General features: G+C 44.8%; 11 protein-coding genes and 1 non-coding gene across 27 annotated transcripts; 8 read left to right on the forward strand and 4 right to left on the reverse strand.

Moving 5' to 3' along the window:
- The first annotated feature begins 7,667 nt into the window (after positions 1 to 7,667).
- tanc2b (tetratricopeptide repeat, ankyrin repeat and coiled-coil containing 2b) lies at positions 7,668 to 125,431 on the forward strand. Of its 14 annotated transcripts, XM_070990882.1 has the most exons (31): positions 7,668 to 7,779; positions 27,913 to 28,017; positions 56,745 to 56,816; positions 59,073 to 59,252; positions 78,900 to 79,016; positions 84,975 to 85,123; positions 89,372 to 89,555; positions 91,081 to 91,329; positions 96,641 to 96,772; positions 102,678 to 102,716; positions 103,741 to 104,022; positions 104,200 to 104,324; positions 106,200 to 106,431; positions 108,052 to 108,221; positions 108,596 to 108,874; positions 109,780 to 109,947; positions 110,765 to 110,925; positions 111,533 to 111,641; positions 111,753 to 111,875; positions 112,077 to 112,313; positions 112,397 to 112,603; positions 113,544 to 113,637; positions 115,422 to 115,555; positions 115,645 to 115,768; positions 116,454 to 116,629; positions 117,210 to 117,342; positions 118,220 to 118,249; positions 119,636 to 119,727; positions 119,956 to 120,102; positions 120,288 to 120,388; positions 120,508 to 125,431. In XM_070990882.1, exons 2-31 carry the CDS (start codon positions 27,951 to 27,953, stop codon positions 122,576 to 122,578), a joined length of 6,384 nt encoding a protein of 2,127 aa, XP_070846983.1. In that variant the 5' UTR covers positions 7,668 to 7,779; positions 27,913 to 27,950; the 3' UTR covers positions 122,579 to 125,431. The 14 variants fall into 14 exon arrangements, with proteins under 14 accessions (XP_070846983.1, XP_070846984.1, XP_070846985.1 ...); XM_070990883.1 differs by lacking the exon at positions 118,220 to 118,249; XM_070990884.1 differs by lacking the exon at positions 102,678 to 102,716.
- Positions 125,432 to 125,437: 6 nt separating this feature from the next.
- g6pc3 (glucose-6-phosphatase catalytic subunit 3) lies at positions 125,438 to 128,896 on the reverse strand. Its single transcript, XM_070990897.1, has 6 exons — positions 128,569 to 128,896; positions 127,731 to 127,837; positions 127,541 to 127,631; positions 127,308 to 127,426; positions 127,037 to 127,178; positions 125,438 to 126,948 (listed from the first exon to the last, which is right to left on the reverse strand). Exons 1-6 carry the CDS (start codon positions 128,784 to 128,786, stop codon positions 126,606 to 126,608), a joined length of 1,020 nt encoding a protein of 339 aa, XP_070846998.1. The 5' UTR covers positions 128,787 to 128,896; the 3' UTR covers positions 125,438 to 126,605.
- A 251-nt stretch (positions 128,897 to 129,147) lies between these two features.
- On the forward strand, positions 129,148 to 134,954 carry lsm12b (LSM12 homolog b). Its single transcript, XM_070990448.1, has 5 exons — positions 129,148 to 129,315; positions 131,150 to 131,283; positions 131,757 to 131,866; positions 133,185 to 133,311; positions 134,343 to 134,954. The coding sequence occupies exons 1-5, from the start codon at positions 129,189 to 129,191 to the stop codon at positions 134,433 to 134,435; spliced, it is 591 nt and encodes a 196-aa protein (XP_070846549.1). The 5' UTR covers positions 129,148 to 129,188; the 3' UTR covers positions 134,436 to 134,954.
- Positions 134,955 to 137,708: 2,754 nt separating this feature from the next.
- Positions 137,709 to 141,707, reverse strand: tmem101 (transmembrane protein 101). The gene is made up of 4 exons (XM_070990529.1): positions 141,516 to 141,707; positions 140,378 to 140,558; positions 139,636 to 139,782; positions 137,709 to 139,193 (listed from the first exon to the last, which is right to left on the reverse strand). The coding sequence occupies exons 1-4, from the start codon at positions 141,644 to 141,646 to the stop codon at positions 138,885 to 138,887; spliced, it is 768 nt and encodes a 255-aa protein (XP_070846630.1). The 5' UTR covers positions 141,647 to 141,707; the 3' UTR covers positions 137,709 to 138,884.
- Positions 141,708 to 144,113: 2,406 nt separating this feature from the next.
- gngt2b (guanine nucleotide binding protein (G protein), gamma transducing activity polypeptide 2b) lies at positions 144,114 to 145,061 on the forward strand. The gene is made up of 3 exons (XM_070990825.1): positions 144,114 to 144,247; positions 144,459 to 144,547; positions 144,692 to 145,061. The coding sequence occupies exons 2-3, from the start codon at positions 144,464 to 144,466 to the stop codon at positions 144,818 to 144,820; spliced, it is 213 nt and encodes a 70-aa protein (XP_070846926.1). The 5' UTR covers positions 144,114 to 144,247; positions 144,459 to 144,463; the 3' UTR covers positions 144,821 to 145,061.
- A 2,297-nt stretch (positions 145,062 to 147,358) lies between these two features.
- Positions 147,359 to 152,192, forward strand: LOC139349942 (inactive all-trans-retinol 13,14-reductase). The gene is made up of 11 exons (XM_070991013.1): positions 147,359 to 147,515; positions 148,759 to 148,941; positions 149,244 to 149,485; positions 149,581 to 149,776; positions 149,945 to 150,142; positions 150,229 to 150,348; positions 150,460 to 150,598; positions 150,997 to 151,106; positions 151,218 to 151,384; positions 151,473 to 151,632; positions 152,023 to 152,192. The coding sequence occupies exons 1-11, from the start codon at positions 147,359 to 147,361 to the stop codon at positions 152,190 to 152,192; spliced, it is 1,842 nt and encodes a 613-aa protein (XP_070847114.1).
- Positions 152,193 to 181,804: 29,612 nt separating this feature from the next.
- Positions 181,805 to 198,934, forward strand: col1a1b (collagen, type I, alpha 1b). Of its 2 annotated transcripts, none has more exons than XM_070990130.1 (51): positions 181,805 to 182,017; positions 183,378 to 183,572; positions 184,127 to 184,152; positions 184,318 to 184,353; positions 185,206 to 185,298; positions 185,705 to 185,773; positions 185,863 to 185,907; positions 186,015 to 186,068; positions 186,441 to 186,494; positions 186,736 to 186,789; positions 186,907 to 186,960; positions 187,066 to 187,119; positions 187,230 to 187,274; positions 187,393 to 187,446; positions 187,545 to 187,589; positions 187,780 to 187,833; positions 188,530 to 188,628; positions 188,752 to 188,796; positions 188,880 to 188,978; positions 189,101 to 189,154; positions 189,262 to 189,369; positions 189,625 to 189,678; positions 189,958 to 190,056; positions 190,199 to 190,252; positions 190,377 to 190,475; positions 190,673 to 190,726; positions 190,842 to 190,895; positions 191,004 to 191,057; positions 191,169 to 191,222; positions 191,442 to 191,486; positions 191,605 to 191,703; positions 192,455 to 192,562; positions 193,032 to 193,139; positions 193,407 to 193,460; positions 193,610 to 193,663; positions 193,788 to 193,895; positions 194,024 to 194,077; positions 194,194 to 194,247; positions 194,370 to 194,531; positions 194,641 to 194,748; positions 195,021 to 195,128; positions 195,287 to 195,340; positions 195,524 to 195,631; positions 195,739 to 195,792; positions 195,905 to 196,012; positions 196,123 to 196,176; positions 196,422 to 196,529; positions 196,624 to 196,906; positions 197,001 to 197,191; positions 197,321 to 197,563; positions 197,702 to 198,934. In XM_070990130.1, the coding sequence occupies exons 1-51, from the start codon at positions 181,936 to 181,938 to the stop codon at positions 197,846 to 197,848; spliced, it is 4,353 nt and encodes a 1,450-aa protein (XP_070846231.1). In that variant the 5' UTR covers positions 181,805 to 181,935; the 3' UTR covers positions 197,849 to 198,934. The 2 variants fall into 2 exon arrangements, with proteins under 2 accessions (XP_070846231.1, XP_070846232.1); XM_070990131.1 differs by having other exon boundaries at positions 181,833 to 182,017; positions 195,524 to 195,629; positions 195,746 to 195,792.
- A 1,222-nt stretch (positions 198,935 to 200,156) lies between these two features.
- Positions 200,157 to 204,579, reverse strand: sgca (sarcoglycan, alpha). Its single transcript, XM_070990797.1, has 10 exons — positions 204,203 to 204,579; positions 203,936 to 204,087; positions 202,577 to 202,643; positions 202,281 to 202,479; positions 202,028 to 202,196; positions 201,405 to 201,613; positions 201,212 to 201,238; positions 200,681 to 200,860; positions 200,530 to 200,556; positions 200,157 to 200,296 (listed from the first exon to the last, which is right to left on the reverse strand). Exons 1-10 carry the CDS (start codon positions 204,249 to 204,251, stop codon positions 200,290 to 200,292), a joined length of 1,086 nt encoding a protein of 361 aa, XP_070846898.1. The 5' UTR covers positions 204,252 to 204,579; the 3' UTR covers positions 200,157 to 200,289.
- A 2,674-nt stretch (positions 204,580 to 207,253) lies between these two features.
- On the forward strand, positions 207,254 to 225,941 carry LOC139349316 (neurabin-2-like). The gene is made up of 11 exons (XM_070989972.1): positions 207,254 to 207,344; positions 207,593 to 209,085; positions 216,994 to 217,126; positions 218,790 to 218,910; positions 219,153 to 219,257; positions 220,848 to 220,980; positions 222,561 to 222,713; positions 222,818 to 222,871; positions 222,960 to 223,189; positions 223,275 to 223,371; positions 224,501 to 225,941. The coding sequence occupies exons 2-11, from the start codon at positions 207,706 to 207,708 to the stop codon at positions 224,549 to 224,551; spliced, it is 2,457 nt and encodes an 818-aa protein (XP_070846073.1). The 5' UTR covers positions 207,254 to 207,344; positions 207,593 to 207,705; the 3' UTR covers positions 224,552 to 225,941.
- prdm9 (PR domain containing 9) lies at positions 225,940 to 230,669 on the reverse strand. 2 transcript variants are annotated; one of them, XM_070989969.1, is made up of 7 exons: positions 230,530 to 230,669; positions 230,022 to 230,127; positions 229,837 to 229,929; positions 229,325 to 229,602; positions 229,116 to 229,183; positions 228,469 to 228,659; positions 225,940 to 228,370 (listed from the first exon to the last, which is right to left on the reverse strand). In XM_070989969.1, the coding sequence occupies exons 2-7, from the start codon at positions 230,116 to 230,118 to the stop codon at positions 226,260 to 226,262; spliced, it is 2,838 nt and encodes a 945-aa protein (XP_070846070.1). In that variant the 5' UTR covers positions 230,119 to 230,127; positions 230,530 to 230,669; the 3' UTR covers positions 225,940 to 226,259. The 2 variants fall into 2 exon arrangements, with proteins under 2 accessions (XP_070846070.1, XP_070846071.1); XM_070989970.1 differs by lacking the exon at positions 230,530 to 230,669 and having other exon boundaries at positions 230,022 to 230,259.
- Positions 230,670 to 230,914: 245 nt separating this feature from the next.
- On the forward strand, positions 230,915 to 230,985 carry trnag-ccc (transfer RNA glycine (anticodon CCC)). Its single transcript has one exon. It is a non-coding gene; the product is annotated as a tRNA-Gly (tRNA).
- A 459-nt stretch (positions 230,986 to 231,444) lies between these two features.
- On the forward strand, positions 231,445 to 236,521 carry fbxw10 (F-box and WD repeat domain containing 10). The gene is given in 12 exon segments (XM_070991098.1): positions 231,445 to 231,958; positions 232,233 to 232,388; positions 233,232 to 233,362; positions 233,476 to 233,583; positions 233,690 to 233,796; positions 233,885 to 234,088; positions 234,173 to 234,294; positions 234,550 to 234,704; positions 234,829 to 234,971; positions 235,057 to 235,215; positions 235,310 to 235,569; positions 235,854 to 236,521. Coding segments are annotated over 12 exon segments (2,727 nt in total).
- Positions 236,522 to 285,718: the final 49,197 nt, after the last annotated feature.

Genomic DNA, 285,718 nt, shown 5'->3' on the forward strand with positions numbered 1-285,718 from the left:
GGGCCTCTGTGATGTGGAGTGCCATTAATGGGTTAACTTCATTATAATTTGCCCAGGCATTTCTGTGTCCGTGGAACATAGTGGAGACGTTGTTGTTGTTAACGCTGCTGCTTCCATTGGCTTTGTGTGCAGAAACAGGGTGTGACGATGAGTGTAGGAGTGAAGGAGAAAAGGATTTTATGAAAAGTAGCAGTGTTTCGACGCTGGGCCAGCACTGTTTTCAATGATGCTCTTTGTATGAAAAAACTACGATAAATACACGGCTGTAAATCATCATTTTCAGGGAAAATAATTCCATTCCCAAAGCTGAAGAGGACACAGATCCAAACGTAACCCTCGTACTAAACTGACTGTTTAGGCAGAAAAGAACTTTTAGTATCAAAATGTTTGATATGACTCAAATCACAGGTTAGTCAACTATTAGAGGAGTTTTAAACCAATATGTCTGACTAAATAAAGGCTTTTGGTTTAACGTTCCTCAGTTTTTTCATCCTCAAGAGTGCGTTAAGTTTCCCTGGACTAACTGCATGTGAAACTGAGTCTTTTCAGATTTTAATTTGTGTATTTTCTGGGACATTTTATAGTAAAATCAATAAGTAACAATCAATTAAAACGTAATTCACAGATTTGTTTAATTCATTTAATTTGTGTCCCCAGTTTCATTTGAATAGAAGATGAAATACAACAGTATGCAGAGTTTAAAAGGTTACCATTAGCAGATTTTAATGATAAAATGAGATTTTTCAGGCAGCAGGTCCACAGAAGCATCCATTCAGGATTGTGCTTTTCACGCATTTAGTTACAGATTTTAGTTGGACCACAAGCAATGAATCTGGATGAAATGAATCAAAGCGAAGTGAAACTTGCTCCACATACTGTCTGCAGGCCTCTAATGCTACGTGGCAGTTTGCAGGCTGTTTTTTAAGGCTCCTTGTAGCCTAACTATTGTATTTTACTCAGGCCAAGATGGTTTTACTCAGGCCACGCACACTTATAAATTTCAAAAAGGAAAGTGCATGCAGATCAAAAACATGCACTCCGCTTTCTCGGTTCAACCAAATGTCAGATTACAGACCACAATGCTCGCAGCTGCGCGGGTTTGTCCTTCGCAAATGAAAAGTCTCCTCTTTAGCTTCACTGTGGGATCTACAGTACTGTACCCCATGGTGGCACTTAGCGAAATGTGACTTTAATGCACTTTGTCCAACACAGTATTATAAAGATCCCGTACTTGCGTGTAAGCGCACAATGTTCTGTACGAGATGCTCTTCAAAAAGCATTAAAACCTTTTTCAGGATTTTCCATTTTCCTTCCAGATATGAAAAGATAAATGGCCTTGTTGATAGAGTAAATACACTGCGGCGGGACCAGTTTCAGAGAGTGACTTCCCTCAACAGTGGCTTGTTTTTAAGGTAGGGTAGTGGTCTAGTGCTCAGCCTCCAGTCACCAAAGTATGTCCTTGTTCAGGCGTGAGAGTCCATTGTGTTAGCAGTCAGAGCAGAGAGTCCCCTCTGAGTTGGTCTAAAAATACTCCAAACCACCTCTGCCCCGAACTGCACACCGAGGGGCAAGAGGAGCTGCATGAGGCTCGATGAGTAAACCTGCAAACATGCAGCACTTAGCAATGCATTTCCCCACAATGTGCTCTGCAACAGAACAACTAACCAAGCTAGTAATTCAGGCAACTGTTGGAGCTTTTGCTGACTGTGGTATAAAATGTGTTCTAATGCAGGGGTTAGAATTATTTGTGCAGGATCCCCCCTCTCTCATTGACTCATTCATCTGTACAAAACCATGTTGTGATGTAGGCTACTGCTAAGTAAAACAAACTAGGCTTACCAATTAGCGTGATCCCCGTCCCTGCCCTTCACAGCTCAGTCGCATTATCTCTGCTTGTCAGTATTTCAGTAATACGTCTCTCAGCAGCTCTTGCAGACGGAGGTGAGTCTTTAATCCTGGGTGTGATGCGTCTTTATTCGGCAGTTTTTCAAACAAAACCTCTGCACTGTTCAGGAAAGCCTCCTTTACGCATTCTCCGTCTGTGAGTCGAGTAATACGTTCTGAAATGTTCTGGCCAGCCTCTGTAGCCTGAGGTGTACCTGAGGTTTAAAACACAGAGTGATTTTCGTACGCTTAGTTTCACTGCACTCAGACTTTGTCGTCCAGCTGGCTGAAGAGGCCTGCTCGCTGTGCCACGCGCACATTGGTGCATTGTGGTCTCCTCCCTGCCTTGTGGTTACTCGTCACAGCACCTGCACTCTCGTACAGGAGTACAAGGACACGAGTCGCGTGCTGTTTTTTTTGCAAATGCAAATTTGCCCTATCATGTCAGCATGAATTCATCATGCTGGTTTAATCTGTTTTATCACTAACCGAATTCATCAGCTGATGCATTTACCAAAGCAGTGACATATGTCAGTATTGTAGTATAGTACTGCTCTCTCTGAAGATGACCAGGTGCCCAGAGCAAAAACTACATGCTGTTAGGAGTGGACAATAGATTGGCCCTAAAATATTATCATGATATTTCAGGGAATCCTGCGATATCGAGACTCTTATATGACAAAATATGGAGCACAATTCGCTGAAGTTTTGAAATGCTATGCCGAGTCAAGGCAGTTTGTCCGCTTGCCTTAGAACTCACAATACCTGTTGATACCTCTCCTCACATCTTGCTCCACTTGAACTCAACCGGGTGCTTCTGCTTGAGGTGGTGAAATCATTTTGCTGTATTCCGCCTTTTGCTGTTACATTTGTCTTGCACATCTCACATATCACCGCGGTTTGTTGTGCGTCTGATCTTTTGTAACCAGACCTCCACCATGGAGCCGGCAGCAGTGGTACTTTCAAATTTGGGCATTATCATGATGTAATTATTTTATCATGTTAAAAGTTAGATTGATGGCACACCCCTAGTTCCTATGATGATCCGTGAACATTAAGTCCCATGGCTTTGTGGTTTTAACTCTCTGAACCCAAAACAGTTTGGGAGCTTTTTTTCGCTTCTGTCACATTTTTACTTTCTGTGGCTCATTGTTCACTGTATCGCAACCATGGCTACAAGTAAATATGCCTTTTGTGCAGTCCTTATAATGCCATAGATCATCCAAAAAAAGGTCAAAAAATTTTGGTGGAAATTTTTAGATGAGACATGTTTTTAAGATTTTTAAGAAAACATGCCTTTCAAACCCACAATGCGGGGTGTGTCAGGTTCAGAGAGTTAGCCAGTGTGTTTTCTGCAATCCAGGATCTGAAGGAAGGCTGTCTGATACAGTTGCTTGATAGCTGATCTCCCTCCCAGGGCTGAAAAGACACTGAGAGCTCCAGCCTTACCTCAAGGTCAGGGTCAGCCTGTTACACAGTGGGCGACAGGAAGCCAGAGGGACTGCCATCTCTAAATGCCTAATGAGCCTCTAATTGATATCCAGCTGAAAACCCCACAGAGTGTTAATGCCAGTTCCAAGGAAACTATATTAGGTTCCTTCTTCATTTAGCCAACAAGACATAGGAGGCCCTGAAGCATGCATTTTTAACATGGAGTCACAGAGGTAATGAGAGCTAACGACACAGTGGTTGGTCAGAGAAATCGTCAGTGTTTTCACTGTGAGAGCACTGATAACACCAACATTTATACATATCTCTCCTTTTGTGTTTGTTTTTCTGTGAGACCTGCCTTTGAAAGCAGGAGACCGTTAACTCTTTCATTAATGTGTTCCTCTTTTGGTCAGTCATGGTTTTTGTGCCTCCTCCAGCTGTAGTCTGGGATCTCGCCATAAAGAGAAAGACGGAAATGCATTTCACGACCATGTTAGCTGCAGTATTAAGGACTGAGTAATGTTCCCATCAGCTCCCACTCTTTTATGAGATGTAACTGCTGTAATGAGATGGATTTTAAGAAAGGGGCTAATCTTAGGCAATGCTTTAAACCAGCTCTCTAACTGTATCCCATTCTCCACGCTTTTTGAAGGCTCCAGCCCCTCTGCCAGGACAGCTTTCAGACTGCGTTTGCCTGAACGTTTCATTCATTTCGATCAACACCGACTATGACCAATCTAGCACCGGAAATAGCAGTGGCTATAAAGCAACTGCAGACTTTCCGTGCGATGTGGAGTGCAGACAGGCAGATGGCATGTGTTTGTTAAGAAGGTTAGTATTGTTTAAAGTCGATCCCTGTTAATTCGCTGTGCTCGGATGATGGCTCGTCGCGCTGTCATTCAAACACATACCTGCCACTTAAAGCACGGATACCTGCCAGGCTGCCACTCAGATGTTCTATTTTCGTTTCTTCTGATAAAATGTTGAGCACATTTGAGGCTGGTTTCTTAAAGTAGGTGTTGGAGGTGGTTGTATTGTTCAGCCGCTTACACTGAGTTCTTCACCTTGGCTGTCCAAAGCCTTTGTGTTCGGTGGGTACGGAGTGCTTTTCAGCCTCTTTCTGCTGGCTCCCCACATGGCAATGTTAGTGACATGTTTTAACGAGCCGAGGTCTCAGCACAAGAGGCAGCGTTTCTCATTTTGGGGCTAGACTTAAAGGGCACCTGAACTTAAAGGATGCAGCAGCAGGTGTTGCATTGGTTTATGGGTACAGGCTAGCCTTTAGAAATTGTAATCACATTAGAAATTGCATTTTGCTTATGGAAGAGACAAGCAGCTGAGCAGCACTTCCACGTCCATTTCAGGGGTCTTGTGTGTGCTCATGAGTAGATCTGTGTAGTCTAATGTGCTCAGCAACGCAGGTGCTGCAGTACGCTGTACCTGGACCGTGCAATGCAAGCCAATCACCTCTTAAAACAGTCAGCGGCATGCGTAAAGCTGGGGGTGGAAGCTGAAATTCTAGCTTGATGCAAATGAGATTGAAATTCACCTGGAAGCTCCTTAAAACTGACAAGAGGAAAGCGATGCAGTGGTGTGTCAGGAAGACCCTTGCCTTCATTACAGATACAAACAGTTGAGTTATTGAAGACTTAAAGGCCCAGTGTGAAGAATTTAGAGGCATCTAGTGGTGAGATTGTACATTGCAACCAACTGAACACCCCTCGCCTCACCTGAATCCACCTGAATCCATCTCCTGGTTGGCTGTTGATCTTACTTGTTCATGACAGAAAAGCATCTTCATGAAGGATATTTGTTAATTTCTAAAACTCAACTGACTGCCTTTTGTACCACCTCAGACTGAGACATGGAGCAAATATAACATTATTTTTACTTTCAATACACAATTAAAGGGGCCACCTTGTTATTCTCAAACATGTCTTTGCTTGTTATTTTGATATCCCGTCTCGGCAAATGTAACTTAAATTAATTGGTGATAACAGTGGTTGGTGATTTTTCCTTTTTCAGTGTAAGTAATTGGTCCTCAGTGACCTGTGTTTTATTTCTCAGACCTTTGGCAAAGAGAAAATATGGTCAGGGGAGATCTGAGACACCTTGTTCCGAGCGTGGAGTCTGGTCTAAGCAGGCCAATTTGTCTGAGTGCTTATTTCTCAAACTGGCAGAAAGAGTCTGAGACACAGCCGAGGTTTCTTCATGATGTGAAGCAGTCCACTTTAGCCAGCGTAAAACAGGCCAACACGAGTGGCTGGACTTTACACAGAGGCATTTGTATTACATGAAAGCTTAAACACTCACGGCCTCTGAGAAGGAGATGAGAGGGAAAGCTTAAATGCCATATTTATCAGTGCAATGAGGACTTACAGTGTTGGTCGCATAATTTGTTTTGATCGTTTTTCTGGCCTTTTCAGTTAATAATACAGAATCCCAGTGGACAAAGGAGAATTACGCGTTCTGCCTCATGATTGAGATTTGAAACGGCTTTCTTTGGGACTGAGATTCGAGCGGATGTTTTTTGTCTAATTGAGTGCCCTTTTTCTGCTTCAGCAATCCATATCGTCGTAAGCCAGACGAATAGCACAGGGAGGTGTTTTGCCCTTGCTTCTCTTCTAATCATCATCTTCTGGGGGGGGGGGGGGGGGCAGCAGCTGCCTGGCCTTTCTGACCCTTCGAGCTTCAAGTGACAAAGGCAGTCGACCTTGGGAAATGTTCCGTGTCTGTCAGTGGCCACATTTCTTTAACCCCAAACCATTAGCTGTGTTCTCCAGTAAAGACGTTTTCACACATGCACATGAAACCTCGCATAACCAGACCTCTTCAGACAGGTTTCATTTGAGCAAATCAAGAAAGACATCCAAGAGATAAGAGCTAGACAAAATGAGCGTCTGTTTGAAGCGATGGCATTTCATTAAACGATGACTGTGTGGGATTTCACAAGTGTTTTATTCACGATAGATTAAAAAAGCCAAATATTACCCCAAGCATGCCCTCACAGACACTGTTTAAATCCCTCCAAGCTTCCAAAGCCCTGAACGAAAACATTTCAATAAATAATCAATATATGCTGTAATATAATCAAACTGCGAGTTCTGGAGATATGACTTTCTCTCTGCTTCTCATTATTATTGCTGTAACTTATTTAGGCTCCCATTGGTTGGATCGGCTTAATTAATGTGTTGGCAATTCAGTGTGAAATTCAGATTAAGTCTTATAAAGTGTTCCCCACAGAGAGCATTGTGCAAACTATAATTAGAAAATGAAAAAAGTACGAAGTCCATGTGACACCCTTGAGGAAACTTGATTATTGTGTTGCTGTGTTGTCTGAAGACTTCTTTTGTGCACAAATGACATTCTGCGAGCTTCTGAAAGTCTACGTCTTAGTTGTCCTTAATGAGTACGAGGAAATCAGCTGCCTTGACGCTGCAGGATATCACAGAGGGAGATTTGAGGGTTGGTGCAAGGACTCCGTGACGCTCCGGTGAATTCATTGAATTACACTGGGGGGCGTTTTTTTAGCGTGGACACATAAGGAGCCGTTTGTTTGACAAATACTGGATCATCACTCTCATAACTTAATTTTACTACCAAACAGTGTCCTCTTTCCAAAAGTGCGGGCTAATTAATTCTCTATAGAGCAACTTAACTGCCAATTGTATTTATGGAAACTGCTTGATAACTTGAACATATGTTTCTGGGGCCAATGCGGCTTTAACCAATTAATCTTTGTAAAGATTCGATAATGTTATTGCACAAACAGAATGAAAAAGACTGGATTCAGACACTGGATGGCCACATGAGTTTTGGGAGTTGCCAAATTAGATGTCTAAAATCTTTTGATGGACTTTGTTTATGAGGAAACAACCAAACAAAATCAGTTTCGGCATGCCTCCTTTTAGTGTTTATCACCACTGCTAAAATCTCCCACACACAAAAATTTCAACCCCCCCACTCCCCCGTCCTTAACTGGCCACCTAATGACATAATGACACATTTGGTCGGAGTGCTTAGGAACTCAGTGGGTCCGCATCACAACTCTGAAAGAAGCACTTTATGTCAGATCTTCCCCCTGAAGAGGGTGACAACTGTCTGCTGTCCCAGCCTGCCCTTTGACAACCAGCCCTGTAGACACCTCACCAGCCACTGTTTGTGCTCCCTGTTGGAAAAAGATCATCAACAGAGCGCACACATGCAGTCCACTGCACAGACTCGCCACGCCACTGAGCCGGGATTGTCAAATTGCATCTGCCGCTTCTGCCGGATGTCAATACGAGGCTCTTTCAGTCAGTTGCTGCCTCGAGTTAAAGGTTTTATTTCACTGTGGTTGCCTTTGTAGAGAACTGTTGGGTGTCCCCTCTGGAGGGGGATCTGGACTGTGGCTCAGGCGAGAGAAATGTAGCGCCTCGCTGCCCTCAAAGCCGGATTTGGAGACCTGCCTGCTGTCTGCTCATGGTGAGTCATCTCTCAAGTTTCACGGCACTTGAACTCGTGTATATAGCCGGGACCTTTATACCTATTGCAACATTACACCAAGGTCATCACGTGAAGTAACGTTCACAGAACAATAGATGCATTGTTAACCTCATGTTTGCAAGCAGACAACAATACATGCATGTTGTTTATCTGTGCTTTGAGTCTGACTCGTATTGTGAGCACAGTTGTTCTTTGCGTGGTGATTCGGATGGATGCATGGGTAAACTTGCATGTTTGACCATGTTTATTATTCTTTTCTTTCATAAACCCTGGAATTCATACAGAAGCCAATCTGCCTCTGGTCATACCGCTTTTGAAATGATAGTTTAATCTTTTAGATTACAGTAAAACTCGTTGTGTGGTTGTCTTATCAGTCACTTCCATCCAATTTGTGTAAACATGTCATGTAAAACAAGTTCTGGGTAAACAAGCAGGACTTGTAAATATACCATATTAATGTTCACTGCTGTACTTCATCAACAAGGGAAGCTGTTAGTATGATAATAATGGATCAGAAACTTTTCCTTTTGCTATTTTTCTGAATTAATTTGAGCTTGTTCATTATTCAAGATCAATAAGAAAAGTATTTATTTATTTTTTTAGCAGCGCTCCCAAATTTAAAAATGGACTGTTTTTGAAACAGACTAGTCAACGGATGTTCTGTCAGCCCACTAACTAGTCAGCCTTGGAGGAATTACCTCATCATGATGCGTCTTTTGGGGGAGGGAAGCTGCCTCTGCAGAATAATAAGAAAACTCTTATCATTAAGAAATACGTTCATGTCGCTTGCTTCTGTTTACGTCGTGAACTTTTACAGTCCGTGCTGTAGAGGTGCTGTCATCTCCTCTGAAGACGTTGCCTGTCAGAAAAAAAGTCTTATTTTTAAAAAGCGTCCCGAGTACTGATCGATGTGTCGGCTTGGGGCCATATGTAATTACTCTGTGACTGGCCAGCCATGAAATTGTTGTTTGGCTCTGAAATAGATCCAAAGTCATTTCATGAGAAGTTTTTTAGAGTGAGGTCTTCTGGTTCTGCCGGAATCAGAATGAATACAACATTAGCAGCACCAGGAGTTGGTTTGGCTTGTCCAACAAATAAGGTAAGGAGTTCACAAAGGCATCTGCCAGTGACCTCTGCAGTCTCATTACCAGGGTTTAGCACCGTGTCATCCAAACGCATTATGTCTGTAGTCTATTTGGTATTTCAAGTGTGTGAGGACGAACGACTTCTGTCAGCTGTTTAAGGGAGTGTGGTGCTCGCAGGCTGCACAGAGGTATGCAGAGTGACAGCCGCTGGCTCGCATGCATGCAGCTGTGGCCGGTAAGATGCGGGCCGGCAAATGGAGTGGAAGAGTAGTCCCATTAAACTCTGGCTCTCCTCTGAGAAAGAGGCTAACAGCTCTGAACGCTGGCCTCTTGCTCCCCGGCATAAAGTGCTGACACAAATTTTTGTCTGACTGAAATGCCTTCTGACCGCATGACACTGGCTCTTTTCTTCCTCTGAGATTCCACCGGCATAAAGCTGGGGCTGCACAAAGGAGACAGTCTGCGAGCGCTGCTTATGGAGGTGGCATAAATTATGATCAGACCATAAACTGGTGCAAAGGTCTGCATTACTCACGTTTTAGAGGGTGAGGAAGGAATTTCTTTGTTAGAGCTGTTAATTGGGTTTATATGCGTAAAACCTTTCATTTTTTATAAAGGGTGTAGCACAGAATTCTGGACCCTGTACATACACGTTCTCCCCAAATCCACGGCTATTCATTCTTGTATCTTTGTGGCCCCTGTTTTTCATCTGCTGCACACATCCTGGTGAGCAACTTAATTTTGCCTCTCTGTCAAGCTAAACAGCTTCACATACACAGTACGTTCCTCGACATCTACTCAAAGATGCGCGAATCCTGTAATTCGCTAGTGTCCTGGACCGGAGAAAGGCCGCCTTGTCCCTTTTGGCGTGCAGCCTTGATCCGTCAGTTCCTGATTGACGCGGCATGCCTCCTGTGTTGGTCACTGGTGCGGACATGCACAAACATGACAGTGTCTCCAGGCACACACAGCACTGGATTTTAGTCCTCCAATTGTGCATGTCATCAAATGTGATGTGCCGTTAACCTCTGGAAACATTCGGTGTCGGCAGTTTGCAGTGTATTTTTTAAAGAGTAGAATCTGTGGTTACTAATTTCTGTTTTTCAGGTTCCCGCCACAATGAGGTCACCACATTTATAGGCTTTCCTCCAGTAACATTAGTCATGCTTTGACCAATCGGATGCTTCAGGCTGTAAATCTCTGCTGAGCGCCGGAGGGGACGATGATGAGAGTGATCAGTGTTGTCAAGTTGTTGCAGGGGATCTGAAGAAGATGGTCGCTCCCCAGTGGGGTGTGTGGGTGGTTAGCTACAGCCCACAGCTACTGAAGGGGAGCTGTGTCAAATCTGACACGCTGAAACCCACAAACGCCAACACTGACAGCCACTTGTGACGAAAACCAATTTACAGGCAAGACAAATTCTGTTTGAGTTGTGGGGGAGCTGTCCCGCCTGGCTTGATCTTGTTGCTTTAGTTTTTTAGTCATCCTTCTATGCTGGTAGGTAGGCTAGTTTCTTTTTGGGCTCTGTCAGGACTTGCAGTCACATATCTGCTGAAGATTTAGAGCCAGTGAAACAAGTGTTTATATTTCCAAATAGCTGGAATGTACAAGGAACATGATGCAGGTAGGATGCACATTGTTTCTTTGTTTTCAGTGTAATCCAGAAGCCACAGACCTGGATCACCAATTGGCCTGTTTGTTTTGAAGATAGGTGGATAAAGACTGAGGAATGCCATGCAAGTAGCTCTGTCTTGTCTAATGTAAAGGACTCTTGGCTTGGTAAATTTGTGACACATGGGAAAAACTCTCACACACAAAGACCTGGCCTCAGTTCCTGGTAGGACTGCCTTAGTCATGCATTCCAGCTTATAGTGTTTGGAGTGAAGCCAGTGAGGGATTGTGTTGTTGTGACTACGCTAGTTAGCCCACCACCCCAGAGCAAATAGCATGAACCTCGAGAATAACCTCGACCTCCTTGTGAAGCACCTTGTTAGCAGGTGAAAGAGAAGTAGCTGCTCACTTTATCACTAGGGGGCAACCGACCAACTCATGCTTCAACTCGCTGTGTTGTCCTTAGCATCTCGAACATGGCACTTCTGGCTCGTATGCTTGCAGCTACAAGCTATAGTCTAATTGTCATGCAGCTCATTAAGACATCTGTGGCTGGTGGATTACAGCTGGACACATCAGTTAGCTCTGGACGCAGTGGCCTGAGATGGGAGGCAGCTGTGTTGCCTGTGAGCAAAGAATCACTCTTTCAGGGGCAATTATTGGAAGTTGTACATGAAAGGGCTTCAAGAGGCTTCTTATGCCATTTGTCGCATGTAATAAGAGGAATTCTGTGTCTGTCTTGTCAGTAGAGTTATGCATACATTTTTTTTGCAGTCAGAGTGCAAATGGTAAAAGCTGTGATGGGCAGAAGGTTACCGTGTTAATGAATGAATAGCTTTTGCTACTGCTCCAATGACAGACTATTTTCAAAAGTAATTTTCAGAAGAATCCAGGCTAGAACAACTAAAAGCCTTCGGTTTAAGAACAGACTGCAATTGTCCATCTTGAAGCCTTGTCATTAAGCGTAATAACTTCCAGTGGTCTCCGTAATGGCTTGCAAAGTCCACAATGTACTAGCCAAGCTCCAGCACAGGAAATGAAGGGCACAGAAATCAGGCTGTGCTAATGTATGGTTTGAGAAATAACACTGCGTGAACTGCATGAAAAGCAAATCTGCATTGTAGTCTAGACTGAGCTGTACCGCAATTTCCTTCACATTTTTCTCTTCTTTCACTTCATGCATAATAATTGTCTGGGTAGAAGATACGACCCAGCAAAATTGTTGTGAATTAATTTTCCTTTTGTCAAAATTGGGACTTTTTCCCCCACCACTTCTCTCCAAAACCCTGTCAAATTAAGCTCCGGTCTGCAGTTTTAGCCTATAAATCATAATCTATTCAATCCCTGGCCTCACCCCACCTCAATTCATCCTGTGCAGTTTGTTGTATTGCATTTGATGTAATGCAACAAGACCACAACAGCTTGTGTATGAAGCTACACAAGCCCTAAATCTCATGAAAATGTTTTCTCGCCATTGACAGGCAATTGCAGACTATTAAGACATTTCATGTTGTGCCTCCTTCTGCCAAGTCAGCCATGGCTGCTTCTTCTCCATCGCAGCATTTAGCATAATTAATGTGTGCATGGGATTCCAAATGTGCAGCAGGCACAGAGGTAAACAGAGACATCCAGCTATCATCTGGGTTTTGAGGGAATTCTTTAAAGTGATGCTCCTTTGGGACCATGTATGCACAGGTTTGTTCAAATTCAGCTCCTCCCCTCACATCTCTGCCAGCCTTCATTGACAGCTGGGCCCAGCTAACAGCTGCCTCCCCTCCCCCCAAATCTAATACATTAAAAAACAAAAAGAGTTGTCAGCAAGCGCGCTTTGTAGGAGAGCAGATTGTTTTTTAAAGCCACAGTGAATTTGTGGGTGGTCTGCGTCAGCCAGGTTTAGCGCTGCCACTAAGTATTATTCCCATTATTGATTGATCTGTGAATTGTTTTCTCAATTAATTGTTTTGTTTGGAAAAAGTAAAAAATGCTAGTCCACAAGGTGTAGATTGACACCAATTTCTGAGGACATTTAAGATAAATGATAAAATGTAAGATCACCTGAACACGATAATGGTGGTGATAAAATGGACTGACTGGGTTTAGTGGACCACCGACATAAGAGACATCCACACTTCTGTGATATTCACGTAGCCAAAACGTATCACCTCGGTGACACTCATGACTTCTGAAGCCACCCACATACACAGCAGACATACATGTGGTGGCCACTGCCAATTATTTTGCGGATGAAGGGCCTGGCAGGGGTCCATTACGAAGGCGGTCTCTCCTGGGCAGCCTTCCTCTATAAAGTTCAGTCATGAAACCAAACCACGAGCAGACAGAAGAACCTTTTTTCACGTTTTAGTAGGTTGGGTTAGATTACACGGTCGCCCTGTGTTTTGATCTTCAGCAGACCATTTTCAAAGACCTCACTGGTAATCTGTGGAAAGGGAATGTCACTGTGATGTGGACTTTATCCATGATTATGGATTTTGGCTCTTGTTGATCACAGATGGTGATAATAATTTTATATCACCTGCAGTTGACCTACGGCATAAACTCCACTGGCGACTGCTTGGCTGAAAATCTTTATTTCATTAAATATGCATGCGTACCAGCATTTTGGTCCAGAGGAGTCACTGATGGACCTTTGGTTATTTCTCTTTTCTAATTCTGTCCTATCTCCACAATCCCTCCCCACAGTCTCACTGTTTTTGCACTATTTACACTCCGTGAAGATGGGATGTGTCAGCCTTACACACACTATCTCAAGAGGGCAGTAGCACTTAGCCTTTTTCTTTTGCTGATGTTGGCAAGGCCTGGCTCAGCCTGCTAATGTGCGTGGCATGAGGCCTGACGAAAGGCACACTCATCTGTCGGCTCGTGACCTTCAGCAAAGGCGAAGGACTGGAGGTGGTCCTGCATGTTTGCATCCACATAATTTCTCTTCACCCCTGGCTGATGGGTTCTCTTACTGAGCTAGGCAGAGAGCTAGCCTATATTCGCAGCTTAATCATCTTCTAGTTGATTGACAGATTCACATGTCTTCATCCAGAGTGTGTGGACACACACACAGACACACAGACATGTGCCCTCTTGGAGATGCATAGTGATTGCAGATATCACCCAGGAGAGGATGGAGTAGTCCTGTGAAGAGTATACTGTCTTGTTTAAATGAAATTAATAGGGACTAGACAGAATGAAGATGCCCTTTCTTTCATCTATAGCTCATTAATTTTCTCAACACAGCCTCATCAACCCAACACTGTGGATTACTCATAATAACAAACGACAATAATTGCAATGTGACATGAAAACAATCAAAGTCATTTAATGAAATGACTTATGATAAGTATCTTTCAATTAGAAGCCACTGAAAAGCATTGCTGCTGAAGTGAAAACAGCATGGATGATTGCCAGCATCTGTATGAGAGACTTAATGTCATCCTCAGGCTATCTCCATGCTTTCTCTCCAAATTTCCTTTAAGCCAGGCTCACGGTACTACGTGAGCGTGGGGGCAAGCTGCGGTTTCATCACTGTGTGTCTGAGCCACGTGATTGACACACGGTGCGATGGTGGCTGGGAATCTAAGAGACTTTTATTGGCGGTCATCAAATTGCCATCAGAGGTCAGCGGCCAGCTAACACGCTAATTGGGTCTCCATTTCCCGTGGTCTAGTCTGCGCTTTCAATCAAACGTCAGTCCAGCCTGACAGCAATCTGGTGGTGGGCTGAACTGGAAGAGCAAGTAATTTAAGATGTTTTCTCTCCCGCCCACGCTCCCTTCTATCCTTTATACTGTCTTCTCAGATCCAGATTCATAGCCACAAATAGCAACCCTGAAGGTATCAATGCCCTTGTGAGGCACACTAATGTGTTCTTTTCTGTGTGCTATTGTATCGCTGGCTGTGGAATTAATGGTGAGTCTGGATGAAAAAAGAAACGAGCATGTGAGGCTCGAGACGCACGTCAGAAACAAGAATTTAAGGTAGACATCGTGTTTGTAAGGACAAAGCTAAAGTCAGCTGTAGACCTGAATGCTCTTTTGCTTTCCACGAGTAAGACTGATTACTTGGAAAACAGTAATACAGTACATTCCTGGAACCTGTCAGTGCCTCTTTTTCACTGTTATCTTCAGGCATTTGCAGCCTCAAGGCATGAGCATCTCCCATGGAAACTGTCTGTGGATGAGATGAAAGGAAATTAGAGAGGTGCTGCTAATTCACAGTGGACAATGGAGTGAATGTGAACACGGTGGCGGTATACATGGTGACACAGGACTGGAACTACGCATAATTGGTTGAGAAACAGATTAATCTGTTATCTCAGTCAAACCGCGCTTATATGCATGCCGTGTAATTCACAGACTTATTTCCCCAGACGCGAACAAAACCGAGGCAGTCGTCCACATTCACTTTTGACAATTGGAACTGTTTTTCTGTCTTATTTATGAGTGGGCAGGCCGAGCTGAGCACAGAATCTCATTTGGTTGCCACCAAATGTCATTATGGCTACCCTTTTGACATCTCTTCTCCGCACCTGTTTGGATGCAGCTCCTTATTGATCTGTTCTGTTCTTGTCCTGTGGTTTTGAAACCATACCCACCTTCTGAATGTCTGATGACTCTCTGCCCACTGCCTTTGGGATGCGTTTGGTACATGGACTCCTTGTGGGTTTTCTTGACGTCACCGGCACTGTCTGTAGATGTCATAAATAGAGAGCATAACCTCTGTGAGAGGAAATGTGACCCTCATCGTCATGGTTCTTTCACCTTTACCTGACTGACAGACAGAGGCAGCTATTTCTGTTTTTGTTGTCTTTCACAGCAGTCAGTGGAAAATGTAATACGGAAATAAAGAGGCTACATGTAGATGTGACAGCACAGTATATGCTGGAATCCTGTCACAGAAGTGTTTCATCTGACTAACGCTAACTCTACCTTAACCATAGCTTGCTTTCCTTAACCATGATCTTTGCCAAAGCTTAACCTGCAGCGCGTACCTGAAATCTTTGCTAACCTTGTGTATTTGTCGTTGAAACCCACTGCAAACAGCAAATTGAAGCACACAGGTGTCACTGATTGGCTAGTTACATTGCTGCAGAGCAAAAGAATGCATCTGTATGCCCACAAGCAGCAATGCATGTTGAAGCAGCTGAGCTTTGCAATGGTGGCTGAAGCAGTGACTCTCAGTCTGCAGTGCATTTAATTTACAAATGTCTGTACGGAGGGTTAGATATTATCCCATACAGCTACAGTGTCTCTGCTCCGGGGCCTGTTTAAGTTGGTTTAAAGAGCTGCTACAATGAAAATCAAGTTTTTAACCTTGTTAAGATGTCCATATGATTTTTTTTATATGCTACAAGACATATCATGAGGGAAATGAGCGCCATGGCGGAGCATTTCCACCTTAAACTGCAGTCTAGCATTGAGTCTCAGAACCACAGATTGAGACATCCAGGGTGTCACACATCACACACCCGGAAACGATCCCGTGCAGGATGAGGCTAAGGTGAAATGACGGGTAGCAGAGGAGAAGCCAGGTGCTGCTATGTATCTGTATTTTGCAATATTCATTAAGATCATTTTCACAGAAAACTTCTAATGACTTTGGGGTCATTCACAAAAAAGGCACGTCAGAATAAAGGTCGTCCTCATAAGCTGCTAGTGCACTGTTAGCAAGATAAGGTTAGCTAGTTCAAGAGCATATGGCACGTGGGAGAAGGTTTCCCTCAGGGCTTTCTGCAGAAAGCAGCGTTTGCGTGCAGGCGAGCGGCAGAGGGGTGGGTGGAAATAGAGGCGGAGACTATTTGCATATTCATAGACTTGCGCATACATGAAGGAAAATGTGTAGACTTACATCTAAGCCATTTTAAGGCGTGAAGAGATTTTTTCATGGACAAAACTTCCAAACATGTAATTTTGATGAAGAGAGATGGAGTTAATCAATGCCAGGAGAAGAACTTCAAGCTCATTTTAGATGAAGACTTCTGTAACTCTGCCAGTTTATGAAGGAAGCCAACCCAGTGGTGGTTTTGCTCAACTTAGAAGCCATGCTAAGCCCATCAAGCACTCAGCTGCACTTGATGCACAATAGCCCAAGGCAAGGAAGTCCAGCTCTCTATCTGGCTCTGCTGCTCAGAGATACAAAGTTACTACAAGCCCTCAACAGGCCTCTGGCTAAGTGGCATGTGGTCAAGCATTTTAAGAAAACGAGTTTTACTGGGATACACACATCAACATGAAATTAGAGCAAGTGGAGGAGCTTGTGCTCGTTGGTTGTTTAGTGCTTCCCTTGAAGTGGCCAAATCAACCCATCTGGGTATCATCTGAGGGCTGCTTATGTCAGGCAGGCAGAACTGACAGCACAGACTGATAGAGATGCAGTTACTGTGTGTGAAACCAGCTTCAGGCTGGCGCTGGATCCACGTGACAGCTGTGCCAGGACGAGATGTGTGAGGATGTTATGAGATGTTATCACAGCCATTTTCCGCTTTCATTTCAAGGGGTTATTAGAAAAATGATTCACACCTCTTTGACTTTCTGTTTTTTATCTTTTACAACACTGAATCTCACTGGATTCAATTATTATTATTTGACTTAAAACTGGATTTTTAACACAAGGCCTCATTATTGGTGATGCAGCTCAAGTTCCTTATATTGTGTTTAAGTTCCCCAACATATTTTCAGCTTAATTAGCAGAGACCAGTTGGTACAGAAGGACTTGAGCTTTAGGCGCCCCTGAAGTTCTAAGCCGTGGGCCGAATGCTTGCTTTGCTCTGCTGGTAATCCAGACTTGGTGCTACATCAAATTAGTCGGCAGCCACCTCTTTTCACCTGTCTGTTTGGATCTGCAGCAGGAGGGCGTAACATGTGGGAGCGTCATACTTTCCCTCCCAGGTTTCAAACCCCACTGCGCAGCCACCCTGACCAACCTCCTGGAGTCACTTCTGCAGTGAAAAGGATCCGATCCCCTGCTGGCTTCCCACTGATGAATATGGCCAATTACATGTGTCTTCCAATAAAGCACAATCCAGAAGCACAGCCACCACAAATCAAGTCCAGGTTCTCTGCAGTCGTGGCTGAGAATTTTGCCGCTCACCTCGTAGATCGACCTTCACCGTTAATCAGCGTCAAATTAAGCGTCATTACATTAACTGTGATTTAGCGGTGTAAAACAATATAACGAGATGTCGGGGGTGAATGCTTTTTTTTGTTCTAGGCATAGTAGTTCAATTTTTAGATCCCCTTTTATATTATTTACTTTATAGAGATAATTAAATATTCACACTGTAACCTGGAGGGTGATTACAGTGAGAAAGGACTGCAGCTATCAAATGCCACTTGCAGAACACAAGATGATTCTGGTGAAGTGAAGGAGATGCTACAGGACCTCAGCTTGTTTCATCCTAAGAATTTAATTTCATCACCTGCTCAGACCGGAGACACAGGCTGGCTTTAAATGTCTCCATCTCAATTCAAATTTGCCAGCCTTGATTACCTGCCGTTAGTGGCCCTCTGCAGTGACCTTCCCTCCCCACGTCATGGCTCTGTTTACCCCTTTAAGCTGCCTGTCAAACATTGAACCTCTCCTCCTCCTGAGGCTCTGGTCTATTTGTCTGGGCAGGGTCAGGGCACCAGAGGCATACAAATAGCAGCCTGTGAGCGCATTTATGCAAAAACAAAATTTTCTGTGTGTTCTACAGGCTCGATGATGGGCATGTCGGTGTCACATGTCAGCAACGACGATAAGAGGCTATTATTTGGATTAGGTTTCGATTCATCATTCCATTAATATAACTCCTGGCACCTCTGCTCAGTGTGTCAATGCGGATGGTGCAGCAGCACTTCCAAATGGCCAGCAGGTGTAGCAGTGAGGTCTCTGAATGAAGAGGCAGGATGAGGAAGGGGAGTAGAGGGAGGACTGGAAGCAGCAGTCGGTGGGGTTAATCAAACTGTCTCATTTAACCATCCCTCTCTTTGTGTTTGACTTTTTGCATCATCGTCCGGCTTCATTTGTTGTTGAAATGGTAAACCTTTAAGAATCCTCCCTCATGTGTTTACCTGCTAATGCTATAAGAGTAGAATAGTCCCAAACATCACAATTAGGACTTCGCTCAGCAGCTCTCTCCTCCTCCAGCGTCTCCCTCTTTCAGCCTGCTCTGTGGCACAGCTCGGAGAGGTTTACGCCACGCGTTCACCGCTGCTCATCCACACAGTCTCGTGTTATTGTTCGCAGCAGCAACCAAGCAAGAGCGAGGGAGCATTAGAGTGGCACATTCACAACATATTAAAATCAGAGCTCGGCTGCCGTTCTCATTTTGATGTCTGCGGGGAAAAATGCTTTTTCATTAATCACTGACAAATGCCTACTTCCGCACTGTCTGCCATTGAAGAGATTAGGAAAGAAGACATGCAGCTGAACTTTAAAAAACTGTGGTCATGCAGCTCTGAGAGACTAAATGGGTTTTGTGCATTTAGATGATTTATTTCCCTCCTTGGCTCGGCGAGGGGAATTTTCTACACCTGCCTACATGGCTCACAGTATTTCATCCCATTATTTGGTCTTGCCCAGTCATCCACTAAAACAAACAGGGGAAAATAAAAGGCAATGAATTATGTCCTCCTTCATTTGGCTCTCTTTGGCTCTGATAAAGGTTGACATACAATTTCAGTTGCTTCCTTTGAACGAGAGGGTGAGAGAGGTCCAAGCTGGTTTAAACTGGGCATAGATTTGGTAATGAAACTGTGTGCCAGTTGGCCTGTGTAGGAGGACTTCTGTTGCCCCACAGGGAGATGACACAACCAGAGCACATAATAATTCACTTGCATATACAGTATGTGGGCCGTGTCAGTGTGTTGGAGAAGAAACACATTAAGCCCAACTTTATCGAAGCGCTTTGGACTTTAATAGAGGCCCACCAAGGAGGACATACCAGCTTAGACCCTCAACTTGTTGGCTCTAATTCTGTAATGTTACTTTGAAAGGTCAGGTGAGCAGTATTAGCCTAGCTTACAGCAAAGAGATGGACATCTTAAATGTGAACGTGTCACTTTGGGAACATGAAACCTGCGCCAAATGTCTCTGCTCTTTAGCACTGAACTCTCGAGGCTTGAGGTCCCAGATGGTGCGCCGGCGTTTGGTCTACATTACAGCTCATGTGTCGACAGAGAATAGATGAGTTACTGCTTTTCAGTTTGTGACGGTACATTCAGTCTGAGCGAATTCACCGCTATCAAGTTGCAAAGCAGGAGGAGTCCCTGCAGGACTCCATAAGTAAAGTCTGCATAGGCAATGGCAGGTGACTGGTGGATGGAGCACTCTGAAGCTTTGGACTGACATAAAGCTGAATGAAGTCAAACGCAACTACAATCCCCAAGGTGCAAATGATATCGACTCACTGACCTTAAGTCAGTTCATGTTCAGATTCTTGCTCGGCGTTTTGATCTCAGATTCAACCACTGACTATATAAAGATGGACGGGGGCAGGAAGTGGAACCGTGTCGATCATCTTTATGTACAGTCAAGCCTCTGACTGGTTTCTCCTCCTGCTGAGGCTCATGGGACTTGTAGTATTTAGAGCCACGATGGACATAACATAAAGCTACAGTATCATTTAAGTATCCAGGAGAATATTGAGGAAAACTTTAAAACAATTCTTTGGGAACGTGCTGTTAGAAACACCATGTTTTATTGGAGATCTCTTCCTGATACACTGCACATTTGTTTCATTTGACAGTTTGATCTCAGCTATTAGACTGTTTTAGATGAATTGTTCCCTTTCTTGGAAAAATGAAGCTCTCACACTTTAGTATGTGACACTGTCCTTAAATGTGGAGTGAACGTGCCGTATGTTTCATGTCAAAGTGTTGATAAAAAAGCTGAGGAGCTTTCAGGCGGTAATATCGGCCACCCTGGGATCCAGAACTGTCTCATCTGTGACGGATCATACCCTTATATGTTGCATCAGGATACAGATATCACCGCCTTCTCCTGCAAAGCAATGAGTGCAGGGGCATTAATCTAGATTAATAAATAATCTACCGTAGGCCAGGAGTGAAACTTTGTTACCAGCAACCTAAAGTGGTTTCTGCACCGCCCTGTGCAGCTCTCACCTTGTGAGCCGGGGCCTGACACTTCCCCTTATTGATATCAGAGTGATTTATGGAACTCTGCTCCCCCGACCATCCTCAGCCTGGAGATGGGCGTGTGATTTATCCCCGTCTGATGCTGCAGGGTGTCTACTGCTGGCAAAATGAGGGAGGAGGCTCTGACTGAACAAGCCCCCAGCTTGAGTCCTGTTTTTGCCTTTTGAGTGAGAGTGTTCTCTGCTGTGTTCAGATGCACCTCTGCAGCAGAATTTTGTTTTTAATGAACAGGTCCATCTGCCACTCTGCTCCCCTCACTCTTTCTCCCCAAACCCCAAAAGCAAGACGGTGTATAGAAATGAGTAGAGGAAATCGGTGGATTGTGGATGACTCAGCTTCAATTATACTGATGTTTCAATATAAGTATTCTGAAATAACGCTGTCTCTGCGACCGTTTTTATTCGATTAGAGCTAACACTCATGTTTCCCAGTCAGACCGCCCAATTCTACTGTAATTGTTCCAAGAAACGTGTGTCCCTGAAGGCAAAGTCCATTTTTCATTCTCAAACTGTTGATGCTTCGCTGTGCTGTGGGTGCGAAGGGATTTTCACTCCTGCAACAGCAATATTTAGCTGTATTTCTTTCACGGGTGACTTCTAATTGCCCACTTTAAGGTTTGGCGAAATTAGATTTTACCTTGAAACGTCCCCAGTTATTCACCTCTATGAAAAATTAAATTTTAGCGGTGGGCACTGAAGAATTGCCGTGTTTCAAGAAGCCCAATTTTCCTCCATCTTAATTTAAAACCTGTCTGCTCTTCAGCTGCGTTATGGGTAATCACAGTAAGAGCACTCCCATGGGAAACGTGTGTCCTCTCAAACTCTGTGATTGTGTCTGTGCGGTTTCCTCTCAGATGAGTTTTAATTTGGGGGCCAGGGGGAACATGAGAAAAATCCTATTGGATGCCCTGCAACACTGGACTTTGCCATGGTCGGCCCCATTAAAGGATACTTTATTGATTGTAAATAAGCTCTGTAATTAATGGAAGGTCACGGTGGTTCTCAGTCCAGGCTTAGACTCGGGGGGGGACGTCTGCACCTGCTGCCGGCTGGATTTCTTTTATGTTTAAAAATTTAGATGGAGCTTAGTGATTAAAAATTTAATTCATTTTACAGGAGGGTCGCAGTACGAGGAGACCTAAGATAATCCTCTAATATTCTCTACATTATGCCACGACGAAGCAATTCTTCAGGCAAGGTTTATAGCTAAACCTACATACTTTAATAACTAAAGCTGGCAATGCAATTTAAATGCAAGTTTAAAGCCTTTCACACAGGGGTCTGTCCAGTTCAAAAGGCACAGTTGAGACCTGTTTTGGAGACTGTTAATTCAGCCTTCTTGAGCCTCGCTTACAAATGAGCCGAGCCGTGTTTCATTTTTCATCAGAACAAACAAGCATGGCGCTCCGTGTGACCAGATGACAGTGGCTCATCATGCGGGCCTGGCGAATGTGCCTTTAAGTGGTTTTTAACACACTGGAGGAGCATTATGCCTGAGCTGTGGAAGAGCCTGAGATGGGCTGCATCCGCTTACGCACATTATCTGTGAGAGCATGCTGCTTCTTGGCTTCCCTTCACAAAGGCCGGTACACAGGGTCAGAGAGAGTGGGAATGAGCGATGTGTATGCTTACACCCTCAGATGAAACATTGCTTTAGCTTTGTATACGGGTACATTTCTGTGTGCGTGGCTGTCTCTCTATGGTGACCTGCGAGTCTCTATGTGTGTGTGCTCACTTGCCTACTCAGTATCCTGTCCTCTTAGATTTCATACATTGATTGCCTCTTCTAGAAATGGACAGCAGCATCTCTCCCTATTTTCTGCTCTGGCAGTTAGCAAACTGCTATAGCTTTGCCTGGTTAGCTCACTGCTGTACATATGGAAACAGATTTATCAGGCCAGACTGTGAAGTCCTCTGTATTTTATCCCCAGTCCTTTCGGCTGCAGTATGTAGAGCTGAAGCTACAATATGTGCTCACTGAGTCATGGCTTTTTAAGATTTTGATTTAGTATTATAACCACAGAATGCCGTCTGGCCTCCAGGCTAAGCAGACCAGACATAATAAGCTGCTCCCTGCTCATATTTTATGCTGAGGTGAAGTTGCAGTGAGTTGCATGGATACTTGCGTACTGTAGATGCCCCCGTACAGCCTTGCCTGTATCTCTGGAGATGAGCGTGCATGCCAATAGCCATGACCTGCTGCCACCTTACACTCTCTTACCTCTGTCTACGTCTTGTCATGGGAAGGCAGAGAATTCATACCAATGAATGGATTTCAGGCAGAGAGAAGGGCTTGCATGGCTCTACACGATAAGGCCTGTCCTTATAACTGGAGAACATTTTCCATACGCGTTCTGATACCTTGACTTCAATACTGGTTCCTGAATACTTTTTACGACTTCTTACAAAAAATGCATTACATATTACAGTAAAACTGGTTGTTTACATTAGTAGAAGCTGGTATGTTTGCTAAACGTGACCTCGCCATGGCGCTGTCCTCGGCGAGTGGAGATTTTGATTCCGAACATGGAGCTACTTTCTGCTCTTGAATTTATTTTGCGCACGTTAAAGTGTTTTCTTCAAATTCTTCATGTTTCTGGTCTTGGCAACAATGTGCTTTTGCATATATTGCATCACACGCTATTGGCCTTGAGCCTGATAAACTGGAGCCACACTTCTGATCTCTTCTTGGACATTTTTTTTTACACCTAAGTGATGCACACTGTAGACAAGCCTCTCAAAATACAACCGCACACACTTGAGCCCCCATCTCTGGGTGTTAGGTCGTGTTTTCCCTGCATACCTCTAAGATTGTTAGACAGCCAATCACCAGCTTTCTTAGATCTGTGTACAAGCATGCCGCATGCTTACTGGCCCACTGTAGCTGATGAAATGTTGTCTTGAGGTATGGAAATGTGGTACCAAATGAAGATAGTGTTGAAGCTATCTTCAGGGGCCATAAAAGTACTGAAGTTTGAGATACTGGGGAGTTAATTTAAGGTATGACATTTGTAGGCTTGATGACTGTTGCTGTAAGGTTAATATCCTTAGTTCTATGTTCATGGCAATTAACAGTGTAAAAATAGATTGTAAAAAATGTGGACTATTCCAGTCAGCCCACGTCACGATGCAGCCATTCATGTGTCACCGCTCCGCCACCTTGACCTGCTGCTTCTGATGTGACTAATGCTTTTCATCTATCCCTCTGGTAGGCGTAGGGATCACTTATGTGACTGTATCATGAAGCAGCTCTAATCATTGCTGGGGTTAAGCTGGCTTTTAACTGGTTCTTTCCCACAGCTGAGGGGTGCCAGTTAATCCAACTGAAGTTGACCGTAGAGCTAAGAGCTTTATCACACAGACACATATACAGGCAAGACAATCGCAGAGGTGATGCATAAAAGAAGAAAATGAGTAAAATATGGTGAGGATTGTTAGAGGAAGGGGTCAAGCAGTGAATAGAAGCTTCTACTAGGAAAAGCCTACATTTTAAGGTTTGCATCAGCCTTTGCAAACCAGTATTTCTGCATGTCTTAATGGTATTTATTCCAGTATCAATCACTGTCATACTTAACACCAGCAAATGAGGCGTGTTATGACCCAGCTCTCTAGTGGAAAGGGAAGCGACATAAAACTTGATGAATTTGGTAAAATCAACTTGTTTATTGCATGGATTGGTCATAAGTAACTGCTTTGAAAAGAATTGGTCACATGGTGCAGGGGCATCGGTGGGGAATACAACCTTTAGCATCTGCAGGATGATAATTGAACAGTAAGGCTTTGTCAAGACGGGACCAGCGGCCACGATTCTGCTTTGTTCCTGGATTATAAAGCACCACGTTACATGTTCTGCCCTTTGTGGCACATGCAATTTAACAAAAGGGGCCTCAATAAGAGAATTGTCATGTATTTTATTTGCCTGTAGCATCAGTTAACTCACTGCCTCGGCTCAGTTTCCAAGACAATCATATCAGGTGCTGATAACACGTTTATAATAGACAGCCCTGTAGGAGGCTCTTCATACAGTTTCAGATACCATTAAGGCTTTACTACACCAGAGAATAGCTGCATCAGGATCTGGGCCAAACGTTACAGAGAGGAATGTCAGCCTTTCCTCATGGACCCACTGATTCACATCAGGCCTCATTTTTTATTTATGGAGCCTGTCACAATGGCTGGGTGACACTGCACTGCGTGGCAAATGAGGTCAAAAATATTCATATTTATTGTCACTGATGCCTCTAAATCAGAGCAGCTCAAGTGTTTTTATTGAACTGGTTCTTACAATACAAAGATAGAAACGATGGTGTGATTTTTGCTTGGGTCTGTACCAAACATGCATGTTCCCTCACGTCTGGAGAATATGATTTGTAGGCCGGGGAATAGTCGTTTAATTGTGACATGTTTTAGCTCGGTGAAAAAAACGCACCTCCTGATGCACTTTGGTCATATTTTGATAATATTTTGATGAATTGTTCAGCTCTAACGCTTCATATCAGACCTCAGGATCTGCTGTCACCACCACTGATACCCAGCAATTACTCCTCTGGCAGGCCTGTCAGACACAAGAAGGATATTTATTGGAAAAAGGTGAAATTGGACTGAAAATGTACATATCTTATTAATAGCAGTAATAATACTGCATGTACTTTCTTCACTCCCTCTTGAGGTGTCCTAAAATAGCTAATTCATTATGTTTTGTACTTGAGACTTCACAGTATGACCCTGATGAAGGTTTGACAGGACTGATGTGAGGTGTGGTGCGTCACAGTGGAACACAGTCGATGCAGCATCTGGAATGCCTCTTTTTCCTTCTTCCACCCAGCTTGGGAACTGCTGTGAGGTTTTATTTCATCTCAGTGAACCTGTAGTTGTTGAAAGTGGCAGACGATGATTGGTCGGGCTTTAACGTGTGGTCTGCTATGACTCGACAAAGTCACAGCAAGAGTTCATGACTCCTCTAACACCTAATCTGACACAATGACTAGGGAGGAAAGTGGAAAGGTGTGCACACGACCTGCACAGAAGGTAATAAGTCAACGCCCGATTCTCTCCGTTTCCTTCCTTTGAATCCACATTCTGAAAAATAGAATTCTCACACGTGGGAAAGAAAAAATCTGATGGAAAAATGGTCAGTGAGTGTCACCACTCACCTTCTTTCAAAACAAACAACAAGCACAGCTGGAGGCGTCTCTAGAAAAGCAGCCGAAGTGATTTGAGGCTGGGTCTCATTTTGGCAGCTACAGTAGCTCCCCTCAGTTTCCCCCCCGGTGTATTTGTTGTTGTTCAGATCGACTTCTCTTTCAGCTCTCCCTCGTTTTCTCCACACTTGAGCTAAACTCCAAATTGGCAGCTGCCAGGACTGCACTCCATTTTCTGTCGTGTTGAGACCCTCTGCTGACGGCTTAATTCTACAAGAGGCCCACCAGACACAGCCTGATGAAATCCAGCATGTTTTTAAAAAAAAAGTCGTCTAAGGCTGGAGTTCAAAGGTTCAGCCTCAGTTTAGGATAGTCTGCACCTGCGTTACACTCAGCTGCTTAGACCGGCCCCTGCTCGTCTGGAGACGCCGTGAGTCTATTTGGGTTTGTATCATCAAGGGTGACTTAAGATTCTCGCGAAGACACCCTAAAAATAAAAGAACAACTCAGTAAAACCACAGAAAGATGTTTTAAGGCTCAGTTTCATCCCACCTGACTATAATATCATGTGTTGCCTCAATGCTATTGCCATTTCCCCTCGCTGTGTATGACGATAGTGCTATGATCCTCGAAGCCTTTTAGACCCCTCTCAAGGTCAGGAGGGGATTGTAAAAAACATTGGTTAAGCACGGTTTGGGGGGGGGCGCAGGGGGAGGAGGGCTTTTTGAGAGCTTTTCCATGTCCTCTTCTTTGAGGTGCTTTTTAATTGTTTGGGTCCAAAGCCGGCTCCTCAGCTGGAGCTCGTCTGTGGGGCTTTGCTGAGTCACTCCCACCTAATGGAGAACATCTGCTGCCACGCTTTTTACTCCTCACAGCAGAGATATATGCGCCTTTAAGGGGGGGGGGGTCGGAGGGTGGGGAGGCATTAGTAGGATAAAACAAGCTGCAGTCAAGAAATGGAGACGATCTAATGGTTTATGGTGTTATCTGTCGACTGTGTAACTCCACCGTCTTCAGTTTTCTGACACTGTACAGAACATGGTTTGTTTATAACACGGTTTATATCATCTGTTTATAACACGGTTTATATCATCTGTTTATAGCACGGTTTATATCATCTGTTTATAACACGGTTTATATCATCTGTTTATAACACGGTTTATATCATCTGTTTATAGCACGGCTTATATCATCTGTGTCAAACTTTGGTTGTAGACTCTTCAGTGTAGACTGGATTTGACCTTGAACTTATAAGGGTTAAGTGAACGTCTCACTTGATTTACACAATTTGGAGTGGATTCACCACAAGCAGCCAATGCAACGTTACTGACTGAAGAGACGTTAGCTGCGGCTGTCAGCCAGCTATTGTGTCTCTGTACGTTCATGGAGCATTGAGCTACAGCTGAGGGAAGAGGGAGAAGTGTTTTTTAGTAAATGCTTTTAACTTGGTCAGGTGCGTCTTTACCTGCAGTAAGTGTGTCTGTTGGTGCCCACTCACATTTATTCTCTCTTTGCCTTCACAGCTGGACATTTGGTTTAGGTGGATGTGCTAATAAAATAGATAATGGTAACCAATTAATAAGTATTGGTAACAAGGATATAGAGTTGCAACTGTACAGAATAACCATCTCAGAAAATTTCACACTTGTTATTATTTTGTTACCATTATTATTATTATTATTGTCCATAGACATAGACAGAACATAAAACAAGGAAGGGGTTCGCTGTGGCTCAGCAGGTAGAGCATGTTGACCATTAATCGCAGGGTTGATGGTTCATTCCCTGCCTCTTATGGTCCACGTTTCAAAGTGTCCTTGAGCAAGACACTAAACCCTGATCGCTCCCGATGGCCTTGCGTGGTGTCTTACTGCCATCAGTCAGTGTTAATTTGTGAGATTATAAACCAATTCTGCTTTATGTGACACCAAGTCCCATTAACTTCTTCTGAAGCTTCTTTATTTCTTCTTTTCTCTTGATACAGTTTTGTTGTGCTGCTCTGATACCTTAAATAATGCTTTTAACTCCTGAAATCTATTGTTAACAATGTCAGTCAGATCTCACAGCAGACAGTTGGTGGTACTGCAAGTGTGCTAGCAGAAATAATTATTTATTCTTTCGTCTTCCCCCCGCAGATTTTTCTGTAGTCTGGTCCAGGGCATCTGCTGCAGTCATGTTTAGGAACAGCTTGAAGATGTTGCTGACGGGAGGGAAGGCCAACCGCAAGAGTCGCAGCAGTGGTGAGTCCGTTTTCTGATGCCAGCCACAAACAATGACGCATCTGCCTGTCAGCGCACAGAAGGCGGCCGCTGATCGGCGGGTGTATTTTAGGAAGCTCAGAAGATGAAATGTATTTTGGTTCATGAAGAGTAATCTGTGACTGCTGAAGACCCCTTAAAACCTCTTTCCTACTTAAAATAGATCCAAACCAACTCGTCAGTCCTGCTGCTTGAAGAGCTTTACTTCCTGTTGTGAGAGCTTAGCACCTGTTTTCCACCGGCACTTAAAACACGCTTTGGTCACGCTGCACTGTGGAGATTTTTGTTTCCGAGGTACATTCGGAGCAGTTTACTTCTGAGCTGCACTTGATTGTTAAGCCCTCCTGGAGCTCGGCCATAACGCGATGGTTCCCTGCTCTCTTTACGTCAGCTGAGTAGTTTCATAGCACCTGCTTAATGTTGGTTTCACTGTTGTTTTGTTGCTGGAGGTTTGCATTTTGGCCCTCACTGTTAAATGATCGCTTTCTTTTGCTGTGCCATCAGAGCTGTAATAAAGGCACAGTGTTAACTACTTGGAAAGCAAACTCAACAGTTCCTGCAGCTGTTTCGCAGTAAAAGCTTCTCACCAGAGAAGCACTTTTTGCAAGTTGAGTGAATCTCAAACCAGAGAACAGATCAAGGTTTCGTGGTCACGAAGTATGTTTTTGTTGTATTTAAACGCCAGTTTATCATGCAGGTATTTGACCTAATGCACATGGTTTCTTTTGTTGTATTTGATTATGGGCTGTCAGGAGACATACATCTATTAAGTATCGATATGAAATCAGAGGGACAATCCCCTTTATTTGTCACACACTACATAGAACATGCTACACACACCATGCATTGGTGAAATTCTTCCTCTGCTTTTGACCCATCCTGGTCATCCTTCCTCCACGGCAGACCGGGAGCGGTGGGCTGCCATCCGACTGGTACCCGGGGACCCAGTTTTCTTTGTCGTCACCATTGGTCAGGTGGTGATCTTCGTGCATGTTTTTTATGGAGGATCCCCCAGGTGAACAAGGGGAGAACATGCAAACTCCACTCAGAAAGGCCCCTTTCCTCGAGATAAGGGGCAGCAGGCACTGAAGGCATGGTGGAGGACACACCCTCAGTGTCCACAACGCCCCAGGTGGGAATCGAATCCGGGACCTTCTAGCTGTGAGGCTAACCCTAACCCTATATAAAGTAGAAGTGTGAGTGTTGTGACACTCCTGAGTTACTGCATCAAATTCAGAATAAGGATAAGTTTAGAAAAATCTCTGAAGTTGATGAGCTAAAACATTAAATATATTGTCGTTATACTGTTGGCAGCCAAAAAGGATTAGCATATTGTCACCTGTTTTATTTGTTTTACACAACATCCAAGCTGTTTTGGAATCGGGGCCATAAATTTCATTTTACGTGGTATTAAAAAGGTCTTAAAAAGTCTTGAATTTAATATGGTGAACACTGCACACGGACTCGTCAGCCCTCACCGCTGCACAATGCAGACAGCTTAATCAAAACCTGCTTTTTCTGTGGATCTAGGACAAACCTGTAGGCAGCAGCCGCTTTTCCCGACAGTCAGGTGAAATAACTATTAAAACGCTTTAACCATGTTACTCCGAGGTCCTTGGTGAAGCCACATGAAACCTTTTGTTCGTGCACATGCATTACTGTCACTCAGTCCTTCTAAAGCTCTCACTCAGAGGAACAGGGCTTTGATGTGGTAGATAATCCCAGCCAAAAGCAACACTCGGGAGAGCTTGGAGTGTTCATTTTGTAACAGCACAGTCGCTCTTATTTCAATCTAATAAGTTTCAGGTTATTGCCAAGCCAATGTAACAGCCTCCTCTCTCTTAACTGTCTCCCCAGGATAGGGTCTTTATTATGGTGTGAAAATGTGCCTTCTAAGGGCTTTCGTCCAGCCAAGAACTTGATTTGCGCAGATGAATTAATTATGTAAAGCTTGAAATATCCCACAGTGTGTCACCAGCTCTTCCCTCGACTCCACGACAACTTCAAGTGTTTATGAAAAATCAGTCTTTGGAACTTTGATGCAGTAGTTTTGAGCTTTTGTCTGAGGTTTACAGTATTGATGCAGTCAGTTTAACCACCTACCTGCTACCTGAAGGTGTCGAGTTAAAGACATTCAGTCGCTGCACTTTTCCAAATATTCAGTTTTTCACTGTTATGTTATTCTTTTGCTCTAGACTTGAGGGCAAAAGAATCCCTCATTTGACATTTGGCTTCCTGGTTGTCATCAGTCTTACTTGATTTAAAACCCTTTCTCCTCCTCATGGTCTTCTGCAGTGCTCATGTCATCTGTCAGCCGCTGACTGTTACAAGAAGTCTCATGAACTGGTGGCAGAGCCTGCTGCTCTAAAGCTTCTGAAGGTGATTTTTACTGTAATTGCATTAACTACATGTTATAATTGTCAGTGAAATCACATTTTTCTCACGGCTGACTTGAAACACTCACAAAATATTTCAATCACATTGCAATTTTTCACACAAGCTGCTACAAATTTTGTGATTTTATTCAAAGTGAAGCTCTGTGAGATCATGGTGGGGCTGATTTTGAAGTAATTCATGTACATACAGTACATACTTTTTTTCAGTATATACATTTCTTTTGATTCATCCATGTGTATTGTGTCCTTCGCTGCAAGCTTCAAGGCTAAAGCTGCTAACAGAAGCTGCCTCCTCTCTGCCTTCAGTAGTGTATTTATGTGTGAAGTGGCCCAGCAGCAGAGCATGACTGGAGTACCCTCCACTCTTCTCATATCTGTTGCTGTCACTCCTCCCAGCAGACGAGCGCTGATCTTACGATCTGGCTCCTTCACTGAAACATCTGTATTCTGCAGTTTCCTGAAGTTTGTAGGACACGCGTACATGCTTTCACACACCAACACCGCTTTCAAACTTTATTTAATGGCTTAATTTACGTGAGGATGATGCTGTAAGTACGTAAATCTTATTTACATCTTCACATCTGTGGAAAACATAAATGAAGCAGAATGTGATAACTTGCTAATCCTTCTTGACAGATACTCAATTGAAAACGAGGACAATATATTTAATGTGCTTCAGAGCTGCTCTCTGAGGACGTCTGGAGCGTTGGTTGTAGTAACCCAGACTTATCAGTTTATGACATACAGGGAGTGCTAGAAAGCCACATCCCACTCCTGCTACTGTGGGAGAGAACTCTTACAAACTGTTCCTCTTTGTGCCGCTGAAATTGGTCTGTAGTTTAAATGTGAGATGGTGAGATAAGACGATCGTCGTCTGCGTTTGATAGTGTTTCAAGTGAGCGCCAGAGCTCTGAAGGGGAATATACCCGCTAATCTGAAGACAACAGATGAGCTAGCTGTCCCTTGATCTGCACTGGAGTCGCTGCGTGAGCCCCCAGTTACTAAGCTGGTGAATGGCATTTTTTTAATTGAATACCACAGATTAGCTGCTCTGATTGCGGATGCGACATTCAGGGAACACGGCGTTTTATCTGGGGAAGCTACATTGTGTAGCCTGTTGTGTCCTCAAACTGATATTTGTAAGGATATAACAGGCTGACATGATATGCTGCTCAGATGCTGCTTCACTGTTTTGTCTTATGAGACACATTTTCTCACCTTTGAGTTTGGTTCATTTGGTCTAGACCAAGGACAAAGATCAATTGTTGCCTTTTAGCTCTGTTCTGCTTCCTTTTCACACTGAATTCTTACAGTCAAATCAAGAGCTGTAATCATGCCATCGTTCAGGCTGATGGCTCATTTATTGGACAGTTTTTGGTGACGTCATTGCTGCGCGGACCCATGAGGAGAAATCAAATTTCAGACACAGACGGCAAGTCGTGTGCATTTTACTGAGCCTCATGTTTTATTTATCTTTGGAAACTGCATCGCGTTTTGTCCTCACACTATCATTAATAGTTGAGTCAGTCTGCAACTCGCTGCCGTTGTTCTCACTCCAGCCACTCTACGACTAATCAGATGCCTTTTAAGATCTGTAGTGAACGTTCACTCGAGAGCATGTGTAATCTCGCACCCTGAGACTCAGCCTGTTTAAACAAAAAGGACAAATGTCTCGCAGTTACGGCGGCAGCAGTGTTTAGATATCAGATTCGCTCGGAGTCTTTTCGTTAAGACACAGATCAGACTTCAACCAGTGTGTGTATGCAAGGCTTTCTTTGAGACAGAGCGGCGGCCCACTGTTACTGTTGCCTGCGGCAGTTTCATGCACGAGTACGCCCGTCTGGAAAGCCAAAATGTGAATGAGAAGGAAAATGTCCCCTCACAGTCGCAAATATTACACTGTGCCTTATACTTTCTAGCCTGTAAAGTGCGGAGGCGTGTGTCTCTATTTTGTGGCGTTATGGGTAAAATTCTGACTGCTGTCTCCTTCTTGCTCCCATCAGTGCATCTTGAAACAAAGTCAACTGCCTGACACTGCAATTACAGTTTATGGCACTGGCTAATTGGAAAATGAGAAATGGGGTTGAGAGGTTTGGGTGTCTGGACACAGAGCTGGTGCATGACTAATAAGCACTGAGGGAGACGGCAGTTGAGCAGACCAGATGTAGTTTACATGCTAACTCCAGGAGTTGATTTGGATTAACGAGCTTTAGCTTTACTCACCTGAAAATGGGATAAAGGACACTAACGCAGCATGTGGCATCAGGCTGGTTTTTCACTGCACCTTTATGTTTTGTTTATCTCCTCTGGTGCTCACAAAGAGGTCAGGAAAACATACTGATTAGGAGCATTATTAGCCCAGACTGCAGCTGAACCTGAACCTGGAAAACCTTTTGAAGTCTAACATATTTAAATCTCTGGTTATCACGTCTGCTGAAAATAATTCCTTCTAAGCACAAAAACAAAACAACATTTGCACATATCTGTCTATTTAATGCGTAGGATGAAGGTTTGATCAAGGAAACAGCTGTTACAGTCACATCATCGTAGCTTCGCTGCGATAAAGTTTTCTCAGATTGAATGCCGTAGCCTGTGTAGCCACCATAACTGCAAACAGCGACGAGCGAGAGAGATCAGACATGGCCCAACAAGCAAATATTTTCCAAAACAAAGCAGATGTAGTGACAACGATGACTACGAGAGCTGATGCCTTGGAGAAATCAAAATGCTGAGCGTTCAGCCCCGAATGGAGAAGTGAATCCCTCTGGCTGAGGTGCGACGTTAAACATGGAGAATGTTTTGTTCACACGGAGAACTCAAGGCGGAGGAACTACGGACATGAGACTTGATGATCTCAGTCTTGATATAACTGCATCAGTTGTTTTTACACAATAATATTTGAGTGGCGTTTCTCCCATTTGACATTGAAATCCTGCAGGACACGTGGACCAGCACCATGTTTTTGGTGGGAAGCCAGCTTGTTGTACTCTTTTTTTTTTTTTTTTTTTTTTTTTTTAATCAGAGAGCTGATAAAATACAGATGAGCATCCCAGCTCAGCACGCCACCGCTTTAACTCCTTTTCATTTTCGGATGGATCAGGGAAAATCCCTGCACTCGTGTGGTGAAGGGATCTCGTATAAATAAAGGCCGCACTCTGTCGGGAAGTCTCTTTCCTGACAGCTGACGATCAGCAGATGACTCATGCTAAAAACACATATCTACGCTCACACAGTGCTCTGATTGGTCTGCTTTGCTTTCACTGCACCGCAATTCTCTTGAATGTGGTCTTGGCCTAGAGTTTGATTGACAGCTGAATCAAACAGGTTAGATGTGTACAGTATAATCTGATTTATGCATGCTTACATTATCACAGTGCTGTTTTTCATTGTTATGACGCTGACGTGTTGAGATGGATGTTCTACAGCTGATCCACATTGGTCTCTGTAGATGGTAGAAGACACTCTTGTCAACCTGTTCTTGACTTTCTCTTTTTGCAGAAGAGATTGATGCTAGATGTCGGTTAAAAGCATTCAGGGATGGGTAAACCAACTTCACACACCTTCTTTAAAAGACAAATAAAAGGCCTGTTTCCAAAAATGACAGTACACCCCTGAACGCATGCACAGCGTCTCACAGCGGCGAAGCGGCCACGCTCCTCGCTTCAGTCAGACATGGAACGTTCCAGTAAGTCGACAAGTCTGAAGGCAGCAGGTGCTTGACAGGAATCAAATCGCTCCCCGTAATCACAGCACTCTAATTGATGGCTCATTTTCCACAGTGGTGGAGAAATCTAATTAGAGATCATCAGATCAGCAAACACGCTTCAAGCTCTAAAGCACGAGGAGTGACACAACAGCCCGGCTTAATGCAGCGGAAACGGATTTATTGTCAAAGTGCGAATCACTCCAGTCAAGTTTTCTCTCACAGCTGTCACTTCTTGGATTTAAAGTGTATTGGAATTACAATGGATCAGTATGCTTTTACGTGTTCGCTTCACGTGGTGAGCGGAAGCTTCGCCGCTGCGTTTTAGTGTCTTCAAAATCAGTTAATCAATGACGTGCTGAAATTACAGGTGTTTTTTTCCATTGTTGAGGCTGCACCATTTTGAGGGGAGGCAGTTTTATTAGTACCTGCTTTGGTTGGTGTGCCACCCACACCTTGTTTTGTACAAAGAAAATGGAAAATAAAGCGTGACATCCAGATTTTGTTGTGCAGAATGTGACACAGGAAGCCTAAATAGCTCACTTTAACTGCCATTATCATGCTGCAATTTCAAAAAAATTTCTTTGTCTTTTGTTCTCATATTTGTTGATTTTTTCCAGTATGCTTTATACTGTTTATAGTCTGTACTTTGTGAATAAGCTCGAAGGAATGCGCCGTTGAAATGAAATACGTGCTGTATTTCAGTTAGCCAAATGTACAATTGATTTGTTTTGGAAAATCCTTGAAAAACAATAAAACCAAAACCAGAACTTGTAGGTCAAAGGAAAATCTAATATTGTAAAAATCAACAGTCATATTCAGATGTCATCAGTGGGCCGCTCGTGAATCGCACACCGCACCCAGTATTTACTTTATTTTTCTGATTTTATCTGTTTGTTGTCAGTGCACTTTAAAATCTAACAAATGCAATAGAAAGAGATGTATATGCAGATGTTGCACATTTCCATATATATTGCTACTTACATTCAAAGCAAGCGGTGGAATACCCAGTGACATTAGTGACTGCGTTTACTGCGTCGAAATTAATCATGCCGTCCATCTGATAGATATAAGAGGCTACAGGAGGAGCAGCGGCAGCAGCTTAACACGAGCTGAGTCTGGCTGATCTCCACGGAGCGACAGATTGGCACCTCCTGCTCCACAGAGTGTCCGCTTCCGTCCTGTATTAATGAACCCAGGAGAAAAAATGAATGGAGGGATTCAGTGGTCCAGGTTTCGACATGCGGGCACGCTGTTGTCCTGCAGAGGGATGTCATATTTAGCTCTTCCTTCCTTTCACTGCACATTACAACATGTGTTTGTAGGCCCGAATGGCAGGTATTGATCATTTCCGTATTAAGTCTTAAATTATGACATTGTTGGAAATTATTGAAGCCTACAATTAACGGTTATTTTCATTATTCATCAGTCAGATGATTAATATTTCGATTAAATGATTGTTTGTCTAAAAACTGTCCGAAAATTGTGAAAAACACCCTTCAATTTCCAAAGACCCAGGGTGTGTGCCTTTTGTATGAGCAAGTCAAAGATATTTCATTTCCAAATGCTCACACTGGAGAATCTGGTGCCAGAGCATGTTTAAAAAAATAACTTCAACATTCAATCAACCGTCAGATTAGTTAGATACATTTTCTGCTGATCGACTGATCATTTTAGCTCTGCTTGATTTGCATTCAGCTCCGGTTTGTTCATTTAATTTCCGTGCTGTTACTGTAGACCGTAGATTCATCTGCAGACTCCTTTTTTGGTGCGTCTGTTCGTCTTAATCCCCTTCACATGTGAGCGTGAAGATGCTGTGCACACGCACACTGCAGAGCACACAATGAATCTGTGAATCAATGGTGGACAGCTGTCAAGAGGAGCTTTGACCTTTGCTTACTAAGGACAGCCCAATGTCTGCAGCCTCCTCCAGCTTCGCTGCAACTTGTCATTTAGTTTTTTTCCTCTCTGTTGTTGACCTTTATTTCTGAGTTGCCTTTATGCAGCAGCGATTGAGCTGAACTGTGCAGCTCCAGCTCGTGTCTGTTAGAGAAGAGCTGATCCTTTTCCAGCCGTGAGAAGGCTTCATATGTAGATACATGCAGGGGTATAATCTGTTTTCCCATCAGAGCTCCAGAGGTTCAGTGTCAAAGGAAGAGTCAGAAATCTTGTCTATTTTCCTCTTCTGTGTAGAAAGCTCATCATCTATAAAGTCTGTCGACAGACAACTTGAAGGTTTCACAAGCTGTGACATGAACGGCCTGCAAAAACTCTCCAAAACAAGGAACAAAAGCAATAAAATTGAGCAAATATTAGTTAAAATAAGCAGTAATGTCTGCCAGCAGCACAGGAAAATTTCACTTAAAACAAATATCTAATCTCAAAGAAACAAATTCTGACTTTGACAAAGCAGTTTCTTACTCGTCAGTGTCCGACTCGGAAATAAAATCTCAGGAGGACGTTAAAACATCTCATTTAAGATTATTGAGGACAAAAAAGCTTGAAACAGGTGAAACACTGGAACATAAAAACTGCCTGGTAACAACACAAGAAACAAACACATGTTGCTTTGATTTTAGATATTTTATCATACTCAGATTTGCCATCTCTTCCTTTCCTGTGACCTCATCAGCTTTCTCCCCAAACATCAAAGAATAGGAGAAGTTGCTTCTCGCGTGGGGTCAGAGACAATATAACCAGCGCCGATCCGGCGGGTGACACGGTCCCCGGAGCCGCCAACCTTATCAGCAGACACCTGTGGCCTCGTCTCCAGGCAACCACGGTAACAAAGCTGTAGCAAAACGAAAGCGCTGAAGGTCAAAGACAATTCAGACGGACTGTGGAGAGGGCCAAGGGCTGAGAGACGACGACCCAACGTGTCGGCAGAGGCACTCTCCTATCTGATGGAGTGTGGGAGGCACTTATGGGCCCATCATGACGGTTCAGTGGCACCACTTGGTGCACATGCCGCCCTTGTCATGGCCACCCGCATGCCTGCGCTGGATTACCTCCTTTAAGTCCTCCAGGCTCAAGAATGTGACAGCCTGAAACCTCTTCTACGATCCTTCAGAGAGTCGCAGTTATGGCGGGATGATGCGGTGGAAATCAGTATCGTGAAATTAAACTAACTTGACGCTAAATCCACTTTTTTTTGTTTCATATGTGTTCTAAGGGAATCACATGCAGTCACTTTATTAGGCTTAGTTATTCTTTGTAAAAGTGATTCTGCACATCTAAATATCACAAAATCTGTGACGAAACCTTGAACCCACTGTCCTCATAGCACAACGCATGTTTACCCTCAAGACATATGTTTTTGCAGTAGTAAAATCAAGAGATCAGCTGTGTGCATGCAGCAGTAGTTGTAGATGTGTGAGTGAAATATGAGCCTTTATGCTCCCATTATAGACGGCTGTGTTATTACTGAGACGCAGGACTGAAAAGCATCTGATTTGAGCGTATTTTCTAATTACGGCATCCTGTGATTGGCATTTTTCACAATTATTTTACATTTTATCGAGTAAAGTCAGCAGAGTAAAGTGTGCCGGGGCCACCGCGAGGCTCCAGAGCAGCTTCAGGTGTGACGCGTCGCTCCAGCATCTCCCACAGGTGATTGGTTTATTTGAGGTGTGTTGACCGTGAAGACCGTTGCACATTAATCATGAATTTCCAGCAGCACGTCCAGTTTGGAAACACCTGCGTTCGTTTCGCGTCTCGACTCTCGAGCCTTTTTTGAGACATTTTGACGCATCACAGTCGGAAAAGCACAGGTGTAAATAATGAATTAATGATGGCTGAGTTCCATTTAGCTGCCTGGTGGTGTGCCTGCTGACTCACTGTCATGCCTTACTGGGACTCCAGCCATCGTTACTGTAATTAGTAACACCTGTGCTTTTCCTACTACGATAAGTCAAAGTGTCTGCTCGGAGAAAGGCCTGTTTATTGAGGAGTTTCCTTCAATTCGCCAGCTGTCTGTATACAGTACATGCAGTACTTTGAAGACAGCTCGAAAGACCGTATGCAGTGATTTCAACTGCTGAACAAAAAAAGTCAATACTGTCAAGTGCATTCTTTTCTGTAATAGCTGGTACTCACTGCTGCCAGTGGCACTCAGCCGCACATTGTTTCTTTTGTATCACCATCGTCACAATAATCACAGTGAAGCACATCCTCTTATGCTTTTTCACCGCCGCGCACTCTGATGTGTGAAGATGGCGTGAATCATGTCTCATCCCTCCACGTTCAGCAGTCCTGCTTTGATTGCCGTCATAAATCCGCATCAAAGGCCAGATGCATGTCTAAAATCAGCAGAGGACACGGGGGGCTCGCTCCATCAGCCGTGAGACTGCCCACAGCGGGGTCTGCACTCTCCTGCTGACACCGGCGCTGCCGCCGGTATGACGGCTGCTCTCACAATGGTTTGAGTAATTTCACTTGCTGTGTGGAAGTAGTGACATTTAAATGGAGACCGGCGCCAGAGTCTGTGACTGTGTCTCTCCCATGCAGCTCCTTTGTAAAAGGGAACCATGCAGCTCTGGCGGCAGGGAGTGGGCAGCACGATGCGTGGGTAAAGAAGCGTCAATAGTGGGAAGTCTCACTCCTGTTCACTCTGTCTCGATGCGTCCATTTCCCTTCCCTTCCCTCTAACTGTACTCTGCTTCCTGCTGTCCCTCTATGGCCTTTTCCTCTTTCTCGCTTCCTTACAGCAAGGCTTTCACACTGGCTCCAGGCAGGAAGTTGTACAAAAAGTAGACTTGGATTGTTTCATCTGATACTCGATGCTGTCAGCTCTTTATGTCGACGTTAACAGCTCGATTTAAGGGTGTTCACGGCTGAAGTGTGGCTGATATTTAGCAGTTGGTGTCACGGTGACCTAGATAAGGTGTCCTTTCTTAGGTGGCAGCTGAGCAGGGACAGTGTTACGGTCACGGACAGTGAAAGGCCTTTAACACGTGAGCGCTGGTGAGACCGTTCGTGTATGCGTTTGCTGCGTTTTGACTGACAGCTCAGCTTGTTTCTGTAAATTGCTGTGAACACTAGTGTCTTATTGGATCTGGACACACAACTTTTGGATGGTTAGCCTGAAAAAAATCTGTATTTATCCATTTAAATTTGCTAACACAGGAGCATTGAATCTTATACGTGGCTATATTCAGAGTGTCTTTGACTGATTATCAAATAATCTGTGGATTCATTTTTGAATAGATAAAATGGCAGAAAATACTGAAAAAGTCAACCATCATTTTCACAGTGATGTCTTAAAATGTCTTATCCGAAAATCCAAAGCTTTTCAATTTAATCTTCTAGAATATTAAGAAAACAACTTAATTTTTGCTTACAAATGACTTAAAACAGTTAATTGATTGTCAGACTTGTTGCCAGTTTTCTGTTGATTGGCTAATCAGCTTTAGATCAGCTGGATGCGGTGCCTGATGCTCTTCTGTTCTTCATGCTTTCACCAAATGTTACCATGTGAGCTCATGACCAGGAAATTTATGCTGAACTTGCTCAATAAACTGCATGTAGGACCTTGTTTTGTTGGTGTGCTGGTGATGCTTCAGCAGTGTGGTGCAGCAGGCACAGTGTCATTGTCCCATTTATTCAGGTAAACCTTAATGTTGGCCAAGCCCCACTCCTAAGGGACATCCTGCCCTGTTTGATCCGCAGCACAGCAGATACACTTGATATGTAATTGACATTTTGGAGGTGTGTATGTGAGCCTCTCTGCAAACTTCCATGAGCTGCTGTTACCCAGAAGCCCCCTCTGTGCATCCCAATACACAAGACAATTTCATGAATCTTGGCTGAGGCGTGTTCCAGCTTCAATTCCCTGATGGGCATCGAGCGCTCTGGTGTATTGTTTCTCTGTGATATTGGAGCTCTAAAGATGTCGCCTCTATCAATCCATATAGAAGGGCACGTAGACTTTCAGCCGTTGCTCTTCTGTACAACTAAAATAGAATAAAGTGGCAATTTTAGACCTGATGTTGTGAATGTGGACTCAGGAGAATACACGTGCCAAGTTAGCGACATGCTAGAACTGAACAATTTGAGGAAGATTAGATATCTAATTGCAATTTCTGATCAATATTTCAATTTAGATTGAAGATATGTTGTATAAATTAAGCTCTCTGCTTGTGTCTGTGGTCAACATGGCATGAAACAAGAGATGTTTGGACAAAGCATAATCACAATGTGATGCTAGCTACCTGTCTGAAGTTTGTGTGAGGCGATCACCTCGATCAATAACCTCTGCAGAGAAACCAACAGACCGCTCTCTGTTCAGACAGATTGAGTCATTTCTGGTGTTTCTCTCTCAACGAACCATCTTTACCAGTGTGAACAGTGTAGACAGCAGGACAGAAGGTGGTTGTTTCACAGAAGACATTTGGACTTTACAAAGCAGGACCAGCACAGATGTAAATAGTAAATTTAACGATGGCTGAATTCCATTCAGCTGCTTCTCTGTGCACACACTGTCATGGCTTACTGGGACGTTTGCATAGAGCGGGGCCGTCGTTAATGTTATTGGTTAACACCTGTGCTTTTCTTACTGCGACAAGTCCAAACGTCTGCTCACACAAAGGCCCGCGGCATGCTGGGAGCACAGTCACAAGGCAGCAGCCGCTTTCTTTCTTTCTCTGGTCGACTCGCGCGCAGAATTCACTAAATTACCCAGGTGAGAAAATATACTTCAATACTACTTTTCAGTTACTCAAGTACTCCTTGAGTACCACTTGAGTAATACTTGAGTAACTGTAAATAGTTGCTAACTTAGCACAAATGTGTACAAACTTTAAGTGTACTGAAGTACAGCAGTGAAAATCAGGATTCATGAGCATTCAGAACACACTTATATATATATATCACTGATGTGTTGGAAATATACTTAAATATACTTACAAATGAGTTGAAATTAAAGTGCACTTTAATTAAGCATTTAAATACCACGTTACAAAGGACTTGAAAATAAGTATACTTTTCTTTAGTACGTACTTTAGTACTATTAAAAATTAATTTACTACTTTTTATAAATATGCTGAAGTACAAGTTCCAATACACATAATAAAATACACTTGTATTGCAGAATTAAAAATTGAAAATATTTGTCAAACAAACTTTCAGTTAAGCACAAAAAGTAAAAGTGTACTTGTGATGACTTTTCTATACTTCGATTATGTTTGGAATACACTAATAGTACTTTTTCACCTGGGGAGGTCCAGACAAGTAAAAGCCTGAAACTTTACTGTGATGGTTCAGCTGTCTCGTCTTCTAGTCACTTCTGGTAAAAAAGCTCTGGTAAACCTGCTGCACACTACCTGTCAGGCAGGTAGACAGTTAGCGACCAGCTGGTGAAGACCGAAGAGCGAGGAGCAGCTTAAGAGTCAGATGTCGTGTGAATTGCAGAGAATGTTAGCCTCGCTTTAAGCTGCATGTGCTAACTGCTAAGATGCTTACGATACACGCGTTGTGTTTACAGCTGGTTTCTGCTGAGAATGTGTTAATGGGGGTTCACGGTCGCCACTTTTGTGATTTGGATCGTGATTTCTAGATTAAAATTAACTAATCGTTCAGCCCGTGGAGCAGGTGGAGGTGGAAAGAGCAGTCGGTGCTGGAGATCAGCGGCTTTGAAAGAGTTAAGGAATTCTGCCCCGGCTGAGAGAGGAGAGAGAGAGAAGGAGGATGAGGGAGAGTTATTGCTGCCAGAGAGCCATAGGAGGAGGAGGAGGAGGAGGACGACGACGAAGAGGAGGGGAGAGAGTGAGAGCGAGAGAGAGTTGCCTGTCTGCCTGTGTGTGTGTGTGTGTGCATGCGCGGCTCAGTGAGTGTATGTGTACTGACACCTGGCGCTCGCCCTCCCTCGCTGCTCACATCGTGGAGAGCTCTCTGCCTGTCTGGGCTATTCTTTACCTCTCTCTCTCTCTCTCTCTCTCTCTCTCTCTCTCCCTCTTTTCCTTTCCATTCCTCCCTCTATCTTTTGTCCTCTTCTCTCTCTGCCTCCTTTTTTTTTTTTAACCGCGTTGTTTTTTTCCTCCTTGTGCCCCTACAATCTCCTCCTTTTGTTTAGGATCTTCCTTACTATGGTGCAGGATTTTTATTGCCTGGGCAGACGAGGTGCTCGACTGACAAAGGTGAGCTGGATGAATCAGGGCAGCAGGGTGGATGGATGGATGGATGGATGGATGGATGGATGGATGGACGGACGGATGGATGGACGGCTTGTGTGGATGTAGACTTCAGCTGTGGATGTGGGGAGTGGTGGAAGCCGGCTTTGGAAAGAGACACTATTCATCAAGGTTCAGCCGTTAATTGTTTCTCAGGATTTGGGTTGTTTGTCTGAGCAGCTCTTGCTCTCAGAAAGGCTCTGTGTAGGCGTCTCAGTGCGTGTTTTCAAAGGTGAAGGGTTCAATTATGGGATTTTAGTCTGTTTTTTCACTGGTCTCAGCAGCACGTGTCAGACCGTCTCTCTCCGCCTGGTTTGTTGTGGCTGCTGTGCTCGGTGTCACCTTGACCCAGGTAGTGGGCTCTCACAGCAGTCAGCGTCTTGGCGGCATCGTGCCACACCTTAAGCACGGGCGGTGTGTGTGTATATGTGTGTGAGTGTGTGAGCTACTGTAGCTAGAGATGACTAGAGAGGCCATGGTGCCTGACAGATGGCCATTAGCAGAGAAAATTGCGTGAGAGACAGAAATGAAAGATCAAGTGTCTCCTAATAGTGATTCACAGTGTTCTTCATGTCGCTCTTTATGTATTCAAGTTTATTGATGATGCCAAGTATCTCCTGTCAGCTCGCTGTTGCTGATTAGTTTCTCTGATTTCATGTCTCCATCCCTCCACGTCTCCACATGCCTCTCTAGAGCTGGGTATCACACCTTAATATTCTTTGATAAAACCAGATTTAAATCAGAATTTTGACAGTTTTAGACGGTTTGTTGTGTGTGGCTGCTTGTGTTCAGATTAAAATGTTTTTAAAGTTTTGGTGCTGAAACTCAGGTATGGTATTGAACATAAACGACACCCAGCTCTGTCCCCATAGTTGGTACCACAAGCTTTGTTACATTCTTAGTCTTACTTCCTTCAGATATTTCCTGATTTATATCATATTTAATATGATATGTGAGGTTTAGTAGAACTTTGAGCTTGATTTTGTAGGTTTTTCTGTTATGGTAACGTTGTACTCATTGAGTTAATTGCTGAGGAAACACAGCAACATCGCTAAAAAAAGGTTAGAAGCAGGCAGAAACACAAGCAGTCAGACAAGCAGACAGGTTGTAAACAAGCCAAAAGTTTAGCTCAGCAACTTCACGTAAGGTAAAGCTGAAAATGAGTACACCTTAAATGCTGATAATAGCTCCTCATGGCACAGCAAAACAGAAGGTTTGGCTGAAGTTGGACCCAGAAGTTAATGTGTGTGAGCTGTGACACTGCAGAGCTGCAGCTAATGACTAGTTTCAGTGTTCATTAATGTGCCAATTTCTTTCTTAATTACTCATATAATCACAATCTCAGAAAGTAGTGACTGCGCCTGTCTCAATTAACTAAACCCCAAAGTGAGTACCACAAAATCTTCACAATTGAAAAGCTCAAAATGGCATTTTTTAAAAGCGTGATTCAAGTATCAAAGCAGTTGGCATTTCATTTTGAACTCATCGTCTAGTCATTTCAGCTCTTCTGCGATGGATAGTTTTTACGTTTGCTTTAACTGCTGATGTTTTAAAGACTTGCCTCGCTGGTGAAATACGTGGCCTCCGCTGTGTGATTTAGCTCCTCTGCCCCTTTTTTCCCCGAAGCTTAACGAGCCTATTATCGTATTTCATAAAAATGTGACGATTCGCTCTGACGTTGGCGGAGACGCTCTTTATCGCCGGTGAGGTTCGGTGCCTTCGCTGTAAAAGACTGCGGGAAGCCCTGCAGAGATGAACGTCGTGCCGTGTGTGTGTAGTTACTGCCCTGCTGTTATGCTTTGGATAACATTAGACGTGTTTTGGTCATGAAAATCTGGCGTCCTCTCGCTGCCGTATGCAACTTTTGTGAAGGCCTGCTCTCGAGTCATCCACTTCCTCCGTCACTCTCTCCCCCTCACTCTGTCATCACTTCACTTACTGTAACTTTCTCCTTCTCTCTCGCTCTCTCTGCCACTCTCTCTCCCACCCACTCAGATATTTCTGGAGAACAAAAGGAGAGAGAAGAGAGGGAGATGAAACGGTAGAGCGGGGAAGGCTCAGTGTACCAGCCCTGCGTAGGCTAATGAGTCTCCACCACTCCATCCCCTTCTCTTCCTCCCCCTCCCCCCCAGGTCCTGCTGTGTCCACTTATCCACATCGTCTCATAACCGAATGTCCACCTTTCAGGTTGTCCCGCCTTGGAGTCAATTGCCCTCTTCATCATCGTCTTCTCCATTCATCACTGCTGCTTCTCTTCCTCCTCCTTCATCTCTTTCCATCAACCCATGCGTGATAACGTGTTCATCACAGCTTCATCGCTCTTCCTCCTTCTGGACTGGTTATTTTCTTACACCCCCTCACCTTCCCTTTTCATCCCTCACTCCACCCATTCATCAGTAATTTATTCTCATTAGAACAGGTGCTAGCCATTAGCCGTCCCCAGTCCTCATTCTTCATTTCTGAGCTGTTTGTTCCTCAATCCTTTCTACCACTATTTCTTTTCAGAATGTATTCATCTTTTCTCTTGCCAGCATACCACACACTGACACACATACAGACCCACAAGCCTCCACCAAACAGCCTGCTGGATTGTGCATTTGGCCGTGAGAAGTATGAAATAACATGGTGGTGGCCCATTTAAATTTTTGATGCCATGCAGGACTTATCAGCCCCCCTTCTGCAGCGGCATCCTGTTGTTTTTGCCAGTCGGGAAACTGGGCTTTCATTGTGCCTCTTGATGTGGATGGGCTCATTATTGCTGCTCGACGCTGTGTGCCTTTGAATAGCAGGAAGTGCCCTCGCTAGCTGAGCATACTGAGGGATATTGTGTCGCTTTGCGCCGCATGATGAACACCGCTAAACACAGCGTTGCATAAGCGAACGCCGGCGCTGGTTCACTTCACAAGGGCTGCAATTGCTAGGACCACAACAGCAAGGCGTGGACTAAACCCACGCCAGCTGTGTGTCCAAATGCGTCTCCACGGCTGTCTCTGTTTGATGGCAGTTATCGTGCCATCGCTGAATTAAAACCTACAGTCTGTCTATGTCTGTGCTTGTCTGTCTGACTGTCTGGTGTCCCCCTCCTCCTCTTCTCCAGTCTGTGGCAGCCATGTTTGCTGCTCTCAATAGCTGTAACTCCTGCTGACACTCGCTGGAAGGTTTGGCTTCATCAGGCCTCCAGATGAATTTATCCGTTTTGACAGGTCCGATGACGGTGTCACACATATGCAGACACGTACCGTAACAGCTGCATCCCTGCTTGTGCTGAAAGGACTTCTGGATTGATTAGTTGGTTGACAGAAATTAATAATATACAATTTTGATAATTGATCACTCATTCAAACACTCATTCACTGGTTCCAGCTTCTCAAATGTGAGGATTCGTCGCTTCGCTCTGTTATATATGATTATAAATTGAATGTTTTGGGTGTTTGTGGACTGACAAACAAAGACCAGAGTCCATGTGAAATTATAGTTTTTGTGATTTTGGTTTTATGTGTTTTTAAAAGACGGGGCTATGCGCTGCATCAGATCGCATTATTGAATAGATTTGAACAAAGCTCGTCATTCACACAGAGATGAAACATTCAGTCAGTTGTTCAGAAACTTTATCAGCAATTATTTTGATAAACTATCACTTTTCAAACAAAATTGCAACATTCAGACAAGAAATTTGAGAAAATTGACTGATATATTGATAAAAAATGCTCATTAGTTGCAGCCTTGTGATCACACTTTCAGTCAAAGCAGTATAATGAAAACATTTGCACAAAACAACACGAATCTTTATACAGCTGCAGAAATGTCTGCAGGAAAGAGCCAAACAAGGAGACCTTCACCCAAACACAAATAGGTGCCCAGCTGAAAGCTACACATGAAAAATTGATGTCAGAGCAGCACGCTGGATCTGTGAAACACAATACTCACACACACACACACATGCACACACGCGCCAGTGACCCATATCCTGGAGTTTGTGACATTGTTTTTTACGCCCATTGTTGTATTCTTTCTGCTCTGCAAACATGCTTTGATGTATTAAAAGTTCTTTCTCTGACAGCCTTTTGTGTGTGAAGTTGAGCCGCTCTGACAGTTATTCAAATTCAGCACCATATCCTGCTTTAGTCCATCCATCCTGACGAATACGTTATCTGAAATGTGAAATTCTGCTTGTTCGGTTTGATAAATGCGGTGCAGATGATGTCGCAGCATTGGTTCAGGTTGGGACATGTGTACATTTAATGCTAACTACAGTACGCATACTATTATGAGTGTAGTTGTCATGTAAGAGACATCCAGTCGCCTGCTCGCATGTGTCGGTGTCTGCTGTGGCACTGCAGGCGCCACAACCCCCCAGTCTATTTTATATTTAATGTGTATTTCATTATTCAGGCCTGCTTGTTTGCAATTGTAGGCCCGTCTCCATTGCAACTGAGACGGCGCGTGGGTCTGCTTGGTGTGTGGATGTAGGTTTTCCCCCCTCTCTGTCGTCACAGTGACACTGAGAACAGAATGAATTATTGCATTGCTGTGGGCAAGCATAGGATAAGAATAACAGAGCGCTGCGAAAGAGGGCGCAGAAGCAAGGACAGCCTCTGTCTTCTTTTTATTTCACCTCTCTCCGTCCTCCATGCCTCATCTGTTACTATGGGTGCAGTCAATGTCCACCGTGTCTGCCTGTGTCTCCCTCTCTTTCTCCCTCTCTCCCTAATTGTTAGCCCCCTTGCAGGTTGAAAGCTTTGCTCTCAGATTGGGATGAGGAGAAAAACAAAATGACACTTTGCTTGTCTGCCGCTGGCCTTTTTCTATCCAACATCAAACAGCCTTTTTTTACGCTTGTGTTTTTGTGCTCATGGCTATTTTGGAGACGCTGTATGCAGGGATTTTTTATCTGTTGTTTGTTTGGCATTTAGCTGGTTTTCCACACGGAGAGGTGCACTCTGTGGCTCCGGCCCAAATAAAAGGGTACCAAGCATTAAATCATTATATAAATAGATAAACTGGTGATTGCGTTCTGTTATTTGCCGTCTCTTTGGTGTATTTTTTACGCCTTTGTTATTCTTTTCAGGCTGTTTTTCTGCAGAAGTCTTTTTGTGGCACTGTACCCCTCAATTAGATGCAATTCTGTCAAAGCATAACTCATTTCAGAGTTATTGCTCTTGAAAACAAATATCACCAAATGGCCACTCAAGAAAATGATTTATATTAGTCATACAGCCTGCAGACAGTGCATGGAAAGTTAAATTGACTTCTGTGTGAGCCCGTGCCAGAGATTTAGACTTTAAATGTGCACTGGAGCTCAAATACTGGAGCTATGCATTTGGCACTGAATGCAGCGTTTATTGTCTGGATTTCATCACATAAGTTGAGCTTTGTGTATTTAACCCAGGTCAAGTCCTTTGCATTTAAAATGGTGTATAATTCTGAGACACCCGCTTTTCATTGGAGATATCTCTCTCGAGGTGTCAGGTTGTTAAAATCTAATTTTCTTCCTGTGAAAGACAGAGGTAAACAGGAAAGGTAATTGTTGCTGCTGGCATTGTTGTAGCGAGCGGTAACTTTGCAGTTGAAATGCTTTCAGACTTGCTAATAGAATAGCGGTGACAGTTTCTCCCGGTGTGGTATTGTATTCACGGGTTTCAGCATTTTGAGGAAATTCCTTGAATATCCTTGAATATCCCTTGAATGATCCTCTAAGAATTAGTTCATCCTCAGTGGTGCTGGCAAAGGCGAGATTAGGGTGTGGTACAAACTGCTCCTTCCATATTTCTGGTTTTGTTGTGAAGCTTACAAATCCCCACAGTACAGAGAAGCCCCTAAGCAGCATGAATAAGCATCAGATTCAGCAGTATTCCTCTTTAAGCTGCTGTATGGTAATAGCTCAGTCTGTCATTCACCGAGGCAGTAATTTGAAAGGCAAGGCAGTAAATATCTTCCTCCATAATGAACTAGCACTGACTGCAGCAGGGGCGCTTTCCCTCAGCCTCCCTGTGCGAATTTATCAGGATCCCAACATTTTCTCATTAAACACTCTTCGTCGGTGCAGAGAGAGGCATCTGCAACCTTAGCAGGAGTCGCAGGTGTCCCTCCTCTCACTGTCAACAGCCGGAGGTCAAAGGGAACTGAAGATGATGCTGCTCTCATGCTGCATGTGTGGAGTAGCTGAGCCGAAGCAACAGAATAACCACAAATCAGTATTCAGTCATTATTTTGCCAGCTGTAGCTAGTTAGCTATTTAAGATAGCTCCACAAGTTGGTTGAAAACAGTGTCTGACAGATTTTATTTTACTTTAATGTTTCCTGCTGGCTTGTTTTTTTAAGAGAGGGTTTTGTAAAGGGATCTGGGATTGCTATGTACATGATATTTTGCCAAATGTCTAACATTTCTTGTTCCAGCCTCTCAATCATGAGGATTAATGTAAATTGAATATCTTTGGGTTTTGTACTTCACAGATCTCTGAAATTATGATGGGCATGTCTTTATATTGTATTAATAATTGACAGATTGACATTAATGTTCAAAGGGAAGCTGAAATGAAAAAGAAAATGAGCGAGATTGTCATTGTTTCAGTGCCAGTGTTAGTGCTGGAGAGAGCACGTAAGAGGGGGAGACAAGGAGGGAGGCGGCGCAGGTGCGATGTATGCTTTTCAGATTTTTCGTGGTCCCTCTATGTGTGATTGTCAGGGATTAGAAATGGATAGAAACAAAAGCATCATCCTTCATTGGAACACCTGGAGGCAGACCAGGAGCCGTACCGGCTTTTTATTTCTCTGCTCATATTCTTTATTTCTCTCTGAGTCCCAAGGCAGCCGAAGCAGAATCCCTGTAACGCTTCCATTTCCGTTTGGCTATTTTTGCTGCGCGCTTTTCACTTCTCTGCTCTGTGATGTAACCCCAGTGGTGTGTCAGACTGAAGGTAGGAGATGCTTGATGCGGCCTCTCTTTATTTCAGACTCTTCTTCACTAGCTTTTATTTTTATTTTATTTTTAAACGAAGCCCACCCACTCAGTGCTGCGACACAGCTTTTCTCAGCATCGCATGGCGGTGTACTGTAGGAGTCAGGGCATATCACTCTTTCCTTTCTCTCATTCTTTCTCTCTCCGTTACGCGCACGCACATTCTCTGTTTCTCCCTGCTTCCTCCATCATAACACCTCCATCCTTCCAGGACACTGCTGAGTCGTGGTGCTGTCAGCCAGAGCCTGACGCACTCAGCCACTCACATATGCGTCACCTCTCTGGCCCAGCGCCGCCACCGTGCTGCTCGCTGTCCTCCACGTACACCTCAGCAGCCGGGGTCATAGGCTCTGGGCTTTTCTGGAGGGTGGGAGGGGATGAAGCGTTATTTTAAGCCGAGGAAACACTGGCTTTTTTCGATGGAGAGAATCACGGGTCATGCTTGGGGCAAGTATACCATCATAGAGGTATATGTTTTAGATTTATCAGTGAAAAACTGTCGGACAAGTCGACCATGATTTTTGAATTTCTCTCTTCTGTTTTGTACTGAAGGATGAAGACTGAACATTGTTGGCCCAGTGATGGGCTACCATCAAATGCCTCTCATTTGTATGGATTGGCTGATTGTTCATAAAGAAAAAAATAAAACCCTGATGCGTGCAAGTTCGCTGATATGTTTTAGGGATGAAGGCATTTTATGGCTTCATCTTGATGGACTTTTTTAGCACTGACCTGCTATCAAGTTGCTAAACGCTGCCTTGCAAAAGTATCTGTCTAGGAAAGGTAAGGCCATTGGGCCAGGATGTATCCAAAATAACTCAAATATATTATGTAATGCAGCACAGGTGAGGTAAAAAAAAAACAAAAACAGCCGCAGCAGTATGAGCTAAAAAAAAAAGAATTGCACTGGGATTCGTCGTAGCCACCAGATAATCAAAAGTTATGTAACAAGAGGACAAACAGAGATACCCCTGTAATGCTTTGGGCATGACTGGGATACAGGAATATTTCTTCTTTTATCACATCCGCAAATTGGAAGATGCCACTAATTTACAGTTTGCTCTCGGCGTGTAAACCAACATGCAGAAAGAACAAATGAGCCGCGGATACAACAGCAGCAATTCATCTAAATTATTTGCCCTGCTGTTATCCTAGAAATGAAATACCCTTTATTTGCTGTGTGACGTGGCCGTTTTGCCGCTTAAAGAAGGATTTTGCCAAAATTCCCGGTAAAGAATGGACGGACTTGGCACGTGAAAGTTAAAATGCATAAGCTCCACATGTAGCTGTGTGTATTGGCTGTTTCTGTGGCGCGTTTTCAATCCCGTATTCAGGTGTGACATGACATCTTGTTATTTCAGTGTGTGAGTGCTAGAGTGCTAATCATGGTGTGGCCCTCGGGACACAATACCCCCATGCCTTGATTTACTTACTACACTGAGCAAATGGACCAGGATGCGTGTTCAGTGCACACATTACATAATGACCAGACTCAAACATAAAGGCTTGAAATGTAAAATGAGTCCAAACACATGCAGTTTGTAGTGTTTTAAACTCAGTGTTTTCGGTCTGTTCAGTAGGCATTAGAAACATTCACAAGTGTCTGCAGCCCACACAGCACATCACTTTCTTTGCTCTCATGTCGGCTGGCTGCTTTTTTCAGCCTTCTTGCTTGTAAAAGAGTAGGACACACACATTAAATCAAAGCTGATATGGGCATTGTCCTACTCTAAGTCCGGTTAACGGCTTGTGAAACTGCTGGCTCGGCTGGTCCTCCCCCTCCGAGTCTCCTTCCTGCTCCTCTGCTCAGCACACCTGCATTACGCCGTCCCCACAGACCCACAAAGCCAAAGGTCCGTGGCAGAACCTTCCCGCTGCTGGGAACCCTCATAACTGGGGCAGTTTGTCCTCCCTCAAAGTAATATTGCTTAAGAGTTGACAGGCTTGTGTTTTGGCTTGCCACTGTGGGTAAAACAGCCAGTGACCAACAGTCGAGCAAGCGTCACTCTGACTCCTCTTACGAGGTTGAAGCATTGAGCAGCTTGGCCTTGATCGTGTTTACGTCCATCATGTGCTTTAAACAGGGATGATGCTAACATGAAGCGACAGGTTCGAGGATATATGGTTGTTTACAGGAGAACATGGTGCTGTTATTCTTCATGTATAGTCATGATTAGTCTTTTTGTCTCCCCAAAGCCACCAATTAGTGAAAAATGCATGACCATTTCCCAGAACCTTAAAAATGACATGTTCAAATGCCTTATTTTGTCTGACCAACAGTTCAAAACCCCAAAATATTTTGTGTCCAATGCCATAAAATGAAGAAAAGCAGCAAATCCTCACATTTGAGAAGATGGAAGCAGAGAAAGTTTGGCACTTTAGCTTGAAAATGACTGAAGTGATCAATTATCGAAACAGTTGCTGATTAATTTTCTGTCCGCTAATGGACTAGCTTGATTTTTTTGTATATTTAGTAATAAATATTTAGCTTTCAGGGGCTCTTCTAGTAACTGTATCTGGCTGCTTGTGTATTACTGGTGTATTTTTTTGTGTATCTATGATTTTGCTTCCTTCTTTCAAATGTGATTTCTCAAAACAAAAGTCTGAATATCTGATTCCAGACCAGAGGTGGGCTGCTAGCGCTGCTTATGTTAGGAGCCCAAAGTGGATCACATTACACCGCAGATTTACTTTTAATGGTATTTGTACTCAGAAATGGAGTCAAAGCATGATTTGTCTGTTTAATTGTTGTGGAGAATGAGACATGCGATCACATGATTTTTTATTTTTTTTGTTTGTTTTTCATTCTTTGACTGCATTCAGAAGTAAATGTGCAGCTAAAATGTTCTAGACCAAAGTAGAACCCTCTCATTGACTCTGTTGAAATCTGGGTTATTTTGACTCAAGTATCCCTTGCAAAGAATATTTTTGGTCTTATCTCAGTATACCGTCCTTGCTCCTGCTGTGCGTGGTTGTGTGTGTACGTATACGGTAAATGTGTGCGTTGGGGTTTGGATGGAAGCAGCTCCCTATTGTTTTACATTGGCAGGATGTCAGAGCCCTCCACTTCCTGTGGTAGACCAGGGCTGGCTCAGCGCAGCGGCGGAGAGAAAACACTCGACAAGCTCTCCTGTGCACTGAGGCTGATGCTAACGAAGATGTCTGCCAACTTTACAAATGAGCAGATGTCTGTGCTCTCATGTGGCTCAGTGCAGCTCACTGTGGCGTTCGTGGAGTGTTCGACTGAGACCAAAGTCAGACTGCATGCTTGCGTAGAAGCGTTTGACGTTGAATCGATTAGCTGATCGATAGCAGGAACAGCGTGCCGATATCGGTGCCGTCAGTATGTCTGCTGACAGAATCTTTACTTTGGCAATTTGAGACACAAATACTACTGAAAGGGTTGGTTGATTCATTGATTAGATGATTAATCAATTAGCAGGAACTTTAACACAATGGTTTGATCACGTATCTGTCGCTAATGTCCGCCTGCATTTTCAGCTTATCTCTGCTTGGCATCATTATAAATTGAATTGTTGGATGGACACAGTTAGTCTGAAGGCTTCACCTTGGTTTAAGGTAATTCTGATGAGCGTTTGTTCACTGTTTCCTGCCATTTCATAGAGCCAACAGTGGGGTAGTTAAATGTCTGCAATAAACTTGAGAGTTTTGAGTCCTTGAGGCGCACTTGAGTCTGTTTTTAAGCGCCCTGCTCAGAGGCGCCGGAGCAGGCAGCCTCTTCCTTGGTGACATCAGAAGTTACAGTTTGGCAGCGCCGATCGTCGCTCTCCACAGGACTCAGCACACGGCACACTGATTCACTCCTTGGCATTTATCTTTTCCAGTTTCAAACTTTTCTTTTTAACTCTCTTTAAATCAATCTCTATTTTGGTAAATCACCCGTGGTACATCTGCTCACACACAAGAGCTCCATGTGATATATGGCATGCACATTCGTTTTTATGTGTGTGTGTGGGCTACTGTGTGCTGGATAAATGTCAGCGTATTTTATTATCCCACCTCGCACATGATTCCTCTGTTTCCACATGAGATTTATGGGGTTTAGCTCTCGAGAAAAAAGTGTATGATAATGCAAGGATGGTGTGCACTTCATTAGAAATTCGTCACCACTTGTACTAAACTTACACAGTTATTTATTATCCTGTCTCCGTAGTTGTCATGCCTTCAAGGTATGCACAGTACAAAAAGGATTTCTGCGCCTGGTGTAATGCATCACAGAGAAACTGCGCTAAAATAGGATGAAGAATCTTTGGATCAGCTCATTGAAAGATTTCGTGGCCCCTCTAACCTAAAACGTTATTGTGATGGATGGTGAGAAAGATTAGCAGAGGCATGGAGAGTAACAGGGAGAATACGGGTGTTTAATTAGGGGTCCTAGTTTGCTTCCTGGTGAGAAACTGGGGATTGACAAGTTGGCAACACAACAGCATTAGGGCCCCACGGAGGCAATCAGCAAAGGTAAGAAATAAGGCAGAAAAGAAGTGAAGCGGACACTGAATCAGTGCGCTGTCACTGAGGGAAGTCATTGAGCTGAAGGATGTAATTCTCTGGGCTCCTAATATCCAGGATGTGTCTCTGTTACATGGCTCAGTTGCAGTCTTTTTCTCTGTCCATTGAGGGTCCTGCAAGTAAAAGACGGGCATCGATTGTACTTTTGGGGTGAGTCTATCAGCTCCTCTTTCCTGCGACGCGATCGATCGGTCGCAGGAAAAGAACCGAGTCCATTTCAAATTGTGATTCGTTCCACGAATTCTCCTCCAGATTAGTTATTCAGAGTTTTGGGGCGTCCAGCGTAAAGGTGGAAAAAAGAAGAAGAAACCCTAGTGATGACTTAGCTTTCTGCCCAACACTTAAGCTTTTCTTTTTGCCAAAGGTGATCACAGAAAAGACCACAATTTCTAGTAATCATCCTCAGACGGTAGCTGGAAAAGAAGCCTCATTTTGGAGCAGAGGTCACACTGAACGCCGTGAACACGGGCAGGTTCATCAAAGTCCGTCTGAGTGATAATGATAGTGGAGTTCTCCGCCGTGCTCCATGGGATCGCTTTCAGATGTCATGCCGACTTCTCCCATAATGACTCTTTGTCCACGTGTGAAATTGGCTTCCTCCTTTGACATCCTAACACAGCTCCAGCGACTAGCCAGCAGAGTAACTGCGCCATTATTTCTTCAATTTAGGAGATGGTCTTTTACCTTCTCAGAGAGCAAAGCTTTGATTTTACAGCTGAACAGGATGTGGTTACAGAGCGCAGACTGTCTGCTCTGACTCTGAATCGAGACCGAGCTGTCTTATATTCTCATGTTGTTGTTGACACGAGTGGTTGACAGATGTTCTGTGAGGAGCTTGAATGATGTCCACCGTTTGTCTCTGCGGTTGGAATGAAAAAACATGTCTCTGTCTTCTGTCAGCCAGTCCTCCCCTTCCATGTTCCCTGCTTAATACACCATTGATCTGTGTGGCAGGACATTGTCTGGTGATCACTGGCAACAAGAGAAGCAATAGAAGCGTTCCCTCTCGGATAAAAGAGGCGCACAGATTAACTTTCCCAGGCCCAAAAAGAAATGTAGTGGAGTAGAAAGGAGACTCCTGTAAAGAGTAAAGCCCCATTTGTCCCCTAACAGAGTCATTTAAGTTGAAGGTTAACCTACAGCTGTTGGGTAGTGGATGGACTGGAAGTGTACCTGAATGATTTCCAGCAAATCCTGCAGCTCCAAACCAAAGCTACTCGCGATGTGTAACACAGTATGATCCACAATCTGGAGTTCAGTTTTTAAACTGAACAATATCATCTGAAGAAGACGAGGCCCAAGAATTTTGTTGTGTATTCTAATTAGTAACTAACTTCCCCGTCCTCTTTTCGTTTCAATTATTAACACTTCAGGTATGAGTATAAATATATATGTTACTGATGACAAGCAAGCTGCTCAAGACGTCACCGAGGGTGCTAATCAGATTCGCCGCAGGAGCATAGCAAGTGTGCAGAATCTATTACTGTATATCACTGAGCTCACCGCTCACAACATCACACTCATTACATGTGCTCGCATGTGCATGTGTGTGTTTTCATGGCTCACTGTGCAAGCAGTGCTCGTAGCTAGAGCACATCGTCTTCAAAGCCCGTATTGATTTTCACGGCATTGATTTTACTAGACGATACGGCTCATCGGGTATGCGAGGTGAGACGCTATTTTTGGTGGGTTTGTTGGTGCAAGAAAGGTGTCAGCAGCGGGATCTATGGTTTTGTCTGTAAGCGCCTGGAATAAAGAGGTTGTGTTGCTGAAATCTCTCAAAATCGCTCCAAAATTATATGTTTTGATTGCATAACATTTCACGTTCACCTGACACGTCCTGACGTGGTGGTTCAGGTCAGGAAGGATGGACTGAAAATCCTCTGCAGAGGACTCCTTTCTGCAATCAGTGTCAATCTCAGGCTGGCCCAGTTCTCACACAATCATGCCCCACGGCTTAATCTATCTCTCCATCGACAAGCTTGATCTTTCCACCAGCGAGCCAATCTCGCCTGCTGTGTGGCGACTGGCACACAGTGTGTGAACCTGCGATGGGGGAGATAATACTTGAGTATTTGTTTGGGCTTTCTGGGCTGATGGCGAGCTCTGTGATTGAAACACAATGCGGGGCTCGACAAAATATACAATCCTTTTTCCTGTCTTTCTACTTAATGCAACAATCTTTCATCTCTCCACACAGGGAAAATCCGTTGGCTTCGACTAGTTTTCAAACATCGCCGTAGTTAGCTTTTATTAATAGCTCCTTTAATTCCAGTGGGATGCATTTATTCTGAGTATAACTCATTTGTTCCAAACCTCCTCTGCCGGCCTGTGGTGCTTTACAGTAGATCCATCTGCACTCGAGCAGGATTATGAAACAATCCCCCGGTGACACTGACTGTGCTGCCCAGTGATGCCACCCCCCCCACTCCCCTCTTCTCAGCTCCATCCACTGTGGCTAATTCAGCCTGCGTGCTCCCTTGGGCGTAATTGATCCTCATATCATTAACTGTATGTGGATCTATCCTGGGAAACGCCCACTGTTTTACTGCTAGTCCTCGCTCGCTGAACCGTAGAGCTCAGTGAGCTCTGTGATCGTGGCTGTGACACGGGACTGTGTGCATGCAACAATGGCTGCAATGTAAACTATTTTGTTATCGGCAGGGGCAGGCCCTCGAGATAGAGGCTCGCTTGACTGTTTAGTCTAAACATGGGGAGGCGCAAAAAGTGGAGCATGGTGGCGCGGTCCCCCTTCGCCACCATAAGGGGCCGCTTGGGCCCCAGGAGGAAGGGTGTGGAGGGTCTGTGTGTGAGCAGCTTGCTGGGGGTCCTGCGGTCCCACACCTGGCTGATAGGAGAGGAGGATGTGGCCATGCTGCTGGCCCGCACCTCCTTGCCACGCTACCAGCACCACCGAGCTCACTCCCTGTCTTTCTCTTTCTGCTCCTCGTCTGCAGATGGTGGGAGCGAGGACTTGGCAGACCCCCGCTCGCCCAGTCTAGACCATCACCTGAGCCACGTTGGCCAAGGTAAGCACACAAAAATATTACTATTTTTTTGTTTTAAATAGGAGTTGTAGGTAGTTCGCCGCAGTCTGGAGTCATGACCTCAGGTGTGCCTGTTAACACCATCTGAGCACTCCAGCACTAGCTTGTCTCCTCCTCTTCTTCTTCTGTTTCTTATTATGGAGCGCACTGAGCTGCTCCCAGGCGTGAATGTGCATTATGTGAGTGAATGAGAAGCCGAGTTGCTGAGGAACAGCGTGTGAACTGTTTCTCCCCACGTTTACCTTCTCATTTCCAGTAATGCTCCTCTCCTGGCGGCCTTTTTCCAGACTCCATTTCTTCTCCCTTAATGTTTTCGCAGTAGAAACTCGTGGAGGCCTCGTTTACCAGGTTGCATTTTACGGCGGAAACTTTATGACTACTGGAAATGAATTTATGTTTACTGGGAGAGGGCTGTATGAATTTTATATTCTAGTATTTTTTCCTATAAATCTGAGTTACTTCCTGGTGAAATAGGCTGTATACATCAGTAGATGTTTATCAACACGGGAGTGTCAGCTCTTGGCAGGAAATGTTTTGGGCAATTATAATTTCACGTTGCCTTCTTTTCCTCCCCCCTCCTGGTGCATGTTTTGAGCTGAACACCTCGACGAGTAGGTGTTTATGTTTATTTTCGAGGCATGGAGTGGCCCTTAAACATGTCTCTCATCGCAGCCTAAAATAAAACACCATCATTTCCCCCTCGACGCTTTTGTTGCGCGGATCTCAGCGCTGAAGTGCGGCTTTTCCTGCCTCTCCAGCCTCCATCTTTGCCCTAAATCACACCTCTTGATTTGTGCTTCAACATGTCACAGTTGTCTGTTTTCATGAGGAAGTGTTGACATGTACAAAAAAAGTGCGAAATTTAGCTATTTTTGCTAGATTAATTAGCTAATAGTAGTATAATTATATGTTTTCATCCCATTTTGGAATGCATGAAAATCTGCTTCTTGACTGCTGATAATTGCTACCAGAACACCCAGACCCCCCCGGTGTTCACACCATGAGGAGAATTTCCATGCTTTGGGATTTAACCGCTGGTCTGGCTGCTGTTTTTGCTTTTGCAGTGACATTCCCCGGTGAGTGGATGGACTGACTCCAGCAGTGCAGCCACACAGCGAGAGTGTGTGGGGATGTTTTTGGTGTTTCTCGCACGCACGCAAATGTTTCTATACCAGTCTATTTGCATTACAACAACCGATTTGACCCCATCCTAGCCGTCGTTCGGGCCGCCTCTGGGACTTGTCATGGACTGGTGTCTGATAATGGCTTCATGTCTCACTGTGGCGGCTGCTATCTGATGCGAGACTGTTGCTTGACCAGTTTGCTTTTACAGCTCCGTCTGCAGGGAAATGGGCAGTCTGAGGCAGAGCTGATTCACAAAATGGATGTTGTGTTTACAGACAGCTGGCTGGTTTTTGTTCACTGGGGAATGTGTGTGTGTGTGTATGTGTGTGTGTGTGTGTGTGTGTGTGAAGTTCCAAAAAAAAAGGCCTAAGTTGTCATAATTTGTGGTTTTTGAAGCAAGAGAGGGAAAGGGGTGGGTGAGTGATGGAGAGTGGTTGTTTGTGCTCTGTCTGTAATTACCTCTCATTGTGCGAGGCCCTTTTTTTTGTAAATAAAATGCTTTCTCATGGTTATGATGACTGTGCTCCTTTTTGGATTGTTTCAACACATTCAGACGGTTAGAAAATCCTCCTTTATGGCATTAAAATTGTGGGGTATTGTGTTACTGTAGGGCTTACTGAGGTCAGGCACACTGTAGCTTATAACAGTGAAAGTAAACGGCACATGTTGCCTGCAGGGCTGTTCTCTCTTCTGGGTCATGCCATTCTTGTTACGCTCAATACTGGTGTTGCACTGATACCAGAAACCGGAGACCAGGCTGAGGTACTATTGGAGTACTCCATCTGTGTGTCACACACAAAGAGAAACACCAGCAGAATCCAGTGCAGCCAAACACAGAAGCTCCTCAATAAACTCTGCTAGTGCTAAAAAGTTTAGTTGGGTTTTGAGAATCAGCCGTTTTGTCTTTTATCAAGAAGAAACTTGTTGTTTGTCTTGTTTTCTTCAGCAGAAAATCATTCTCATGTAACTTAAGCAGCGTCCTCAAGAGAGGATTATATCAGTAACATTAGACTTAAATGTTGTCATCATCTTCCCTCTCCTTGCAGTGTTAGAGTGTCAGGGAATGCAGGAAAAGCATCTCACGCTGTTCTGTCTCCCCCTCCCGTCCTGCAGGTGGCAGCATAGACAGCGACTGTGCCTTTGAGGGAGACTACGCTGTGCCTCCGCTCTCCATGACCGAGGGCATGCAGCACATTCGCATAATGGAGGGCGTGTCACGCTCGCTGCCCTCCTCCCCGCTGCTCACCCACCAGGCCATCAGTGTCAGGCTGCAGCCGGTGAAGAAGCTCACAGGTAAAGGCACAGCGGTGACGCTGGATTCAGAAAGAGTGCAAGCTCTGAATTAGTCAAGCAGTGTTGTCACATTGTTAAAAAACCTGTGTTTGGGAAGAAAACCACAGCCAACAGAGATGTGGGCTGAATCTAGTTCAGATTTGTCTTGTACGCACATCCCTGCCTGTAGCTGTCCTCCCCCATAGACTCATTGTACTAATACAGCCTCCCTTAACCCTTCACTGTACCACTGTAGGCAGGCTGCCTAATCAGAGAATCACGCACAGTGAATTAAAGCAGATTTTATGACACAAAGTGAGGAGGAGGGGAATGGCTCCTCGCCCTGATGGTTGCCGATAAGCAGTAATCACTTACCGTATTACTTACCCGCTAATTGTGAGCAGAAACATAAAGCTCTGGCCTGCGGCAAACACTGCAATTTCCAATTCTTGTAATCACCAAAGTCCTACCTAATTGACAGTGCCAAGAACAGCTGATGGACTGAGAGCTGCGGTCGGCTCTGCCCTCTTTTATCGCTCCGTATCTCCCACCACTAATCATTTCCTTCCACACTCATCTTCAGAGAACGTGGAAAATCGCCCCCCAACACCCCCCTCGCCTCCCCATTAACCGGATTATGAGGCCTGTGTCATGGTCCCTCTGCTGTTATTAAGGGGGAGGCTGTGGTTTCTTACACAGGACTGTGTGGACCTCCATGGCTTACTGCTGTGCTGGATTTCAGTTTGCGAAATGAAATATTGACATTGCAGCTTCACCCACTATCAGTGCAGCCTCCACATAGAAGCAGAGTGGGTGTGAAGGACTTTAAAGCTTGATTCAGTAGTCACCACTAGGGTGCACCAGCCTCTCAGCTACCTCAGATCATTAACCATTTCTGATAGGCCGGGGGGAGGACCGTGATTTTTTTAAATTTTACATCACACAGAATGATTTATACTCTCTCTCAGGTCATTCAAAGTATGGGTTTTAAAGAGGAAACGCACCAAAAGTGATTCTTCTTCCCTTTTAACTGGGTGTGCCACACCACTGCAGAGGGCTCTGTGTGGGTGACAGGACCCAGCAGAGGCCGTTTTCAGGGAGCAGGACTTGAGAATTAGGTTTCAGGCCGAGCCGGTTTTATCACTCTTTTTCTCCTTGGTTCCCCGTGCTGTGTGAGCGGCCATCTTTGCTCACTTTGTGTTTCTCTTTTCCTCCATGTTTCATGACAGATTCAGCCTTATTTGGTGTCCACGCTTTCATCTGCATGACTCAAAGTGAATTTCTTAGCTTGTGTATGGGAATGTGTACATTCATACGCGCGTGTGTGTGTGTTGTTGTCTTGATCTCTGTCACACAGGAGAACATTGTCCTTTAAGAAAAGCTTGATTATGCGCTGCTGTCTCATCCATACTGTTCTTACTCCGTGGCTGACGTACACGGAGGTGTCGTCGCAGTGTTGTCGCACGTGCTGTTGTCAGGCTCGTTATATTATTCCCGTCAGGTTGTGGAGCTTGAGAGGGCTGCTTTGAGATTTTAATTTAGGAATTATTCTCTCATTCTTAATATCCTGTACGTCTCAGCTGTGCACTCGCTGCATTGGATGTGTTTTACCTTTGCGTAATTTCTCCTGCTTACGCTTGTCACTTTAAGTATTCGTGTGTTTGCACGCATGACAGCGAGAGGTATCATTTTGGCAGGATTAGACCTTCACTGCGTTAATCCGTCCAGATTTATGTCTCTGTCAAGCCACCTATTGTGTCTTATTCCGTCGTCTGTTGTGATAATTAAAAACAACATAAAACTGTATGATTCTGTCGAGCTCGTGTGGCAGGTGTGGCCTCGCAGCGCTGGCATCAGTTTATCATAAAAAGCGATTTGGCTCTGTTACATGCTGCATGTGAGAAGCCTTCTCATCGAGCTTTATCTTCAGATCACATCTTTGTGTGACATTACATGACTCATATGAGCTCAAACACTGTTGCATCAGCGCATCTGACTCCACAACAACACGCACAACAATCCTGGAGTGCCCCGAGGTCCCCCCTGGCCTCCAACCCTCAAAGACCTGCGTCTGCTCTCCAACGCCAGATTGTACCAGGTCTCAACCACCCGGCTTTCTCACCCTTTAATTAATTCAACTCAGCGCCACTTCCTGCACAGCTTGACAGTACCGAGCTTGTGTGTGTGTGTGCTGGCGTCAAAGGCCAGAACCCCTCCCATGCCCGAGATGGCAGAGGTGGGAGAAAAAGTGGAGGCAGAGGAGCACATGAGAGAGCAAACAGCAGCAGGTCTAAAGGCTGCAGCACTTTGATCTCCCCACCAATTACAGCCCCTCTTTGCCCTCCTGCGTAGCACCTGATTGGCCTGAGGGAGCCGGAGTGGTGGTGTTGGTGAGGACTTGAGTTATTCAAGCTCAAGGCTCTGATAGAATGAAAACGCCATGAAAGCGCTGACCTTTTTAGAGAATCATTGGGTTTCTGATTTAATCCCCTCTGCCTGTATGAAGACTCTCAAGGGGGCCCTCAGACGCTCGAGGGGTCAACCTGTGAAACAGTGTGGTGAGGAGGGCTGGAGACCTGCTGCACCATGCCATCACAGTCTCAGATCACTTTGTTGGTGGGATCACAAGTCGTGATTGTGTAGGAAATTTAACTCTATCTGTTGAACATGCAAGAAGATGCTCTGCACATAACACAAGGAAACAGTTTTATGTCTATTTGAGCTTTCAGCTGTGAGGACAAGGAAATTATTTCCATGACAACCATAAACTTCCTGAACTTTTGTGCTGAAATCTATATTAATCTAAACAAGAGCACCACAAGGCTCATTCAGTGTGTCAGCTCCACCTCATCCACCTAAACATTAAGATCCATAATGATATTAGTAAAAAGACATAGCACACAGCAGCCATTCTACCACCCAATGAGTACTTTGTTGCTAATACTTTTGCACTTCTACTTGAATATAATTCTGAATATGTAACTCCATTGTTAGTAGTAGTACCAATAATATTCTTATACTTTATTAAACCTCCAAGAGAAAGTGGTTTTTAATCCCTCTGGCTTCCAGAAAGGTCAGAGTACACAGTCAGGAGAGTTTCAGTGCCTGAGTGCGCTTCATCCCAATGTTTGCCAACACCGGGCGTGACCCCGGCTTGTCTGCTTAAAGGACAGTGTCTCTGACTGTTGTGATTTGACATAATTACAAGCCGCTGCAAAGTCCCAAGGAAAATGTTCATTTTTAGATCAAGTCATGATACAAGTCCTCTCTCTCCTGCTGCGCGCTCATGAAAACACATGTTTCACCAGCCGGCTTTGTTCCAGCATTCCTTCATCGTCATGTGTGTTTCATTGTCTTCACGGCGTCTATTTTTAGCCCGCTGTTGTCCAAGACTATAAGTAGCAATGATTGCTCGTCCTCCCAGTGATATCTCAGTGGCTGATAGTTATGAGCCGTAATCACTGATTGCTTATTTGTTCCTTAATAAACACCTCACTCAAGTGTCAGGCTCGCCGGAGACGTTGCCCCAGTTGATTGATTGGCCCTGCTCCAATCTGAAACATTTAAAGGGAATTATTTCAACATCTCTCCCCAGATTACACTGCTTTTCCCTAATTAATGGCAGCAATCAATACAATTACTGCCTCCCCATGGATTGCCACATAAAGGTGGAAAATTGCATTTGGCCTTAAAACCTGAGAATAGGCTTGGTTTAATTATACCACCTCATTTTTTTTCTCCCACTCTTGCAGCAATTATCACAGTAATATGAGTATATCTAAAATCAATTGTCTTTGTGGTGCTTACAGTAATAGAGTGATATGTGAGTAAGTGGCAGTGTGCTACAGTTAGCTAACTTCTGAATGGTCACATGGTGTAGGCATGAAAATGCACGGCAGCAGCGTGGACGTCAGGATTAACAAGGCACATTGTGCAGAACTGCTTAGTCAGGTTTTACAGCTCATTGCGTGGGTGGTCTTAAAGGATCCACATTGAAACAGTTGAGCTCCGTTCAATTAGCTGCTCGTGATGAATGCTACAGTTCTGGGCCTGCGTCATCGTTGCCGTTTAAGCGTCTTAATGGTGATGACAGGATCACTGGTTGGGATATGTCTTGCGCAGATGCAACTGTAGTAAGATTTTGTCTTAACCACACAGAAACTCATGTCCGGGCGCATTAGTTTGGGGATTTTCAGAAGGTAAAAGGGTGTCATTACCTGAAGTTGTTGTAGAAAAGGCTGGTAAAACTAAATGGTTCCAGCTCATCAGAAAATACATCACAAGTTAACTTGATGGGACACCGGAAAGATGCCTTTTAGTTTCACTTTAAAACCATCTGCAGCCTCTGTTTTTAATTCCAGCTCAAACATACGAAAACAAACCATCTGGTCTCAATCGGTTCATTGCAAGTGACTTTGTGTCGAATCGTGAGTTAGTTGTGAGGAGTTGCTGCTTTTGTCTGTCGTGTGTGATCGTAAACTGAATGTCTGTAAACTCATGGTCGTCACCAGTAGACAGAGCTTCCCTGGTTGTCTCGTTTTTTTCTGAGGGCTTTAAGGACTTCTCGTCCAGGCTGGATGAAAAGATGATGAGTGAAAGATTTGGAATTACATTTTTTATTTGTGTCTTTCCTCGTTTGTGTGGATCCAAACGAGGTCGTTGTTTATCTGATATCAGTTGGATTATTTCATATGTTGATTCTACGATTCGTAAACTTTTCCAGACGTTAAAAAATGAGGTTTGTGCTGCAGTGGATGTAGAAGCACCACGTCATAATGTGTAATCCAGACTCTTCCTTAACTCATGATGTCATCTAACACAGACCTGCAGTGCACCACACTTGGACTTTTTATGATATCTTGTCCCCTCGGTGTATTTTAAAAATGAAGGCTGACATTTGGGACACCTCAGTCTCCTCCTTCCACGCCCTCTCAGCCAGCCTCGCGTTTTGTATGGCATCTGGTATCCGCTGTGAGTTTTGGAAATGAACACTGACATTTGGGACCCCTCAGTCTCCACGCCTCCTTACCCAACGTTGCACCTTGAGAAAATCATTCTTCAATTATTGTCATTATTTCTTTCTAAACTGTCCCTGCCGCCACTCACCCTCCAAATCATTTTTTTAGCTGAAAGGAAATGTGACATTTGCAGCTCCGCTGTCATCGGCGAAAAATAAAAGAGTGAAGGTTAAGTGTAGAAAGGAGTAATTGAAATGGAAGTGTGATGGCCTCGGGAGGAGCACTAAAGAACCGGCTGGATTAAAGTGCGCTGACAGATATTCTGGTCATATTTTAATCATCAGCCAAATAGTCTGGATGTTTTACTGATGAAATATCTTCACAAATCTGACTTTTCTTCCTTAAATGCAAACATCAGTTCTTTTACAGTTTGTTACAGCAAATCACTGGAAAGTTACTTGAGGGAATTAGCGCATATCTCTACCTGCCGTTTGTTGCAGTTTATGTCTGCGGACATGATGGTGTATGCTGGTGCCAGATAGTAAAAGAAAGGCCACATCCAGGCTGTTCCACTGATGGGGAGGTTGATAACATTCTCTCATATCTGTGCAGTAAAGATACAGTGACAGACAGCAGCCGCTAAGCTTAGCTTAGCTTAGCTTAGCGCACAGACTCAAAACAGGGGAAACGGCTAGCTCACCTTTGTCCAATGCTAACCCTCTAAAGCTCGTTATATTGTTTGAATCATTGCTTTTAAACTTGCTTTTTCATACAGATGAAACAAACAATATATATAACATGTTATTTATTGATCTTTGGAGGTGCTGAGATCTGGATTTTTTTTGTTGTTGACAGAGCTAGGCTAGCTGTTTCCCCTGGTTTCCTGTCTGTGTGCTAAGCTAAGCTAACTGCCTGCTGATTGTAACCTTATACTGTATTTAACAGACAGATATAAGAGAGAGACTTCTCATCTAACTCTGCGCCAGAATATCCAGAATAAGTGTATTTTTCTCAAAGTGTTACAGTAAAAACAATACACAGGGTTTACCTTGGAGTTTCAGTTCTACAAGAGCTCAGTGAGGTACTTTAGTGTCACCATAACATCTAGTCTGTTTTCCAGTTTAGGCAGGAGGAGACGGCAGAAGCTTAAACTCCTTTTGGTGAACAGATTTCAGGATCATTGTTTGTTTATTCATTGGGGTTATGCTGTAATTCCTCTACACAGTTCAGTTTACCCATGAAAAAAAGCAATTTCGAAAGCATGTTGGAGATGCTGAAGACATCTTCAAGGAATTTATTGATTAAAATTGCGAAGAGAAACGCAAGGTGTGATTAAAGAATGATGACGTGAACAGACATTACAACAAAAAAGAAGAAATCAATGGTTGAAGTTCAGAAATGGAACAGAAATTGAATTGGGGAGCTGTACAGCTCAGAAGAAGAATCTGCAGCCAAGTATACAGAAACAACAGAGGAAAGTTTCTGAAATTGAATAGTTTCTGACAAGAATGTTTTGAAAACCACTTAGAAATTGTTGATTTGTGATAAATAATGATTGATGTGCGTTGTTTACTATAAAAGGCACAAGTTAAGAAAGTCTCTGTCATGTGACCGCAGGAGAAAGGCACCGAGAAGGTAAACAAGGCACGTAAAGAAGGCATAATATCAACAGAGCTGTGTTTCATGGAGGTGGGAATAAAGATCATAGTTTATTTCTTCAGCTTTAAGCTGTTTTTAAGGAGCTGATGATGAAGGCACCACACATTTACACAAGATTTATTTTGCTTTCAAAGCACATTTTGTGATCAGTCAGAATTCACAACTCAAGATCGGATTGATGGCAGCCCAGATGATGACAGCAGTTTCTTAATTTACAAAAAAAAAAAAAAATCACTAGTCAGCAACAAAATCTAGGCTGTAATAGTTTCCTGATGCTTCTGCTTCTCATAGACTCATGCAGCCTCTGTCTCTGCTCATTTTCATGATAATGCTGTCTTAGAGTTAAAGCCAGGCATGTGATCAGCCACCCCCACTTGTCATCTCCCTGGATTTTGTTGCATGTTGTTGACAATATGCAACCAGCCTACAATACACATCGCTATCATGCCACAGATGTAAATGTTAAGTTATTTTCTCACACAAAAACTAAAAAAACGGCAGAAAATAAATCACTGTGTCTCTGGCTGGGATGAGCCCCAGGTTTCATGATGGAGACGGCCGGCGGTGCACATAACAGGGCGCTGAAAAACTTTGACCTGTAACTGAAGCACATCTTTAAGGCTTGTTGGTAGCACGCTGCAAATGGTGTTCGGAGATGTCACCCTGGGGAAATAAGTGTGACTGGAGGAGATTAATAAAAAACACTTAGAAAACAGCGGGCTTACAGGCTGACGGATATGAACCCGGACAAAAGCAAGGGCGCTACACAATAAACTCTCAGCCCCGTGGGTTTGAACCCCTAAATAGCCGTAAAACATGGCTGCAGCTGTACAAATACTGTTTCAAGGGTAAAACAAGGACAGACAGGGATGCCTGAGCCCAAGAGGAAAATGGAGTAGGTTTTATTGAAACCCTTGCTCCCATCAAATGATATGTCTCCTCTTTTTTCACCTCTTGTGATCTTATGTGTCCCCAAACCCCCGTCCACAGACGGCAAAACTGTGTCTCTTTAATAATACCCTCCCTCCCTCCCTCCTTCTTTTTTTATGCCATTTTCTTTCCTCCCTCAATACCCACCCTTCTCCTCCTCCTCCTTTTGCTCTGCGGTTGCCATGACAACAGCAGCACTGCACCATTCATCTGTTGGAGACCTGGGCTCCTGTTCCTGTAGAGAGAGTGCGCCTCTCACATCTATACATAACACGCTAAGCGCTAATGCAGTCACGGAGGCGAATGGGGAGCTCAGTCCTATCTGTGCTCACGGGCTCCTCGCAGGAAAGGCTCCCCCGTGCCGTTTGTTTCTTATTTTTCCTTTTCTTTCGTGGTGGCGAAGGTTTCGCTCACCTGTCACCCTCGGTACTCCTGCCATCGCAGAGGTGTCACCTCTGTGTCCCCCAGTGACACAGTGACTGCTGCGTTCTTCCTTCCTCCTTCCCTTTTCCTCCCTCTCTTTCCTCCTCCTCCTCCTCCTCCTCCTCCTCCTCTCGTTCTTCCCGTCACTGCCATATCTGCCTGGCTGTGTATCATTTACTGCGACTGAACTGAGCAGGCAGCATCAGCACTGAAACCTGTGGAGATTTCCTCCGAAGGGAAACAAGAGGAAAGAAAGGGAGAGAGAGCTCCTGTTCCTCCCCGCTTATCCTCCCCTGCTCGGCCGCAGGTGTTTTTCTCCTCCTGTTTTCTTTTTTCTTCTCTTTTTTTCTGATCTTTGATGAACTGGTCATCGCTCAGGGAGGAAGGAGTGCTCGTGTCGCTGGAGGGGGAAGGAGGGGAGCTGGTGTCATACTCCAGCCTTCAGGAATGCGAGATCTGGTTTGAGAATGGTGAGCCCTGCCACACCCTCTTTTGCTTGTTTCATTGCTCCATCTGTGCCTGCAAACTGTGTCTCCGCCTGTCACCTGCTGCTCCACCTTTGGCTCGGCCCGAGCCCGCTCCAGGTCTGTCTGCCCTCTGCTCCGGCAGCTGGAGCGGCCGATGGTTCGAGTGACGTTTGTGCAGACATGGGGCTAATGGGAGGAGCACAGGAAAGTAATTTCTCCCCGTGAAATGATGCATTTGTCAAAGGGCTGCACTCTAATGACAATGTAGGCTCGAGGACCTGTGAATCAACCAGAGTGCGATAATGTAAGTGTTTTTTCGTGGCTAGCTGCTCTGTTTCATGCGTCAGCGTGGGTGAGCATTCAATTGTCTTTGAGAGTGCGTGTGTATGTGTATGTCGGTTGGAGTGTGTGTGTCTAAGCACAAGCTGTGGGCGGCTAATGGTGCTTGTTCTTGTTGTTGTGTGTCTCACTTTTCCTACCAGAGCACAGCGTCATATGTAGCATAAGGTTGCATAAATGGGTTGAAGTTGTTGGGAGTTTTTCCCAACACCATGCAGTCGGCAGCTGCTGCAGCAGCAGCAGCGGCGGCGGCTTGTTGTTGTGTACCAGAATCACCCTGTCATGTGCTGGGATATGGTTCCTCCTTCCAGTTCCAGTGCTGCAGGCTGCCTGCCTCCCTACCTCATCCCAGGGGACTGCTAGCTAGTGTGTGAACATAACAAAATGTCTCAATAACACAGTCTGCCAGCAAAACACAAGCACCTCATCAGCAGCTGCTATTGCTAGTCTCAGGTGAATGGTTTTTGATGAGGCGCCCACAGCCGGTTTTCACACCACTTAGCATCGCCACCTGGAGAGTGCTTTGATGAGCTTACTTTGTCAGCTGTCATTCAGGATGCATCGAGCAATGACATTAAGTCCTTCGATTTCAGGGTGGCTGAACAGCCATGTTGATTGTGTCCAAGGTGGAAGAATTTAGCATCTCTCGTGGGGTTATTTGAATCTGGTGGAGCAGGGTGGAAGAGGTGATATAGAGCATCCCTCCATGGTTATGACACAAGGCTTTTTTGTGTTATTACTCTCCCTCCCTAGACATTTTAGCTGTGTGAGGAAAATATAGACTGCGCTATCCGAGAAAACCCAGTGAAAATATGTGATACAGTAGAGTCGGTGATGTGTCTGATGCTGTGTTTTTCCAAGGTTAGTGCTCGTCTCCGTTTCCTCCCTAGTTCTTCAAGTGTCTCGTAGTCTATGGCAGTGCCTATGATCTCATATTTTATTCACAAGACAAGTCAGTTAAGCCTGGCTTTGAATTGTGGGCAATTGATGTAGCCCACTTACCTGAAAATCAGCCAAATAAAACCTCGTATACCCTCTGCAGTGGTTCAGAGTGATATCGATTTATATAATTGCTCAATTTCCCTCCCTTGCAATCCCTTGAGTGTGTGTCAGACAAATGGCTTGTAAGCCTAAGATAAGTTGTGAAATAAATATGACAGACAGTCTAAAATCCAACCTCCTTGGGTCAGTTTTAAAGCATCACCCAACCTGACACACAGTGTATGAAAAGTCGCCCTAGCTGGACTTCAATGCCTCTGAAAATTAACGTGATGTCAATTTGCCAACCAGTGGATTATCGGCTATATGCATCACTTAGTGACTATGGCGTCTGGATTTCTGATGGGGCTGGAGGCCCATTTCACCACTCAATCCTGATTACAAAAGCAGCCTGCTGAGTGACTCTATTGACGAGTGGGCACAGTCTGTACTATGCATGACACCCTGGCTATAAATCAAGCACTGACGACACCACTGTCCTTTATAGTCCCTCGCTTTCTTTTACCTCTGCTAAAGGTTAGAAGAGGAGTCTAATTATGAGCTGCATACTAGAGTTGTTGAAAACTATTTGGAGGGTTTTCCCCCTATTGTCCATCATGTGACCCAGCTTTTTCCACAAATAACAGTCCTTTACAGTCAAGCAGCACTTCTCAAATGTGTAGAATTTGAATTAGTCATGCAGGGAGCCAGTGTTGTTAACTCTTTACCAACTCCCCGGGATCTAGAATCACAGTGGTTCATTATGATGAGAGAAGACAGTTTGTGCTGCTATTATCCAGATGAGGTCTCCTTATGTCTTCTTGTGATCTTGATCGCCCTTTTTCCATGTCCTTTAAAGTCAGTTTCCACTGTCTGTGCCAGGTAACAACCTGCAATTAGAAATCTTCCCCCAAGCTTTCAAAACAGCTGCCATGTACCCTCTGCTGAAGAGCGCAACCCAGAGAGTGCCGACCCTTGCAATTCCAGGCCCATTTCTCCTTTTCCTTGGTAAACTTTCCTTGGAAAACGGTCTTGTAACCATGTACCTAATCATGTAAATGACAACAGTCCTTTACAAAAGTTTCTGATATGTTTTCAAACCACCCACAGCAGTGAAGTAGCCCAGTGATAGGTAATACAGGAACTGAGAATCATTTTAGGTGTGAACAATGTGACTGTCCTCAATGCAGTGTTTGACACAGCAGATCCTAAACATTTGACTGACAGTCTCAGAAAATGTGGATGTCTTGGCTGGTGTCCTTCATACTGAATATACTTTTTTGTGATACTGACTGTGGCGTTCCTCAAGGAAGCATTCTCGGTCCCTTTATATTTTCTATATACACAATTCCACATGGTAACATCATCTCAATGCCTTTCACCACTGTTATGCAGAAGATACACAGCTTTATATTTCCGTTTTTCCTCAGTGCGTTAAGCACATCAATGTGAGAAAAACTTTCAAACTAAATAGCGAAAAGAGGTTTTTCTAACTGGAACCAGAAGACGAAGATGAATTTCAGTCTCTATTTAGCTGCCTGGCCAAACAGACCGAACTAAGAGCAATTTTAGACTGAATCTTTATTCCCATTTGAACAAGATTACACAAATGTTCAGATATTTTCGTCATCTTGTGTGCATAGCTTTTCCTGACCTTCACCCTCACTGCTAATGGCACTGTCAGGGGCCAACTGATTTTGAAGTAATTTAGTAAAGCTTTAATTGACCTACCACCTGATATTATAGTATATTAAATATTACCAGACCACTTAAGTCCTTTACTATCCTCTCTAACATTTTTGGCGAGGCCTGCACTTGACCTTAGAATCGAAAATTTGTTATGTATGATTTCCCTTTTTTTTTTTTTTTTAATATCATGGGAGGGGATTTCATTAAGAATAATATGGCATTAGTGAACTTCTATTTTATCAGAATAAAACATTGTTACTGATTGTTTATCTTTGTGAATTTTGATCCCTTTCCATAAAGCAAAATGCTACATCTTTACATAAAAGCTAACATACAAATGAAGTTACTGTTACTATCTTACTACCCCTCAACGTGGTTGTTGCTTACATTTGGTCTTATCTGGATATTTAGCAGTACCTCCTGGAAAAAGGCTGTAGAGTGGAAAAGAGAAACCCGCAGTGTGCTATTAATAGCGATGATAATGATTTGCTTACAAAACAGAGCAGTGGGTTACATATACCACCTCACTGCTTTCTGTGAATGCTGATGGTGAAGAGCTGAGCAAACACTTCTCTGTGAGATATGCACACACAGGCCTAAAGAAGTGTGTTATTGTGTGTGTGTGTGAGTGTGTCCATGCGTATCCGAGACCTTACAGATGATTGCACAGGACTGCACAATGACACCAGCCCTCAGTATTAACATTCACCACTTGTCTGCGTGCTGTTAACTTATTTGCTCAGTCATTTCAGGGTGCTGAACCGCTATGAGCCGTTTGTCTGGATCACAGCTCTGACTTTGTATGGCTGCAATCAGTTTGCTAACTACAGTATGTTTACTGGATTACATAAGAGCAACAATTGATTGCAGCTTTTGTCAGACGTGAGAGAATTTCTTTTCGGAGGGGGGGGCTTTGATGTTCATTATGTGTCGTGCTAAAGATAGCTCGAGATTACCAGAAACATCGTAATCAGAAGCCTCAATATCTATCATGTAATTCTTTTCCTCATTCATTGTTTAGTTTAAGTGCTTAATTTAATTTCTAATCGAATAACAGCAGACAAACATCCAGCTCGTCCTGATTTTCTCAGTGACAAGGGTGTGGTCTCAATTTGAGCGTAGCCGGGAGGTTATAAATATCCCCACTAGGGGCTGAACTCCAGTTGGGACAGAGGTCAAGGCAGCCTAGCTATTATTAGATCACTGTATCAGGTGGTGTCCTTGGCAATTATGCTATTCTCACTCAAAGTGGTTTCGTATTTAACTTTATGGCTTGCAGTCATCCTCAAGCCTCAGGAGAACAGGCCTGCCATGTGTCCTGCTGAGGAAGACGATGTGAAAAGTTCACGGTCACACCTCCGTGTCACCTGGCCACCAAAGGAGTGAAACCATGAGAAAGTTAACAGTGTCTGAATCGCTCAATGTTATCAATCGTCGCCGTGCTTCTCCAGCTGAGTCATGAGGGCAGGAATGGTGGCTTTGTTCACTCGAGAGGACAGATGTACAGAAAGGATTTATACAACCAGAGATGGTATGATGAATATAAATGGTCCAGTGTGACAAAATGTTATAAAACACCCCGTTGATCTGGAGGGCTGGAGGGCAACAATTATAAGCAGTACACTTGATTTACATTTTCATAGACAGTGTTATAAAGTGCCTTCAGAACGATGAAACGATGCACAAATAGCAGAAAGATGTGAGCTTGATTAAAAACTCTCACAACGGTGGGAAGGTCAAGAGGAAGTGTAGCTGAAGAAAAAAAAGAAAAACTTGTCTGAAATGTGCTTTTAGGGGGGACTGTTTGATTTTCTCTCATTGATTGTTCATGGAGGATGGTTCACGGCGCTGTGGGCACAGATGGGAAAAAGCCCCGTCATGTTTGATCAGTCAAGCTCAGTCTTAACTTGAGACCCACCTTAAAGGCCGTGTGAGGATTACTAACTGTGCCACTCTGTTGAGTTGTTTGCAGATTCTTCCCAATCACATATCAGATCACTGCCCTTGTTCCCAGGCTGCACTGCTGCATACGGATTCACGCTTTGTGACATATCGGTCGGTGATTTTTCGACACTTTGATGGATAAGCAGCTCTCCAGATTCATTTACTCATTTGTTGATGTAGCGTTGATATCGCTTTGTGCTCGTGGTCTAATCCAGGCATAGTAAGGTTATGCGAAACTTCGAATTAACATCTTTTTGGCCAAGAGAGAGCTCGGCTAATGAGCGTTTCTTAGAAAATCAGCCCCTCCCTCTGCCCTCTTAAAATTCTGCCTGTGCCTCACCTTGCTCTGCTAATCCTCCCAAGGCTGTAATGATAGATACACAGACACTCACACACATACATAAAAGAGGGAGAGGCAGAGGCTAATGGACTTGCACTCGCCGCTGACTGTCAGCAGCCTCGGTTTCGAGGCTGTGACTGAGCAGCTCGCCGTATTGCACAGCAACATCTGGTCTGCATTGTTTTGTTCAAGAAAGTCAACCAGACAAGTACACAGAACCGTCCGTGGTCTCTGAGCCGGATCACTGTGTGCATGCTGGGAACAAGCCTCTGGGTCATAAAGAAAGGCTGGTGAAGTGAATAGAAAACAACACGTCTGAAATCGTCAGTATCAAGACCACGTTCATTATCAGCCACATCTGTGTTTCATCTGTAACGTATTAAAAGAGAACTCCAGCGATTTGGAGTTGCACTTCTATAACACTGTTAGACTCATGATGGACAGTTTAATGCAAATTAAATCAGTGCAGAGATATTGTTTTTGTTCCTTGTCAAAACCTGCCGCCTACATCACCCACAATGCAACTGGACTGCAGGCAGTTTGGCTGTGTCATGCTACAGTAGTAGTGGCTAATGTGGCCTTTAAGAAGTTGCAGGTGATGAAACATTGAACGCAAAGACATTAAATTTACACATAACTTTATACTTTCACCATTTGTTGCATCTATTTTGACTTCATAAGAGTTTGCAGAACATCTCCTTTGCTGTCTAAAAGCTTAATGTCAAAACCACAAAATGAAAATTTGTCAGTCACATGAAGATTTGAAGTCGTTCACATTACATATAACATTAATATTTGTCATATATTGACAAATTCTCAATATTATAGTCAACTTTAAATGGAACTATAGCTTGATAATATATTATGTTATTGTATAGGATTTAGCACTCTAAATTAATTATTCTGAGCAAATTGAAAAAAATAATTGCCTTAAAGCTTAACAGTGGAACACAGCTCACTGCACTGAACATCAGTTTGACTTTGATATTTTATGTATAAGCCATAATATCATAACACACATCAAAAATAGCCTTAAAAAAATGATGTGATATTGATTTAAACATATCACGTGGCCCTCCTGGAGAATGCATCGCATGCAGGAACTCAAACGTATGTAAAAGCCTCTTTATTATCTTCGCCTTTGTAAAGGAACTTGATGGAAGTGCGGCATAGACGGACAGCCACAGCGCAAAGGGTCAGAGCCTCTGTGGCAGCGTCTCTGAGAGCCGAGGACGCCGAGCCGAGGTGACGGGGGGAAGGCCCGGCCCTGCAGAGCAGCCGAGAGCTGTCACCAGAGTCAGTTTGATTACATGTGAGCAGATGTGTTGGGGCCTTGAGGCTTTTTGTGCCGGTGAAATCTCCCTCTGCCCGCGCTGCCGCCACCTTTAGAAAGGTGGACAAGACTCGTCCTTTCCCCGTGCTCTGCTGTTGCCATAGTGACCAGGGCCGCATGCTCAGTTTCTGTACAGCTTGGGTTGCAGACAGCTGGCCGATGTATGTCCTCACCCACAGTATTGTTCTGTAGGTGTGTGTACGTTGACGTGTGGGCGCCCGTGTCTTTGTCTGAGTGCACGCCTGAGGTCGTATGTAACTGAGACAGCGGTGCAGACGGCGCTTCACCGCCATAGAAATGTCTCCTTTCACTGCCTTATCGTTCTCTAATCTGCAGCGAATGAGAAACGAGAATGTGCATCGCATATGAGAGTTTCCAATTCATATTCAGATCTTGTCATTTATTTGCTGAAAACCCAGGTTGTGTCTGAGGGGACTGTCATGTTGAAAAGAAGCTCTCTTTCATATGCACAGCACCCTGCATACGTGAATTTGAATCACAATATTGACTTGCTCCCTTTTTTTCTTGATGATTTCACCAAAGGCTTTGTGCGTGCGTGCTGACAATCTTGGGAATAGAGATCAGCTTTTTAAATTTTCACGTCGTCCTTTAGCTTATTTACTGTCAACAATCTCTTGGCATCCCCTCCCCTTTCCCACTCTAATCTCACATGTACACTTGCATACATGTCACATGCATATTCATATTCACACCCTCACATCCAGAGCATGTAACAAATATCTATTTCACGGCCACATGCATCTGCACACACAGACTAGATATATTTATTCATAAGCTCATTAGAGGAGTGGATTTGCCTGCTGCCATCCATCACACTGTCACCCATCCCCAGCCTGGCACACACTGACAACAGAACTGCAGGAGAGAAGTCCCTGGGATTTAGCCTCCTGGAGCCGATGCTATAGAGAGGATTTACTCCAATAGATAGTCTCACTTCGCCATTTTATAGAGGTGAGATCAGGGAGACAACAAACAAGAGAAATGGTAATCTGCCATTCACCAGAGTTAAAAAAAAACGTATTTTGGGAGGAAAAAATGAAGAAATGCTTTCAGTCTCTGAGCACAGTCAGTGTCAGCTAGTCTTCCTCAGCATGCTGGCAGGTGTCCTGTAAAAGATTCAAAGTGTAATAGCTGTCGATACATATGAGGACAACCTGCAGGATGCAGGGTGTCACGTCAAAGCTCGGCCCGTCACACTCTCCTCGTAGCTTGTTACAAGCTAGCGCGAGCTGTTGCAAGCTCGTCACTGCAGGTGCAAGAGCAGTTTATCAGAATGAGGCAGCACTGTGGTTTGATGGAGGAATCTAACTTTACATCAGAGTCCAGCCATTGCAGACGGCTGCTCTGCTCCCTTCTACTGTGGCCTGACCGTGTAATCTTTTAGAGACTCACCAAACAAGCAGAAATATAACTGAAACCCCGTGAATGTGTGTGGAAATCTTTTCTAATATCTTAGCGGTTAACAGGGTGTGCTCTGGATTCTACATGACCTACAAGGCCATTAACAAAGAGTTTTCCTCAATAACCTCCTACTTACTGATTAGTGAGAGCAAGTAAGGAAGTTATTGTACATGAATTATGATCTTTATAACCTTTAATAACCCTAATCCCCAGAATAAGGCATAAGTGCTTTATAATGACTAATAAAGAGCTAGTATGCTCCTAATATGCATGCCAATAAGCGACTCGTTATTGGTGAATATTTGTCCCTTAAAATAAAGTGCGATCGTTATTTTTTCACTGACACATTTTATAGATTTCTTTCTATGTTACTTGAGCTAGTAATTAATGAAAATGATGTCTGAGTGGCCTGGAAGCCTGTTTGTCAGGCGCACATCAAGCCTGTCTCCATCAGGGTTGCTATCAAAGCAGTTGATCCAGTCGTTGATGACTCCGGTCTCTTCTTCCTCCTGGCTGTCAGTTGTAGTTTCTCACTGTGGCATCTGTGCTGGCTCACTTCCTAGATGTGGTCAATGAGCGTAGTCCTCTCCAGACCATACCAACACAGCATTAAAGTGTGTGTGTGCGTGTGTTTAGCAAGTGAACGCATCTACTTCACACACACACACACACACACACACAGCTCTGAAGGAGTTCTTTATTTCCTCTGCCAAGGAGATTTTGTTTTTGTTTGTTTGACTGTGTGTTTGTTAGTGAGCAGAAAATCTCAAACCTCGACAGCAGATTGCAGTGAATTGGTGGAGTTAGATCGACCATGCGAGAAACAAGCGACTGCTTTCTGGTGCAGATCCAGATCAAGTCGCAGACCTTTTCAAGAAATTCCTGTAAATACTTCATTAGCTTTTTTATGAACCTGGCACCTGTATCCCTTTATGGTCTCTGTCCATTGAAAACCACCTTTCACAGCCGCAGGTTTGGTGATCCGTATGTTTAACCATGCTGCGGCTCGAGGGGTGGAATGACAGCTGGTGGGCCGGTCCGCCATTTTGGTCCTGGATGGTTTGGTGTCCTATAGACTGATCCTCTGAGTTTTCCTTTAGCACCACCATGAGGTTGACACTTGTGATCAATTGCTATGAAACTCGTTATGCTAAAATACCAACAAAACTAATGACATTTCCATCATGCTCACCTCTGCTTTATGTTTAGAGCTAATTAACAAATGCTTGCAGGCTAATATGCTAAACTAAGATGGTAAACATGATTAACCATGTACCTGCTAAACATCACCATGTTACCGTTGTCAGTGTGAGCATGTTAGCATGCTGACTTTAGCATTTAGCTAGTGCACTGCTGTGCCTCAGTAAAGCCTCACAGAGCTGCCAGCATGGCTGTAGACTCTTAGTCTTGAGATAAAATTAAGGATTACATGCTCCCACATGGCTTGAGAAATTCTACCACTGATATGCATCATAAACCCTTTAAAACTCACTAGATTACCAGTGTTTGAAAAAATCCGTCACTGAGCATAAAGCAGAGCCGTCTTCCGTCTTTCCGTTCCTAAAAAGTTGACATTTTGAAGACAAATGGCTTGAAGACAGCGGACAGTTTCTGGATCTGTTTTTATGCAGATAAAGGAAATTTAAAATCTGTTTTTAAAAGGCAAGTTTAGGGGATTTTGCCGCCTTGAGGCATGAACTCTCAAGTGTTTTCTGTTCGACTGTACAAATGTTTTATTGTGACCAAAAGTCTGCACTGCTGCAGCAGTGATGAACTGTTTCTGTCTGTCCTCACATAAACTAAGACAAAGACTATTTAGACAGATGGACAACTCTACTCTCCACCCATTATACGCACACATGCACACACTCATACACTCTACACTGGAATTAGCTGCAACATGAACCCCAAACAAAGTGTTAAGGAGTCCCTTCTCATTGTTGCTTGAACATATGTTTCAGCTGCTGCTCGTGACTTCCTGCTCACCCCACTCGGCCGTGCTTCATCAGATAGCTTTGGACATTTGCACTCACCCATAATAAGAAGGGTTACCAGCTGCAGAATGCAGCGCATAATCTGTTTTAAACCCTTATTTAACCAGATTAGTCAATTAAAAACAAATTATGCTACCAAACCCCCCCACATGTACAAAAAAGGTTGAACAAATGAGCCATGTTTAGGTGATATTAGTTGAATGCCTTTGTGTTCAGTTCCATCACAGTCACTGTCTGCTGTGTATATTTACGTTTTAGAGAATCCAGTACAAGCAAGTTGGTATTGCGCATTAGCATCGTGGTAGCATTGCGGCTGCTGTGGAGAGCCGAAACAGTTGCGAGTTTACAGGAGCGTCCTTGCAAAATTGTTCTAGTAACTGAAGAAGGCAGCTGAGTGGATGGTTTTTGAACTCGGTACAAAGACGGCTCTGCATTGTGAATTCTTGTTCTCAGTAGACCTGATGCTGCCGCCATAATATATGCACTCATGATGCTATAAGACAGTCTGGGTAGTGTTTACAATCCCTGTGCCGCGACCAAGAACCCAGAAAAAGATCGTGTCACAGCCGCCACCCCCGCCTTCCAGCATGCAACTCTCTGTCTCTGAATTTCTTGTCAGAGGGACTCGTTTGATGTCTCAGACTTTGTGCTTGAGTCAGGCGCGAGAACATTCCAAAAATGGATCTCATTTGCATTTCCCGGCGTGATTATGACACCGGACAAACAGACACAACAAGCTTATTTATCACACTCCGTCTCTCCAGTCGAAAAAGTCCGTCTTGTTCGCTGCTCTGCGGGTGTTGGGAGTGAAATGAAAGGCCCGTCCAGAGGAAGCGCGGTGGTGTTTTCACATTTCAGCGGTTGACCGAGGTTCTGCCGCTGTATTGGTTTGCCCGAGCCCACTACCTGATTGCCCATGCTGCTTGTTTACACGTGCTTTAGCTTTATTCGACCCAAGGCAAATACAAAGCTGGCTAAGAAAGCCTTGAGGATGTTTTCATTTTATCAGTGTGCTGCTTCAAGTTCATAAGCTCTCTGTCTTCCTCCCTTTCTTTCCTGTCCCTATCACTCCTCTGTCCTCTCTTTCTTGTCTTCCTCCATCTCCCTGATCTGTGTGTGCGTGCGTGTGTGTGTCTCTGTGTGTGTATATGTTGTCTCCTTCTCTATATGTGTGTGTGCTTTCTGCTCCCAGCCCCTCTGCGGAAAGCAAAGTTTGTGGAGAGCCCTCGCATTCCACAATCAGAGCTTGGCTCCCCTACACACACCTCCACCACTGCCAAGAATCCAGACCTGGACTCATACTGCCCTGGTAAGTTTTTAGCCAGCCCATCCCTCATTTTGTTGCGTTGCCTTTTGCATGTTGGCTCCTGCCTGCGGACGCAGTACAACGACTCAGAGAGAGATGGGGAGAGTTTCTGGGTTTGCCAGTTATTCTGCCTGCTGCTGCAAAGGCGAAAACAACGCTAAGGTCATTAATGAAATAGCTTTGCTGGAGTCCATCCTCGTTGCCTCCCCCCTCTCTGTCTCCGTAATCCTCCCTTGCTGCTTTCTCACTCTGCTCTGCTTCTCGAACGCAGAGCCTGTTTAGGTGCCGCCTCTGTTTTCTGTTCACTTCACAGTCGATGGTTTCTCGGTAATCCTGTGGACAGTCCAGATTTCCCTCTTCCCCCCCTATCTGTCCCCGCTACACCCCCCCTCTCCCCACTCGTCTCTCCCCTCCTCGCGCAGGGAGGACAGTGAAGCAGGTCACTCGAGGATAGGGCTCTGCTGAGATTTTGTTCTCGTATATCTGCTTTCTCATCTCGCCTCTCCCCTTCCTGTTGCCACTGAGAAGCACAGTGTTAGCTTCCCGACCTGTCTTGTTGGCTCGACCTCTGGTGGATGTGTGGACTTCTCAACGGGGCAGGACGATGCTACAACACCCCGGGTCGTACGAAGACATGAGAGGAGTAGTGATGGGGGGTCCGTGGGCTTAACTGTTGTAACTCAGAAGGAAAATGGTCGACAGAGTGCTACCAGCCTTGTCCGTCTGTCAGCCTCTTCTGCTGAGTCTCTGCTCAATGGGAGCTCTAAGTAGGTGATCTGTCTGTGGAAGCGCACTAGAATATATTTTTATCATATTTCTTATGTCTGTGGAAGTCTAAATAGTACATAGCACCTTAGGATAGTAGGATAGGATAGTCCCCTTAGTTTGGCACCTGGCTCGCTGTTGAATCTCACGGATGAAAAACTGATGACCCTGGCTTTATTTTGCAAAACTCTGTGAAACAGACTGTGGAATAGCCTATCAGTTGTGATGAGCTGCTAAGAGCTCCTACAGATGTGACATTTCAGGGTTGAAATGGTAATCTCCAGCACCATTGAGGCAGGAAAACAGTTGATTACAAACAGGAATTCTCTGTGTGTGCAATAACAACTTGAGCTGGAGAGGAACCAGAAGGGCTGAGATGAGTTTTCTGGGGTGAGGACTCGCACCTCCCAGGTGGACAGATGGACATCTTAGCTCTTAACAAGGGCTCCCTGGCATGAGTCGCAGCAGGGCAGTGACTTAAACATCTGATCGCATGCCAGTCCACACACTGCTGCTGACACTGTCTGTCGCCGGGATGAAGTCAGGTATCAGCGGATTTTTATGGCCTACAAACAAATTTGTGGTGTCATAAATATTGATAGTGAATATTTTGCGAGATAGCTTGTAAAATCCACCACCAACTGTCCTCCTTATATAAATCAGAGTGAAAGCTTCTGTAATAATGTTACAGCTGAGCCTTCTTACGATATTTACCCAGACGAGGTGTGGGACTACTATCATGGTATATGTCATTTTCTGTCAAAATATCCATTTACATATCCAAATACACTTGATTAAACTTAGAGTTGAGTCCAAATGAAATCACATTTAGTCATGGCCTTCTGAAGTTAAATTAAGACCATGTTGGGATGCTGTGTTAAACATAAATAAAACAGAATGTGATAATTAGCTAATCCCTTTTGACATATATTCAATTGAAAGCTTCAATGAGTCATTCATTTTTGTAAATTTATACTTATTCTGAATTTGATGCAGCAACATGCTTCAAACAATTTGGAACAGGAGCAGAAAAGACTGGGAAAGAGGTGGAACGCTCCAAAAACACCTGTTTGGATCATTCCACGGGTAAACAGGTTGATTGGTAACAGGTGATAGTGTCATGATAGGGTATGAAAGGGGCATCAGGGTTAGTAAAGCCGTGGTATTCAGGAGTAAGGAGCACATCAGCCTCTGAACAGACCAAATATGTCTGCATGCTGTTTAATGTGTGATCTTATTGGCTGTTTGGAAACAAGCTTTCCATCAACAAAGATGGAGAACTGATCATATTCTGACAAATTAATGCAAATACCAGGACTGCCATCATGAAAGTGTCTCGGATATAAATTTCCCCATTTTGGTTTGGACGTGATTTACAGAGCAGATGTGTTTAGTGTAGCCAACGACAAAAATAGCCAGTTTCATTTTTGGAGGAGTTCATAATACCTGGCAGACAAACATATTAAGGGTTGTGACGGTAAGATTTTCTGGAAAATCAGTTGAGAACTCTTTTGGCTGTTCTGGAAAATGTAATCTGACATTTCAAGGTGTTTCATCGCATTGATCCAAAATCAAATAGAGATCCAGCATGCAGATAAACAGTCCTGCTCACTGATAGCAGCACAGCCAGAAATGTAAACAGGAATGTTTACAGCACAGTAAAATATCTGACAGTGGTCCCACAGTGTATGTCATCATATCAGCCTCTTCTAATCCAGACCTGGCACCGAGCGTGCTTTCATTTCTAAAATGTTGTTGCGTAGATAAGATCATCACTGTGCACGTGAGGAATGTGAAATTCACTCCTGTGATATCTTGATCAAACATCCAGTGCCTGCTTTCCTAATGATCTGCATACCTCTCTCTGCTTGTAAATCACTCATATTCATGTTTCCCTCCTACCTTGAGACTCTAAAATAGGTGTGAATCTGCCTTGTTTTCGTTTCCTTTACGCGTCAGCAGCTATTCTTTGAATTCGTTTTCACTTGTCAGTCAATATGCCTGCCCCCTCCTCTTCACTTTGAGCCTTTATCGCTCTAAAGACTTGTGCGGTTTACTCTTCGAGATCCTGGTCAGTGTTTGTTTGAACAAGTGTTTGCTCTCTGCGGACTCACCCCGCCGAAGTGGCAGTTGAAGAGCCCAGGTACAGGTGAGCCGCCACATGGTGTGTGTCGTCTTACCTGTGGGCAGGGCCCCCGTCCCGTCCAGGCCCCTGCTCACACGCTTCTCTCTGTGCGTGAGGGCAGATCTGCGGACGGCCGGGGAGAAACAGATGCGCTCGCACAGAAACACACTCCTAGCTGCGCGCAAAGATAGTTGCTATGGCAACCATCTGTCTCCTTCGCAGCTCGGGAATCCAACGGAGAGGAGTGTGTGTGTGTGTGTGTGTGTGTGTGTGTGTGTGTGTGTGTGTGTGTGTGTTGGGGGGCTGGTTCAGAAAAATAAGAGATGTTTTTTGCTTTTTTTTTCATATTCAAATGTTATCATTAAAGAGCTCGTGGTGTCACTGTGGCGAGAAACGCCTGAAGTTCCTCTCAAGGCGAGCGTTGTTTTCTCGATGCTGTCACGCCGCTTTGAAGCGCTCTAAATGTGTGTCATCAGCGGCTGCAGCAAGAGGTGCGTGATTGTCATAATCCGTGTTTGAAGAACAAGAAGTAGAGCTATAAAGGGAAAGAAATCCATATATTATGGTAAAGTATGCGTCCCCTTTGATAGCAGTCATGATTATTAGTTGCATTCAGAGGAAGGTTTGAAAACAGATGTACATGATGGAGATGAAATACAAGTGCTGTGACATATTTTTGTTTCTTTAGCTTTTGTTTTCTTTGGCAGCTCCATGATAATAGTTCCTCAAACTGCCGAGTCTGAGCCATATGTTCAACTGTGTCGTAGTTTTTCTTTTTCAGAGTGTGAGAGTGTGAGGACGCATAAAGGCATCGCCTATGTTTAGCTCGAGGGAGTTACTGTGGACTCGGGCGTCCAGATTAGAGATTTCGCTCCCACATCAAAAGAGAAACCAACCACTCGCCCCTGCGCAGAGTCGTCCGGCAGCTGGCTGCGACAGAAATGCTGCTGTAAGACGCAAGAAAGGAGGGACAGAAAGACCGGAAGTGGACACGTAGAGAACAGGCGGACTGAGAGAGAGGCAGACAAACAGTCACACAGAGGCCGAGAAAGACAGTCAGAGCCCCTGTTTGATCATGGTCACGGCTGCAAACCCCTCAGGAGCAGCTGACTAATCAGTGCTAATGTATTCACTGCTTACTACTACCAGTCTGTCAACTGAGAGGCCTTCACTGCCTCCGTGTCCAGACACTCTGCAGCCAGCACATCCACGTATGTAAGATCGCATATGTAAGGTTGAGAATTGTTAGCCGACGGATGTTTTGCTTTTGTTTTCCGGCAGTTTTCTGCTACTGATGGCTGCGAATCTCAGCCGTCCCCTGTGGTGTTCGCTGTGAGCAGGTGGAGCAGTAATTCCATCTACCTACATCTTCTCCATTGCTGCATTCAGCGCTCTTCCTCAAGGGACGCGCAGGGATTCGGTGACCTTGGAGGCCCCTCATAAACATATTCTGCTCCACATTAAGTGTATCCAGCTGTATTACTGAGCCACCATATCCATCTCAACGAGGCTCATACATAATTAGCTGTTTTGGACCTAATGTGTGCTGTGATTAGCTCATTATTGGTTGCTGCTGTGTGTTTTTACTGAGGCTCGGCAACATGTCATCTCCATTTGCTTCAGAGGTTTTTTTTTTCTTCACTCCCTCAGAAGGTGCCCGTCGTTTCTTACTTGCTCAGCCAGCCTTGGAGTCGATCTAATGAGAATCCTGACAGTGCCCTGCCTGCGTACAGAGAGGGGAGGCCGGGCTTTAGATTGCCTGTCCGTCTGTAAGTCTTTGAACGGATGAGTGAAAGGCCACAGGCTTTGGACAAGCCGTCTGTCTTCAGAGAGGCGGCGCGGTGGCTGGGACTGTCTCACGGTCGTCAGTCAGGACTTAGCGCAGCTACCTGCCAGTCTGGTCCAACCTGCCCTGCAGGAAAACGATTGAGGGGCGGAGAGGAGAGAGAAAACTGGCTCCACCGCTAGCCGTCTCTGTCTCACTGCTGTTTATTTAAACACCGGCCATCTCGTGCTGTTGGCTTCAATGTCATTAATGTCTGGGCCAATTTAGAGGCTTATACATCCAATGGCAGCTGTTTGTGTTTAGCCACTAGTTACTCTCTTTACAACCAGCGGGGTGAGTAATTAGTGGAAGCTTCAGCTCAGAGAGTGACACTCGAGGAAATAAAGTGAAATTTAATGGAACTGATATAGCAGGTGCCTCCAGGGCACGATAGCCAGGTGTTATTGAAAAATATGAAACCGCGATGACGTTTTGTTGTGGATGGAAAGTAACCAGGCAGCAGGGCAAGAAGATGAGGTCATTAAGGGATTTTGTTTTGGGTCTTGTTGCAACTGAAATCCCTCAGCTCTGCGAGTGTGTGTCTGTTTGTGTGTGTGTGTGTGCGGTTTTTGATCATCTGATCATCAGGCACCCTCTCGCTCTGGTGTTTTCTTTTCCCTCTTTCAGAGCCGTGAGTCTGTGTAAACAGGATCGAGCTGTGGATACACACCCGCTCTGTCTCAAAGAGTCACACACTCTCTCTCTCTCTCACACGCTCGCAGGTGAAGGGCGTATCTCATTACGTCACGCGAGCTGCAGTGGCGGTGAGCAGTAGGAAGGAGCTGCCGTCCGTCAGCGTGGACGGCTCTTGCTAGTCAGCGTGGAAAGGGCTTTTGTAAACAGTTTGAAGGGATTCTTGTAGTTGTGGCTGAAGGGATTTTTGAGTTTATGTAAGAAGACGCCTCAGCAAAGACGTCCGGCTGTGGTGGAATGTGTCTGTAATGCACAGCTCTGAGCTATGGGAAAACTCAGGTAGGCTGCTTCGTATCGTCCTCGGCTCAGGTGCGGTCTCTCCTGTATCCGGCTCCGTTGTTGCTGCAGTGGTTTATGCAAAGCAAGTGTTTCAGATATTCTGTACGTTTGGTGTTTCTAGGTAAAGAGGTGGCGGACGTGAAGCCTTTAAAGGATGTTTTTTTAGTGAAAACAAGCTGCTGCTCTGTTCCTGCCCACCACTGACACACATTCTTTCTTTCTCTCTTTCCTCTGCCTCCACCTCCTCCCTCCTCCCGTCTCTCTGCCTCTGCAGGGGAGTCAAGCCAGGAGCTGGGCCCCCCTCCGTCGGTGGATGAGGCAGCCAACACATTGATGACGCGCCTGGGTTTCCTTCTGGGAGACAAAGTGAGTGAGGGGCCGGCCGGCACCCAGTACAGCATGGAGGAACCCGAGGCGAGACAGGTAATGGGTCTCACTAGTGAGCCGGAGACACAACCCAGTCTGCTTTGAGGACGTGACTGAGAGGCTCATTTTTGTCTGGATTGCTTTGAAAAGAAGTTGCAGCGCCGACATTCAAATGTCATGATGTCACCAGATGTATGCACTCACTTTGACTCAGTCTACGGGAAACGTTTGAGCTTTTGTAAGACTTGTAAGCCAAAACCTTGCTCTAGTTAGACTTTCTGCTATTGTTACAGTTTGTCCTACTCTAATCTGATTTCGTGTGTGATTTTGACACATTTCCATTGTGGGAGATCGCGTTTCTGAACATGAACAAACACGCAGTCGTCTGATTTGATCTGTTTTGACATTTATCTTCGTAATGTCCTTGTTTACACTTGGTTATGACAGAGCTTTGGAAGACAGGATAGCCAGATCAAAAGACTTTGCCCTCAGACACGGCAAGAGCTTCAGATTCAGATTTTATCAGCGCCCCTACATCAAGCATCAGATATCTACCCGTCTAATTAGATTTATATATAACAAATGCTCTCATTATTTTTCTCCCGGTGTGCTTTAAACTTTGCTTATTGAACTCAGGTTTCTTGAGTTGACATGCAGCAGGGCCGGCTTAATGTTCCTCTCACCGTAACCTTTCAGTGTGTGAACTTGGCAGCTGTACAACAAACAGCTCTTGGCGCAACGGGCCTGCTCTAAGCTCTGCAGCAGATGCCCTGGTTTCTCCACCGAAACCTGATTTGACAGGTATGAATTTTCCAAATCGAGGGAGGAAAACAGTTGCAGCGGAGAGAGGAAGGAGAAACGGGGAGGGGAGAAGGGGCGAACCTGTTGCTGAAGCGTTCAGCGCGGGCCGAGGTACAGCGTCGCTAAAGCAGTGTGGATAAGCGATTAGACTGATGGACTGCCTGCGCTTGATGTGAGCGCTGCTGTAGCAGTGGGGGTGTATAAATTGAGAGAGGTTTATTCAAGCGGCTCTTTTTAGAGCCGTGACTCATACTAGCACCCTGCTGCATCGTGCACGCAGCACAAACTTATTATTTTAGATATTTGCCCCAAATACTGTTCTCCGGATTGCATTTTGTTTGATTCATTAAGCACCGAATATGACAAGGATTGCCTCGAGACACCGTCTATTAGTAGATTAGAGTGGGCTTTTGTTGTAATTTCTCTAATTTGCTTGGGATTTACCATCTTTCAATGGAGAGCACAAATGACAGTAATACAGTAGATTCTCACATGTAATCTGGATATTTGTAGAATGCTGAAAGTCTATTTGTCATCACAGCCGAGTCATCAGTGAGCATGCAGTGAGCAGTGCTTTCTTCTCTAAAACTCCTACCTACCATCTTCCATCTGACATGGGTAAAACAATAGCTGGCGTCTCTGCTGCCAGACCTCACCAGCTGACGGAGCAAGGTGACCTTAAGTCGCAGAGCGTGCAGTTAATTGCCTTTCATACTCTCGTGCTCCGGCTCCCTGAACAGACGCAACGCTCCAAGTTCAATCCGATCCCCGTGCGACGTTTAAGGTCAGACCTGCACAAGGCGAGGTTCATTAGCCCAGCAGACAGAGCTGCGGTGTCGCTGTGTGTTTGTTGTTGGCGTTGGTGTCAAGCTCCTGTAAACATGACAGTTAAGCGGTCCCGTCCAAGGCGAGGAGCAGAGGGCAGCGGTGACTGAAAGCGTGCCTGACAAAATGTTATTCTTTGTCTCAATCAGCCACACAAACACACACTGAGCAGAGGCTAGAGGCCATGTGCTGTAGTGGACGGCGACTATGTTTACACGCACAGAATATTCAGTTTTTGCCCTTATTCCAAAAGAGCTTTTCACACAGGTAATGAAAATTAATATTCCACTAATAGTCCTGTTTACATGCAGCCGTGCGTACTGCAATTAACGTAATGACACTAACAATGACATGACAGTCATTCGTCCATCCGCCTTCTTGTAAAGGTCAGCATTGCAATATTTGCGCATCTCCAAAAGCCTGTTGATTTCCAAGCTTGTCAGAATATTTAAAACTATGTGAGACCTTTTTTTCTGTGCACACATCGCTATCCCAGCCTTGCAAACTGTTGGCTAATGGACAGATCTGACCATAAACAAGCATTTCTGTCTGGATCTGTTACCTGCACAAGGAAGAACACACGTTAACGTAAGGTGTCACGTGTCCTAATCAGGATGTGATCGGATCTGATGCCGATTGTAAGAGGGGACAAATAATTACGAATTTGTCGTGGACAGTTTTAACAAAGTTTAGCAAGTTTCTCTGAACAGCTCACAAAACTGTGTTTTTTTAAGGGAGTCTGGGGCTGATTTCACAAAGCTTCTGACTCAATTAACAGAAAATTAATCAGCAGCAGTTTGATAATCAGTTAGCAATTATCATTTAACCAGCAAATGATTGTCAACAGCTGTTGGATAGACTGGCATGAAATTCTCACCGTCCCCAGTGGATGAATTTGTATGACTTTGGGGATCCTCTGACTTCTCCATCGCCCCCATGAGGTTGACATTTGGTGGTTTTAAATGAAATGTCTGCTATTCTATTGGATGGACTGTCATGAAATGTGCTAGAGACCTTCCTGCTCCCCTCAGGTTGAACTGTAGTAACTCTGATGATCCTCTGACTTTTCATCCAGTGCCTTCATCGGGTCAAAATCTAAATTTGTCCAGTACTTTGGTTTATGACCAAATAATGACCTTCCTGCACACCTCAGCTGTACTTTGTGTTTAATTAGCAAATGGGCCATGATGTCTTGGCTAGTGGGAGCAGTTGGGGATCAGCGGTCTTGAAAGGACGCTTTGAGATGTGGACAAGAGGTTCAAACCACCATCCCCACGATTAATTGGCATCCTGATGTATCTCCAGAGCCACGGCCTCAGGAGGCCATCAGCGGATAATTGACAGATTAATCAATAATAAAAATAATTGCAGCTCTAGTCCCAACTGTGCGTGCGTGCGGGTGTGTGTATTAGCTTAGTGTGTCCCTTCTGTCGTCTTCCTGCAGATTAAACTAGCCTAGATTTATCCTCGAGCACCACTTCACCCCTCCTGCGCTCTGCGTTGACCCCGGCATTGACCTGAACTCACTCACAGCGCCGTAAAGGATCCATGTGTTTGTGTGGTTCAGTGTCTGATTACACATTAAATCGCTTAGCATCCCTCTTATTCTTGCTGCTCTGCATAGCCACAGATGCTGCATGCATGTCCCTTTTCTACGTATGCGCCTGTGTGTTCGTGTGGGTGTGTGCAGCAGCAGATGAGACGCAGCAGAGTGTTTTTATTTTGTCCCCCGTGGTCTCCTAACCTGAGCCGATAAAGAAGAGGGTCACGGCAGGGTGCCAAAACAATGCAGCGACTGGAAAGAATATGTATTCAGAGTGTGTATGTGTGGCAATCAACAGGAAAATATGCATGGAAATAGGCCTGTCAGCGAGGCTAAGATGCTACGTTCTCCTCCTCCTTCAACAAAACATAGTTTTTTTTTTTATCTCCATGCAGATTGTAACACCCATTTTAAGTTAGATTTGTCTTAAAACTCAGTGAAAAACTTGTCACACAAGTTTTCCAACACATCTTTAGGAGGAACTGCATTAAACAACCACTCATGTGCCATGGGACTGCAGAATCTGGAAAGGGGAAATGGCTGGTTTCCTGCCTGTAGATGTTCTGGCTCACATCGCTGATATGTATAAAATCTCTCCAAATCATCTGCATTTGTAAAGTGACTGAGTGTTACAGGTGCTATTTACAGGTTTTACAAACATTGGTGGAGAGAATACTGCTTGTTGAGCATGTTCGTGTGTGGAAGTACACTGTAAATGTGTACTTTTCTTAAGAAGTGTAGCATCGTCCAATTGGAGACGCTCTTTTAAGCCTATATTTTAGGAAAATGCTACGAATGATTAGTTATTAGTGATATGTTTTTGTATGGATGTCCAATCCTTTGAAGGAGTGAGTACATGGAGGCAGCAGGGGGGCTGAGCTTTTGAAAATGACAATATTGAAGTGACATTTTCCTCTCGATGTGACTCAGATACAAAAATCCAAACGCTGTGCTTTGCCATTCATACCAGTGTGTACTAATTGAGCTGCTGGAACCAAACAAAGCTTTTAAAACTCTGTGTGTGCGCGCGTGTGCGCGTGTGCGCGTGCGTGCGTGCGTGCGTGCGTGCGTGCGTGCGTGCGTGCGTGCGTGCGTGCGTGCGTGTGTGTGTGTGTGTGTGTGTGTGTCCGTCCCAGGGCCAGAACCAGAGGATCAGCCCGTGCTCCACCCTGACCAGCAGTACTGCCTCACCCCCTGCAGGCAGCCCCTGCTCCACCCTCCCCCCTGCCATGCCTGGCCAGGCCGGCAACAAGGACTGTGCCTACGGTTCCGTCACCAGTCCCACCTCGACCCTGGAGAGCAGGGACAGCGGGATTATCGGTGAGAGGCCGTCTTAAAAAACGTGTAGAGATGGATAACGCTGACATTATTCAGTATGCTTCTCTTAGTCAACGTTCCCTCCTCCCTGCTCTGTCTGTGGCATCTAAAAGGCTTAAAACAGATCAAAAATATATTGTTCTGTTTATTTAAAAAGCCAAGTGATTTCTGGGTACTTTACTTTTTAGCAAGCATTATTTAAACTTGAGTGCATTTGGTGAGCTGATGTTTATTTACAGCTGCAGAACGGTTCATGTGGGATTGTCTCAAAATAAACTACAGTGCCAAATGAAGAACATGTCACCCAGTGCAAAGATGTAGACAACAATGGAGTCTGCGGCTGCACGGACGACACTTCTTTGTGGGGAAAAAGCCATTTTGGTTTATTCTTTTCATGGGATTTGTTGACATTAAGAAAAATGTCGATTAATCCTTGTAGAGAACAGACAGGATGTCACAATGGTATGGTTAGCTTGATTCTTATTGTGCTCTTATATGCTGTAGCTGTCTTTGTAGGTTTGGTTATATAACATTTTAATTATATTTATCATCATCATCTAAATTTCCGTACTCGGAGCCCTGCACTCATGGTTACATTCACACGTTTTCAGGTCTCTCTTAAACCAGCTGTGACGTTGTTTGTTGAAATAGTGTTTGGTGTCTGTGGTCATTCCTCATGTCCAAATTCATCTCAGATACATCACTTAAATGTGACGAGGGCCAGACACTCCAGTTGTCAGTCTGTGTAAAAATACATTCTGAAGTTCAGCTGAAGTTAATATGCAAATCAAATGGGTATTTTCCAAAGTTCCAGTCTTGTTAGGGTGATAATCCCCCTTTGTGCTTCCTTGCTGAGCTGTAGCAGGGGAACAGTCCCACAAAGTTTGGTAAAAACTCAGTTCATTAGTCTTACAAATTGATTTGACCTCAGTGTACATTTATGCATGGAACCATGGCTGTAGACTGTTGTCACAGTCGCTCCAAGAAAGCTTTTCTGTGTGGTCTTTTCTTTGCTCGAGATGCTCAGAAGCAGTCAGTCTTACCTGCTCAGGCAGGTAGCTCCGAAGTTTGAGATAGCTGACAGATGCAACAGTCTGTCAGAGGCTGTAGCTTTGTTCCAGTGACCAGAAACCAATTGAAATGAGATAATCTGAGTCACACACTGTGGTCAGTTTTCAGTCAGACTGTCTGTCTGTGCTCCCACTGGAGGAAGATTCAGGTGTACGTGTCAGGTGGACATCAACTGTGGCATTCTTGCATTTTAGCAGGAAAACAGCAGAGATAAAACTTCACTGATGTGTAGTGTTTGTGTCAAAACTGGTGCCAGCATTGTTTCCTGGCAACAATGGTGAACACCTGCAGGTTGATGAGCAAAGCATCATATCAGCCTGCTGCAGATCAGTTCAGAGCAACAGTACACGGAGTAAAAGTGAAGGGAGGACGCTCAACCTCAAACCAGCCCCGTGGTGAAACTGGCCTAAAGGTATGACGCACATTTCTGATCAGGTGATGTTCTGTTCTGTTTCAGCCACACTGACCAGCTATTCCGAGAACATGGAGCGAGGCGGCAAATACGGCGAGGGCTCCCGGGGAAACCTGAAACTGTGGCAGTCCCAGAAATCAGGCATGGACTCGTTCCTGTACAGGGTGGATGAAAACATGACCGCCTCCACTTACAGCCTCAACAAAATCCCTGAGCGCAACCTGGAGAGCATGTCCTCCCACTCTGCCCACTCCATCCCTCTGTACCTCATGCCCCGCCCTAACTCTGTGGCTGGTGAGTCCCCTCCTCTCTCCCTCCCTCTCCTGTGAAGGCAGCAGTTTGTGTGGAGAGCCAGAAATAAGGTTGTTTGCAGGTGCACAGGCATGCAGTGTGCAAATTCTGCCAAGGTGCAGTGCTTTTTGTGGCCAAATTGGATTGCACTGCTGGTTCTGAGTCCCGTTACGCCTCATTTCTGACTCGTTTAGAGCTCCGTCCTCATTCCTTTCGAGCTTCCTTTCCTTGCTTGTCTTCTTCCTAGATGAAGTGTGATCTTTCCCTCTGAATGACGTCCGTTTCTGTGCCCACAAACCTATCGATGAAGTTGAAAGGAGTAGAGGAATATCTTCATATTTTGGAGGAGCAAGTCCAGCCTCATCTGTGTGACATTAAATCTGTATCATGCCAAAAAGCCTGATGTAGACCTTAGTTTAAAAATCCTTCTTCCCGTGCCGCTCACCGGCTATTAGCAGTGATATAATCATTCAAATTTCACCCATAAATATCACATATTTTTGTTAATTATTGGGAAGTCAGCCAGCCGTTCAGTTCATTTATAAACTGCTCATATTAACAGATATTCAGTGAAGAAAAACCCCCAAAGCTCCAGACCACATTTCTCCCACAAATCTGGGATAAATCAGGCTAAACTTCCTCAAATCTGAGCCTGGTCTTGGGAGGAGCTAAATTGTGGTTTGATTTGATTCAATTTGTCAAAATCTTACAGCATTTTTGGATCATCCGGGGAGGAAACATCTCTTGTTTTCAAATTTCATGGGGTTATGTTGACATTTGGGGTAGCTGCAAACCCGCAGTGGTATTTTGTTAAACTCTCGCAGCCCTCTGGTGTGGATTGAAACCACAGAGCAGAATAATACAGTCTGGGAAAGAAAAAAAAAACAGCTTCAGCAGCAGAAGAAGAACATACTGCGGCTGGAGGAACATCACATAGGAAAACTGGCATTTGTGTTGCTGACAGAGGTCTCATTGATGTGTGTTTCTCACTGTAGGCCACAGCCGCCTCAAAAAGGCTCCCACAAGAAGCAGTAAATATATCAGGAAAAATGTCAGTTTCATAACACTGAGACGGTCCTAATGGGCCTGATTGTGTTATTGTTCTCATCGTCAGAGAGGCTGTTGCAGACGATGAGCTCCATTATGCACTTCTCTTACTCCCACTGGAAAAAGTGTGTGTGCTCGTACTGCAGGCAGGCATATGTATTTCACTAAACTCTGTAATGTGCCTGACAAGGCGCGTCGCTGCAGCTATGACCCTCTCTTTATGCTGGTCATGTTCTGCTGTTTGACACCGCTGTCTGGCAGCGCAGCGACTCTGCTGGGTTTAGAGACTCACCCTGGATCTCGTCTCCGCCCCTCAATGCCCAGACCTTCAAAGGAGGCTGAGTGAGCCGGAGACGCACGATAAGCTGCAGCTGATGCAACAAATACAATGAAGAGAGAGGGAGGCAGTGATGGAGCGGTGTTTCTGGAGGCATTTGTGTTTGTCAGGAACAGGAATTCTGTACAGAGGAGAGGGAGATGGATGCATGAGGAAGAGGAGCGAGAGAAGAGTTTCATAATCTCTCTCTCCCTCTCCTCCACAAAGAATTATTAGATGATGTAGGGATGGGAGGCAAGCACAGGCTGAGGATTGGCTGGGCTCACACAGCAGTGGAACATCAAAGCCCCAGGCATTAACCATTTCTATCCCCCAGAGTGACAGAGAGACTGGCTTTGATGTGTGGAGAGCGAGGGAGAGAGATACGGAGCGAGAGCAGGAGGCGACTGGGGAGGAAGACGAGGAGGGAGGGGGCTGCTTTATTACCTAATGAAGGCAGCGCGTTGGTAGAGCTTAGGATGGATATGGAGGAAGGAGTAACCAAGACCGAGCATTAAATTTTCTCTCCCCCTTCATGGTGCTAATGCTCCTCACTCGAGAAGAGAGGAGTTGGTTGGAATTTAGAAATGAGTCTTTTACTGCACATCAGGAGTATTTTTTTCATTCAGTGGAGAACTTTAAGTAAGGACAAGAAATAATGTGTGGAAAACGTTACAGCCTACGTTCCCCATAATGCATCTTTCGTCAGTCCCCCCCGCCTGAGCGACCGGACACACGCGACGCATGCCCTCGACCCCCTGCTGCTTCTCTCAGATGCTTAAAGCAGCCTTTCATATTTCGTACTGTCCACATGTTGGAGGGTCGGGGGACAACGTGGCGTCACATGGCAGCTCGGGGGACAGATGAGTGGACAGAATTACTGGATTTTAAAGGAAAAGTGTCCAAAAAACACTATAAAATAAGGCCAGGATCAATAGTGACTGTACGTGATCGAACAGAATTTTGGTTTAATTGCTTTGATGTTAGCTGACATCCATGTTTGGTTTCCAGGATGAATGTACGTCTGTATTATTAAGCAGCAAGTCTTCAGGAAAGGAGTTTCCCAGTCATACTTATGACACAAGTCCTGTTTGGTTAACCCTGATTTTCTCAAACTTTACAAAATTCCTCCAGAGCGACATGACACGATCTGTACACCTGCTGTAATCATGTTACATATATGTACATTACATGCATTTTACAGCTGTTTTCAGTGGCTGAGTAGGGCTCCCTTTCAGACCTCCAGCAGTTTAAGAGCCAGTAAAGCAGAGGTGAAATGAAAATAAAGCCACTTTGTGAAGTCATGGAGCAACAGGAAAAACCTTGGATCAGAAAACCTCAACCTGTAAGATTTTTTGTACCTTCATACCACAAGAGGAAATAGTTTTTTTTTTTAGTTAGGTGAGGTGACCCCTTGAAATTGCCTGCTTAGGATCTATATGCACCAGCTTATATAACTGCCTACAAAGACTAAAGGGCTATAAAAGACATCCAGAGATTCACTGAGCTCGCTCCATAGTCTATAAATTCACTAAATTAAGATAACAGCTCACCTGAGATAACACTTTTCAATTTTGGAGGCGGACAAGTGCCATTGATTTCCATTTTATCCTGATTTCCCTTTTGTCCGCGATCCCACCTCTGTTTATACAGTCTGTGTAATACCCGGAAATATTATTGTTTAAATACCAGGACCTCCATTATTTATCATCTCCAGCCATCTCTCGCGGAGATGAGAGGAGAACGGTGAGGCGTTTAGAGCGCCAGAGTCGGCTCCCCGGCTGATACTGCGAGCTGCTCTGGACGGCAGCCCGGCTGTCATTGAGCGCGTGTGTGTGTGCGTGTGCGTGTGCATGTGCGTGTGCGTGTGTGTGCGTGCTATCAGCCAGTCTTTAAAACACAAAGCATCTGATGTGGCTGTCATTGCCCAAAGCGGCGGAGCTCTCTGCTGCACGGTCACACTTTTCCTCACTTTCTTTTTCTCGCACACCCTCCTCCACGCCGCCTTTCCTCCCTCTGTATTTCTTCTCGCTGTGCGTGCAGTCGTAGCGCGCTGGCTCAGGAACTGTGAATGTGATCCCCAGCAGCCTGCTGCATTGCAGATAGAGATGATGAGCACACAGATTTGAGTCCTCACATTCAAACACAGTTGAAAGAGAGGAAAAAAAAGAGTCTTTTCTCTCCGGTAGCCCTGAGTCATTCTTCCTTGCTTTAGCAGCAGATTAATGCCTCCACTGTCTCCGCTTTTAGCCCAGTTGGATGGCCAGCACCCCCACTCCCATCAGGGCCAAGCCTCCAGCATTCTCAGCTGCCATTTTCCCTCCATTTTGGGAAACCCATGTGGCTCATTTTTGGGTCTATGACTGGAGTGAGTCAGGCAGTCGGCAACACGCACAGCCGTGCACATGCTCAGTCCTTCATTGAGCTTAACTCCAGCGGCACAGAAAGCACTCGCAAGGCAAGATCAGTGCTGAGGTGCTGGCGATAGGCGGTGCGCTCAGAGTGTGCACTTGGAGGGATTACTGAGCCTTAGTTTTTGGAGTGGCTGGAGAGAGAGAGAGACACGTTCTTCACTGAGAAGAAACATGCATTGCCCGTCCCATTGAATTTGTCTTGGGATCTCAGGACCTCAGAGCGTTTCAGGTATAGTGTCAGAGAAAAAGGATTCCCAGCTCCGATAAGGACAAATCCGGCTTATTACAACTCGGATCTTACTTTTGTCGCTCTTGCGGTCATGATAACCTTGTACTCACCAAGTTAATATTCTGATATCTGGGAAGCTGCTGACACAGTCTGAGGAGCGAGAAACACAAGCGGCTCGACGATCAGACAGGTTTTAAATGAACGTCTGTGTTAGCCAACAAAAGGAAATGTTGAATTATGACCCAAGCTGTAAACACCCATCACAGTTTACAGACTGACTTCCTGGTTTCCTGTGCGATCGGGAATTATTAATGACTTTTCAGGTGCACTCGTTTTCCAAATGAAGTAGGAGCTCGTGACCTGTCCAGTCACTTGTCAGCCGATGTTTCTTTCCCCATCGGACTTCAGAGCTCAGATCCCAGTTCTTTCATAATGGCTGTAAATTCATACCAAAGCTGAAATAAACTGGTAATACATACTTTAAATGTTCCCAGAAAATTGTCTCTCCGAATTTTCTTTGCAGAGTCCCAGAATACTAGTCAGTGATACATTTAGTGTCCTCCATTGCCACCTCCTTAGCTTTTCCATTATCTCTGCATTAGTGGAGTTTATTCTAACCAAATTTCCTGTCAGTGCACTCACTAAAACTAAAATGATCCCCGCCCGTCAACTCCTGGATGGTTCAGTCCCTCCATCTCTCCTGGATTTCACTGTGCAGAGTCTTTCAAGTCCCTCACCTCTCACTGAACCACGGGATTCAGGTGTGACGAAGAATCGAGTCCGCCGCTTATTCACACTGGCGGCGTCTAATCTCATTTAACATTCAGTGGTTCTGAGCGTTGGCCCTGAAGACACAGCGTGGTGTGAACAATCAGCAGCCAGCGTCAGACGGCGCTCACTCCATGAATAAGACATTTGTCTGCTGAGCTAATTAATCCTGAGAGGGGCCGGATGGCATCTGCCTCCGTGCCGCGTGACAGACACTGAGAGGAGGGAGTTTTAGGACAGAACCACGTAGGGCTGGCTTGTCTTTCCTGTAGGAGTTAGCAAGTATGAGAGCGGGAGCCTGACAGCTGCCTCCAGACACTGGCATGAAACAGTGTCACCTTCTTGTGTGTGTGTGTGTGTGTGTGTGTGTGTGTGTGTGTGTGTGTGTGTGTGTGTGTGTGTGTGTGTGTGTGTGTGTGTGTCTATTATGGGTTTTCTGTATATTTCTGTGGATATATTATGGATTTTGTCTTGTTTTCTTTCTCTGAAATATCCTACTCTTTTCCTCTCTGTCACACACACGCGAACGCACAACAACAGCTACCAGCTCAGCCCACCTGGAGGACCTGGCATACCTGGATGAGCAGAGACACACTCCATTACGCACCTCGCTGCGCATGCCCAGGCAGAGCACCACCTGCGGGCCGGGTCGCTCTGGGCAGGACCTGAGAGGTGAGCAGCAAAGGCAGAGTTAGAGAGAGCGCACACACACACACACACACACACACACACACACACACACACACAGAACTGGCCTCATGTGCACTGAAAGCTGGTTCTCTTGTTTGGAAAATATATATATGCAGCTTGAAGATGTAAAGGATTTTCTGTCTGTCATCCTGCTTCCTGCCCCCAAAAATACCCACAGTTGAAAATAGGCTAGGTTTTTGCATTGATTCAACAGTGGGCAGCTGAGAGCTGACAGGAAACGAGAGAAGAGGGAGAAATGGGGGATTACGTACAGCAGACCCACGGCTGAACTCAGGCCGGGGATATTGCGATTGCATGGTCATCATTTTAAGCCTGTGAATTCCAGTTTATCCATGGATCACCACAATGAGCTGCAGCAAAACGCTGCGAGCAAAAAGCCGTTTGTCGCATGTGATGCTGCGCTGTTAATGTACATGCGGACATGAGAACAGCAGGACCTACGTGGAAAGCTGCACAAACCACAAGTCAAAGCATTCGCTTTCATTCAACTTGAAAACGCTGTTTCATTTCAGGCTGGGCTGCGATTAGCCGGTTGCTCCTCATCAGACACAGCGCAGAAGCAAACAGTAGGACGCTGTTCTGTTTTTCACCCACAAACAACACAACTCACAGCAGCTGAGCGTCGCAAAGCAAAGCTGCACGACGGGCGAGATGTTTTTACAAGTCAGAAGAAAGTCGGCGACGGTCGATTTTGTTTTCAGCGCGTTTCAGATGCAGATGTCTGCATGTATAGCTGTGCTCCTGCATGAGGCCAGCGATGCTGCTGTTGTCAGCTGTTGTGTTCCTGTGCATGTTTTTAGGTGTGAAACAGAGGAGTTGGAGAGACTTGGAGAGTGCACAAAGAGCGTTTTGTCCGCTTGTGTCACCACTAAGCTAGAATTTGTCTCAGTTCTTAACATTCAGAGTCAGTGTGAGCTCCACTGCACACTGCTCAAGTCTAGGACACAGCAAGCGCCTCTGTGATCGAGCAAACCGCCTCAGCCTCCTCACCAAATGGCCTTATGTCACAACATTATGTGTCCCCTCGCTCTTCTCCCTCTGTCACTTAGCCAGTAATGAGCACCGTAATGGCAGCCCTCTGCCATCCAAGCGAACACAAATATGCGTCCCTGTGTGTTTTAAACACCTGTTAAGACCCCACTTAGCTGAGAGTGTGCTCGGCCGAGCTGCGATGTGATTCCTCCGCCTGAGGGTGGAAGCTGCAGACAGACGCAGAGTGAGGGTGTTGGAAAGGAAGGGGAAGGAAGGGAACGAGATGGAGATGGACGCCGAGAAACAGAAGAGGTTAGAGAAGAGCGAGTTCCTCTCAGAGCTTTGCTGTTACTGCCAGAGCCACTTGTTTCAACCTTCCTCCTCTAAGGGCAGCCAAGTGTGTTTACATGCCAACCGACTGCGTCCTAGCATGCGTTCTGCCTCCTCGGATCAGTGTCAGAGCCTCCCTGAGTGCACTGCTCCTGCACTTTCACCAGGAGAGACAGAGAATGAGACAAAGGGAGACAGGACATGGAGGCAAGTGACTTGGAAGAGCAGGGCTTTTCCCTGCAGGCGACGGCGCTGCAACTACCAATTATTTCCATCATCCATTAATCTGCCCATTATTTTGATGATTGATTATTTGGTCTGTGAGAAATGCTCATCACAATTTCCCAGAGTCCAAAGTGACGTCTTCAGATTGCTTCTTTTGGCCAACCAACAGTCCAAAACCTTTGATTTACTACCGTAAGTGACAACGAAAAGCAGCATATCATCTAATTTAAGAAGCAAATGTTTGACTCAAGCTATTGATCTTAAAAGAGTTGGCAATTAACTTTTTTTCTATCGACTAATCTTTGAAGCTCTAGTAGATAATATGAGGACAAATCTCATCCATCCCTGCATCCATCCCTTTGCCTCTTGTCATCCCGTGTCCCTGTCCTCCACTGTCTCTATCAAATAAAGCAGTCAGTCCAGTGCCTGCAGTTATTACAGTACCAGTTCACTTCAGAAAGCACACATCTTTGAACATATTGTGCATCTCAGAAAGAGGCTGGTTTGTTGTTTTGCATGAGAGACTGCTGGATGCAGGCTTCCAGAGGAGATGAAGACTGCTGGTTATGTGCTGTTGGTCAGGTGGTAACCAGCTGACAGATGCAGCTTTCTCTCTCTCGGTTGGTTTTGTCGAAGCTTCTTTTGATGCCGGCCATCGGGGGCCCGAGCTGTGCTGCTGTTTTGAGGAGAGTGAGTCAGTCTGTAATGGACCTTCTTGTGCTCCTGCCTGCCTACCTCTAAGATTTACCACCCACCTTATCTATTCACCGCAAACTCACTCACATAACTGTACACTGCACACACATTTTCTCCCTCGTTTATCTTTGCTTTCCCTCTCTTTGTCTTTGTCGCTCGCTGCCCCCCCCCCTTTCCCTCGCCACCTCGCTGTCTTTCTGCCTCCGTTCGCAGACACAAAACAGGCCTTGTGTTCGTGGATGCTTGCAGGTTTTTGCTGATAAGAACATTTTCAACATTTTCTTCAAGTGTTATTACTCCCATATAAACTCCTAACAGAGGATGCACCTTTAATAATAAGACTTAGAAATGCCGGTGAGCACCGTAACTGATTATGCGTTTGAAGGATAGGGCTGGAGATATTCAGTGTTTTTCTTATTGTCAGCAAGTCCCATAAAAATACCAAAAATGAGTATTAACAAGCGCTGATGTAGCACCACACACCTCTGTTGGTAGTGATGAACCTGGGCCTTGTAGTTTATTCCAAGTCAATCCTTCAGGCACCACCCTGCTGTCATTAACTCTCACTGAAGCCCTGAATGTGTATTCATCCCAAGAAAGGGACTATTTATTCCTGTTTGAGTCATGTGTGTAAAAAAACTACAGTGCCCAGCTGTTTTAGGAAACTACTGAGTCCCTTTTAAACATGAAGCTACATGTTTGTCACTGCTTTTCAGAAGATTATCAGGACATTGCAGGAGGAACCAGTGCATTGCATGTGTTGAAACACACGTTGCTGGCTTTGGTCTTTTCATGGGATTTGTTAACATCAAGAACAATATAGAATACAGGCTGCCTTAATGAGCATCTATTGAAAGACGCAGCTGCAGGTCTACATCAATTTGAATTACAGTAGTGTTTACAGTAAACATGTATTTACAGCAAACACAGACTGAAGGAGAAACCCCCCACAGCCCCAGAAGGCTCGATTTCATGACAGTGCATGAACACGTTTGCGGCAAAGCAACGTCGAGTTTCAGATGATTATCTTTAGCCACTGTTTGACACCACTGCCTTAAGATGTTTTCAGTCTTAATCCAAATAGTAATTTGAATAATCTAGAATTTGACGTGTGGTATGCATCTCGTGTAACGTGTTGATCATTTTTCCCTGCTGTCTGGCTGCTAGACATAAAGCAGGTCAGTAAATAGCATGTTTGAAAGCACAGTTTGAGCCTTAAAGAAGATGAGCACACATCGTCTGAACAAATGCATCCAGGTTTGTTTTGTTGCTCTAACCCTGTCGTGCAAATTACATAAGATTCCATTTTTTTTAACACAAATTATGTAAGATGCTGTTGGTGTTGCATATGATGGCTGTGGCTCTGCATCCACTGCTGGAAGAGAAGACTGAAATTTTAAGTGTGTGTCTGAAAAACCAGACAGCAGAAACAAAATCACACATCCACAGACTCCCACATCAGCCACAGAAAAGTCTTTCGCCTGACCTGAGATAACCCGCCGCCACACTCCCCAGACCCCGCACCACACAACAGACTCGTCACCTAAACCGCTTCCTTTCCTCTTCCTCCTCCCATCATTTCCTCTCCTCCTCCACCTCTGTGCCAGCTCTGCCCTCCTCTCCTCCTCCTTCTCTCCTCCTCTGTTACTCTCCTCCTCTGCTCCTCATCTCCCTCCTCCTCCTCTTCCTCCTTCTCAAGGCTGCTCAGCCACCGTGAGTCATCCTCACCTGGTGAATAATTAAAACGTCTGAGACTCTCGCTCCGTCTGGCCGCGGAGGGTTGGCGGTAGAGGAGGAGGAGGTGGGGGGAGGGAGGTGGAGTGATACCTTGCTCAACATTGCCTGAGGGGGAGTGTTATGGGCAGGATTATGAGCAACTGCTATCCATCCATCCATCCCTCACACACATTTGCTTCCACCGTCCTGGAAACAACTCCCTCAGCCCCCGTTCTCAACATGGCTGCCATGTTTTTTCCTGGAATACCTGACACAGTGGAGCAGTAGTGGCTGCACGACTTAGCGTGCACAAAGCGGCGTAATCATTCGGAGGACGGTGCCCGACGGTGCGAGGGTGTGTTTAGTAAATCCACAAGGACGGCAGGAGCTTTACGGGCACGTTTGGCATTCAGTCACCCCCAAGATAATTGGATTAGGGCCGCTTAAAACAGAGTAGCTGGGGGTACTGAGCCTCTTACTTCAGTGCTTATGTTATTATAAATGGCAGCATTGGGTAGTTTTTGCCTTTCCATCATCAGTGTTGCATCAGGTCCATTCTTTCGCGGCGTGACACCCAAATGGAAGGATATTACATCAGTTTGTGAATTATAGGCAAAATAGAGGAGTCGCTCTCTGCCTCTTTGTCTCACTCTGACTGTGTGTGTGTTTATGTGTGTGTGTCTGTTGAGTTAGCACTGAAATAATCTGACCAGGGAGTATAGATGAATGTGCCTTTTATTACATCGGGCAGCAGCTGGCACAGAGCTTAGTGCAGTAAAACGCAGCGCTGGCCGTGCGCTCAGTATGAAACGAGGACGGCTTTTCACCCACTTCCAGGTATATCTGTTTGTACTTTCTGCTGATTGCATAAGTAGGAATATTATATCATCATTTCTTTTCACTCCGCCATTATAATTAGCATTCCTGGGGAAAAAAGAGTCATGCTTGCAACAGCACTTTGGGGTGCTGTGTGGTAAAGGAATACATGAAGAGCGATATCAGCTCATTATGTTTTGTAGCAATGCTCCTAATCAGCACACTGGAGTCATTTACAGAAGACATAGAGCTCTAATGCAGCACTCCCTCCCTCCCTGCCTCCTGGTACAGTTTGCACTGTACCTGCACAGAGTACAAAAGTTTCTGCAGACGCACAAAAAAAAAAAAAAAAATCTGCAGGCTCTCACCATCTTATCGGACCGGTCTAATGTATGATCCAGATTCCCCACAGCTCTGACTCACAGTGTGCTTATTGCTAATACGCTGCAGAGTGTGAAATGAACTACTGCACTGGCTGTCATCTGACCGGCAGCCATTTCTCACTGCACACTGCAAGAATCTGATCAAATTCAGCAAAGGAGCCAAAAGAAAGGCCGAGGTGAAAATCAGATTTTACGCTTTGTCTGGCTCTCCGTAATAACTCCGCGTCTTGATTACTTTATGCTAAGATGTGGTTAACTTCAGCGGCCTGTAACACACACAGAGTCGTCTGTGGGTTGGAGGCTCCCATCCCAGGGTCGAATTACTACTAGAACTGGATTCAATTATTTTTATTGGGATTGATTGGTCTTGTTCGGCGCAATGGAACCAATTAGATTCTCCCAAAAGTGCCAACCTTCCCCAACCTCCCCCTCCCGACATGCTGCGGAGTACGCTCAATGTAACTCAAGGGGTTTCAATTAGAGATCGACCCTGGTCTGGTGGTTCCCATATATTTCTGACATCATGACATGCTGATGCTGTAGCTGCTTCCTTTTTGTGTGTTTTTTGTTTTTCATTGAGCTACACCTTGCCCTGAGCTCTGATACACTGCACACTGCTGCCAGTTGTCATTCCTGCCCTCACTGCCTGTCTCTCTTCCCTCTCTCATTACTCTGTCTCCTGTCACTCTTTCTGTCTCTCCCTGTCTTCTGCTTGCTGTTCGTCTCAGCTTCCGCTAATAACACCCATGCCTGGCAATCCCAGTCACGTAAGTTACTTTAATTTTCATTTGTTGCATCAGGAGCCTCGTTCTGCCCTCGGCCGTCCTGCTTGCTGGTCAGCGCGCTCTCGCCAGCAAAGCGCTTGGATTATTCACGTGGCGTTCACATTCTAGATCAGACGTAATTACCAGATGCTGAGATAACATTTAAAGGAATGACACACCAGATAGAAGAGAGCATGTTTTTACTCTCAAAGCTCAAACCGGTTTTTAAGACGGCACCCAGGAGATGACACCCAGAAGCAGCCGACGAAATTTTACACTGAATTTATCACACAGCTTCTGAAGTTCATACCAGATTCATTTTACCCTCATTAGTCTTTAATGGTCCATATGTTCTGCTGAAAAGATGCCCAACCTCTGGAGGACTTTAGTTTAATGACTCCCCCTAGTGAGTAAAATCAACAGTCGGCAGTGGCTGTTAAAGAAGTCTCTCCCTTTACTTTTTGCAAATGTGCTTTTGCAACAAAATGCGCCTGAAGCTCACAAAGCTGGACTGTTAAAGCAGTCCCTCCCTTTGGATCCTGAATATCTGGATGCTCAAATTTGTCCTACCGAGGCCATTTTATGTGCGGCCGCTCCATCTGCGGTGTCTTTCCAGAATTTCTGGTTGCAGTTTATGGCTGCGTTTGACTTACCTTTAATAAATGAATCATTGACCCATCAGCGTAAACCCTTCCTGCAGGTTATTACCTCTTTTCACTGATGTCAATCTTCAGTGATAACTGACATGAATATCACTGTTTGTGCTTTATTTTTATCTTGACATTTGTAACCTTGAACACTAGTGAAAGCAACAATAAATATCCCTCATTAGAAAACACAAATATTTATTGTATTAGTATGACTTTATGCATAGATATGGAGTTTTTTATGTGTTTATATACATATTTTGTATCATTTACGTTATATCTGCACCTGTGATTTCAGTTTCAGATGCGTCACTGTAAAAAAGAGGAAACTCTAAACTGTAATATCACTAACTGCTCCTCGATTTCTTTTGACCCACCAGTGCGTTTTGCACCCTATCGGCCTCAAGACATCGCCCTCAAACCTCTGCTGTTCGAGGTGCCCAGCATCACCATGGACTCCGTCTTCACGGGCCGCGAGTGGCTCTTCCAGGAGATCGACGCCCACCTCAACAGCCCCAACGCCAGCACCAACCGTGGCGTGGCGGTGGTGGGAAACATCGGCTTCGGCAAGACCGCGATCATCTCTCGCCTGGTGGCACTCAGCTGCCACGGCACCCGCATGAGACAGATCGCCTCCGACAGCCCTCAGGCCTCACCCAAACGTACGCACTCATCAATGTCTGCACGTGATTTCCTGTTTTACCCATGAAGATGACTTAAAATGATAGTTTTTCAGAAGCGCTGGACCGTCTCACTGCAGCCTTTCTTGTGAGAGTAACAGTGTGAAGAGATTGCATGAATGTGCCACGTGTCAGTGTGTTGTGCTGTCTCGTGTCCAGATGGAGAGGGGCTCCCTCTCACCCAGCCCCAGCCCACTCACGGCACCCTGGGAGGAGGCAGCTGTCCCGGGACGCCTGAGATGAGGCGACGTCAGGAAGAAGCCATGAGGAGGCTGGCGTCTCAGGTACCAGATATACCTGTGACCATGTACACACACACATGTTAATTTCAGCCTCTGTTTACAGAAAACACCTTAAAACTTCTGAGATAACATGGGTGGGAAGATTTGTGGTCAATTGGTCGACTTCTTCCTCTCCCATTTGCTTCATTTACATGTACAAATGATTTATTTCTCAGCCAGGTGCTGCAAAAAGAAGCTTGTAGTGATTTTAATATGAAATTTCCAGCTTTTCAGTCGATTGCTGTATCAAATGCTCAAGCCCAGGCCACTTCTGGGCATTTCCACCGGCCCACACCCAGTGTCAGGGGTCTCGTTTGCTTCCCACTGTACTCTCGGTTCCGCCTTTCATTTTTTCTTCATTAAAGATTAGCGCTGCACACATGACGATTAAAAGGAAATATTGCTGCATCACTAAAATGGCCATTTTTATATAGCAGTGACTTCGTTGTGTTTGTGGTTCAGCGTGAAATCCTCAGTCCGCCTGTAATTGAAAAACGGCGAGATAATTTTAAACGGCTGCTTTTTATGTCTTAATTTTTCAATTAGTGACGACATAGGTGGCAGGATAGGCGATGATTCGCTCTTTTGAAAATGCCTTTCCACAGTACGAGCGCGGACACGGCTCGGGTTCAGTGAGAAATGATACGGTTTCAAGCTTTTGAAAGAAAGTCAAAGTTTCGTGCCACCTGCAAGCTATCATGAGCTCACACAGGGCTCGCTCCCGAGGTGGTCGACTTCAAAACAGGCGCAGATAAGCTGGGACTTCGCTTTTACCTCTTTTTAAAAAGCTTTTTCTCGCACAGCTCTTTTTTGTCTTAAACGTTGACTTTTAAAGCATCATTCCTGGAGTGTTTAGCTCGTTTTAACTTGTCTGCGACGCGAGCCTATATGATGATCACTTCCCTGCTTTTCTTCGGCTCTGCTGTTGTACCTTGGTCCCCCTTCCCTGCTGCTTAGCCATCTGCATCCCCAGTCCCAGCCTGATGCATTATGCAGATGTGTTTAAAAAAGAAAAAACAACTTTGCCAGGGAGCCTTATGAAATATTTATACCTGCAGAAAGCCATTTCCCAGCCAAGCTATTAGATCTTGTTAACTCTGTGCATTAATAATTGAGCTCACCCCCTTTTCACCCCTTTTGTTTTAAAGCCCTTTATTCCATTGTGTCCAAAAATTAGCATTCCATTTTGATTAGTCCATCCCCTTTTCCGCCCTGGCCTCTGATCGCTGTCACCGCCTCCGAAAATCCAAACTCTTTGTGATCTCTCAGTCCTCGGGAGCGCTTGGTCACACCTGCTGCTATTGTTTTGCGGGCTAACCTCTCAGAAAATTCCCCCGCCTCCGACTAGTTTCTAATATCCCGACATGTCCGCCCAAAGACTTCTTATTCATCCAGTCGCTCATTGTCGTTCATTCAAACACGTTTCAAGCACGTGGCTGTGAAATATTACAGTTTAACGCTCGACTTCTTCGTGCCACAATCATCGAACACATGAGCATGCATGAGCTAACTCCGAATCAGTCTCTCTTGGCAGCCGGAAGCAATGAATTATTAATAGCTGAAACCGTACAGTGAAACGAGTAGTATTATGTTTCATTATACTGCGATCATCCACCATGAAGTTGACTCAATCCCAAATGAGTTGTAGCTGTAGTAGACGCTGGGAAAACTGGCTCCGTGCTGACACAGCCCTGAAAAAAGTGTTATTTCTAAAAGTGTGTCATCTGGCTCCCATGCTCCCTGACACTGATCTTCAATCAGTTTCGCAATACCCAAAGGCTGGCAAAGGTTAGGATTACCAGGAGGGAAATGGAAGCGTTCACCTTTATGTTTCTCTGACCTGGCTGCAATCGTCTCCCAACTCTCTGTCGCCCCCAGGTGGTGGCGTACCACTACTGCCAGGCAGATAACGCCTACACCTGCTTGGTGCCGGAGTTTGTGCACAACGTGGCGGCTCTGCTGTGCCGCTCGCCGCACCTCGTTGCCTACAGGGAGCAGCTGCTGAGGGAGCCTCACCTCCAGAGCATCCTGAGCCTGCGCTCCTGCGTCCAGGACCCCCTGGCCTCCTTCAGGAGGGGGGTCCTAGAGCCCCTGGATGCACTTTACAAAGGTGAAAAGCTTGCAGCTGAAAGCAGTGTGAGGTAGTGGTGGGTGGAGGAATGGTGCAGATCATTCACTGAAGTAAAAGTACTGCAAAATGCTCTCAAAGCATTACAAGTGAAAGTACTCATAGTGCAGTAAAATATTCCCTGTCAGTGTTTTTCTATCATATCTGATGTTTGGGGATGAATATTAATGCAGCATTAATGTGTTTGCTGCATTTTACTGCTGTAGATGTTTAAGGTTGAGCTCATTTGAACTACTTTATAGACCGTGGGCTCGTTTAATCTACAGCAACGCATCATATACTATAAGATCAGCGTAAGTTTGTGGTGTTGCTGTCCTCTGAGAACCACGTATCTCTGTAAAGACAGAAAAAAAGAGTGTATTTAGCTGAAGGAGGAGGAGAAGTTTCTTAACACATAAAGGAAAACTTCAGTTTATGAGAAAACATCAAAAATCACAGAATTTGGAGATACATGGTTTTTACTGGACAGAACAGGTATGTAATCTGAAAAGTAACTAAAGCTGCCAGACGCATGTAAAAAGTAGAATATCTGCCTCTGAGATGTAGTGGATTAGAGGTATAAAGCTGAGTAAAATGGAAACACTCAAGTAAAGTTCAAGTACCTTAAACCTGTACTTGAATACAGTGCTCATTGAAGGTGGTTTAAATTGAAGCTTTCCCAAACCTGAATGTGTTCATGGTGGTTTAAACCCCAACACAGAGATCAGAGCGCTCACAGAATGGACTCTGAAGGTCCAAAACAAGAATCATATCATGTAAGAAGTATTTTAAAATAATCGATACGCAGCATTAAGACTTTATTCTATGATGTGACTGTTCAAGAAAAATGTCTGTTCTTCAGCGCTTAAAGGGAAAAGCATCCAGATGTCTGAAATCATCTGTATAAAGCAAATAATCTGTTGCATTAAAGAAAGAAAAACAGTCTGTTTATACAGAAAGAATCAGAAAACTACAGTAATCTATAGCTCCAAGTGATTAAAAGACCTTTCAGAGTCTTTCTGCTTCTTAGCCGGTTATTTATTTTGCTCTGTTGGTCTGAATGTTTTCACGTTCTTCAGAATAAACTTGAATTTGTAATAATTTAAAGGTATTTGCCTCATTCAAATACAGTGCTTCTGGCTATTTATTATTAATGCCCCTTCAGACCTCAGTATCCAATTTATTCATTGACTGGAACCCCTGGTGCATGATATGAGATGCTTCTTGTGCTCGATGTGCTCAGTGTGATCAAGATCAGCGTTCCTAATCTCTGCGCTCGAGCTCAAACCTCCTCACTCACCAAACCGACCTTCACAGGTAATCATTGATCCAAGAGGCCAAAACAAAACCTGTGATTGTTCCTTTTAGTATCTGAAGTGAACTGTGACTGTGGCTCAGCCTGAAGTCTGCATATGAAGAAGCAGGCTTAGACTTGAGGAATGCCATGAGATGTGGCTGAAAGCTCTGGAAACATCAGAGAAATTGTACCTTTTTTGACCTTTTATTTTGTTGTTTCTCTTGTTTCCAAGGTTAAGAATGAATCTTGAAGCTAAAGATGGAGAATTTCTTTCATTGCAGTCCGTCATTTATATATATATTTGCATGCTCACTGTCCTTTTTCAGAGAGGAAGATCAACTCCGAGGAGGACCTCATCATCCTCATCGACGGTCTGAATGAAGCAGAGTTCCACAAGCCGGACTACGGAGACACCATCGTGTCCTTCCTCACCAAAACCATCAACAAGTTCCCTCCCTGGCTCAAGCTGGTGGTCACGGTCAGAACTACGTTACAGGTAAAGAAATCCACGTTTGAATCTGCTCTTCTGCTGTTTCACATTCAGTCACGCTCAGAAAGTTGTGTTTTTAATTCAGCGTGGAGGGTTTTCACATCAGCGTTACCAGCAGGTTATGTCTGCATCAGCTGGAGGTCCCTCACTGACTGTTGAGTTTGTCTGACCTTTTCATTTTTCCTCTATTATGCAGAGAACATGAAAAAAGTCTGTTTTTAATCTGTCTTTTTCCCTCCGTGTACCTTTCATTCATGGGAAGTTAATTAAGAGCATATTATACTTTATTTTTGACCTGTATTTGAACCATTGTAAGTGTGTAAGGCTGCTGCCAGATGTATCAAGCTGCCGTGTCTAAAAACGAGTCCCTGGCTGTTCAGGAGATCACCAACGCGCTGCCGTTCCACCGCATCTCTCTGGACGGCCTGGAGGAGAACGACGCCATAGACCAGGACCTGCAGGGCTACATCCTGCACCGCATCCACAGCAGCCCAGAGATCCAGAACAACATCTCGCTCAATGGCAAGATGGACAACACCACCTTCGGCAAGCTCAGTGCCCACCTCAAAGCCCTGAGCCAGGGCTCCTATCTGTACCTCAAGCTCACCTTTGACCTCATCGAAAAGGGCTACCTTGTCCTCAAAAGCTCCAGCTATAAGGTACTGAGCTATTGCTTGTTTGTAAGGGTCTTCACAGGTGTAGCTGAGGCCCAAGTGGTGTGAGGGAGAGATGCGAGGCTCAGAATTCACCCAAATCCGAACACACGGATGTGATACACATATTGTTAGATGAAGTGCGACTTCACTTTCTGAAGGTATCTCTGATGTCCATCATGAATAAACATCCATTAATCTGCCTAGAAATCCTAGAAAAATAGATGTTCTGCTGCAGAACTTGCCCGAGAATCGTCATGTTTTTAAGTTTTCTTCAGTATCAAAGTGAGCTGCTTTTAGTTATCTGTACATGAATGATCAGATTGCAAACAGGAGCTGCTAATAGCTAATTCAGCATACTTTTATGGTCCCATTTTCAAAATGTCAAAAAATATAGGCTAAGAAAACAGGGCCCTAGTTGTAGCCTAAAGCGTAACTCCTTAATCCATAGCAAAAGGAAAGAGATGAGGAGGTGTTTGGAGGGTCCAGATGAGGGGGGGGGGCACTGTGTCAGACTAAATTCGGTGCTCATAATCTGCAAAGGCAGCGCCTGAAAAGCGTTTTTATTTATCTGCACTCTGGCATGCTTTGTGTAGAAGTAGTCTCATAAAGTCTTTGACTGGAGGAGCCCCGCACCTTTTTGATAAATAATGCAGCTGAATTGTTTTAGTGTGCATTTCATAATGAAATATGTTATCTCACACCCCCAGATTCATTTAATTTCATGTATTCAGAAGTGCTTCCAGACTCCATAAAAATGACAACTTATAAATTCACATTCTCCTCTCTGAGGAAGACCACGTGGAACAGTTGAAGCCGCGCTGTACAAACGCGATGCATTATTCATGTTCTGTAGAGCCGATCCAGAGGAAGCCAGCGGTGCGACTCACGCTCTCTCCCTCCTCCTTCAGGTGGTTCCAGTCAACCTGGCAGAGGTGTACCTGCTGCAGTGCAACATGCGCTTCCCCACGCAGTCATCATTCGAGCGGGCGCTCCCCCTGCTCAACGTGGCCGTGGCCTCGCTTCATCCGCTGACCGACGAGCAGATATATCAGGCCATCAACGCCGGTTCGCTGCAGGTAGCAATCCTAAAATATACGAGACCTTTTGAAGGGAATTGATGTATTATAAAATGTCCTCGGTGATCCAGTCAGCGTCAAAGTCAAACTTCTCATTTAAAGAGCACGATTTTTATGTGCATTAAATACAGGGTTTATGAAAAGGTCTCCAGCTAATCTGTGATTTTTACTCCGTCCTCCAGCTAAAAGAGGCTGATTCAATCAAAAGCCAAAGCGTGTCATCAAATGTTTATTTAACACAGTCAGGTATAATTAAAGGGAGTGAAGACGGATTTCTTTAGCCAGCGTATTACTGTGAGGGATGAGGTTCTATGCAAACACTGTTTCCTGCCACATTAGAACAGTTTGAGGTTGTTTGCATCACATGAATGAAGGAGATTAATACGTGGACTCAAAAACACTTCAGAAAACTGTCGCCAGTAAACAGACGGAGCGCAAACGATTGAATTCTGATGACTGAATTTTTGACTTACCCTGAATTGTTGGTTATGAATGAATGAATATTATAAGATAAAGAAAACATCATCTTGCTCGAATGAAAAACTGAATGAATGCAGGTTTTGTTTAATTTGTGCTGGAAGACCGACACATGCAGAAGTGCTCTTCAGCTTTCTATCAAGATGAAAGAAAGAGGATTTTTTTTGTGTGTGTTCACTGAGTGCTGAGGTTAATGTGCGCAGCATTTTGGATTCACTCTTCATCCATTATCATAGAACCGAACCTCCAAGAACAGTTTGCAGTGAAGTGAGAAAACTGGCTAATATCAGTGTGAGGCAGCTAGAAATGATCACTCACTCTGAGGCACTGTGTGCTGCAGGGCACGCTGGACTGGGAGGATTTCCAGCAGCGCGTGGACAACCTGTCGGTCTTCCTGGTGAAGAGGAGGGACGGCACCAGGATGTTCGTTCACCCCTCCTTCAGGGAGTGGCTGATCTGGAGGGAGGAAGGAGAAAAGACGAAGTTCCTCTGCGATCCGAGGTGAGGACGGCGGGCTGAAAGGGGCTGGACTGACTGCTGGTGGAAGGAAACAGCAGTTCTTGAGTTTATCTGGAAACAGGAAGTAGTTTCAGAAGCGACTGAATCATTAGTTGTATGTCTTATCTTCATCTGCAGCTCCACAAATATGAAATCACTAAATCTCAGCTGTTAATAGGATTCTGATTGAATATCATTATGAAAACATAAAAAGGTCTTTTATTATGAAATATACTGATTTTCTAATTTAAGGAATAGAATTACACAGTATTTAATCCCAATCAAAAGTTCAGATTCACCACCTTCTTTCCCACAAATGTGACACTTACTGATTCTTGTTGCATCCAGTTGCTTCTGTATCGTGTCTAACGATATATGTTATGTTATGTCCCAGAATGTCATTTTAAGGCCCCAGCCGTGACTGTCGCTGTGTGAAAAGAAGCCTCTCTTTTAGCTGCAGGAACATTATGTTTATCTAGCGTGCGAAATGTTTTATTTCCTGTTCCTTAATTAAAACCGACTGCACCGACTGTGCAGACGATAACACGATGTAATGACCTGATGAGTCAGTCTGAAGTATTGAAAGATGGCGTGTCGGTCCTCTCTGCAGGAGCGGTCACACGCTACTGGCCTTCTGGTTCTCTCGGCAGGAGAACAAGCTGAACAGGCAGCAGACTATTGAGCTGGGCCATCACATCCTCAAAGCACATATCTTCAAGGTATACCATTATTTGTCTCCACACACACACGTGCGCACACACACACACACACACACAGCTGCGGTCTGGCTCCACAGTAATGAATATTTACACTCCATCTCTGTGTTCAAGGGTCTCAGCAAGAAAGTCGGGGTTTCCTCATCTATCTTGCAAGGCCTGTGGGTATCCTACAGCACAGAGGGCCTTTCAGCTGCACTTTCTTCACTCCGAAACCTCTACACTCCCAACATCAAGGTACAGGCAGAGCAGAGAGGAGTCATACTTACAGAATATTTCAACATGTTCCAATCTGCTTCTGAAATGTGCTTCATGGAAATCTTCCTCTCTCTGGACTAACATAGTTTCAATATTCTAAGTTCTACTTTGCTCAGGTAACTTTTTGTTTCCTCATTCTGTGTTTTTTTTTCATTTTTGTTTGTGTGTTTGTGTGTCCAGGTGAGCCGGCTGCTGATGCTGGGCGGGGCCAATGTTAACTACCGTACGGAGGTGCTGAACAACGCCCCCGTCCTGTGCGTCCACTCCCACCTGGGCTACATGGACATGGTGGCTCTGCTGCTCGAGTTCGGCGCCTCCGTCGACGCCCCGTCTGAGAGCGGCCTCACGCCGCTGGGCTACGCCGCCGCTGGGGGACACATGGCCATCGTGACCGCGCTTTGCCGCAGGAGAGCGAAGGTGTGTGATTAAAAAAAGGGAGAGTGTGTGGGGAGTGGCGCTTCATTGTTCCTTTCCTGATCAAATCCACGTTCTGTCAACAGGTGGACCACCTGGATAAGAACAGCCAGTGTGCCCTGGTTCACGCGGCCCTGAGGGGCCACATGGAGGTGGTGAAGTTCCTCATCCAGTGTGACTGGGGCATGGGGCCGCAGCAGCAGTCACCACAAACCCAGCAACAGGCGGCCTTCACCAAGAGCCACGCGGTCCAGCAGGCCCTCATCGCTGCAGCCAGCATGGGCTACACAGAGGTGAGGGGGGGTGGAGGAGGGCGATGGGGGTGAAAGTGGTGCCATGGTTTGATTATTGTACCCTCCAGTGAGACATAATATACTTTTAGGGACTCTGAGTCTTAAAGCTAAAATGATTAAAGGCATAAAATGAGCTCCTGTAACTATTACTGCTTCCATACGCCTCTAACTCCAACGCTCATTTTACTTTTTGGAGCGCTTCTGTCTTAAAGGTCGATATCTGTTGAGGTAGATTTTGCTAGAGGAAAATAGAAATGCTGGATGTACTCATTATTGCGACACTCTGTGCCTTGTTGCATTCACACCGAGGTTGTTGAGAGACACCAGAACAGCTGCTGAAGCTGCTCGTTCGGTAACAGGACAGACAGCAGACAGCATGGAAATGTTCGTTTTTTTACAATAATTCAGAGACGCATGACGCTACTTTTCTTAGTAATACCCTGATACATTTATCAGATGTTTGACTGCAGTTTAATTTTCAAAACACAGTAAATGTGAGCGCCAAGAGAGACGAATCAGACGGTGAAATATTTAATCAAACAGACTCAGAGAGGAAGCACAAATCTCTTTGCGGACCAGTAAACTTACACTAATTTGAATTTTACAGAGAGTGAAGGAGGGAGGACAAAGACTGGGAGTATGATGGAAGTTATGGAGATAGAAAGATGTAAAGAGGGCCAATTAAGGGCGAGAGGAGCCATGTGTGAATCAACTGTATGTGGTAAATCCTGAGGCTTTAAAAAGGCTGAAGCTGAAGGAGGTCTGGTGATTGATGTCGTTGCTAATGATGACTGTCAGTCATGTAAATTCAGCCTTTTCAATAAAATTCAATTCAAGGAAAGTACATTTATGATAACAGGTGGTTTTATTCTTATCTTTTATCTGTTTGAAATAAACTTGGACATTAATCTGAGTCTTCTCGAATCTTGTCCCCCATCAGATCGTGTCCTATCTGCTGGACCTGCCAGAGAAAGACGAAGAGGAGGTGGAGCGGGCCCAGATCAATAACTTTGACACTCTGTGGGGGGAGACAGGTGGGAATACCTGCTGCAGCCAGACATTAGTACTCCAATAAAACCCTGCGTGTAGCCCTGACGGAGGGCTGCGAATGCTTAGTGGTTCATGTAGCTGTGAAATCCCTGGACTTGATGCAAAAAGACACTAGTTTGTCCTGAGACTCAGGGTTGGTCTGCGCGAGGCGGAGCGCTGCAGTGCGGATATGAGAGATCGTTCTTGTGTGTCTGCAGCTGCTGCTGCTGCTGCTGCTGCTGCTGCTGCTGCTGCGTCAGATGCTGATGGCAGTGCAGTGGTGTCATTGGAGCACAGACGGGGCTGGGCTCACACAGAGGAGGGGGAGGCGGGGGGGGGGGGGTGAGTGTGATCCAGGGCGCCCAGAAATGGCTTGCCCTGTGGCAGGCTGGTGGGAAATGTACTGTATCATTGTAAACTAAAGCTATCAAAGCTCATTGCTTATTCCCCCGGCCGCCCTGATGGGAACGCTGCTCCTCACTGTCAGCTGAAGGACTCACTCAGCCCTGTTTTCATTGTTTATAAGGATGACAGTTGTTCTGGAGGATGACTTGTAATCGCAGTGTTACCGGATAGGTCAGCTGAAAATACATTATTGTTTACAGCAGCTGGAGGCGTAACGGCTCGTGCAGATGTACTTGCTGAGCTGTGCAGATCAAAGCGTCCTTCCAGCAGAGAGTCGACGGGCTGAAACTAAAGCCAGGCCGATAAGTCGGATGATTCTCACTGCAGATGTCAGTCAGCTGAGAAGTAACAAGAACTTAGACTATAGAAATGGTCATTCAGAGGCAGTGTCATTACATAGTTTGTCCACCAGAGGGCATTGACAAGGTGATTTTTCCACTGCATCAGATTTTTTTTTTTAAACCCAGTCAGTATCGGCCTCAGAGCTACAGTATCGGTTGGATTACAGTTGAAACTGGGGTCAGCCCTCCACCCCTCTGGGGCTGCTGCCACTCTACTTAAAAGAGATTTGTTCCCTCAGTTTAAATTATTCCAGTTATAATCTTTACATTTGAGAGGATGTCTTTTCAAAGGCCAAAGTGTCACGGGTATACTCCTCTGTCCTAATCTTCTTCTCCTCTTCTTCTTCTTCTACAATATTTTTTCGCATAATGATAATGTATGAAAACGACAAAAACAATATTAAAGCGGTCACTCGTAGAGATTCAGAGAATTATCCCCTGGACCTGCAGCTCTCTGAGTTTCAGCTCATTGTTTGGTGTCAGGCTGCACCTTTACTGTTCTGGTTCAGTCTCACCGCTCTCATAGGATCGTTTTTGGCCACAGGCGGCAGCTGTTTTCAGCGAAAAAAGCTCTAAAAACCCACTGCACTTTAGCTGCTCAGATGCAATTAGCAACTAACTGGTGAACACAGTGGAGCATTTAGCAGCTAAAGACTCGGATATTTCCCTCAGGAGGTGATAAAAACCAAAAACAGAGCTAGGAGAGAGTGATTATTGGCCAGTCATCATCCAGCATTCACCAGGTGGACACAAACACGACTCTGAATGACTGACAGAGTTGCTCTTTAACTGCTGGATGTATTTGCTAACAAGTTCAACTCATAAGGCGATGATGTGTTCTCAAGGTGTTCACAACTCATTTCTACAGCTCCCGATTGGCTGAAAGTATCAGTTATTGCAGGTTTGGTAATGACTTTGTAGGCGTCCTCCTGCCTCTTCTGACAAAAATCAAGTGCATGAAGGCAACCAGAAGAACTAAAAACCTGATTTCTATCCACCACGTTCATCGTCTCAGCCCTCATTCACTGTGTTTGTGCGTCCAGCTCTGACTGCGGCTTCCGGTCGGGGGAAGCTGGAGGTTTGTCGTCTGTTACTGGAGCAGGGCGCAGCCGTGGCCCAGCCCAACAGGAGAGGCATCGTCCCGCTGTTCAGCGCCGTCCGACAGGGACACTGGCAGGTTAGTTGAATGCGCTGGCTTTGAATCGAGTGGATAAAGTTCACCAGGACTACGTTTTGCTTAGTGGGCGCCGTGTTTGGCTGTTTCAGATCGTGGACCTCCTCCTCACACACGGCGCAGATGTCAACCTGGCTGACAAGCAGGGTCGTACTCCTCTAATGATGGCCGCCTCAGAGGGACATCTCGGGACTGTTGAGTTCTTACTGGCTCAAGGTAAAACAGGCTTCAAGCATTATGACATGAACGCAAAATATCCAATATAATACAGATGTTGAATAGATTGGTAGCAAAGGAAATTAATATCTTTATCTTTGGTGTTCAGAGTCAGAAATGAGGTCTGTAAATCAAAATGACAGCGGTTAATGTCGTCCTCTTGAACTGCTCCGTTAAACACGTCTTCTTAACTCCGATCACTTTGCTGCTGCTCTCAGCCTGTTCTGACAGCAGTTCCTCTGCGTCTCTCCCTATTTGGATTGGATGCAAACACAAAAAGTCCGACCTGACAGACGTACAGTTGAGTCAGATTTGACGCATCCGTGGAAACGCTGAGGAGAAAACTGAGGAGACTTCATAACAAGTGTGAATGTTTCCAGTCCTAATGTCTGAACGAAGAACAAAAAAACTCATATTTGTCTCTCCTACAGTCATTCAGAAAAAGCACGTAGTCACCGCACTAATAAAAAAAGAGCATAATTACTGTTTTCAAATTGTGTTTACAGTAATTACAGCCAAATTAAATCAGCAACAGATTTTAAAAAATCCATGAAAACGAATTAAGCAGTTAGATATGAAATAATGGAAATGACAAACCACACAGATGGAGCGCGTTTAGCCGCTTAAAAGAATCCAGAGTGAAGGACGCCTGGCTGTGTGTCACTGCTGCCGTTTGCTTTCCCAGGAGCCTCTCTGTCTCTGATGGATAAGGAGGGTCTGACCGCTCTGAGCTGGGCCTGTCTGAAAGGCCATTTACCTGTCGTCCGCTGCCTGGTGGAGAGCGGAGCCGCCACCGACCACGCAGACAAGAACGGACGCACGCCCCTCGACCTCGCCGCCTTCTACGGAGACTCTGAGGTGGTAAGTGGCCAAAGGGCGGGGCATCGAACCTCTGCTCAGAAATGTGTTTGACCTTCACTGTGCAGACGGGTGTTGCTCATATTCATCTGGTGAAGAGGGAACTTTGTCTGCACTCGCCTTAAATTTGACTCATTTAAGCCAATCACGGTCCAATATCCAACGTACGAAGGAGGAGACATCTTGCTTTTAGTATTTTAACTTTCAGCATCGACATAAAGTAGATCCTGGTTTTTCGGTGAGGGAGAACGAGCAGATGTAACCGCATTTTTGTGGAAAAACAGCATCAGATATGAATCATTATTCCCTGCAGAGCATCTTTATGTATCTCAAAACATGCTTGGAGGGAATCTTTAATTCTTGTTTGGTGCAAACTGAGATGTGTCAGTATCACACTGTCAAGTACCAAAATTTGGCGTCAGATGCTTCCTCAAAGAGCCAGTTTGGGTTTGAAATGTTGCACCTCTCTCAATGTGAGAAAGATGAGATGGAAGCGGCGTCTGGAGCAGATGAGGGAGTTCTTGGACGAGTGTTCTTTAAAAAGTTGCCCAGCTGTTCTCACCATGTTTCTTTGTCTTTTCAGGTCCAGTTCTTGGTGGACCACGGGGCCATGATAGAGCACGTAGACTACAGCGGGATGCGTCCTCTCGACAGGGCGGTGGGCTGCAGAAACACGTCGGTGGTGGTCGCCCTGCTCAAGAAAGGAGCCAAGATAGGTAAGAGCGGGTGAGCAGAGTGAAGAGCCCACCGTTTAGCTCACAAAGGACCTCTTTTAGATGCAGCATCCTTGTCCAAAGGTTATTTGCCTGCCGTGAAATGAGACACAACTTGAGATTGTATTTTGGTTGAAAAGGTCACGCGCTGGAGTTCAAGCATGAGCTGCATGAAAGACAATGAAGGGAGAAGCCAGAGATGAAAGCGCACTTCCTTTTAAGTGCACACTTCCCTGCTGGTCATTGCGGAGCATTGTAGCATTTTGCTGCGATCAGCCATGGATCGGGGTTTGTGTCTCCATGCAGCTTAAACCACTTCCTGCTCCTGTATGTCATCCGCCCCCTCCGCTGCCGCATCGTGCTGCTTCTCCTCAGCTATTTATGGCTCTGATGTGTGTTTCTTTTTATCGTACTACTCTTGCCGCTGTGTTGTTTTGCTCTCTCTCTCTCTGTCATGTTTTCTCGGTGCCTCTGTTTGTCTCTATCGCTCACGCTATCTCCCAGTTTCTCCCTCGATCACATGCTCTGTCTCTCTGTTCCCCCGCGGTTGCTCAGAGACAGGTTGTTATTAGCGCTTGCGGTGTTTCTTTTCGGTATGTTTTTCTTTTCCGCTCAGGCACTTATCTCCGCTTCTCACTGCTGCTTCTTTTTGTGTTCCTTTTTTCTCACTTCTCCTCCTCCTCCACCACCACTGCCATCACCTCTCTTTCTCTCTCACCTTCTTGCCGTTTCTCTCTGGCAACTCTGCCCCACCCCTCGCTCCGCCCTCCCACTTACACTCCTTCCCTTGCTCATGACCTCCTTCCTCCTTCCTCCTCCTCCTTCCCCTCCCGCCCCTCTCCCTCTTGCCCCTATCCCCCGCCTCTCTCTCCGGCCCCAGGATGTCAGACGCTGCCCAGTCGGCCCCGAGGTAAAGCCAAGGCTGTCGACTTCTCACCCCACCAGGCATTTTGACAGCTCTATCTCCTCTCTCTGTGTTGTCTGTGTCGTCCTAAGTGTCGGCAGGCCAGCTTAGCTACCAAAACCTTCTCAAACCTTCACAAATAATAACATGCAAAGGTATTAGCACTGACAGTGATGCAGTCGGGATTGCCTAGAGGTAGATGCTAACGTCCAAGTGGTTAATGACAGCATGCCCGGCCTCCAGCCTGCGACGTCGTACCGAGGTGTCGACCTTTCCATCCCACAGATGCATGACGGAAGGCCTCAGTAACACTTGCGTGGTCGTGATCTAGCAGAAAATGCATGTGTTTGTAATTCCTCTGTGCCACCGCCACCACAGACTGAGGTGATAAACCACTGTACTGTGCATCGTCCATCTTCCAGACGTTTCCACAGTGTCAGCCAGGCTAGTCAGCGGCATTCCCACCCTCACCCTCACCCTCACCACCACCACCAGCTCAGGGGACAGCTAACGCCTGCAGAGCCCTGTTATATCCCTCCTGCTTGCCTCTTTTGTTTATTGTACCCGCCCTGTGTCTCCTCGTGCAAGATCCCCTCCTTTTCATCCCCGTGGTGTGTGTGTGTGTGCGTGTGTGTGTACATGTGTCAAGGATTGCTGTTGCGCAGATACAGAAAAGACACATCAGTTTCAGTCAGGGATTTTTCTTGGATTTTTCAGCCATAACGCAGTCTGCAGGGATGAAGCGTCTTTTTTTCTTCTTCCTTTTCTTTTTAAACACGCCGCTCCCGTTCGCATTCACCGGGAGCTTTTCCTGCTTTTCCGCTGCTCTTGATCACATCCCTGAATCGGCCACTAGCACTAAGAATTACTGTTCATCTGCACTTCTTGACAAGACCAGAAAATGTGTCTCGATGGAAAGACGTGACGACGTGATTATCTCACTGTTTGTTTGTTTTTTACTCTGCGTGTGCTCTGGGTTTGCCTGGGCCAAAACATATTTGCAGATAATTGCAAATTCTGGTACTTGAGAGCGATCAAAATGTGCTCATTCTGCTCTCCGATTAGGCAAATTTAACTTGAAGCAGCATTAAAGAAAAGCTCAGCATTATTGGCAAATGGTATTTGACCCAGGTGAGACGTCCCATAGCGAGGTCTCAGTGCTCTCGAGGTGTCAGAGCAGGTTTTTGTAATATTTCCTCTGCAGTGGATTGCCTGTCTTTTCTCCTCCATCCCCCATCTTGGCTGTCGTCCTCACCCGTTATTATCGTTGTGTGTGGCGTGACTCCCAGTCGCTCCTCCCTTCGTCCTCCTCTGCTTTTTTCTGTGTGTCTTTCTCACTGTGGTTTTTTTTTTTTTTTTTTTTTTTCATCTGCTCCTTCCTGTGTTACCCAGGTCCAGCCACATGGGCCATGGCCACCTCCAAACCCGACATCATGATCATCTTACTCAGCAAACTCATCGAGGAGGGGGACAGCTTCTACAAGGTCGGAGAGCACGTTTCATGGTTTTAATTACAGATGTGATTTGAAGTGTGAAATTAAAAAATATACTGCCATTATGAGCAATATAGACTTCAAGTAAAAGGTAAAAATAATGTGTTGTATATGGTAGAAAATGAGTCTTATATATATAGAATTCTCTCACAGTTAACCTTCAGTGAAAACAAGACAAGCAGGGGAGGTTAACCAGACTTCTTTCTGTTTGTCTGGCAGAAGGGGAAGGTGAAGGAGGCAGCACAGCGCTATCAGTACGCCCTCAAAAAGTTTCCACGCGAAGGCTTCAGCGAGGACCTCAAGACATTCAGGGAACTCAAAGTGTCACTTTTCCTCAACCTCTCCCGATGTCGGAGGAAAATGAACGTAAGTCGGCGAAGGACGGGGAAAAATGGCAAAATGTCACCGTCTCAGGGATTTACTGGAGCAGACATCTGCAACATTTATCAGATTAAATAACTGAACAATATAGCAGATAATGCTGTCGGCCATATTTTCCTGTCTTTGTATGTTTTGGGAGTTTAGTTTTCTCTTGTGTTCAATCTCTGCAGGACTTTGGGATGGCTGAGGAATTTGCTACTAAGGCACTCGAACTGAAACCAAAATCTTATGAGGCATACTATGCCAGGGCACGCGCCAAGCGTAGCAGCAGGTACGCTCCGCCCATGAAATGCATGTTAAAGTGTCCCCGGAGCTACAGTGTGGACACCATGTCAGTCGTTAGCGATTTTGGACAAATGTGACTTTAAAATGACCGTCTTTTGTTTCCAGACAATTTCCTGAGGCCTTAGAGGACCTGAATGAAGCCATAAAGCAGTGCCCCAACAACCGAGAGATCCAGCGGCTGCTCCAGAGGGTGGAGGAGGAGTGTCACCAGCTCAACCAGGAGGAGCACCAGCAGCAGGACCTGGAGCTGGAGCCTCCTCCCTCCCCACCTCCTACGCCTCCCCCCGAAGAGGAGGAGTCCCTGTCCCTGTCTATGCCTCTTCCCCCTCCCCCGGAGCCCCGTCTGGAGGACATGGAGCCCGTCCAGGACCTGTTTGAGGATGAGGACTACCTGGAGCAGGAGCTGGAGGCCATGTCTGTGGGTCTGCCTCCACCTGAGTCTCACAGCAATCCTTCCAGCCTTCCCATCATCCAGAGCCCACCGCTGTCCCCCACACATCCAGATCAGATCTACCTAGGGGGGGGCTCACCCATGGGCCAGCCCTACGAATATCACCCCACCTCCTCCTCCATGTCCTCTCCAACCCGCGGGACATACCAGCCCACATCGCCCTCCCTCTCCCCGACACATCAGAACTCGCACTACCGGCACAGCCCGCCTCATACCTCCCCGGTGCACCAGCAGTCCTACGGCTTCAGCCCGCCTTCTATGGGTACTGGGGGTCAGGGGATGGATCACCAGAGCCCGCCGCCTTCCCCTTTACGTCGGGCTGCGCAGTACAGAGCCAGTCCTCCAGTAGAGAGCGTTTGTCTGTACAGGTCCCAGTCCGGCTCGCCCATACGCTACCAGACGGAGCAGCTCCCCGGCCGCCCCAAGTCCCCCCTCTCCAAGATGAGCAGCCAGCGTTCATTCCAGCTGAGCTCACAGCCCTCGCTGTCCTCCCAGCACCACCAAGCCCAAGGCCTCCGTCTTCAGCCTTCCATAGCCCAAATAGTCCGCACGAATCAGCCCAGCAACGTGATGGGCAACAGCCTTTACGGGGGCCAGATGGGCCACTCCATCGGTGGTCGCTACCAAGGGGGCTCAGTGGACGTGGAAAGCCGGCTTGTGTACCAGCCTTCCCTGGATGGACGGTCAATGCCCCAGGTCCAGGCAAGCCTCAGCTCTGGGGCCCTCTGTCAGCACGGCGGCCGAGGAGGGGTTATGGAGTCGGGCCTGTTGAAGGATGAGCTACCCCAGCGCCCCTCCTCTGCCTACCGCGCCAGCAGCGGGGGCCCGGGGGGCATCCGTTACAGCCAGACACCTCAGATAAGCCGCAGCCAGTCAGCCGCCTACTACCCAGTCTCCGAACACGTACTGGAGCGCGCCAATGCCGTGCCCCCCTGCCAGCTGGGCTCTCCCGAAATCCCCCATATGGTGAGACGCCCGGTCAGTGCCAATACTACCGAGATGAAGCAGCACGTGCCCACCCCCAGGCCTCTCATCCATTCTCAGAGCGTGGGCCTTCGATTCTCCCCCTCGAGCAACAACATCTCAACTGGATCCACCTCGAATTTAGCACCGGGCTTCAGGCCTTCCTCTTCCATTCAGCAGATGGAGATCCCCCTGCAAGCCACATATGAGCGCACCTGCGATGACATCTCTCCCATCTCTCCCTCCCAGGGCGGCGGGGGTCTGTATCAGGGCGAGACCACCCGCTCTCGGAACACACCCTTCATGGGCATCATAGACAAGACGGCGCGGACTCAGCAGTACCTGCATCAGCCCTCGCGGTCCAGGGCCATGACGTCCATGGACTCTGCCATCAGCCCCACCTCGCCCGGCCAGCTTGTCCAGCAAGGCTCCACCTACAGCCCCCCCGCCTCGCTGGGCAACATCGCCTACTACAACAAGACAAACAACGCCCAAAACGGACACCTGTTGGAGGAGGACTACTACTCCCAGACCCAGCCCCCCTCACTGGGCAAGCTGGCCAACGGCTCCCGTGGCAGCGGGGACATCCTGGAGCGGGTCAGCCAGGTGCCCACCTACCCGGATGTGAAAGTGGCGAGGACTCTGCCCGTGGCGCAGGCCTACCAGGACAACATGTACCGCCAGCTCTCGCGTGACTCCCGGACCCAAGGCCCCACCTCCCCCATCAAACCAAAGAGACCATTTGTGGAGTCAAATGTGTGATGGCCTGTCTGTGATTGGTTGGTTGGACTGGGCTTGTCAGTGGGAGTGAGAGGAGAAAAATAATTTAGCTCAACAGCCGCCGCCGCTGACCGTCGTGTACGTGACATGGACGAACTCACTCTAAAGAACTCACGAAAGACAGATCCAGTGAGAGAGAAACCCTCACAGCTGGCACACACGAAGCTCTCAGACATCATACGAAAACAAAACTAACCGTGAGAAGCGATTATTTCATTATCATACTCTGCACACAGGTAGGAAAACAGGAGGGTCCTCAGCTCTGATCTCACACTGAATCAAAGACCGGTGCACTTCCAAAATGTTGTGTGGCACAAAGTTCCACAGGTGAACACAACAGGTGGGACTGAAGGAGGGAAAGCACTAATCATCGGACTCTACTTGTGGACTCTGTATCCAACTTCTGTTCTTTCAAAGTGTGCTCTTAACCAAGGTTGCTAGTAGGCTCTATTCTATGTAATACAATATTATATGTTCAATACTGTACATTGCTCAGAAAATACAAATGGCTCAACAACTCAGTACTTAGAGAAAAATGACAATATTTATAATTAAGTTATATATTGTACATAGAAATAAAAGTCATAGTTTGCGTTTGAATTGTATTCTGTTAACCCTGCCTTTGTGTCCCACTGCTAGTCACATGGATGTGGATCCAGGGTAAGAAATGAGGGACACTGACCAACTTTGAATGATATAATTACCTCTATTGTGTCAAAATAAAAGTTTTTGTTGTGGTGTAATGCAAAAAAAAAAAAAAAAAAGCTTTCAATGCTGCAATAGGTCCTCAATGATCTGAACTAAGGCTGCAAATAACAGTTGTTTTCTGTATCGATTAATCTGCAGATTATTTTTGGATGTTTTTTTTTTTTGTCTGTAAAACGGCAGAGAACAGTAAAACACGCCCAGCGTAATCCGGAGTCCAAGGTGACGTCTTCAAATGTCTCGTTTTGTCCGACCGAGAGTCCAAAACCCAAAGATGTTCAGTTTTCAGTGCTAGAGAAACAGAAACCCCTCACATTGGAGGAGCTAGAGGCAGAGGATGACCGCACTGATCAATCGATTATCAGAACAGTTGTATCAATGTTAAGGTGACAAGCGCACACATAGATTCAGATCCTCCCCAGAGTGTCGGGAAGTGTCTGTGCGCGTCTTAAAGTCTCAGCTGGTGTTAAAACTCTTCAACCATCGCACACGGTCCCTCCACCTGTCTCATCATTTCTGAGGTTCGGATATGTAAATCATGACTTTCTGTGTTTCTTTCTGGAGTCGTTACTGTATCACAGACCTCATGATATGCCTTAGTGACGTCCAACCAACTGTCGAGGCTGCAGTGGGACATACTGGACCAGCTTCCTGTCATGAATACTTGCTTAAACCATCTGCTTCCATAAACAGGCAAAGCATCAGCTGCTGTAGTGGAAGCTCGAGCGGTTGTTTTGCAGAATTCATAAAGCTTGTTTTGAGGACAGATTGCTGTATTAGACAAAAAAAATCTGGCCCTGAGTGCAACGCATCTGTTTCTAGTGCGAATCTTTGGCTGCAGGGATCTTAAATCATCGTGAAGTGACTGATGCTGGTGAGACGATGAGAGGAAAACCCCGCAGGAGGTGATTTTATCGGGTGGCACGCGAGCGTCAAAGTTCGCCTTTGTCCCTCACCTGCATATGACGGCGCTGTGTTCCTCAGAGAGCGATTAAAAGCAAGCAAACACGACCACTGTCAGACGTTTCCCTTCCTCCCGCGTTACTTTGTCCACGATGCATTTTTATTCCACCACTTCTGCACTAAAAATGCCTGTTGAGTTCTTAACTAAGGGTGCACTTTATGTATTTTACTTACTTTGTTGTTATGATTGTTGAATTTGGAGAAAGTGGGTGTGTGATCAGTCAGACCTCTGACCACTGATGCCAGACTATCATAGACGCTGTTACTGTATGATTTACAAAGCCGTGATGAATGACGATATGAAGAGCAAACGACGTTTTTAAACTGGTGAAGATGTATAGACTTTCTAGCACAAGTTGTATATACCGACTCAGTCCAGCTCGGGTTCGTTCAGAAAGAAAAAATATCCATTTAAGTCTAAACCAGCCAGTCTGATCCGCTGGTGTTGCACACATCTTGGAATTAAGTTGAATCTACTGCAGAAAAAATGAATGACTGAGGTTTCAGTGCACAGAAGCTCCATATTTGGAGTCGAGTGATAGAAAAAGTGGAGAGTATTCAAGTTATTTGTACATGTGGGAAAAGTTATAGACCGTTTGTAACCTTTTGTTTCGGTTCTCTGATGAAGAAAAGAGACGTTCATTCTCAGTTTCACCTGCTCCCCGAGAGAAGCCCGACGTATCTTTACGGAAATGAAGGTATAAACTGTATTATACTTAATTTAAACAAAAACTTCTAAATTGAGGATATTTGAGGGGTGTATGGTTTCAAGCTGTCTGTGTATATTAGTTGCTGTAAATAGTCTGATGCATGTTCTATTCTTTCCATGAGCTCAAGCAGAAACATGTATAGCAGTGTTCTGACTCTGGTGTGCGACGCGACGCTCGGATGAAGATGAGGAGGCCGCCATCCCTGAACTGTCCTTATCATTTTCCCTCAGACTCGCCAGACAAAAGCAAAAGGTTCTTTTATTTTAATGTATTTGCTTGCTGAGCAGAGTTCTCTTGTCTGTAAATGTGAGCTTTCAGATCGCTGTGATAAAAAGTTTAATTAAAAACAATAAAAAAGAATGTGTTTTTATCTCATGATAACTGATTGTAATCTGTACAGTCAAACCTATGTATTGGAAAAAAAAAGAACATATTTATAAATGGTTACAACTGAAACAAGCCCGGCATGTCAGTCGTTTATTTTACTGATCATTTGAACAGAACGCACAGATGTAATCCTCTCATTCTGGATGATTTTGGTCCACAAAACAACACGTAACACCGGTGTGTCGACAGAGAAGCAAACGTCTGTACGATGTGATGCAATCCAAAACAACCCCCGAACACACCACCAGTGAAGGTATTCATGTTTAAATTAATAGTGTTCCATTAGATTTCATTGACCTTTTAACCCAAATATAAACTGACTCCAGTGATGTCACTTGAGTCAGCATGTGATGTCACTTGAGTCAGCGCGGTTGGAGCTGGAAAGAGTTTACCAACCGTCTGTAAGCTGCTCCTCATCTCCGCTCAAAGCTAGCTGCTCGAGGCTACATTAGCCAATACGAGCGTGGTGCACCTGAATCTCTGAGCAAACTGTTGGTGGTTGAGTTGCATTGTGGGTAACGTAGGTGCCAGGTTTTGATCTGGAGAGGAATGTGTGGTATAAAACTGATAGCTCTGGTTCTGTTGCATCGATTTTGGTCTTTTTTGTTTTTTACTGTCAGACGTTGTAGGAGTGCAATACTTAAATCAGTGGAGTTACTCCTTTGACCTTTCTTGCGTAAACAAAAGTTAAATTCCCAACACCAGAAAGTCTTAATGACAGGGAAAAGAACAAAAGATATCTGTCTCAAGTACAGGTGTGCCATATACCCTTAGCAGCAGTAGTGGTATCCTTTTTAATACAATAAAATAACTCATATGCTTATAATGGGAATGCTCCAAATTGTTTATGAAAGACGTCATAGCGTTACACGCAACAGATTTCACCAGCTCAAGCTGAAGCACCCGGTTCAGTGCGAGGAGCCAGAAATCCCAGAGAGAGCAGAGCTCGAAACCAAGCAGACGAACGACATTCACTCAACAGAACGTCGCAAAATCTTTGGCAGGTTACACTCCGTATTTTGTCATTGTCAAGAGTATCGTTCACAGAAATACCCCGAAACTTCCTGACATTATTTCAGAGCCATGTCACCCATCACCAAGTCTGAACATTCAAAAGCTTGACCCTGCAAAAAAACTACCGCAGTGTTTACAACACCTACTAAACCAGACATTAATGAGACATTAAAAGTGTTTACAGAAAGTGTCCTTTGAGGAGGGAAAGATACCTCTAACTGTCATCGTTCCTAGTCTTTCTTCTTTTTGTGTGTGAAGAGGTGAACCAGTCCAGGCACGAGCACCATGACAATCTGAGGCACGATGACGAATTTGACAAAGACCAGGCCATAGAAGAGGCCTTGAGGCCGGACCGGGAGCGGCAGGCGGTTGACGTGGTACAGTCCCATGGAGGAAATGGCCAGAGACAAAGCCCGCGGGGCCCAAGGCAGAGACCATCCGCCTGGCTTCCAGTACTGGGCCAGCCCCAATCCCAGAAGGGCCCCGCAGTCTCGGGTCAGAGAGGAGAACGGAGCTGTGTCCAGACGGATCCACTCCGCCCGGCTGCACCACTTCTTGGCCAAAGCGATAGACCTGTGGAACAGAAAGAACACGTCCAGTTCACCTCTCAGAGCTTATCATGAGCTGAACAGACTCATCAGTACACAACAAAAAGGCTGACCAGGAGAGGTCGATTCCCAGCCACTGCAGTCCAGCGTGCAGCATCAGAGTGCCCAGCAGCAGGCCGATGCTGAGGCAGAAGAAGAACAGCAGGGGGCGACCTTCTGGAACTCTGCGGCTCAGAACAATCCCCAGGATGAAACCTGACAAAGACGATTCAATCAGTTTACATTCGCATTGAAAATGTTCTCACTTAACCTCTGTGGTGACAAGGGATGAAAGAGAAATGCTATGAAATGAGACAACATATGTGGAGGAAACTGTATTCAGACCTGTGATGGATCCGGCAACGACCTGGTGAGGGAAGTGGGCGAGGATGAAGATCCTGGACAGTCCGATTGCCACCAGCATCAGCACATAGAGCAGGTAGGGAGCAGCTGATAGCACCATGCTGGACGCACAGAGACAGAGAGAGTCCTTAAAGATCGCTCTGATGTCCTCCAGTGTCTTTATCGGTACGTTTTCAAAGCCAAAACAGCATATTTGTTTACTTAAACGAACAAACCTGTGAGTGCGTGAGTACAGAAATGATGCCAGCGAGGACACCACGACCCACCAGACTGCTGCCGTCACCATTGCGTGTCCTGACGGGCTGCCTGAGACAGACGCAGACGCCAGCTTAAGAGCTCTGACTGTGCAATGAATTCAATGTTCTATCTACGACTGATGAGCATCTTTCTCAGACGACGTCTCACCTGGGCCGGTTTCACAGGTGGAGGAAAACTGCTGGACTTTGGGCTGCGTCTTGATGAACAGACGCGATTCGCTGATCCACCAGAATGGCCTTTCTCCAAACAGCATCCTGGGAAAAGTTGAAATCACAACACAAAATATACAATAATGCACATTTCTGTATCATAAAGGTACTGTACTCGAGCGTGTGACATCATGTCTTCAGGTGGTGTTTGTACTCTGAATATTAAACCTGTTTCTGTTTGTTTGTTCCCTGATAATCATTAAATACACATTTTCCTTCTCATTTCTACCCACTCTGTCTTTCGACACTTCAGACTAATGATAATAGCAGTTATAGTGTGCTCTGTGTTGAACATTATTTCATGATACCTAACACGTTAAAACCTAACAATCATGATAGCTATTCTTAATACGTTGTTGTGGTAAGTAATTCATGTTACTAGTTTTCCCTTCTAGTCAGTCTTTTCTCCTCTCTTATATCGGGTTTTTGATAAATCAATGAGAAAACGTCTAGATTAATAACTAATCATCCGTGCTGTACATAAAAGGTTCCGCTGTTCGCTGTTTCACCTCGGATAGTGTACGCGGTGGTACTGCGTTCGCCGGAAGCTACGACGTTAGCGGAACAAAACACACAATTTGTTTGTAACTTCACTGTTGCGAAAAAAAAAAAATTGAAAAAGAAAACACTTCAGCTGTTGTTGTAGCTACCTGACACTGACTGACGTCAATGTCAATGAGTCGTTTAGCTTCGTGCTAACATGTTGAAGAGAACACATTTAAACATGTAATAAAAGCTACACATTAAAACTTGTTAGCTGCTTCTGTTAGCCTTACCATTTAAACACCAAGTTTAACCACTCCGATATAGCTGCTATCCAAAGCACCGTCACTCCAGCGCGTTTGCTGATGAAATATGTGAAGGGAAAGACGAGCAGGAAGGCTGCTTTAGGGTCTCCAATATGAGTGACTAGCAGCCATATTTTTTCTTGACTTATCGTCCTCTGCTGGAGACTTTCGGCCATCCAGATGCCTTGAGTGTAAATGCCCTCCATCCCTGCGTCCTCTCTCAATACATACGCTGCGATGATGACAATCAAAATGCAATCTTGATTATTTTGTACTTCAGGAAGCGCTGCAGCAGAGGTAGCAGTACCGTCATGTCTCCAGTAGGGGGAGATTTTGACTCTTCAGCGGTTGACCGGGAGACAATGACGAAACTTTCTGCTGCGATTAATTAAATTGAATTTACTTTTAATTTGTAATTGAAGCACGAAGCACGTAGCAGATGATTCAATTGTGTAACGTGGCGTTAAATGGATAAAACTGTTAATACAAGTCATCGTATTAGAATAAATGAGCATAACGCGACGTCCTTCGACACGCCCAGGTTTCGTCTCAATACGACATCGCGTCGTTTTACGTAAGGCAGGCGCTCCGGTTTCCTGGCGGAGAAGATGGCGGCTCCTGGACCGGGGGAGTATTTCAGCGTCGGGAGCCATGTCTCTTGCCTCACCTGCTTGGGCCAACGTCTGCAAGGAGAAGTCGTCGCGTTTGACTACCAGTCTAAGATGTTGACTCTGAGTATCCTTTGTTGGTTTCGAGCTGCGGGCGGCTCACTGGCCTGCCTGGCTGCAAGGGCCTGTAGGGTAACCGAAAATATGTCAAATAGTGATCCGCGCAGGCGTAATTGGTGGTAGCTGAGTTGCATATCTTTGTCCGTTTTAAATGTTTTTCGTGCGTGAGATAGTTCTCCATCCACCTCTTATCTGTCGAAGGCCTTGTCGGCGTCGCCGAGTGGTTTCACGGCTTCTCGATATCTGCTATGAAGTGCATGTGTTTTGAATCCACTCATTGTATTGCCGGACCTCAACATGGATCACTATCTGGCAACGAGTCCTAGTAAGGCATCATGGCTGTGTGCTCTCAGCAGCCACAAACCGTTGCTAGTTAGCAAGCTAACTGACGTTTAGCGCACCTCGCGCTGGCTTCTCTCCACAGATCTGCATCACAGTTTGTGGCAGCATTACTTTGACTCGTTAGCAGTCACACATCCACGGTACCATCTGCTAGCTGTTGCTCGGCTAACATGCTAAGTTTCGGTTAAGCCCACATTGCCGCTGCTAGCTCAATTAACGGTATTAGCATTCCCAGGCTTATCGAGGGGGGGGCTTTTTACTATGTTTCACCCGATTCTGGTGATATTGTAATTCTTTGGTTATTAAAGGGGTGAATTATGCCACAGTTTTGTTTCATTTTAACACGATTCAACCATCATGAGTTCTGTGAAGCTAACGTTAGCCTGCTGGTGGAGATGTCTACACCCATTCCTGTGTGTGTGAGTGTTAACATTATGTAGATGGCTTGTAGGCCACATCATGACTGACTGGCTTAAGCTGTGAGGGGAAACTCCAAATGAATGAAGTTAATACAGTGTGGAGGTTTGACAGCTGGCATCAGAGATCTGTAATATTTGTTTAAGATGTTTGACAAAGAAGAGCCGGCCAAGATAAACTGAACATCACAGTCAAATTCTGCCTTCAGTGAAGCCAGAAGAGCCTGAGCTTTTATTTTGCACTTTCTTAAACAGGCCTGACTTGAGTCTAATGATTTACAGCTCGGGATGAAACAAAGATCAAACCAGTTAAATTTCACTTGGCTTGAGGTTCCCACTTAGGTCAAACTTTTAAGGTCATGCTGTCATTACAGGTCATCCTGTCCCAGTGTGTGTCTTTTCGTTTCTTTGATCAACGGGCCGACAAATTCAAGATCATTCAGAGGATTAATGCTATCAATATGTCGCAGATTAGTGTAAAGTACAGGCAAAGCCGGTTTTCTCTCAGAGCCCTGCTGACAAGTCTGACGAGTCGTGCACGTGTGACTGACAGGACGAGTGATGGTGGTGTGAGCACCTGGTCTGTCGGGGTTTCTGAAACACTCATTTATACATTTTTAGAATTGTTCACTCAGAAATTTCACTGTGGAAAAATGAAGAATTCAAACCAGCAAAGATGGAGATTACGTGGCTGAGTTCATTTAATGAAGCCTGCTAAAATAAGTGAGGCTGTCAGAGGGAAATTGGCTCAAAAGATGATTAATTTAGTGGCATTTTCATTCAGACTCGCTGAACATGAAGTTGCTTTGCTGCTGTGTGCGTGTGCATCAGCTGTGCTTCATTTCAACACAAGTGTCCATTCATTCATGCGTGGGTGCTGTAGGTGGCAGCACCGCCTTTGGTAGCCTTTCGCTGTAACTGGCACCACCTTTCCCCGTCAGCGTTAGCCAGCCCGTGTTCTCTGTGTCATGAGCGTCTCTGTTCAGTCTCAGTGATGGCGCTCAGGCTCAGCAGGGGTCACATTTCAGCGTGACACCGCCGCCATCAAGTCGTGTGTGTGCCTTGACTTAAGGTCTTTCGAAGAATGTGCTTCCTCCAGCGGTAAGCCAAACCTCAACGACGTCATCCTGATCAACTTAGCCTATGTTTCTGATGTGGACATAATAAATGACCGCACCGAGACTCCACCCCCACTAGCATCACTGAATGTTAGCAAGGTAAGTCCACCAACGGCCTCGTGTGAATATCTGATGTCTGTCTTTCAGCGGCTTTTCATCGATCTTGTTCAAGTTCTGTTTGCCAGTGACTGATGACCACATGATGGCTAATTCTTCAGAAGTAACACACATTCACTTTTTATCTCCTGACTTTATGAGCTGTTGAGGGTCAGCGAATGCTCCATTAAAGCACCAGCCGGTGAAAAAATAAAGCTGCGTTTAGAGGAGCCTGTGAAATAGTAGCGGCCTTGTCAGCCTGATCATGTGTTCAGTCTAGAAATAAAGCTCAGTGAGGATCCAGCCTCTGCACTGGGACACAGCAATAGAAAAACCTATTGTTTATAGATGGATTCATGGCTTTGCTGAAATGTGTATGTGACAGCCTGTGATGGACTGATTAACGTGTTCACTGTTCAAAGCTCTTGAGGTAAATAATATTAAGAATGCCTTTTGTTCTGCTTCACCCTTCACAGCTTGCCAATCGAGCACGGACAGAAAAGGAGGACAAGCTGTCCCAAGCCTATGCAATCAGTGCTGGGGTTTCTGTGGAGGGCCAACAGCTATTCCAGACTATTCACAAAACGTAAGAACTTCACACTGCTGTGGGGTCGGCGGGGCGGGGGAGGCAGCTGCTCGCCCGCCTCGGTCGAGGTTATCAGTACGTGTGTGTCAGTTATAACACAGAGTGTCGTTAAGAAGGTGAAACGATGCTGATTTCAGTCATTTTATGTCAGCTGTTACTTACTCACCTCGAGCCAGTCTGAAGCTTTCTGCTTAAAACCGACCTGAACCCGACACACAAAGTTCAGTTTGAAGCTGTTAGACAGTTCAGAGTGAAACCCAGACTGTTTAGACCTGATCCAAAGTTCGCTTGACCTTAATTGACCCTAACGGCAGCTGAATGCTGTTCGACCAGTCGACAAGCAGCTGCTGTGAGAAAGAGCCGCAGTACATGTCATTTTTCATCCACTTCACCGTTTTCACTTCGTCTGCCTTAAAAAACAGATTTTAGTCCTGCAGTGATTAGTTCAGAGAGAGACCCCCCCCCCCCCATTAGACTGAAAATAATGTGACCTCAGGTTCTGATTTAGGTTTCGGTTATTAGACTGAAACAAAGATTCAACGGAAAAACAAATCCTGTAAAAGACGTAACTCAGCAGAAACATGCTGCTCATTAGAAAGTGAAGGTAACAGTAAACACACTGCAGGAGGGACTGACGGCGCGTTGTCTCTAAGACGTCTTCGCTGGGGACAAACTTTGCTGGGTTTGAGGCAGACGTTTGTCACCTGTGAATGAACTCCCTCACCTCACCCCTTGAGCATTTCACTGCATTAAAATCGTCTCTGTTGTGGAAAGGAGACCATTAACTCAGCTCATCTGTCTGCTCTGGAAATCCAGCGAGGAAGTCATATTAAGCACAAAACTGATGCTGACATTAGCCAATCGGGTCTCAGGTTTTGGTTTTAACGAAGCTCGTGTTGAGTTCAGCAGCTGATCATTTCTTGGATCTTGAGGATTGAGCACTGAAACACGTCCCAGAGCTGAATTATGAACCACCTCAGTATCGATAAGCTCCAATGTTTTATGACAAGTTATACAGACATGGATTCTGATTAAAAGCAGCTCATGTTAATCACTAACATTTAGTGATTGAGTGCGTTCACAAAAGAGAAAAGTTGAGATTCACTTGTTTCCTCGTGTGATGGCTTTGATGTTCTGTTTGTCTGTGGCTCGTATTTGACGTAGAAGTAGTCAGTGTTTTATTAGTGGACATCATGTTCGGACTGGCAGAATGGTGAGGTAGATGTGAGGAAACCAGTTTGTAAGTCCACCGTCTGTGTTTGCTTCACAAACGAACCTTTCGAGCCGCAGATGAGACGAGCTGTGCTTTTCTTTGCAGCATCAAAGACTGTAAATGGCAGGAGAAGAACATTATTGTGATGGACGACGTCGTAATCTCGCCGCCTTACCAGGTTGAGAACTGCAAAGGCAAAGAGGGAAGCGCTTTAAGTCATGTACGCAAAATAGTAAGTATGCTTTCTGTCTGCACGGCATTTCACCAGCAGCACACGGCTTTAAGACCACAGCTAGCAACTGTGTGTACCGTAATGAACGCTCTATGAAATGCACGGCTCAGCTTCTCAGAGATCTTCAGATCACTTTGTGTTTGTCCAACCAGCAGTCCAAAATGAAAGATGCTCATTTTATTGTCACAGATGATGAAGAGGCAGAAAATCCATGCAGTCTGTTGGTGACGGTCGATGCGTGTCAGCGTCTGTGAAGAGCTTTATTTTTCCTTTAAAGCTCGAACACAGCCTCCATTTCAGCTCGCCCACATTTCACTAATATTGACCCGGACCGTCATCTCTGTGAGGCGAGAGCATCGTTAACCAACAAAGACTAATAAACTCTTATTTGACAGACTTGTAGCGGCTAACCGCAGCGTTCTGCTTCTGCTAACACTGACCGCCGTTTGACCGTCAGACGGATTCAGTGACGACGTTTACGTGCGCGAAGCATTTCAGGAAAGAGGCCGCGTGTCACAGACTGCAGTAAAAACCTCAGCTGAGAGGCAGATAGTGTCCAAAGCATGCTCCTGAAGCCCAGATTAGATCAGCAGATCCCACAAATCTGACCCAGAAGATCTGCTTTCACAACGCGAGACGTAGAAAATTCAGCGTCGTCACATTTGGATTAACGGCGTGCGTGTAAACCTCGTCTGTGTCGCCGTATGAACGAGCGGCACGGCCGAGCACGCCATGCGCGTCCTGACGTCACCTGACCAGAAGTCTAATCAGAGCAGGACCTGAGCGCACCTGTGTGAGCGTGCGGGGGCCGAAAGCACAGCAGCTGTTTGAGCTCAGCCAGCTGTCAAACGTTTAAATACGCGAGGAGCGTTTTCAGACACGATGAGGTCATTTACAGCCTGCTTCACTGTTATCTGTGACTCCCTGACTGCTGATTGGACTCCTACTGGGCCAGCTGCTCCTTTACACACACGTGTTCGAGTTGATTTTTCTCATAATTGGCGTTCATAAATGTTGTTCCGTCCTCGCAGGTCGAGAAACATTTTAGAGACGTGGAAAGTCAGAAGTCCCTGCAACGTTCACAAGCACAGCAAACACAGAAGGACTCCACTTTATCTTCTTGAGTTGGCAGCGTGGGTCGGCCGGGGGAAGGCGACGCGGGTGGTTTTGTTCCCACTGCCAGACGAAGTCGGCATTCCTTGTCCTCAGTCAGAGACCACAAGGAAGGAGCGCTGAGGGCCCTGGATCCACAAGATCAAAATACCATTAAATGAAAAAGACAAAAAAGAAAGAGGAAAGATTAAATCTTAAATTAGACTTTATAAAGAATAATTTAAACACGAACCATAAAGCAACCATAGTTTCCTGAACTAACTTGTCTCATTCTGCCCCCACTCCTCCCCCCTGTCCCCGAACCCTTTTCTTTTTCCGCCCTCCTTCCTCGCCTTCAGTTCCATTTCAAAAAGAGAAAACTAGAGCAGTCAGAAAGGCTTGTTAGCTTTATTTTCTGTCATCGTTTCCTTTTTTTGCTGTATCCATGTTCTACTGTCTGTATTTTCTGTATTTTAAACAAAATGTGACTTGAAACGCCACACTTTAAAGGACATTTTCTAAAATAAAAGTAACAAAAATTCTGACTGTAATACTGTAATTTTCACCAGCTTTTTGAACGCCTCACGCAGAATGCTTTCATTAACAGCAGCTCAACGCGACCACCGCCGTCGACCTTAACTGTCCTCAGGGTGACGGACAAGGCCGCAGCTCACGTCCACGTGTCTGAGCGGGACGGGGTCATTCATGGACAGCGCTCGGGTGTCTTTTCGGGGGTTGTGGTGCTTCAGTGTAACTACAGTGAAAATGAATCTTTGAGGTGGTTTCAGCTTCTGGTTTGATGCTGCTGCCCTCTGGTTAACAAAGAGCTCTGAACAGACAATCAGTGGCATGAAATCTTTATTAAAATCTGTGGTTGAGACAGTGAACAGTGCTGATGTGTCTGTACTGAGTACTGCAAAATGTCACTCAGGCTGGTTTGATGGTAGTTTTTTTGCCCACAGTGCTGCTGGTATTTTATACTATTGGTATCATTTTAATTCACAAAAGATGTTTCATTATGAGGAACGTGTGAGTCCAGTCATCTTTCCCATCATTTGTACCTTAATTATCTTCATCCTGAAGGATTTAGTTAATCTGCCTTATCTCAAGTGATGTGATGCAGAAACGGTAACTGCTAAAGAAAAGGTAACTGCTCTCAGTAGAAAAATAGCGTCATGTTTGCAGATGTGAAGCCTTATTTCAGGAGAAGGTCCAGCACAGACCAGGTTCTGTTTGTGATGGTCTGCTGAAGCCCATAATCCTTCTCTAATCAGACATATTCACTGCAGTGACATCAGTATCATCAGCATGGTGCCGCTGAAGCAGCTTCTCTAAACAAAGATGCTTCTAAGCGCTGCATCACTCTTCTTCTAAACTCGGTGCTGCTGCCAGGCATGAGGTCTGGTCCAGGTCCCCCTCAGTGTCCCCCCGGGCACCTGGCTGCTGGACTTCAGTGGGAACAAGCTGGCTCCAACAGCAGCATCCAAATTGCAGCCACAGGTACCAAAAAACCCCAAATTAAAAAAAAGTATTTCATGGTATTGATTATAGTCTGTTACTTAAATACAAGTAATGCAAAAATACAACAACTACAGTTTTAATGTTGTTATGTAATGCAGCTTGTAAAGATGCAACTAATTTATGCTTCTAATAATAGTTTTTATACACACATGCACCATATTTTACATGTAAGTTATAATTAAGTTGATATTTGTATTTAAAGTTTAATGTACAAAGTAAGTAATTATGTGAAATAAGGATGAAAATATTGATCATTTTTTCTATTCTGCAAACTTTTAGTCTATAAAATGTCAGAAAAATGCCTGCATGTCCTCTCAGGGCCCAAATTTGTCAATTTGCTTCGATATAAAAACTAATGGAGGAAGTACTGTGGTCAGTTACTGAAGTAAAAGTACTGATACGCCACTGTGAAAATACTCCGTTACAAGTAAAAGTCCTCCATTGAAAGTAAAAAGTACAAGTCACTCAAAAGTAGAATAAAGTGCGGTAGTTGAGTAAATGTACTCAGTTACAGAGAAGCAGCGAGTGTTCGGCGTTTTTTCTTGGTGAGTGAAAGAGGATTGATAAGTGATCAGAGCTTTTTTATGGACTGATTGATGAGCTGTTTCAGCTCTATAATACATGTAATGGAGTAAAAGGTGTAATATTCTCCTCGTGCATGTAACAGTTACTCTCCAGCTGACGTCTGCTGTCTGTCCGCTTCCTCTCGCTCTCTGTCGGCGCTGCTGGACGAACTGGACCTGAGCTGAGCTGGATCCTGCGGGGCTTCTCTCAGAGTCTGTCCGGCCTCCAGGAGCTCCGCCTGGGCCACAGCCTGCTGCAGCACCTGGACTCCTGGGGCAACTGGACCTCAGCTACAGCCGCTTCCGGACGCTGGATGTGGGGCTTTCGGCGGCCTGTTGAGCAGGCAGCAGAGACTGAATGTGCGGCTCCTCTGCGGAGCCTAACGCCGCTCGGTCTGCGGGGACACCGGTACAGCAGCTGCCTGAAGCTCCAGACCACCACCACCCACCTCCAGATGTCCTGCAACCCCCGGACCTGCACCGTCTTCGGTAAGATCCAGCGTGCTCACCATCCGCGTGTGAACGATAGCGTCCATGCGCGTCATCACCGTCACCGCGACGCTCGCTGTGATTGGCGCGCTGGTCAACGCGGAGCACAACCGGAAGAACGAGCAAAAGGTCAGTGATGAAGAGCCGGAGAGGCCAGAAACACAAATCCAGTCCTGTTGGAAGAACCACTCAGAACTTTTAAATCAAGTAAAAGTACTAGTACCACAGTATAGAAATACTCTGCTGCAAGTAAAAGTCCTGCAATCAAAATTTCAATTGAGTAAAAGAACATAAATATCAAAATATACTTTAAGTACCAAAAGTAAACGTATGCAGAGTCACGACCCATTTCCGATTTCATTATATTATTGGATTATTGATCATTACTGATGTTACTGTGTCTCTTTAATGTTGCAGCAGGTAAATATGGAGCTAATTTATTAATAATCTGAATCTGCAAACTAGAAATGAAAGCTTTGAAATAAATGTAGTGGATAAAAAGTACAATATTTACCTCTGAAATGTGGAAAAGTACAAACTATAAGTAGCAGAAAAATGGAAATACTCAGAGTACAAGTAGCTTAAAATTGTACTTAAGTACAGTAACTGAGTAAATATACATGCTTCCTTTCCACCACTGATTATTGATTATTAATTCTGAAAATGGACATTTTGCTGAACCTTTAATTTAATGTAATTTCACTGCTCTAAAAAGAAAAACTGACCAGTCAGACAGGCTGAAAGAAGTTCATTGAGAAAAAACATCTTTATTTAACATCCACACTGAAACAGTGGAAAAGCCAAAGAGAAACACCTGCAAAAATAAGACAATTCTGACTCGTCAGTATTATAAAATAACCTCAAAGGTGAATGAAGTGTCTCCTTTAGAGGCAAATCTACTCAGATAATCCAGTCTAACGCTGCATTCCTGTGATAAACTCGCCCTTAATGAAGGTTACAACGCTCAGTTTTTGTTCCAGAGGTGTCGATTCGACGTTACCATCATTTTGGAGGCTGCAGTTTGTGGTGTTGTACAATCGCTTTGTTTCATGCTGAAGTGTCTCTAATATTTTGTCCACCTCGTTTATATGAACGAGGCTTATATATGAACGAGTTTAACATCACCAGACTACATCCTGCAGGACTGTGCTCGTTTTAGAGAGGTGTACCTAATAAACTGGCGACTCAGTGTTTAATCACAGATCTGATTTATGAATCCCGTTTAATTAAATTACATTCAGCCGTTCATCCTGTGCAACACTGTTCATCTCATGGAAACACAAAGCATCAGAGAGATCAAAGTAATCAGTTATTACAGTATAATTACAGTTCAGTGAGCCAAATCCATTTTAATGACCAAAATACTCAAACATGGATCATATCCTTCAACTAAATGAAGTCATTTCATATAAAATGTGATCAGTATTTACACAGGAGATACAAAAGCTCATTATTCAACTCAACGAAATTCACATGAACGCAAGTCAAAAGCAACAAAAGTCTTTATTAAAAAAGGCCAGAACGGTAACGCTCCCAGAGTTCAGCAGACGTTCAAGTTTAAGTTTCCCTTTACTGTAAAACATCATCGAGCCAGCAGACACCTCTGGAGTGAAAGGCGTTTCCCTGTCCATGCACAGTGCTAACACTCAGTGTCGTGTTTCAGAGCGTTACAGAGACAAAAGTAAAAACGAATCTGAATAAATTATTAAATCAGAAAAAAAAAAATCAAGCTCCTCTTTCTCTTTCTCTCGTAAAGCAAAGTTACCAGCTGGAAGACAGTCGACGCTGCTCACATCAACAATCAACAGTCTGAGCGTGGAGTGTTTGAACCCTGAGAGGTCGCTGAGTGGCGGCGGGCCGTGACATAAAGATCCTGCACAGACGCCTCGGTCTGCAGAGCCCGGGGGCTCAGCCGTCGGTGGCCAGGATCAGCACGGCGCCGAAGATGCCCACGTTGTGTCCAATCAGCTTCATCTGGTTCCAGAACTCCACCTTGCGCGTGTGGTGCCAGTAGCCCAGGTTGCCGTCGATGAGCAGGATGACCAGCGGCAGGACGGTGGCCAGGATCTGCGCGGCCAGACGGATGTAACAGCCGGAGAGGAAGGCCAGCGCCAGCACCCCGAACAGCACCTCCAGCAGCATCAGGGTGATCTCTCCGCCCACGATGTGGTTCAGGTAGGCCTGTCGGTCCTCTTTGCTGTGCTGGAGGGAGTACACCTAGTGGAGGGAGAGAGGTACTGCACTTTTTAAAACGACTTTCACACTCTGTTGTGAAGAAACTCTTAAAGGTGGGATTCATTTCACACATGCACATATAAAGTTTTACTCGTAGAAATAAGAATTATTTGGTTTGCACGTATTGATTTCTGGTTTCTAGAAGAAGAAGAGGAACCGTGAATCCAAACTAACAAGACTTTAACAAGTAAATTTCAGGACATGAGAAATGAGCTTCAGTTTCTCAGAGCCTGAGGGACATCTTTAAATATTAGACATTCAGTTTACAATGATGTGAAACAGAAAAAGCAGCATGTGACACTTTGGATAAGAGCCTCAGTCAGTAAAGAAATGTATTCTGTGACCCTGCCTGCTGTGAAGTGTCACATTTGATCACTGAGCTCATCCACATGCAAATCATCCTTACAACTGACACAGGTCTTACCATGCAGATGAGGTAGACTCCCAGGAAAACCTGCCCAGTGGACTGCAGGGATCTGCTGCGGGCCTTCTGTCTGTACACCTCCCCCGCCCCGCTGGCCAGCACCAGGAAGCCTCCGATAATGGCCAGCGCTCTGGAGTACATTCGTACCTGCAGGACAGCAAAGTTCAGGCTGTGTGACGATGTCGACCTCCGATGAAACAATCGACTTTCAGGCTTCTAGTGGTGGCCCAGATCCATTTTTATCCTTGTGTGTGACACAGATCTGTTTTTAATAACTGAACACTGATCTGGGCCACTTTCACATGTGCTTCTGGATCTGGCATACATCCAACTGTTGAGGCAGTTTGACCTCTGATAGACATCAGCAGGCGGACTGTAAGACTGCATCAGAAATATGACGACGTCGTAAACAGAAATGTTATTTAAAAGCAGGTCAACTTGAATTACAACGAAAAAACATTACCCATGTGGTGATGATGTTGACAGTTTATGTCAAATGGCCTAAAATACACGTATATTTGTCATTTGCTGAAACATTAAGAAGAATATTCCCTTCATTTTATCAGTTAATCCTCAGGCTGCCCGCTCTAAAACCCTGATACTGCTTTAAACTCGTCTGACGAGGTAAAGCCGACCTCAAAAATCCTGACAACAGCGATGCTGATGGAACAGGAAGTCGCAGTGAATCTGCTGATGATGACTAATGCGGCTTTGTTACCGTAAACAACAGAAGGTGACTCACCTTAAGCCAGTCTCCATAGTACACCTGTTCTCCAATATACGACGCGTAAGTGCTGACGGCCAGCTGAACGGCGGCGGCCATCGCAAACCACCTCCTCTTCACCCCAAACGACATGAAGCTGGCGCAGAGCACGGCGGCCCCCATGTCCACGTACAGGTACGGTACATGGATGTCCGGCTTCCTGCAGGTGACAACGAATCAAAAGGGCTTCAAATCATACTGCTAAACTTAACTGTTAATCTCATACTTCATTGCATGTGTATTTATATATAACTGCACTGCAGAGAGACATGGGCATTGAAACCAACAAATCCAATTTCAACTTCAGTAAAAAGATCAAGTAAATGTGTGTTTATTTCCCTCCACATCAGTCAACACTAATGATGCCTCCTGAAACAGCTGGACAGCAGTCAAAACTCTAAAGGAGGCTACTGTGTGTAATGGTGTAGAGAGGAAAACCACAAGCAACCACTGACATTCATGAAGCTTCAAGTAAAACGACCTAATTATTAATCAAGGGTCATTCAAACAGGCCTAGTGAGAGTCTGTCAGCACATTAACTAAAATATCTTGCTTTAAAGGAGACTGAGAAGAAAAAATAACCAGCTGAGGAGAGGCAGGCATGACAGAGGCTGAAACTTACACATTTCCCTTCAGGTTGCTCTAATTACACGATAATTCAGAGGGGTGTGGTTGTCTAAGCAAGACCAACCCACCGCACACTGAAACAATACACGCCCAGTGTACATACGAGGTTAAAACCACCATTACTACCACAAATAATTACTGCCTACCCCCTGTCAGACCGAAGATTACAGAGCAGGCTAAATATGAGCCGTCGTTTCATCTTAAACAACTCCATATGGCTACCAGTTAGCTTGAGGCTGTGTCGACTTTCTGAAACGCAGCCCGTTAGCTAGCTTGGCATGTTTTCACTTCAACAGAAGAACACACGAAAGAGTCAGCTAACACGCATATTGTTCAGTATTAAAGGCAACATCCGCCCAACTAACCTCCATAATGCTCTGATAATTATCTTGATAATGAAGACTGTATTTGTAAACGTTAAACGCTGACTTAGATAGCCGTTAGCTAATGTTAGCTACTTCACAGCGCCTCCTTAGCTCAAGCTTTTTACCTTTTGGAGTCCGCTCGTTCCGCAAACAGCATCAACATGCTGAAGCAGTTCCAAAATCCGAACCGGGTTAGAATAAAGGCTCCAAACTGACTGAGAAATCTTAACGTCTGTTTCCTACTGGGAGCTGCCATTGTCGCTGCACGACTACACTCGAACGACAGCGCAGATATTCGAGTGACTTCCTGCAAAAATACAGACACCTGTCGAAATAAAAGCAAGCATCTTATTTCTGTAGAGGAGGATTATGACATTCAAACAGTGATGCTCTTATTTTGAAAAATATTTCAGGTTTAGCAAAGAAACGCCCTCCTATTGGTCGATAGAAGGAAATGGGCGGGGCAGACTCGTTCATGGCAGTAGGGGAAAGGATAAAAAGTTCGAGGTCGCCACCTAGAGGAGGATACCGATCATTACAAAAACTTTAAGTTCAAAAGAAGGAAAAAGTATACGTGGCTGCGTGACCTTATTTTTTTCTAACGCGTAATTAACAGTTAATAGTTTAGCCTATAAGAAAATGCCCATAACAAGGGCGTTAGACATTGTTTTAAACAGGAAAAAAATAATCGAACATAATAGTATAAGATTAAGACAAAAGTTATTACATTCATAAGCATGCAGAGCAACAACAAAAAGAGAAGCCATTTCTAATGCTAGTAAAAAGAACTGAAGACTGTAAAGCCCTCAGGTCACTGAAACCCAGAAAATCCTCAAAACAATATCAAGGACACCGCAGTGTCCTCTCCCTGGAGCCCAAGGAGAAATCTTCACTTTCTTTGTTTTGTCTGACCAACAGCCCCAAACCAAAAAGATATCCAATATACAATAATAATAACACTGAAATTACTAAAATCCAATGTTTTAGGGGCTGGAGAGAGAGAAAGTTTGTCAATAGTCATTTGTCAAAACTGCTGTGGATTAATTTTCTGTTTATCGCCTAATTGATTAATCATTTCAGTGCAGAAGTTAAGTCCTCAAAAACTCTTAACAAAACATCCTGTCTGCTCAGAGAAAGTGATTCAAAGCGTGAAAGTGAGGCAGATGGGTGGGGAGGGGAGTTTTTCATCAGCGACACACCGGGCCTTCATAACGACAGGAGCGACTCCACACTGGTGTTCATGCACAGTGACGTGTCTCGGGTTAATCTTGAGTGGATGAGACTAACCCACATCCTGAAAATGGCTTAGTGTGAGTCCCGCTGAAGGTTTAGTTAAGGATCAGTAGTCTCTCATGTCTCAGATGAAATGTCAGCTGGAGGTTATTAGTCCAGAGTAGTGGGACAGAACCTTTAACTGAACGTGAATGTACATGCTTCACATTGGCCCATTCTCAGCCCATTTTCAGCCCAACAATTAACTCCAACTGCTTCTCCTGTGCAGCCTCACAGGGAGCCAGATGCTGGAGCCTATCCCATTACACTGGGTGAGAGGTGGGGAGCACTAAGGACAACCAATCACACATCCATTTACATCTATGGGCACCTTAGAATTTCCAGTTCACCCACCCTGGAAGTCCTTGGACTATGGCGGAAAATCCACACAGATACATGGCGAACAATCAACCTCAAATTCAAAAAAAGTTTAAAAACAGGAGAAACAAAAGACTGGCAAAGATGTGGAACGCTCCAAAAACACCTGTTTGGAACATTCCACAGGTAAAGAGGTTGATTGGTAACAGGTGATAGCTGATGATTGGGTATGAAAGGGGCATGCTGGAAAGGCTCAGTCGTTCACAAACGAGGACAGAGTGAGGTTCACCGCTTTGTGAACACATGATTGCATAGAGGATATTACTACATGAGCTCAGGAACACGACTGCTGTCAGTAAACACAAAGTCAAAACATATCTAGAATCAGAACCGTAGAAACGCCACACAAAAGAGCCAAAAAAGGCCTGTGGATTTACACTCAGGACCTTCTTTTTGTGAGGCGACAGTGTTTATCACCAAACTGCCGACAAGAAAAGTCCCCCGAGCTCCATGTTCAAAGAATACATTTATAATGCAATATCACTAAATGAGCACATATGTACCTATGCATTGATACAACAGGAACAAAGCGGTGCCTGTTAAGACACTTTGAGCAAAAATTAACCAATTTAGTCCCAAAAGCAGCAGTCTCACTGTTGCTTCTTGGGTGGATGTAGCCCTCTACGTGTCCACACTTTTAATGAAGTGATGCTGCAAGACTTAGAGCAACTGATTGGATGGACTGCAAGATTAAAGTATATAATCAAATCAGTGGTGAAGACTCGGCCTCTTTACTCTTCCTGCACTTATATTGTGTAAACACATTGACCACACGTGTGGCTGACATACTGAAGCCCATCACATCTTATACTGTTTGCATTTTGGTGTATTTGCAGTTTACAGGCAGCATCAGATGACATGATGTTCACATGTCGATCGTTTCTATTTCAGTGTCTCACTTTCTCAGTCATGCCGTCTGCAGATCAGATCTGTAAGGATCTGTGTTCTCTTCCCTTCCTCCTTCCTGTTCAGGGGTCAGGACTCCTGATTGTTTAATCTCATCACGGGGGATTGGTGACATCAGGTCCAATCCTGTGCCGACCTCTCCCAAAAGCCAGCAGCAGGGATCAGCTGGGATGAAGAGCAGTGGGCCAGCACTGATCAGTCAGTGTGAGGAAGCGACCGGACAAGAGGAAGGAATACAGTCAATGAGCTCTTAGGAGCCGACACTTTTTCTCTGTTTGTTGGGGATCCCGCCATTCAACAGGTAAAGACTGATGACTGAGCCTTATGAGTCTGTGCTGGATTTACATTCGTTTAGTCCAGTGAGGGTTTTTGAAACTGGATGATTTGAAGACAAGTTGTAATATGAGACAAATCTCAAGAGAGCGCAGGTTACAGCACTTTGACTTTGAAGGAATCGCTTTTAGACGTTGGTTGTGACATTTCATCATCTTGATGTTGGTTTCCTCTTACAGCCAGGATGGCTCGGGATATGTCAGATAAGGAAATCCTGAAAATGGAGCTGGAACAGTTGAAGAAGGAAGTTAGCACACCGAGGACACCTGTAAGTGAATTACCTCTAAAACAGAAAGTCCTGTTTTCTTGCCATCAGTTGTGAACAATCTAAAATTATTAATTTTAGCCTGTGTCATAGCAAGCAAGTCTAAACTGTCTGTTTTACATCTGTTTTCCTCTTTCCTCTGAACAGGTGGGTGCAAACTGTGCAGAGACCATCGCTTTTGTTGAGGGACTGTTACCAAATGACCCGCTGATTAAGGGCGTTCCTGATGACAAGAACCCCTACAAGGGAGACAAGGGAGGCTGTATAATAACATAGCACAGCGACATCCAGGGAAAAGTGTTTTTTATGAGAGCCAGTTACGTTGCTGTGATGTTCCTGTAGAACTCTTGTGGATAAAATGTACAGTAGGGAGAAAAAAAAACTAAGATCTGTAAAGGTATTCTAACCAGGAGAGACCCTTTTCCATCACTGGATTACTGTGTTACCTGTTGATATTAAAATGTTTCTTTATCAATTTGTAATTAAATTAAAATAGCTGTACGAAGCTTTGACCTGACCTGGCTGCTCTCATTATTGGTCCTCATTAGCATATCTCACTGTTGTTGCACTCCTATTGCACTTTCATCTCATTGTATCATGCTGGTTAATATTCAGTAGGGCTGACTATGAATTGTTTTGTATCTCTGACTCTACTCAGCATAATTCAACATGACACTCGTGCTGCTGCACAAAGCAGGGCAAAGTCACAGGGGGCGTGCAGCTACTACTTAGTCTAATTCTTAATAGGATTTCATTGCTGCAGCGCAGTCGGTCGCACAGGCCTGTTGACACAAAGCTGCTTCCTGTGTCAAAGTCTTTAAGCTTATTCCAGTGGCTTCCATTTCGAGCTCTCCATCCAATTAGTGTCATTTCAATGCGGGCAACAACAAATACAAATCATTTGGCCAACATTTGCAAACGCGGCGATCAGTATGAATACAGCTTTTTGAAGCGTGGCTTTAGTTTCAAAGATTGTAAAAATGGCAGAACATATCAGCACCTTCTTCACACAAATCAACCTGTTTCCTGAACTATTTATGGTCACTTGTCATTTAGAGGAACTTGGTGATTTCTCAGTATTTGATGCCAAGTTCGAAATGTTTTCTTGGCTGAACACAGAGGCCAAACCAACTCCCTGCTTCAGCTAAAGGGGAAAGGATGCTGTCACACCGGAGCTGGTGAGTGACAGATTACATGTCAGCCCTGAAGGTCATAAATCTGATTGTAAATATGTAATTAAAAAAATATTTGAACCATTTTTTATGCTTCTGAGATTCTGGAGATGAGCAAAATCGCTTTCTTAAAGGGAAACTTCATTGGTTTTAGCTCGTACAAACCCTTTTGTGGCTCCAGAGGGAGCTGCGCGAAATCTGGTAAATCGCCATAAGTGATGTCACTTGAGTCAAATCTGGGTGTTGAATTACAAAGACTGAAAGACTGGTCTTATCAGACCTCTGTAAGCCCTCCTCGTCTCTGCTTGAGGCTACACTGGCTGCTACTAGCATTAACGCACCTGAATGTCTGACTGAGCCGTTGGTGGCCAAGTTGCATTGTGGGTAATTGCGGCCCCAGGTTTTGAGAAGAGGAATGTGTGGAATAAAAAAGACGCAATTTCTGCTGCATCGATTCTGACCCCCTTTAGTTTGTGAGTTGGATAATGTTATGCAAAGAGGAAACTTATAGCTTCAAATAAGACCATTTTGGTTCGATCTTATCATTCAAGAAATTGAAAACCAATAAATCTCTTGACCTGTCAAACACAGGCGTAACCAATAAAATCACAAATGGCTGCATTCAGTTCAGGTGTGCCAGGACCTTGACAAGGAGCTCAATCTTAAGTTTCCGTTTCCATTTTATTGGAGCCAACATAACTTGTTGTTGTTCATGCTATCTCTTGCTTTAGATTACATCCGTGGCTCAAAGTCAGCTGAACTGGTATACAGCTTGAGCACAAAGTCCATGCATAAACTGCAGGAAATGACACAGATCATGTAACATGGATTTACTGTTACATGTCTGTTCACTATCATCCCTCAGGAATAAAATATTGTGGATATCGCAGGGCAGCTACTTGCAGTGCTATAACAGCAATTTGTACAATGAAGTGATTTCTCAAGGACAACAACTGTTCTTATCGGACTTGAAATGCTGAAACTCACTAATTTCACTCAGCTGCACTGTTGTAAAGCTATACGGGACAGCGCATGTGTAAAGTCTAGGCTGACTTGTCCATAGTGTATTCTTTATCTTAATTGTCTTATCAGATAAGAGCGACTGTGCACATAAATCTAATCTAAGTAAGTTTCCTACAAATTTGTCATAAATTGCTGCCTTAAATGTTGTAACTGTTAATTTCAGATATCTGAGCAGGCAGTAGAAATGTTTATTTACATTAAAAGCACTGACTTTCAAATATTACACAGATTCCTTGCACGATTTATGTTTGTCGAAGAGCGCATCTCTTAGAGGAATTCCTTTAAGGGCGAATGAAATAAAGCAAAATGAATGCAGGGATAAAAAAAGACTAATGTGCTGCTTTTGTCTGTGCACCTAACGAGTGCTGAGCAGCTGTGTGTCATTGAGACACCGTTAATGTGATCTGTACATTGCAAGAAAAATGGGTCTTTTATCACTCTATCTTTACTGCTGTCGTAACATGAACAGTGTTAGCTGGCCCTCTGCTCCAGACCTTTGGCACTCGACACGATAAAAAGGAGCAGCGTTCAGAATAAAACCGCCACTGCAGCTGTGAACGCACTGCACTGCTGCAGAACAACACTGAGCACAGACACAGAAACAGCGACTGTTTCCACCATGTGGCTCCTGATTTTCTTAGTCTGGTTGGTTGTATGGGCCGCTGGCACTTACTGGTACCTGTTTGGGAAACCGAGCCCTTTCTCCCTGGAGTCGGTGAGACCACCTGGACCTCGAGAGTTTGATCAGAAGAAGCGGGACAAAGTCATCAAGCAAGGTAAAGTTACCGCAGTTGAAAATGCTTGGAAGCGTATTTTCTACCAGTTGAACCTGATGAGCTCTCTGCTTTTAACAATATATTAAATAATTACAGTATTTAATTAATATATTAGTCTGAATGCTGCAAAGCTGTAACTGTAGTTCTTACAACTGCTGAGGTTTATTAATATATCAGTATGACTTTATTGTCCACTTAAATGTAAATTTCAGTTTTCTATATTTTTACAGCAAAAATGGACCACTCTAGCCAGCAAAGCACCAATTCTCCCCCCAAAAATCAAAAATCAGAAACAAAAAATTAGAAGAATTTAACTGATTTTCTTTTTTAATAAAAAAATAATTGTGAGATCGCAATGGACTCATTATGCAACAATTAAAATACAGTATGCATTTTGTGTTGCAGTAAATAGGCAAGATTTCCAAAAAACAATCATCTGATGACAGATCTTTTTCAATGCAAACATTTTAATCTGTCCTATAACTGATGCATTCAATTAAGGTGGAAAGCCGAACGCAGAACAGACTTAAGTCAAAACCTCTGCTGAGAAAAGGGTCCACTGGAAACTACATATGCTCATTTTTGCTTATGCTTTATTCTATTTTGCGAATATGTTCAGGAAATTAGCAGCTGTTGTTTTTGCACATCCATCTTTGTATAAATTAAACAAACATGATATCACATTAGCTAATTAGCCAGCTCTAATATGACCATGACTATGACCATGAAAATAAACAAACTATTATCCTTGATCTAGCACTCAATGCGGCCTTTAATGACACTAACGATAAATGATAATCTAGTGATAGAGAGAATAGTTCAATGTATATAATAGTTGACTATAAAATATATCATTGAACGGGATGGACTGTAAATACAACTAATGTTGTAACTGTACAACATCTACTTCTCACATCTGCTGAGGTGTGCTGATACAGTTATCTAAATGACCTTTTAGTTTAGTTTGCTGTGTCATAAGTCAAGTTTATGTTTGGCCTAAATTAGGAGAAGTACTGTCACGGCTTTTCATCTGTGTGCTTAATCTTAATTAGATGTATTTATGACAGGAGAGTGTGCAATACAACCTTCAAACTATTAAGCAACCCAATTATGCAACGCGTTTTGATGCCTCAGTTTCAGCACTTACTCGAGATAACGTTTACAATGCATCTTTACTAAATCTGTCCGAACTAGAAAGATAAATTTTACCACGTTAACGTCAGCTCTGTGTGTTTCTGTCCAGGTTTCAACCTTGACAAAGTGCCCAAGAACCTGGATGTCATCGTCATTGGGAGCGGTATTGGTGGGCTGACAGCTGGTGCCACACTGGCCAAAGCAGGGAAGAAAGTCCTGGTTCTGGAGCAACATGACCAGGCAGGAGGCTGCTGCCACACTTACATAGAGAAGGGCTTTGAGTTTGATGTTGGTAAGACTACTTGTAATTTGATGCATTATTAGCAAAAAAGCTGCTACTTGATTATCTGACTGCATGTTTCAGCAGAAACACTTCAAAGACACGTGTTTGTAAGACTTGCATGAAATCATGTCAAGTATTAATTTCTATGCAATGTGACCTCAAAAGGAACAACAACGTGCATGGGTATTTCAAACTGAGGTCATGAAGATGATTCATCTCTCTGGTGTGATGTTTGAGAATGCATCAAAATCAAGAATGCATGAAAAACCGACAGTAGACCCATGTTAATGTTCCCGGTCCATCTCCTCCAGGGCTTCACTACATTGGTCAGGTCCATGAGAACAGTCTGTTGCGCATTGCCTTCGACCAGATCACTGAGGGCCAGCTGGAGTTCCAACAGCTAAATCAACATTTTGACACCATCCAGATTGGCCTGGGCGACGAGAAACGAGAGTACACCATGTTCTCCGGCAAGACTGAGATGCAAGCCCACCTGATGAAGCAATTCCCTGATGACACAGAGGCCATCAAGGCATTTTTCAAAATCATGAAGGTACCAGTAACTGATGGACATATTTCAGAGAGTCATCTAAAACGTCACGACAAAACTATGAGTTCTGACTATCCTGAACATCTCCTGTCCAACAGGTCTCAGCTAAGAAGACCCACTACCTGGCAACCCTGAAACTGATCCCACAGTGGGTGTCTTTGTTCCTGCTGAAGTCAGGCATCGGAAACCTCCTCTCCTCGGTCTTCCGTCTCTCTGGAACATGTGCAACAGACTTGGTGAACACCCTGACAAGCAACAAGGACCTTCATCTCATCTTTTCTTATCTTTTCTACGGTGGGTCCTCAAAAATCTCACTAGAGTAGAAAACCAACCTCCAGTCTAGAAGTGAGACAGGGGCACAAATTGTTGCAGCAAAGAGCCAAAAAACGCGAAACCTGAAACAGTTGCCGGTTCCTGAACAAGACAAAAGAATAATTACGCCTATGTTCTGTGCATATTCAGGCGTGCCTCCAAAGGAATCCAGTGCTCTGATCAATGCCCTCCTGATTCATCACTACAAACGAGGTGCCTACTACCCTAAAGGTGGTGCCAGTGAGATCGCCTTCCACATCATCCGCACCATTCAGAAATATGGAGGAAACTGCCTGGTCAGAGCCCCCGTCTCCCAGATCCTGGTTGATGAGAAGGGAGCGGCTTGCGGTAAGAAAAGATTTCGGCTCCTTTTTCACCTGTTAAAGGTGTCACAGGTAACTGACTGAAGACGTCCTTTCTGTGCCATGTGACAGGTGTCAAAGTGAGGAAAGGTCAGGAGGAGGTGGAGGTTCATGCACCAGTGGTTGTGTCCAATTGTGGCATCTTCACCACCTTCCAGAAACTTCTACCCCCTGAGATTAAAGTCTGGCCAGGTGATCAACAGATCATTTTTCCCGAAATACATGAATTCTGAATGATGTCAAATTTTAGCCTCAAAACAGAGAGGGAGCTTCAAGCTGAGGATAAACTTTCCCATATTATAGATATTCAGGAGCGACTGAACATGATGAGACATGGCAGAGGATCGTTCTTGGTCTTCTCTGGCTTTGATGGAACTGAAGAGGAGCTGGGCCTCGAGTCCACCAACTTCTGGCTGTTCAAAAACAATGATATGGACAAGTCGTAAGTATGCAGAGCCCTCATCATACATGCCACTACACGCAGAGGTAGCATGCAGTTACCACAAGGGGGTCCTATTGTATAAGAAGTAGGAATGTGTTAAATTCACAGAGACAAAACTAACTTCTCAGGGTAGGCCTGCTCCCAGGAACATTAACATTTATCATTTTTCTTGTGGGTCAGCTTTTATTTCTCCCAAAAGGAAAAAAAATGTGTAGCTAAACATGTAGCATTTATTTACCCTTTACAAAAAGGTTATTCAACTAACAAGTTAGGTAAGTTAGACTTCCCTTGTTTGTCCTCTAGATGGAGTACAGGATCAGCTATATGCATCAACGGCTCTAAGTGAGGGATGACAATCTAAATCTTACAGTTTCATAAGTTTTTCTTTTTTTTTTTAGGATGGATGACTTCTTTGCATTGAGTAAAGAGGAAGCACCGGATAATATTCCCATGATGTTCATCACAATGCCATCTTCCAAAGACCCAGAAGCCAAAATAAGACACCCTGGTACTACTTTTCTACTGTTGCCAGTAACACTGTTGAAAAGAATAGAGACTTCTTCTAGAACAGAAGTCCATACAGATCAGGTGTGATGTCTGATGTGTTTCACACTCACAGGAAAATCTTGCATGACAATACTGACGATGGTGAACTATGAGTGGTTTGAGGAATGGAAGGACACTACAGTGCGCAAAAGGGGTGATGAATACTACAAGTACAAAATGAGATTTGCTAAGAACCTCTTTGACTGGGCTTGTACTCTGTTCCCTAAAATCAAAGACAAGGTAGGAGCCATCATTGTGCACGTACATTAAAGTAACAGTACGGTTTACCATAGACTGCACTGTAATGTTTGTATGACCTGTTTTTCAGTTGGTTTTCCAGGATGTGGCGACCCCACTGACCAACATGCACTACCTGGGTGCCCAGCGTGGAGCCATGTACTCTGCTGAGCACAACCTGGAGCGTTTCCAGGCTGAGACTGTGGCAAGGAACAGGTGCAACACCCCCGTCAAAAACCTCTACATCTCAGGTATGAAACAAACTTTGTTAAAGCGTTTACTGTTTCTCTGGAAGCACCGTCAGTTCTTGGTGTGTTGTGATTGAGTGTTTTCACAGCACAGAAATGTCTCAACAAGCCCTAAGATTGATTCATTTGATGCGGAGGGGCTGACGACACTTTGAAATATGAGAGTTTCTGGCCCTAACCCTAACCCATACCAAAGCAGCCAGTTTTTTTTTCCCAGTGGTACTGTTTAAACATTTAAAAATAATTGTGAGAAAGTCTTAACGCTAAGGGAATTAAAGTGCTTGAAGGAAAACATCCTCTGCAGGGAAACATGAGGATAATTTGAATCCAGACTCCAGGTAGTCTTGTCTCATCCAGCAGGTTGTACAATGTGTTTGTGTCTGTCTGTTCCAGGCCAAGACGTGTTCAGCTGTGGGATAGCGGGCGCTCTGCATGGTGGACTCCTCTGCGCCTCTGCGGTGTTGGATCACATTGTCTACATTGACTTGCTCCTCCTCAAGAAGAAGCTGAAGAGGAGGAAAGCCAGAGAGATGGCCGAGCTGGCTAAGAAGAAGCTGCAGTGAGGGCGCTCTCTACTTCCCCTGCAGGACAATGGAGACACTGCACAGACCTGCTGAAAGGGACCCTTGATTGTTGTGGGAAGCTTAAGGAACACACCACCACCAAGTCTCATCTATTCTGGATACTAATATGATGAAGTATACACATACTAACTACAATACTCCACTTCTATGACAGTAAAAAGGAATGGATGTTATGTCCTGTTTGTGCTAAAGCTGTGCTAAAGCTAAGACTTAACATGGCGCCACTAACTCATTCAAGCAGGAGGCCAGAAAATAAGACTGCAACAGGATTTTCATGAAATTTAGGATGAAGGAGCGACTCATTTACCATGTTGTACTAACAGTAGTATAAACAGTGTACAAGGGGTTGGGAAAGGTTTTGATGGTTGGTGCTGGTTTGCCTGAGAAGGTAACCACAGGTGTTTAAATGTTCATAACGTGCCATATCTTGACTTAAATAAGCTATACCTAAATGATTTTATTTGCTATTTAATACCCCACTGTAACTCTGCATCACTTGGATCGGGTGTCTTTAAAATTGTTGTATTCTAGTAAACTTGCAGTGCTTTTCTTATTGTGACTGTGAGCCCATAAAGATCATGGCATGCTCAATAAACTTGATTAATCCAATTGAAAAATGCTCCAAACTCAAAATTTCAATGTGCTAAAACTGCTGTTGATCTATGTGAATATATATGATTTGATCCCATGATCACATCAAGTATTACCTGTAAATATATTAGCATCAGGTATAATGGGTACTATTTTTTGCAAATTGTTTATATATCACTTACTGTTGAACTGAGATTGCAGCCCCCCTGGGTTTCTTAGTTCCCACCTATGTTGTTCTGACCTGACTTATAACCCCAGTGTTGTTTGAGTAAGTGCTGAAATCAAACGTGGGGGGGAAACCTCAGACTTCCTACACTAAGTGAACATTTCCTCAGTAAACGGAGGGCAGATTGGCTGACAAACTGTGGTCTGTAGGAGACGACCGAGGGGATCCTTGGAGAAGAATGCCCCCTCTGTCCAGGCAGCCGGTGGGATGCCGCTACCTCTCTCGCTCTGTTGACATCCATCCCTCTGCTGTACAAACCCAGCTAAAGCTCTCCCCGCTGCTGCAGCTCTGGCGTGCAAGTTGCTTCTGCTACCATGTTCCTTTCAATACTTGTGAATAAAAAAGGCCAAAAGTAAGGAATGAGGAGCAAAATGGAAGGGAGAGGAGCTAATTATATTGACTTTGCCTGGTTAGAAGTTCAGTAGGCCATAACATATAATTACCATGGCATGATAAAAGTGCAGTACTTGACCAGAAATAAACGTGACATCTGCAGTAACTCTTACTTTCCTACACTGTGTTCTGACTGACTCGCAGAGCTATAAACAAATCCACCTAAACTCTGTTTACCCACATTTTGAGCGCTGGAATAAAGTTAACCCACCTCTTTTTAAGACATGCTAGCGGTGTGGCTTGAGGGATAACAATGTTGACCTGTTGGTAGTTTAACACTTTGGTCCAGACGGAAATACCTCAACAAGTTTTTGATGCATTGGCACAAAATTTTGTACATATGTTCACGGTCCCCAGAGGATGAATCCTACTGACTGTGGTTTTCCTGTTGCGCCACCATGAGATTAACATTTTTGGATTTTACTGAAAAGTAAAAAGTAAATATTCTGTTTTTCCCTGCTGCCTCTGTGTCAGCTAAAGAAAAGACAGCCGATGCATCGGTCCAATCGTGCAAACTAACCATCTTACGCTAAACATGTTAGCATCATCATGTGAGCAGCTGATCCAGATTTTATGCAGTGGTTCAGTATAACAGGATAAAAAAAGGCACATATAGCTGAATAGCCAACTGGATTTCTTTCTGAACCTGGCAACCTAAAATTGTCCTCATTAACTGCTTATTACTGCAGTATAAACCATTACTTTGACTGTCATTTATCATTATTTCAAAGACAATCTTCCCTCCGTACCAGAGCTAATGTTGGAGACTTTCACTTGCTGAGGTTTAACACCAAAATGGGTATCTGTTCGTTGGTAAGATAATGTCACCTCGTCACCTGCGCTCTTATCTTTGCTACCTTTAAATAAGTCTATGACTATGGCTGTTAAAGTTCATCATTCAGTGCAGTTTACCACTTTTCATAAAAGGTCTTTCTATCTTATAGCAGAAAGTAAGAAGGAGGAAACGTCATTTCACTAACAAAGACATACAGTGGTTAACTTTATAGAAAAGCTAAAATGGGTAGATCTGAGGAGGAATTTAAGCTTTTCTTGACCAGCACAAGCACCACCTCAACCCCCTTCCTATTTCTTTCCTCTTGCAGGCAGCTCCCACATGTTTAGACATGCTCTTACACCAGGAGAGGCCCAGAGGGTCGGATCTCAAAAACAGCAGTCCACTCTTTCCACTGTCTCAACCAGTCTGCCCAGCACTCTCTACCCGGCAGATGCACACTTTCAAATGTAATTTCAGAGGCTGGGCTCAAAGCTAATCCAACAACACGGGCAACCTGAAAGCCTTTATTTACATAAAGCGAACAGTGAACTTGCAAACACTGTAGCAGCAGGATTGGCTCAAAGACTATTCATGTTGCTAGGCTCTTGTCTCAGTGTTTCAGCCAGCTTTCTTTCTTTTCCAGATGTTGGAGCTCCTCCCCGCTGGCCTGCCGCAGCCTCCCACAGCTTGAACCCAGCCAACAACCACAGCTGCTACCAATCTGAAGACTCTCAAAAGAAAGTTTCAGACTGCTCAGATGAGAGGAAGGCCGGGTCTGTAGATAGCACCTAGGATCAGACTGGGCTTTAAGGCATGAGCAGGTGATAAAAAGTAACACCAGGCATTTTTTAGGGGTCACTCCTACTTAAGTACCATCTTATAGGGAAGTATGACGTCCTTGATCGATGAAAGTTTTCATATCAACTTTAAATTTCACTAAAGATGAAGTTTTAAAACCAAATGTTACTTACACAGGAAAGAGAAGAAAAAAACAGATTTCTTAAATTCTGCTTCTGTGGATCAAACCAAATCAAACTGAAGGTGTTTTCCTGCTCGGCACAGATCACAGATCTCTTCTCCGATGTCGGCTAAAAGCTGCTGCTTGAGGCCAACTTTCTGTTGAGCTAAATGGAAAATCCAAGGAAAATGGCATCTTCCCCAAACGCTCTACAATCTGAAACACCACTGCGCCACATGGCTGCACACTGGAAGCTCAGACTACATAAAGATTGGGTTTGTTTGGCATTGTCCACTCACACAATTTCAGTTCCAGCTGAAACGATTAGTTGGTTAATCGTTTACCAGAAAAATATTAACCAACTATTCTGATAATCGATTCCTTTTTCAATAAATTTTCAAGTAAAAATGCTAAAATAAAAGTCCCAGCTTTTCACTCGTGAGGATTTGCTTCTTTTGTTTGTTGCATATGATGGTACGTTCAATATATTTAGCGTTTTTGTTTTTTTTTACTTGTGGTTGGGGAAAACAAGTAATTTAATATCACCTTGAATTTTGGAATTTTTTTTTTATTTGTTTTTCATTATTTGACAACTTGTACAATCTTAAACCTGCAACAAGTGATTTTTTGCCAAAAAGGTTGTGAGCACAGCACTGTCATATAAGATGATATACCAAAACCTGTTGGCAGAGCTGCTTGTCAACACATACAGCAGTTCTGGAGCAACATTATTGTCCATTTGGAGGCATGTTTGAACGTGAGTCCAATATTCACTTTTAGCCCCATTTTTGGTCTCCACCATCTCCTGACAAACACATCTGGCTCTTTAGCTGCTTCACCTTCCCTTGATAGTTGCTAGCTATGTCTATCTGCTGTTTGGTGGCTAGCAGTTGGTGTTTTAAGACCTTTTTTACTGAAAACAGCTGCATGCTGGGCCAAAAATAACACCATGAGCGTAATAAGAGTGAACCAAAACAGTAAAGTTTGTGGGTCAGGCAGCCAATGAGCTGTAACTCTGTATAAAGCTCAATAAAACCAATGGGACCTAATTCTCTGTAGGTTCATCACCGTCAGTGACCCGTTTATTCCGTCATGTTTTCAGATCGTCATTTTATTCAATGCTATTATAAAAATACTTTTTAGAGCCAGTTTAAAATCAAGAAAATCATCAGCAGACTAATCGATGATGAAGGCTGAAATCACCAACATGCTGGTTCGCCTCCTTGTCCTGTGGATTTCCATTTGCTATGACACCTTGAAAGACTCGATTAGCTCCCTCGCTATTACTTCTTAGCCTACCAAGCGAACTGAGGAATGTGTCTTGGCAGGCCTCTACCTTCCCTTTTCAGCTGGTTATAATATTTCCTCTGAAGCTGCTCTGCACATTTGATTGTAAATTATGTTGCATGTTGGAGATTGGACGAGAGCGAGAGAGAGAAAGAGAGGAGGCAGGAACAGGGAGGCCCAGAGAAAGGAGAACATTTGGAGCTCGACTTTCTGTCTGCTTCTACAAGCTACTGCTCCACTGTGAACGACAAAGACTGCATCACGTCTACACCTGGCAGCAACAAACAGCTGACCTTTGACATCCAGGTTGATTTTAGAGGTCCTAACATTGACATGAAGGCTGCACTTCAACGTCAGTGCGTCTGTCCCGTTCTTTAAAGAAGTGTGACAGGGAGGGAGACGCCGTTAGAGAAAACAAAAGTAATCACCACCTGCTCAACCACAAAGTCACAACACTCTATTATGTGATCATAGCTTACAGTGTGTCAGAAGTGTGCTGAGGATAACAATCTCTGGGTTTAATCCAGTACTGACAGTGCTAGATGGTTGTCAGAGTGAGGACAAGAAATGAGCAATGCTGCATATAAATAATTACACAGGAGATACTGAAAGACTTGATGTGACACTTAAGAGGAAGAAGCCCAAATTAAACTAATAATAATCATCCTGTGGTTGAGTCAAAGAGTTAATCCTTGCTCTTTCACACCCATCTGCACTATGTGACTGTAGCTCCTCCTTCCAGCGGATGCTTAAGAGATGATCCAGAGTTCTCACATTACATCCCCAACCCCCCACCTCCACCTTCCCCTCGGAATATGCCCACCCTCCACTCACTGAGTAATCCTCATCAGCCAAACACATCCGCATTCGTCATTGCTGCTCGTTCGGCTCTGTGTTTACATGGTGAGCCAGCTTGAGAAGTTTGGCTGAGGCGAAAGGCTGGAGACTGTATGCACTAGAGGGGGCTCTTCTGTAGGTGTGATCCAAGCCAACTCACAGGGAGATGACTCGCCAACACATGGTTTGATACAGACGAGATACTGTAGCGTTCGTGGCGTTTCTCCTTATCCGATTCAAGAAGATGTTCGGCGCTGTGCAGCCGTACCTGACTTGATGAGGCTTTATGCCTCAGCAGGAAAGAAGTAAACTGACAGATGCAGCTTAAAAAACATTTAGGAATTCAGGTTTTAACATGATTAACATCAGAAAACATAACACTGCAACAAAAACTGCTCAGCTGCAATGCATGAAGCTTCTCAAGGTGTGCCTCAGGGTCAACTTGCACCCTTTTGCAGAAGTGTTGCACAGTTTGCTGAGACATGCTCAGGTCTTGATCTTCTCACACCATCTGTTTACTTTTCCGCTTGGCACAGATATGAGAAACATTCATCCCGAAGGTGGCACGCTCAAGTTTCTCATGGATTGTGATGCCCTTTGGCTTCATATTTTGGCCACATAATGACAAAATGTGTTCAAAACTGTCACGAATTAAGCTCCAGAGCAGCAGTTTAGGAATTCAACATATGTTTACTGGGATTTACCACTTCAGGATAACTGGACTACCATCACTAGTGTTGTGATCAAATCTGCCTTTACTGTTTCCTTTGCGGTTAAATACCAAACACATGGGCATGGCCCCTGTTGTGTCTCAGCTCTGCTCTCCAGCTGACTGACACTAATTCCTCTGTCCAGATCCCCTGTGAAATCTCAAGTGAAAGCTTTGCTCTCCCATTGGGAGGGGCTGTTTTCTCTGGCCTCTGCTCACAGGGCCCGGGTCTGAGGGCAAGGCCTCACAGCATGACGATCCCAGAGGGGTCGTACCAACATGGTTTACTACAGCACTGAGGCCATGTTGGCAGGATGACCTCTCAGTTGAGCCTATATCTAAATTGTTCCAGGTGGAAAATATCAGGAACTGTTGCGTCTCCTTGCATCGATTAACCCCCTAAAATGTAATCTTTTTCCATGAAAAATCCTTCATGATCTTAAAATGTCTTAAATGTAACTTGTGTAGCAACTGTGTAGCAACTGTACGCTACACAACGTCAAGTGGTAATATTAGAGTAATTCAGCCACACACGTTCGAACTGGAAACATTACAACATTATCATAATGAATGTAGCCATCTATCTAACAACTTTCTTCTTCAACATCTCAAGCCATAAAATGTCCGGTTGCAGGCTAATGTTAGCTAATATTACATCTGGCACAGTACAGATTTGTTTGGACACAGTCAATGGATAAAACACAAGAAAAACAATGATTGACCAACATGTTGGCTTGTACTCGATAAATGTAGGGAGCAACGTCGGGCTTCAGTGTAAGTTTTGTGGCCAAATCCACCTGTTTTTGTGCAAAATTTTCAAAACGGTGCTCTGGAAAATGGCTACTGCAAGACTGTGGAAGTTTGGCTCTTGGACTTTCAGATCCTTTGGTAATAAATGAAGTCTCACCATTTCAGATAACAGAGCACGTCACTGCCATCATCTCCTCTGATATCCCTCGTTTCACCAGGAGCCCACCCTGCTAGCTGACGGGAGTGTGAGACTGTCATTGGTCCACTGCAGCTCCAAGGCAGAAATGCTCAGCCATGGCGTTGACTGCTTACTTCTTTCATGATATGTCTGGTATATCAAAAAATCCTTGTGGACATGTTAAGGCTAAACTCTTGATTTTCATTGGAGGGGGTTTTTAAGCTTTATACACATTTAGAGCCTTCATTCTCATTATCTGTCCTCTTTACTTTAGATGTAACGTGACATCAAGATGAGAAAAGACGGGAGGTTACTGACGAGTTGCCCGTGATTCATCCTCTCTGAACTCAAATGTTTGGTCTGCCAGCAAGCTGAGTGTGATTAAACTCCCCCAGTGAAAATGCTGCACCACAGACAAAGACATCACTGGGACCACAATGAGAGACTCCACCTTTTGCCTGTCTGACACTTCTTCCTACCGAGACCGCTGCCAGTCCGACCCTTTCATGTGTCCTTCACGCCAAATGAGTGCCTGTATTTGTGCATATATTTAGCGTATAACGTTTAACGTTCTTGCTCTTTTTTCTTTGTGTCATCACTGCATTTTGAAGCTCAGGAATGAAAAGAGCTGTGACGTGCTGATGTTATACAGACTATATAGCTGGTTGGAGGTGTGAGTGGGTGGAATATAAGTAGCTACAGGTAATGTGAAAGAGGTGGTCTACTTGTTATGGCTTGTACTGCCCTAAAGGTACTGAAGACAGACAGACTGAGATTATAGGAATCACTTTCTCTCTCTCTCTTTACACACACACACACACACACACACACACACACACACACACACACACACACACACACACACACACACACACACACATCCATATACAGTATATACACACAAAAAACAAAGAATGAGGTTTATCTTTAATACAAGAGGTGTGAAATGAATTTTTGAATTGATAAAAAGATGCTGATGAGACAGAGAGTTAATTCCTGAACTAGTAAGTTGACAAAAAAATTGCAACTCAAGCTTGACTTATACGACAGACAGCGTCCACTGATGAAGGAGGTGAAAGCTCCAGAAAGAGATGTAAAGTGGACAATGAGTTAGGAATCATTTTGTCAGAGTATTATGATTTTTAGAGTTAAACAAAACCCTTGAAAGGTTATTTCAGCTAAAATTTCAACATATTATCAGTAAAAGTAATAAAACATCAAAAGCAAAAGAACTCCCACTAAAGACTGGGCATTCCCAAAGTGTAAACTTTGAATGCATTAGCAGCATTTTCATTTTATATCTTGTAACGATGGAGCAGATTTCACCTTCTTCTCTTCTGTTTAGGACATTTAATCTACAGCAATACACTCTTTAGATAAGCTTACACTGTAAACTGTAAAATACACAATATTTTGCTCAGGAAAGTCGTGGGCTAAAATGGTAAAGGTGTGCATTGGTAAATTACAAGTAGGCTACCTCAAAATGACACTCATGCAGTGTATTTCAGTAGAATACATGTAGCTTGTTGAGCTAACTGCCATCTTTCAAAAGCCTAAAGACTCCACGTTATCCAGGCGAGCTAATACTCAGATTTTGAACTGAATCTGCAACACATTAGATGCTGTCCACTCACAGAATTGGGCTTAGTTGTGGACAAAAACCATTGACCATGATAACTAAACAATATCTGTGTTAAAGGTTACTGGCCAGAAGTCCATACAAAGGTCAGCTGTATAGTTTTATTAGGTCTTAATTCTGCTGTGCAGCTGTTTCAGAAAGCACAAAGACAAACCAGAAAATGCATCATGTGATTGAAACAGATGATTTTAAAAGTAAAGAAACAAACACACTCTTGGTAGGTATGCTAGCATGTGTTACCGTTTGCATGTGACATTAGTTAGTGGTTAAACTAGCTGCCTGGACTTTATCTGTCACCGTACTCTGGTTTGAATTGAGCGCTGGGATCATTGCTCACTGAGTATTTTGGTGTCTGTAAGTCAGAGTGAAGATGTAATTAGCATGGCAGATAATTGCCATGATAAAACTTATATGACTTAAAAACAGTGTGTCTATTTTGGCACATGCAAACTGCGCCTAACCAAAAAAGCTTCAGTCCTGAAGACGGACTGTTTCGGGACGGTTTTCATTTTTCCTCCTTCAGGTTTTGTTTCCGAAGCTGAAGTGAGCACAATGCAGCCAGCAGAGCAGTCTTAAGTGATTCCAGATGCTTGAAGAATTGAACTCGTGTGCGGACAGAACAAAAAGATGTTCTCCTTTCCCTCATTTATCCAAGTTATTGTCTGTTGCTGTCATCCTCCTTTTCCCTTTCATGCTTCCACTCATAAAATAAGCACTGGGAGAACGTCACCTGTGTTTTGGGAAATATTCGGGGATGTAAATGTAGAAAAAAAGCCACTCAAGCTATCAGATTTCATGAAAGTGGAGTAAAAAAAGTTTGAAAACTTGGAACAAAAGCTGTCCTGGTTAGAAGTGGGAGGAGAATCTCAGGGCTTTAAGCTTTCCTTAAATTTGACTGCTGTGAAGAAGACGATGAAGAACTAGAAATTCTAGAACTGATCTACATGCATCAACAGCGACAACCTCCATCAATTTGACAGTCCAAGGACAAATTGTGTGATTTTATGGTGCAGTAATTGTGTCACTGAAAAAAAACCCACTCCTATGGGCAAGGCAGAGTGGGTGGGACGGGGCTGCTTCAGCGGGTGGGAGAAGGTGGAGTCTGATACAAGGTCTGCACTCCTACCTCTCGAACTCTGAGGAAAGACGCCCCGGGGTGGCTACTCTTTTAACTGGTTGCTTCTCTCCCTCCCACTGCTTAGAGATGTTTAAGGGGAAGCAAGTGGGAGGAGGTGGGGAGGGTGGAAAGGGAAATAAAGAACTTCAGCAATGCGTCAAGACAGGTAGAGACAGGACAAAAATTAAAGGAGAGAGAGAGAGGAAGAGATGGCAAAATGAGCTAAAAGAGGTGCAGGGTGACGATGTGGCAGATGAAAAGAAGGGGAAACAAATGAAACAATCAAATCTTGAGCTACTTAATGTCTGTTTTTTTGGCAAATGCTTTCCATTACAGCTGCAAGGTGAGCGTAGAAACCTCAGCGCGGACACATGCGGCATCATCCCAAAAGATTATTCTAAACGACATCACTATTTCTACTGCAGATGTTAAAAAAGGCAGACTGGTGTCTTGTTAAGTGGCTGAGCTCCAGGAAAACTGTTCTGAGGAGGAATCCAGACTGTTCAGTGTCTTGACATGTTGGGGGAGAATCTAAGAGGTTACGATCTCTGTAGCAAAATGCAAGATCGCAGGCGCCTAGCATGAGAGTGAGCCATCCCTGTCGCCGTAAATCCCTCACACTTCTTTACCAGACCATACCAGTTAGATTTTTTCACTCACAATCCATGTTTCTGGGGTTTTAGTTTAAAGAAAGGAGGTTTAAAAAGGAGCGTAACAGTAACCCAGGTGCAGCTTAAGTGCAGTCATTAGAGTCAGAGGGGTCTGAAGGGGCAGGAAGCTGTGGATCCTGTCTTAAATGTGGGTGGCCACTCATTATCAGGTTAAGTATAACCATTAAACTTAATGAAAAGTCTAACCCTGACATTCACACGCTGACGTGAGACCCTGATGAAGGCAAACTCGCCTCTGCTCTAACTCCCGACGCTGTGTGGGGAGGTGACATCAGACCCTGCTCTTTAATGTCTTTGTAATCTGCAGATTATATTCTGTCGCTGGGCCTTCAAATTCTTTCCTGAGGTAGACGATGTGCTTTAACTAAGACCAGCTGTTCTGAATGAACTCAGATCTTCGGTGCACTGCAGAGATGATTCACTCTGCTCAGACGCCGCCTCACAAAAGTGCTCGTCACAAAACGCTCTAAATTTTCAAAAAGCTGTGACTGAGGAAATTCTTTAGCTTTCCATCCACCGTGTGGTGCAGCAGCAGAAGCAGCAGCAACACCAACAGTAAATAAGTGCAGGTTAATGGTATCAGAGGGTATTGTATCGCCATAAAAACTAAATTTTGCCAGATTGGACTCCTCCTCCCTCCCCCTTTTCCCCCTCTGTGGTCGATTCTTACATTTTTTTTGTCTCGACACTGTTTTTGTTCCTCCTCTTTGCATCTCGGCCAAGTATACTCCCTTTGTTGATGTGGCAGGCCTGGGAAATGAAAAGTTGATGCTTCATGTCAGGCAGACGAGCGCCTCCTCTTCTTTTTTTTTTTTTTTACTCTTTTGCTTGCAAACGTGGACAGAAAAGAAAAAAAAAAAGATAATTTGGGAAGCGAGCACAATTACACAGAATGTCAGGTTCAACAGACGGCTATAAGCGGCCAGCAAATATCAGCTATCCGAGCGCGCAGACTCGATCTGTTCTGTCTGTTTTATTTCATTTTCACATGTTTGTATCTATTAAGCAGTGATGTTTGGCGAGCACAAGTGAAGATGGACGAAAGAGGGGGATGAGTGTCGAGTCCCAGTTTGTTCATACACAACTGCCCACTCATTTCCTCATTGTAATCAAATGACTCTGGGGCTACAAGGAAAAACAGATACTTCGGTGCTATCGATCAGTGATTTGATTTCCATCTACAGCATCGATCACGAGCCAGGAAAAAGAACAGAACTTTCATGGGCTTCAGTTTCTCCAACATGTAAATCTGTCCAGGGGAGAGACAGCTAATAAACGAGAGAGAAAAGTTTCAGAGCCAGTGAACGAGCTCTCGGTGAGTTTCCATGATGTGATGTGGAGAGAGAGAGAGAGAGCAGCCAGACATCTTGCCTTTCATTCCAAAGCACAGCTGAACACAAACCAGGGAGGGACATGACACTAATCTAAATATGGGCAACCGGCTGGAGCCAATCAGAGCCTGAGCATCCGTTACCCCCGCCCACTCCCGACTCACCCCAAGCCCTCTTCTAGCACTTATTGTAGTCAAACATGTGACGTGGAGACCTCAAAAGCTGCTGTTTCTTCTTACCATCCCTAACCCGTTTGGCTCAGAGCGCCTGTTCTCTTCTTTTCTGTATATCTTCCACGGTATTTCCTCTGAAGACACAGTCAAAAAGTCTGCGTCCTAGCTGAGACACTGAGGCTGCGCTACAGTGTCTGTGTCTGCAGACAGCGATCTCTGTATCCTGATGCCTAAAACACCTAGAAAACTTGCGATTAAATGTTAAAAAAATCTTCAGCATCAACTCAAAGATTTTGAGTATTTCTATGTTCATCAACCAGCTACTATGTGCAAAACAGACCCAATTCAGCAATAAAATCAGAAACTTTAGAGGAAATCAGTCCTAACCTTGCTGCTAAAGTCAAAGCTTTGATACCAAGCTGCTGTCTGAGCTGTGACGTGGAACCTTAACCCAGATTGTGCAGATTCATGTGGGCCTGCCCGAGTGGAGCCTGGATTCTTGTAGTGTGCATCTGGCCTTTAAGGTGTTGTCCACTTGAATCAGGGCTCCCCTCCCCCAAATGTGAGCAGCTGCTAGCGTCACATAAACTGCGTTTCTCCTGATCACCGACAGCAGGCGTTTAAACTTCACGTGCTCATACGGTGTCCACTTGGATGCAGTTGTGAGGTGCTTTTCACTTCAAACTATCAGAAGTGTAAACACGCAGCCACACAATACACTTGGTTGTATGGATGCAGTCACGTCAGCATCTCATAAAGCTTAACTGCCAGCTCTCTGTGTTGCACATGGAACGGCAAGAGGTTTCCTACAGGCGGGGGGTCGGGGTTTGAGAACACAACATCTCCTTGAAGCTGTGTAAAACCTGCCGCCCCATCTTTGGTACCCCTACACCTCCACCTGCCGTATGCTAGCCATTAGTTGAGAGGTGGGAGGCTGCTTTATGAAGCTCTGCCACTGGGGAGTCTGATCCTGGATTAGTTTAATCTGCTGAGCAACCAGCAAAACCCAGAGGCAACAATCAGCACTTTTAGCTCAAGAAGGCAAGACCCTGAACATTATTGTAGTTAGATTTGATGCCAGTTCACTTTCACTCTGTCACACTCACAATTATCATCACTATCATTTAATCTTCAGATTATTTCCTGTTAATCTCCTCTTGATGCATTATTGTTTGGTCCATTAAATATCAGAAACCAGTGAAAAATGTCCATCCTTGTTTCCCAGTCTCCAAGGTCCTGTTTTGTCAAACCATCCGTCCAAAAACCAAAAATATTTAAATTTACTATAAATTAAGCTCAAGAAACAGCAGCAAAGTCTCACATTTGAGGACCTAGAACAATTAATCAATTACCAAAGCTGTTGCACATTAATTTTCTATACTGATTAACTACTGCAGCTTTAAATTAAATCTTATTCACACGATTCTGTCCTGTCTCGTGATTTCCCTCGTACGCGCAGAAATAAGTTTAAATTAAAGGTTGATAGTTGTATTTCTTGTGCCATCCAAAGCGGCCATAATCCCTGTTGTTTTTCTAAAAACGGATGAAGGAGTCGCTCATAGTGACAAACCCACAAACAATTATCACTGGACTCTGCAGCTGAGTCTACAGTTCAGCACCTTTCAGCTCACTTCTCAATCTCATGTAATCTCTGGAGCATCCAGCTGCTAAAGAGCAAGACGTTCTTTCTCAGGAGACCAAAACAGAGTTAAAAGGAGAGGGACTATTGGACAAGCTGGACATGTAAATAAGTGATTGTTACGGAGGTGTTGGGTATCAAACCAAACAAACTTCAATCAGAGTCCTTGATGTCGTCTGCCATGTTAATTATGCCCTGTCAGCATAAATTTAACTTCTGAATAAGGAATAGGAACACTTGTGCCACAATGATGACGCCTGAGGTCACACTGTTACATATTCATTTTTCCACTACAGTAAAACATCATAATGCAGTCCTATTAAGCCCTCAATGGGTTCTTTGAGACCCCCAGCCCCCTACTGTACATTTTGCAAGGGCCCCAAACTGATTTCTGGTTCCCAATTAGGCAACAGAAGCACCTAGAGCTGTTATAAAACACCCAGGGGAGCTGAAACACCTCGAATAAAGCCCTTGATGTTCTCAGTTAGTAAATAATGAGCGCAGCAAAAGAGCCTCTTTTAACGTAGACTTGCTACTGTGAGGGCCCTTGCATATGAATCTCAACTTACTCCAATAAACACTAAAAGTGTAAAAGCGCCTTTTTTCCTTCAGACAAACAGAAGCAGGTCTTTGATGTGGCGTTACGATGGCAGAGGTTCTCACATTGGTTTTCATGATAAAAGATGACAGATGTGACAGGAGCAGAAGACAGATAAGGGCCAGAAAAGACGATAATTTTGCAAAACTGTGAGCAGCACACATGGAATACTGCACGTCGGCCTTCACCGAGGAAGACTTCCAATGAGACGCTTGTTTCTGTGAATATCGATCACAGAGCTGGCTGCTGCAGAGACAATGTTCGCTCAGGTTGCAGCACCAGCATCCAGAAACATCTGGCTTTGTCATTCTTGGACAAATTCGTGGCTCAGCCATTAAACACATCTTACTAGGATGTGACTGGAAAAGACATTTGTCAGAGGACAGAGTAGAGGTGAAAAAGAGAGAGTAGTGTTTGGAAAAATTTGGCTTTTCTCTACCTGTGTTTGGACACTCTGAGTCTGAGACGGAACATATGTGTTATGTGAGGAACTAGAAAAGTTGTTGTTTATTATTTCATATTTCCAGCCTATTTCAACTCCAGTCTCCTACGGATCAATCAAGATCACATCTTTTAGCTGAGACCTTGTGATCTGTCCAAGTGGCTCCCCTCAACTGGGGCCACTGTGGATTTTGGGGGAGTCTCTGCTCCTCTCTGTCCAGAGAGGACTCACAGGGCTAGCTGGTGACATGCTGTTTTTGATGAGCTAACCACTAACATGCTAGCCAGCACGAATCAGTCACAAAAGCTCTCTAATTTTCTTTTAATTTCCTCCATGCTGGACAATTTACTCCTCCAATAAAGAGCAGAGTGGGACAAAAGCTCTCAAGCTATGTCAGCTCGCAAGCTCCTCTCAGTCACTAATGGAACAACAAATTCACAGTTTATTAAAAAAATATATATATTTGGACCGTGTTTATACTCCAACACACGAGGTTCATTATTAATAATTTTGCCGAAGTGAAAAATCTTTGTTAGAAACGCTGATGTGGCCCACCGCGAGCCACAGAGAACAGTTCGCTTCCCATTTCAGCCGAGCTTTTATATGAAAATCTTAAACGTTACGGTGAATTGAAACTAGAGCTCTCTGCACTTGAACACCTCCAAAGATTTTTTACTCTGTCATTCAAATCCTTGTTTAAACACTAGATCAGACAGAGAGGCATTACAGCCAGTCCGTCCCCATCCCTCCACCTCCTCCTGCCATCTTCTCTGTCTTTCTCTCGCCTCTTTGTCCATCTGTCTCGTCCACCCTCTCCTCTTCCTTCTCTCTGCAGCTCTCTCCCTCTCTTGACTCATCCAGGCAGAAGCCCAGGAATAATAGGAGACAGGAAAGAAAACTCCACAGCGGCTGGTGCGTGGGGCCAAGAACCAAGCCCAGTGGCCTTTTTTTTCCTCTATTCTTTAACCCTCTAATTTAGAATTTATTTTAGGATGAGAGTATATCGAGCTCGAGCTCAGTCCAGTGCAAAAAGCCTGGGCCTCAGTCAGTGTGATATTCACTCACTGCTCTCTGCACTCATCTATGACTTACTCATCAGAAGACGACAGGCTTTATTTCTATTTAAAATCACTGTGGTGTTGAAGATCAGTTTAAGGGCGAGAATGAGAGAACGCAGGGTTTCAGACACATATGAGTGACTAGACATTAAGGTGCACTTTCTCTTCTTTTCATGACAGCAAGACAGAAAGTATGATATAATATTTTATGACCATGTCAGGAGGCCGGGGGTGCAAAAAGAGGGACTGTTTTGTCTTTATGCGGCATTTTAACAGATGCAGTTAAATACAGAATTGCAGGGGGCAACACAGCTTCTGTTAAAATTCCAGACGCAATGCGGCGTAGTGAAAATGGGAGAATCTGTGTGCAGATCAGCGAGCTCACCTGGTTTCAGAGCTATCCAGGTGTCTGTGCGACATAACTGCACGTGCAGGTGTAAAGAACGGAGCGGAGAAATTACAGTTCTTGGTTTTAATGACAGCAGGTGTTCAGTGGGCATGGCCCGAGCCCTCAGTGTCACTGGAGATGAATAACGGGAGGAAGCATCATGTCCTCTGTCCGCATGGGACTTTATATTTAATTCTACACTAACTGCCACCCAGGCAGTAATCAGCTTCGACCATGAGAGATGCCGCCTGATTTGATAAGCTACAATGAAGACTTAACATTACAAGTTAACACCTGGTCCAGTTAAGACTCCTGAAAGTGACAAAACCAAAGTACAGCGTCCAAGCACGTTTGATTACTTTTCTTGCTGCTCAGTTTGCAATGTACCTGAGCCCAGCGCCTGACCCTGCAGGTGGTGGGCCCACAGGGTGACGTCTGACAGGTGGACTGGTAGTTACTCCTGCCCTGCACCTACTTCTAATACTATAGATGACAAACATTTGAAATGCCTTTATTAGGATAGATCATTTGTACAGTTTGCACAGCCCAATCCAAACACACACCCCTCCAACCCCACCGCCACCATCATCCTCCATACTTCCTCTCACATCTGAAAGCTGTTAGCCCTGCATTTTCAGGGTGACACAGGAGGCTAGCATAAATCTTAACTCCTCCTCCTCAGATTCTGAACATGTGGCTGGCACCAGGATACCTCGTCACGCATGAAACGTCTCCTCCTGGGGCCTCCACAGTAGAATCCTGACATGGCAAACAATGCATGCAGTGGCAAAGAAAACAGACACTAATGTCACAGTAACAGCCAAGTTAATCTAGGATAACCTAAATGTTATCTTTTGTGCATCTGCATCATGCAAACTGTCAATATTCTCAAAGATTTGCTGAACCGTACTGAGAAGACAAACTTTGACTCAGCTTGCTCTCCTCTCAGTTTGACCACATCACTTCTCCTTTGCTGTAAAAGACAGGGAGGGCTACTGCAACAAAACAGGCGAGGATGACGACTGCAAGCAATTACAAGCACTCTATCAAAGAGGGAAGGCAAGGCATGGAAACTGCTATCAGCACATTTGATCTAAAGAAAGAAATGGCATTCTCGAAGCCTCGGCTGACACTAGATGAGGAAAGCACCGCAGGCACAGCTTTGGATATGGACTGTTGCTGAACAATCATAGCTCAGACAAAGACCTCTGCCAGCCACGACTTTGATTGTTTCCTCAAGCATCTCTTTGCAGTGAGAACAATCGCAGCGAGGGAAGGAGAGAAAGCATTTAACGTGGCAACTTCACTCACATCCTCCCCATGAAAAGAGGAGGTGAAAATAAGGGTGGAAGAGGAGTAAGGAGGAGAAGACGGCGGCTGTGGCCGTTTAAATGGCTCAAGTCGTATACACTCCCTCTGCTAAACAGTGGGTTAAGTGAAGTCTTTTTTGCCCATGCTGGATGTTAGGGGAGGGAGAGCAGACCACACTGCATTCTTCTCTATTGAGGTCACTTTTTTCTTCTCAACCATTCTGAAGCACTCAGCAAACTTCGTGCTGAACTGGAAGCTCGATCCATTGGAGCACAGAGGGATCTACTGCACATGCTCAGAGGAGACATTGCCGACCGGTGTTTCCAATACAAATAGAATTTCCAAAAGCATTAGAGAGGAATAATTAATTAATAGGCTGAAATGGCTGTGACAATAGTCTCTAGGAAATCTAATTACAGACTCAAATCATCCATCATCTTTTTACACGGTGGGGAAAAAAAGGTGGAATATTAGCATTTTGCTCAGAAGGCTTTGGATGTTTTTGAGGAATTGTACAGAGAGTCTGAGAACATGTGGATGCCTTTCTTATGTGTCAGCATGCAGCTGGTTTGCTGAGTTTGCTCCTATCATAGATATCTAAGGGATCAGCTCATCTCAAAAATAGAAGAATGTACCAATAGACTTCCTCAGAGGCCGAGAGCTGTGAACTATATGATGCTCAAAATCACAAAAAATGCATTTTAGCATATTAAACTTTACACCCATCCCTTTTCACACATATGTCACACAGCCACTGCTGTGGTATAGAACATTAGAATTAGGCACAAAATTTACTTGGCTACGGTTGGGGAAGGTTTGTGAAATGGCCAAAAGAAAACAGTGCTGACTATCAGCAGGAAACGAGGCACAAACAGCGTTCACCCTCATCAGAGCCACATGATTTGATGACCCATTCTATGTGTTGTGCCTGCTCTTTTGACTTTGTTTTACTCTTTTTGATGGTATTTATGTGTATCTTTATATTGTCTCGTCTAAAGATAGAGGGTGTCTTATGCTGTACAGGTTGTAAAGGCCTTTGAAGCAAATTTATGATTTGTGATACTGGGCTTTATCAAGCAAACTGACTCCGAATTGCTAAGACATACAGTGCCAGTCTTAATTCACACAAACACAATAAGTCCTTCTCAGGAAAATGCAAACATATCTCCTTTTAGCCATTTGAGCAAATGACCAATGATTTCACTGTTCAGCTGTCCACAGAAGCAAACTCCACGAACTATCTGTGAAGGCACCTGATCACGAAAGTAAAATGGCAGTCTGTTACAGATTATGGCAATGAAGAGACCTGAGTAGGTCTCAAGGCCAGCCTGGGCACCTCACCCTTAAAAACACAGTTTCTCTCACACAAATAAAACCATCAAACACACAGAGTGTTGTTTACCTCACCACATTTCCTGGTTGGTCCTGGAGGGACTCCTACAAGTCCAAGCCAGGAGGCATCTTTTCATCCTTCTCTCCCATCTGCTGATGTAATATGAAGCACTGGGACCTGGAGGCCTTGAGAAAACAGCATTGGCAGAATGTGAAGAGAGGCATCTTACCCTTCGCCAAAAGAAGAGCAGCACGTTGTCAAGAGGTAACACTGATTCACAGCCTTATAAAAGGATGAGACACGTTTTCCATTAGAAACACTGCTACAAGACTTAAAAGGTTTGGTAAATACTGACATAATAAGGAAGTTTTTACTTGAATCTAATCTTCCTAGATTACCATTTCCATTTTCTCATTTTATGTGAGTCAAAGCATAAACTGGTCAAGGTTTTGAAGAGGCTCACAGTCTTTCTCTTCCTCCATATGATGGTTACTTACTCTTGATATTATCACATATGGTGCACAGATGAATGTGACTGGTAGGCTGGTCTGGTCTCCTGACATACTGCTAAAAGAAAAGCAAAACATAAGGGAACTTAACTTTTTATTTATGATGCACTCGTGAATCAACACAATGCGAATGTGCGAGAGGCCAAAAGTGTCAAATATAGAGAAAGAAAGGCTCTGCAGACTTTACCAAACACATGCATATAAAACCAATGCAGACTAAACACAACCAGGACCAGTTTCTTATTTAAATGCATTGAATATTACAATGATAGCAATACCACAATGTAGACATACTCCGTTAGAAGTGAAAGTTGTGTGTTCAAAAGTTTACTGAAGCAAAAGCACACAAGTATTACAATCAAAATATACTATACAAAATAAAACATGCATTATATCACTGAATTATAATTATTGATGGAGTAGTTTACGTTTCATTAGTTTAATGTTTCAGCAGGTAAAGGAAATTTTAATCACTTTCTATACCTCTGGGAAGCTCAAGTGAATTTTCCTTGTGAATTTTACTTTACTCAAGTAACTCAGAAGCATAGACATATACACGTGTATATGTCTATGCTCAGAAGTACCTCAACATGGTACTTTAGCACAGTAAGTTATTTGAGGAAGTGTACTTAGCTTAGCGAACGTCACTTCCTCCACTGGTCCAGGTTATGTTTAGCCTCGTTTAGCATAAAGACTAATAGCAGGTGGAAACACTAGCATTGAGGCCTCCATTAAAGAATAAAAATAATGAACCCAGGTGGTCCAGAACTGTCCTATGTAACTTAACATGTTGTATCGTGTCAGCCGAAAGCATCGTGTGTTTTGCAGCAAAGCTAACAATGTTGTATGTTGATAGCTAGCACGCTAACGTTAGCTGTTAAAGCTAACTAAGGCGACAGCTAGCTTGTAAGCTGTCCACCAATTCATCCAAGTCACCTGAGTACCTTAACGTTACCTGTTAGCTTCACAATGACGACTTCAGAGATGCAGTCACGTCCAGCGTTTGCTGAAAAACACCCTGCCGGGTATTTAATTTTTTACATGTGTCATATACACAAAATGCTACGTGTAACATGAAATAAGTGAGCTAACGTTTGGAGTTGACGGAAGGCCTCTTTGGCGGAGCTAAGCTAGCTGTTTCCTCCTGCGTCCTCCAGCTTTTGTACTGAGCTAGGTTATGTAGTCAAAGTTAAAATAAACACTGACATAAGACTAAAAACATAAAATAACAATGGAAAGTGTGTGTGTGTGTGTGTGTGTGTGTGTGTGTGTGTGTGTGTGTGTGTGTGGTTGTGGTTGGGTAGAAATGACTGTCTCTTAGTTTGAAAATAATTTTGAAACGATCGAGGCGACTTCCTCCTCTGAGTTGCATCTTGTAATAAAGAAATACGTATTTGAAAAACATCATAAACTTAAAGAATCTAACGTTTCTGAAATAAAGGACTCGATGAGGTTCAAGGACCAGAAGGCCGTTACGTAGATATTTGAGTGACAAGTTTTGATTTCATGTTTTTGACACAGTAACTTATATGATATTTTCTGAACTGAATGGAAACCCTGAGTCAAGCTTGTGAATACAGCTTACCAAAACTGATCACATTATTCTTCATGTGTGTAGGAGATCAATACACTACAAAGAAACTGGCTAGTGGCATCAGTGGATCTCATGGGCTGAGGTAAGATACCTTTCGTTTTGCTTTTCTGCTGTTGTCCAAAAGAAATATGCAGGTTGGACAGCATCGGTAACATCTGTAACTTCTGCTCCAGAGTTATTGAGAGAGAAAATCCTCCAAGATGCACACTGCCAAGGCTGTGATAACATGACAGCTTGTACCTGACTGTCTCACGTTAACTGGGACAGATAGCACAAGGCAGTCGTCTATTTAACACGCAATCAGGTTTTATTAATATTCATCCACTTACTAAATCATCTCGATTCAGGAACGCTCTGGACTAATATACACCGCAGATGGACAGTGACAGCAGCAGTTAAAGTATATAGACATATAAAATACAAATCAAGACTGTCTTCAAATATTCAGAGGTAATAAGACATTCCTGTGCTTCAAAAATGTGCACATTGTCTTAGCAGTGTAGGAACTAGGACGTTGTTAATTTTCGTTTCTGTGGCCGAGGGGAGAGTATGAGTCATCGGACAGATGGGAATTTTTTCCCTACATAGTTACTGGCTTCCCTACGTCTATTTCCAGTCCCCCTTACTTTGAGGTTACCTGCTGTCTATTCTGCCTCTTTTTCTCTACGTGTTGGTTCTCGAGACATTATGGAGCTTCAGTATGGATACTAAAAATCCCACTTTCCCTTTCAATGCATTTGAGAACCTGATACCTCCGTCTACTCAGACTCGTCTTGCCTCTCTTTGTCTCTCTTGCTGTGTCTTCTCATGTTCAGCTGTGCCTCCTACTTTCCCCTGTTTTCCCTCACATGTGAGCATCTCTGCAGGCCGCAGTATTTATGAGTGCTTGCAGAGGGGGCGGCAGGCAGCTGGAGTAACGACATTTCCAGACGGGATCTCTGAGCTCATTTCCCCCCAATCATTCCCTGCAAACTTGCTTTGTGACAGTCAGACTTTAGCCTTAAATTCTGGATCTTTGACACTGTTTATAAGTTGAAAGTTTGGTGGTACAGAGGAGAAATTAAAGTACTTAGCGTGACTAAGAGATCAGCAAAGCATAGATAGTATTGAAAGCAAAAGGAGCTGAGAATTCTTTAAGTGGCTGATCCTAAAACAGCTTAAGTCCTTATTAGGCCTTATGATGTTCTGCTCAGATAACGCAAAGGAGTGACAGCAACAAACTGGGGATAAAAGGACGAGGCAGTGTAGTTAAAGCACTGACTAACTTTCCCAGATGTTGGGAAAGACTGGCGTCAAACCACCCTGAAGAGACTGCAGGTCAACTGGAAACTACGCTCAGGGAGAAATGGGAACACTGGATTCACTTCAGGAGCATTTCTCTTCAAAAGGCATCAGTAAACACATGAGTGACAGGTCACAATCCCACAATTTTCACAAGTATTAAAGGCAATTTGGAGTTCATGATTCAAAATTGTTCCTGGTGTGCGTATCTAATTTGGACACACAAACACACAAGATGTCACATTTTCCTATTTTGTGTGTCTCCCATCCAGAATAGACTATTCCATCCCAGCATCACTGTGCGAGCTCCCCACTCTCTGCATTGAAGCAGGCTCTCCTGCATTTTGAGCTCTTGCGGCATGAAATGTGACACCCGCATGCACAGCGGGGCTCTTTGCTTTTTGTCTTGTGGCCTCTGACGTTGCACTAACATGTAGATAATGGACATAAACGTCGCCAGATGAGGGGACACTGACGGACTCCAGTCGTTCTCTATGGAGTGAGGACAAGTTTGTTCTGGAGCTTGTGTACATCATCTGTGGACATATTCTCCACAAAATCTCAGCTGCAACTGATGGGATTTTGTGCAGTTAGCAATCTGCTGCTGCAGAACAGCAAATACTTGTAAATCTCCAAGGATTAAGCTTTTGCTTTTCAACACAATCCAACCACAATGATGAACACTCTGCTTTCTTTATGTGATGCTAAGAGCAGCCCTTCAGATAAACTTCTTGCAGTTCGGCATGCGCTCTCTCTCTCTCTCTCTCTCTCTCTCTCTCTCTCTCTCTCTGTCTTTCCCTGTTTTTAGTGGTGCCACGCTTGCCAGCAGTCTTGCACATTATCTGAAGTCAGGGAAGGATCCAGTCATATTTTCCATCTACGCTCTGTGTCTGACTGGATGTCTGCGCTGGTGGGAGAAAGGAGAGCAGGCAGGGAGGAAAAGAGGGAGGGATGGAGTGCCGGAGTTTGGATGGGGGCTGGGACTGTGGAGAAATCCAGATGCAGAAATGAGAAGAAAACCAAGAAAAAGGGGAGAAGGGCCTTTGCTGAAATGTTCTGTGAGTGAAACAAAGCCAGCAGATAGACGAGCAGCACATCCCACATCAAATCCTGAAAAAACTACTGCTGTGTGGGTATGAAACCAGCAATCTGACTTTTTAGTCGAAAGATTGGCATTCAGCACTAAGCAAATGAACGATGTTGTGCCATGATGGTGGACAGGAGTTTCTAGCTTTGGGCTCCCCACCATTTTCTCTCACGCCCCAAAGGGGAGGTGATGTGTCACGACGGGTGGAGCTCATGGGAGGCTGGATTCCTTTGGCAGCTGAGCTCTAGTTTCAAAAACAGTTTGAATTATCTAAATAATCTGGCATCTATTTACTCTTCATTTACATCAGTTCACTTAACATGAGACGTTTTACATTGATTAGTAGTAATTACATGCAAATGTAATTACTACTAATCATCCATCATTTATAAATCATATCAAATGTCACATAATATTTTTCCCATGTCCAAAACAGGTTATACTCATCATTTAATAATTCTAATAACATTCCTAATACTACTACTACCATTGCTAGTAATGATGATAATAAGAAGCAGTTTGTACTTCGTACTAAAGGTTTAAAGTTTCCGTCTAAGAAGAGGCTGAACCAGTCTGGATCAGAGCTGGTAATACCTGCCCATGTCTTCAGGTGTTCAGTTTAAATTGGACGACCAATGATGCCACTAATGATGCCCTGATGATGAAGGCCACTATAAGTCTGTTTCCCACTTTATGCTAAGCTAAGCTAATCATCTCCTGGCATGAATCTCCTGGCTGTAGATTCATATTCAAAGGATGAAGAGAGATTTCCCTCAATTACGTCCTAATTACTGCTTAATAAGTACTTTATAATGACTGTAGAGAAGCTGAGAAGTGACTGGTTAATGGTGAATATGTGTACTTTAATATATAGTGTGATCAGATCACTAAATATTGGGCGATGCTAGCGACACTGGCATGATGGATGTTTCATAACGGCAGAATCAATCTAACAGACTTATATTCATTATATACATCTACACAGTAGTGTAAATTCCAACCGTCCATTTGGCTGCCAGTGCCGAAAATGACTGTCCTGAATGTAAATGACTACTGTAGTGGTGAGAGTGGTGCTCAGCCAGCAAAGACTAACCCCAGCCTGGAGACTAAAGAGACAAACGTTGGGCCTTTATGAGATGATTGCAGCTCACGTTGGGCTCTACTTGAAGCAACAGTCAGAAGTGGGCTGAAGCATTCACCCTGTAATTGAGCATTTACCCATAAAGCTGCGTGGAAGTCTCTCTTTTTTTTTTCAACTGATGCTGCAGCTTTGAATGAACTTGCAAAGTCTGGGCCACAGTTGGAAGGTTTATTTTCATGGAGGCGACTGCAGTAGTCACACTAGTTATTTGCTCGTCTGTACACGTACACGGCAGACTCACGCTGCCCTGACTGGGATCCCTGCTGGAGACCTTAAGTTTACAAAGGAGTTCACTTATAAACTGACATTTTTTTAAATGAAAGTCTCCAATCAGGATCAATCTGAGGCTGCAGACAGTATGGTATGCATCTTAACCACTAAGCTACCAAGACCCCCCCATGGACCGTAGTTTATATGATAATCTATGTTTTAACGCCACAGTTTCATTTGAAACCGTGGAGCTGGCAATGACACAAAATTTGGTGGCAATCCAACCAAGTGATCAACCCACCAGAGCCAGAATCACCAGCATCGATAGAGATACCAGTAGGGATAATGAGACGTTTTATGACAACATTAAAAGTGGCAGATGTGATGGCCCCGTTGCTGATGAGTGCATGCATGAAGAGTGTTCATGTACCAAAGAACTGATGATGATCATGATAAATGATCATTTAGGTATCTAACCACTGACCCCTACCTATCAAAAACTGACTGTAAATTGCACTTAAAAATGAGCTGTTTCACAAAACATTATATGTATTATGTATTAAATAACCTCTGGACAATACAGTATACTCTCTGTCCATATAGGGTAGCTTTCAAAATGTCTTTTTATTTGTCCATTGTGTGTTATGCTAAAGACAAATTTTGTAGGAATGTAGTTGGACACCTCAGGTTTGTGCCAGCTTCCAGTTGATTAATATGCACAACATCGAAAGAGCCAGAAAATCATTTTTACCATGATTATTTACTAAATGTGCACATATAATTTTTGCAAACTGTTAAGGTAAACAGTATTACAGTTCAGTAGTACACTTGATAACAGCCATTTAGAATGTAAAGATATACTGTACAGTGACTGATTTTATTTGTGATACTGTGCAATTTTCCTCATCATACCCTGTAATTTGTCTGAAGCACACGGGTCTACAAAGGCCCTCTATGTAAACAAAGCATGAAATGTCTGCAAGAACCCATAATTGAAAATAATTAAAAAACATCATAATGGCCTGGAACAAAGGTTTAACAGCTAGTAATAGTGGCCTTATCGCGAAATGCCAGTTAGACAGTGAGTTAAAGGAGACATGATAGTTAAAAAAAAAGGCAAGGAAACAATAAGTGCCTCCAGCACCTTAAATAAGGTGGAGGAAAATGGGCTTCCAGGCACTAAGTGATAGAAACAAGTGAGAGAGGGAGACAGAGAGGGTTTGGAGCAGCAGAGGCTCAGAGACTTACAAGTAGAAACACGTGGACAAGGCCAGGCAGATGCTACGTGTTGCTGGCTACCGCTCAGAGGCTTGTAGGGGAATGCACAGTTTGGGCCTTTTTAGTTACTGTGCAAGCTCTGCCTAGTCTTAATACTGCATGTAAAGCTACTTATGCAAAGACGCCTCTCCAGTCTCTCCAGAACGTGATGTTAACTGATTGTAAAGTGATCCATTTATAGTTCCTTCAGCTCCTTTAGCATCCACCCTGGATATATTCCAAATGAGAGCAGAATGATTTGACCCCTATGGAGGGTCTGCACTGCTTTGGACAAACACATAACCCCTCCACTATCAAACAGCTTCTGTTCATAAATGCTCCTCCCAGGGGGAGATCTGTAAGGTTTCCTTGTGGAAAACAGTCACTAAATTCTCATAGACAGGAAAAGAGTCATGAAAAACCTGGAGCAGTGGTTGTGAGAACACCTTTTCCCACAACCTGTTAGATCTCAGGCTCATGTACTTCTTCAAGCTGCCAGTGACAAACATGGAATTTCCTCCCCCGAGCCTGCAAAACTTGGTGGCTGCAATTCAGTTATTTCTGTCCTCCTCCAGCTCTTCCAGCACAAATACTGTCAGGCAAGGATGGATTTCTAGTGATCACCTACGCCGGCAACACTGAAAGATGTGAATTATGTCCAATTCTTTTGCCTGAAAAAACAGACAGCAACTGAAATTTCTCTGCTAAAATATGCTAATCTATCTACTCTCTAATCTATCTTGTCCACTGGTTAGAAAACATGGAGCTCCAAGCTACAATGGCAGAATATATGAATGCAGCTGAAACTCCATAAACTGACTCTGAAGGATTCCTCCCAAACCACCGGTCTGAACTCTGAGAGACTCGCCGCAACGAAATATATTATAGATTGCAGCAACTCCAAACACCAGAAAATTACCAGTTCTATTTTAACACTGTCCTGTGAGCTTCGGCTTCATTTCACTTATGGAAAGTCACTCAGAATGTACTGCTTAAAAGACAGAGTCCATCTATTTTACACATTTTTCACAATCAGAACACAGGGGAAAGAAAGAGAATAAAACAGACATGTTACTGAGCTGAGGAAATGGTATTCTTTGAGTTAAAATCACAGAGACAGCACACAGGCACAGCTCTTATCAAAGGGGCTTCCTCTCAGACAAACAGGACTCTGCGAAACAGGACTTCCCTATTTTCATTTCATTAAAAACAACCTGAAACCTGTGTTATTCTGGACCTTAAACGATTCCCCTCTCACCGTCTTTTTCTTTCCCCACAAAAAAAGTACCTCAAATGGGTGTGTCTTATTTTGAAGGTTCCTCATTGTGCACTTGTGGCAGTTTGAACCACTTTATTGTTGCTTTATGCGTGAGCTGCAGACAGTGCCTTAAAACTATCTCCTTCACTGCATCAATGCAACAACGAAACATGTATTTTCCACCAATACAGGTTACATGGCAGCATCTCCATGCTCAAGAAAGGTGATGCAGACTGTTAAACAAGTGCATGGCATAAGGGCCGCCATGACAACTTATCATAAATCTGTAAATGTGAAGTCATTGAAATGGAAATCGACAGCTGTCTGTTTGTTTGGCAGGTGTGTGGGTAGACACCCAGCTTTCATTAGACTGGGAACAGATGCTAAGAAATACCTGCTTAGTGCAAAATCACTAACCACACACGTTTCCCCTGAAAACTATTCATTTTCCCTGCAGCTGAAGCCATATCAAGCCCATGTGTTTGCACTGACTGTGCACGTGTGGATGTGGAAATGTCTTCAGAGCAGAAGGAAAAGAATGAATCAAATAAATGAAACGCTTCAGAATGAGAATCAAATTGAGCTTTATGTTGATGTTTGTGGATATTTATGCAGCTTTTCAGTCTTTTTGTCATGATAATTTGGGAAATCATACTTCTACTTACTGTATGATGGCTTCATACTAGATGCTACTAGTTAGTATGCTAGTAAGGTAGTAAAAGCTAGCTAGTAAAGCTAGTATATAGCCAGTAGAACCTTCTACCTACTACTATTGCTTTTAAAATACTTATATTTTATCCATTGTGTCTCTATCTTTTCTGCTAAATAGTTTCAATTTCGCCTTGTTTGATAGTTAGATTTTATATATTTTCTGTCTTTGTTGATCCAGCTAGCGTGAAATTAGCCTAGCTAACTTAGTATGAATCGGATGATTTTGATTTGGCACATTTATCATATGAAATGCTTCCATAAACCCCAGAGTGAGCTTTGTAAAAATGTTTCAGGATTTTTTTGTTTAGCTTTTTAAGTGTAATTCGTGATCATTTGGGGAAAATGTCATTCTACACGTTGCTAATGTGATGATTTCATATTAGCTAGAAGGGTATGTAGGAATAGTAAGCTTAGCTAACACGTAGCTACTTGAATCTGCTATTGTTTTTTGTTTTACTTTTTTCTCCATCGTATCTATATATTTTATTTCAGATTATTTCACTTTTGCCTGGTTTGATAATAATAAACATTTAGCATGATTTATTTATGTTTTTTATTATTATTCTTTCATGATCCAGTTAGTTAGCTAGCACTAGCTGTATTTTGTGGCAAATCACAGGACAATTATAGCCTTCAGTGATTCTTTCATTTCAATATAATGCAAGTTAGTGATCACAGAAAGTCTGCATTTTAATTTTCTTTCCTCAAAATGAATATGAACTGAACTTCCGTGCTCACATACACTAAAAATAAACAGAACATATGCTATTCCATACTTTATTATTATTTATTTCCACCACTGGATCATGGAACATGCTTTTGTGCTTGCGATGAATGACTCCTAAATGTCCAACTTGTGAAAACTTGTTCACAAATGTCTTTGGGTTGAAGAAGACAACAGTCGAGCGGAGGGAAAGGTCAAAGGGGGGCATACTGTAGTTGTAGAAGCTGCAACGTGTCCACAGTGTAACCAGACTGCTTTGTGGATCTGCCAGATTTTCTTCTCCCTCCCTCCCCCTCTCTAACATCATGGGATGGCCATGCCTCTTTGGGAAAAGGTGGAATTTAACATAGGCTGTTGTACATGCTCTGAAACTTTGTTCATTTTGCTTCTGTTTTCTGTTAATAAAAACAGAAATATAAGCACTAGTATTGATAACCATCTTGATAAAGCAAGGGTTTAGCTGCTTAATGAAAAATGGGAAGATGAAAAATGGATTCTGTAGAAGATATTAACATTTCATTATGACTTTTTAATTACTCTTCCCTGAAATGTAAAACCTGGATATGAATACAGTCTGTGTATGAGGTTAGATTTAATCATTAATACTGGATCTGTGTGTTTGGTACATCAGTATGCTGGTGTGAAACTGCAGCTGCTTACATGTGCTTGGTACTCTAAAGGTGTATAGGCCCAAAAGAAAAAATAAACAAAAAAATGAAATAATACTTAGAGTTTTAATACCTAGATAACAACATGCACAGGACTCCCTCTCAGGAATAGCTGAAAGGGACAAAGCTTTTCATTTCTTCTAATGTTTAGTCTACAAACACTTAAATAATCTCCATTTGTTTCGCTCCCTGTGCGTAAATTGCGCACGCGTCACAGATCTCATTGTGACCCCTTTCCTTCTTTTTTGGAACAAACGACCGAGCCCAAATGATCAAAAATAAAGGCATTTCAACCAAATAACTTTGTGCACCACTGACACATCACCAGTCCTCAACTGCTACGCATATCCTTTATAAACTGGGGTCAAATGAAGATGAAAATAATCTGTTCTGCTAATAAAATCATCCAGTGTCCGGACGGTTTAAAAAAGAGCAGAGCGACACAGTGTCTCAGGTTGGATGCCGGAAAGACGAAACACCCCAACAAAAGCGTTAATTAGGAAAAGTCCAGAGAGAAGCAGGAGATGATAAAACACGTCTGAGCGGTGGAGAGTCGTCGTGTAAGTGATGATCCACATCATCCACGTTTGGGCTGAAACGTGAACTTGTTTGACATGTTTTAAGACGGCCCCCTCTCTCTGATGAAGGAGGGACTCTTGACTTGAACATGTACAAGTTATCTGGTGCGCACAGGACCTCCCCAAAAGTTTTGGCATATAAAAGCCAAGCTAAGTCATTTGTTTAGGCAGTAGGGAGTTTCTGCTAGGGTCTGGATTGGAGTTACGCACAGACCGGACCCTACCGTGTATGAGTGGTGTCTGAGGAGAAAAAGAGGATTCCCCCTTGCCGCAAAGAATCTACATGTCTAATATTTAGACATGTTCAGCTTTGTGGATATTCGGTTAGCGCTGCTGCTCAGCGCAGCAGTGCTTTTGGCCAGAGGTCAAGGCGAGGATGATAGTAAGTATCACTTTCACACATTGATTTGGGTTGTTTTGGGACTGGCACCCTCAGGATGAGAGCCCGCAAGGATGCTGAGCAGTTTGCTGGAACTGATCGTCCTCTGCGGGATGACTGACTCCAGTGGGCAGAGGTTGTGAAAGTTGTGACACAGTGAGGCTTTTTGACGGTTTTTTGGAGATTTAAAGATCTTTTCTTTGATGTTTGCTGCTCTCAGTGGCGTACAGATACGCGCTCACTGTGCGTCCGCGTGCTGGAGCGCAAACCTGTGGCGAACAGCTGCGGTGTATCAGATGCGCAATGACAGGACAGAGGGAGTTGTTTTCAGAGGGAGCTATGAATGTTCAAAATGGCAAATCCTTTAATGAAACTGTAATTATATTGAGTTTGGACTGTACGTTTAGAGAACATTTGCATTCAGGTCACAAAAATATGTGCCAAAGTCTGTAGATTCGAGCGCTTGGAGCTGTAATTTTATGATCAACGCATTACAAAATGAGCACACAAAGACTGTTGGGGGGCCAAACATGATGAAGTGAAGCCCCTTTTGACCGTTATAAGGTGAAAGTTCTGCTCTGAAGCGTCATGAGAATGCCACTCTCAATTAAACAGCTTTTTCATACAGTTAGCGGAAAAATAGACTTGGTTAGCTGAAAAACGCACAATGGAAAAATAGCTCAAGTCTGAGGCAGACAGTAAAAAAGTCTAGACATCAATTAATCATACAGAGGAGGGTGCGGAGGATCTCGTTTTGTGGGACAGCAGCGCCTCTCAGTGGTAGATTCTGGAATTGTGCATTCATCCTCCAAACCTCAGTCCTCCCACCTCCAGCGTCCAGCCACTCATCCAACAGCCCGAAAGGTCATTAGGTCCAGTGTAATTTTCCACTCACAGTTTCTCAGGAGGAAATCTATTCATTTGTCTGGCCCAAATTACTTATACCTCCTCTAGACAGGCGCCAACGTTATAGTCCTCAGAGGCTTTATTTGTGCTCACAAGTCAGTCATCAAACACCATTTTAGCAAATTAAAAACCAGTTTCTGTGACTTTGCTTAATGAAACCCTTATCCAGTGCGAATGATACAGACTGAAGATCAGAGCTGAAATAACTTTAAGAAGAGGCTGTAAGGAAAAACAAAACTCCAAAGCTGATTAGTTTACCATCTCAGAACTGAAAGAACAATATAGGTCTGCATGGGAAGGTCTGATCTAAGCCAGCTGGGCACATCTGGTTCCCATATGATGAACGCTTGTGCAGATGTAGCCAAGACTCTTAGCAGCACATTGTACATAAGTCAGTTTGCTGATAATTTGGTTCTTATTTAACGTTACCGAACTCACCGCTGTTTTCTCCTCTCAGGCACATTCGGCAGCTGCACATTAGATGGACAGTTGTACAACGATAAGGATGTATGGAAACCAGAACCCTGCCAGATCTGCGTCTGCGACAGCGGAACCGTCATGTGCGACGAGGTGATCTGTGAGGACACATCCGACTGTGCTGATCCCATCATCCCAGACGGAGAGTGCTGCCCTATCTGCCCAGACGCTGATGGTACTCCACCTTCCTCCTCCTCACCAATTCTGTGGTTAATTAGCTTTGTGGCGCCACCTAGTGCCTCTCACCTCATCTCTGACCATCCATGGCTCACTGGCCACACATGGACTTGAGGCCCTAAGCCTGCCTGCTTTCCAGAGGAAAAGAATCGCTTTGGATTTACCTTTTGTGCATTTCATTTTCAATATGCAGTCTTTTAACGATGGATTACACCTGCTGTGGCGAAGTCCGGCAATGAATATGTAATTTCCCAACATGCCCGCCTGTGCAGTGACACTGCAGGGTGCGGCAGGCCCTCCACACGTTTGCAACAGCATTTCACTACAGATCATATTTAGAATGAGATGAATTTGCTTTTGATTCAGTAATTCGATGAAACACTATATTTCAGCCCTGACTCCCAGCCTGGACCTGCTATAGATTGCTGTGGCTTACTGCTAGGTTTAACCCAAATACTTAACATTATTTTGTGAATGTCCAAAGCTATAAATGTGTCTCTCATAAATGTTCAAGAGGTGTTGACAATTTCTTTTTCTCCGTTGGTTCTGTAGGACCCCAGGTTCCAGGAGAGCTTGAGGTATCTTGCCCTTTAACCTTGTCTGATATTGAAACATATGTGTGACTAGGGCCTGAGGGTCTCTGTTTGGAGACGCTGGCTTGTATTCTAGATGATGCACTTGTTTTTACACTGTGGATGAAACATCGCAGCGTAGCCTAACTCCCTTTTTCCATCTATCCATAGCCAGTAAGGGGAGACGCTGGCCCCAAGGGAGACAGGGTAGGTTCCAGCTCTCTTCCACACACCTCACACTATTCAGGAGAGCTTGTTTGTCCTTCAGTGAAAATGCCACCTGTGTTTTGTTAAAACGATAGTTGCATATATTTGCTACAAGGACAAACTGACTGCATGCATGCATGAATAGTGTTTAAGCAACTTTGTCATTATAGATATTATTGAATATGATCATTACCCAGCAGACACATCAGCATTTCCCTGTTGTGCTGGTTATTGTGTGGTTTTCATAACAAACTCTGTCGCCTTATTCAGTTTCAGTAGTAGCTTTGCTGCACTGCATGTGGTTGATTATGTTTATTTTCCTGAGATTTTCACCAATCACTGTGTCAGAATGTGAAAATGTACACAGCAGTGTTATAAGTTTGCTGACTGAGTCTCATATTGTTGCCAGTGACCTTTGATAATGAGGTCACAAGGTCAACAGGTCATTGAAAGTTCAGAGGTCACATAATGCAAATTGGCTTCTAAAATGATGAAGTAATATTAAACAACATGTAGCAACAACAAGAAATGCAACATGTCTGTTTCAAACATCAGCAGTACCACACTGTGTGTGTGTGTGTGTGTGTGTGTGTGTGTGTGTGTGTGTGTGTGTGTGTGTGTGTGTGTGTGTGACGTTACATGTTGCACAGTATAACAGCTTCGTGTTTGCGATACAGATTTATCAATAGAGATCATTATTTCATAGAAATCACGTAGCCTAATCAACCTTGGTTTGCTGTGAGCTTTAATTCCTTCAGCAAGGAAAATTGAAACTGAATGAGCTCAGTGAAAATGTGAAATACTGAGCAAAGAACATCACTAACAGATGGTGCCTCACTGACTTTCCTGCAGGGTCTTCCTGGTCCTCCTGGCAATGATGGACTTGATGGACAGCCTGGCCTCCCCGGCCCACCCGGCCCCCCTGGCCCCCCTGGCCTTGGCGGAGTAAGTGCATCCAAGTCATAACATCCAGGAAGTCTGGGATTAAGTTTAGCGGATGACTCAATTCTGTCTGAAATGAGACATGTAAAAAAAACAGTCCAGATTAAAGCATCGGTTTCCCTCGAAAGCTCATTTCTGCATCCATTCTACTAGTGATTCTTCACATTGCAAACATTTAACATGATCAGCAGGCGAGGCTTTGAGATAGAAAGAGGCAACTAGGCACTGGCAGTGCAGACAGCTGCCTGGTCCTCAGGAACAGAAATCACAAAGCTGTAGCATGACTATGAATCGACGCTGTTAACCGAGTCACTGAACAGTACAAAGTAACTGCGAGACATGTCCTGGATAATAATAGTGTTGTTTCCCCAAAGCTCAGCGTCTAATTCTTTATCATCTTCCCTTACAGAACTTCTCTCCTCAAATGAGCTACGTTGACCACTCCAAGTCCAGTGGCCCACCTGTCCCTGGCCCAATGGTATGAAGCCTTCCTCTCACCTCTCATGTTGCTCATCCCGCAGACAAATAAAGAGAATCTAATTGCCTTTTTCTCATCTTCATCAACAGGGTCCTATGGGTCCTCGTGGTCCTCCTGGACCTGCTGGCTCCTCTGTAAGTAGTCACTTCCAGTTCAGATTCTAGTTTTAAGCTTGCTAATCATCCCCAGTCATTTACTTTGGAGGACATTGTTTTGATCTGTTGTTCTTCTTCTCCATCAGGGTCCTCAGGGTTTCACCGGCCCCCCTGGTGAGCCCGGCGAGCCCGGAGCATCTGTGAGTATACAACATATTTTCCTAAATACATATCTCGCTTGGCTTGTCTGGGGGAAAATATGTCAGCTGTGTCCACAGTTATGACACTGTTGTTTGACTTAGAAAAGCCAGAATATTTATCCCACTTAATCAATAAGATGCAGCTTATTCTGTATTATTGATTCTTCCTTTTAACATGTTACTTCTTGTACTCTGTGCTTCACTTCCTGTTATAGTCACCGACCCACTGGCACACATCTGCACACACCTGTGATTAATACCCCCTCACCCTCTCTTCCTTTCCTTTAACAACACAGTGAATATTGGCAGATATTTACTTCATTTAGTCAGTGTTCAGTTGGAGCTAACCCAGCCATTTATTGTGTTTTTTAGGGTCCCATGGGTTCTCGTGGTCCCGCTGGCCCCCTTGGAAAGAACGGAGATGATGTAAGTGAGGCTCTTCTTGGCACCATCATGTATAACTAATGAAAAACACAGCTTTAACTGACGATCCTAACACTGAACAGATTGAAACTAATGATTATATTTCCATCTCTTGTCCTTGTTAATCCTTCCGATGTTTGTCTTTCTGTGTGACGTATTGCAGCTCATTTGCTGTAGTTGCTTAGTGGCGATATTTCCACGCTGATCAGCACATACTGACCTCCTCTCTGTGTGTCTCTGACAGGGTGAGCCCGGCAAGCCTGGTCGCCCCGGTGAGCGTGGAGCTGCTGGCCCTCAGGTGAGCGATGCCCACTGACGGCAAAGATCAGGAGATGGTTCTACTTCCTTATCATGCATGAGGCATCTGTGTGTTGTTTTTGAACTTTATTGACATGTCTCTTGTTTTCCTCCTCAGGGAGCTCGTGGATTCCCCGGAACCCCTGGACTCCCCGGCATCAAGGGACACAGAGTGAGTTTTGGAGGAGCACTGAGTACCAAAACCGCCATTTTCAGCTGCTGTGATGTTGTATTAACTGGTGACTGACCCGAGGATGCTGATTGATTTTGTGCACAGGGTTTCAGCGGTTTGGATGGAGCTAAGGGAGATAGTGGACCAGCTGGCCCTAAGGTAGGACAGCAGGATGTGCAGCAGCTCACCAAAGCAGGCTCATATCATCGCAGACTAGACTTTAGTCTAAATGTCTTAGCGCTCATTCTCCCCTCTGCATTTGTCTACAGGGAGAGCCTGGTGCCTCTGGTGAGAACGGTGTCCCCGGTGCTATGGTACGTTTCTGATGCAACCCTTTAAATTTCACATGATTCAGCTCTGCAACAAGCAGTGTGTGTGAAATGTGCTAGCCCTGAGAGGCTGACAGGATTGTTTTTTCTTTGTCTTTTGTAGGGTGCTCGTGGTCTTCCTGGTGAGAGAGGCCGCCCCGGACCTCCTGGCCCCGCTGTAAGCGCTGCCATTCAAATCCAAATGTTTACAGCTGTTAATAATCCTAGTCCAATCCAGCAAATAGCCCTTTGACCTAATCTCCTCCTCCTCTGCAGGGTGCTCGTGGTAACGATGGCAACTCTGGCCCCGGTGGACCCCCTGTAAGTATTAATTTGCCTTAATTCTACTTGCAAAGTTACATGAGCTTATATCAGCTGTGTTAAATTGTGTTATGATGTTTTTAGATAATGCTATATTGAACGGTTTTATGCTCTGCTCTTTTACTAGCATTCCATCCATTTTATGGTTGTTTTTGTGGATGTTCGCTAACATCGTGTCTTTATTTTTCAGGGAACCACTGGACCTGCTGGTCCCCCTGGATTCCCCGGTGGTGCCGGCGCTAAGGTAAGTTTTCCAAAGCGTTTTTCATGTTTATCATCCTTAGTTCATGTGTAGCAGTACCACTCTGACACTAGATGCTATGTTAACTCATTAGCCAATCACCTCCTTTGTTATCCACCTGACTTCTGCTGTCTCAATATCTCTGGTTTGGTGTGTTAGTAGGAAGACTGTGGATATTGACAGTCTGTAGGGATTAAGCTCGTTCACCCTACTTTGGTCGCAGGAGGTGATCGTATCTGCAGGATTAGCATTAGTGGGCAAACTTCTCAATGCTAACTCCACATGTAACAGATGAATTATACTCTCTACTCTGCACAGTCCACCATTAGCCGGCATGGCCCAATAGTGTGCACCCCAGGTGAACACTGCAGCCACCAGATGGCATCCTTAGACCTCTAATGATGCCTTACATGTTGCCACCAGAACAGGGAAGGGTTTACTAGAATAACCTGTAACTTTCACCTATTATGAGGTCACACAAACCTGGATTTTTTAAGAACCAAGAGGAAGCGAGTGCAAAACTGGGCTAGGACAGCAGCACAGTCAAACTGTCTGAAATTACTCTCTAAAAATTCAGACACTTTATTTGAGCTTCAAAAATTTGCTGTTTGTTTATGATTTGTCATGTATTTTGAGTGCTTAGGACACTTACAGTATCCAGGTTGCATATTTCTGAGACACCGTTGCTTTGCTTCACAGGGAGAGACTGGTCCTCAGGGAGGCCGTGGAAATGAGGGACCCCAGGGAGCCCGTGGTGAGCCTGGTAACCCAGGACCTGCTGGACCCGCTGGACCTGCTGTGAGTCCATATTGGACTTTCCTTTGGGCATTCTTTTACACAATGTCACATGGCAAGGAAAAAGAGAAATCCTAAATGCACTTTCATCATTTTCAACATTTTATTTCCTTCTTCTGTCAACAGGGTGCCCCCGGAAGTGATGGTTCTCCTGGTGCTAAGGGATCTCCTGTAAGTATCAAATGCATTGTTCGTGTTTACTCCACTCGAATCCTGCACATCAAGTGTTCTGACTCCCCGACTCTTTCCCATAGGGCGCTGCTGGTATCGCTGGTGCTCCTGGTTTCCCTGGAGCTCGTGGTCCTGCTGGAGCTCAGGGAGCTATTGGTGCTCCTGGTCCCAAGGGTAACAATGTGAGTAGACAATTTATTGTGTGAACTTTGAGATCTGGTATCAGCACATATTGCTCGTCAGTGTTACAGAGATCCAGGATCACTTGACAGCCCACATAAAATGTGCGTATTTCTGCCAACAGGGAGACCCCGGTCCCTCTGGTCCTAAGGGAGAGCCTGGTGCAAAGGGAGAGCCTGTAAGTTTCAAAATACTATACTAATGCACATTATTCATCTTGCCTTTAGTTTACCTGTGTGATTTTAGGAAATAATGCTTTTCTAATAACCTTGCTTTCTTTTCCAGGGCCCCGCTGGAGTTCAGGGACTTGCTGGCCCCTCTGGTGAGGAGGGAAAGAGAGGACCCCGTGGAGAGCCCGGTGGTGCTGGACCCCGTGGACCCCCTGGGGAGCGTGTATGTTACCCCCTCTTTCTTTCAGAGAGTGTCGCTGCCATTGAGCTGGATTTGACCAGGAGAGCAAACTTCTAAATCATGGGCCACAATGTCACATATCTCATTTCACACTGTATTAAAGTAACCAGCGCTGTCTCAGCGTCACTCTTATTCTGCACATTTAAAGTACACTAAATTCCCAGGGGGATTCACCCCTGCACCATGAGCGTTTTCGCCACAGTTACTGACATGTTTGGTGTGCTGCTCTTCCATTAGGGTGCCCCTGGTGCTCGTGGTTTCCCTGGTGCTGATGGAGCTGCTGGTGGCAAGGTGAGTTAGTGGATTTACCCAGTGATTCCCAAAGCAGGTCAGGAAAAATTGTCAAACTTTGTTTCTAAGTTGCTGAATCCTAAAAGCATTTAAACATAGATAAAACCAATTTGCCTGATTTTGCTGTGGGCGTCGCAGTAACATCAGAAAGCTGTAACAGCCGTTAGCAAAGCTTTGTTCTGATGTTCTGATGTTGAGGGAGTCAGTTTAGATCATAACTGCCACTCGCTATCATGACTTATGGAGATTGCTCTTGATTGCTCTTTACCTGTGTAATAGGGAGCCCCCGGTGAGCGTGGTGCCCCTGGCGCAATGGGAGCTCAGGGAGCCACTGGTGAGTCTGGAAGCCCCGGTGCTCCTGGCGCACCTGGATCCAAGGTGAGTCCTGCAACATAAGGAGATGCTCTTCTTAATCTTCTAGCTAAACATACATACAGCATTGTGGAATACACTCAATATATGACTTCTATCCATCTTCATCCTCACTGACTCTTTGTCTCACATGGCCTTCCCTCCATAGGGTGTGACTGGTAGCCCTGGAAGCCCTGGCCCTGATGGCAAAGTTGGACCTGCTGTAAGTTCTGACCCACGAATAGTTTCCAGTAGCAAAGACTTGCTCGTACTGCAGCTGCATCAATCCATTTAATCCTGATAGGAGGGTCTTTTTCAATATTCTCCTGTCCTCTGATGATTTTTAGGGTGCCCAAGGACAAGATGGACGCCCTGGACCTCCTGGCCCCGCTGGAGCCAGAGGACAGCCTGGAGTCATGGGATTCCCTGGACCCAAGGGAGCCGCTGTAAGTGAACTGCCCCCCTCTGTGTCACTAGTTCATTTCCCTTCTGTGAATCTTATACATGCTTAAGTAGCTGTACAAAACCACTCAACATGAGATCAGCAAGAACTCAATAACACCTGCTTTAATGTTTGTCAGCCCGTAGAAGTCAAACCTAACAGGAATACTGATGCAGGTGTGGCCTTTGTTCATTTTAACAGGGTGATGGTGGTAAGCCTGGTGAGAGAGGTGCTGCTGGTGCCTCTGGTGCCGTTGTAAGTATTTTCAAACCGTACAAATCAAACTCTGCAAATGTAAAAGATGTTTTCTATCAAAACCAAAGGGCAGAAAACAGCTGATAATTGGTTGGGGTAATGTTTTTCTCCACAGGGTGCTCCTGGTAAAGATGGTGACGTTGGTGCTCCTGGACCCTCTGGCCCTGCTGTATGTGTCTCCTCTGTCTGCAGTAACCGTAGTCATGTGATCAATATTGCCATCAGTATTTAGAGGCTGCAAGGTTTCTCATCATTTGCTTTGCCTCTTTGTGATCAGGGACCTGCTGGAGAGAAGGGAGAGCAGGGACCTGCTGGTCCTCCTGGATTCCAGGTAGGTTTTGAGAGTCTCAGCAGCCTGTGTGCTGTCTTTTGTTTCTCTTGATATATTTCTGAGATTTCCCATTTGTTAATTTTAAAATCTTCACCTTTCTTCCTTGTGCAGGGACTTCCCGGACCCCAAGGTGCTACTGGTGAGACTGGCAAGCCTGGTGAGCAGGTAAGAATTGCAGGAAATCGTGACTGCCCAAACGTAAACTTGCTCTGCTTGTAAGGTCACCATGCGACGTGTATTTCGTTTAGTTTGAGTAGCTGTTCACGCATCTTACAGCACCCGCATATAAAGCATATGAAGTCATGTATTTTAAGTCTCAGGATTTCAATGGTCTTATCATCCAGTCTCCATGACGACCCTCTCCCCTCTTCCTCATTTGTTCAGGGTGCTCCTGGTGAGGCTGGACCCCCCGGCCCATCTGGACCAAGAGTGAGTATCCCCTGCATTTCAGAAGCAGCACGTTTCCCTCATCCACAGTGAAACACGGTTCCTCCGGTCTTTAGCTGGACTTGGTTGTGACCTGTTGGTTGTCCTTTCTCTCCTTTAGGGCGACAGAGGTTTCCCTGGTGAGCGTGGTGCTAATGGCGTCGGTGGCCCAACTGGACCCCGTGGTGCCCCCGGCCCCGCTGGTAACGATGGACCCAAGGTGGGCACTGATTTGCTGTTAAAATGTCTTTTTGTTGAATCTCAAATTTCTGTCTACTCCCAACATGAATGCATAGTGTTCATAGTTAAACATCAGCAACTACCAATATATAACAGACAAATAAATATTCACCCAGGACCAGAAAGAACAATCCTTTCATACAAAGAAAGAGACCGTTTTTCTACACAGTAAGAAAACACAATAAATGGATTAATCCTTTTTTTTAGTTATCCAGTGTGACAGTACTGTATAAGAAGTCTGAGCTTACATCTTAACACCCATTGATCCATTCACAGTCCATTAGGATATTTAACACTCATATCTATTGACATGTGCAGCTGAGATGGTCAGAAACACAAATTCATAGCATGTGACATCCATCCATTTACATTTACAGGACAGGTTTATTGTTGTTATTGTTTATTTACCCCAGACTGTATTGAAACGTTGCTTTCAATCATGAAAGTTTTAGCGTTGCTTTTGAGTAACCAGCCAATCTGCTGCAGTGTCTCATTGGGACTAAACACATCTTTGTGGTGAGGCCTTTACGAACATCACAAAACAATGTGATTTTACTTTCCATCATGGATGTAGAGAAAAAAATAGTTTGTGTTAAAACACCACCAAATTATTATTATCATTATCATCCTTTAGTTTTGTCCACTATGTATTACAAATTTCACTGGATTGTTTTCTTGAATATTTCCAGTGGATATTAATGCATAGTTTCTGTTTATGTGTGTATGTGTAGGGAGAGCCTGGTACCGCTGGTGCCCCCGGTGGTCAGGGATCCCCTGGTATGCAGGGAATGCCCGGTGAGCGTGGAGCTTCTGGTCTCCCCGGTGTCAAGGGAGAGAGAGTAAGTATCATACCTGTCCAGCTTGTCTCTCTAAAACCGTTATTTGAATTAAATTCTGCTTTACTGGTGTGACCTCAATTAAGTACAGCTGCAAGCATCATTATTGGTCTTTATTATAGGGCTTACAGGAAAGAAAAGAACTTACTGTGTTAATTTAAGGCTTAATTTCTTTCATTTACATTCAATTTTGCAAATATTTAGTGATTGTTTTGTGGTTTAGATTACCCAAGAAAGGGCTTTTTATCGGCAAACAGATGGCACACTGCTTTTTCTGAGCTTTCTAGCAAGAATCAAACATATCTTAAATGTGCAAAGATTATGAGACAAGAAGGGAGACCACAGTGATGAAGCATGCATGGAGATTACTGAGGAAAAAACTGATCAAGTTGTGACATATTTGGGTTCTTTTAACTATGTGAGGAAACTTTAATATCATCACAAGTGATCTTAATAAACTTTCTCACTTCAGGGAGACCCTGGTTCCAAGGGAGGCGATGGTGCTGTGGGCAAGGATGGCGTTCGTGGTTTGACTGGTGCTATTGGAGTCCCTGGACCTCCTGGTGCTCAGGGTGAGAAGGTAAGACCAGGCACAGCTTTGGTTTTAACCCACAAATATCAACAATCCAGGTTCATGATCTTTGCTGGATTCACCCCAACAGTGTCATAATGCAGGGTCTCGTTTTTTAAAAATGTTCCTCTACTTGCTCATTCAAGCAATCACATGATCATTTCAAATAGTATCATAATAGGAAACAAGCGAATATGTCCATACATCTGTCTCTTTGGTCATGAAATAAGTGTTTCGGACTGACCTCCTGTCCTTCTCCTTCACCTCTGGTTTTAGGGTGAGCCTGGCGCTGTTGGAGTTGCTGGACCCACTGGCCCCCGTGGTGCCCCTGTAAGTTCTTCTCCAGACACCTGATTGAGGACCAGAAAACAAACAGATTTACTGTTTTACTGGATTTGTATCCACATGCAGAATATCACGACATGTTGTAAATATATGTCTGAATGACCCTAAAGCTTCTCACTTCATCACTTTAACAGGGTGAGCGTGGAGAGGCTGGACCTGCTGGACCCGCTGGATTCGCTGGACCTCCTGTAAGAATCCCACACATTATATTTTAGACCAGAACTGATCTTCTTCTACAGATTCAGGTGATTTCTATTATGTTACAATACAGCATGTGTTGAGCTGTTCTTTCTCTTTCCCTCCAACCCTCAGGGTGCTGATGGTCAGCCTGGTGCCAAGGGAGAGACTGGTGACACTGGACCCAAGGGAGATGCTGGTGCTCCTGGACCATCTGGACCTGTCGGAGCTGCTGGACCTCAGGTAAGCCCACATGTCATAAAACACTCCCAACATGCACCTTTACTTAGACTACAATATAACGGCTAAGTTCAGTTTTTTTTAACAATTACAAAATTGTGCTTCTTCGCTTCCTATTTCTTGTCTAACAGGGACCATCTGGTCCTCCTGGAGCCAAAGGTGCTCGTGGTGGTGCTGGACCTCCTGTGAGTATCCCATTATTTTTTAGATTTTGTAGAATTAGATGACAGTGATGGTGAAATCAGGGCTGCTGCTTGAAGTTGCATGAAGTGTCATTCCTTTTGTCTGTGTGTGTGTGTAGGGTGCTACTGGTTTCCCTGGACCTGCTGGCAGAGTTGGACCCCCTGGCCCTGCTGTAAGTTACACCTAGTCTACATAACCAGCAGCAATAAGCAACGTTGTTTAGTCTTTATTCCATTTGTATGTTACCATTATGGCCTTCAGCAGAGTTGAATTGAATGACTTGCATATGTCCAGGGAGCTTCTGGACCCCCTGGACCCATTGGACCTGTTGGCAAAGATGGAGCAAGGGGAGGTCGTGGTGAGACCGGTCCTGCTGGTCGCCCTGGTGAGGCTGGTGCTGCTGGACCCCCAGGACCTTCTGGAGAGAAGGGATCTCCTGGTGCCGATGGTGCCCCTGTGAGTCCCCCGCCATAATGCCGCAGTACTTCTTCGCTGCCCAAATCGTACAACAGTGACATGTTTTCTGTATGTGCTTGCTAACTGGCTGCTGTGTCATTCTCTGCAGGGTGCTTCTGGTATCCCCGGACCCCAAGGTATTGCTGGACAGCGTGGTATTGTAGGTCTCCCCGGACAGCGTGGAGAGCGCGGTTTCTCTGGTCTGCCTGGACCAGCTGTGAGTATTGACCATGTCCAGAGCACTTTCTGCTAAAATAAGATGAAGCTAAAGAGGCCAAATTCCAAGTACACATAGAATATTGGTTGTATTTTCAGATAAAACATTTAGTGTTTCCTATCCATTAGCACAGGAGAGCACTGCATGTCTGGATGCATGAAAACAGACACAAAATCTGTTTCTCATCATTTTGTACCACAGGGCTTCTGTATATCATTTACTCAGAGCTTCCATCTGCATGCAGTGAACTGACCTCTCTTCTTTTTCCTCAGGGTGAGCCTGGAAAGCAGGGATCCTCTGGAGCTGTTGGTGAGCGTGGACCTCCCGGACCCGCTGGACCCCCTGGACTGTCCGGTGCTCCCGGAGAGGCTGGTCGTGAGGTATGAGGCCTCAACCTGCTTTACAGTCCACTCACTCTGAATCAGAGAGTGCTTATTAGGTTCTCACATGCTGCACCTCCAAATTCACCCATTCATCCCTAGCATGTAGCTAACCACTGAACATTATGACGATCACTATCCTTGCTGCCTCTCCACAGGGATCTGCTGGTCATGATGGTGCCCCTGGTCGCGATGGAGCTTCTGGCCCCAAGGTAACCCTCCTCCTCTTAATTAATTTAATTAATTTGTCAAGCCTCAAATAATATGTAAACACAAAACCTTCTGCTATGTTTTGCCAGACCATTTAATCTTTAATCCTGCATAGTGCCCCAATAGCAATGCAAATTTAGCCTTGAGCTACCTAGCATTGTTTCACTGGAGATTTCCTCCTACAGGGAGACCGTGGTGAGGCTGGTGTGCCCGGAGCCCCTGGACCCCCTGGTGCTCCTGGAGCCCCTGGAGCTGTTGGCCCCTCTGGCAAATCTGGTGACCGTGGAGAGAGTGTAAGCCCGCCTCCTTCTTACCTTGAGCCTGATGAGAAATGGGATTAAATCAGGTAACTCACTGTCCAGATATCTTTTGATTTAATTGTGCTCTGATTTCCTTTTAGGGTGCAGCTGGTCCCGCTGGCCCTGCTGGCCCCGCTGGTGTCCGTGGTCCTGCTGTACGTTCATCATGACATAATATGCATCAATAACACTTATAAGCATAATACCTTTCGAGATATGGCTCTGGTCTTGTGTTGACTGGCATGTTGACGTGTTGCTTTCCTTCAGGGCCCTGCTGGTGCAAAGGGAGACAGAGGAGAGGCTGGTGAGGCTGGAGACAGAGGCCACAAGGGACACAGAGGATTCACTGGCATGCAGGGTCTGCCCGGACCTGCTGTAAGTAACTGTTTTAAAGTGGTAGAGAAGCAAGCAAAAGTTTGGAGATTACTGCATGAAACCATCTCAACGTTGTAGTATGTGATATTCACTTCTTCTTGTGCCTGTAGGGAAGTTCTGGAGAGAGAGGACCTGCTGGCGCCTCCGGACCTGCTGGACCTAGAGTAAGTACATCTGTTTTCCAATAAGTTACACAAAAAATCAATTCTCTACCAGTCAAGTACTTACAGAGTCAGATTTTAGTCTTCAGCAGCCTTTTTTCATTGACTCAGAAAACATGTTCGAAAAGCTCACTTGTGTATGTACAATATTCCAAAATGTGGCAAAAATGCAAAGTAAAGTGACAAGCTGAGCTGTTATCAATTGTTGATTTCTCTCACTAAGTGAGCATGTGGCTTTTGCTCCATAGGGACCTGCTGGATCTTCTGGTGCCCCTGGTAAGGATGGCATGAACGGTCTGCCTGGACCCATCGGACCCCCTGGACCTCGTGGTCGTAATGGAGAGATGGGCCCTGCTGTAAGTTGCACGATGACCTTTGCTTTAACCAAATACCCCATTCAGGCACTTAAAATGTGTCTGCAGATTGTAAATATCTGGTGTGTCCAAACAGGGTCCTCCCGGACCTCCTGGACCTGCTGGTCCCCCTGGACCTCCCGGCGGTGGATTCGACTTCATCAGCCAGCCTATTCAGGAGAAGGCCCCCGATCCCTTCCGTGGTGGCCACTACCGCGCCGACGACCCCAACATCATGCGCGATCGCGATATGGAGGTTGACACCACCCTCAAGACCCTGACCCAGAAGGTCGAGAAGATCCGCAGCCCCGACGGTACCCAGAAGAGCCCTGCCCGCATGTGCCGTGACCTGAGGATGTGCCACCCTGAGTGGAAGAGCGGTGAGTGCAGATCTGAGCCCTGAAGCAGCTCCGAGATAAAGTATAAGATAAGGATGAGCTGAGACTCAAACTGTTTCATGTTCCTCTGCTGCAGGCATGTACTGGATTGACCCCAACCAGGGATCTCCTCTGGATGCCATCCAGGTCCACTGCAACATGGAGACTGGTGAGACTTGCATCTCCCCCAGAGATTCCAGCGTCCCCATGAAGAACTGGTACCTCAGCAAGAACATCAGAGAGAAGAAGCACGTCTGGTTCAGCGAGTCCATGACCGGTGGATTCCAGGTAAGAACTCTTAAAACAGTTTCCTGCAGGGACTAAAACCACCCACATGAACCAACAGATTGTAGAATATGCACTTTTTAGTCAGCCACAGTCAGGCCAATGAACCCTTCTCCTCCCTCCACCTCACAGTTCCAGTATGGCAGCGATGGAGCTGATTCCGAGGACGTCAGCATCCAGATGACCTTCATGCGCCTGATGTCCAACCAGGCCTCTCAGAACATCACATACCACTGCAAGAACAGCATCGCCTACATGGACTCCGCCACCGGCAACCTGAAGAAGGCCCTGCTTCTCCAGGGCTCCAACGACGTCGAGATCAGAGCCGAGGGCAACAGCCGCTTCACATACAGCGTCAGCGAGGATGGCTGCACGGTGAGTCGCAGAGCTTCTATACATTTCTAACTGACATAAAATCCTTTAGAGAAGCAGAGTTTGATCCTTGTGCACAAGTAAAGGACTCAATTTCTCCAGCAATATCTGACCATCTCTCCTTTTCGTTGCTCTCCACAGTCACACACTGGCACATGGGGCAAGACAGTCATCGACTACAAGACATCAAAAACATCCCGCCTGCCCATCATTGACATTGCTCCTATGGATGTTGGTGCACCTGATCAGGAGTTTGGCGTCCAAGTTGGCCCCGTCTGCTTCTTGTAAAAATGAAAGAAATATGGACATGACATTGTTGTTTTTTTTCTAGCAGTCATCTCTAAATCCTTTTTCTATGCATTCAAAACCCATTTGGCTGCCATTGGTCCACATGCTTAAAACCACTCTACTGAAGACGGTGTTTATGTTTTTCCAATCATGAGAAGTTTTTGGGACTGCTACTTCAACCAAAACCAACCACAAGGACACTTTAAAAAGAATCTTTTGTTTCCACTGGCAACAAGAAAATAATATATACTTGTGTAAAATTTCCCCCTGGAGATTGAGAAAAAAGAAAGAAAGATCCACACACGCAATGAAACACAGGTGACTTTTGCCATTTTCTACCGCTGCGGAAGGACATTGAAAACAACAAATGATATGTACCATTTTCCTGGTGTTAAATAAATTGTAAAAAGTGTGAAGTGTCTTCTTGTTCTAAATTCACGAAAAGAGAAACACCTGAACGTTGCTCCGACGAAGCAAAGACCAGCAAAAGAGCAAGAGAGAAAAAGCTCACCTTCATGGCAATATGTAGATGGCTACCTCATAACAAGAAGTCACAACCAGTTTTTTCTCCAACGAAAAGGGTTTATTTTACACGAGTCTATTGTGGGGAAATCAAAAACAGTCAATGGTGCTATTACCATTTCAATGAGGTCCAGTTATTGGTGTTTGATGGTGAGACTCTCACTGTCATACTGTAATTGTTGCCACTAATGCCTGCAGAACCTTTGGTGCTACTAAATTGACTCATTGTCTTGTTGTCTATGCAGTGCAATTGTTTTCTTCTTAAGTGTTGGTTTGATAAAAGAGGTCCTCAGAGAAGGTGATCACTGCAGATGTAATGCATGCAATCATGTCTTTGTAGATAAAAGCAAGTGACTCTGGTTCAGTATCATTTCCCTGCCCGTGTGTTCAGTGTTCATCCTTCTGTGTTTACCCCTGTGGAAAACTCCTCTTCACTAAAAACAAAAACAGCACACATCTCCCACCCCGTTGTTTATGTTGTTTGTTGATGTCTTTCGCGAAGGGTTTCTTAAAAAAGAATTTGAAGCAGACCCACTTTCATGGTTTAAAAGAGAGATTCTGTACTTATTTTGTACATGTATAATAAATTGAGATGTTTTTAATTATTTTGGGTGCTGAAATAAAGCATGTGAAGTGGTCTACTCAGTGGCGGAGTTTTCACTGTCCTCTTTTGCAACTGTTGTGAAACTGAAATCAGGTGTTAGGATTTGGACTGTAAGCTGCATGTCACATTTTGAGAGACCCCAGGAGATCATCGGTGCTCTGGTACTGAAATCCAGTTAAAACAGGTTCAGGAATCAACTGTTCCACAACAGTTGCACTGAGTACATTTCTGTTCAAGCAGCAGTGAAAACAAGGCCAATGTCAAATATTCAAACCTGGCTTTTCTTCATCGCTACACACACAGTTGCAACTTTTCATCACATCTGCCTCCAGATTCCTTTAGAAACCTGAGCTAAAGCAGTGTAAAACGCAGCCAACAGCGAAAAAACAAATGTTAATCACACGTGCAGCTTTTACACTTTTCACGTTCCTCTTGTTTTTATCACCACGATCGCTTGAAAACAGGGAGATTTGCATGAGAAGGAAGTCTGAACAAACAGGGAGGAGATGTGTGGCTGACCCAAAAACCCCCAACGGTGCACCAGCGACCCCTTCTGGACTTGTAGTGCAACAGCAGCTGCTTTAAAACGAAGTTCAACACTGAATCAAACAGGAACCAAAGTGCTCTTGAAACCTTCAGGTTCAACACTGCACCACAGAAAACAGAAAAGATGGAACCATTATTCTTTTACATCGATGGACTGATGCAGTGGAAACAAAGACAGCTGATGCCTTTTACCTTGTCTGACTCCCTCAGTTGTTTTACCTGCTGGATCTCTGAAGTCGCCTGTAGCAGATGCAACTCTGCAAGGCCTTGGCAGCAGATTTGCACATGGTGGAATTCCCAGCCGAGTCCAGTAAATGTCTGCCTTTGGACAGCGTCTGCCTGATGTGCATCCTCCTCTTCTGGAAGAATGAACTGTGCAGAGACTGCTCAAGCTGCCGGGCATCTCTGAAACTGTGAGTATGTTCCCCTTTTACTTCACTTAAAACAAAAAAATGCATGCAAAGGTGTGGAGAGGAGGAATGGCTTCAGTGTTCATGAGGGCACAGATGTGAAAGACTGCCATGATGGTCTTCATGTGACACCTTCAGCTTTGTTGATGGACACAACAGTGAAGAATGTGGCTTTTGATAGAAGTGAAAGATGGAACAGCAAGTCACAATTTGACAAAGTACTATTCATTTATTTTAAAGACACCTGAAGAAGAAAGAAAACATAATATCCCACTGCAAACACAGGACGACAGACTGTGGCAGCACAGAACGTATGACCGACACGCGCTGCATCGAAGGCACTTTCTCCATCGGCGTTCTCACTTCCTGCAAACACAGGCGACACGATGAGTACTTGGCATTCCTTATTTTCTATCTACATCTATATATATAAAGTAATAATAATACTAGTAGTAATAGCAGTAGAATAATGCAGTATAAATACCATGCATCACCACTGAGTTATTGCACATGCTGGTGAGTTTATTGTCATTTTGAGGTAAATCTACAGACCACAGTGAATGAAGTCTTGCAGGAGGAAGTCACATGCATGAGGTTACCTGGGCAGAGTGTCACTGTAAGGATCGCTAAAAAAAACAGGAAAAACAAATCTATGTTAAGAAACATTTGGGCAGGAAAAGCGAGATAACAGAGGCAGGATGGTTGTAGATGTGTGAATAAGTGTTAAGAAGCGGTGGGTGTGGTCCTTACTGCTGGGCCATGACTAAGGGGATGCTGGGGCTGTCGGACCGCAGCGGGGGAGCCCTCTCCCCGGTCCGGCTGTTGAACATGGGCAGCGTGGACATGGGCGGGGGAAAGTGGCGGTTTCCGGCCATGTTCCTCAGCTCTTCGGCGTTCCCGTGGATGGTGTGGTGGTGGTACAGCTGAATTCTGTGAGTCGAGTGTAGGCAGTTCATTGTACTGTTAGTCCGCAGAGCGACTCACACTCACTCTGATGTTTGTATTTGGTTTGTTGTTGTTTTCTCTTGACTTTGATTGCCATCTTTTTCTTGGTCTTGTTTTGCACTGAGAGATCAGCAACCACTTAGTGGAAGCTAATGGGGCTCCGAATAAAGAGATTTCATGATCTGCAGCAGCAGAAAGTAACTCAGTAGTTGGTCAAGTACTACAATTCCACACAGGTTTGAGGTAGGTTACTGCTACTTTTGACAGCAGTACATGATGATTCATGCAAAAATGACTTGTGTTACGTCTGGCAGCAGCCTCTATCGGTGTACTTACTGGTTTGTTCTTGCATTCCTTTTCTCACTGTTAAAAAAAAAGAAAAGAAAAATGTGTCACCTTTATGTCACAGTTTATCAGGATCATCCACTGCATTGTCTGCACCAAATTCCACAAAGATCAAGCAGGAAATCTGTTTTGTGTGTGGCAAACGGGCCCTTCATAACGCTGCAGAGTCACAGTAGATGCTTACACTCCCTCTCGTCTGCCAAACATGACGTAGGCCAGCAGGAGACACAGGATGATGGCGAGGATCAGGGGCACGATCACTGTCACGATGTAGTCTGGGAAGAAGTCTCTGCTGGGGGGAGACTCCGTAGGTTCGAAGTCACCTCCGTCCTCCAGAATCCCTGAACCTGCCGTGGGAGGAGGTGGAGTCGGCTCCTCCAATGTCAGATCAAACTGCAGAGGAAGAAACGTCAACGTGAGTCTTTACAGAGACGCACAGCGTGGAGCTCTTGACAAAATGACTGTTTCTACTCGTTCTGGCTTCATTAATCCAGATTTAGTGCTTAACATTGTTTCCAGAGCTGCAGTGACTTGAAGAGTATATTTGTATTATATATTTATATAGTATATTTGAACTGTTTCTCTGACAAACAGTGAAGAAAAGTACTGAATTTAAAATTACAGAAAACGTACACAAGCAAAAGAACAAATTATCAACAGAAAGGAGACTTTTCCGTCTTAGATGGCCTCATTTGACAGGTTTTAAGGAGCCTGAAGAGGAGAAAATATGTGATGCCCGACAAAAAAAAAAAAGCAAAAATGAAATCAAGTTAGACATAATTTAGATTTTCTGTTTTCAGGCCTCACCAGCTCCGTCTTGCACCAGCTGATGCAGTTGCTGGGAATGCTGCAGAAGTTACAGCCTCTGGGGGCCTTGACTTTGGCCCCTGCTGCGCACTGCTTTTGATGCTCCGGCGTCAGGACCCTCTGGAGACAGTCTGAGAAGTACTCCTCCGAGCCCACCTTCACATACACGCTGACACAAATGAGATTTCCATAAATGTACAGTTATTCCAAAGCTTAAACGTTGCAGCGAGGAAGAACAAATCTGTCTGTTTACCCTTCGTAGTGTCCGGGAACGGGGAGGGGAACTCTGCCGCCCCGGTCCAGGGCGTTGGTAATATTGACAATTTGCAAGGCCTCAGTGTTCCACAGCTTCTGTAAATCCTGCTTTATCTCATCCTGAACAGGAGAGGGCAGCACCTTCTCAACCTCCCTCAGCTCGAGGAAGAACTCGGCTTGATATGGCAGCATGCGCCCTGTGAGCGACAGCACCACATGTCAGGCATTTCCTCTGCCATTACTGCACTTCCTAATGTAACTGCACAATGAATTAGTGACAGAAATCAGCCACACCTGCAGTGATTTTGATTACGAGTATGTGTCTGGCTGTCTCGTAGCTCCGTTTGTTGACGGCATAGACCTGTCGGAGAAAGAATGAGAGTTTGTCACCATCGCTTTTCATAGAAATATCAGCTCATTGTTGGTTTGTGGTGCTTCGTGCATTCCATCAATCTGCATCAGTTATCAATTCCCTGCATTTGCCCAAACACTCTGGAGTGTGCCTGTTCATCAGTGCATGTTTTATTTACAGCAGTGTAACACAATTTATATATTATGTAGAGACAAGCTTAGAAAACCACGTTGTAAGTGCTGATGTGGGGCTTTTATGTACTAATTCATGTCCACAGACCATGAAACACTTTCAAAAGAAAAATTTAAAGCTTGAATTATTCATATTTTCAGTAATCTACAGGCATACATGGACTTTTAATGGAAAAGGCTGATGAAGGATGATGAGTTGGAATTAAATCAATTTACCCGTACAACAAACATGTATTCTAGTTTGCTGTATTTATGTCCATCTTATTTTACATTCATTGTTTATCTATTTTATGTCCACTCTGTCTTTTCTATGTAAACCACTGACTTGGAGCATGTGATTCTTTCTTTGAGCTACAGTTCCTGTATGAAAGTTTCTTATTATGATGGTGAAACTGTAGTTTTCACAATCTAGAGCTGTTATAATATAACATGCTGAATGATAATGACTAAAGATTTGTACATTTTTAAAGGCGTCTGTGTCTTTTTCTGTCCTTTTTTGTTTGTTTTACACTTGACAAATGAACAAAATGAGAAGTCAGACTTGTAGCTGTGTGTATACAGTTTAAATGCTGCTGAATAAAGACAGAAATGAATGCATAGAGAGCAAACATTAACCAAAATCAACCTGGACTCCAGGAGTTAAACCCCAGAAAAGGGCTGTGCTTTGTTGATCTGGTGTTGTGACTCTGAGGTACAGCTTTTATCTGTGGTTACATCCAAAGTGTAACGTGTTTTCCAGCTGGAATACTTTCTGTCTGATTGAAAATAAAGTGCCACTGCACAAACTTGTATGTCTCCTTCTTCAAAGACACGTTTCTTCCTGCATTTTTAATGCCGGTTCAAAATAGCATCTCTAGAGAGACAGCTTTCTCTGAGGGTCTGAAACCTGACATGTGTCACCGATGTGTCAGATAGCTGCATATTTTTCTGATGTGTCTCCGCTGTAGCGGCACTGGAGTCTCATCTATGTTTGGCCCATTAAGAGCACAGACAGGTAAGAATATAGACAACTAAACAGCAAAATAAGGCCATGAATGCAAAGTGCAGCATGCTGACAGTCATAAATGTTTCAGGTTTGTGCCACTGTTGGTGTAAATGATGACATCAAACCTCAATTATGCTTTTTCCTGGAGTTGTTGGCGTGCCGTACAGGAAGCCATTATCAAAAGGGTGCCTTTGGGTGAAGCGCAGCCACTCTGGGAGGTCTGGGAAATTCTGCCGGTTGCACTTAAAAATCATGGGGTCATCGTACAAGCGCCCAGCTTACAACACAAAAACAGACGGAAAGAAGAGCAGAGGGACACATATGATAAGAAAACCTCTGTCTTGTAATTTCACACTGACAAAAGAGTGAACTAATATGATTCAGGCTCTTACCGTAGAGTTTTGACAAAGGCTCAAAGTCATTCTGGAAGGTCTCTCTCATCAGCTCATATGTAAAAAACTTCCCCACAGGAATGGAAACTTTAATCTCAGCACTGGCCCCAAACAAACTGACAGCACAAACTGTGTTGAAGTGTAAAAAACACGGCAAAGGATTTATCTCAACACACTCGACAAAAACATGAAGTAGGACTACACACAAGCCCTGATGTTACAGTTCTACAGTCTCCAGGCCTACAGTCCCTGACAGCTGAAATCAGGCCCAAATGTTCACGCTCAATAACACAGACCTCATGCTAAAAAAAACATTGCAGTGTTGTCGTGAAGATGAGAAATTACAGGAATAAGCTTGCCTGTTAAGAAGAAGAGCCCGCTCCCGCAGCCTGCCATCTTGTTTTGGCCTGTGATTGACAGAGCCAAGCGGAGAGGGGTTTGGCTGCAGACATGTCAGAGCTATTTTTGCCTCGCTCACCTAAAAGCATCCTGATGGCTGTCTGGGAGTGTGGAGCAAATAAAGAGCTGCATTATTCCCTGTGGTGATAAAACATCATACTCAACTCCACCACCATCCACTACGAAATATTGCACTTTTGACTCAAACAAATTAAAGCTAATTAACTAAACTAAATGTATCTGACAGCTTAAGTTACTATTTACCTTGTGGATTAAATTTTAAATGCAGAACATGTGATGAGCAAAAAAAACATCATGTGTCTTTAAACTGGTGGTATATGCATTGATCTGTCCACCACTGGCCTATACTAATCTACACATTTGTAATTTAGAAGTGGGTAATGAAATTATTAATGCATGTGAGGAAGTCTTTATGGTTGCTTTACAACATAATTCAGAATTAATTCTAACTTTTCTGACAGGTCCAAGGTCCAATGTTTGTTTTCATTTTGAACTAAAAAACTGGGAAATAAACCAAATTAAAGGATGAGATCAGCATTATTGACACCTGACAGAGAAACTGAAGTGTGCAGCTGCAAATGGCAGCTGGATGGAAGTGACCTTAACTTTACTGATTTAATCAACTTCAGCTCAATTTCATGTTATTTTAATCCCTTTAAATCATATTTATATGTCTTTTTAATATTGTTTTGTTTCCGTTACAGCTACATCCAGGCTACACCACAGAAAGTAGTAACTGTAAGCAAGTGCATTCAGGCACAAAACATCACAAATAAGCAACAAAATCAGAAAGTTGTAGTATGATTTAACCCCTGAAGGGATGGTGGGTAAAGTGTCTTGTGTCTGCAGGTATCAGATAGCAGCAACAAATGCTTTTTAAACTTTATATGGAGAGTGAATATTTTTACTCTTCATGTACTATAAAGATAAATTAATGTAGAGGACTTTTTTTTAATCAGTTTACTTTTCATTCAGGCATGGATTCAAGGACAGGCCATTGCTTTGCTATGCCAGGCCCACAGTTAGCCTGCAACACACTTTCAAAGGAAAGCTAGCTAGATGGCAGTGCTGCCTTACTGAAAAGTGATGTACAATTTGACAACACTGCAGTCTTTTCAGGCTCTAAGTCCTCCAGTTATGTCTTTCAGAGCAGACCTTCACCTGCTGTGAGATGAAGTGGTTGCAGTGATAAAAGGGAAACTGGATGAGTTAGAAAATAAGCCTCATGTTTTTCTTTCCCATGTGTGGGACAGCTGCTTCAATGTGCTGGCCTTGTAGATAAATCTGCCCCCGTAACAATTCCGACGGTGAGACGGCGTGGGCAGGTCCAAAATCTGCTCTCGACCAAAAAAGGGAAATGCTTTGTCTACCTTCAGTGATACTGTTTAATGTATCTCTCAGCACAGATGCAGAATGCAGGAAGCGACAATGTGGCCTGCAAGTAACGGATGTGTTATTAGCCAAGAAGGTTTGACGTGAGTGATGTGTTACTGGGTCCTAAAGCCAGTCGAGTATTTGACAGTCATGGGTACACAGACCTGTCAAGGACGTGGTAAGTGATAAACCATTTTATCTGAGTTTGTCCCCCCTGCTGATTAAAATGTACACAGTGATGCCTTCATCTGAACATGTGATATAATGTCAGGTACACCCACAGCCCTGTCAGATGAACTGAAATGACCCTCTCCAGTCATGTTCCTGATGTGCATATTAAATTTGATTTTAATTAACAGTATTAATAATACACAAGTGGATATCCTTACAATATTTTTTCATACGACTGAGCTGTCAGTGTTAAAGTCGGTTTGGCCTTGCTTGCATTCATGCTAACTATCACAGCTAATGGCAGAAGCTGGACATTTTAACCACTTAATGCTAGCTAGCTAACTATTTTAAGCATTTAACTTGCTAGCTTACTAACTATTTCAGCCATTTATCCACCACTTCAGCATATATCCAATACTTTTAGCTGACTATTTCAACTGTTCATTATTTTGACCTGTTTCAACCATTTTCTCAATGCATTTATCTATGTCAGTTAGTTATTTATCCACTACTTTTGAGCTTGTTCACAATTTATAAAGTGTTTTCGGCAAACTCTTTAACCCGTTAATCCATTACTTTAAGTTAGCTAACATTGTTATCTTAATGCTATCCATTACCGTTGGCTATGATAGCTAATGCTAGCTAGCTAACTTAGCCAACTAGCTAACTAACGCTAGCTAGTTAGTTTAGCGAACGGCTAAAAGGTAATAAGTATTATTTCACTTCTCTGCTGGTTTGCTAGCTCTTTTCACGTACTTTCAGTTGTTCTTGAAATTATACCTGACTCAATATGTTGGAATATCTTTTTATCAAATCATAGTTTCTGTTTTGTCAAATTTCCGCAGTACCCCCACACATAGTAGTAACGTTAGCAGGCTACCCCTTTTTGACAATGACTGATTTAACGTTGCTATTAATGAGAAGTCAATTAATACCCATCGCTCACTACAACACATTAGGACAGTATAGTTGCTATGAGAATAATAAATTAGGATTTTATGCAGTTAGTCACCCACAGAAGAGGCTGCTGGTGGACTAACGCGTCAGTTGGGCACTATGACCCAGCAGCTCCCTCCTCCATGCAGCAGCACTCTGCCGCTGTGAGAGGAGGACCAGAAATCTGCAGCTCACAGAATGAAGAGATCAAAATGATGCTGCCTGTAAAAAGGGATTAAACGTAAGCAATCTGTCGTCAGATGCGGTAAATCCGCGCCTCGTTACTGTTCTACTTCTCTGTGCAGATATTTTTTAATGACTAATGTAATTGTCTGTGAGGGTTAGGTTTGCATTGTTGTAACTGCAAGCGAGCTAATGACAGATGCATCGTGCTCACTTTCTCCGCTGCATTGGACGAGAATTGCAGCGGATGCAAGCAGGCCTTTAATGCGATCTGTTGTTTTTGTTTCTCCCCATCTGCCGGTCTAGTCTGAGCGCCACCTCGCGAGGATCGGCTGCTGGTGGATAACACGGATTTGCCACCGGGGGTTGAGAAAGGAGACATGCCGTCGCTGAGCATCCGTTGCGACGCTTGACTGACCATGATGAAGACCGAATCCACATCCAAGAGCACCGGCTCTGGCTCTACGCTCAGGAGCCCATCCCCGCATAGGAACGCGTACGAGGCGGGGATGCAGGCCCTGAAGCCCGTCAAAGACAATGCTGCAAACGGGGACCTGCAGGAGGGCCCCCGAGGGCGCAGGTACGGCTCCAATGTGCACCGTATCAAAAACATGTTCCAGCAGATGCAGACCACATCCCCAGCCGATGCGGAGGGAGAGGACGTCGCTAGGAACGCCGACAAATCGGTGCGCCTCACCCTCCCCAGAGCCGGGAGCCTGAACGAGAACGTGGACCACAGCGCGCTGCTAAAGCTCGGATCCACCGTGTCCGAGCGCGTTAACAAGTTCGACACCAAACCGGAGAACGGGCACCAGCGGGCCTCGTCACCCAGCTACTCCAAGCTGCAGGAGACCCGCCGCATCTTCGAGCAGCAGCAGCAGGAGAGGCAGCTGCAGCAGGAGAAGCTGGCCACCACCAGGGTCTTACTGAAGACAGACAAGGCCTCAAGCTTCCAGGATGGCAGGTTGGACGTGGTGGCTCGTTTCAACGGCAGCACAGAGTCTCTGGACAGCCTGGACACCAGCGAGGCTGTGTCCCCCACGGTCAGCCAGCTCAGTGCTGTGTTTGAACGGGCAGCCGAGCTCCGGAACAACCTCCACCGCCTCTCCTCTACCCCACCACTCCCTTCCCGGGGGGTCAGTGCCAAGGTGGGTGTGTTGAACTCCAAAATAATCACAAAGAGGGTTTGTGCCTTTGCAGCAGGCAACAAGGAGGAAGATATAAGCAATCAGAATGGCCAAGAGGGGCCTCCAAGGGGCCCCAGGGGGAGGGTGACTCCCCCATCAGAAAGCATTAATGGGGGCCAAGGCACCCCAACTGCTGAGCATTTCAGTACTGTAGGAGAGCCAAGTGAGCAGAGAGAAAAGACTGTTTCAGATGCAGGTGTTGAGGCAAAAGCTGAGGTCAAACCCGAGGAGCACTCTGGGGCCAAGGACCCGAGCAGCACGGCGCTGCAAGGTGACATCCGCATCTCCGTGGAGAATGGAGAAGCTGCTGCTGAGAAGCAAAGGTCTCCAGAGGGAGGTGAGATGCTCAGGCAGGAGGGGGAGACGGCCAAGCACGCCGAGGATGAGGAGGACAGGACGCTCAGAGACGAACAGTCGGGACGCGACTCTGTGGATATCAGTACCTACAGCGCGGTGGGGGAAGACTTTGGAGGAAGCCAGGTGGATGAGGAGGAAGATGATGCCGATGACCGCTACGAGCCTGAGTCCAGCTGCGTGGAGATTGCTGGGCTGCCTGTGGAGGAGGACCCGCCCCCTTCCAGGAAGATCCGCTTCAGCATGGAGCCCATCAAGGTGAGAAAATATGCAGCGAAAGGACACGTGGGATGAATACTAATGCTCAGGTAGAACATGAAGACGTTATCTCTCAGACTGTACCATCAGAGCTGTGTTTAATTAGGCTGAGGTGCTGATTTCTCATTTGTAATTATGTCCATATTCCAGTGTGTGTGGTTTTTTTTCCACCCTGTGTGTTGAGAGACTGAAACTTGACCTTAAAGCTTATCAGCTGTGGCACAGTCATAGCCAGCACCACCGTCAGCTGTTTTAATGAACTCACTCAGCTTCTAGCAGTGTCAGAATGATGCTGACATTTTGATTTTATCCTGTTTCAACACGGGGGCTTTGCACACCCTCCCCTCCACAGTAGCCAGCTGCTAATGGATGGTCCTGCATTCCTACTGTGCAGCTGACACGGGCCCCAAAAGAGCTGCGATGTAGATACTTATCTGTCATGCAGTGGGAGCTGCTTCTGTAAATAATTGCTAGTGGAGGAGGAACAAAGAGGCCTGGATAATTAGTCCTGTTTTAGAGAAGTGGATACCCTGCCGTGGCCAATACCCAGCCAGCGGACAGTACATGGGGAGCAATGAAGGGTTTTTGTGTGTGTGAGAAAAAGGGAGGACGTGAGAGAAGAGACTGTGATCTCCTCTCAGACCAGTGAGATGAAAGAAGAGGAGAGACGAGGAGGAGGAGGAGGTAGTGTTGATTCAAAGTGTCTCTCTGTGTCTGGGGGTGGTGTAATGATCTGGAGAGGAGCATCAGAGCCTCTCCAGCACAGTCTCACTGCCCTGCTTTGACGTCTGAGGCTTGCAGAGGCTCTGCCAGCCACAGCAGGCCTTGACACTGCACATCACACACGCTCCCTCACGCGGAAAGCCATTTCAGCGACGAAGGGCTCCTGTCCCACATCACGGCCGGTCCAGTCCAAAGTTGTTCTTGGTCTTTTCCCATGGCTGCACACGGGCCAGCGGGGCCTCGTTGCTCGGGCTCGATATTTCCATATTTGAGAGCTTAAAACAAATCGCATGATGAGGAATAGGCTTACACAAACCCTCATCATAAACAGAAGAGTTGTGACAAATATTTGGCCTGAGGCAAAATAATTTAAAGCTGAATAGTCGACTTTAAAGTAGTTTGACATTTTGTGAAATACGCCAAGAGTTAGATGACGACATTGACGCCACTTTTATGTTTTTATGGTAAATATACAGCCATGAGGTGGTTATCTTATCTTATCTTATCTTATCTTATCTTATCTTATCTTATCTTAAAACTATTCCTTTGAATAGATGGTGACTGGGCTTCAAAATGATCTAAAATGAGTTGCAGCGAATGGTTATTTTCATTGTTGATCAATCTGTGGATTATTTTGTCATTTAATTGATTAGTTCAGTGGTGATTAGTGCTTCCCAAGGCCCAAGAGGGTGTCTTCAAATGTCTTGTTTTGTCCACAATCCAAAGATATTCTGTTGGCTGTCATAGAGGGACGAAGAAACTGGAAAATATTCACATTTAAGAGGCTGGAAGCAGAAAATGTCTTGGGGAGAAATGAAATCCTACAGGGAATCTTTAAGTAATACATCTCCCTCTAAATAGAGTATTTTTAACAAATGCAGCGTATAAAGCATTAATCTACAGCAATTTCTGTTATATTGATTATACTCAAATACTGACATATCTGCAGGAAGCTAATGTTGCGCTCACCGCCTGAATGGAAGCAAACTGTCCCCGCCATGCTGAAAATCCCACGAATCCCATATGAATTATGCCTCAGCTTAGCATGTCCACGCAATTGTAATGCCGGAAGAAAATGATAAAAGTCGACCTCTATCACATTATTTTATCCTCATGAGATCAAAGATGGGGCAGCAGGAGGAAGCATCATGTGTGGCGTGATAGAGAAGTCATAACTCAGAGGCTTTGATAAACAGGCAGAATTTGGTTGTGACCCTGCAGCCGTCATCGGAGAATAACCTCCCACTGGGTCCCTTCACACTGTATCAGTGTGGCCTTTGTTATGGAGATTGATGCAGGGGTGGATGAGAGTAAGGGGGGGTGTCAAATGGGAGGGGCGTTATTATGCAGCTCAAATGTCATGCGACTGTATAACTGCCAGCTCTTAAGTCACAGTGTCAGTTGGTTTTTCTTCCAAACAGGAAGTGCCCATTTTTAGTGCATATTTCCCATCTGTGCAACAATTCAGCTTTTGGCCACAATTAGTTGTGTTGTTGCGGCGATGGCGGTTGGACGTCTGTCTTTGTCCCTGTTTTACATTAAACGCTCCTCTCTGTCTGTCCGTCTCCGTCTTTTCAAACCGGCAGAAATAGCAGTTCTGCTCCGGGTCGAGTTCACACTAGATCCTTTGTTTGCTCCTCCTCGCACTCTTTCTCTCGCTCCTTCTTTTCTCCCTTTCGCTCTTTGTCACCAGTCTCCTACTGTTAGTAAAAATAGCAGCATTGTTATCGTCACAGACTCGCCTCGCTTCTCAGGGCCGCCTGCTCGTTGAGCGCAGGAAGCTGCCTCTCATGTCTTATTTATTTGCTCAGCTTGTTTGTTTTGGCTTCAGTCTATAATTGGTATCAATGCTGTAGTTGAGGATGTAGCCGCCCGGCATGTTGTGGTTTTTAATTATTTATACTTTTGTTGGAGGAAAGATTAAAAAAAAACCGACCGTCCGCTGGATTTGCTGACTGGATTTCCTAACTCATCACCTCGCTTACTCTTACACTTTTAAGCCCCCCCCCCATCATCGCAGACACACATATAAACACACACTTTCTCATGGGTTTCTGCTGCCTACGCAGCTCTGAGCAGCAGTCCTGCCAGGCTGCTCACAGAACACCTATGATTTTCTTTCACACTGTATCATTAACCCAAACAATGACTATTCTTATATTGTAATAAACGAAGGCTGTTGAATTTTGACAATCATGGAGGGAGGAGCTGCATATTTACGGTTTATGTCACAAACTGCATAATATAGAATTCCCAAACTGCGACCTTTGCTGGCTTGTGTTCGCCGCTCAGGTCAGCCAATGAGGGATTGCCCAGGGGGAGATAATACATCACCATATGTCAAGGTATCCTCAAACTGTCTATTACTTAGACTCGGCGGGCCTGCAGTATTTCATACGGTGCATTACTCACAGTCAGGAGGGGTGGGAGACCAGACAGATTATCAGCAAGGTCACTCTGCCCCACTTCTGACTCCTGCAGCGGCGGTGGGTTGCAAGAGTTTATGGGATGTGCCCACTCGATCAGGTTACCGCGACAAGCCAGGTTATGCAATGTCTCGCTCGTGATGTCTGAGCGGTGTTTCGTCCCGTCCAACCCGCAGTCGTCTCCTCAAGCTTCAGGAAACAACAGACGCTGGTTACAGTCGTCTGTGAGGCTGCACCTGTGCTGCAGGGAAGGTTTCTGTCTGCTGTCACTTACCCTGTTGATCCCAGCGGGGGGAATTAAAGGATGAGGCTGATTTCATTCACTGTTTTTATTATAGTCACCAAATCTAATTACACAAATGAAAAGATCAAAACCGAGAGGCGTCGATCCGACTCTTAAGACCTCTTCACCCTGTCAGTGGCACTCAAGCCCATTCGCTCATACTCAAGATGTAAATCTATTATAGAAAAAAAAGCCCCTATTATTTAGTTTCATTAATTTGTTACTCAAAATAAGCTACAATGGAGGTCTACATCAATATAAATTCAGATAATAGTAAAAAGATATTAGCATCAATAATAAACATACAGCAATATATAAATATGGCTGTATATGTATGGCTGTATCCTTCCACATGCTGCGTTATTCAGTCCTCTGCTGGTGACCTTATTCTCATGCCGCCATGTCTCTCTCCGGGGTCAGCGTTAAGCCTAAGCATGACTGCGGACCAAAGACTGCTCTGCCAAAATAAAGAGGCTCTGGTGCCGTGCAAACGTTACCGTGACAAACCCAGCATATCCATTTTATTGGCCGGGGGAGAATGGTCCAGGGCGATGGCAGCCTGGACCACATCCTTATTTTCTGCCTGTGTGTTGCACATCTGGGATGTGGATTAACCTCCAAATTTAAGGAGGATTTAGAAGCAATTACCTGCCACTTCTGGACATGTTTAACCTGTGGTGGTTTGGAAAGCAATTAACGGTGGAGCCATTAAACTGTTAAGAGAGCTTTTTTTTAGCCTGCGAGTCTGCAAGTTTAACAGATTGATTTAGCATCACACCAGCATTCAGACCCAAAGAAGAGTGGTTTAATCGCAGCATATAGACACAGAAGAGTGAGGCGTCCACAGACCCAGATCCCACATTATGCACCGTAATCACCTTAATTCACTTTGACCTTTATGGCTGAAACGGAGAGCAGCAGCGAAGCTCACATTCCCCAAACCAGATGAAATAATAGCAAGAATAGTATGAGTAATAAAAAAAAGATGGAAACTTGGGTACAGAATGCGGAGAGACAGAGTGGAAACACGCCGTTTCTGTTGTGAAAAACCAATGGCACCACCTCCACACATCCTATTGGCTGAGTCCAAAATTAGATCTGTTTTTGGAGAGTCCGGAGGGAAAGAAACACAGCAGTTGACGTGCTGCTGTGGGCAGTGGGGGGGGGGGGGGGGGGGGGGTTTACTGACTCGCTAGTTTAACCACAGTGTTACCCAATCACACTGCAGCCAGGGGCCGTTAAGATGGAACCACGCTGGAGGAGCAGAGGCCTCCAGAGCTGCTCTATCATTTAACCGTCTCTTTGTCACGACAGCTGCATTGTAAAATGGAAGTTGTCACTTACTGACTATTTTAAATACTCTTTACAGTCCCGAGTGGGTGCTCTTTACTGACACAAGCACAATCTGTTAGCTGGTGAGTGGCTCTAGCTAGCTGCCCACAGAGCTTTTGTAGGACATCCCAGGCGGCTGGTAGCAGAGGGAGGGAGGGAGGAAGGGAGTTTCCTGGCCATCTGTTAGCTCCTCTGACCTACTATCTGCCACAACTGGAGCAGCGTCCTCCTCCAGCCCTGCCCACCCCCCCCACCACCCTGCCTTTAATCCCAATGTTTGTCTTCCAAAGATAGGCACCTCTCCATTCGAGGAGTTCACCTCCTGCGCTACTCTACATACTCAGGCCAGGCCGGGGTGAGAGGTTACATCATACGGGATCCCATTAGTCTGTCTGCCCTGTGTGGGATCATCGCACATAAGGAGGAAATCTTCCTCTGAGAAGCGAAAGTGTTAAGTCTTTGTCAGTGAGGGCACGATGGTAGCCTGGTCTGCATCGCGGGACCGGCCCTGAACCTGTCTGAGGCCGAAGGCCACGTTTTTATTTTTCCGTCAGTGCCACTTTAAGCGCCTCCTTGTTTGATCTCCTGCAGCATCGTGGGCGTAAAACGAGGGCACCGCAAGCCACCAGCTGTGGCCTCTTGATCTTTATACTCAAGGAGTGAAGCGGTGCCACGTGAGGGCGTCACAGTGGGCACGCAGGCTGGGAGCGCGCTGTTGTTGTTTCATGCTCCGTTACTTAGGATGCAAACAGTGTATTTTGTGTGTCTGTAATCCACATTCTGCTAATCCCTCTAAATACGAAGGTAACCTAAATCAAAAGCCATTAGACTTCAGTGCTGCTCTCATGCTGTCTGTCATCTGCAGTACAGTTAGGTTAAATTTGCTGACACTGACTGACTTTTAAGCAGCGCGAACACACCACAGAGAGGAACCGCTATCCCCAAAGATGGACCTTATTAAAGACATCGCTTGACATTTTGGGGAAATGCGCTTGTTTGCTGAGAGTTTGATGAGAAGATCAATACCACTTTCATATCTGTACAGTAAATATGAAGCAAAATCCAGCAGCCTGTTAGCTTAACTTAGCGCAGAGGCTGGAAACAAAGGGAAACAACTAGCCTGGCTGTGTGCAAACATAACCAGCAACTCTAAAGCTCTCTGATTAGCATGTTGTTTGTATAATCTATGTAAGAAGTAGGGTTTTATGTGGGCTTATATGTACCAGGCTTTAGAGGAGCTGTATTAATTATCTTTGTACAGAGCTGGGCCCCTGTTTCTGGCTAAGCTAAGCTAAGCTAACAAGCTGCATGTCATTTGTATGCTTCAATGTCAGCGCACGTGTGAGCATACGGCGACGACTGATTGGCTCAAGGCGATGACATTTGAAACCCTGTTCTTATGAGTAAGGGAGGCTTCAAGGATGCATGAAAATACAGTGACACTGAATAAATCTGAGAGAGGAGCGGCTGTTTACATTTCAAAGGCGCTGTCAAATATGACTGAAGGGTAGCACCGACGCCACTGTGTAACACGGACGGACAAACGAAGCGTCAGAGAGGGAAGCGAGAGACGCGCGGAAGAGCAAACAAAGACTTGAGAAAAGAGTGTCGAAGTGCTGCGGCGCAGGGAGCAAATGATTGTGGGGAGCAAAGGATTGTGGGAAGGAAAGTTGAGAAGTTTTAATCAAATGAATGAAAGAAAGCTGAATAAGCGCGGTGAGCGGAGCACGCAAGGTGGTGCATGCATAATCACCTTGGAAGACTGAAAGTGAGGCTTTTAAAGCTTAGAGAGAGTGTGTGTGTGTGTGTGTGTGTGTGTGTGTGTGTGTGTGTGTGTGTGTGTGTGTGTGTGTGTGTGTGTGTGTGTGTGTGTGTGTGTGTGTGTGTGTGTGTGTGTGAGGCCTGTGAGCAGCAGCTGCAGAAGGCCTCCATTAGCATGCTGGAGGTGCTTATGTAAACTGTCATGCTGGTAGGCCAGAGTGAATGTGGAAAGCTGGGCCCTGAAATAGAGGCCTCTGTCTTCATGAGAGCGGTGGTGATGGATTCTCCTCGCAGTGCGTTTGATGCACATTACCGCTGTGAAATGATGCAGCTCGCAGGCCTCGAGGAAGCGCTGCGGCCACCTCAGTCGAGATGATCGATAACGCCGGCGGTCAGATATAATCAAACCATGTAACCAGCTTGTCTGTCTAAGCTGCGTGTGTCTCCACAACCGCTGAGTGTTTGGCGACGAGCTGCAATCATTTTTGTGTTCTCAGATATGTTGAGCATTGCACAACAAGCATTCTTCAGTGCTGAGTGAACTACTGCCCAAACTAAATGATAGAAATTAAAAGCTGAATTGAGATCAGAAACTTCCTCCCACTGGATGCATCACATCCATTCTCCCATGTGTCTTAGCTTAAGCAGGAGCACATTTCAGGAATTAAAGTGAAATTCTGGATTTAATGCATGAGCAGATAGACTAAAAACCATTTAAATAAATGCGCATTTTGCCCATTTATTTTACCTGCTGGTACACACACACACGCACACACCAGTGATTCACCATTTATCATACTCAGCGGGGTGCACAGGAAGTGAAGCTGTGTGTTTTCAGTAGCAGTTGCTATATTTGGAGTAAATGCAAAAACAACCAGGTAAAAGAGCGAGAACCACCGTGTCTGCAAAGACAAGCTGCCCACAGAAACTCGACCAGGACCAGCTATCAGCAAAGAACAGACTTATTCAAAGGCATAGATCGACTTTTTTGGTGCTTTCTTGGTGAAGATGTGATCAGAGAATTGATACTAACTGGTGTGATGTTTGTACGCTGAGCAGAGGCAGCAAACAAGGGGAAACAGCGAGTGTGACCGTCCGAGCATAAAACCACAAATGGCTGCTTTCACAATGAGCTGAACGGAAACACGATTTAACATGTTGATTAGTGAGCTTTGGAGGTGCTGATAGGCGAGGTTTTTATCTTTGGATGTCGGTTTTAATTGTCTCCTCTAACTCTGTATTTCCAGAAGTGTTGAATTCTTTACCCTCTCTTCAGGGAAATCTGAAAACTACGAACGTTTTTTAAATGCAGTGCAGATGTTTACGCTGCTCTCTACAGTCACAGAGGCTTCAGTGTTTGTGACACTCCGTCTCCTCCTGCAGGTGTTTGCCACCTACCCCAACGAGGACTACGACAGGCGCAATGAAGACGTGGACCCCATGGCGGCGTCTGCGGAGTACGAGCTGGAGAAGAGGGTGGAGAGGCTGGACCTGTTCCCTGTGGAGCTGGAGAAAGGTACTGAACATTAGAGGAGTTGGATTTGGTCATGCAAAGAATTCAAAGAGTTTTAACCTGCTTGGGGCACCAGGTGGATGGTTCGCTTGAGTACAAGACATTTTACAATCACAAAATGGCATTTCAATTCATTTTTGAATGTGGTATTTGTCCTTTCTGTCCATCTTTGAAGTCAAATGAAAAAACCTTATTTCTCATGTGAAAAGACCTTCAGCGCTCGCCATCTGCCCTCTGCCCTGTTTCCTGCGAGGCAAGGCAGCGGTTTTACCGTCCATCTCTCCCCCGTGAGCCACACTTCCAACATCCCTTCAACATTATGGAGCATTAATATATTTATAGACGACTATATTTAGAATTGTGTACAGGGCAGCTTACACAGGATACCGTATGTGACCATGCTCTCTATAAATGATGTTCTGCTGTGTGCACATTAATTGAATCAGGAGGAAATGGAGGTTCTAGTTTTTGGCCCAAAAGAGAGAAACAATTAAATAATTAAAATATTACCTCAGCACGACACCTCAGGCAGGAAATCTGGCTTTTATCACTGAATCTGATCTAACTTTCAAGTCACACAGAAAGAACTGAAACGCTGCTTTATCCTTTAAAGACTATGTCAAGGTTGACTCTTTCTTCCTCCTCGAGATACAAAGGAGTCTGTGCATGCTTTTATTCCAGCTGTAAATCAATTACAGCTGTGTGCAGAATGCCGCTGTCAGTTTTAAAAAGAGCTCACATCACTCGTGATCCTTTCAGCGCCTTCAGTAAGCCTTTGGATTGATTTAAGATGCCACTACTGCTGAAGAAATCTTGCCCCTGACTGTGCGCTTCATGTGCTGCAAAGATGCAAAGTTTGATTTGATCTGAACTCGATGTGCTGCATGTCCGTGGTGGACTCTCTGCTGCTCACTGTGCTGAAAACAATCAGACAAAGACCTGCGGGGAAGCTGCCCTCTGCGGTTCTGGATCCAGCCTTTGGAACAGATTCTTCCGCTAGCTCTGAACAACTACACAGCTACACTGTGGTGCTTGAAGTGTTAACAGTGATATACTGCAGGGCATTAATATTCAGTCCATAGATTCTTGCTGTTTTAGTGTCATTCCGCTGACTGGCAGCTGGTGGCAGTAGTGTGCAAAACAAAGCCAACAAAGGCGAGGAAGAAGAGCAGTGGTGGCAAGCAAACATGCATGTAAACAATGCAAGGTTTAAAATAGTAAAGGAAGAAATGGTTTTAGAAATGTTTTACGAGGAAGGAAGTGCATTGTCAGGCCTCAAGGACACACACAATGCCCTTTGGTGAGTAACACAGAACGTAAACAAAACTGTTTGTTTTCCAGAAAACTCCACAAGGCACCTTTAATTTGGATCTCGTCTGTGTCGAAGGGAAAAAGCCAAACGCTGCTCTTTTATGTACTTCATCACACAGATTTATCCTCATGCTCCGGAGACAGAGCTGACAGTCCTCCACCGCCGCAAATTATTACTAAACATTTGAATCCCAAGGGCATCGAGGTGGAATCAAAGCTTCCCACCCAGGGAGAGCCCATGAGCTCCCATGCCTGACTCACAGCGACATGACAGGGTAACAAATCCAGCCTGTTAAACGTGGACTACAGTAACCATATAGTAATGGCAGGTCTGCTGTTTCACGCTCACTTTCAGATGGCGACGGTCTGGGCATCAGTATCATCGGGATGGGGGCAGGCGCTGACATGGGCCTGGAGAAGCTGGGCATCTTTGTGAAGACAGTCACAGATGGAGGAGCGGCGCACAGGGATGGCAGGTATGTTTATTCACACTGAAAAGGCCAAATGTCAGCCTGTGGTCAGCTCACGAGCTCGGATGCTTCATTGTCCCACTTGTCTTTCTGATTCTTGGCAACTGCGAATACGTCTCGCTGCCAAGAACGGCGACTTATAAATGGAGTTTGGCTTGTGTGGGCTCGAGTGGAAAGATGATGAGCAGAGGCGCGCAGCTGAGCTATTACTGTGAATCCTAACCTCGTCTCGTAACCGCCTCCTCCAGGATCCAGGTGAACGATCTGATCGTGGAGGTGGACGGGACCAGTCTGGTGGGAGTCACCCAGAGCTTTGCGGCCTCTGTACTCAGGAACACCTCAGGAACTGTCAAGTAAGAGTCACTCTCAATGGTTTTGTTGCAGTTGCTTTGACACACTTTAGCAGAGAAACACAAATCATCCAGCACCAGCGTAGTGTTTATTAGCGGAACAGCAGCATGGCTCTGGAGATGGAAACGCTGGTCCACCACTGTGGTCACGACTGAAATATGTCAACAACTGCTGGATGGATTGCCATGAAATTGTCTCGGGCTCAGCGTAATGACTTTTTCATACTTCATCTAGCGCCATCTTCAGGTCAAATTCTTTAATTTGTGCAGCACTTTGCTTTGTGGCTAAATCCCTTCAAAGCAGCCTCAGCTGTGCTTTGTATTTAGTGCTAATTAGCACATGCTAGCATGCTAAACAAAGGTGGTGAACACCTGTCAAATGTGAACATGTTAGCGTTGTCATTCTGGGCAACATTTTTCCAACATTTTCATCATCGTGTCGTTGCGTACGCCTCAGCTGTGACCAGGACGTGTTTTTTTACACTTTGTTGCCGCAGCTCACGATGACATCCAGCATTCTTGCTTAAAGAGATGGTTTCCTCTTGATATATACCCACAGCAAGTCTCACACGCAGGACTGACTTCTACCACATCCTGCCCATTCAGCTCACCAGACTGTAGATTTATATCTCAAGTCTCACAGGGTCATGATTATACCCTTCAGTATTGAAAAGCTCCTTTTTGAGACGTCCGAAGATTCCACACTGGAGCCACAGAAAACACGGTTATCAGGAACAAATACGCTTGGCATCGAAAGCATCATTTTGAAATGCCAGAGGGCTATTTGCAGCCCGGCTCTTTGGCGTTTCGCTGTTCCCTGTATGCTCCTTTTGTCATCTAAGCTCATTCATAATTCAGGGTTTAGTGGTCAGCACTGCAGGGTAATTGTTAGTGTTGTGTGACTTGTGAAGATCAGAGTCCTCCACAGATAGCTCATACATCATGGATCTGCTGCAGTGGTGGTGAAGGGCACTGGAGCTCCAGCCCAAAACGTCAGGCCAACAAATAGACAAGCAGGAAGTGTGTTTGCGAGCATTTAATTACCCGTTAGTCATGAAGAAATTGAAAGGCTGCAGCGGCTGCCTTAACGAGCATCTGTGGCTGCGTCCTGATTTATTGTATTACTTCCTGTTTACTGTCTACACAGTGGATTTAATTGGACAAAGGTTCATGAGCCTCAATACAAGGAACATATAGCCTTTGTGATGAACTGTACAATGAGCTAAAGGAGGCAGAGCTGAGGGTTTGATTTTAATCGTAGAGGAGGCCGACTCCATAGAGACGGCCTTTGTTCAGCTCTAAACAGGAAGCCATTTTCTGTCATCAGAGGGCCGGCGCATTCCTTACTACATTAATACATTACACTATATCAAGTGAGGAGGCTGTGAGCGGTCTGCATGCAAAAAACATGTTCCTGGTCCTTGTGGAGTCAGTGCTCCTCAGTGGTCAGAGGAGGAAAAAAGATGTATTATTTAGCGTACACATACAGCACATTATCACAGCGCATCAGATTAAAGCCTGTTTCAGCTCAGCTTGTCAGTTCTGTTCTGGGTTCAGCTTTGTCCTAACCGAGCCGGACTTGTCAACATGCAGGTTCGTGATCGGGCGGGAGAAGCCGGGAGAACAGAGCGAAGTGGCCCAGCTCATCCAGCAGACTCTGGAGCAGGAGCGCTGGCAGAGGGAGATGATGGAGCAGCGCTACAACCAGTACATGGACGAACAAGAGGTTAGCCTTCATGCTGTGGCGGAGGATCCGATGTGAGCTGACAAAACTGCTTGGGTTGTCATTCTTGAGTTAGCGGTTGTGCAATGTCTGCACCGGGCAGTGCTGAAGCGAGGGTGCAACGCTTACTAATCAGTTTCCAGACCGGCACTTCCATGCACACATGCTGTCACCACACGGACAGATTTTTGAGAATTAAATGGAAGATATTATCTAACAGTGCAGCTGAAATATAGTCCAGCACTAAGCTGCTAGACAGCAAAACAAAGGTGTCACTGAGTACCTTTAAATTATGTAACATTTTCAGCCCGATCAGCACAAAATGCTGCCTTAAAATGATTTTCTTTGGCCATCGTCTGTTGGCCCTGCATGTCTTTGGTTCCTCTTTCAGGATTATGAAATTTATTCCAGCTCCACCATGAACAGCAGTGACCCTCTTCACTGTGGCTGTGTGCTCCTGGCCAAAAGCCATCGCTGCTGTATCCAGCATGAAGCATCAGTCTGATCAAACGATGAGCTCATCTCTGAAACGGGGACAAATCAGGATGACTCAAAATTGCTTTAATCCATGCGCCTCAGATTTGTTTTAGTTTTACATAAACGGAGAGTGTGCTCAAACTCTGAGTGCAGTTTCATTGTAATAAGAGAGGAAGTTGCCCCATTCATGCAGGGTGATGGTGGGTGGTTCTTGAAAAGCATTAGGTTGTATAATGGAAAGTACAGTCTGCTCTGTGCGGCTCTGCGCCATCTAGTGTCCATTTGGTGTCACAGCACAGAAACGTGCTTTTAAAGTCACGTTTGAATGACTATTTCACTTTGTTTTCCTGCTTTCTGTGACATTTCATCTAAACGTTTAATAACAAAATCATTACAGACTGAATAGATTTTTAAACAAGTTTTCCTGCAAAAATTCAGCGTTCAGTGTGTACAACCCTGATTCCAAACAAGTTGGGATGCTGTGTAAAGCACAGAATGTGATAATTTGATAATCCTTTTTGACATATACTCGACTGAAAGCAGCACAAAAACAACATATTTAATGTTTGACCTCATCAGCTCCATTGATTTTTGTAAATATCTGCTTCTTCTGAATCTGTCGTTTCAAACGAATTGGGACAGGAGCAACTAAAGACTGGGAAAGCTCCAAAAACACCTGTTTGGATCATTCCACAGGTAAACAGGTTGATTGGTAACAGGTGAGAGTGTCATGATTGGGTGTGAAAGGGGCTTCCTGAAAAGGCTCAGTCGTTCACGAGCGAGGATGGAGCGAAGTTCATCGCTTTGTGAACACATGAGTCGTCAGGATCTGAGATTTTTGCTGTCGCCCCCCCAAAAATGGAGGTGGATGAAATTTCATTGTGTGCTCAAATCAAACAAAAGTTGCTCATAAATTATTCATCAGCAATCTGTCTTCCCAGAAACACTCAGTTCCTGTAATAATAATCTACAGGACGCACTGTGAACACACTTTCTGCCAAACAGCCTCTGTGAAAACCTCTCGCAGTGAAATAAGCCGTTTCTTAAAATTTACATACGTACGTTTGGCTGTCAGTGGGTTCCTTACCTTGACTTCATCCCTGCAGGGCGGGGAATATGGCACAGATGAGGAAGAGGAGGAGGATGAGGAGGTCAGCCCGCCGTATCCCAGCGCCATCGAGGTTTTTGACTTGGCAGAGAACGAGGACATGTCTCCTCTGGAGACGGACCCTGAGAAACTGGCCCATAAATACAAAGAGGTGAGAAAGGAACTGCTTAACTGGAGCATTTCCTGTTTAATCACAGCTCGTTTCCTCTGTGCTGAACATCAACACATGTATTTAAAGCTGTCACCTCTCTGCAGCTCCAGATAAAGCATGCTGTGACTCAGGCTGAGATCCAACAGCTGAAAAGAAAGGTGAGCTCATCAATGAAGACCAAACGTAATGATATGAATAGGTGTGTCTGTGTCTGCCGTGATTGAAATGCTTCACTCGTCTGTCCAGCTGCACCACGCGCAGCAGGAGAAGCAGCGCTGGCGAATGGACAAAGCCCAGCTGGAGCAGACCCTGCAGGAGAACAAGGAGCGCATGGAGAAGCTAGAGGGCTACTGGATGGAGGCTCAGAGCCTGTGCCAGGCGGTGGACGAGCACCTGAAGGAGACGCAGTCCCAGTATCAGGCCCTGGAGCGCAAGTACAGCAAAGCCAAGCGCCTGATCAAGGAGTATCAGCAGAAGTAAGACGGCGAGGCCACGTAGACGGCGGCGTCAGGAGCCGTGTGATACTCACAGTCTGACACTCTGCTCTGCCTCCTTCAACAGGGAGATCGAGTACCTGAAGAAGGAGACCCAGCGCTGTGCACAAGTTGGAGCTGAGGCGTCTCTTCTGAAAGAGGAGTCCGGACAACTCCAAGAGCAGGTAGAGGCCGGGACCTGGAGCGAGGGGTCAGAGGGGGGAGCCGTGAAAAACACATAAAGACAAATATTACCTATACCGTATTGTAAACTGAATTTAAGGAAACAAAAGACCCGCCCACAGCAAATCTGTCCTGATTCTGCTGGAGCAGACTGTGACGAAGTGCAATCCAGTTTAGATTCAGGTCTGTGGGGTCCAAAACAAAAATATGTCTCACTGTGGTCTTTTTCTGCCTTTATGAGTTGGCTAACTGTATGAGAATGACAGGAAATGAGGGGAGGGAGCTCCAGACTGGACTCTGCACTTCATGGTCTGCCATAATATTTCAGTGATGCATACCGAATATTTCTTTAATGTTACAGAATTGTTCCCTGCTTGCTTGGGTAGTGAAGGTCCAAATTTGTCGCTGCGTACTTTCTCTCACAGATTTTAACCACTCGCGCTCTGAGGACCCATTTGTCTCGTAGAGCATCACGCGATCCCTTCTTTGAACGTCCCCTAAGGCTTTCCGTAGCGTCAGGGTTTGCTGAGCGTGGAGGCCGAGCCGTCGCACAAAGAGTCAGCACTCTCCTTCGGACTAGCTGTCCCGGGATGACTCTGATGCATGCTCAGGGGACGGTGTTCTGCAGGAAGATCAATCATCGGCCTCGTAGCCGGAGGAGACGTGCTGCGCAGGGCGTTTTCTCGCCGCGGTCAGCAGCTCGGACTCCTCTGCTCGCAGCAGCGTATTTATACTTACAGTGGAGTCATCAGCAGAGATGACTTTCTTCCACTTTTCAGTGCTGAAGTTTTGGTGTTTTGTCCTAAAAGAAGCAGCTTTTCTCCCATTGAAAGGCAGCAGTTTGAGTGGTTTTCAGGTTGAGCTGCACAGAAACACTTGTTAACCTTTAGGCGCAGTTTGAGGATGTGGTTGGTTTTTTTTTTGGCACTCATGAGAACAGTTTGACCTCGTGGTGTTTTTTTGACACAAACCTTAAAATATTAAAGCTCCAGCAACGTCAAGCAAACCGCTAAGAGCCCGTTGTGAAGCGTGAACCGATGTTGGAGTGTTTCAGTTCGTTCTCACACTGTGACTGACAGAAGCAGCTCGATGAAACACTGTGATGACTGTGCTTTCCTGTCTCTTCTCCAGGTGGCTGACCTGGAGTGCAGGGTGGAGGAGCTGAAATCTGAACCTTTATAAAAGCCTTTGTCCATCAGCGTGTTTGGGAAAGCAGATGATAGTGTTATTGTACCTGCAGGGTATTTCTCAACTTGAGCTTGGTTTCCGGCTGCATCCCGTATGTGCGTCCTCAGGCTTTGTATTTCGGCCGATTAACCCTTTTAACCACGTTTTTCTGTTAACATTTACGGGAACTCGAAGAACGGTTCCATCGTCACAAACGCAGACTCGGCCGAGCTCTAGATGTGTACTGTTCCTTTTTCATTCTCAGAGTATTTAATCCCTTAATTTGTGGTTTTGTGACAGACCAGGCTGTTGCTTTTAATTGCCAAAAAACAAAAATCCTTTTCTTTCTTTTGCCTAGTTTTGTGACCTTCTTTTTTTTCTCAGAGTTTGTACAGATGTGACACTGTGTGGTTTAACAATCAGTTTGGTTTGTAAAAAATTTGAATATGTGTATAACATTTAACATAATATAAACTAATGAGATTGAGGGTTGTTGTATATTTTATGTGATGAAGACGTGTACATTGGACGGAGATTGCACTGAAGAAGACGTTGGCGAGGCGCTTCACTGGATTGGAGGAACAAACGGGAACGGTGTTTGTACAAACAGTAACCCAACCTTCGTAGGGGTCTTGTCACTTAACCTTGAGAACCACCTGCTGCCTACCTTTCAGAAGTGTTTGTGTTTTTTTTACACATTAAAGACTCGTGAACGAGCGTCCGATCCTCCGGTTTCAACCCCTCGCTTCTTTCAAAAAAAAAAGAAACAAAAAAACAAAAAAAGGACCACAGAAACAAGCCTCCACAACTGCTGTGCCACAAATGAAAATGGACCTTTCCCCTTCCAAATGGATGTTGTCAAGGACTTGTGTAACTGGTATTAGTTAGGACTACTGATATAAGCAACATGACCGGACCGGGATGTTAAAGAAGCCGTTACCAGCAGCCAACGTCTCGATCTACAAAGCTCGTGTCTCAAACCAGCAGCTGCCCTTGACACCGGTGTGTGTAGCACATGGAAAACACTGCCAGGTTTATACCTGTTTCAATTTCCGCACAGTTTAACATGAAATTGAGTCTACTTGTGTCAACTGTCATACCAGTATGTTTGTATAGTTCAGGTAAGACTGAAATATTTTAATTTTACTTAATATTTATAATATAGTCAAGGTGGAAACATGAGCTAACGAGGACAAAAACTGACAGACGCGATGCAAAAAGCAGAGTTCATTAGACAGTTATACTGTGTCATGTAAAAAGACGTAGATCTGGATGACTACAAAATTAAGATTAATGAATTGAAAAAAAAAAACAGGCATGGTTATGAGTATTTTCATAATATTAAGGCTTGTACAGTGCACATGCTTTGCATTGTATGTTTTGTGGAATAAATGGTCAACAGTGATGGTCAAGTTGTTGTTCTTTACTGTAAATCGAGCTAAGAGAAAGCAGGTATTTAAGTGACTGTGGAGACTTCCTTTACATTCTTTTCTACTGCAGGTGGAGATGAAGTGTGACCTCTTACCTTTCCCTCTTTCTTTCTTTAACAATGAAACATAAACATACACTTTTAAAGCTACGAAAAGCTTCAGCTTTAAACAAACTCAAGTTAAAATAAAGTACAGGACATTCAGACGTTCACTCCAACGCAGTCGTGAAGTACTTGACCGTTTAGTGCAATTCAGTTTCCACAGCGCTCCTCTGCAGTCTTTCCAAAATGTCACTATAAGTGCATCTTCTGATGGTGTCTCCTGAGGTGGTAGTTGCGGGAAAAGCTCTTCCCGCACTGGGTGCATTTGAACATTTTCTGTCCCAGGTGAAGCATCTGGTGAGCTTTGAGACTCTGCGGCCGGCTGAAGCTTTTGCAGCACTCGGGGCAGCTGTAGGGCCTCACGCCCGTGTGCTTCCTCTCGTGCCGCTTCAGGTCTCCCGACTGCCGAAAGCTCTCCCCGCAGTGGGTGCACAGGTACGGCTTCTCCCCGGTGTGAGTCCTGAGGTGCACGTTGAGCTGGCCGGTGTAGGAGAAGCTTTTGCTGCAGTGGGGGCAGCTGTACGGCTTCTCGCCGGTGTGGATGCGCTGGTGCTGCTTGAGGCCGTAGTGGTTGGTGAAGCCTTTCCCGCAGTCTGTGCACAAGTACAGAACGTTCACCTGCTGGAAGCACGTGTGAGATTTCAAACCTCTGGCGCTTGCCCAGCTCTTCCCGCAATGGGGGCATACGCATTCTGTCTTCCCCTCCTCTTCCTCCAGCTGCTCCATGAGGCTGTCTGAATCGCAGTGCGACAGATACTCGGCCGGGTGGTGCCTCTTGATGTGTTTGATAAGGTAGCTCTTCATAGTGAAGGAGAACTGACAGAAGGAGCAGGAGAAAAGCTCCGACGTGCAGTGGTACTTCATGCACGTGTTGCTCTTCTGATGCTGTTTGAGGTTTCCTGATGTGCTGAACACTTTGCCACAGCGGTCGCAGCTGTACGATTTTGCACTCATGTGCGCCGTCTGCTCGTGTCTTTTCAGGAAGCCAGACTTATTAAAGGTCGCCCCACACTGACCACATTTGTGCTGTCTCAAAGTGCACTTGTGTACTTGCAGTTCTTCTGGGTTTGCGTACGTCCGTTTACAGCGATTGCAGCTGAACCACTTGTATTTTGCTAGCTTGCCGTTTCTGGCGGCGGGGGCCTCTGGTTCAGCGGCACTCCGCTCAGCCTGTGCAGGGCTGTTTAACAGCTTCTTGCAAATGGCTGCCCTTCGTTTTGGAGCTATGAGCTTGGTTATGGCAGAAATTTTAGATCGAGCTCCAAGTCGCTGAGGCCTCTGAGAGGGACATTTTTGGATAGATTCGACTGTTTCAGCCACCGAGGTTTGTGGAACGAAGTCCGGATCACGGCTCTGATCATCACCAGCAGGAAGCTGATCGTCTTCTTGATTTTCCACTGTGGTCTCCTCTGAGTGATGCTCACTTATGTGCTCCTGAAGGGCGTCCACTGAAGGAAAAGCCAGAGAACACTCAGCACAGCTGAAGAGCATGCTGGTAGCTTCCTCCGGAGCCTGACTCGTGTTTTCTCCCCTCTTGCTTCGCTTTTGGTGACGCTGCAGGTGCCTGGTCAGATCGCTGTACTGGCCAAAGCACTTCTGACACACAGTGCAGACGTACGGACGTAAGCGTTGGTGGACGGTCACCTTATGCTTTTTGAGGTACGCTTCATTCGTGAAGCTCTTCCCACAGTCGCAGCAGTTGAACTGGGATGTCTCTGCCTCTCCTGTGGAAGCATTCTCAGTTTCAGTTACATCCATGGCTTCCTGCAGAGTCTCACCTGCAGTCACTTCTTTGGTTTCCTCAGTTACATCTGGATCTGCGGCGTTTAAAAGTCCTGACTTCAGTGTGGAGCTCTCCATCTTCTCACTGAGGATTGTGCTCTGATTAGGAACGATGTCAGTCTCTTTTATCACAGCCTGCTTACTGTGGACTACCTGGTGTCTGATTAAACCAGACGCCTGGCTGAAACTCCGCCTGCACTGTGGGCAGCAGTAGGGGCGTTTATTTGAATGGACGCACAGCTTGTGCCTCCTGAGGTGGGGTATTTGCTTGAAAATCTTCCCGCAATCGCCGCACGTGTTGGGCTTGTCGGGGTTGACGGATAACACCACCGCGGATGCCGTGGAGTCAGCGCTGGAAGCTGGATTTTCAGGTTCGACGGCCTCGGCAGCCGGCGTCGCGCAGTCTGCTTTAGACTGCATGTGGAAGGACTGCGTGTGTCGCTGGAGGAAGGCCGCTGTAGTGAAGGACAGCTGACAGTGGGAGCACAGGAAGATCTGAGATGCCGCAGCTGCATTACTCTCTAAAGAAGCAGAAAAATAGCATAAATTGACACACACACAAAAAAAAGCCAATGGAATTTTGTATATGTGACCAGAGAAACTTCAGTAATAAACTCACCTGCGGCATTCAACTTCATCAGCCACACCTGCATCCAGGCATCACTGAAGTGGGCGAGAAGTTTGCTGCTGGGCCACACCGTGAGCTCATCTCCAGGCTGGATGGTGCGACAGCAGTGGAACAGGATGCTGCCTTTGTACTGGATGGCCAGCAAATTGGTCTCGTCTTTGTTACGAGCACAATTCACGTACCTGTGTGAGAGGAGAGACGGTAACAGAAAGGCAACAAAACTCACGGAAACGGTCTTGGTACATCTCACTGTTACTTTGGTTTGGTTGAAGTAAAAACCTCTTAATTCTCAGAGTCAGAGGTGAAAATATCAGGAGAGGAGCAGGGCGGACATCAGCGGAGCAGAAGAGGAAAATGGACATTATGACCTGGTAGACTTAAATATATGAGACTTCAGCAGCTCATTACCAGATAACGGAAGCTCTGGTTTGTACCCTGAAGCTGCCAAAAATCAGCTGCAGTGTTATCTCATTTTAATCCTCTATGTTAAAGCGCTTTCTTGGCACCAATGCAGAGCCTGGTGTCCTCACGGCTGTCACTCAATGCACACTCCTGCTAGAGTTTCTTCTTCTCTAACATAATTTAAAGTAAAACTGCACCAGACTCTGACAAGAAAAGAAGAATTGATGGAACGATACCTCATCCAGTTCGAGTGTGATTCTCTGGCAGCGTCAATGTACTCGTACTCGTCTTTATCTTTGTAAATCTGCAGAAGATGAGAATATTTTCATGACAAAATACACACACATAACAGCAACCACAATAAGACGCATCCGGAGAGGATACATCTCCACTCCAAGTCCACTTTTTCACTTTACTGATTTCAGTTGAGCACATCCAAGCTCACCTCCCAGGAGAAGTCACTCGTCGTGGCATTTTCCCTCGTGGTCACTTCGCCTTCGTATGGTCCAAAATGCATTCCTGGAGACACTGTTGGTCCGTGATTCAAGACCCCAACGCCTGCACTGGGAATACTGGACCTGCCTATCATCAGGCCGTAGGGGAGAGTCAGGAGGGCCCTCTGGGGGACGCCCGTGCTCGTGGGAAAGTCCAGAATAAAAGACGGGCCGTTAATGTTAGCGGGATCGCTCTGGTCCTGGAAGAGAGTCAGACACTCCTCACAATCTAGAAAACGTAAAAAGGTAGAAAACAGAAGAGTACATTAATTGAAGTTATCAGTATAAAACCACTCATTAAGCAAAAGTCGATAATATGAAGATAAAGACACCGCGTACAGTCTGGAGTCAGGCTGCTTCAGTGTTGTTTCATTAATTGTAACAAGGTTAAAAAGAGGAACGTCATTTTGTCCTCAGTTTGTGGTTCTACAAGTTTTCCAAGGAGAGACTGTCTCTTGCTTACGGAAGCCATTGTCAGCCTCTGGGTTATCTCCATGCCCCACGGTGTCCAGTAACCTCTGGATTGGCATTTCTGCTGGTTCTAAAACCGGCATCACTGGAGGAACACAGACACATTATGGAAAACAAGTCAAATCACCAGTTTACATGTCAAGCTTTAGCACAACGAAACAAGGAACTTCCTCATACCTGTAGGGCTGCTGGTTTCAGGGGGCAGGCACTCCTCTGACACAACAACCTCCTCGGTGGTCTCAACCCACTCCACGCCGTTGCTCCTGCCCGACATGAGTGCAGACTGTGTGGAGAGTTGGTGGAAACTGTTAATCTTCGATATTCATGACAGCTGGTCACACAAACGGCTGCAAACAAAACGCTACAACAACAGACAGGCAGGCAGCTAACGTTAGCATGTGGACCTAGCTCACCAAACGCCGACCAGCAACCAATTTAGCTAGCTGGCTAACATAACATTTCATACAAACAGAGAAGAGCCGTGGTCCTTGAAGTATACGGCGAAATGTGTGCTGGTGAGTTAGCTGTAATGGCTAATAAGACAACATTATCATAGCTATCCTAGAGTTAATAACTGCTATGTGGCTACCGCTGAAGCATCAGCAGGATGAAGACTGGGATTACAATGTACAACAATGAACAGTTAAAACCTTCAGCGTTAATGTGTATAAACTTTTGCACCCACTCAGATCAAAACGGCTACAATCCTCGGGCAGTTTAGCTAACTAGCTTAGCTAACGTTACCATTCCAAATCTGCTTTTAGCTCATATGGTGTCGAACTGCAAGTCACAGGCAAAACTATCCCAGAGCGACGACGCTTCCCCGGAAGTAAATAAATCTCACTTTCAGTATAAGAGTTCACACGAGTGTATCTGTGCTCTTTTCCAAATAAAAGTGAAGTCAAATCACCAATTAGCGGTATATCAACTATTGCAGCCGTTTACAGCATTTTCTCATCGATTCCAAGCAGCAACACTGAAGCGCAATATACCTACTCGAGTAAAGTCCATGACCCATATAGTTTGACCACACAGTATCAAGAACGCTGTCGACGGCGCTCATAATAACTGCGCCGCTGGTGTAGTGGTATCATGCAAGATTCCCATTCTTGCGACCCGGGTTCGATTCCCGGGCGGCGCACGTGTTTTGTATAGTTTTTTCTAAAGACACATATTCTGACACAGCGTTAGTAACCAGTGTTTGTTGTTTGTTTCAGTAAGGTAGACAGAAATAGGCATACACCCCTAACCAGGACAACGGAACAAAGATAGTTAAACAAACCTACTTTTGTGCGCAGCTGGGTGACAGGGTCAATCGGTTGTTTCTTGTTGAAGCAAATAGCTTCATTTTCTGGCGTAAATCTAATGTATCACACAAACTTCACTCAGAAGGAAGGAAGGCTAACTAATCTCCTCACAGAGGATGATGCCAATGCTGCAGCAGCTAGCTAGTTCGGCTACTTTGCCTCGAGAGCATCCATTCCCTGCTGGCGCGTGGAACCTGTTGCCTGGCAACCCGCTGAATGTCGTCTGTCTGTTTGTTGATATTCCTCAAAGTAACGACGCAGCCAACAGAGAGCACCACAAACACAGCATCGACATGAAGTCCGTTAAGTTCGGTAGAAGCGTGTTCGGGTGCGAGCTGAGCCGTGAAACGGCGCGTGGATGCGCCAGCATGTGCGGGATGTGTCCGCCTTGCGCCTTCGCCCCAGACCCACCGGGTTCCGCTCGGTGCTCGTGGAGGCTGTCGGATGAATTCAAGAGGAGATTCGTAGTGGAGCTGATCTTACGGTGCAGAAGCAAACAAATGCTCGAAAGCATCCAGAGTGTGCTGAGTGTCACATCATGGCCTCTACTCACTTACGCCAGGTCCAGGAGCCCCGCGTCTCCTCAGGACTACCCCTGCAGGAGCCCAGACCCGGCGCTGGGTGGGAGACCGCTGGGCATCGACATGAATGAGATCTGGAACTGGTTCAACAGCAGCCCGGACTGGATGAAATCACGCTATCTCTGCCGTGTTTTGTCACTTTGTGACGCGGAACTATTACGCATGGTCTCTAATTTAACCAGCGTGCTTCTGGTCAGACAAAAACGAAGGTTTCTGCAGTTTCATGGTAAAACAAACAAACAAACAAACAAACAAACAAACAAACAAAGATCATGATTAGATAGTTTAGTTTTGTTAAAGTTAAAGAGTCTATTCTCTTAAAATTGAATTTGTGTAAACTTAGAGCAGTTTGAGTTGCGGTGCAATTCCCACAATCCACCGCTAGAGGCCGGTAAAGGACATACAGTTTGCTTCATTTATGAAGTGATTGAACGCAACACGATCTTTGCTTTGTTTATTTTGATCACTAATAATTCTTACATACCGTATGGCATTTTCAGCGAGTAGCCACAATCAACAGGATCAGGACAGTGATGAGGAGCCGGAGGACCCCGCTCTTATGGTGGTGCCAGGATCCTCAAAGTCTGTGTCTGGAATCGGCCGATACCGAGACTTCATAGGCTGCCTACCTGTTGATCTGTCAAAGAGGATATTAGGTAAGTCAGCACACAGGTAACACTAATGACATGCTAAAATCACTGATAATTTGCAGCACTTTCGTTACTTTGGCACGTTGCAGGCTGCCAGATTGACAGCCAATTGTATTCTTTATATATTTCTATTATGCAACATAGATCATTATACATGTTTCAAATTAATCTGATAATGTGCACATCGTTAGTGCTTCAAAATACTGTATCCAGACAGACACACACATACAGGCAGTCCAATGATGAAATCTAACTAAGTACATTTATTCAAGTACTTTGAGTATTTTCTTTTCATGCCTTGTTATTCTTCTGCTCCTTTACATTTCCCTGATTACACTTACATACCAAGTAACATTTTGCAGAATTTGTACCTGTAATGGCGTATTTTTACAGTCTGATATTAGTCCTTTAACTAATGGAGTCAAACCAGAGTCAACTTTAGTCTCCATGTTCAGTCTAAAGTGTACTCGTCCTGAAACTGACAGCATAAAGAAACGAGGCCGGTCTGTTGGCGCTATGGAGATGCGGCTTAATTACTTAAGAATGCTCGTTAAATTCTTCCCATTCAAATGGGAAGGTCTTTTATGTAAGAACAACAAAGCCCTGCCAAGCAAGCAACTGGCTGTTTGCTCCCATTGACGTCTGTCCGATGGATTACTTTAAGGAAGAATATGACACACAGAAGGCATCCAAGCAGTGTAGCACACGGAGACAAAGTGATCAGTATTACATTTGCATTTGGTATTTTTTATCAATAAAACAAACAGTAAAAATATTTTCCATTCTGTTTGTCCGTTACCAATGTTGTGCATGCATGCAGACATTACACTGTCCCTGTGTGTCCTCCAGGTCTGTTAGATGGGCCGTCTCTGAGGCGCTGCCTGAAGGTTTGTCCACACTGGCAGCGCCGCGCACAGGAAACCCTGGAGGAAATCAAGTTCAGGAGAATTTTTCAGGATCAGATTAAGGCGATGATGAAGGTGGAGCATTTGTATGTCTACGATTTAGTAAGATTTTGTATTTTTAAAAGTCTTTCAGCTGTTGGTGATGAGGATGAAATCAAATCACTAGTAATCATTTTTTCCTGCTCTAGAGGTGCGAAGGTGTTAATATAGTCAGTCCTACGTACGCCAGCATCGTCGAAGTCCCCGTCCCTGTCCAGGATGATGAGACAGAGGATGTTCAAGCTGGTGTCCAAAAGGTCAACAAATCAATACCTTGACTAGCGCTATAAATAAGCTTTGGTTTTTGTGCCAGACATCCGATTTTCAATGCGTGACTCGTCTTTTCTTTGACTGCCTTCACAGGTGGAGCCATTTGCAGCTGCTTATGCCAAAATCAAAACCAGGACAGTGCGAATGGAGGAGCGAAATGTTTATTGTGGTGCATATTTTACCACCGTGCTGCTGGACAAGTCAGTGTGCTCGGAGTGCTTCGCCAAACGCTGCACACAAAACAAACCTGATGCTGCGTGACTGATGCATTCCGGTTGTGTCTGACAGAGGAGACCCTCATCGGGTGGTGGACTACAGAGGTGGATCGTTCATGGCCGTGGGCTCCAAGGACCGCGCGGTGCATCTGCTCCATGTGGCATCAGAGACAAAAGTGGTGTCAGTGATGAAGGGCCACGCCGGCAGCGTCCGGGTGGTGCTGCTCTGTGAGGACCGAGACCTGGTGATAACTGCGAGCTACGATACAAGCATCCGGTGAGGGGGAGGCAATCAATGTACGATAATTAGACTGAGATTTGATCAGCCGGGCTGAGATTTGTTGTCTCATCACACCTGCAGGTGCTGGAATCTGAAGACAGACAGGTGCGTGATGGCGCTGTATGGACACACTGACACTGTCAACTGCCTGGATGTCCATGCTGACAGACTTGTCTCAGGGGCTAAAGACTGTCTAGTAAAAGGTGAGCAGCCTTTGAAGGATGTCCATCGAGGCCTCTGGTTGTTCAACACGTCTACATTTCTGTTTAGCTGGAGCCTCCTCAAATTAGGAAAATCCTGCAAGTTGTGATAAATTTCCAATAGCACAGAATGTGTTCATCGAGCTTCAGGCGCGTTCTGTTCGATGTCACGTTCCTCATATTGGCGATTGTTTGTTTTAATGTTTCAAACCACTGTTGTGAGCTTAACTACACTGTACTTAACATCCGCACTGGCAGCATGGAGTCTACGCACAGGGAAGCATTTTGAGGATTTAAATTTCAAGCACCCCAGTTCTGTCCAGTGTGTGAGGATCAGGACGGGGACGGTCTGCAGCAGCTGTGTCCGGGGCCTTGTCAAAATTTGGGACATGGAGAGAGCGTCGCTGCTCAGGGTGAGACTGTTGTATAAACTCTGATAGTCTTCATATCTGCTCTGTTTCAGTAAGCACTTCTGTATGTCGACAGTTGATAAGACCTTTGTTCATACCTGTGTTCTTTTCTTTTGCTTTCCTGAAGGTGATCAATGCCCACAGGAGCTCAGTGAAGTGCCTGTTCTTGGACGAATGGCACCTTTTATCTGGGGACTGTAACGGTCAGGTCATGGCCTGGAGCACCAGCTGTGACGCTCAACAGTGTCTGATGACCTTCAGCCACCCGAAGTAAGCAGGAAACCTTGATGGGTCCAGAAAGCTGCTGCAGCTTTTTTTACTCTAAATGTTGAACTGAAGGCTGACTTTTCTGCAGGGAGGTGAAATCTCTGACTCTCCTCCACCTCCGTGTCGTTACTGGCTGTGCGGATGGAAAGATTCGCATATTTAATTTCCTCACCGGAGACTGTCTGAGAGACATCACGGCAGAGGCTGAAACAGGCCAAATACTGTCCCTGCGCTTCCATGACAGCAGGTGAGTCGGGCGCATGAAAGCAGGTGTCATGCTCAGATCTTGCATCAGTGGCGTACACTCATCTCTCGTTTTCTACGTCTTCACCCTCCTTTAGCATATTAGTGAACTCGACATGCAGTGTGAAGCTCTACCAGTTTGCCAAAGTGTTCTGGGACTACGTGGAGTCATCAGAGGGACGTCAGGGTGCCGCTGTGCTCAGAAAGCCTCCTCTCACCTGTGTCGAGGCGGATCACACGGCTCAGGTGGCTTCATCCGGCCGGAAGATGCACAACTGTAACGACAAGAAACCGGAGAGAGCTCACCTGCTGCGCCACACCTGCTCCCCGCCCACCCCCGCTAAATGTCGAGCACCAGGTAAGCAGGCTCAGCTGTATTAGATCAGGTTATATTAGACCGCATTTTACCTCAAAACACCACTGAGGAGGCGTCCTCATTTACAGATGCGTGGTGATGTGAAGCAATGCTTGAAAACCGAGCTGCTAACATTTAAAACAAGATCTGAAAAAGGCCTTTGAACAGCCGTAGTGACGGCAGGGAGTCCAAGTTTAAGGCCTTTTGCCGATTGTTCCATGTGTGGTAGAAATGGTAGAAACATGTTTGAAGATCAGCTGGTTGTAAATGAAACTTTCCCTTCACAGCCGGAGAGCGCTGTGCCAAACAGGCTCTGATGCTGAGCGAGAGGGCAACGAGTGAGCGTATTAAGAGGAGGGGTCCTCATCATCCTCTTACACGTGACTCCCTCCTGCTCAGGGTCAACGCCATCCAGAGGGCGCAGCGCAGGGACGAAGTCAGCATCAACATGGAGCGCAACGCCAGGCTGCGAGACTCCTGGGGTCCTCACATGTCTCAGGATCCTCTGTACCCCGACCTGAGTCTGCAGACCCAGATCAATCCAACGCAGACCCGCAGGGCCAAGACATGCGTTCCCATTTTAAAAACAGCTGTCAGTCAAAATATGACAAACACAACGCAAGGCAGAGCATGGCATCAGAGTGCTGACGCACACAGGGCAGGCAAGAAAGTGAGTGAGTTCACTGTGAGTGCCACAGAGGGGCCACGGGCTCCTCAGCGTTTTCTCAGGAGAACAGCACCAAATCCAGAATGCTTCACGAAAGCTAGCACCAGCTTGCCCAGGATCAACCCTGCAGGTGCATTCAGAGAGCAGGCAGGATCCAGACTGCTCGCTGTGACCCAGCTCGAAGACGGTGTCCAGGCCGAGAGACGACTCACGCAGAGCTGTGAGCAAAAACTGTCCAAGAGGGACAAGAAGCAGGAGGAAACATGAAGACAGTCACATGTGCATTAGATGCTAATAGACAGATGCTGAGTTATTCTTTTATCTGATATAATGTGTCACCACTGCACAATTTGTGCTCAAAGGTACCATATGTGATGTTTCATCAACACTCCACTAGGGGTCAGTATTGCATCATCCACTTGTGTCTGGACCAGGACTCAGTGTTGCTATAAAGTGGTTTTGCAGCAGTAGCACTTTGTCCAGAATCTGTTCATTGGTAGTTTAATTATTTATTAGTGGCAAGTTTATGTTTTTTAGATGTTTCTTTCTGTTTATGAATTTACGATTTACAGATTTACATATTTTAGTTTGCTTCAAAACGTGAAATGAGGAGTAGTGTTTTCATATTTTCAGACACTTTTCCTCCACACTAATCATTATTCTTCCTAATTAATTCTACAAAAGCGCCCTTTCAAGCATTTCTTCTCAGATTCCAACAGGTAGAATAATCAGTGCCTGCCACTTAACACCTGCTGTTTGTGCCAGTGTTAATACTCTTCATCAGGAGAATATTCTCATTTGCTAATTTTCCTTCCGTTAATGAGCCGTCCTGAAAAAAACAGTCCTTCAGCAATCAAGCGACAACAAATCTTTGTGGATTTTCAGTGGATTTTCACTTCAAACAAGCTGGGAGAAGTCATGGGAGTAGTGAGGAGTTTCTCCCATCCAGAGAGACCTTTCACCCTGCCACCTGCCCTCTAGCCCCGCTGCCTCCAGGGCATCATTAGGGGCGAGGAGGTTGAAGATCAGGGAGAAGGTCTTCTGCTTTGACAGCAGCAGCACAACAGCTGGGCACCCGTGAATAACAAAGGGTTATGGGGAGAAGTGACCGGGTAAGACGCCCCGCTTTGGAGAAGCTCCTCTTTCAGGAGCGCTCTGCTGCTAATTAATTTGATCTGCAGAAAACTGGGGATAATGGCGTCTCCCCCCTTTTTTTCCTCCTGTGGCGGTGTGACGTAGGGAGACAATGCAATCCCCTCCTGCCACCGCGAGCGCGGCTTAGCTTCATCATGCAGCACAGCTCCCTCATTGTTTCATCAGGTATGGAGTCTCTTGTCCAGGACTGGCGGAGCTGCAGGGGGGATAATGAGCGTAAAATCAAAGCAAAGTTAGAAAAGGGAAAGTCTTCATGGAGGAATGCTCTTAGACCTTCTGCTCCCTCGAGTGGGCCCAAGGGTTGGCCGGGGAGAGGAGGGCACAGGTTTATTTATGCATGAGGAGAAGCTTGAAAGAAATGACGGGTAACCCTCTCGCGGTGAAAGAAGGCCTTTAAGGGCTGGAGGTTCAGGAGAAGGCGACAAAGGACGATTCAGTACGACCCAGCTGGCCTTTGCTCTACATGGATCTCCATCTCCAAAGGTGGATATTTGCATCATAGTTCATTTGTCAAATTAATTTTTCAAATTTTGTCATGCTGTGTCAGCAGCAGGTTTGAACTCTTAACTCGGTTTAGACTAGAACCGTCCTTCCAGACCAGGTCGGTCCTGGTTAGTCATGCTATAGAACGTGATTAACCAAATCACGGTCTGCGTTATTTTTTGTATTTGCATGTCACTCAGACGGGCGGCTGACTTGCCCCGGAGCTGTCCAGATATCACACCGTTCCCAGGTCTAACGAGATGGGCATCAGATGCAAAAGCTCAATGAATATGCAAATGAGACCGCTCTCATGGGGAACTGACGCGAGATAAGAGCAGAGGCTAAATCTCCCCATTGTGGCAAACATAGTCTGGACATTGTTCTGAAAGGCAGCCATAGACCGTGCTGTATCCCAGGAACTGCCGGAGAACCGAAGCTCAGCTTAAACGAGGATCATAATGAGCAACTTCAAGGCCTGACACAGCAGTGACATCAACGCATGGGAGCGACGACAAGCGCCTTGATCTTAGGACAGCTTTAAACGCCGGGCCACACGGCCAGCGCTGCTTCCCTGTTAGGATTCAGCGGAGACGGGCTGGAAACAGGATCCATATGCCTTTCTGACCTCATTTGCAGATAGAGATCACAAGTGAAAGGGGATACAGCCAGAACGAGGGAAGGCAATTAACAGGAACACCATTACCGAGATATGGGACTGATTAACATCCACATCCAGCCAAGCCAACTAGATAAGAGGGAATCTGATTGCTCATTGATTGGATCTCGGTGGTGCCTCTACAGCTGGGCAGGTTCCTGTTTTCTAAAGTTGGACCTCGCTGCGTTCAAGGGCCCTTGATTGAGCCAGAAGGAGCGGAGTGAAACCGCTGTGACCACACATCAGGAGGATGATCAAAGAGGCTACTGCTCCTCGTCTACGAGACAAACCCCCAGCGGATGATTGCGCTAAGCTGTTCCTCACAGACGGTTCAGTGCGAACGCACGTCAAAGAGCGCAGACATGGACTGTGGAGGTGACACCTGACAGAGGCTGACGTACAGTAAACGCATCACTCCATATAAAGAGCCACTGTGTGATCGGACTGTGATTGAGCGAGATTCTTGATTTTGTTTGTGTTTATTTCATGAAGCTTAAACTTTTTCTTTTCCATTTAGGAGCTGACTGATTGCACCGAGAGACCATCTGTTTTTACCGTGTGACATCTGGAATGTGTTGTGATAATTGCAAAGAGATTATTTTCTATCTGCAAGACCTATTATACGCAAAAGACATCGAAAAACACCAGAGGCTGCAGCATATATTAGATTCAAACTTGGGTGTTTCTGTGCCATTGTTGACAGACAGCAGTGATTTTTAGTGCTTGTCCTCTGGGGGGCCCACTAGACCTGTTCAGTGGCAAGTCCTGAATGTTTCAACCAATTATCGACGCTTCGGGAGTTCAAGTCTCGTCTCTTCTACGTGTTTTTGACGTCTCGCGGCGTCTTTGTTAAGATAATGTCTTGCATTAACTGCATGACCTCACAATTATTGAGAAATAATCTTGTAATTACTGCAAATTGCATGTAACATTACACTGTGCTGCGTGTCTCTCTGTATGCTACGATAATTAAATGCTCATAAATTTAAAGGCAGGCTGAAGCTGCTTTAATAACGGGCTTTACAGTCTATTTGATTATTTCTTAGGTTCTCTCGGCATGTCAGCGTGAGTGTGTTTCAGTGAGTCACCGTTAAAAAAGAGAGGGGTGTCAGCGGATTGACCTGCCGTCTCAATGGCCCCCAGTCTTCACAGAGCAGCTCCAGACACATGCAGGCGACAGTGTTAAGTGTCATAATTTCACTATTTTCTCAGACATAAATACAGAGACGTAAGAGTCGAAGGTCAACTGCATAAAACTTCCCTATTTAGAGGTCAGTAGACACATATCGTCTGGAGGGGGGGCACCTTGGAACAAAAAGGCAATTCACACGCGAAAAGTCACAGCAAACGGCATCTGACTCCACTTCCTGCCACGAAACGAACAGAAAATTAATTGTAGCAGTGGACTACAAAGGTCTTCACGCACCAAAGAAGAAGAACAAACCCTTAAGTGGGCCCAGAGCTGCAGCCGAGGATTAGAGGTCTCGTGTTGGACGCAATTGTACTTTTCGTGACAACTCACCAGAGAGGCATTTGAAAACGGCGCTGCCGCCATTTTTCTATTAAGGGTATAGTCTTCGTCACATACAGTAAATAGTGACACCATCCCCACCGTAAACAGAAGTGTTTCTATTTAGAGTCTCAGCAACATGGCGGCGGTGTGAGAGAGAGTTCAGGACAGCTAATGGACATCTTTATCAGCGCTTTCCTCTGAGTTCGAGTCACGCACTTAATCACAGTCTGACAAACAAATGGCTGTTCACTCCTGTCCAGTACAGATGTTTGCTCTCCTCTGAGTCCTGATACCAGCAGAGCTCTTGCTGTTTGGAGAGGTTCACAGAGCCTGATAAGAGAGGGCCCCCACTGTGGGCCAAGCAACTGCCCACACATCCAAAACCTCACTTTCAGGGGTGCTTTAGGAGATGGGTTTTGATTGTGAAAACTGCTGCTGCCCCTGCATGAAAATTCTGATGGATGTGGTCCTCTATAGTCTCCCTTCACAGATTATTTCATGAAAATAAACTTTCTACCTTACATTATTACTTAGATTTAAGATCAATCCTCAGAACATCCAAGTAATTCAGGCAACTTCTGAAAATGCTCTATTTACCTCGCAGCTGAATTCACAATCTTCCTGTAAGCAACCCAACACCAGCCACAACAAATTCAGCTTTCCAGACACAATAACCCGACTGCTGTTACTCTCTCCTGGCTTGACCCTGGCCCAGGAAGGGCCTTTTTTGGAGGCGAGCAGAACCAACGGGTGTCCTAGCTTAGATATTTCACAGCTCAGCGGGTTTCCGAGCATGTTGATACAAGTGCTGGGAAATAACACACAGCCTGGTTGATTCATGCCATTTGTGTTTTTCATTTAGTTGTCATGTGCAGGGCTTTTTTTGGGGGGGCCCTGTGGATAAAACTGACCCATATTAGCAGCAGATGTTTTGGGTCATGGAGTGGAGCGTCGTATGTGCTTTTCCCAGGGGCTCGTGTGGTGAGAGGAGTATCAGCCACGGCCACCAGGCGGGAAGCTGGAGGAGGATTTTTATAAACGCTAGGAGTTTGTTACTGGAGGGGAGCCAGTTTATACTCGTAGACCAGTCGATAACGTGGAGGAGGAAATAAACGAAATATGGCAGCTTGTTTAACAGCTTTAGCCTACTACAGTTTTCTCTTTGCTGTAGGAAGTTTTACTCTTTCTGTATGTGTTTCTTCACTGTTTACCTCCTTCTACCGCACAAGCAGATAAGCTAGCAGGGTTACCGAAAACTAGCCTACTAACGCCTTCAGCTGTGCCGGTTGGTCACATGAAAACGAGTCGTTCACGGCCATCGAGAGTCTCCAACTCGTAAGCAGATTTTGTTGTGGACAGAGCACGTGTTTCCCTGTTTCAGTCAAGCTAAGCTAAGCTAAGCTAACCAACTGCTTGCTGTAGCTTCATATTCTGCGAAGACCCGCCTCTACTCTGCTTCTGATTGGCTCTGGACGTTCTTTTGTAACTTTAACCATCGAAGCAACCATCTACCGCTAATCCTCACCAAGCAAGACTGGTGTAGGTCATGTGGACATTTTTCGGACTATTGGGGTTTGGTAATAATGGGCTGTCGGACATGTTTAGCGGGCTGATACGATGAAGGGATCACTCCTCTTTTCTAAATCTTGACAAGAAAGCCATTAAGCATATCAAAAATGTCACAGTATAATATTCTCTTATCAGTTATCAGTCTTTTAAGGGCATTCAAAACACGGACATATTCATCTGTTCACTCAGAAATCTCTGAGGGACAACGCTGACCTTCAGCTGGACTTTGTAATGCTTTGGATTCACGCGAAAACGTTCCTAAACCCACTTGAGTATCTCGTTGCCGTAGACGTGTCAGCGTCTGGATGCCCTCCGTTGCCATCCAGACGTGGTTTCATTTTCAACTTTCACTACTGAAATGCAGCTCTTCGGCCATTGGTGAGTGAGACGCCGATATCGTGATGGGTCTCTCCTCTCTTATTCCACGACTCATCGAATCCCGCAGCCTCTCACCCTGCCCTCCCACAGTCTACAGCTGTTTAAACACCCCATATTATTCTCATAATTGTTTCAGCGTGCAGGCTGTTATTTTAATGTGCCAAGCTGGATGAGTCAGGAATCGAAAACTGTTGCGGTACAAAAGGCGAGTATTTTCTGACTACTGACATTCTTCTGGGTATTCTGACATTTGGACTATTCCCTCCCCGCGTGGCCGCCTTATTATCAGGTGATTACCTTTTAATTTGGTGGTATGAAACAAATAAAAGCTGACAAAGGCAGGGCCGCGGCGAGCTGTCTTCTAATTGACCCGCAGAAATTCCGTTCAGGCTTACTGGATGATACGGCTCCCCGTCACATTTGAGTCCGCTATGTTTAACATTTCTGTAATATTTCTTCTTCACAATCTTCCAACTGCAATAATTCACACAGCGATACATCTGTTTGGCCCCGGCTGACACGTCTCATACGCCATGTCACAAAGTGGGAAATGGATATGGAGGGGAGAACTGTGCAGTTAACATGAACGCAGGCAACGTTCCTCAGAAATGATGGCGATTTTACGGGCTGATATGAATTAACAGGTTCTCCAAGATACACACGTGTTTCTCAAGTGTTTTCCTTTGGTTTCAATGAGAGGTTGTGTTGTAACTCGCACGTTTTGGCGTCACGTGTTTCAAAAATTTCCCATTTTTCTAGCGTCCGCCCGAAGCAAATAACACCCACTTAAATCTAAAGATTTCTTACATCTTTTAAAGGTGTTTATGTTGCTTAATGACTAAATCAGAATTAGTGATTTAACCAGGAGAGTCTTGGCCGTTTCTTATAAATCTGCCTGCCAGTAATTTTCCTCTTTTCTTTCTCTAGAGCGCCATGACTCCATGGTTTTGGCTGCTTACTCACTCAAATGGTGTTTTATGTAACCTTCCCCAAAAGACTTTTAATAATTACAACCCATTTTTTCTTCTTTCAACGTCTGTTAACAGCTGTGAGAAAATTAATTTGAAGCCAGCGTGGGGGAAAAAGTAGATAAAAAGGACTGCAGATACACGAACGGCCACTCTTGAGGAGCACAAGTCTGGAAATTTATAGTTCTCATTCGGAAAAGCTCTATAAGGTGAGATAAAGAATGTAACCGATCCTCGTGCAGCTGCAGCTTTTAACAGCTAGGAGTGTTTAAAAGGTGCTCTGCTGAGGCAGTTTGGGTTAGTGCACTGTTTTCCTTCAACAATAAAAGCATGGAGTGAGAATGACATAGCCGGAGTTGTCTTTCCCACACAATCTGCACACAGCATCTCACCTCTTACAGCTCATAACAAGTGTGTGTTGGGTAGGGCTGTCATCTAGTTACAGCTCCTCTCAAGGGCTGTGGAGAAGCTAAATTTCATGTTAGCAAGGTTTATTATACGGTGCTGTTTCACACACAGTCTAAACATGTTGAATGTTGCTGAAAAGCAGAGATAAAGAGGCAGAAATTAAAGTTACAGGAAGAATGAAAGACATCGTTTGCAATCTTTTGGCTAATGAAATAAAAGTCCACGACAGTCCATGACAATCTCACCGAGCTCTGTAAATGCCAAGCCACTGCATGTGTACACAAAGGAAACCTGATACCATGTGATAAGTTGGAAATGTCAGACCACGCTTTTCTTTCTGCAAGTGTCTACGTTTGTGTACGGAGCGCACTGATGTGGCTACATCAAAAGACGTCTTTGCTGGGAGTATGAAGCTGCGGCTCAGCCTCTCGCATGCAGCTCATGTGTTTTGAATAAACTAGATTCACTTAAAGCGCTCTGCCAAGGAGGCCGAGGCAATGATCTGCCGGTGTCACGGGGGAAAAACGCCATCCCCCATCGATACTGGGCTGCAAAACGCAGCTCTCTTACATATTTTACAGCCAAAATTACAATAAAAAATGTGAGAATCTTCAGGCAGCTTGATGCCGTAGACAGAAAAGTAATGGCTTTCAAGCTCGAAGCAAGAAAAATCACAAAAGTAGGTATTTAAGGAAAACTGATTTCCTCTGTCTGTGTTTGAGGATTTGATGTGGTGGAATTGTGTGGTGATTATAAAATCTTTGAGGCTTCTTCTGCACATGAATCAGCAAATATTTGTTGTGCTATTTCAAAGTGAGGAAGCTACATCAATAATAAGACTAAAATAATGGGACTTGAGAAGAGCCAGAAGAGAAAAAAGGCACACGCTTCAAACTGAACTTCAGTGACGAGGCTGAAATCATGACAGTTTTCAGTTTTTGTTCTCACATAATTATGAGCGAACATAAAGAACATCTGTGTGAGGAGACTTTGCACGTTAAACTTTATTTTTCTGTGTAACTTTGCACATTCAGCTTTTATTTGCACTGTGAGAGCTCCATCTTATCTTAATTCTAATCTATCTTTATTCTTTATTCTTTATCTAATACAACAGTTTTTATGCACATGTATTTATTAAAATAGTGTTTTTCTTACCTCAGGTCAGCTTAGTGTAAGTTCTGTGTGTTTTGCAATTTGCCTCAGGGTCCACAAAGCACTCTATCTCTCTATTAAACTGTGACCATGAGGAAACAGATTTAATATTTTCACCTAAAAATTAAGTTCTTATTTTAACATAATATGGTTGAAAGGACAATGTAATATTCACTTGTTTTCACAAAAGAAAAGCAGTCCTCTGGGTTTGTGGGACGATGAAACACAAAATTATTTTCATAAGACGGCATATCAGACATAGCTGAAACAGACAGCTGCTCTGTTTTTGGATGAAGCTTTGAATAAACTAGAGGATGCACGATCACAACTCTGATATTTCAGCTTCTAGAATCCAGTTTTTATTGAACGCTTTCTTCTCCTTCAGCCTGCGAGCCGGCGCCTCGCTGTAACAAACATTTTCCTTTAGTTTTTCACATTAAAACCAGGATCAGCGCACTGTAATATTTCTGGGCTGTGACTGGCTTGGACGGCCACCTCGAGTGCAGTAAATTGAATGTAAAATCTAATCTATTCAAACTAAATTTTCAATTAAAGGTGAACTATTCCAGGACCAACAGAAAACCAGATGTTCTGCAGGCCTGTGAGTGTAGTTTTGACTGGCTTACGGACACAGAGCCATCTCAGAAGCTTTTCTGTCCACAGATGACAGGCTGCTTTTCAAAGGCCCAGTGTGCAGGATTTAGTGGCATCTAGTGGTGAGGTTGCAGATTACAACCAACTGAACACCCCTCGCCTCACCCCTTCCTTTGTTGGAGAGATACAATGGCCACAAAAAGCACGAAAAGCACAAAACCTGTCGATGTAAAGCTCAATCTAAGGTAAGAACACAACAATTCTTACATCCCATCACTGCCAACAGATAAATCTCACACACCGGTCCTTTAAATCCCAACATACAAGGTTATACTGTAGGCTCATGAACACTGTAAGAAAAGAGCCTCATCTCATTGATTAAATTTCCAAACACGACTATCTTTTACAAACTTAAATGCACACTTACAGTGCACATGGTCCACATCAGGGATGGCCCCTCATTTTTACCAATCTGAAATGAAACCCAACCTCAAAGGGCAACAGTGGGACTTGGTGGAGACTAATGTTTTGAAAAATGGGTGAGTCACACTCAAAAGCCATCGGAACTGCTCTCCATGGCTAATTAAAATAAACCAGTGGCCTGCAATCACGGTTCCAGTTGGCGTCGCCCGTATAAACAGCTCGCTGCCTTAAAAAGCGAACCCATGATTCTCAGGACCAAAACAGTGGCGCGTGTCCCAGGCGGGTTAGAGCGAAAGTGCCGGGCTGGACGACGGCACAAAGGCCACATCTGGGATCGCTGTGTCGTGAAAAACACCGCGGAGATGCCGAGATACCCACGCAAAACAGGCGCCCGCAACATTACTCCAAACATCCATGTGAATATCCCATATTTGACTGGCTTTCACTCAGCTGAGTGTTTACCTCTGGAAAAGTCCCTCGAGTGGCACGAAGACGTGACAGCGGATTCTGGCATCAGCTTGATCCGTCCCAAATGGGCGAGCCGTCAACGTGACAGTAGGTGAAAACAAATACCCCTGAAATCTCATGTGAGGTTAAGTTTTCCCACATGGAAAGAGAGACGTTCCGGGAACTGCTGGCGCGGGTCGAACCATCAAACCTGAGATTTGGGTCGTGATACTGTATCCTGGCAAAGGATGGACTCCTCCTATCTCTTCCTCCTTCCACACTTGGATGGAGTGTGTGTTGAGGATGCCATAAACTTAACTGTCCATAGTCTGGCTTTTATGGAAATGCCCATGAATTACTGCTGACCCTTTGTCTTTCCACAGTTTATCCATTTGTTACTATTCTGTGTGCATACCTGCAAATATTCTGAATATCCACAGACAAAAAAAAGGAGATTCAAGGACACACTACTGGCTTGTTCTCAATCCTCCCTGCTCAATTTGCTGTTTTTGGTCTAAGCTTTATTGAACTAACTCTGTATACCTGGCTCACACCCTCCTCATCCTCTGCAACAATAACACTACTGTGCCAGGAAGTTCCTGATCTCAGCGTTCGGGCGCTGCCAATGTTGAGGGGAGCAAGGCAAGGCCTCAAATTCCCTTCATGTACATTGATGTGATGCTTTGGTTTATTTTGAGAGGGAAGAGTGCCACATCCACCTCACGCTCCATTGTCAACATGGTGCTCTCTCCTGAAAGCTCGAGGGCAGGGTGAGACGTTAGTTTTGAAGAGGGCTGTTTATCAGTTTGGCGTGCCACACATGCCATTCACTTCCATACGGCTGCGCGAATAATGTGACCTTGCTGGGAGCCAACAGAAATAAAACTGGAGGGTTTGTAATTTTTTTTGTGTGCGTTCTTATCATTTTTAATTTATTTAACCACTGCCCACCGGCATTTCATCATCTGCGTGGTTCAGACAAGCAGACAAAGAATAACACATATCAAACCACACGGTGCGGTACACAAGCCCGGAGTGAAGGATAAGAATCAGTTATCAGCCAATTCTGATATGTAAACAATCTGCTGTAGGTCAGTGGTTACAGCACTTGTGCTGTTAGAGCGCATATAAACATGCTTTGGATGATGAAAAAGGTGCTAACGGGGACCAGGGCATGAAAAGAGAGCACAACAAAAGAAGAAGATGCTCTGTAAGCGTTTAGATAGCATATAAATATGTTATAACAAGTGGTCTTGGTCTAATCAAAGCAGCGAGGGGGAGCATGAAAATGCTGCACACACTTATATTGAGGTCTATAACCCAGTGTGTTAGTATGATACTGATATTTTTCTTTGAAAGCGCTCAGAAAAATGAGAGTTTGAGCATCTATAATACAGTGACAACCAGCAAATGAAGATCAAGTGATGGAAAGCTCCAGATCGGCATCTAACCGGCTTCTTTTGTAACTTCCTGAAACCGTCCACCCCACATGTGCAGCCATCAGATGCAGCAACTGGCCAGATGTGCGTGCAACTGACTGCAACACAATGAAAGCCTTCAAGGAGAGCTTCTCTGAAAGTGTTACCCCCGTTCAGCACAGCCCGGACGACACTTCGTGTGAACCGTATCCTGATTGGACGGGCTGGATTTTGTTTAAACGAACTCTGGTGCCCGTTCAGTGCGGTTCGTTTGAATGGGCGTCAAAGCTGTCAAACAAACTCAAACAAAGGGCTTGACTCGCCGTGTCCAACCCCGTCTTTTTAACATTTCCCCAGCAGGAAGTGGGCGAATTGAGCGAAATGCAGCAATCACACAGTGAATCGTATCCTGTGAGATTACAGTACGATGCTCGTACAATCTGTTCATCACTATTCATGATATGCAAGGTTCTGCTGTATTCTTGGCTCTTAATGCTCACAGAATGCATCTGAACCCGTCCAGTTAGTGCGCTGTCAGTCCATCTGACTTCATGTTTACTCCTCTTAATTCATTTGTAAGAAGTCTGCGTGATCATGAGCAGGACCAGAAATAAAAGGCGACAATTTGCTCCCTTGGCCTGAACCAAAAAGAGCCAAACTACAGGTGTGAAAGCACCTCGGATCTGGATCTGCAGCTCTGATGCCACACCTCTGCAGATTAAGCCAAGCACCCACTTTCCAGCCCGCCGGAGGTAGTCTGCTTAAACACAGAAGCTCAATCACTTTCTGAGGAAACAGCCCCTCAGGGTGAAGCAAGGAGCAAAGCCGACCATAAAATCGGCTGTATGAAAGGAAACTATATCTGCAGACGCACAAAGTGGGGAATGGCCACACGATAAAGCGGCAAATGAAAAACACAGATAGGTGCCATGGCAACGAGGCTCTTTGAGCAGCACAAACAAACAGCGGGAGCAGAAATGAAGAGGTCGGGAGCGAATGCCAATTAAAGATTTTCTAATGCACTTCTCACAGGACAAAGACGCAGACATGCTCCTTAAACTGCTCTTATTAGCATCGCCGCCGAGGCCGACTTGATGACGTCTCACCAAGACAGTGATGCAGAGGAGGAGAAGTCAGACTGTTTGACGTCCTGCTTCCAGCTGTGCTTCAGACTCACCTGATGTTACCTGTTTGGGTGATGAGGAGACACACCTGACGTTCAGAAGATCAGGTACAGCCTGCGAAACCAGGCCTCCAGTGCGCCATGTCAGTTAGTCGCAAGATACTTTAAAGTAACCTCTACTTTTACCTAATTATTACTTTTAAGTGTTAAAGTGGACCAATTCAGATGGAGGCTTCGTACTCAGTGTCCTGGATTTAAGCAGATTTTGTGTGTAAATATGTCGCTGAGCATTTGAAGTACAAACAGAAGTCTGGAGAAAAGCCATGAAGGGGCTGGAGTTAATGTACTTTAATGTGTCTCACTGCGAGATGTTGCTCGCTTATCAGCAACCACCAGCTGACAAATGAATTTAAAATCATCTCTTTTTGGTCAAGAGCGTCAGATAGAAAGAGTGACTCAGAGTTTTGGTTCGAAATCTTTCACTTCCAAACAATTTCTCTTCAGTCGTCGTTTTGAGTACTCCCACTCGTGAGCTAATGGGTGTTTTTCCATTTGGTTATGTTTTCACTTCTGTGTCTTTGTCTGCGAGTTATCTTAAAAAAATAGGGAGCAGAACTGGACAAAAATCCGATGGGCTCCTCTTTCAGCATGTCAGCTAATTAGAGCAAGTAACGATCCAGATGTGAGATTTAATCCATTAAAGAATCGTTTGGGCTTCAATTATTTGGCTGAATTTAACAAACAACCTTAAATCTTTGCCTGGACTGAAGCTTTAAAGCTACTCAGTGCTGGAATTTGATTAAAGGCTCGATAACCATTTAAATGTACGGTTCATATAAACATTTTGCATGTATTGTCAACTGATCATGTTCATCAGGTTTAATGAAACTTTTTTGGTACTTTTTTGTTCACATCTGTCTTTTAAACATCAGTGAGACCCTTTGAGAAATGAGCTTATTCGCTTTCTTAAATGAGAAGATCACACAGACGCTCTCACATCTGTACAGCAAATGTGAAGCTACAGCCAGAAGCCGCTTAGCTTAGCATAAAGACTGGAAGTGGGGGGAAACAGCTAGTCTGACTTTGTCCACCTCTAAGTAAACACGTTAAAACATCTTCTGAATCTGAATAAAAAGAATCGTCTAACTCCAGCGGGTTCGGTCACATGTATGCTCGGGACATCCCGGTTTTGAGCCACCTGTGCAGGTGAATGTGATTATATTTACTCTACAGTGAGCTTTGAATGGGACCCTGTGTGCCCCTGAAGTCTTGAAACTGGATGCTTAGCAGTGGCCGAGGGTCTGTTTGCCGCCGTGTACCCCCACAAAGGTTTATCCCTCCACTTATCATTCCTCAGCCATCAGCAGCTCCACGGCGGAGCGACACCAGAGCCCTTGGCCTAATACAGCGCGCCCACGGTGATGACAACGACCGCTGACGAACAGAGCTGCAGGCCCCGGAGATTAATGGACGGCCCATTAAGACTGAACTTCATGCTGGATGTGTTTGTTTTGTGTTTGTTCCTGAGCTTTCTTACATATATCACAGTCTGATTCATCTGACAGCATGAAAGCTTTTTCATACAGTGGGAATATGACCGTCTGGTTGGCAGTGGAGGAGGAAGAGTTCAGATCCTTCAGTCAATTAAAAGTACTCATATCTCACTGTAAAAGCATGCGAGTGTATTAAAGTATTAAAGCACTCAATGCATTACGTTTATCAGTAGATTATTATTACTCATGCATTCATATAAAAGCAGGATTTTACTGTTGCAGCTCATTGAGGTGAAGCTCATTTTGAACTATTTTGTGCAAATAATGATTAGTTATGGACTGCTGGTCATTTTCTCCATTAATTGATTGTTCAGCTGGTAAAAATTGTGAAAATGGTGAGAAATGCCGTCACAATTACCCAGAGCCCAAAGTGACCTTTGCAAGGCTTGTTTTGTCCAACTTAAAGCTAGAATTATTACAAAATTCAGAATATTTTTCCCACGATTCCTCACATTTGTGAAGCTGGAAGCATGACTCAGCGCTCCAGTGTGCAGGATTTATGGCGATCTGTTGGCAGAAGTGAAAGCAATATTCAAAAGTATGTTTTCATTAGTGCCTGAAAATAAGAATCGTTCTGTTTTCATGACCTTAGACTGAGCCCTTTATTTCTACAGTGGGAGCGGATCTTATTCCACAGAGTCCGCCATGTTGCGCTGACATGTAGCTACAGTAGCCCAGAATGGACAAACCAAACACCGTCAAATAGATGTAGTCAAGTAAAAAGTGGCTCAGACTCAGGAAAAGGATTTGAGTAAATGTACTTCGATTCCACCATTTTTGGTTGGGTAACATGGAGATTGAATCCACAGCATCTCAGCCCAGAGCTAAACGTTCAAAGGGCTTCAACACGTTGAGGACATTCTGTCCACAGCTGAAAAACAAGATGTCAACATCAGCGTCTCTTCTCCGTCTCGGTGAGCGCGGAGACTTTCAGTCTTCTTGCACTGTGGCACAGATCCAGAGGGGCTGCCGCGACCATAAACTGCTGCGGCTCAGCTAAAAGCGTAGATAACCTCGTCTTTTTATAGCATGCAGACAATCTGCTGAGGACTCTCTGCAGAGACGGGAGGGCGTTTGACTCGGAGCTCGTCTCAGCCACCTCACACGGAGACAAAGTGAGAATGAGGAGAGACAGGCAGGAAGGAGGATGCTTTGTGCTCGGATGTCAGGCACAAATTGAGTTGTTTAGTATTCAGCGGGACTGTCGTTTGGCAAGGCGCTGAGCAGATTTGTAACACTCGTAATATTTCAATTTGTGACCTTTATGGAGCAACTTCCAGGTGTGCCTATAAACGTGCCCGTAAAACCCCAAATATGCTTTTGTGAAAGTTGGCACGAAGGTTCAAAGAATTCTTTATGAATAATGCCGAACAGACGCACGACAACAGCAAAGGGATTAGCAAGGGAGGAAGGCAGGGTTTGAATTAAAGTCATAAGAGTTTCATGAGATGGCATGGCTTCGCGTGTCCTACGTCTAAAGCCACGCCATCTCATCTCAGCCAGCGCCGCATACGGACGGCTCTTTTGATGCAGCTTCGCAGGGCGTCGAGCCGTTTCCAACGCCGCGGGGTCGAGCCGTTTCAGCGGTGATCTGTCGTGTCAGGACAAAAGAACAAAAGGGGCGCGATGAGGTTTCTCTTCAGTCGTTTCTCTCCCCGTTTCAAAGGTCATCATTAAAAAAACATTATTTGTTATGAAAACTTAATGAGCGCCAGAAGAACTGCTGGGCAGCTCGCTGGTTTTCCTCCCAGCATCCCTCTGGTCTGAGCGCTGGATGGCAGGCGGATCAGCATGGCTCTCAAACAGGGATTTGTTTGGTTTGATGTATTTGCAATGGAAGCTGCTGAAGGGAAAACCGTCTGCACTGGGTGACGGAGAGAGGGGTGATGGGGTCATGAGGTCAACACCCCGACGCCATGCAGGACCTAATGTGACTTCTTGCTAGCGCTCTGTTTACCCTAAATGTACTTACCAAAGTACATTTACTCAGGCACATTTTTAAGGTACTTGTACTTAATTCCAGAGACAAATATTGTTTTCATTCATTTGACTTGGTCGTTTGTTACCTCATAGCTTTATATTTTACATGAAAAATGTCATTATCTTAAATATCACAACACATTGTTTTGGAACAAACTACCCAACGGCGTATAAATTAGCTCCACCTCGAGTATTTTTATATTATATTACATCACTGCACACATTTTAACCCTAAAACCAGGACTTCAACCTCAAACAGCGCTTTGACGACGCCCGTGTGACCCATGACTTTTAAATTTTGATGCATGGGGAGAAAACGCCTTATTAAATCTTAGCCTGTCACATGGATGACTGACACCTCGAGTGTGTGCTGCACAAATACCTCATGACTCAAAAATGTAATGTGCTGCTGACATTTGACAACGGCTCGTCACATTCATATTCATCAATATCAAGTAGATATCGCTTTAAAACGCTTTAGCAGACATCTGCAGGGCTGCACCCACATGATTGGCCCCAGCCTTAAACAGCACAACAGCTGGACCTGCTGCCAATCATATTTTACATACTGTCTGCAGACTCGTGGGGTCCTGACAGGCCTCCGAGACAAAGAATATACCTGGCACCAAGGACGGTTTGTAAGGAGGACCAGACTTCTCCTCTCGCAGCATGACTCCGCTGGTCTGCCGGTGACATGGTAGATGAATGACGCCACCGGCCGGCCGGTGCTGGGTGTCAAAGACAAATGAGAGCAAAGCCCACCAATCAGACACAAGACGCCCCTGTCGTCCACGGGGCGGTGGGGGAGTGAGTAATTTGTTACAGGTTTGAATATATCATCCAGATTGACGTGAATGTAAGTGGAGTCAAAGCACAGAGGTCTATATGGACTCAGCGAGTGTGTTCAGCATGCCGTGGGAAGGGACGGGAAATGTCTTTTTCATTATTATTAAAAGGAAACTGAAGAATTCAACAAGTCGGCCTTTTTAAGGTAAAGAATCGCCGTGCAAAAATGGCTGAAGAACACGACACGTGGGGATCCAGAACAAGGCCTCGGCTCTACTTTCACAAACTTAGACAAAGTCCTCATAAAAGCTCAGCTTATGGGCGCATAAATGAGGATGAGTCTTAGCGGGAGTACGGTCACATCCCACTCTGCAGTGATGTGTATATTCCCGAGGACATTTATGACTCTCCGTAATGGATTGCGGCCCGTTAAAGATTCCCTAACTGTTCCTCTTTACTGCCGGGCAGATTTGCGTTTGGCACAGATATTTCCTCTTGAGAGCAGTGCGGTTTCAATTAAGTGCTACGACCAGCTTTGAGTGGCTCCTAAACAATTTTGGTATTCCTCATTTGTGACTTCATTTTTTTCACATTTGATGACTAATAGAAATACCCCCCGCCTCTGCTTTCACTAACAATAGTCTCAGTATGAAATAATATTTATTCTGCTTTGATTTGGGAACAGAAATGCTCCCCGGTCCACACCACATTACTCTCGCTCATGCAAAGACCTCGACTATTCACTCAAGGGCAAACACCCGCTCCAACAGGAACGCACCGCCCCCCATGCATGCAAATACTGTACATTCAAGCACATATACATCATTAAGAGAAACGCATAAATACACACCGACACAAAGACCATTCATCAGTTTGTTTATATCAATAATTTCACATAATTACAACTCTGTTCTGTCAGGGTCCGCGGAGTTGGAGAGTAAATGCTTGCTCTTGGCTCTGAGTTATATTTCTCATTCCAGGAGGGGCGGGGGGTGAGAAATGGAGGGTTCATGAATAATGCCTCTTGCCACTGGCGCAACAAGGACAAGATTAATCCCCTCGCACAAACACCGAGCCCTTTTTCTGATTAATTTCACATTTATAATTTAGTAATTGCACGACGAGGACAGTTGGATATACAGCTAATGAGATTTACACATGCTCTTTGGACCCGGGTCTCGCTCAGCTGTAGATTCTCTTTGCATTGTGCACATTACTGAGTGTGGGGTTTCTTCTCTCTTGTAGATTTGCAGCGCTGCTTGCAGGGACCCAACAACAGCTAAATGTGGACATGATGAAAACCAAAAAGTCTTCTGGTTAAATAATAATATCAGAGTATAAATTAGGATGTTTTTAAAGTGTTTATGGTGATATTCTTTATGTTTCTGATTGTCTGTAAATTTCATGAAAAGGAAAACGAATGCTAACAAGGATTATCTTGTATGTAGCTTAGCTTAGCATGAAAACACATCAGTAAGACACACTGTAGTTTATTTAGAGCTGATCCCACACACACCGTCCTGCTGCTGTTAACAGAGCACTGAACGTGTATTAATCCGCAGCTGAAAATAGTCCCCACCCAAAAAAAGCACCATTCTCTCCCATTTGATAAATGCTACGCTTATGTTTTGTGTCTGTTTTTAAAGATTTTCATCTTCAGTAGGAACCAGTGGGCTTGGGTGTCACAGACAGGGTGTATTGAGGGTACTGAGAGATAAATATTTTTACTTTCTCCATAACTCTTAGTCTCATAGATAAAAGTATGAGGCTCTACTCAATAATAGAAGTGTTTTTTTTTGCCCTTTGAAAAACAAGAACAATGCATTTTTACTTTTATTCAGTTTAACAAAGTCCACATGAAGCAAAGACGGAAAACAAAGAGACGACAAACAAATCCAATTTAAGTTTGCACATTCATAATTTAACACTTTCTCTATTAAATTAGGGTTTAATTTCCATGAACGACAAACTTCTGGTGACATTTGTTTGGTTCTCAAATCAGAAAATCAGAACTTTAAGAAAAATATTTCCCCACGTTGCAGTCGCAATTAAGACTTTGGTTTTGGGGTGAAAGGCCGTCCACAGGTACGTGAACGTGACGTGGACACTGTGCCTGGGAGACAGCTGACGATCTGAAGTCCAGTTCTGCTCAGCTCAACATCTCTTTTGCAGCCAAACACTCGTGTGTGTGGAAAAAAAAAAACAAGGAACTGAAACATGTAAAAAAATCAAGAAATGGTTAAAAAAAGGAAAAAGTTTCACATACCATCCATACGTCTGAGTCAAGGCAGCGAGCAGTGGAGCGCCAGCTTTTTTTGGCACTGATTAGTCCCACATTCTCGTCAAAGCAGACGTGTTGTTTTTATTTTCATGCTCGAGCAGAAGACGGGGACGCGAGGGGAGAGGCGGTTAAAACGACCATGACCAGAACCATACGCCGTAGCTGTGACTTTCATAGTCTTGCATATCATTTCAAAACTGTCCAAAAAAGCACTTCTCTCTGGACACTTGAACCAATTGAGCGGGCTTTCATGTCCTGCTCTGCCTAACAGCCCGTGTTGGTTCTGTCCAATCTGGATTTCATTCCCCTTTCTGTCTCTCACAGTGAATAATGCCTTTGTAGTCACTCCCTTCCCACCACACACACCCTTCATGTCCAATATTTAATACGTACCAAGTGACAAGCCAAGGAAGTAACCAAGAATGTTACACACTAGTTATTGGCCCAGAGAACCAATATACAGGTCAAAGGCTCGGACTATTTTCCGTGCTGTGACCCAAGATACAAGATAATCACGTCTTTAATGGCACGCAGTAATGTGAAGAATGTCTTTGTCAAATTCACAGAACTGTAACAAGAAACTCAGATTCAACTATTACCCCAAAGGGACCCTGGTGGTGCCAAAGTGCATTTTTACCAGCATGAGGCGAGAAAGCCAAACCTCCTGCCTCACCAACAGGGTGCGAGACAGAAATGTGAAATGCGTCACGTCGTGGCTGAAGCGTCTGCGCAGGCTCACGGCTGAGCGGCGTTGATGGCGGCATGTTCCCATCTCACACATCTGGTTCACATGATCAAACAGGCCATTAATTCTACTTGTTTCCAAAAGGAGGGAGCAAAATGGCCTGATAACTCGCCGCACAACACCGGGAGGTTAAAAGTACAATCCGTCATCTAGATGTAAACAAAGGTTTCTGCCTGCCACCAAAACCCAAAACACAAGATCACGAGATTCTAAGTCTTTAACACGACGACTAACAAGTTATCAAAGCATCACAGCACTGAAACAGACCTGCAGTCCCAATTTTGATCAGTTGACAGACAGACAAAACTCTGCTGCTTTATTTCACTGGTGTTTAATATTAGAACAGTTTCCTTAAACCTTCCAAGATGTTTCCAGGAAATAACTATGTAGTTTGGCACTTACTGTAGAAATAAACAGAGCTAAGTTGGTACACTTCCAATCATTTAGTCAAATCAAATGTTCGCAGAAGCTAAAGAGTCTTTCCGTCAGAGAGGCAGCTGAACATGCAAAAATGTCCAATTTACCTACAGGCACACATTTCATCACATATGGACAATAGGATTTCCTATAATGAATGAATGATGAACTTGGGTTTAAAATGTGCTTTTATTTCAAGGAAATTCTCACTTTTCATCACCAGCACAAACTCTGTGATTATACATGTAAACTCAGCTCATATTTCCATCGTCAAAAAATTACGGTTTTGGGCTTTAAAGAATTTTGGTTGAACACGGCCTCTTCTCGTAGCTCTGGCTAACATTTCTATCAGTCAACACTGCGCTCATCAGAGCAATTGCTAGGATCTAGAAACATGGTGACATCAGTCCGACACGCAGCAATCAAGCCCACAACGCAGCCAGATTTCTGAACCAGTTTATCTGAAGCTATGCAGAAAAATGAAAAACAGAAAGCACCCAAAAATTGTCCTGCACGACACACTGAGCATGCACAACTACAGCGAGGAAGCTGAAGCTTTAAAACTGGGTAGTTTGGGTAATACTTTTAACATTCGCCACCAGCTAAAGTGTCTTTGCTGCCCTTTCTGACCTCCTAGCAGCGCCACATCTTGGCAAATAACTTGGTGAGTGCAGCGTGCAGGATTGATAGACAAAATTATAAAAACATGTCTCCAAAAAACCTGAATTGCGCTCTAAGCTGCATGTGTGGAGTTTATGATGTTGAACTTCATGACTCAGATTTGGAAATCAGGCTGGACAGACAGCAGCAGGACGGGTGAAAGACCGAACGACGAGGGAGGAACGAGTCATCTGTGTTTGAAATGTTTGAGCTTAATTAAAAGGACATCTGTGTTCAGGGAGACGGACAAAGACAGCAAAGGAGACTTCATCGACGCTAACACGTATGTGGACATCGTCTCTGGAGAATATGGTCAGGGGCGGGAGCGGTTTGGAGGAAATGGCCGATGTGAGAGCTCGTCCTCATTGACTTCTTTTGTGAGTCAGTCCCCTGCTGAGTGAAAGCACATTTTTAGGAGCAGACACGTCATTAGTCGAACGCGGGGATGGCTGCGCGCCACCGCACAGGACGGGGATACGTCATGGCATGATGGACCACACATGTTGCTCCTGACCTACGGTGCACGGCATGTAGAGCAGCAGCAACCCTCTTGTCTTTGGTTTTGACTTCCCTCCTCATCTCCCAATGCCCTTCCCCTGCGCCCTTTGCAGCAGACAAAAACTAATGGGATTCGGGGGACAACTGCAGCAGCCGTGATAGACAGAGATTTATATAGAGGGATGAGTGGGGGAGAGTGATGGAGTTGTCTACAGCAGATCCAGTTGCCACATCTGTCCGGTTCTACTTGGCAGCACTTCTAAGCAATTCAGCTGGGAGGGAGATATGCAGGTGTTTTTTTTTCTTTTCCTCTCTCTCCTCACAAACAGATGCATCAAGCTAAGCCGAGCCAAGCAGCAGACGGACGGCAGCGTCAGATGCACGAAAAGAAAAATGTTTTGTTCAGGCCCAAGCTGTGCATTTGGGAGAAGACGTGTTTTCAGCGAGGTGTTTAAACAAAGTGGCTGCTTTGCATTTTTTGGCAAAATGGCCAATCCTCTTTGTTTTGCCTTCACGGTGGAGCTGAGTCACCTGAAGCCCGTGGGAGCGGAGACAAAAACTTTTCAGATTCATGAAGCATTGACTTCAACATGCATGTTTCTGTTCAGCAAGTCCTCCAACTTAAATGACAGAACGTGTTCTCAATAAAATATCCCATGTGACTGTTTTCTGATCTGCTAGCATCAGGACAGCATAATTTGTCTGTGCGCACATGTATGACTCGAGTGAATCACGGTCATGGTTAAAAACCATCACGCCTAACCAACCCAAACGATGAACGCAACGAGCCAATCAGAGGCAGAGTATTAGGTGCTTGTGTAACGTGTCAGACCTGATGTCACACCCAGGTTAGCCTCTGTTCCACCAGCTCCTGCAACTCAGACTGAGCCTTTTACGTCTTTTTTAAAAAAAAATGTTAATTAGTTCACAACAGTTGTGGGGTTGGAAAAAACTACATCTCCCATGAAAATGTGTCAGTGCTGCAGCACAGGTCTGTAACTTTCATCCATGGTGTCCACCAACGCTCTCCTCTAATGCTCTGTCCCACGCCTGGATTTTCTCTTATCGGCAGGATTTTTAATGAGGCTTTCTGACCTGGAAGTTCTGGTTTCTTCTTCTTGCATGTTTACGAACTGGAGCTGCAAAGAATACTTTGCTCAGATTTACTCTTGTTTAACTTCCGCAGTCATGCCTCGGTTTGTGCCTCAGACAAATTAGCATCCATTTGTCTCTTCACAGACTTCATATGCAGGTGGGCTGCATCTAAAATTCCCGTCATGTTTGTCTTGAGTGGAGAAGAAAACATGAAGACTGACATTTTTAACACAAATGACTCATCTTAACAAAAAAACTCTTTATTTACCTAAAAAAGCATTTCTTGTGTGTGCCAATGCTGTCCAGCGCGCTGCACCTAGCTGAGCTGAACAGACAGACACAGACTTGGTTTTCGGTATTTTTCCCAGCTCTTCACTCCCTCACTGAGCATGCTCCTCGCAGCACTCCATCTCCAAAAAACAGAGGGGCTTTGTTCTTTAACAATGCTTCCTGCCCACTAAATCTGGAGGCCACGACCCAGCGAGATGCTGCCCTCCATCCTCTGTCCTCCTGCTGGGCTACAGTGGGAAGTCATGTTACTGCCTCATGCACGTACCTGGCTCTGCCGCGGGAGAGGAAGCAGGAAATGCTCGCCATAGCAGGGCTGCTTTGTACCCAATGGGAGATAATGGGCGCCGTGCGGAGAGGCAGGGATGCGCCCGAGGCCGTGTTCCACATCAGCAGATCGCGCCCCAGCCACACTGTCTGGACAGGAAGCAGCCTTTCCTGTCATCCCCCTCATCACTTTGTGTCCTTGCCCTTATATTCCTACAAATACAGTCCTCGGATTCAATGCTGCTGTGTTTCTGTTGCAAATTCACAGCAAATAGGCATCAAGAGCGCTGACGAAGTAATTTGTTGTGAGAGAAACTGACACGTGATGTGAAAAAGAATTGAATAATGTTATGCTAATCAGCGGGAGACGGACAGGACCATAATAAACCAATAAAAGAGGTCAGGGTTTCATTATTTCCCCCCATGTCACAGACAAAAACACAGACGCGTAATGAACCGTAAACTCAGTTCGTATTCCACAGATTACGCCTTGACCCGATCCCGTTCCTGCAGAGAGATTTGTCACAGAGCTGTCAAACCAGTGTAATCCATGCACTGATCTCATCAGCGTTACAGCGACAAACAACAAACAAACCCAATGAAGAAAACAGCTGCATCGCAGGCGGCCTGTGCGCGTTCGGTTTGTGGCGGGCTGATAATGCTCACGGAGATATTGCATTTTTGTGAAACAGCGTGAGTATAAACAAACACAGGTGATATCAATTCAAATTTTCATCAGAAGAGATCTGGATCATGTGAAAGATATGTAATAATGGCTGTCTAGTCTCTGGTGTGCATGTTTGGTGCACACGGTTATCTCGCATAATCTTCACTGGGCAGGTTTTTTTTTGTCATTTGGAGTAATTTGATTTCTAAACTGATGACAGCTTTATTCTTGAAGGGCTTAATAAATTTCATGTCAGCCACATGCAGGTCTTGTCTAAACAAGGCTGCTGGGTAATTGCTCATTTAGTGCTTCTACACTGCTTTGGTGTAGAAGTTTGAAGCTGGAGCAGATTAATAACACATCCTTTTATCTCGCATGGCAGCAAAGGTTCAGCCTGGAGGCCCTTAACTGCGTATCCACCACTGCTTTTAAATCAGCCATGTTGTGAAAACATCTTCCTTCATTCACATTAACAGATTCTCCTGCGCTGCTTCTTCTTGGTTTTGACTTGTTTTTGGCCTTTTCTCCGCCCGAGTTACTGCGAGTGTTTTGAGATCAAGAGGACTCAAAGCTCCCTGGAGGTGGAGGTTAAGGACCACAGTGCAAAAACACAGAGCGTAAACACTGATGTTTTAAGATCTCATGGAGTTCTTGTAGCTAATGTGTGAGCGGACAGTTCCCTATTTACATCCAACAGACAGGTCGCAAACTTCCCTCTTTTCGCTCTGTTTTGGGCTCCACCAGCTCCTGAGGGAAATATGTGGCTCTTCAGCAGGTAAAGGCTTCAGCATGTTCACCAACAGTAAAGCAAAGGTGGTAAAAAGCTCTGCAGAGCTGAGGGAAACTGCAGAGTCGGGTCTCAGCTCATGAATGTTTCACCAGCATTCTACAAAGACGGATACAAAGCCGATCGGATGCTTCTTCATGAAATCCTAACTTTATGTAGTTGCCTCTGAGAGAGCCTCAGAAATACCTTAACTTTCAGTCACCTGATCTGCTAAAAAACCAAAAAAACCCACTGACTTTGTGATTCCACGTTTAAGAGATGCAATTAGGACAACGCCGCCCTGATGATTCTGCAGCTAATTACTTGTTATTGGTTGTTTCCCCTGAAAAAGAGAGAAAGAATACCTTCATTATACGAGCTGGTATCACTCAAGAGCCTATCTTTGACACCCTATTTGCACCCTCATAGCGTGGCACACAAGCATCTCCACAGGCTATCCATCACGTCCTGCGAGCAGACAATTGAAAGCTATTGACAGCGTTGTGTTGATGAATGGTGAGAACAGTCCTGTACAAGAAGAGCAGAGATTCTGCTTTACAGAAGGAAAAGGTAGTAGAAGGGACACAACTCCATTTTAATTAGCACACCAGAGTCTCCGAGCTGTAATAAAAAGTCCCCGGACGGTGGAAAATGATATTGTGCCATTTGCAGAGATAAGTGCTTTTCCAGGCTTTGGCTTGAACAAAAATAGGTTGGAGCTCCAGTTAATGTTTACCTGGCCCGCAGCCACTGCTTTACTATTCTATGTTGTCTAGACACATTTCAACACAGATGTTTACAGTCTCTGACCTGTGCCTGCTCTTTTTGGGGTTAACCAACAGAGCATAATGGACACCTTCATGTTAGAGATTTGGAGGTTTTTTCGCCTGCTTAGGCCTCTTTCTGAGCCCGATCTTTGTTGACATCTTGGAACATTAGAGAGGGTGGTGTTGGTGCATCCTGATGCCAAAGCTGAGGGCCCTGAAAATGCGAGGCGGATGTGTCGAACGTGCCGCGGAGGGACGTCCACCGTGATGTATTGCCCAGGTGTCGCATTGAAATTCTTCTGCCAGCGTTGTGCTGCCACAGACTGAGGAGGAATGTGATGAATGCCCCTTCATGTCACAGACATAAGTGCTCCCATAGATTACTGCAACACATTGGACACCACCTGACACAAATGTGTTTCGATGACGGCCCATCTTTCTTCCAACTCATCTCTCTTTTTTTTTCTTTCCTCAATATGCCAAGGACCTTTGGACAAACAGGTTAAAAATACCATCCAATCACAGTCTTGTTTTGAGAGACAAGATTGAGTGGGCAAGGCAGGAGAAGTGGTAGGTTTTGTAATTTTGAGCTCACTGAAGGACAGCCAGGGAGTACAGATCCACCAGGGTGCGTAAAACACACCCACCTCGTATTAACAAAGACGTCCCTCCGGGAGTTTCTGGCCCGCGCTGCGCCCTGCAGCATCAAAAGCACCGCCCGGGTCTCCTTGTTGTCGTCTTAACAGGATTAGGCAATCACGGCTCCTCTTCGCCACATCAAAACAGAAGATGCATGCGGAGAACGTCTGACGGCAGCCATCTATGTCTCGACTTGTCAGCAGAGAATCGCTGAGAAACACTTGTTCTCACTCATCAGCTGAAAATAAATAGATACACCCCTTCTGATCATTTGGAGGGGATCCGTGAGAGCGGTATGGGAAGCATCTTGTTGCTCATGCACCGTCTTCGCCACTTAAGTGCGCCACAGCCCTCCTTCACTCAAACCTCCCAGCTTTACTACTATATGACCCGGGGCTACGTCTATATCTGAGCAGCTGGGAGCCATTTAACTGTGATGGAGTAACGAGGGTACCGCAGGATCGTGACCTCAGGTTGCTCTGACCCACTGAAGACCTGACCACGACTTTTAAACAAGAGGCAACTCAGGCTCAGAGAGCAGAGGCAATTTGAGTCAATGTCAGGGTCAAACCTTTGCTAAACCACTTCATTATTAGCAACGCTTTGATTACAGCCAACAAATTGCAGCGTAAATAATTTATACTCTTGGAACCTAAAGGCTATTGTCTGACAGCGATTTAGTTTCTGGGGTAATGGCCAACGTTTCAGGGCGTCTGGTGTAGCCAGCGGTTAGCTGGGCCTCTTGTGTGCAGCGGTCACTGTTTAGCTACTTGACTTTCAGACTCAACAACAACAACTCCACAAACAGAAACTATATATGAACGCAGACAAATAAATAAAAGATAGTAAAAAGCTAAATCGTGATTGGTCAATACTAGGATTGCAAACAGAAAGCAGAACACCTCCAGTACCAAAATGTTGTCCCTTGCCTAAAGAGTCATATGCACATATTTGTTTAGATTAAATATTTTGAAATATGAGGCACCAGTAAAATATCTGCTGGCAGGTACAGGGTAGAATAAGAGGGTAAAAACTTTCATTTGGTGGTGTTAGGTCATGGAAATAAACAATACTATGAGTACAGCTTGTGAAAAACTACCTTTGATCCTCAGCAACAATAATACACAATGAACAATAAGATGGAATAATTGATCACTTACTAATTATGAATATATAAACATAAAAGATATATAAACAGGTACTAAAGAAGGCTGTAATCTACATTATCAAATGCTCAGAAGATGGCACATGCTGATATCCAAGCTCATACTACATCCACGATACCTGACTAATCTCCCAGATGTGATGAAGTACATGTATTTTAATTTCACAGGGGAGTGAAAAATGAGTTATGGTGTTATAAAGATCCATACGTACTTTCACACTGCAGCAGCGTGAGATGTGGCCCACCCAGCTTCAGCCCCGGCCCAGAAGCCTATCAGCATGACAAAGCAGGAGGCTGAGTTACAGCACACATCCTATTGCTGTTAATTACAGTGGGAGGAGGAGGTCTGTTCTAATTACAAAGAAGGGCTGACAAAGCCAACGCAGCCCGGAGAGATCAGGGAGAACGAGGCCTCCCTCTGCGGTTTGGCTTTAATGAAGACCCACTGACTGCTCCCCAACCTGCCGGCGTGCACGGTGGCTGCTGGTGCTACCGTTTTCCCGTAAGCCAGGAACACCGCAGCCAATTTAAAGCTTAATTATAACCTGAGTTTCGCCATGGCAGCTGTTTTTTCAAGACTGTGGTCTGGACTGTTGTGTTCAAAAAGACATGCAGGTCACGGTGGACAATCAGGACTTTTCGGTGACTAATGTGCTGTCGTGATTGTAAGAAAGACGTTTTATTTTTTAGGACTTTGGGAATCTGGACTGGAAACCTCAGTTTGTCTCTCTGCTGCTGCAATCTGTGAAAGTCAATCATTACAAGTGAGTGCTTTTAACACTTTGGACGAGTCATGTCAGATATTCAGTGACTGCGCTCCATTAACATTTCTATCACAGCCCGCCTCCCTCTTCCTCCTCTCTGCTCACACTCCCCCTCACCTGACTGCCCCACCCAACCACACACCTGCTCTGCAGCTGCCTCTCATTCCATCATCAGCCTCTCACTACGTCTGCTGGTCTACTTCCTGTTTTCCTCGCCGCGCTGTTAAGCCAGTCACCATGTGCTTCCTGTCCTGGCTCTAGCTTCTGTACCTGTATCTGGTACCGGTTTCTGCCTGCCCCTCGGGCCACGTGATGGCACCTGATTAACATGTAGCCTTAAATCAGTGCATTTTCATTAGTTTTTGCTGCAAATACTTTGTGTTAAAAGCAGGAACTTGATACTGAAGCTTTGGTTTAAAGGGTTATGATCTTTGCTGGGGGAGATGAGGATTAGACGAACGGTGCAGCAGAACTTTTTTTAGCCATTATGGCAGCTTCATTCTTTACCCTCGGCTCCCTCCTTCTCTTTTATTCTCTCTCTCTGCATGCCTCCTTATCGCTCTCTCTTTCTTACATTCAGTCTCTGCTTCCCTGTTTTCCCCTCTCCTTCCACAGCATCTTTTTTCACCACCCCTAGCCTCTGTCTCCTTTCTTTCTGTCTATCAGTGGGACATCAGCGCACTCCATCTTCAGAGTGGGGGCTTTGTGATAGGGGTTAATGGATTGGGCAGGATGAAGTATTGTGCCGCACTGTCGGAGATTACCATTTGTTTTGTGTGGGATCAATGAGGGGATCCGGGGTTGGTGCCTGCTGGAGATGATGGACTAATGTCTCACCACAACACCATAAGAAAGTGTCAGTGGGAAAACACATCACATCGCAGCAGCAACGCCGCCTTGACTGTACATTTTCTTGAGCAAAATATTTACATCCTTTGCGCTTAAAGCGACCCCTTCTGAATTTTACGACACTTTTATGTCAGTTTGAAGAAAACAACAACAGATGTGACTTTGATTCTTGGTGGATTAGACGATGGCATGAGTGGGATGGAATTCATATTTCTTAATGGCGTTTGCACCCTTGGGGACTTAATGAAGAATATTTCTCCCAAAACAGTGCCCAGGAGCGGACATTCGCTTATGGAGGATCTGACGCACTTGATGACTGCAGTCATCCTGAATTTAATACCCTGGCCTGGAGGTTAGACAGCTGCATGACACAAAACACACTAATTGCTTTTGTTCAATGTAATATTCAGTTGTTAACATTTCCCTTAAGGGTTCTGGCCTGACTGTTTCACCAAGCTTAAGTGACATTTAGCTTTAATGGCAAATTCTGATATTTGTCAACCTGAACTTATTGTCCTCATAATATGACTGATGGCATTTTTACCTGCTACCTCTGCTGTAGAAACATGGGAAATTCAGACTTGATTGCGCAGCAGTTGTAAGGCAATTAGCCACAACGGTCTTGATTGTATAGCTGCAGCCTGTGCAAACTGAATGTCTGTACATTGTCGTGTAATTTGTGCCATTTGGAAACATGCAGATACAAACTGTCTTCTTTGTCTGGGCAGCAGTGAAGATGTTACTCAGTGGAAAACATTCGAAACATTGTTTAATTAGCATGAAAGTTTGTGTTATTTTAGATATTGTGAACCTGTATCGTATCACATTGACACACTAGCAAGTTTTTAATCCAAAAAGCAAAATTCCCACTTGCCACAAATGATTTCGGAGCCATTTTTAGTCTCAATCAGAAGCAAGCAAGGCGCAATCAGTTGACTATTTACTCATCCAGGTGCTCCAGGTCATTTGAAGTTGTCTTTCTGGCTGTCATATGAACTAAAGTCCAACACTGACTCTCCTTGTAGCTTTAGCACCAGCTCCATCTGACACTATAGCTGCTTAATGCTCCGCTATGACGTTGTCCGTTATTCATTAAGATGCAGAAACACTCCATGTAGCTGATGAGAACTGCAGAGTTTGGTGATAATTATCTGTGGGTTCATCGCTATAAAGCCCTTTCACATTACACGTGGTCATTTGGCCTTTGTCAATATAAAAATACTGATTGGTGCAGCGTGGAAGACGTCAGTTTGAAACTATTAAATTAGGTTTTTTTGCAGCGTTATACGAGGCTCACCGTCTTTGCCCAGATTGACGTAATTCTTGCCAAAGTACATGTTTCTAAAATCTCTACAGCAGAGGTGGTGAGTAAAATGTTATCATAACCACCAGGCATAATGGGCCGAAATATGAGAATAACACCCAGGTTGACAAATCCTGTAATTTTCAGCTTAGAAATGGCTGGAGCTGTTTCCATCCATGCAGACTCTCTCTTAATCCTAAGTGTAAATCAAACGATTGGCTGCTCGGCTCCGGGGCCGCAGCCTCTCATGTTTGCCCCGTGCTGCCAACATGTGAACGGCTCCTCTCAACCCCTCAGATAGCTACTGGTTGCGAACCTCTTCCAATGAGGTGGCCTCTTCCCACCTGTTCCCTCCTCTGGACGGCCCGGGCTCGGCCCAGCTGTCCGACAGAGGCTGCGAAGTTATCAGGTCATGCGAGAACCGTGTCACACCAAGCGAAAATCAAAGAAACCGGGCCTGTGCTCTTCGCTCCTCCGGGGTCCTCCGTGTGGGATTTGACACACCCTGGGACAGCCGGATTTCCTAAAGCTGCCGTGCAGAATCGGGATCCGCGTGGGGCATTCGAGTGGGGGATCGGAGCTCCTTCACTTTGTTTATTTTATTTTGTCTTGCGCCATTATCTCATGGATGGAAGAGGTTGGAGTTAAACTTGCTGTGCAGCGATGAGTTGCCGTTTGTCTCCCCTCGCACGCAATCAGCTGTCCATACTGTATACAGAAACGTTCTTCAAACGCCTGGATGCTTATCCAACGAATTTCAAACTCTAATGTGCTCCCTAGCTCCCATTCCCCCTCTTTAGCTCATACAATTAGTCACATTTAGCAATTTAGCACACTTCATACTAGTTATGAAATTGGGCATCCTGCCATCACCTTGTAGAGCTCTGATTGAGTATAGCTGTTCTCTCACCTCAGCCTGCCCCTTGTTAGGTAAAGTGAATTTTACTAATGCCTGGCGTGGGCTAATGCCTTCTTTTACAAGCCTAATAAGAATAATGGCTCGTCATAAATTCTGAGTCATCCTGATCTTATGAGACAGGCCGTAAATGAGTTATGAATTATATCTCTGCTTCCTGCGCACTTACTGTGTGATGGCGAAAGCGCACTTTGGTGAATTTGCAGACCCGGTGCTGTGAACCCCTCAGCCTTCTTCCCAAAGCACAGTCAGTTCTTCTTTTTCTCCCTTAATTCCACCCGGTAACACCACCATCCACATGGAGACAAATGGCATTGGGTGAAAGTAAAACACACACCTGCTTTCACAATGTTTTGGATAATTTCTGCCAAGCCAGGGCGTGAAGCCAAATGTGAAAAATGGAAGAAAATAGATGTTTTTGTAATTCTCAAGACGTGCCGCTTTCAGCGAAGAGAAATGCAAGAATAACATGAACTGAGTCTGACTGTGGCTCGGTCAGCGGAGCAAAGCCGAGTGGATTAAGGACTCAGAGAGAACAGATGAATTATCTGATTGTACAGAAGTCATTGAACACATCCCGAGGAGAACATCAATTTCTTTTCAATTAGCAGCTGGTGCTGATCCATATAATGTGACTGAAGGAGAGGGGTTTTTGTTTATCTGAAAAAAACAAAGCAGCACATTGGGTTAAAGGTGCAATGTATGAGACGTGGCCGTCCACAGAATCCATACTCCAAACAAACAGGGGGCAGCGTATCACCAGATTAAACACTGACAGCTGCTAACTGTTAGCTTGGTTAGCCTTACAACTTGCGGTCCTGTTAGCTGACTCTGCTCGGACTGGGAGCAGTGGTTGGTGTTTACGCCACGAGGATAAGAGTTTTGGAGCTGCAGGAGGAGGAGGTTTTCAGGCTGGGGCCAGTGGGGGGAGAGCATAGGTGGACCGGGAATGAACACAACCTCCCACACTGATGGAGACCAGTACCAAGGTCATTTACAGCGGCTCTGACCAGGACTCAAGGGATGACGAACACATGGCAGGTTCAGGCGGGGACAGGAGGGGCGTCAAGCGGGTGAGGAGCGAGAGGGGGGTCAGGCATCAGTCAGCGCCAACCGCTGGAGGCCTGAGTCAGGGTTTTGGCAGGGTCAGCCCTGGAGCCAAGAGCCAAACCTGGCAAGAAAACCCCCTCGCTGTTGTTGGACTGAAGGCACACTGGAAGCTACAGTGACTCACTGCGGCCTCTTGAGGTACAAACTGACATGATGAGACAGGACTGGCCGGGGCTAGCTGGTTAGCATGGTAACTTAAGTTAATGTCTCCGCAACACATCTTTGACATAGTGTCAAAACTAGTAATAATAATATTAATGTTAGTTGATATTTTCCATGCTTTAAGATAAAATTTGTACGTATTGCTCCTTTAAAGCGAGTATGAATGAACAGTTGTCACAGTACTCGAGATGTAATCTGTTTTTTAAGCCAAAACCTTGGAATAATTTGTAACTGCTCATGAGAGAAGGCATTTTCGCTAGTGGCTATTACAGTGTGGCTAATGCTGAGTGGAGTTTTGGTGTTTGACTTGGCTGTCACTGCCTCCTCAGAATGGCAATAGTCCTAGACATGGGATATTAGGGCTCAACACCTACTCTTTTATTCATTGCCTGGGTGGATTGCTATGCCATCTGCGGCAGCCCAGAGGTGGTATTTGTCAGCGTTGCTTAAAGGCCTTGGTCTCATGAAGGGCAGAACAGTCCAATTCAAATACTGCAACCAGCCTGGGTTTACCATTTTATGTAGGTCTGTCACCCATAATTTAACGCTGGCTCGTGCTTTTGAATGTCGGGCATGAAGATTTCAGAGCGAGTACAACATCCCAAAATAATTCCAGAGTAATTGCTCCTCTCATCTCCCATTTTGCTGAGAAAACAGGTACATGAGTGATACTCGGAAAGAAAAGCTACACATCTCCCAACAATGTGGGTCTGTGGGCTTGAAACTAATGGAGAATGTTGTGTTTGGTGGGCAACAAGACGTATTGGCAGAGCAGAGCGCTGATGATGGACCATGGCAAAACACTCTGGGCAACAGGAGGCGATAATGATTTCCTTGACATTCTCCCCCAATCTGTGCTCATTTGTGCAAATTCGGCATTACACGCAGTCTAATCAGGGCCAGAGCACTCTGAACGGCAAAGCTCGCTCAGTCCACTTCAGAGCAGATAGAGTCATTTAAAAGGTGGGGTTATCGAAATTACAAAGGATAATATTTTTTCCCGGACTGCTAGTGATTTCGTGCCATGCAGACATAGTTTTGACTTTATTTGGGTCAGGTTTTGAGATATCTGTCTGTGAGATTTGTGCTACTAACCTGACACAAAGGATGGTAATGTAATTTTGTCATTGGGGTTTCACAGCAATGAAATATTACATTAAAAAAAATCCACTGGCAGCATCTTTTCCCAAATCACAGTGATAATCCACAGAGTGAGAAGTCAGCAGTTTTCATTGGACCTGCTTTGGTCCAAAGAAATATTCTTTGTGTAAACTGCTGACAGGAAGTTTCTATGGATTATTCAGACACTGATTTCAGGGAAAATTATGTTGCTGTTGATTTTTTAGAAGCTTTAATTCTTGTTTTTTTTTAAAATTTAAAACAGATTTGAAATATCCACATTTTTGTAACTGCTCACACAATTTATCACCGTAAGTGTAAATTCTTAAGAGGAAAAAGCTGGAAAAATAAAAGTGCAAATAAAGTGAAAATAACAGGAGGGGAAATTTATATGAAAGTGAAACCACTTGTGAAAACAACATCGCACTGCTGGGGAAAAAAACCAAACCTCAGCCAATTTAATACTTTCTCTGTCATAATTCAAAGACTCAAAAACCCAAATCCGCTGCAAACAAAGGCAGCAAAATATTTATAATCACTGACAAAGAAAAAAGAGAAAAATTAAAGATCAAGAAAATTAGTAAAGGCAAAGAAAAGTGTCATTTTCTGTTGCAAATGAAATTCCACTCACCTCAGTTGTGCTGGGGTGGTGGCAGAGATCTCAGTGGGTGAATTGGTGCCTTCGCACTAGTTTTTCCATCTAATCTGATGAAATTAAAATTAAAAAATGAAATTACTTTTGTGTGACCGGCTTTCATACCTGAGTCCGCTCAACATTCTGCAAATTAATTAGTGCTCTGTCTCAAATTAGCAATGCTATCGAACGCAGTTCATTTGAGGGGAATTCCCACACAGGAAACAACAGGGATGGCGAGACGACAAAGGCCAACTCCAAACAGGCAAGTAATGAAATCAAGGATCTCTTGGGCCCATCCGGCTCCAGGGCTACCCGTCCCTGGAGGTCTCGATAAGAGGTTAAGCTGCCCTTCCATCCGTCCTCACAGTTCAGAGGGTAAACTAGCGGAGAAATTGGACACTGGCTCGCTGCGAGTTTCCAGTCTGTTAAAGGCTCTCGAGAGAAGGGTTAAACTCAGGCCAGTCTCCCCTAATGTTAAAGAGTGGCCTTTGATTGCCCCCCATCCATGTGTAGTGCGCTGCTGAAGGGGAACCTGACACTGACGTTGTTATTGAAGTGCTGCAGGAGGGGCTGATAACTGGTCTCATCGGCACAGATCCAGTGTACGAGCTGCCTCTCAGCCCCTGTAAAAGACAGTGGCAGGTGTGTGACAGATCTGGGCGTTAGAGGACGTTTGGGACCCCCCCAGAGATGACAGCCTCTTGGCTCGTCTCAAGAACTGATTAGGGGTCTGGCTGTTGGGGATGCCCGATCAACGTCTGAGCCTCTGTCCTCCACCACAGTTTTTCCATATGGCACTGGTGCTCCTGTCAACCCGCAGAAGCGGTTGAATTCCACTGGCTTCCCATGTGTTAGGAAAGGAAAATAGGATGGGGGTGTGTGGCAAATAAAAACTGGGTAAATGCAAAATTAGCCCCATCAGAGCCAATGCATATCTGTTCAAGAGTTGAGTTTCTTCGAATTTAATCCTGATTTAAGAGACAAAAAGTTGAAAGAACAAATGAATATTTCAGAGAAAACCTGAAACTTTGTGTGCAGAATCCAAACTATCATCAACCCTGGAGCTTCGGTCGGTTCAGCTGTGACACAACAGTTCAGTCCTGGTTAAAAACTTACTCAAATGGCAAAATCCACTAAACATGAGCAAAATCCATGAAACGTTGTGCTTCTCTGCTGCAGATACTGCATGTAGTTGATGTTAACCTTGTACACTCTGCTTGTTTAGGCCTCGTTTTGTACTGAAACAAACAGTTTAAACAGTAAAAAATAAGGCAATCTTTCAATTTGCACTTGTATTTAGTGAGTTTTTCATCTTACTGGATTTCAATCTGATCCCTTCTAGTGTCTACAGGTTTCATTGTTTGCTGTTACAATGGTCGCCTCATTTGAAGCACTTTGTAACTTGGTTTTTGATTATTATTACCAGCATTATAATGTCAAGGAGTGCCAAGGGGAGGCTAAAGAGAGACGCCGGAGGGGGGAGCTGAAATATGAGGGGAATGGATCTTTAAGTCTCCTACTCGACCACAAGTGGCATCATTGTCATCACCTTGTTCTGATTTCATTTCATCTCTCGGCGCCACCACTGCAGGCAATATCTGGGTATTGAGTTACAAGAGGCCCACCTCTTTATTATTTTCATGGGAACTCAAGGACAGGCAGTCTTGTGCTGAGATGAGAGGATATTTATATGAATGCATATAATGTTGTGTTCTCAGTACTCAGGGACATTTAGCGCCTATCTCCGAATAGCATCAGAGGCTTTCAGCTCGACAGAGTCATTAATATCAGAAGGGTTTATGTGTTTCATATTGCCTCCATGCCAGCTGGGACCGCATGCCTGATGAGCTGGCTAGTGTTGTACAGGACGCACAATCCTTTTTCATCGGCTTGTTCACAGTGTGAACTCAGCACGTACCGCTGTCCAGAGATTACCACTTTGTCTCCATAAAGGTCAAGCCAGGGGCCAAAAGCAGCCTTAAATTGACAATTTGGTTTGATCTGCTGGCTCTGCAGCGTGATTGGACAGATATACATTCAGTCCTGACAAAAACAACTGTTGTTTGGTTGCCATTTGATTTCATTCCATCTGCATTTCTCGCTGGCAGGGCAAAGCGCCTGAGATGTGTCTGATCGGTTTAATAGCACCGCGTTGTGGATTGCCACGTCTGGCCATGGAGGATTAAGACGGGGCTCCGAACAGAGAGGGAACATTGTTAGAGCAAATAGTGAAATGTTGGCAGGTTAGCAGGAGTTACGAGCAGAAGACGTGGCAAATTTCATCGGAGGAGGCAAGAAAATCTCGTAAAAAGAAGAAAGGTAAAGGAAACAAAAACCTGTCAGCCCTGACGGTATGGATACACTAATCAACCTGCTAAATGTAAACCATCAACCTCATGAACAAATCTGTGTTGACGCTGTGCTTCAAACAGACTGTGTAACGCAACACCTTTCCCACCGTTCTCACACCATTCCCACAAGTCATTTCACTGATTCTTGGGAAAGCCGAGCGGGAGTGAGACATGAGATTGTGTTTGATCCAAACGTTTCTTCATCCTGCAGGGCGAGCGATGTGACAAGCTTCAGCATCTGTAATCCTTGGCTGTTTTTGTTTGAAAATCCACACGTGGCACGTCCATCACAGGCGAAGGGCTCAAATCCCCAAATTCCAGTCGATCTGATATTTTGAATTCTCGTCACTCTTTGCGTGAGGAAATCTTAACTGCAGTGACACTGCAGCTATTGTGTGCAGTTTTCGGTTTTTCAAGAGAGGATTAAAAAACATTTTTGGACACATTTTTGGAAACAGAGTCCAAACCTGGAGCCTCTGGGTGGGTGTTCGCCATTACAGCGATTGACAACTGAGATCTGGCGTGGCTGGGAGACACAGTGTTTACTTCCACGCTGTTCTACTGGCTGGAGAACGTATAGACTGAGATATTTTTCCTCTTTACAGCAAGTATTAGCATCAAACTGTATTGCAAGTACAAACAGCAAAAGCACACATTAGGGAGAATGGCCCAGTGTACATTAGAAAACTGAATTATAACTATGCATTAATATGAACATTAATGTTACAGCTGGTAAAGTTGTGGCTTATGTTTACTACATAAACTGCCAGGCGGCTTGTGAAGTACCTCAAACTTGAACTGAAGTACAGTAATTGAGAAAATGGTAGACTTTGCTGTTGTGAGGCCTTAGCGTTAGCGTGGTACCGCTGGACTGATTTCCAGTGTGGAGATATCACCTCAGACTGGAAATTAGCATTAGCATTACATCATATTTACCTTAACCAAGTGGTTTTTATTATCTGAACTTAAATATATTGTTAAAATTATGAAGCCCATGCCACCAGACTTTACTTTTTGTGCATATTATTTCAACAGTTCAACAGTCTTTGCAGCTCCCACTCTCTCAGTGTATGAAAGGTTCAGGCTTTGTTAGCTTCTTTAATGGATGCAGAAGTGATGATGGCAAATGACAGTGAGTAGACCTGCGATGTCAGTGCTCTGTACGTTACTCTGTGATTCAAACATGGAGTGCTGTATGGAGACACAGTGCAACACAGAGTGATGTATGTTAGAGCTCAAATCACAGATGGGGCTAAGAAGTGGCTAACGTTAGCCACACAGTTTGTTAGCTGCCTGTGAGACTGTTGGAATTTATTATGAAGAAAGAGCAACATGAACAAACACCAATATAAGGGGGGCTATCACTGGAGAAAAGGCCTTCAAATGAACATTTCTGGTCATTTAGTAGTTATGAGTTTGACCCAATAAATAGCTACTAAGTCAAAACCAACACCAAGGAGAAAAACTGATTTCTGACTATGGATTTTAACTTCAGTTTGAGTTTAAAACCCCACAAATTCATGATAATGACACATTTTAGGCTGCTGCGGTCCTCCATCTGAATACAGATGAAGAATTAAAATGCAGGTGCTGAAAAACATCCTCCAGGGGTCTGACCAGAACTAATGCCCCATAGGTTGGTTTCCTCGCAGCGCCGAAGCAGCTGCCAGCGTACCCTAGCAACAAGTGCCGTCAAACCCACCAGGGCTGCGAGCGCCGGCAGGAGAGTGACTCACAGTTCTTGTATCCCAGCATGCTTTGCCACTGTGGTGCCCTTCACCCCCTGACCTGCCATAATGGCAGCATGGAGAGATGAAAAGAGCCATGTGACATGAGCGGACACAGTCGCTCCAGCCTCATGCTGCTCGCTGCCTTTTCAGACACGGCTCACATGGAGAGAGCGAAGACACGGGGCAGCTCGGGGGAACAAGAGTCAACACAATCGCCCAGAACAGAAGTCATGTTCTTTTTCCATCACCACAAAGGGTTTGTGCATGCTGATGACGAACCTGCATTTTTTATAAATGGCTCGGTAATGTATTAATTTCAACGCCGGTTTTCATTTTCCACTTCAGTGGTGCAGAATATTGCAGCTTTATTTATGTTTTCAGAAATAACTCATCAAAACAGATTCCTGGAGAAGTTTTACTGACCAGAAGGAGCCAAATGAGAGAGAACGCCAATCTGCCGCGGCGCACGCTTTCACCTTCATTGTCCAACAGTCTCGGCACAGTTTACCCAGAAACATTTACTGTGTGAAAAAGCACCATCTGTGCTCGGAGCCAGCAAAGCGCCGTACTTCAGCCATCATTCCTACAGTCCCTCTGTATTGTGACAGTAATGGGACTTTAAATCAGTGCCTTGCACCCTCAGGGTTCATTACAAGGTGACAGCCCATTGTGGCTGCTCTGTGATGACAACAAGTGGCAGTGCAAGGGGGGCAGGAGAAAGTGAGGCAGATGGTTCGGAGACATGACAATGGTGCCATTTCACAGCGTATCCTCCACCTGTGGCGTGACGGAGGCTGCTGTCGGGGGCTTTTGATGCCTGCTGAGATGAATGCAATGGATGAACATATCTCCTCATGACGGCCTCCGTGTCACTGCTGATTGAGATGTCTAGACACCCACAACAAGAGCTCTGGAAGCAAACTTTGTGAGGCTTTGCTCAACTTTCATTTTCAAGGGGAGACTTCCATGGGATATTAAATTAACGTGGGGCTGGCGTTGAAAATTAAAGCTGGAAAAGAAGACCGAAACTAAATGATTGAGGGGATAAAGCTATGTAATGCAGGGTGAGCCCTGCTTCTTTAATGGGTCAGTTGTTTTTCAGTTCTTCCCTCACACCAAAATACTTGTCAAATGATTCACTCTCTTTCTAAAATGTACCTGACAACAACAGAAAAACAAAGACCACACTCGCATGTTTGTGTTCATGCAGAAGCATTTCTCCCCCACTTAAATCCAATGATTACTGCCAGATTTCCCGTCACTCGCTTCCCAAAGCGCCAGTCAAATAAAATGCGACTGCCAAAGAACATCTCATGTGCACTATAGGCTATACGATGGGACATTTCACATGCCATAACATCAGCAAAGGGATATCCTTTAAAGTAGAGCTTCAACGTGGAGAATACGACCACATGAGCAAAAAAACATCCACAAAATTCCTCCAAGCTGCACATGAAGCTTTTCTCCGTGTGAGCATGTGTTATAGTGGTGAGCAGCAAAATAATAAAAAAGCCAGACAAGTTGTTTTAAGAGAGAGCAGGTGGCTGCTAGTTCAAAGAGCGCAGGGATGAGGTTGTGTTTTCTTTTCTCCGGCTTGTGCACTTTTTTCCCCCTCCGCTCTTTCTTCCCAAAGAGTCTCGTCCTGCGAGTCCTCCTCCCCAGTCTGCCGACTTCAGAGTTGCATTATTATCAGCAAAGTGCTTTTAAATCCGCTCCTGCTCAACACCAGGATGTCTTCTGCATGCTAATCCTCAGGGATACGGATCCGTCACTCCTCCGTCGTTCTCTCATGCCTGGCGTGCCTGAGACAGCTGGGAAAACAGTCTCTGCCTGACGATCTGCACATACAATGGGGATCTCAGGCCACCATAGCGCTGCTAGCTCTTTACAGTAGTGCGCTGTGTGCTATAATACAACAACATGGGCAGTGATGGAAGTATTCAGGTCCTCTACTTTGTAGAAAATACCTACTAAAGTAAAAGTACAGAAATATTATCAATAAAATGTGATTAAAGTATCACAGGCATCAGAAACATGAGCAGGAGCCACAACCAGACGCCTTGCCGCAAGGGGTCACGACCCGAAAGCGCTGGTTTAATCTTTAACCATCTTTTACAAGCTTATCAAATGTTTTTTTGATGGAAGATCTCAGCTGAGAAATTACTCATAACTCCAGCCGTCACATGAAGGCAGCGAGGGTGAGAAGTGTAGTATTTCCCTGAGGTAGAGGAGCAGAAGTCTAAAGTAGCTGACAGTAAAAATATACAAGTACAAGTACCTCAAAACTGCTCTGAAGTACTTGAGTAAATCTTCTTTCCACCACTGAACATGGTGCTTTCTGTAAAGTCAAGGGGCTGCAGTTGTGTGCAAAGCGATGTATCCTGGGTAAATGTTGTTAAATGCTGTTAAATCAAATCTTAAAGAGTCATGTGACCTTTATCGGGCTGAAACATCCCTAACAGAAGCCTAAGACGGCTCTGACTCCATTGTGTGTGTACTTTCTTATAGTCTAACACTCATCCAACTGAGGTTTTGTGGATGTCAGTGACGGGCACAACTACTGTAGCTTATTAAAAATGAACCATCGCCGTCTAGACAAATGAAGTGAACCTTATCCTGTTAAACAGGGTGGTGTTCCGGGGCTGGATTTTAGTAATTTGAATAGCAGGTCACTGTGAAGCAAACTTCTGTGCCATCTGATGTGCTTTACCTTCAAAAGTTAAGAAAGTGCTCAAGTTTAAATGAAGCCACGCGAGTTCAAAGTGCTAATCTCTTCAGGACTTTTGAGAAGTGAGCAGCATCACTGAGACTGAGGCTTATTTTCCTGAGCACAGAGAGAGGATGAGAGGGAGCGAGAGGAGCCACAAGCTGCAGAGAGGAGGAGAGTGGAAGGGGGGGGGGGATAAATATAGAGAACAGTGATAAAGAGGTAATCATCTCCACTCAAAGCATATTTTATCCAGTGGAGTTATTAGGAGGATGGAGATGAGTGAAATCCACACAGACGTCTCCCCCTCTCTCCCTGTATTTACCCACTCTTGATCCTCTCTCCTCCTCATCTCCACGTCCGACCTGCCTTGGCACACTGCCCAGCTCGCTCGTTCCCAACCGTTCACGGCAATTTTGGCGTTTCACTGATTCACCCTAATAGCTGATGAATGGGCCGGTGCTGCATGCAATACATACAAAATGAAGCAATAGTTTTTAATTAAAAGTTTCACTTTAGCTTCCTCTCTTCTCTCATCTATCATGTTTGTTCTGCAGCAGCAGAGTTTTGCTCTGAGGCTCATGCACAGCAGAGGACAGGGTGCTGTATGCTGTTGAAAGATAGGGGGCAGTGTTCTCAAAGGGAAAACGCCATCAGGAACAGCTGAACCGCAGGAGAAGTTGACCCATACTGTGAACTTCAGATGATGTTAAAGTAAAGGCAGAAAGATTCACTCCTCTTCATGAAATATAAATAAAAATCTGAAGTTACTTCTCTCAATATCACTGCACACATCAGTCTGATCAGACTGGAACTTTTTGCTGGAGAATTACAAACAATGTAAGCGTCAAATTTTGATTAGTAAATGCAATTAAAATGCTGATAAATCAAAGGAAGGATAAAATATAGAAATAAGCAAAGATAAATCACAGACATAAATAATTAAAATCAAATTAATTTTAATAAATTTTTAAATTTGAATTAGTGACAGTGTAACTTGCATTACTTCTTAGACATTTTGAGATTACATTAATTTCCGATCTTCTGCTCCAAAACAAAGCATTTTATGATCTTATACAACCACCAGCACTGCCAACTGTCAGCACAATATGTTTTCCATGTTTTCAGAGATCCACTGACGAACTTCCTCCATCAATTTAGCTCCAACACTTTGCATTAATCCACTTTTGTCTCCTGGTTAGTTAGCGGACAGACCGTGTGTCTCCCTCCAGAAGACGGATCTGTTTGCCTTCTGCATCAAGACAGAAATAGCTCTTAATAATGAAAGATTGATGTGAAGTAAGCTTGTCATTACATGCTGCAGTAGACAATTAGGTGCCTCCCAACATCCAGCCCTCACTGATTTTCTCCTCTTCTTCTTTTCTCCCTCTCATCTCACCCCCCTGTTTCTCTCTTTTCCCTCCACGCTGACAAAGTTGCTGAAGTCATTTGCTTAAATTTGTTTTGTTGGAGTCTGAAGGGACGATGCAACAGGCCTGTGATTCATTCAGCGAGCTGATGACAAATAGCTGATGGCCCCCCTGCAGCAGGTTTCAAACTTCCTCTTTCTGCTGGGACCAAAGCTCATTAAAATAAATTAGGCAACATTTCTGGTCGTGTGGGGACATAGCAGATGGGAGGCCAGCTCATACTTTAAGACACACTTGATTTCAAGTAAAACTTTGACAATAGGGATCATTAGACAAGCAGTTAAAGGAATAATTCAACATTTTTAAAGTTGAGTTTGATGAGAAGATCAATCCAACTTTCAAATATGAAGCCTGAGCGAGGAGATGGTTAGCTTAGCATTGGTTAGCTTAGCAGAAAAACTAGAAACAGCAAGCCTGGCTCCGTCCAGAGGTAAACAATCCACATGTATCCACACTGTTAAAGTTTCCCGCTCGACACGCTACATCTCATTTGTTTAATCCCAACACAAAAGGGCAGAAAAGTTATTTTAGAGGGCTTTATAGATTAAACAAGCAATTTATAATGTTAATTTGCAAGCTTTAACAGACAGACACAGCCAGGCTAGCAGTTTCCTCCTGCTTCCAGTCTCTATGCTAAGCTAAGCTAATGGGCTGCTGACTGTAGCTCCATATTTAGCGTACAGTCACACGAGTGGCCTCAATCTTCTCCTCTGACTCTCAGCAAGAAGGCAAATGAAGGCATTTAACAAAATTTCCTTTTAAAACGAAGGCCAAACATACCTCAAGGTCTTTGAAACGCTCTCTGAGAAATTCAGAAATGTATAAAATATGTCTCCTAACAGACACCAGCTGCAACATTGTCCCTTTCCAACACACACACACACACACACACACACACACACACACACACACACTTACAAACCTTTCAGTGTTTAACCCAGTCCGCTTCTCCAGGTGTTCCCATTGAAATCACAGCTACCTCCCCTCTCTCTATCAACCCTCATGCCGCTGAGGCTGCGCTCGTGACAGTGCCTGAATGCATTCATAAACACTGGCAGGGCTGACATCTCAATGGGCTGCCTATTCCCCCGCTATCAGCTTACAGACTATAATTACGGCCAATCATCTTGGATCAAGCATGTCTGCGTGAACAGGCCAACGTAACATCTGCTGCCTTGGCCAGCAGGCCAAGAGGGACTTTTATACTGAAAGGTGAGCTAATTGTGGCTGCGGACGGGAGCAGGGAGTGTAATGCTAACAGGTACGAAAGGCTATTCAGGAACCTGCACACAGGGGAGTTTTTTTTTATCCCCGCTGTGAGCAGGTGCCCTGAGGTATTTCTTATCTTCCTTATGCCAGTGCAGCATTCTTATCTGCATTAGGAAATGCTCAAAGGCATTACAATAAATCTCCAAGGAGTTATATTTGGAGTGCAATAAAGGAAATACTGGAACTCTGCTGTTTTAAAACCTCCTCGAGATGCAAGTTCACTATAAAGATCTCTATAAATAACATTGCAAGTACTTTTGAAGCTGTTTGGAAGTTGTTAAGACGGCTGCTCTGATGACACCACAGAGTGCTATAATTTTGAGGGATTTGCTCATACAGAAGAAAGGGAAACTCGATGTCTTCTATAACAGGAGGCCATATTCCCCTCAGTGTCTGTGTTACTATAAGAGAAATGTCTTCCAGGGTCCACTGCTGGTCACATTTTAAAAACCTCACACTGGTCTGAAAATGGTGAGAAAAACCTTACGCTTAGTTACTCTCTGGGGCTATTAATCCTCCAGAAGACAAGAGGAGAAGAAGAGCTACGTCACACTGGCTGGAAAAATGTGATTGGCAGCTGTGAGGCCTGTTTTGTGGGCTGTGATACAGGCTTTGGTTTATCTCAAATGCAAACCCCAGACCACAAGACAACGCTCTGCATGGGAAGCCTCGGTTGCTGCCAAAGATATCACACGAACACCTAACAACTAAAGCTGAATGTCATCATAAGAGCCTGATGTTCTGACCTCAGCAGCTCTTTATTTCTCTTCATTTTGCAGATTTTTCATGGGAGAGGCAGTTTGAAAGTCCTAGATGCTCCCTTTGTTGACCAAAAAAACCTGCCAAACATGGCGGCTTTGCTGCCCGAAACGTGTTCTGTTACATTCTCCAAAGGGAGGAGTGATGATCGGAATCCTCGCTAATAAAGACGCTTTCTGTTCATCTTCTCCTCTGTCCAAAAATCCATGTCTCTGCATCCGCCTACACCCATTCCAGTCTTCTGTCTGCGTAAACAAGTTAATCAGACTCAGAAGCCTGTGGGCTGTGAAACAAGCCCCGGCCCTACGCTGGGCCTTCGCAGCCATCAATCATTTCATTTCAGTGGAAAACCAAGCAAACACATACAAAAATCACACCCAACTGCGAGCTTAGCTAGCTCGTCTCTCTGCTGAACTCAGCACCACAGAGCTGGCAGCCGCACAACCTGCAGCCGTATAGATCAGGCTCAAAATAAATTGACACTATTAAAGACTGAGTTGGACGGCGGAGACTGAATGCTTTCCCACCACAGACAACAAGACAGCAGGCAACCTGAGCGGTCATGTCTAGAGTTTATATGGACAATTATCCAGCCCCTAATTGTGGGAAGGCTGATCTGGGATAAATGCCCCGGTCACCCTGTCCATCACAATTTTCATGATCTGAAAGGCAACAAAATATCTTAGTGTAATAGTCACTGTGGATTAGTCAAAGTTGAAGCCTTAGCAAGGCATTTTCGCCTTTAACCACGTTATTCTTTGTTTTAGCTCCATGGCTATCAAATAAATGTTAAATTATTACCCTTTATTGATCCCTAAAATGTATTCTCTGCATTTAAACTATTGTAAGTATTAGGAGGAGTGGGCAGCCACAGAGCAGCGCCCAGAGTCCAAGTCAAACCCAAAGCAAACCCACACAAACACGCCGAGAACATGCAAACTCCCAAAAGGCCCTCCCTGCCCCGGCCAGGAAATCAATCCAGGGCCTTCCTGCGGCGAGGCGACAGCGCAAACCGCCGAGCCACAGTGCTGCCCATGGCACAGCATGGCACGGCACGGCACGGCCAGTCAGCCAATCCTCTCCGTGTTTGGGAGAGCTCGCATTTTTGTTCAAGCCCAGTGATTTTTCAGCAAAAATTGTTAAAAAAAATGCATGCTATTTACCACAGCTTTCCACATAAAAATAATCCAGCACAGGCCCTCTTTTAAGAGCCAGAAGCCACAATCAAATCTCAAACAATGTCCCCAACGTCCACGAGACTGTAAGGAGCTTTTCCTTTTAACCCGTCTTGTAAGGCAGCACCTGTCCCCGGCCTACGTATTGCTCCCATGAAGCTTTTCCTCAGTTACCAAAGCAGCTAACGCACGGCCTGTACAGATGTTAGCTGGAGCTAGCCGGTGCCATATGCAGCAGCTGGTGGAAGTCCAGTTCTTTCTGTTATTTTTCTCCAGTTTGTCCTTTCCATCAAGTCTCTGTACATTTATAACGTGGAGTCAGGACTTCGCCTCAACTTGCATCACCCCAGGAGAGCTTCTGACTGTTGGTGCAACCTCTAAAATTCAACTTTAGATTCCTGAAATTGCTCTTTAAACATCCTTTAAGCATTTTATGGCAAAATACCAACAAATTCAGTACAATTTCATTATTTCAGGATACAAAAATAATAAATATAGAGATAAAAATCTCTGACATCCTGTAGACACTGACTGATGTCAGTGGATTTACGGCTCTTTTCTTTGTCTGAGCATCAACCGTGAATCACAAGGATAAAACGTTTGTGCTGTTTATTCTGGAGGGGAACAGCAGCTCTTACGCGGTGTGGTGGCTGCCATGAGTCAGCGGTACCTGGAGTGTGTGCAGAGTCATGAAATGTGGGATTTGACTCTAGTGCTCATAATCCATTGTTTTACAGAGCTATAAAGTGGAACAGCTCTGGAGAGCATGCAGACAGAGAGAAGCTGCTCATTCTCCAAGTAAGAGGCGGAGGGAGCCTTTCGTTTGCCAAAAATCTACGTCTAAAATCAAAATATGGCGAGCCGATATACTTTTAGAGGAGAAAGATCATATATCTTCTCTGCAGCCTGGAAGAATTTGTTAATCAAGCTGATTTCACCAGAGGCGTAGAGGCGCACACAGGGTGACTGTGAAGCAGATCTCTTGACGCCTCTCCTGGTTTTTGTCCAGGCAACACCCTGTTTGACCTCATGTTTAGTCTTAGAAGGGGGTCGTTAAGGGCTTAAGCTGCAATGTAATGAAAATGTTGTGACAACAGCAAAGGGGTGAAGTAAAAACAGGCTTTAGGAGACAGCTGAGCCTCCACTCTGGGGACCAACAGGAGGGTTTAGAGGGAGGAAAATGATGGTTATCTGCACACCCTTGAGACATTGATATTAGCCTTGAGACTGGTGGATGGACTTGATGATAACCCTGAGCACTGCTGAAAGCCTGTTATAGTTCAGGGTGTTGGCTGCATGCAAGAGGAGATCAAACCAAGAGAGGAAGCTGCCTTGAGGTCAACGTTTTTAACAGTGGCTTATTAAATATTTGCATGAAACTGTCAAATCAAGTAATGATGTCCCATCAAAACTGATACCGTCTCAGCAGATACGTACGGTTAGAGCACCGCAAGGAAATCTCAGAGGAAATTTCATTAATTTGGCAGCAGCAGTAATTTAATCTAATACGAAATGCTCTGCTCCCTCAAATGAAACTGGATTTAAGGATGGCATGCATGCAGCTTGTTACGAGCTCGCAGCCGCTTCCCCCCTTTGACTGCATTCATCATAATTCTGCGGCTTGTTGTTTTTCCACCGTATGGTTGCAAGTTGGATGTGACAAAAATGAAGAGTAATGTGCTTTGTCCCGGCTCCTTCGTCCTCGTGCGTGGGCTGCTTTTTGGTTTCATTTCTTGCTATCTTTGTGGGGTTTTTTTGCTGCTAGATGTCCTCCAAGCCAAAAGCACTTCCACATGCTGTACTAGAAATCCAAAGCTTGGAGCCAGAGTGAGAGTTAGCCTCAGTTTTGGACTCCGGCCTGCTCTAACCTCTCTGTTTTGCAGCAGCTGCACCACCCTGTACTTTTCAGTGAGAAGAAACACCACAGGTATGCTGTACGCTGGCGACTCTGCAGTAGTACACACGCCCAGCACAGACTTGCATCAGCGCAGTGCAGAACATGAGTGAAACTTATTGCAGTCGGGGAACTGACTTAAGTCACCGTGAATGAGTAATAGTTGTAGTCTAAGTCTCTTTAATGACACATTGATTGTATGCTATTAAATGGCAATTGAGAGATGATGCATGGGGGAGGCTGGTGCCTTTGGTGGTGATACACCAGTCAACTTACGTCTACCCACGTGTAAACCCACTGTGACGTCACCCGTTGGTTTGTGGACTACTGTTTTGCAGCCTTGAGTTTGCCGTCACCATCTTTGGAGCCAGACGGGACCATATTTGGACAAACGGGTGGAGCTGGGGAGGATGGGCATTGCTATGACTATCCTGATTGGATCAGGCTGAGAATCTGAGGACACGCCGTGGTGGTAGTGAATACTTTATTGTGTATTTTACTCTAAATGGAACCATTTACAATATTAATGTCATGCTGTGTTGAAGATGGCTTGAAATTAGTGATTGAGAGGACAAACTCATCAGGAGAATGAAAGGTCAGGTAATTTTCTCTTAAACTTACATTATATCGAACTTCCTTTTGCAGCCAGTGGACTCGCCCCCTGCTGGCCATTAGAGAGAATGCAAGTTTAAAGCACTTCTGCATTGGCTTCACTTTTCAGACTCAGATGTTCCTCCACTATTTACACTGTCTGTGTGTCTAAGTTGTGTTCTACAAAGTGAGTAACAAGTTACCAAATCTGTTAAAAACTTTTCTCCCAACAGTTTGTTTTTCATGTGATTAACAAAGAATCAACTCCTTTTGCTCTGTTAGTAATTTTTGCCCACAAAATTTCTGTTTATCACAGTCTGTCTTCGTCAAACGTCTGTTTAATTATTCCAGCAAGTCCTTTTGGGGAACTTTTCCCACAGCGATTCACCGTAAATCAATTTCTCCTGGCCTTATTTATTATTGTAACTACTGAAGTGCAACCACAAGGACGTGAGACTGACGGGCCAAGAGGTGAGCCGTGATGAGACAGACATGTTGGTTCATAATTGCTACATCCTATAATAAGCTAGACCACTAAGTTGGCAGCCGCAGACACACACATGCATGCACATACAGGTTGATGCAACCACCGCTTCATCTCCCACCACCACAAAACAAGGCATGAAATGCTGCCAGCACATGAATCATGGCAGTATGACATTGTTCAGTGCCCGAGGCCAGATTCTCAGCAGCCCCTCTCCAATCTTTTCATCCATCCCTCCACCTCGTCGGCCCCCTCCCACTTTCCTCCTGTCTCGTAAAATGGGCCAGTCTGCTTTACCAGAAGCAGACAGGGAGCCTGGAGGAGGGACAAAACTATTATCTCTCTCACAGCAGCAGCTCATGCAGGAGCTCCAACAGCAGATAGGATTCTCAAACAAGCTGCTGTCCTCACTCAGATTGCTGCCCAGCCTTGTCTTTGCTTCGCCTCTCTCTAACATGTCCCACTATGGCGGTGGTTTTTCAGACTTCTTCCTCCAGGGCACTCACATACCCAAACTGATTTTCTAGGCTACTGTGTGAGCATGTCTGACAAAACATATCCTGTTTTAGGCGAACAAAGCGGAGAAGAAATCAGGGAAAACACAGCCCTCGTGTTTAGTTGACTTTCGGAGATCTAATTCTTAGTAGATCTGCTGGTGTGTTTTGGCACGATGCCTTCATAGAGGATACGAGTGGGATTCCTTTTTAAGAACAAAACTAACAACAAGCAGTCAGCAGGTAAACAGTAACACCTGTGAGCACGAGAAGTGTGCTGAAGATCAACAGCCACAAAGGGTTCAAATCAGATCAGAAAGGTAAAACAAACACAGAAGAAGGGAAAAGAAAAGAGAAACACTCAAAAAAATGCCTTTTCCAAATTTGAAGATCACAACATTTGTATTCCATCTACTAATGCACTGCATTATGTGCTTATTAGTGACACATTATGAGTTTTCTCCACTTAAATATTTGAATGAAACGAAGCTCTAACTTAAATGCTGAGCTGAAAAGATGGGCAAAAAAGTTGATTTTACTGCAGACTTTAAGTACAAATTATTTGGCTTCTGTTGTACTGAACGTGTTCCTTCCAAACTATTAGCATTCAAATCAATTTCACTCACACAAATTAGTTTCTCTGTTATCAATTACTCAAACCCTTTAAGGCCCAGTAAAAATGAACTCGTCAGGGTTATTGATGCGCAATGTATTGTATTTTCTGCTGCCCCGTCATTCCTGATATGCACAGAAGCTCCATGCATCTACAGTGCAATCAATATCCACTTTATTAAGTTCATCTAAAATGCACTGGGTCGAATTTCCTTTTGCCCCCTGGAACAGCCTGAATTTGTTAAAACAAGAGGCCTTCCCCAGTCTGC

The sequence above is a fragment of the Chaetodon trifascialis genome, chromosome 21, assembly GCF_039877785.1.
Source record: "Chaetodon trifascialis isolate fChaTrf1 chromosome 21, fChaTrf1.hap1, whole genome shotgun sequence".
In the NCBI taxonomy this organism is placed as follows: Eukaryota; Metazoa; Chordata; class Actinopteri; order Chaetodontiformes; family Chaetodontidae; genus Chaetodon; species Chaetodon trifascialis.

Excerpts from the sequence above, each read along its gene's own strand:
- tanc2b (XM_070990882.1), top strand. The coding sequence starts at position 27,951 with ATGTTTAGGAACAGCTTGAAGATGTTGCTGACGGGAGGGAAGGCCAAC. Across the intron at positions 108,222-108,595 it reads CGGTCAGAACTACGTTACAG|GAGATCACCAACGCGCTGCC; the intron begins GTAAAGAAATCC and ends CTGGCTGTTCAG. Across the intron at positions 110,926-111,532 it reads AAGTTCCTCTGCGATCCGAG|GAGCGGTCACACGCTACTGG; the intron begins GTGAGGACGGCG and ends TCCTCTCTGCAG.
- g6pc3 (XM_070990897.1), bottom strand. The coding sequence starts at position 128,786 with ATGGAGGGCATTTACACTCAAGGCATCTGGATGGCCGAAAGTCTCCAG. Across the intron at positions 127,427-127,540 it reads CTGTACTCACGCACTCACAG|CATGGTGCTATCAGCTGCTC; the intron begins GTTTGTTCGTTT and ends CTGTGCGTCCAG. Across the intron at positions 126,949-127,036 it reads CTGGGAATCGACCTCTCCTG|GTCTATCGCTTTGGCCAAGA; the intron begins GTCAGCCTTTTT and ends TCTGTTCCACAG.
- lsm12b (XM_070990448.1), top strand. The coding sequence starts at position 129,189 with ATGGCGGCTCCTGGACCGGGGGAGTATTTCAGCGTCGGGAGCCATGTC. Across the intron at positions 131,284-131,756 it reads CATCACTGAATGTTAGCAAG|CTTGCCAATCGAGCACGGAC; the intron begins GTAAGTCCACCA and ends CACCCTTCACAG. Across the intron at positions 133,312-134,342 it reads TAAGTCATGTACGCAAAATA|GTCGAGAAACATTTTAGAGA; the intron begins GTAAGTATGCTT and ends CCGTCCTCGCAG.
- tmem101 (XM_070990529.1), bottom strand. The coding sequence starts at position 141,646 with ATGGCAGCTCCCAGTAGGAAACAGACGTTAAGATTTCTCAGTCAGTTT. Across the intron at positions 140,559-141,515 it reads GAACGAGCGGACTCCAAAAG|GAAGCCGGACATCCATGTAC; the intron begins GTAAAAAGCTTG and ends TGTCACCTGCAG. Across the intron at positions 139,194-139,635 it reads GAGTCTACCTCATCTGCATG|GTGTACTCCCTCCAGCACAG; the intron begins GTAAGACCTGTG and ends TCCCTCCACTAG.
- gngt2b (XM_070990825.1), top strand. The coding sequence starts at position 144,464 with ATGGCTCGGGATATGTCAGATAAGGAAATCCTGAAAATGGAGCTGGAA. Across the intron at positions 144,548-144,691 it reads TTAGCACACCGAGGACACCT|GTGGGTGCAAACTGTGCAGA; the intron begins GTAAGTGAATTA and ends TCCTCTGAACAG.
- LOC139349942 (XM_070991013.1), top strand. The coding sequence starts at position 147,359 with ATGTGGCTCCTGATTTTCTTAGTCTGGTTGGTTGTATGGGCCGCTGGC. Across the intron at positions 150,143-150,228 it reads TGAGAAGGGAGCGGCTTGCG|GTGTCAAAGTGAGGAAAGGT; the intron begins GTAAGAAAAGAT and ends GCCATGTGACAG. Across the intron at positions 150,599-150,996 it reads AACAATGATATGGACAAGTC|GATGGATGACTTCTTTGCAT; the intron begins GTAAGTATGCAG and ends TTTTTTTTTTAG.
- col1a1b (XM_070990130.1), top strand. The coding sequence starts at position 181,936 with ATGTTCAGCTTTGTGGATATTCGGTTAGCGCTGCTGCTCAGCGCAGCA. Across the intron at positions 191,704-192,454 it reads CTGGTAACGATGGACCCAAG|GGAGAGCCTGGTACCGCTGG; the intron begins GTGGGCACTGAT and ends GTGTATGTGTAG. Across the intron at positions 195,793-195,904 it reads CTGGTGTCCGTGGTCCTGCT|GGCCCTGCTGGTGCAAAGGG; the intron begins GTACGTTCATCA and ends GCTTTCCTTCAG.
- sgca (XM_070990797.1), bottom strand. The coding sequence starts at position 204,251 with ATGAGAGAGACCTTCCAGAATGACTTTGAGCCTTTGTCAAAACTCTAC. Across the intron at positions 204,088-204,202 it reads GCCTTTGTCAAAACTCTACG|CTGGGCGCTTGTACGATGAC; the intron begins GTAAGAGCCTGA and ends TTGTGTTGTAAG. Across the intron at positions 200,861-201,211 it reads AGGAATGCAAGAACAAACCA|AATTCAGCTGTACCACCACC; the intron begins GTAAGTACACCG and ends CTCGACTCACAG.
- LOC139349316 (XM_070989972.1), top strand. The coding sequence starts at position 207,706 with ATGATGAAGACCGAATCCACATCCAAGAGCACCGGCTCTGGCTCTACG. Across the intron at positions 218,911-219,152 it reads GCGGCGCACAGGGATGGCAG|GATCCAGGTGAACGATCTGA; the intron begins GTATGTTTATTC and ends CGCCTCCTCCAG. Across the intron at positions 223,372-224,500 it reads CCGGACAACTCCAAGAGCAG|GTGGCTGACCTGGAGTGCAG; the intron begins GTAGAGGCCGGG and ends TCTCTTCTCCAG.
- prdm9 (XM_070989969.1), bottom strand. The coding sequence starts at position 230,118 with ATGTCGGGCAGGAGCAACGGCGTGGAGTGGGTTGAGACCACCGAGGAG. Across the intron at positions 229,930-230,021 it reads TGAAACCAGCAGCCCTACAG|TGATGCCGGTTTTAGAACCA; the intron begins GTATGAGGAAGT and ends GTGTTCCTCCAG. Across the intron at positions 228,371-228,468 it reads GATGAAGTTGAATGCCGCAG|AGAGTAATGCAGCTGCGGCA; the intron begins GTGAGTTTATTA and ends CTGCTTCTTTAG.